Source organism: Dipodomys merriami, unplaced genomic scaffold (genome assembly GCF_024711535.1).
Source record: "Dipodomys merriami isolate MVZ:Mamm:240054 unplaced genomic scaffold, mDipMer1.0.p SCAF_7, whole genome shotgun sequence".
In the NCBI taxonomy this organism is placed as follows: Eukaryota; Metazoa; Chordata; class Mammalia; order Rodentia; family Heteromyidae; genus Dipodomys; species Dipodomys merriami.
The window spans coordinates 15,810,694-16,083,002 of record NW_027206290.1 but is presented as its reverse complement, the minus strand read 5'-3'; the positions used below and the strand labels follow the sequence as shown (position 1 = coordinate 16,083,002).

The window sequence follows — 272,309 nt, the reverse complement described above, 5'->3', positions numbered from 1 at the left end:
AGGCTGGCACTCTGCTTCTTGAGCCACAGCTTCACTGTGTGTGTGTGTGTGTGTGTGTGTGTGTGTGTGTGTGTGTGTGTGTGTGTGTGTGTGTGTGTGTGTGTGTGTGTGTGTGTGTGTGTGTGTGTGTGTGTGTGTGTGTGTATGTGACAGTCTTGGAGCTTCAGCTCAAGTCCTGGGCTCCACTTCTGCTTTTGTGCTGGTTAACTAGAGATAAGAGTCTCACAGACCTTATCTTTGAAGGCTAGCTTCAAACTGGGATCGTTAGAACTCATCTCCTTGCATAGCTAGGATTGCAGGGGTGAGCCACTGGCTCCCTGCCTTGCTTTCTCTCCTGTCATTGTGCCCCTCACTTCATCTGGCTCTCTTATCTCAACCGTGCCTGGCACAGTGGAGTTTAAACAAATATTTATTGAATGATTGAATACACCCATACAATTAATAGTGATTAAAAAAAAGGTCCATCATTATGAAGGCAGAAAAGTATAAAATTGAAACTTCGTTGTGCATAATGATGGTGGCAATGCAGTGCAGTCTGGGAACTGCAGAGGGAGAGAGATGGATTCAAGTCCTGACTCTGCCATTTTGTGGCTGAACATGGGTGAGTGTGCCTCTCTTCTCAACTTTCCTCATCTGTTGAACGCCTAGGCATGAGAATGTTCTACTGCTGGGAGCCAGTGGCTCACGCCTGTCATCCCAGCTACTCAGGAGGCTGAGATCTGAGGATCATGGTTTAAAGCCAGCCCAGGCAGGAAAGTCCATGAGACTTATCTCCAATAAACCACCAGAAAACCAGAAGTGGTGCTGTGGCTCAAGTGGTAGAGTGCTAGCCTTGAGCTAAAGAGCTGAGAGACAGCACCCAGGCCCAGAGTTCAAGCCCTATAACCGGCAAAAAGAAAAAAGGAAAAAAAGAATGTTTTCTTTATTGTATAGTTGTAATAAATAGAAATGTATGCAAACACTGACACCTTGTGCTCTGGGATCTTTAAACCTTTTTCTTCTCCAAGAATATATATCGTGTGTGTGTGTGTGTGTGTGTGTGTGTGTGTGTGTGTGTGTGTGTGTGTGTGTGTGTGTGTGTGTACAGTGGCTAACAACAGCCTAAGCAAAAATAAATGTGTACTTCAAATAGGGAATTATATATTGTTATAACTTATCTTTCTTTTTTGTTCTGGTACTCACACTTGAACTCAGGACCTCCAGGTTTTACCACTTGAGCCACACCCCACTTCCAGCTTTTTGCTAGTTAATTGGAGATAAGATTCTCTCAGATTTGTCTGCTTGGACTAGGTTCAAACCTTGATCCTGAGATCTCAGCTTTCTTTTTGTTTTTGGTGGTAGCGATTGTGGGGCTAGAACTCAGGGACATGGGTGCTGTCCCTGAGCTTTTTTTGCTCAAAGCTAATGCTCTACTACTTTGAGCCACAGCTCTCCTTCTGATTTTCTGGGGGTTAATTGGAGATAAGAGTCTCATAGACTTTCCTCTTCAGGCTGGCTTTGAACTGGGATCCTCAGATCTCAGACTTCTGAGTAACTAGGATTACAGGCGTGAGCCACCAGTGCCCAGCATATTATTATTATTATTTTTTTTTTTTGTCGGTCATGGGGCTTGAACTCTGGGCCTGGGCGCTGTCCCTCAGCTCTTCAGCTCAAGGCGAGCGCTCTACCACTTGAGCTACAGAGCCACTTCCGGTTTTCTGGTGGTTTATTGGAGATAGGAGTCTCACGGTCTCTCCTGCCCGGGCTGGCTTTGAACCGCGATCCTCAGATCTCAGCCTCCTGAGTAGCTAGGATTACAGGCGTGAGCCACCAACGCCCGGCTTCCAGCATATTATTTTTTAATATACAACTTTTCTCTAGACAGGAAGTGGACCTAGGGTCAGCTCTCCCACGGGTGGGGTAATATTTCGTTCTCCTCTCTCTGGACCTGGTTCCTCACTACTAAAAGAAACAGGTTGAGTTTAGTCACTTTAGTCCATCAGTGCTTCATATTTTGTAATTCCAGAAGGTGGGCATTCCATGTGGTTTCACCCCCCTTCAGCCTCCCCTAAGACCTGTGGCCAGATGTTTCTAATCTTAGGCATAAAAGACTCAATTCTTTGGTATTCGGCGTCAAAAGAAACTGGAGAACTTGGAAAATGCGCTCTGCAGCTGAACTTTCCTTTTCTCTGGACTTTGTTCCAACTTAAGAAAATATGAAAAGCAAAGCTAACGGTGTGTATCTTTGGGTTTGGATCAACTATGTGAATTGTTAACCAGGAAGGAAAGTGGGAGGTATTTCGGGGGGCAGGAGGAGAGGGTTTTGTTTTGTGCCCAGTACTGGGGCTTGGACTCAGGGTCTGGTATTCTTGCTTGGCTTTAGTCACTGAAAGGTGGTGTTCTACTCTTTGTGCTACTTCTGGCTTTTTGCTGGTTAATTGGTGATGCATCTCTTGGGCTTTTCCGACAGGCTGGCTTTGGAACTGAGATCTGGGGATCTTGAGTAGGTAGGATTACAGATGTGAGCCGCCAGCGCATACCTTCCAGTTGTGTCTTCAGCCACAACCAGAAAGCAGACAACAGCAGTTCTCAGCTGCAACTATAACCTTGTGCCAAGTTAGGGCAGGAGCAAATGGCTGGAAGGGAAGATGGCTGGACCTCAGCTGTTCTGCAAGTTTCCCTGCCTGTGTTTTCTTCACATTGCTCCACCAAGACAGAGGAGAGGAGGATGTTTGGGTTTACAAGCCACTGGCCACTGTCAGCAAGTTTTCAGCTCTGGCTTCACTTCCCTGAAAGGGAGGGGCAGGGAGGTCAGCTGCTCTGGCCTCCTTCCAGAAACTGAGCCTCAGAGCACTCAAACACCCCGCCAGACGCCAGGTCCTGATGGCACTCAGCTGAACACGACCGCCCCTCCAACCTGAGAGGAGTCAGTCCAAAAATGACAGAATTGCTCCAAGAAAAAAGAAGGAACCGTACCACAACAGAAACTTGCTCTGTGTTGATTGTGTGTGTGTGTGTGTGTGTGCGCGCGCGCGCGCGTGCGTGCGCGTGCGTGCGTATGTGCGTGTGTGCTGGTCCTGGGGTTTGAACACAGAGCCTAGGCACTGTCCCTGAGCTTCTTTTGCTCAAGGCTAGTGCTCTACCACTGGAGCCACTACTCGGGCTTTTTCTGTGTATGTTGTACTGAGGAATCGAACCCAGACCTTTATGCATGCTAGGCAAGCATTCTACCCCTAAGCCACATTCCCAGGCCCTGCCTCTTAGTTTTTTATCACTCAAGGCTGGCAGTCTACTACATGAGCCACAGCTCCACTTCAGACACTTTTTGGTGGTTCATTGGAGATAAGTGCCTTATGGATTTGTCTGCCTGGGCTGGCTTTGAGCCAAGATCCTACGATCTCATTTTGCTGAGTAACTTGGATTAAAAGCATGAACCAGGACATTCGGCTTACTAAGCTGTTTCACCTTTTTTTGCTCTTTTCTTTTCTAGCTTCACTCTAAATTTTAGCAACTAGGGGAAGGAGGGATCCCTCCTAAGGGAGATTACCAAGGCTCTTTCGCCACCTACCTTGCCAAAAGCGACCTCTCTTCTTTCACTCCTCATTTATATCTGCAAGGTTATGTGGCAGTGTGTGTGTGGGTGTGTGCGTGTATTTTCTGTCATTAATAACACAATATTACAGACTAGGTGAGTTATAAAAGAGGTTTGAGCTGAGCACTGATGGCTCATGCTTGTAATCCTAGCTACTAAAATGACTGAGATCTGGAGGGTCACAGTTTAAGGCCAGCCCAAGCACAAAGGTCTGTGAGCTTCTGTCTCCAAGTTAACCAGCAAAGAAACAGGACTAGAGGAATGCTTCAGAGTGGTAGAGTGTTAGCTGAACAGGCAAACCAAGCAAGTGCTGGGCCCTGAGTTCAAACCCTAGTACTGCTGGGAGCCAAGAGGAGGAAGAGGAGAGGTTTATTTGACCCGTGGTTCTAGAAATCCCATGCCACAGGGTCACCAGGTGTTGGTGCTCATACCTGTAATCACAGCTACTCAGGAGGCTGAGGTCTCACCATCTCACAGGCAGGAAAGTCCATGAGACTCTTACCTCCAATTAACCAGTGAAAAAGCCAGAAATGCAACTGTGACTCAAGAAATAGAGTGCCAGCCTTGGGTGAAAAAGTTAAGGGACCATGCCCAGGCCCTGAGTTCAAGTCCCAGTACCAACACACGCGCGCACACACACACACACACACACACACACACACACACACACACACACACACACAGGTTCACAAGGCCACATCTGATGATGACCTTTCTGGCAGTCCTAACGTGATGCTAGGCACATATGACAAGAAGCACGGAGGGTGCAGAGCACATGCATAAGTGTGCCTGGTCCCCCTTCCTCTTTTCCTGAGGGATTGAATCCCTAGGGCTCCGCCTTAAAGACAGCATCTAATCCAAGTCACGTCCCCATCGCAGCACAGCTAAATAAAATTATGGGATTAAGCTTTCTCCTTTTTAATACCTCTCACGGAGATTAAATCTCAACACAAGAAGGCTTGGGCCTGCTGCAACCAAAGCCAACCACAGCAGTGAGAAACATAACATTAATTCAGGAAAAGTGAATAGTAATTGCCTGTCAGTGACTCTTGTAAGTATACAAAAATAAATGCATATGTCTGGTGCAGGTGGCTCATGCCTGTAATTCTAGCTACTCAGGAGGCTGAGTTGTGAGAATCTTGGTTTGAAGCCAGCCCGGGCAGAAAAGCCTGTAAGACTCATCTGTAATTAACCAGCAAAAAGCTGAAGATGGTTCAAATGGTAGTGCACCAGCTTTAAGGGAAAAAGCCAGGTGAGATCATGAGGCCCTGAGCTCTAGCTCCAGCGCCAACAAAACACACAGCAAAAATTAAATAAATAACCAACCAACCCCAGGAACATATACCTACCAGGCAAATAAGACTGAAAGGAAACAAAAACAAAACAAAAAATTAATAATAGATACAGCAAAGAGGTATGAGTGCAGGTTTTCTCTTCCTATTTTCCTGAAATTTTAATGTAATGATAATACATTTGTAATTAAGAGACTGACTACTATAAGGCAAGAGAGATGATGATAAGCAAAGTGTGCTAAAATAAATAAAACAGGAACATTATCTGTCAAGAAGTTCTGGAAGTAATTGTGCGTACCACTCAAGTGCATATGTAAACTGATAGAGAAATATGACCACAGAAACATTTGTCACCTTTTTTTTATTTTTTTCTTTCTTTTGTTGCTAGTACTAGAATTTGAAGTTAGGACCTCCTATTCTCACTTTGCTTTTTCTGTTTTGGACTGGCACTCAACCACTTGAGACACACCTCCAGCTTTTGGCTTTCTTTGCTGGTTTGGAGATAAAGGTCTCTCCCATGTGTCTGTGTGGGCTGGCTCTGAACTGCCATCCTCGGATCTCAGCTTCCTGAGTAACTAGGATTATAGCCCTCACAATAAGTTCCCACCTGTCTCACTCCTCAGTTTACGGTGGTTTCCACGAGCTATTCCTGAGCAGAAATGAGCGGCGCTTGTATCTCACAGATGGTGAAAGTGCTTTAGACAGGGTCAATGGCTTGAGCAAGGTCACAGAACAAGTTAGCCACATTTGGCTTCAATTGGGATCAATAACCTCCGAGTGTCCAGCCTGGTCCTTGGAGGGCTTACCCGGGGCCTGGGCCACATTCCAGAGCCAGTCATCTGCTGCGAGCAGGCGGTCTGTCTGAAACTCCCCTTGTGGTTTTGTTCACATCTGGTGTTTTTCACTTCTCTTTCTAAACACGTGCTTTGATCCTACTGCTGCTACAGCACAAAGATGTCCACGGCTCCGAGGAGCAGAGCTACTTCAGTGAGGGTCACAGACGCTTCTCCATCGCACTTCTGCAAATAAACAGTGGCACCGTTTCTCAGTGCCACACCTCAAGCTCTTTCTAGAAACCCCCAAATTTAGAAATTTCTGAAAGTCTCAGATGTTGCCTCTCTTACCTGCTTTGACCCCAGCCCTGAGCTCTTCTCATATGCCCAATGCTTCAGCAATGTTCCTCCTGCTGTGCCTCTGGTGGTTGGACTGTAGGAGAAGGTAAGTCTATCAAATTAGGCAGGTGTTGGTGCCTCACATCTGTAATCCTAGCTCCTCAGCAGGCTGAGGTCTTAGGATCATGGTGTGACACCAGCCCAGACAGACACATTGAAGAAGACTTTTATCTCCAAGAAAGCAGGAAAAAGCCACAAGTAGAGGTGTCGCTCAAGTGGTAGAGCACCAGCCTTGAATGAAAAAGCCAAGAAAAAATGCAAAGCCCTGAGTTCAAGCCCCCACTTTGTCTCTACGAGACCACCAGCATGTTAGTGCCTCAGGCTCTGGGTACTGTCCGGAAGCTTTTTACACAGACTTGCACTTCCATCACTTGAACCACAGCCCCACTTCTAGCTTTTGCTAGTTAATTGCAGACAAGTCTCACGAACTGTCCGCCAGGGCTGGCTGTGAATCTTGATCCTCAGATCTCAGCCTCCTGAGTAGCTTGGAATCAGACAGTCTGAGACTGAAATTCCAAAGAAGGCTCCTCCTTACCACGTCCGAAGCCCAGGGCACTGCCACCTGTCAGCTCCTGTATCTTTCTATTGCATAATACAGATAAAAGTGCTTAGCTGGAGATATGGAACCAACCCAGATGCCCCTCAGTAGATGAATGGATCAAGGAAATGTGGTATATATACACAATGGAATTCTATGCCTCCATCAGAAAGAATGACATTTCCCCATTTGTTAGGAAATGGAAAGGTTTGGAAAAAATTATATTAAGTGAAGTAAGCCAGGCCCAAAGAAACATAGGTCCCATGGTTTCCCTTATTTGCAATATCTAGTATAGGTATGAGTCAAGCGGAAAAGGTCAGATAATGTGATGTTAGGAAAATGAACCCTTAAATATGTATTTTAATGTTTTCGTTTCTTTCATGCATGTGTTTCTAACGCATTTATAAGATTATTTCTTTGTTGCTTTGTATGTCCCTCCCCCACAGTGTAACCCCCGCTTTCACTATATTTGATGTCAGTATAACATGTGGAGGAGATGGGGACAAACAAGTCGTTTAAGGATTCAGGTGGACCTGTTGCAACAATGAGAAGTACAAAATGTCATGTCAAAACCAGCTTTACAATGTCGGTGTGGGGGGGGAGGGGGGTATGATTGGGTGGGGGGGAGGGGGGAGGCTGGGAAGGGAGGTGAAGGGTAAACAAAGGAGGAGGCTGCAATGCTTGGTAAGAAATGTATGCATTATCCTGCCCATGTAATTGTAACCCCTCTGTACAGTATGTTCTCAAATAAAATAAAATAAAATTTAAAAAAAAAGTGCTTAGCTGGGATTTTCTTTCTTTCTTTTTTTAATGGATTAAGTAAAATGACATGATTAAAGGTACTTGGTGAATTGGCTCTTCATAAATATTCTATTACTTTTTCCACTTTACAGGAAAGGATGGATAGCCAAGTGCTGGTGGCTCAGGCTTGTCACCCTAGCTACCCAGGGAGCTGAGATCGAAGGATCCTAGCTCAAAGCCAGCTTGGACATAAAAGTCTATGAGATTTGTGTGTCTAACCAGCAAAAAGCCAGAAATAGAGCCATGGCTGAGGTGATAGAGCACCAGCCTTGAGTGAAAGAGCTAAGGGAAGTGCAAGGCCAAGTTCAAGCCCCAGTACTGCAACCAAAAGAAAAAAGGAAAGAAGGAAGGGAGGAAGGAAGGAAGGAAGGAAGAAAGGAAGGAAGGAAGGAAGGAAGGAAGGAAGGAAGGAAGGAAAGAAGGAAGGAAGGAAGGAAGGAAAGAAGGAAGGAAGGTGAAAGGGAGGGAGGGAGGAAGGAAGGAAGCAAGCAAGGAAGGGAGGGAGGGAACCAAACCAGATGTGACTGATGCAGTCTGTCTGAGGGCTCACAATTAACCAATGCCACATCTGGTTTCCCTCCCCTGTTTTTTTTTTTTTTTTCAACATGGGAGCTGTAGTGAAGATAATTAAACATGAAATTTCCCCTGGTTTTCTAAGGCTGGAGAGGATGAAATATCAAAAGAGAAGGAGGAATTGGTTAAGAGAGATGGGTGACAATGTCATCAGACACTGTACTCATATACTGTTTTGTAGTTCTTTGTAGAACTACTTAAAGATAATAATTTTTTTTTAAAGAGGAGGGGGGGCTGGGAAGGTGGCTCAGTGGTAGAGCGCTTGCCTTGCATACATGAGGCCGTGGGTTCGATTCCTCAGCACCACATAAGCAGGAAAAAAAAGCCGGAAGTGGCGCTGTGGCTCAAGTGGTAGAGTGCTTGCCTTGAGCTGAAGAGCTGAGGGACAGCACCCAGGACCCACCCCCCCAAAAAAAAGAGGAGGGGGGGTTGGGTGGAGGAAGAGGAGTGGGATTTGCTTTCTTGGTTCTGCATTACCTCCCTAAATTTACACAGCTGGGGTCACATTCACGATGTTGCAGGGAGTGACAGAGCCTGTGGACATTAGATTATCATCATGTCACATCAGCCCACAGAGCAAATAATCCGCACATCCCTAGTGAAGGGGTACGCTATTCTCTCACACACATAGGTTTTAAAATGTTTTACTTTGTTTGATGCTGGTATCGGGTTAGAACTCAGAACCTTTCTGCTCTCTCTTAGCTTTTTCACTCTAAGCTGGCTGGCACTCTACCACTTGACCCACACTTCCACTTCCAGCTTCTTACTGATTACTTGGAGAATAAGAGTCTCATGAATTTTTCTGCCCCAGCTGGCTTCCAAACGGGATCCTCAGATCTTGGCCTCCTCTGAGTAGTGAGGATTACAGGTGTGAGCTACCAACACCTGACTCTCACATAGCTTTGTCATTCTCCTAGGATTACCCCACATCTGATTTTTCCAGACGCTCCTCCAAGAGCATTTCACTGGCATTCTGAATTTGAAAATGGGAGAACTTGATGGAGAAATACAAATTAAAGGTTCATGCCTATAAACCTAGCTACTCAGGAAGCTGAGATCTGAGGGTCAAAGTTTGAAGTCAGCCATGAGGCAGAAAAGTCCATGAGGCTTGTATCTCCAATTAGCCAGCAAAAACTAGAAGTAGAGGTATGGCTCAAGTGGCAAAGCACCAGCCTTGAGTGAAAAAGTTAAAGGAGAATGCAGGGCCCTGAATTCAAGCTCAGTACTGGCACACCCCCAAAAAATCACATTGAATTTGAGACACCATATTTTCCTCTATCTTTATCAGAACTGCATGAGATAGATAGAAAGTCTCCTTTTTCCAGCTGGAGACCGCGAGGCTCGGCTACTCTGCCTTGCCTAGCATCCATCAGCAGAGGAGTAACAGGTTCTGAGCCCTGTACTGATAGGAACCCAGAATGCACAGTAGGAGTTAACCACGTGCTCATTGCCATCACTTCCAGGGGAACCATCATAGCAGGTGCTTAGAGATGAGGTGACACATTCAGCTCAGTGACTTTCTTATTCATTATCTCTCCTCTGATCTGCGAGCATCAAATCGCGACTGTCCTCTGTCGCCTTGCTCGCTTTGGCACTCAGTTCTCCTACCTGGGTCTGTTTTCAGGGGGAGTCAGCAAGCCAGTGCCCAATAGAGTGGGCATATGAGAAGCACATGCACATACACACACACGCGTGCGCAGAGGAGGCTGGGTGTTGATGGCTCACACCAGTAATCTGAACTACTCAGGAGGCTGAGATCTGAGGACTGTGGTTGGCAGCCAGCCTGGGCAGTAAAGTCCATGAGATTCTCATCTCCAATTGAGCCAGAAGTGGAAGTATGGTTCGAGTGGTAGAGTGCCAGCCTTGAGAGAAAAAGCCAAGTGAGTTCATGAGGCTCTGAGTTCAAACCTTAGTACTGGCACACATATACACAAAATGGAGAGGCACAAGGTGAATACTAGGAGACTTAAGAATTCATTCTTCAGGGGCTGGGAAGGTAGCTCAGAGGTAGAGCGCTTGCCTTGCATGCATGAGGCCCTGGGTTCGATTCCTCAGCACCACATAAGCAAAAAGAAAAAAGCCGGAAGTGGTGCTGTGGCTCAAGTGGTAGAGTGCTAGCCTTGAGCTGACGAGCTGAGGGACAGCGCCCAGGCCCAGAGTTCAGGCCCCACGACTGGACCCCCCAAAAAACAAAACAAAACAACAACAACAACAACAAAAAGATTTCATTCTTCAGCTGCCATCTTGAATTCCACTAAGGCTGATGCAGACCCTGGCCCTTGGGCAATGGTGAGACAGCCTCCAGTTTCTTCATCAGCTGACAGGGAGCCCGGCCGTTCCCCCTGTGTGTGCAGCTGTGCTATCATCACACTGTAACCTTTGGAACTTGGGGGTTCATAGCCACAGAATTCTCCCTCCTGCAATTTGGCACTGCCGGTAATTATCTCAGTTTGGGGATAGCATTTTCTTGCTGCTGCTTTTTGTTTGATTACTTTGGAGATGAGACTCGTTTAATCATGCTATCCCACAACTGCTGCTGTGGCATTTCATAACTGAATTTGCTCATTATATATGTCCTTGATGCACATCGTGGTAATTTTATTTCATCTTTTAGCATTGCCGTGTGTGTGGGGGGGGGGGGGGGTGCGCGCGTGCGTGCACGCATGCACACCAAAATTGGGCCTTGAACTTGGCCTGGTGCTTTTGCTTGACTTTTTTGCTCAAGGCTAGTGCTCTATCACTTGAGCCACAGCTCCACTTCCAGCTTTTGGGAGGTTAATTGGAGATCAGCATCACAGACTTTTCTATCTAGTCTGGTTTTGAACCATAATCCTCAGATCTCAGTCTCCAGAACAGCTAGGATTACAAGCATGAGTCTGGCTCCCAGCTAGAGCGCCAGCCTAGCCTTGAGCAAAAAAGCTAAGAGATAAACCGGGTGCCGGTGGCTCACGCCTCTAATCCTAGCTACTCAAGAGGCTGAGATCTGAGGATCATGGTTCAAAGCCAGCCCAGGCAGGAAAGTTCATGAGACTCTTATCTCCAATAAACTGCTAGAAAACCGGAAGTGGTGCTGTGGCTCAAGCGGTAGAGCACTTGCCTTGAGCTGAAGAGCACAGGGACAGCACCCAAGCCCAGAGTTCAAGCCCACAACCAACCAAAAAAAAAAAAAAAAAAAGCTAAGAGCTAGCACCCAGGCCCTGATTTTAAGTCCCAGGATTAGCCCCAGAGAGAGAGAGAGACAGACAGAGACAGAGAGAGAGAGAGACACAGAGAGAGAGAGAGAGAGGAGTGTGGGTGACAGGTATTATGGTGGGTGAGTAACAGATACAAAGCCAAACTCAAGGGAGAGGGCGAGGCCCTGGTACATCCCACAAGCAGCAGCTGTGTAATATTATTCATTTTTGGTTCCTCAAATAAGTGCTGTCTTCCCTCAACGTCTTCATAGACCCCTGTTTTTGTTTTGTTTGGAATGCGTGTACTGGGGCTTGAACTCTAGACCTGGGTGCCATCCCTGAGCTTTTTCTGCTCAAGCTGGTGTTCTACCACTTGAACTACTTCTGGCTGGAGAATTGGAGATAGGAGTCTCATGGGCATTTTTAGGGGGGAGGGTCTGGACTGGCTTTGAGGTGTGATTCTCAGATCTCAGCCTTCGGAGTAGCTAGGATTAAAGGTGTGAGCCACTGACATGTAACTTCTTTCTCCCCTGGTTTCCCCAGCCCCTTCCCTTTCCCTGGCTCTCTACCTGGGGCATTTCATAACTGAAATCATGCATTAACTATGTCCTTGATGAACATCATGGTAATTTTATTTCATTTTTTAGCATTGGTGCACACACACCAAATCTGGGCCTTGAACTTGGCCTGGTGCTTTTGCTTGCCTTTTTCGCCTACGGCTGGTGCTCTGCCACTTGAACCACAGCTCTGCTTCCAGCTTTTTGGTGGTTAATTGGAGATAAGAGTCTCAGAGACTCTCAGCATCCTCGTGCTTTCAGGCTGGAGCCAACCTAGTCTTCTGTCAGCATTCACAGCATCGTGAGCATCTCTTTTGAAGAATATTTCTCCACTAGTAGATGTTTTTTCCAGCAAGAACACAAGCACTTGGAAGCCAGCAACCTCATCATGCTGCGTGAGGTATCCCCAGCACCTCATAGTGCCTGGCACATGTCAAATGCAGAAGAGCTCCATGTGAAGATTAGGTTGAAGGACTCGGGAGGCTGAGACTTGAGAATCACGGTTCAAAACCAGCTCTGGGAAGCAAAGTCCATGACACTCTTATATCCAATCAACCACCAAAAAGGCAGAAGTGGAGCTGTGGCTCATATGGTAGAGCACCAACCTTGAGTGGAGAGAGCTAAAGGACAGCACCCAAGCCCTGAGTTCAAGCCCCAGGCCTCACCCCCCCCCCAACAACAAACAAATCCCAAAGAACAAACAAAAAAAAACACATTAGAAAGTGAGAGTGACCCCCCCATACAAGCTCTCCACCCCCCCCCAATCCAAATCCAAGCTCTTTCCCCTCCACAGCCCTGGGCAGCCGCATGGGGGCCGGGCCGGACTTTCTCCCTATTAAAAGCGTCTAGAAGCTGGGAGGAGACGCTGAACTTCAGCAGGGACCACGTTGTTTATGTTCCCACTCCCTCGCCTGGGAAGCCTTGCGTTCCCACACTCACTGAGGCAGGAAGGTCACCAGAGACACCTCATCTGTCCCTGCCTGGGCCCAGCCGCTGCCGAGCAATGGATCAGCAGCTGCTGCTGTCCACCCTGCACCCAGGCAGCGGAAGGCCCAGCCCCGCCCTGACACACAAAGGGGCCTCCCCCTCTGAACCCACTGCAGCTGACCCTGAACTTGGGATGGGTCTTTTGGCAGGAGCAAGGGCTTGAGGGGCAGACCCGTCATCAGGAGAGCGGGCAGAGAGAACCTGGCCTTTCCACCCCCATCCACCCAGCGGGCCACGGTCGGGCAGGCTTTGGCCACACACATTTCCTCTCATGACTCTGTGCAGCCTCCGTGACATGGCAGAGCAGGTGTCTTTGTGTCCATTTTGCAGATGAGTAAACATCCTCAGGATGTTCGCAAACCTGGCCCAGGCTCTCAAAGCTCTACTCAGCTGGCACCGTGGCTTTCTTGTAAAGCTGAATCTTTCCACTGCTCCTTGCCAGTCCACCAAGCCAAGTGGACAGGTCTCCAGTGGGATTCCCCCAAACAGAGAACTTTCTCCCAGGTTTACCTTGTGTCCCACCCAAGCCTGGAGTCTTGGAATTTGAACAGTCACTCTTCCTGTCTTTATTATTTTATTTCTGAATTGATATTTTATTTTTATTATATGTACAGCAGTTATACAAAGGAGTTAGCATTCAACAAATCAATTTATGAATCTAATGTATCTTGATTGATGTCACTCTTTTCATTATTCTACCCTATCTCTCCCAATGCTACCTCTCCCCTCAACTTTTTTGGCTATTACTCCCCCCTCCCCCCCCCCCCGCCATTCCTGGGGCTTGAACTCAGGGCCTGGGCACTATCCCAGGCTTCTTTTGCTGAAGGCTAGCACTCTACCACTTGAGCCATAGCACCACTTCTGGCTTTTTCTGCTTATGTCCTACTGAGGAATCGAACCCAGGGCTTCATTCATGCTAGGCAAGCACTCTACCACTAAGCCACATTCCTAGCCCCCTCCTCTTTTTGGTGGCAGTGTTGGGGCTTGAACTCAGGGCCTTGTGCTCTTGCTTGTCCTCCTCCCCTGCTGGCAGGGGAGCCATACCTCTACCAGTTTTCTTAATTTCATAGGATATCCATTGCATGTTATGGCTGTACCCCCTCCTTTCATTCACCCTACCTACCCTTATGGTAGTACAGGGCCTGAATTCAAAGCCTGGTACTCTCCCTGAGTTTTTTCCACATGAGTCACAGTTCCACTTACAGCTTTTTGTTGGGTAATTGGAAATAAGAGTCTCACAGACTTTCCTGCTAAGGCTGACTGCAAATCCCAATCCTCAGATATTAGCTTCCTGAATACCAGGATTATAAGCATGAGCTACCGGCATCTAGCAATTTGTAAAACTTTTAAAATGTATTTTATCTCTTCTTGCCAGCCAAATGACTTAACAGTGTGATATAAGACTGTATGTGATTTAAGACTTGATTGCCCCTATTATTCCCTTCTGCACATATAAAAAAGAAATAATGTTGCCTAGCTTTAAGGGTTGTTGTCAGGTTTAAGAGTAGCAAGAAACAGGGCTGGGAAGGTGGCTCAGTGGTAGAGTGCTTGCCTTGCATGCATGAGGCCCTGGGTTCGATTCCTCAGCACCACATAAGCAAAAAAGAAAAAGAACAGAAGTGGCTCTGTAGCTCAAGTGGTAGAGAGCTAGCCTTGAGCTGAAGAGCTGAGGGACATCGTCCAGGCCCAGAGTTCAGGCCCCATGACCGGACCGGAAAAAAAAAAAAAAAAAAAAAGAGCAGCAAGAAACACTTACTGGCTGGGCTCAGTTCTTAGCACCTCAAGTTCACTGAATTATCATAACAGTCTTATGTCCTCTCAAATGTGCAATTATTACTGTGCAGACAGGAAATAATGGAAAGAATTATAGAAACTTATCTCTGGCCAGGTGCTGGTATCTTGTGCCTGTAATCTTAGCTACTTAGGAGGCTGAGATTTGAGGATCAAGGTTTGAAGCCAGCCTGGGCCAAGAAATCCATGAGGCTCCTATCTTCAGCTAACCAGCAAAAATCCAGAAATGGATATTTGACTCAAGTGGTAGAGCACCAGCCTTGACTGAAAAAGCCAAGCCAGTGAATGAGGCTGATTTTAACACCTAGTGCCAGTCTAAGTAGAAAAGGAAGATAGAAAGGAAGGAAGGAAGGAAGGAAGGAAGGAAGGAAGGAAGGAAGGAAGGAAGGAAGGAAGGAAGGAAGGGAGAGAGGAAGGGAAGGAGGGAGGAAGAGAGGGAGGGAGGGAGGGAGAAAGGGAGGGAGGAGCAAACACGGCTTACTTAGTAAGCAAATTGCAGAGTCAGGATTTCCAACCAAGAATGTCTGATTTGGGAGCTAAGCGCTTCGTCTCCATGCTATACTGACTGTGAAAATTATGTTTACTCTACACAAGTTGTCGTTCTCTAACTATGATTCAGAGGGAAGAATTGGCTTGATTTATAAGCAAAGTGAGCTCCCAGCTACCCAAACTAATTAGCGAATTAAATGGCATGCCTACTCACAAGTATTTGCAACATCTGAGGTCATCGTTTCTGATTTCCTAGCACTAGATTTATTTCTTTAGAGTAAGAAGCCACTGAGGGACAGCTTTTACCAAGGCCTGGAGACATTTTGGATGGTTGCAACTATGAGGGTGTGACTCGCATCTGAAGGGAGGGACCCCCTTTATGCCCAGAATGACCCCCCCAACAAACAATTACCTGGCCTCAAATGTCAATACACTGAGATTTAGAAACTGTTCTTATATTGTATATATTTTTAGACCACTTTTATCTTGAAGTTTCCCGTTAATACCAAAATTTGTCATAAAGAATGGCAAAATGATGCCCTGTCTAATGTCAACTGTCCATTAACGTGATCAGTACATGAGACCATTTACTGTTATTCATCAGTTGTTGGAATCCTGGCCAAGCAGAGATTTGTTCCCTAGAAAATAAACAGACTGAGGTAGGACTTGTGGTGGAATTAGAAAATCAAAGCTGTTTTTCTGTCAAGTTGTGTTGAACTTCCAAATTGCTGACATTTCCTCTGACACATCGAACAAGGTCATAAACACACCCCCTCCCCCCAGGGCTGTTTCCTTCAGCATTCTACGAGGAATCTCAGACAGCGTTCATTCAGGTCAATCAGCTCTTGTTTTTATGTTTTTTTTTTTTAATTTTCTATTATATATGCATCAAACAGATGTCAAAGGTTTGATTTTCTTGGTCTTTGGGGGGAAAACATATTTTCAAAATGGTAACAAGTGTGTGTGTGAGTATGTGCTGGTACTGGGGCTTACATTCAGAATCTGGGTACTGTCACTTAGCTAGCTGGTGCTCTACTACTTGAGCCATAGCTCCATCTCCAGGTTTTTGCCAGTTGGTTGGAGACAGGAGTCTCCTAGACTTTTCTCCCTGGGCTGGCTTTGAACCATGATCCATAGATCTCATCTCCCTGCATATCTAGGATGACAGATGTGAGTCACAAGTGCCCAGCTCAAGAGTACTCTAGAACTTTAAGGCCTTGGTACCTGAGTGGTCAGGACCTCCAGAACATTCTCCAGGAATGTGTGGGCTAAGCTACCTATGCTTCTGTGCAAGAGCCTCCTTGTCGCTTCATAATGTCTAGACATTCATTCCAGGAGATGCTTAGAAACACTTTGTCTTTTTGTGTCCCTGCCCTCTTGAAACAGAAGCAACCTTCTTATTCCAAGACTCAGCTTGTGCCTCCCCTCCCCTCTGCTCCATAAAGCAGGAACTCTGTACCAAGCACTCTTCAAAGGACTTAACCTATAGTAACTAAGCACTGTTACTGACATTTTGCAGGTAAAGACGCGGTAACGCCAAGGGATGAAGAAACTCCACAGGTAGGAGGAGGAGGAGGAGGAGGAGGAGGAGGAGGAGGAGGAGGAAGAGGAGGAGGAACCACCATGTTCTTCTATCAGCATCCCTTCATTGGCCTTGTTCATTGGAGATGCCCAAGAACCATTAGCATCAGAACCTAACAACTTGGGCTTGGCCCAACAACAACAGGCAGATCCATCTGGTGGCACGAATGTGGGTCTCAGGAGAGCCAAGTGACCAGAGTTTCCTGGCAGTCACACACCATTCATTTCTTGGCTCCTTCTTGCCAGGTGTGTCCTTTGCTACTTGAAATCATACCCTCTGTTTACTCTCCAGATCTTTACTTCATAATTGCTGCGCATCCACAAATTCTGCTTTCTTTTTCAGCTCTCAGCCTCCTGACTAGCTAGGGTTATAGATGGGTTATGATATAGGGTTATATCAGCTAGCTCTCGTTTGTTATAATTGTCCCTGGCCCCATTCCTTTCTATGGCTTTCTTTCAGCTTCCATCTTCATGATCTCTTGATATCTACATGTCCTAATTCAAACTCTGGAAAGAGGAATCCGATGGATTCAAGGCATCTTTTCCATTCAAGACCTGATTTTTGCAGAGGTGGCCCTGATTCCTGGTCCAATCAGGAGCCATCCCCAGGTAAACAGCAACCTAGCTTTGTCTCTCAAAGCAGGGGGCTGTGGGTGGGGCAGTTTCACCTCTAAGAGGAAGTTGGGTGTGGCAGGCACTCTGTTGACTATCCAGTATAGGAGCACCCCTGGGAGCCCAGCTCTCACTAGGGACATGGTCAACTAGATGTATTTGATTATTTTTGTTTTATTAGATATTCTTGAGACAGCCCCACTGAAGGCCATGATAACTTGATGTGTTTGAAATTCCTCTTGGTTTACCATTCCCTAGAACTCATCCTTCTGGGCCTGTGTGGGGTTCTCAGCTTGTCTCTGCTTGGAGTTCACGTGCATCAGGACTCTCTCTCTTCTGTGTAGATGGGATGGCTTCTAACTGGATTGCCTGACTCTTGGGAAAAGGTGAGTGCTTGGTTTAATTTTGGTTCTGGATCATTCTTTTAAGTTGGAAGGAATGGCTTCCCTTTCTGCTTCCTTGTTTCCTCTGTTCCTCTGCTCTAGGTTGTTGTTTCCCTGAAGTCATCTTCCCTCCCCTGGCCCAGGAATCTACTCCATAGGGAGAAGTGAGATTTCATTGGGAACAATTGTAGAGGGATGGTTGGGGAAGAAACCAAATAGACACAAGTTGAGGAAATGGAAATAGTGAGTGTAAGACGACACGCCTGAAAAGTTTACATTAAAAGGGAGGGAAAGAAAACAACTATACGTCAAGAGTTTTGTTATTGTTAGTGAAATGTTTCTGATTATAAATGATTTTATACAATATTTAAAGCAATTGTCTGGCACTGGTGGCTCACTTCTATAATTCTAGCTACTCAGGAGGCTGAGACATGAGGATCAAGGCTCCTAGCCAGCCCAGACAGACAAATCCATGAGACTTCTATCTCCATTTAACTAGCATAAAGCTGCAAGTGGAAGTGTGGTAGAGCTCCAGCCTTGAGTGAAAGAGCTAAGCAAGAATGTGAGGCTCTGAGTTCAAACCCCAGTTCCAGCATGTGTATACACACACACACACACACACACACACACACACACACACACAGAACAAATCTATAATGTTCCTAAACAATGATGATCATTACTAATTTTTGAGCCCCTGAAAGGTTGAAGAATTATATAGTTCCTATTCCTTATGTAATACAAAGCTTTAGCTGAGCCAGAATTCAGATATCTGTAATATACAGTTGAGACAGTATTACCTGCTTTTTTTGTGTGCAGGTACTTGGGCTTGAACTCAGGACCTGAATACTGTCCCTTAGTTTCTTCACTCAAGTCTGGCACTCTTTCACTTGAGCCAAAGCTTCACTTCTGAATTTTTGGTGTTAATGGGAGATAAGAGTCTCTTTGAATTTCCTGCCTGGCCTGGTTTTGAACCATGATCCTCAGATCTCAGACTCCTAAGTAGCTAGGATTACAGGCATGAGCCACTGATGCCCAACCTGTATTTCTTATTATTCCTTCTTTTTATTCCATTTCTTTCCTTATCCTGGAATATCAATTCCACAGAACAATATCCTGGTCTATTTATCTTCGTGTTTCCAGAACCCAGATAAGTGATTGGCAATGATATTCAATGAAGATTGAATTGATCCATTTTGTGGGTTGCTCAAGAATAGTTTTGGAGAGCCAGGCGCCGGTGGCTGTAATCCTAGCTACTCAGGAGGCTGAGACCTGAGCATCATGGTTCAAAGCCAGGCTGGACAGGAAAGTCCATGAGAAACTTATCTCCAATTAACCACCAGAAAACTGGACTTGGCACTGTGACTCAAATGGCATAGAGCTGGCCTTGAGCTGAAGAGCTGAGGGACAGCTCCCAGGCCCAGAGTTCAAGCCCCACACCAACCAAACAAAATTTTTTTCTTAAGTAGGAAGATGAGAATTCTTAAGATTTTTTTCTTTTTTTTCTTTCTTGACATTTTAGATTTGAGACAGGGAATCTCCGTACCTGTTACTTTTGCTCATTGGCTAGTGCTCTACCAGCTAAGCCACACCTCCAACCCCAAGATTTTCTTTTTATTGGTTTCTCAATTTACCGCCTTGTGTGTTGGGGGGGGGGAGGGAGCCTAGGATATTATTTACATTATGTGTGTGTTTGTGTGTGTGCTTGCACCCATCCTGGAATTTGAACTCAGGGCATTCTACTCTTTAAGCCACAACTCCATTTTTTGGTTTATTTAAGAATTAATTAATGGGTGAATAATTTAACATAAGAGTCTCACTGACTCTCCTGTCCATACTTGCTTTCAAACCAAGTTCCTCAGATCTCAGCTTCTTGAGTAGCTAGGGTTACAGGTGTGAGCCACCAGTGCCCAGCATTTGTTTTCATTTGTGACACTGGTACTCTGGTCTTACTCTAAATCGAGGATTAGAGTGAAACAATTTGCCTCAGGCCCCGTAGATAATATGGATCAGAGCTAGTAAGGTTGGTTGAAGAAAGGATCAGAGCTAGTAAGGTTGGTTGAAGAAAGGAGACAGTGTAGGTAGGAGATGCTGCTGTGCCAGAGGCAAGAACCAAGCAAAGCTTTAACTGGAACTTTAGAAAAAGAAGGGAGCAGTGGGCCAGGCCTGATTTTACAAATCTACAATCCCAGCCTCAGGAGGCTGAAGCACGAGGATCACTTGTTCAAGGCCAGCCTAGACTACACAGTGTGATCCTGTCTCAACTTAGAGAGAAAGAGCAAGAGAAGGAAGGAGATAGAAAAGAAAGGAAATCATGAACACTGATTAGAAATATGAGACAGAAATCTGGGCACTGGTGGGTCACTCTGAGCTACTCAGATCTCAGTTTCCTGAGTGTCTAGGATTACAGGCACGAGCCACCTGGTACCTAGCCTAGGATGTCAGATTTTTTTCATTCTTTGATAATTTAGCCTTTTATTGGCTCATGCTACTTTCCCCCAACTTTTGCTAGGTCTTCTATGAGAAGAGTTTCTCATCTGAAAACACTACAGTTCTACCGTGTATTTTCAGTGTAGTTTTCATAGAATGCTAAAAAAAAATTGTAATCATCTGCCTTTGGAGATAAGGAAAGGAATGCATCCGTTTCTATATTGGGAATTTTTCTAGAGAATATTATTTTGACTTCATGATATCAAAGAGAAACTGAGAGCCAAACTGGGGAGCACATGCCTATAATCCCAGCACGTTAGCTTCTAGAAGAATGACACAGGAGGATTTTGAGTTAGAAGCCAATGTAGGCTACATAGTAAGTTCAGGCCAGACCAGCCAGGGTTACATAATGAGATCCAGTCTCAGAGATGGAGAGATTAAAATTATATTGTATTAAGTTTCAGATACTGTGTTTGGTGAAAACTTGTCATGAATTTTTTTTGTGTGTGCATGGTACCTTAGGTAGGGAGATATCTGATTATGAAGAATATTTGTTCTGATCTCTCAAAATATCTTTCATATACAGTTCAACCCATAAAAAAAAAAAAACCTAGATGCTAGCCAGGTGCTGGTGACTCATGCCTGTAATCCCAGCTACTCAGGGCCCTGAGTAGCAATTTGAAGCCAACCCAGGCAGGAAAGTTCATGAGACTCTTATCTCCAGTTAACCATCAGAAAACCAGAAGTGGCACTGTGGCTCAAAGTGGCAGAGTACTAGCCTTGAGAAAAAGAATCTTGGGGACAATATCCAGGACCTGAGTTAAAGCTCCAGGACTCAGCGCCAAAAAACAAAACAAAACAAAAATAAATAAGCCTTAAATACTGTGAATGGATTTAGGGATAAATAGGCATGTTAGAATATGTTGGCTTTGGGCTGGGAAGGTGGCTCAGTGGTAGAGTGCCTGCCTACCATGCCTGAAGTCCTGGGTTCCATTCCTCAGTACCATATATACAGAAAAAGCCAGAAGTGACACTGTGGCTCAAGTGGTAGAGCTCTAGTCTTGAGCAAAAAGCTCAGAGATAGTACCCAGGCCCTGAGTTCAAATCCCAGGACTGACCAAAAAAAAATCTTTTTTTTTTTTTTCAAGTAACAGCTTGAGATGGAGCAACCAGCAAGCAGCTTCTCAGCAGAAGGTCCAGGAGAAGAGGAAGCCACGGTGTAGTTTGCTGAGCCCCTGTTCGGAGGAAGAAGTGCCGCACTATCCATCCTGTTTGTTTAATGACACTCTGAACACGGAATCCAGGCAGTCCCCTCCCCAAGGAAGGCCCACATCAGGACAGAGTCCACAGAGAGCCAAGTGAGAGCCCAGAGGTGGTGAACTCCTCTGCTGCCCAGAGGGCTGAGGGAGCAAGGGCGGGGTACTGCTCCGTCTTCTCTTTCTGTCTTCCCAAGTAATAAAGAGGCCTCTTTTCCCATTCTCGAGGTTTGTTTTTCAAGGAAGTGCCACTCAGTTGAAGCATCTCCAAATTACTGTGGCCACTTCACAAGCCACTATGGGAGATGAATCCCTAGAACAAATTTAACAGCCATGCTTAACAGAAAAGAAAAACAAGACTCAACCCATGGTTACAGTTTATTATACAAATGCAGTCCAAGGGAGAATCTTTTTTTGGTTTTATGAGTAAATATAGATATTATGTCAAGAAATATGATAATTATATATATATGAGCTCAGTACTGGATGTGAAGAGATGAATACTATTTCTTAGGAAAAGACTATCATTAAGTTTTAACAAACTGACAGACACAAATCTTCTTGTGTATGTGTGTTGGTACAAGGATCCAGTGGAAAATTTGTTTTAATTAAGAGAAGACTTGAGGAAGGTAGGTGCCATTGATTCACACCTATAATCCTAGCCACTCAGGAAACTGACATCTGTGGGTAGTGGTTCGAAGCCAGCCCAGATAATAAAGTCCGGGAGACTCTTATTTTCAATTAACCCACCAAAAAAAAGCAAACCTAGAACTGGAGCAGTGGCTCAGGTAGTAGAACTCCAGCTTTCAGCAAAAAAGCTCAGGGACAGTGCCCAGGCTCAGTTCAAACCCCAGGTCTGACATTAAAAACCAAACCAAAATAAAACTCATATCATGGCCTGGGATGGTGGCACCTTTCTATAGCTTTAGCACTCTGAAGGCTCTGGTAGGATACAGAACAAGTTCAATGCCAGCCTGGGCTAGTGAGAATGGCTCAAAAACAAAAATCATATCATCAGTGAAAAATGATTTTTTTTAAAGAGAGTTGAAGGCTCTCTGGTAGCATCAAAACAAAGATTGAATAGCCCAGAGGATAAGAGAAAACTTATCACTGTATTTAGCCAATAGGAATTGCCTTATAGTTGAATCTTGTATTTTGATGATCGGGCTAGTAATAAGCCAATAGAGCAGAATGTCAAATTATACTACTAACTTAAAGACAGAAGAATTTTTTTTTCTTTTTGTCGGTCATGGAGCTTGAACTCTGGGCCTGGGAGTTGTCCCTGTGCTCTTCAGCTCAAGGCCAGCGCTCTACCACTTGAGCCACAGCACCACTTCTGGTTTTCTAGTGGTTAATTGAAGATAAGAGTCTCATGGACTTTGCTGCCCAGGCTGGCTTTGAACCATGATCCTTAGATCTCAGCCTCCTGAGTAGTAAAGATTACAGGTTGTTGCCACCGGTACCCGGCTAAGAGAAGAATTTTTGAAAGACACAGAGGGCACCTGACAGATGTCCATGAATTCTGTTGAGCTAATAAAGACAGAACTAAGTTCTCGGTATGTGGCTTAGTGGTAGAGTGCTTGCCTAGTAAGCATGAGGCCTTGGGTTTGATTCCTGGTGCCACAAAAACAAAAAATAAAATAAATAAAATGAAAAGAAAAAATATTACCATTAAAAAAAACCACAACAGAACTAAATCCAGATGGATAAAACTTCTGGGTCAGAAAATGAAGGCCTGGATCAAGTGGTAGGGTGCCAACCTTGAACAGAAAAGCCAAGCAAGAGTTTGAGGCCCTGAGTTTAAACCCCAGTATTCACACACACACACACACACACACACACACACACACACACACACACACACACACACACTCACACACACACACACACACACACACACAAACTGCTGGGTTTTTCTCAGGCTTCTCATGTTTTAGGAATATATTTTCACTAAGACATATAACAGTAGTAATCTAAGTTGTGTTTATGTTCTTTTCAAAGGAGGAAATGCTGGAGGAGACGACGCTGGATCTGCACAGCAGGAAGAAGCGTCTCTTTGTTGTGTGAGTAAATTAACCAGAATCATTGTCCACTTCTCATGTAACCTATCCCTCAGTTTGGCCTTCCTAGTGAAGGCCAAGTGAAGTCAAGAGATTAGTGAATCTCTTGACACCTCTATAAACTGTTGTTTGGATTTCCAAATATTGACTGCAAACAACAACAACAAAAAAGACACCTCCCTTATACAGACTGTCAGAGTAAAAGAGAACTGAAAGAGCATCTTTTACACGTTACCTTTTTATAGATGACAAAAACAGAAGCCAAAGGGACTTGCTAATGGCCACACACTGGGACACAGCCACCTACAGCTTCCTGCCTCTGCACACTCTAGTACACAGTGAATTATTGTGCAAGGCAGCACAGTGCTGATAGCTCATGCTTGTAATCCTCGTTACTCAGGAGGCTGAGATCTGAGGATTGCAGGTCCAAGCCAGATGCTGGGAAGGAAAGGCTATTCTTATCTCCAGTTAAACATCAAAACGCTGGAAATGGAACTGTGGCTTCAGGGTTTAAGCATCAGCCTTGAGCAAAAAAATAATCAGGGACACTGTCCAGGCTCTGAGTTTAAGCCCTCAGGACTAGCATGCTCTCACACATAACACACACACACACACACACACACACACACACACACACACACACACACACACACACACACACACATACACACACACACACACACATTGTGTGAGGCTGAGAAGCTAGAAATGGGGCCGTTGGAAAACATGAAGCACAGATTTCACAATCAGGAGGAAGAGCAGATATGAACATGGCCCTCCAACATACGAACGCACTATTCATATCCTGGATAAATTGATCACAGAAATGCTCACAGGTCTGTCCCTTCTGTGTGTGGCTGAGGATGTGAGGTAAAGCCCCCTTCTCTAGTTTCTTGTCTGACTGGTGTAAGCTGAGGGCCAAGATCTAATCATAGAAAGCTGAGTGCTTCCTCTCCAGATATAGTCTCTGTTTCCTCCTACCAGGCCTTTGTTCTGGCTAGAATGCCTGGAGTGGTCCCCTGGAGTGGTCCCCCCCACCCCCTCCCTGTCCTCCCTCCTGGAGGTTGCCTCTCTTGTGCCATTTCCTCCTCTTCTTTCTAGTCGCTCAGGTGTAAGTGACCACTGTCTCCTTTGCCAGTTGCCTGCTGTGTTCTGCTCTTACTTCTTCTGTGGCCTCTCTGGTGCTTTGTAACATTTAGGCATATACAGATGTATATTTGTGTTGGTACTGGGGCTTGAACTCAGGACTCATGCTCTTGCTTAGCTTTTTTCACTCAAGGCTGACACTTTACCACTTGAGCCACATTTCCCCTTTTCTGGTTTTCTGTTGGTTAATTGGAGATAAGAGTTTCATGTACTTTTTTGTCTGGGCTGGCTTTGAATCTCGATTCTCAGATCTCAACCTCCTGAGTAGCTAGGGTTACTGATGTGAGCCACTGGCACCCAGCTTGGATGCAGTCTTGATTCCTCATTTCCCATCATTCCTCCTCTTCAGCCAGCTGCCCATCACTGCTTAGTTTGTTCCTCCAATTGTTTCTTTTCTCTATCACTACTCCTTCATCAGTTTTTTTTTGGGGGGGGGGGTCCGGTCCTGGGGCCTGAACTCTGGGCCTGGGTGCTGTCCCTCAGCTCTTCAGCTCAAGGCTAGCACTCTACCACTTGAGCCACAGCACCACTTCTGGCTTTTTTCTTTTTTCTTATGTGGTGCTGAGGAATCGAACCCAGGGCCTCAGGCATGCAAGGCAAGCACTCTACCAGTGAGCCACCTTCCCAGCCCCTGTCAGTCATTTATTTACTTATTTTAATGGTACTAGTGCTTGAACTCAGGGCCTCTGGTTCTCACTTATCCTTTTTGCTCAAGGACAGTGATCTTCTACTTGAGCCACACTTCTACTCCTGGATCTGTCTGTTTGGGCTGGCTTTGAACCATGATCCTCGAATCTCAGCCTCCTGAGTTCTATCATCTCTTATTACCAGGATCATTCATGGTCTTCAGAGCGCCCAGGACCACAATAACTTTCTGAGAATCAGAGCTGTCATCTTCCCTTTCCTAAGGACAGCTCCTGCCCCCGGTGCTGCATTCCCCTTTCTCGGACTGCTCGTTCATCATCGAGACTTCCAAAATTCTCTCTAACTCCTTTAAATACCTTCAGGGCTGCCTTCTCCACATGGGTTCTCATCTACACAAGCAAGCTCTGGCATTTCTAACAACAATAACAAAAGTTGTTGTGTCCCACACAGTCCATCCTCTCAGGTATTCTCCAATTTTCCCCAAACACATCACAAATTCTCAAACCCCCATCCAGCTGTGAATTTTGTGACCCAACCGTCTGCCTCAATGAGTCCTTGCTCATCTACTTGATACATAGGGTTCAGCTTCTGGTGTGACTCCTTTAAACCCAGGTCACTGCTCCTTCCAGCACTTTGTAAGGCCCTCTATAGGTAGCTCATTGTCAAGTTCTTTATACTTCCAGCACAGAGCCTGGGGGGATAAAGAAGATGGTCATGCCATCCATTGGTAGAGAAAAACATACATGTAAATAGCAAATATACTTATGTATTTTAAAAGTCATTGTAGCCAGATGCCTGGGTTCACACATATAATCCTTGCTGCTCAGGAAGCTGAGATCTGAGGATAAAGGTCCAAAGCCAGCCTGGGAAGACAAAGTGTGAGACTCTTACCTCCAATTCATCATCATAAAAAGCTGGAAGTGGAGGCGTCGCTTAAATGTTAGGGTACCACTTTTGAGTGGAAAAAGCTAAGGGACAGTGCCCAGGTTCTGAGTTAAAGCCCTAGTACTAGCAAAAAAAAAAACAATACAAAAGAAAACCAAGCCAGGCACTGGTGGCTCATATTTGTAAATTATAGCTACTCAGGAGGCCGAGATCTGAGGACTATGCTTTGAAGCCAGCCTGGGATGAAAAGTCCATGAGACTCTTGTCTCCAATTAACTCCTCCCTCACCCCCCATAAAAAGCTGAAAATGGAGCTCAAGTGGGCTCAAGTGGTATAGCACCAGCCTTGAGGACAAAAGCCCAAAGCTCAGGCTGTGCTGGACCCTGAGTTCAGGCTCCAAGTCTGGCACAGACAACAGCAATGAAACAACACCCCAAAAGAGTGATTCCAACAGTTGGTCTTGATCGTTTAAGCCTATGGTGTTGTCTAGAAGGAAGATAAGGTGGAATGGAGTTCCTGTGGGTATGCAGAAGTGTCTCGGGAGCCCAGAGGAGCCACAGAAGACATAGAAAAGTATTTGTTCACAGAGGGGGAAAAAGTCACTAGGGCCAAGACAAAGAAGAAAGTGTACTGGTGATGAGTACTAAACAAAGAAGACCTGTAATCCAAGGCTTTAGACATACTCATTTGGAGCTGGAGGAAGTCCAGCCAAAGCCAGTACCAGTGCTCACCCAGTAATCACAGACAAAAGGCTCCTTCTCTCCCCCTCGCCTGTCCAGTTCACGAGGCTGAGGTTGAAGAGAAACTATGATTTATGCTAAACAGCTTCATCTAATTAGGGTTGGTGAAATTGATTGGTTGGACTGCTTCCTTGGCCAAAACTTGACAAAGCTGAGCACTGTGGCTTAGCTAAGATGGCAGTCAAGAGGCTAGCGTGAAGCCTTCCCAAGGCAGCCAAGGCCACGAGACTCTAATTCTAATTAATGAACAAAAAGTCATAACTGGAGCTGTGGCTCAAGTAGTAGAATGATCAGCCATGAGTGAAAAAGCTGAGGTAGAATATAAGGCCCTGGGAGCTGGGCAGGTGATAGAGTGCTTGCCTTGCAAGCATGAGGCCCTGGGTTCCATTCCTCAGCACCACATAAGCAGAAAAAGCCAGAAGTGGTGCTGTGGCTCAAGTGGTAGAGTTCTAGTCTTGAACAAAAGAAGCTCAAGGACAGTGCCCAGGTCCTAAGTTCAAGCCCCAGGACTGGTATAAACAAGTGAATACATACATGCATGCATGCAAACATACATACATACATACATACATACATACATACATACATACATACAAAGAAAAGGAAAAGAAAAAAGAGAACCTGCTCAATAGTCTTGGGTGGAAAAAAGAACTGAGAGCCTTTCACATTAATCTTATTCTTCACTTGTAGGAGTTGATGTCAGGTTAAGAAAATAGTCAATTAAGGAAGTAAAAGGCAAATATGACAAGGAAGGGAGAATAGGAAGTACTAATTCTTTCCTTCTTTTTTTTCTTTTTGTTTGTTTTTTTTGGGTCCGGTCATGGGGCCTGAACTCTGGGCCTGGGCGCTGTCCCTCAGCTCTTCAGCTCAAGGCTAGCACTCTACCACTTGAGCCACAGCACCACTTCCGGCTTTTTTCTTTTTGCTTATGTAGTGCTGAGGAATCGAACCCAGGGCCTCTGGCATGCAAGCCAGCACTCTACCACTGAGCCACCTTCCCAGCCCCCTTTTTTTTCTTTAATGTGATATGCGCGTGTGTGCGCACGTATATACCACACACATACACAATACACACACATGATAGTGTGCCAAACAGCAGCCCCAGAGCTCTTCTTCATTCTCCTACCTCTACATAGTCTAAAGTCTATTTAAAGGGGAAACAAATACACAAACTAACATGGCCAAATAGGCCTTAGTGGGTTAACAAAGAAGAGAATATAATGACTTACCATCACATTTTTAAAATTCCTCAAGATAAACATGAGAACTCAAAGTGTGGTCTGTGGATAGGGCTGAAATGGAGGGTAGGCATGAAGAAATTGTGAGGACAAACAGAGCACTCGGTGGGTGACATCCAAGCCTGTCACCTGTGGCCCCATGCTGAGCCGCATACGGACTAGTGTGGAGCCCACACAGTGGACACGTGTGTTGTGGCCTGTGACCTGGTCATGTGAGGAAGACACTTATACCTCAGATTTGGAAAAGAAGTTTAAGATCTAAATAAAGCTAGGTGCCTACTATCCTAGCAACTCAGGAGGCTGAGATCAGAGCTGCAGTTCAAAGCCAGCCCAGGCAGGAAAGTCCCCATGAGATGCTTATTTCCAATTAACACCCCCCACCACCAAAAATGGAAGTGGTGCTGTGGCTCAAAGTGGTAGAATACTAGCCTTGTGTAAAAGAACTCAGACAGTACCTAGGTCCCCAGTTCAAGTCCCTAGGACCAACAAAAAGCGTGCACACACTCACACCAGTACTGGGGCTTGAACTTAGGGCTTCTTGCTCTTGCTTTAAAAGATCAACACTTAAGCTGGGCACCAGTGGCTCTCGTCTGTAATCCTAGCTACTCAGGAGACTGAGATCTGAGGATCGAGGTCCAAAGCCAGCCTGGATAGGAAAGTCTGTGAGACTCTATCTCCAATAAACCACTAGAAAACCGGAAGTAGCGCTGTGGCTCAAGTAGTAGCGTGCTCGCCTTGAGCTGAAGAGTGCAGGGACAGCGCCCAAGCCCAGAGTTCAAGCCCCACTACCCCCCCCCCCCCCACACACACACAAATCAATACTCCACATCATTATTCTTCTTTGCTAGTTGTTATTTGTAGGACATCACATCACTTAAATTTTAGTAACTATTAAGTGTGTTTCATCAGCAATGACATTATTTTGCTTTGATTACTGTTCTAAAATTGCATTTTGAATTTGTGATCATCAACTTTCATTCTCTCTCTCTCTTTCTCTTTCTCTCTCTTTCTTTCGTGCCAGTCCTGGGGCGTGAATTCAGGGCCTGGGTGCTGTTCTTAAACTTTTGTGCTCAAGGCTGGTGCTCTACCACTTGAGCCACAGCTACACTTCTTTGGTGGTTAAAAGGAGATAAGAGTTTCATGGACTTTCCTGCCTGTGCTGACATGAATCACCAATGCCTAGTGTGTGTGTGTGTGTGTGTGTGTGTGTGTGTGTGTGTGTGTGTGTGTGTGTGTGTATGTGTGTGTGTGTATGTGTGTGTGTGTGTGTGTGGTGTGTGCCAGTACCAGAACTTGAATACTAGATCTCACTGTGATATGCAAAGCTTGCTCATGTCTAGTAGTTCTCTACCACTTGAGTACAACGTCTAGTCTGACATTTTGTTAATTAATGGGAGATGGATTCTTGTAGACTTTTCTGCCCAGGCTGGTGTTGAATCAAAACAATCACCTAAGTAGCTAGGATTACAGTTAGGCCACAGGTGCCCAGCGCCTGTCCCATCTGTCCTGTAATGGACTTTCCTTGCTTGTTCCTCAAAATTTACATTTTTATGTCATGCAATCGTGGCTCAGGCCTGTAATCCTAGTTACTCAGGAAGCTGAGATCTGAGAATGGAGCCTCAGAATTAGCCTGGAAAAACAAATCCATGAGAGTCTTTTCTCTTTTTAACTCATGAGAAACCACAAGTGGAGGTGTGGCTCAATAGTAGAGCACCAGCCTTGAGCAAGAAAGCCAAATGAGAATGCAAAATCCTGAGTTCAAGCCCAGGGTGATGGCCCACTTTTATGTTATGTAGACATGATGATTTAGTTGGTGACAGAAGCTACTACGGCTTCTTCGGTTCCCCTCCCTCCACTCTGATGTACTTTGCCTCTAGGCAGGTGGGTTTTCTAACCCTTCTTACACACCCTGCCTGTCTCATCTGCTCCTCCCAGTCCGTAAGGTGTGTTAATCCTCTGAGCTTCTCTGTTGTTGGGTCTTTATTCATTGAAAGGACCAGATCAAAACTTTTCCCTCAAGACAGAATGAATCATTTCCTCATTTGATTTGCAAAGTAGTTGCATACATATCTATGTTACGCAATTTACACTGAGTTTTGCACGGTTAGAAGCCATACCTGTTCTGCCTTAAGTGTGTTTATACCAGCGCTAGGTATATGGTAGCCAGCAATGTTTATTAAATTACGCTGAACATGTGAACAGATGAGAATAGAAGGCAGTAGAAATAACCACAAGATAAAAGGATATTCTTGATGTAGAGTTAGGGGAAAAGAAAAGACAGAAAAGATACTTGCAGCACACATTCAGGAGACCATAGGAGCAGGCCAGGTGGCTCACACCTGTAATCCTATTTAGGAGGCTAAGATTTGAGGGTCTCAGTTTGAAGCCACCCTGAGCAGGAAAATCTGTGAGACTTTTTTTTTTTTTTTTTTTTTTTTGTCTGTTGTGGGGCTTGAACTCTGGGCCTGGGTGCCATCCCTGAGCTCTTCAGCTCAAGGCGAGCGCTCTACCACTTGAGCCACAGTGCCACTTCCAGTTCTCTGGAGATAAGTCTCATGGATTTTCCTTGCCCAGCCTGGCTTTGAACCGTGATCCTCAGATCTCAGCCTCCTGAGTAGCTAGGATGACAGGTGTGAGCCACCAGTGCCTAGCTGAGATTTGTTTTATGTGTATGCATCAGTCTTGGGGGCTTGAACTCAGAGGTTGAGCTCTGTCTCTGAATATTTTTGCTCAAGGCTTTTTGGTGGTTCGCAGATAAGAGTCTCATGGACTTTACTGCCTAGGGTTGAGAGTGATTCTCAGAATTACAGTGGTGAGCTACCAACATCTGGCTGCTTTTCTTTTAGTTTCCTGATGAAATATCAGCAGTCTTTCTCATGGAGCCAGTAGCTTACCTTTCTCCAATTGGCCATATTTTATGTTAATTCCCCACTCCTTGGTAACGCCTCTTTCATGTTTTGCAACCTAAGACAATGGGAAACACAGCACAGATGGTGGAAGCTCCTTTCAAGGCAGGCTTTCGAGGGGTTGAGCAACTTAAAAGATGCAACTGTAATCATGACTAACTCATTACGGCGCTTGAGGCAACCTGGACATCCTTAACCTACTTTTGAAAAGGAGAGGCAAGATAATTACAGCAGCAGGAAGAATCCAAAGAGAACAATTTCAAGACTTTGAACAACACACTCCAGAACCTCCTTAGCTGAGCTTGAGATCGGGTAGGACAAGAAAACAGAAGCTTCAGAAAAGCTCAGCCATCTTTTGTGTCTACTTAATCCCCCGTCTTCTGATCGTTTGTATTAACTTTTTCCAAATTCTCGTTTGCTCTCTCACAGTACTCAGTAAGTTTGCTGGTGGCTTACTTGTGTATTCCCAACTACTCAGGAGGCTGAGATCTGAGGATCATGGTCGAAAACATCCATGAAACTTATTTCCAATTAACCAACAATGAGCTAGAAGTGGAAGTGTGGCTCAAATGGTAGAGTACTAGCCTTGAGTGTAAAAACCAAGCAAGAATGTGTCAGATCCTGAGTTCAAGTCCCTGTGCTGGCACAAAACAAATGAAAAAAAATTTACCACAGAGTCTTTGCAATTCATCTTAAATAAATCATGAGTGCTATTTACATCCTATAGCTATTTTTTTCTTTTCTGTGTGTGTGTGTGTCTATGTGTCTGTGTGTCTGTGTGTCTGTGTGTCTGTGTGTGCTGGTATGAGGGCTTGAACTCAGGACCAGCACTCCCTCTTAAGGCTGGTGCTTGAGCCACACCTCCAGCTCTGGCTTTTTGCCAGTTAATTGGAAATAAGAGCCTCATGGATGTTTTCAAACCATGATCCTCAGATCTCAGCCTCTTCAGTAGCAAGGATTACAGGGGTGAGCCACCAGCGCCTGGCTTGTACTTGTCTCGTCCTTTTCGTCTCTTCTTTCCTTTTCTTGTTGCAAAGCAAGGATGATGTTGGGCTGGCAAGCTGAAGGGAATGAGCCAGAGAGGCCACTTAGTGTCTCCAGCCAGCACTTGAAGAGCTAGCCATGGCAAAATGTGCTTGCTTTCAGCTTCTTGTGTCCTCTGTCACCCATTCCGTGTGCTTCGCTCCATGAAGATGTTTGCACCAGCTGTGCGTTCATGATGCCAAGAGTACAAGTGGATTGGAGAAATAGTCATGAAAATGTGGCCAGGAAAAAAAAAACCAACAACAACTCACACAGTATTATGTCATGGAATCCAGAATTATTTTAGAAATAAGTAATCATTTTCATTACTATCAAAATTATTGGCCAGGTGGGTATTGATGGTTCACTCCTGTAAATCCTAGTTATTCAGGGAGCTGAGACCTGAGGCTCACAGTTCAAAGGCAACTTGGACAGACCAAACTGTGCAACTCTTATCTCTGATTAATCAGCAAAAAGCCAGAAGAGGAGATGTGGCTCAGCTGGTAAAGTGCCAGCCTTGAGGAAAAAAGCCAAGTGAGAGCACAAGGCCCTGAGTTTAAGCCCCCTGTATTCACGTGTGCACACACACACACACACACACACACACACACACACACACACACACACACACACGGAGAATGGCTATAAAGCTGGACAGGAGGCAAATGGTTTGGTAAGCCAAACTGTCGAGGGCTTCCTGCTCGGAGTGCCGGGTTAGTTCCCCCACCGCCTCTCACAAGAATTTTACCAAGGCAAAGAAAGGCAGCTGCATAGCTTAACTGACCGGTCCACAGAGCTGACAAACCACTGTGTCATCAAAGGAAGGGAGTCATGTGAAATAAAAGGCTGTGGTTCAAGCTCTCTGTCAGGGAGTCGGCTTGCTAGGAGGTGGCATGATGGGGCCTTGCCCATTAACAACGTTTCTCTTTCTGTCTTCTTCATTGCATTCACCTGCCTGCCCACTGCTGGGTTCCTCTGGCTAAGCAGAGATTGCCCTCCAAATCATTATGTGTTGGGGGTGCACTATGTTTGCAATGTTCATTCAGTGTTGATTTGTTTATGCTGTTACTGTGCTTCAACTCAGGCCCTTGCTCTCTTGGTTGACATTTTTTTTGGTCAAGGCTGGCACTCTACCACTTGGGCCACAGCTCCACTTCTGGCTTTTTGCTGGGTAATTGGAGATAAAAATATCACAGACTTGTGAACTTTGATCCTCAAATCCCATCCCCCAGAGTAGCTAGGATTACAAGTGTGGCAACTGAGACTTATTGTCTTCTGTTGTGTTGACTGGGTTTGCTAGTTTGATCGCAGTCTGGTGGCTCTCTCAGGTCACTAAAGCTACTCAGGAATAGGAGCTGCTTTGTCCACATCATGTGGTAGGTGCCCAATAAATGTAGGAAGAGGATGCTGTCCTGGGTTAAGGAAATAAGAACAGCAAGGAAAACTACTTTAAGAACTTTAAGAGTTCTGAGAGTGAAAGGAAAGAGAAATTCATCCTATCCAACCATAAGCAGAGCGGAGGGGAGGAAAAGAGGGAGAGAGAGAGAGTTGTGGGCCCACAGCCTGGGCAAACAAATCTGAGAGACGCTTACCTCTAGTTAACCAGCAAAAAGTTGGAAGTAGAGGTGGGAGGTATGGCTCATGTGGTAGAGTGCCAGCCTTGAGTGGGAAAAACCGAGCAAAAAAAACTCAAGGCTCAGAGTTCAAGCCCCAGCATTGGCCCAAAATTTAAAAAAGAAAAGGAAGAGGAATGATGAGGTCTGGAAAATGTTCTACATGGGAGACAGTAATTGAGCAAGGAGATAACTCTACTGAAGCAGGAAGTGAAGCCCATGCTGGAAGGGAAACGAGGAACAGAAAGTGGGAAAGCGGAGCGTGGTAAAGGCTTGTCCACATCATGCATGGGGCAAGAAGTAAGCTAGAGCATTGCGGATGGGGATCTCCTCCCCCCAGCTGAGATGGAGGCCTCACCTGCCCATCCAGTGTATGTGGTGATGAAGGCAGTGGGTATTATCTTCAAGAGCTGTCCTTTCAGGGCTGGGAAGGTGGCTTAGTGGTAGAATGCTTGCCTAGCATGCATGAAGTCCTGAGTTCAATTCCTCAGTACCACACACACAGATAAAAGCACGAAGTGGAGCTGTGGCTCAAGTGGTAGAGTGCTAGCCTTGAGCAAAAGAAGCTCAGAGACAGTACCCAAGCCCTGAGCCCTGAGTCCAAGACCCAGGACTGGCAAAAAAAAAAAAAGAGTTGTCCTCTCTCTCTCTCTCTCTCTCTTCATGCTGATATTGGGGGCTTGAACTCAGGGCCTTGCACTCTCATTTGACTTCTTTTTTTCCTCAAGGCTAGTATATTACCATTTGAGCTATACCACTTCTTCCAGATTTTTGCTGGTTTGTTGGAGATAAGCATCTCTTGGACTTTCCTGCTCCTGCTGGCTTTGAACCAAGATCCTCAGATCTCAGTCTCCTGAGTAGCTGGGATTTTATAAGCATGAGCCACTAGTGCCAGGCCCTTTTAATTTTTAAATTGTTACTTTTATATTTATTATTGCAATTATGGCCATATATAGAATTGGTTCTTTCTATACTAGTTTTGTCTTTTTGTTAGGAAAAGAATATTAGAATGAATAAAAACAAATGTTATAAGCCAGTTGCTGGTGGCTCATGCCTGTAACCCTAACTACTCAGGAAGCTAAGATCTGAAGATTGTGGTTCAAAGCCAGCCTGAGAAGGAAAGTCTGTGACACTCTTATCTCCATTCCACTACTCAGAAAAAACTGGAAGTGGTGCTGTGGCTCAAGTGGTAGAGCATTAGCCTTGAGCTAAAGAAGCTCAAAGATAGTGCTCAGGCCCTGAGTTCAAGCTCCAGGACTGGCACCAAAAAAAAAAAATCTGTAGTGTGGGTCTCATCCACAAGATTGCCCACCCTTCCCTACAACAGGTAGAGTAGGGAGAAGAAGGCTAAGATTTGCTTAGAGTCTGGGTAGCAGAAGGCCAGGCACCAACCATGTGGGTGAACACAAAGAGCATGTGACAGAGCCCTTGTCTCAGCATGAACTTGGGAGACCAAACTGACAACAATGAAACACAATGTACTCAGTGCTCCAATGAGTCTTCTGAAGAATGGCCAGGATTGGCCACAGGGATGGAGACTTGTGGGCAAGCAGTACCACACAGAGGTCAACCGTGTGTCACTGGGGAAGGCAGATGAACCCTGGTTTAGATCTCTGAGCCATGTAGAAGCTCTTGGGCAACTTCCTCTGGTTTTAATTTCTCCAGGAAGTGAGAATAATGCCTACTCATAAGTTGGTTGGAGCATTCCAAATAATACAGCAGATAAAATGCTTAAAACAGCACTGTAGAAATGCTGGCCATGGGGCTGGGAAGGTGGCTCACTGGTAGAGTGCTTGCCTTGCATGCCTGAGGCCCTGGGTTCGATTCCTCAGCACCACATAAGCAAAAAGAAAAAAGCCGGAAGTGGTGCTGTGGCTCAAGTGGTAGAGTGCTAGCCTTGAGCTGAAGAGCTGAGGGACAGTGCCCAGGCCCAGAGTTCAGGCCCCAGGACCGGACCCCCCCCCAAAAAAAAAAGAAATGCTGGCCACCAGTGCCATTGTCGGTGTTATTATTATTTCACTGTTTATGTATTCACAATAGAAGGAGCAACACTGCTGCCACTTCTGGCTTTTTTGGTGGTTTATTGGAGAGGAGCATCTCAGGGACTTTCCTACCCAGGTTGGCTTTGAACTTGGATCCTCAGATCTCAGGTTTCTAAGTAGCAAGGATTACAGGTATTCTGTGCATAAGGAATCCAGAGAGGGGCCTGGCGAGTGCTGCCCTCTCTGGAGGCTGGGCTCAAGGCTTTCCGAGGGAGCTGTGTGGGAGGAAGTCCCCATTGCTTCTTCTTTTGGTTCTGTTCATGCCACTTCCCCACTTTCTAAGCAGGTGCATATACTCCACCGTCACCCTTTGCACTTTCCCGTTCTTCCTTCTGTTTTTCTTCTGCGCTTTAATGCTTCCTACTTCCTTTTTCACCTCAAAACCCCAAGTGGTAGATGACTAAGGAACTATCTTGTACAGGTTCTAAGTTTGTTGTTTTTGTGAAACTTAAAGTTTGGTTCCTAATTGCAGTACACAATAACATTCTTTCTCTTCTTTAAAAAATACATGTTCCCAGGGCAGCTGCCAGTGGCTCACAACTGTAATCCTAGCCACTCAGGAGACTGAGATCTGAGGAGCAATGTTTGAAGTCAGTGCAGGCAAGAAAGTCCATTATACAATTTTTTTTTTTTTTTTTTTTGCCAGTCCTTGGGCCTGAACTCAGGGCCTGGGCATTGTCCCTGAACTTCTTTTGCTCAAGGCTAGCACTCTACCACTTAAGCCACAGAGCCACTTCCAGCTTTTTCTGTGTATGTGGTACTGAGGAATTCAACCCTGGGCTTCATTAATGCTAGGCAAGCACTCTACCATTAAGCCACATTCCCAGCTCCTCCATTATATTCGTATCCCCAATTAACCAGCAAAAAGCTAGAAGTAGAAGTGTGGCTCAAGTGGTAGGGCACCAATCTTAAGTAGAAAAGCTGAAGGATAGTACCCTAGTCCTGAATTCAAGCCCCACAACTAGGACACACACACACACACACACACACACACACACACACACACACACGAAGAAACCCTCTTGGATGCTGACAAACAATCCAGTACCTTCACAGTAGACACCTGGTTCTACACCCAGCAATTACCACCCGCATCTCTTTACACACATTAGTTGACATACAGACCATGATTTGTACTCTCCTATAAAATTACTCTTTCCCTTTTTAATTAGAATGTCTTCAGAAGCCAACCCTATCGTTAAGGCCATGTACGCTTCCATTATAAATACCTGTTGCCAGCCATTAATTATCTGCTGATGAATTACCTACTTAGAAGGAGATTTTTTTTTAATGTTTACTTTTATCAATGGGATTTCCCTTCATGCTTGCGATTAGCCCACTCTCATCCTTAACCTGTTTGGAGTTCCACATAATGAAAATGATTTCTTTTTCTTCCACTTCAGTGGATTTACAGGGATGCTGCATCTGCGTGGTATGACGGCTTTTCAGAGTTTTCAGGTAAAAATCCTTTGTATGCTTGGCCCTCACTGTTCAAGAATTTCTTGGCTAATGATGAAGGTACAATACACGAATGTTGGGTGGAAACAATGGAATCATCTCTGAGAGGGAAAGAAGTCACAACATTTCATAAATATTCCCAGTTGCATAACCATTTTAGTAAGTGAAGCACCGAGATTCATCCAGTAATACTGTGGTTTGGTAATTATACAGTTGTGGATTTATGATGATCTTGAATTGAGGAAATGTCTTGGTGCATACATTTTTATATTGTTATATATGAAAAGTATACACCCATTTGGAAAATGAAGCATAATACCTACCAGCATAAAATGTCAGATTTGGGTTTTCTTTTTGGTCAGGTACTGCCAAAGTTTACTTTCCTATTTCCTTCTCTCTTTTTTTTTGTGCTGATACTGGGGCTTGAACTCAGAGCCTTGAGCTCTCTCTTGGCTTCTTCCCTCAAGTCCAGCGTTTGACTTGAGCCACACTTCTACTTACAGCTTTTTGTGGCTCATTGGAGATGCCAGAGCTGGCTTTGAACTGAGCTCAAATCTCAGCCTCTTGAGTAGCTAGGATCACAAGTCTGACTGGTATCTGGCTCTCATTTTCTTTCTTCTAAATAGAAGAGGAATGTGAGACTGACTCATTAAGTTTTTTAGTTATCATTTGTCATATAGTTCATGTGCATTATACAATCTTAAAATTGTTCCTTTCCTTAGCATCAGTTATATTGAGGTTCTTTGTGAAAGAGTAAAAATATGTTGAGAAGCCAGAATTACAACTATGTATATCATTTATATACTCCATCAGAGTCAAGATAATTGGGTCTCTGCCCAGTGGAAGGGTCCTAGTTCTCAGAACCAAGTTGAGTCTTTGGCCATATCACCCTGAAAGAGCGTTATTTTGTCTGATCTCAGAAACTAAGCAGGGTCCAGCCCATTTAGTGCTTGGATGGGAGACCTAATTGGAATATCAAGGTTGACTCCTGTCTTCAAGAACTTGTTCTAAGCTTGGCTGAACTGAGTAGAACTTTTTTTTTTTAAGAGCGAGAGACTCTGGCTATGTAGCCCAGGCTGGCCTTGAATTCGTGGCCCTTCTGACTTAGCCTCTTTAGTGCCAGGACTACCAAATGTGGGTCATTTGTTCTATTCAAGGTAAAGAACCAGCTCCTGTGGGGTTTATAAACATGACTAAGGGAAGCTTTTGTTTCATGCTGTTTCTAATGGGCTATGTTGGCTACCTTAGTTCATATCTACAAGCTGGAGACATGAGACACTGCATTGGCCTTGACATTCATCACAGTGCTCTGTGTTTTCCATGGGCCCTTTGTTTTCTTCTCTGTTGTAATTCTACTATTTGTCTTCCCTCAATGCTGTCTTCAGAGAGCAGGATGAGGTCTGATTTACATCTATATTTACATCTGTCTGGTACATGCTGGGTAAAGAATAGGCTCTTTTTGTTGTTGTTGTTGGTCATAGGGCTTGAACTTTGGGCCTGGGTGCTGTCCCTGAGCTCTTCAGCTCAAGGCTAGTGCTCTACCACTTGAGCCACAGCGCCACTTCCAGTTTTCTGGTGGTTAACTGGAGAAAAATGTTTCACGGACTTTCCTGCCTGGGCTGGCTTTGAACTGCGATCGTCAGATCTCAGCCTCTTGAGTAGCTAGGATTACAGGTGAGAGCCATCGCACCCTCCTCCAAGACAAAGTCTAAAGTCAACCAACCCAAGCTGGGTGCTGGTGGCTCATGCCTTTAATCCTAGCTACTTAGAAGGCTGAGATCTGAGGATCTCAGTTTGAACCCTATGAGGGCAGACAAATCCTGAAGACTTTTATCTCCAATTAATCGGAACTGGAAGTGGTAGAATGGTGGTCTGGAGCAAATGTGCCAAGCAAGAGTGTGAGGCCTTGAGTTCAAACTCTAGTACTGGTACACACACACACACACACACACACACACACACACACACACACACACACACACACACACACACACACATGCACACACATTGGTCTCAGCTTTGTCACTAATTATTATTTAACCTTGGACCAAATACTTTATCTCAGGTTCTTCATCTGTGAAATGGGGATATTAATGACTAGCCTGTCTATTTCCCACGATTGCTTTGAGGATCAAATGAGATAATGTACTTAAAAGAGGTTTTAGAAAGTCTAAAGTACTACCTGAATGCAAGGCATTATGTATATAATAGGTAATTTTGAATTTTCCCTTTCTTAAACACCCTGTTTCACCATCTTGGATGCCTGGGTTGCATGGTGGGGAGACCAGAGGGTCACTTCATGCTTCAGACTCTGCCTGCCCAGCCTCACTACAGTGTCTACTGGGAGCGCTGGGATTCTCCAAGACCCTCAGTCATTCTTCTAGTCTTGCTTCTTTCTTTGACTCATATGGACATGGATATTCCTCCTTACTTGAAGAATGTTCTTTTGTTCTGTGTATGTGTTGGTACTGGGACTTGAAACTCAGGCCTACATACTTTCCTCCCAACCTCCTGCCAATCATGGGGTTTGAACTCAGAGTCTAGGACCTGTTTTTGCGCTTCTTTTGGTTAAGGCTAGCACTCTACCACTTGAGCCACTCTACTACTTAAGCCACAGCACCACTTCCTGCCTTTTCTGTGTATGTGGTACTGAGGAATGGAACCCAGGGCTTCATGCATATTAGGCAAGCACTCTACCACTAAGCCACATTCTCAGCTCAAAGGCTACATACTCTTGCTTGGCTTGTTTATGTGAATGTCTGGCTTTTTAATGGTTAATTGGAGAGAAGAGTCTCTTGAACGGCAATGCCTGGGCTGGCTTTAAACTTCAGTCCTCAGATCTCAGCCTCCAGAATAGCTAGGCTTGTAGGCGTGAGTCACAGGTGCCTAGTTGCTACTCAAGTTTTAGCCATCAACTAGTCTGGCTTCTGATAAGGATCTAGGAAGAAGATGTGTACGGTGGAATTTAGGCTAAATCTGAGAAGGGGCCAATTGCAAGAGTGTAACTGCACTCTGCTAATCCGTTAGGCCACACCTAACTTTCCTTAAGGCAAGACAACAGCCAACTCAATTCCCCCTGGCAACTCCACTGATAGCTGGCCTACTTATCTTCTCTATCAAACCTCCTTTTCCTTCAGTTTTAAATCCTATATCTGGAAACAGCATCATTATGCCTCAAGGTCCTGGCGGCTGTCTTTTTCCAGGCAGGACTAGTTCAGGAGCTGTGCCTCTCTCTCCTGCACTCCCACAGCTCTTGCTGAAATTCTTACCTTCTGCTTCGGGGTCATATGCTGATTTCTGTAGTCTGTATGTCTCTCTGCCAGGCACTCTCTGTGCCTGGATTAGGTTACAATAAATGTGATTTGGGAGGGCACAGAAAAGGTGGAACAAAGTGTGAACAAACACAACAGGAGTACTCACTAGACATACATCTTTTAGGTGGGGATGGGAGAGAAAAACTAGGAGAGTGCTAGGGAAGGGGAGACATGGTTCAGAAAGAATTGTACTCATGACCCGACTCATGCAACTGTAACCCCTCTACAATAATAAATATACATATATATGATACATATATATATATATGCTAGATATACATACATATATATATATATATGCAAAAGAAATGTGAAAGGTAAGTGCTGTACTTAAAATCCTAGCTAATCAGGAGGCTGAGGATCATGGTTGGAGGCCAGCCCAAGCAGGAATGTCCATGAGACTCTTATCTCCAATGAACCAGTGAAAAGTCAGAAGTGGAAGTATGGCTCAAATGGTAGATCACCAGTCTCTTGGATGTGTCTGTCTGGGCTGGCATCCATTTTCAGATCTCAGACTTCTGGGTATCTAGGATTATAGGAGTGAGCCACCAGAGTCCAGCTGAATATACTTTAATAGTGACAAATGTGATCTCTACAAGTGAATTATAACATTTCAATATAGCAACTCAGGAAGAGCTATCTTTAATGAGTCAAGATTGGAACTGGTAACAGTCCAGCAATAAACCTGGTGCCATTGATCTTGATTACATGATTTTTGAAAACTTTCTTAAACTTTCTACTACATTCAGTATAGCACTTGCTTATCTTGCGTGCTGATTAGATCCTAGCCTTGTACTCACACTCACTTGCATTGGTTGTAATGATGCATTCTCCTTTAACATTTGTTGTGCATTTGACACTGGGTGAAGAAGGCTAAGGTCCTTTCTTATACTTTATCTAGTTGGGCAGAATCAAACAGTCCTGTGTGAAAAGTAGCATTGGGGTGAGATAAAGAAGTACAGTGGAGAGGACTATTAGGGTTGAGAATTCGCTACAGTGTTGGCAAAGCCTTTTTAGGACTGAAGGATGCATCATGACTGGAAGTTCATCAAGAGGAAGAGAGAAGGGAATCCTTAGAGTCACTGTATGCCCAGAGAACAGAAGGTACAGAGTCTGAAATGGAAGACTTGTTTTCTGCAACCGATTTCTTTTTACTATCCTCTTGTTTTCAACTTGTATCCTTATTGATATATACTTTCAATTACTGCATTAAATTTCATTTTACTTTGTTATTTTGTGCCAGTAGTGGGACTTGAACTCAGGACCTGCAACTTTAACTTGGCCTTTTTTTCCTCCTTCTCTCAAGGCTGGTTCTCGACCACTTCAGCTTACACCTCCACGTCTAGATTTTTGTTTTGGTTGGTTTTACTGGCTAATTGGAGATAAGAGTCTTACAAGATTCTTTTTTTGGTCCGGGCTGGCTTTGGACTGTGTTCTTCAGATCTCAGACTCCTGAGTAGGGAGCCTGAGCCTCCTGTCCCTGACACAGTTCATTTTTACAAATATTGCATACATTATTCGTGATTCCTCTGCCCCTTTTTACTAAGCGAACTGACAAATGAATGAATGAATGAATGAATGAATGAATGAATGGTGACAGGGGTTGAAATGCAGCCAGGCGCCTCTGCCCCCATTTCCTTCTCTGACAGCCCCGGGGTCTCCTCTCCGCATTCCTCCAGAGAGCAGGGGAGCAAGGGCCGGCGGGTGCGTGGGGGGCAGGAGGTCCACCCCTCAGTGCCAGGTCACCGTCCGGTCGACCCCGGGGTCCGATGCTCGGAGCCCCCTCCCCCGCCCGCGCCCCCTCCCCCCGCCCCGAGATGCTCGGCGCAGCCGACGCTCTCTCGGCGCTGACCCGGCTCCGCGCGTGGGGGAGAACGAAGGGAGGACCACGGGAGGACCACGCAGTAGATCCCTCCGCGCGGAGCCCGGCCGGCGCTTCTTCCTGCGGGAAACCCCTGGGTGCCCCAGGCGCGAGGCCGGGCTGTGGCGGCCAGGGGGCGTGGCCTCGCGGTGGGAGGACGGCCGCGGCAGGGGGCGTGGCCTCGCGGTGGGAGGAGGCGGCAGGGGCGGAAGGACACACGAGGCTGAGTCGCTGCACCGCGAAGAAAGTTTCAGCCAAACTTCGGGCGGCGGCTGAGGCGGTGCCGGGGAGCGGCTGACTCGTGGGTTTGGGGCGCCGCCGACGCATTCAAACTCGAGCTGCGGAACGTAGCGCGTGGCCGTGAGCTGTAGCACCCGGAGGAGGAGCGGACAGAGCGGGAGGGTTGGGGGGACCCCGGGTTGGGACCCCCCTCCTCATGTGGATCTGCCCCGGCGGCGGCGGCGGCGGCGGCGGCGATCGAGAAGATGCCCGCGCTGCGCCCCGCTCCGCTGTGGGCGCTGCTGGCGCTGTGTCTGTGCCGCGCCGACCCCGCGCGTGGTGAGTGTCGGGCCGGGGTGTGTGGGGGGGCTCCGTCCCCTCGCTTCGCCCGGCTCCCGCTCGCTTCGCCGCGGCCACCTGAGGCGACCATTCGGCCGCCCGCGGTCCTCGGTCCGCCGCCCGCGCCGAGTGTGTGTGGGGCCCGGGTCGCGGCGGGCCTCCCCCCGCCCCCCGCTCCGGGCTGCCCGCCGCTCCTGCGCGCTCCGCCCCGGCCCCCCGAGCGAGGCCGCGCCGCGCGCCTCTGGCGGTCGCCGCCTTTGGGGGGGGGGAGACATAGGCGGCGGGGGCCCCGGGGTCCCGCGTGGGCGGGGTCGGAGCGGGGGGAATCGGCTGGGAGATCGGGAGGGCTGAGGGCCGGCGTGGAGGGGACGTTGGGGGGGGGCCCAGCTCCGCAGCCAAGCCACGCGCGGCCGTGCCCGAGGAAGCGGGCGGGTGGTGCGGCTCGCTGGGTTTGGTCGGGCAGGGGCTGGGGTCCTGACACCCCCCCCTCCCGGGGCCGGAGGGGGGTCCCGAGGAGTCCGTGGGTGTGTGAGGAGAGAGTCGGGCGTGGGGCCCGCGGCTTCGGGAGGTGGAGGCAGGGGCGGGTGGGGGAACTGGTGTGGCCGCTTGCTGGGCCAGCCACATGATTGAAAACATCTCGACTGCTGTTATTCTTTCCGAGGCGCGGAGCCGGGCTGCTGTTCCAGGCTGTGTCCAGACCCAGGAATGTGGTGTGACGATCACCAACTCCTCCGACCTGGCGGCAGCTTTTTTTTTTTTTGGCTGCTCTTTTGGCATGGATGGGGGTGGGGCTGGGCCCTGCGAGGAAAAGTAGATCTGTGGATTCCGAAGGTTTGCTTTAGAAAGCTCTCTTTATGGTTAGAGAGCCCCCAGGATCTGTGTAACACGTTGGAAGCAAGTTAAGGAAATCGAATCACGAATCATGATTTACCCACTCCATCCACACTTGTAGAGTCTAGGTGTCCCCTCCCCCCCCCCCCCATGTTTAGTGGAAAGAGCTTACTTGGGTTTTGGGAGCTCTGCTCTGTAATCCTGGATTCAAAACTTGCTATATGAACCCACCAATAAAATGCGTGGGTTAATTAGTAGGATAAATTGTAGAATGTATATTAAGTCCATGGCACTTTTCAAAAGGTGTTCAGAAAGTTTTTTCAGAGAAGTGGCTGTGTGTTAGTTATTCTTTCGGAACCCTGAGCTTCCAGTGGAATTGTGTCTTCTGCATGTTGGTTGAATTGAAAGGTGCCCCTTTTTTGCAGGAAGATGTTACTTTTACAAAAACAGAAAAGTGAAAAAAAAACTAGTACATCAATCTCAGCTCTTTCCCAAGAAAATGAGCGTCAGAAAAATATGGTCTTTGTTCACTGTTAATAGGCAGCTGGCTTGACAATCACAGATGTTTAAATGGGAACTGGGTTATTTATCACCTGAAAACAGTACTGATTTGTTCAGTACCAGCCACATACTTCTTGGAAAGTTCAACTTTTATATACTGCTAGGTTCCTAACAATTTCAGTCAGAAGTGGGTCAAGAAGCAGTGTCTTGATGAAGCAAAATTGCCTTTTCTGAAATACTTAATAAAAACATATGGTATTTTTGCCTTTTTTTTAGTTTAACAAGTTAAAGTTGTTTTATTTAGCAAATTAGTTTCCATGACCCATAGTTTTCTCACGAGGACTAAAATCTTAAAACTATTTTAGAGGATTGTAGGAAATAATAAACATGTTTCTAAGGTTATTTGCTAAAAGTGTTAAGACTAGTGTGAGAAACAGGATGACTAGCAAGGAGGACTTCCTTCATTGTCAGTGTCCAGAGCATGGAACTTCTTCATACTTAGGCTCTGCTGATGGACTGCTACTGCTGAACAGCTTTCAAGGGAATCAGGCTGAGTGGCTAAGGACAGGATTTACATATGTCAATTCTTAAACAGATATTCTAAGCTATTGTAATAGAAGAGATTAAAAAGCCTGTTTCTTGGTACAAATTTTGTATCTTCCCAGAGTCCAGAGTGAATCCTCTTCATTTATTATGATTGTGTTTTGCCTAGGTACCAATTATAACACACCCTACCAAACTTTTGAATGTTACTGTGCTTGACTTGTGGCCAACTGTTAATTTAAACGTCACCAAGTTTCTAAGGCAAAAAGCCGTCACCCATCTGTCTGGCTTTCTAAACAGGTATCCAGGACCACCCTGTGTTCCTTGTTTTCCTTTGCTTTGTAATGGGAAGTTTCTTTCTATTTTCGCTGTGTCCCATATTATCTCTCTACAGAATTCTTCTATTTACACACACACACACACACACACACACACACACACACACACACACACACAGTTGTTTTTAGGTGGAGAGAATTCTTCTATTTACACACACACACACACACACACACACACACACACACACACACACACACACACACACACACACACACACACACACAGTTGTTTTTAGGTGGAGATAAAATTTTCCCTAAAACTGGTCCCTTTTTCTTTCTGTATTGTTTATTCTCTTTTTGGAGGGATTTGAAGAGTAATTATTTGTAGTCTCCTTTTTCCCCCTATGTTTTGATTAAAAAAAATTTTAGTCATTTCTTGCTGGCAACCCTGTTTCCATACTGTGGCTTCTGAAGGTTTCTTAGGTCAAAGAGGATCAAAGTTTGGTTTGCCCGAATTGTCTTTGCTGACTTCAGGACCTTTAAAGAATGTCTAAATTCGCTGGATATGCTCTAATGCTTCAGAGAAACCTTATAATACATTTTAAAAATATCACGCCCACAGAAATTCTGTTTTGCCCACACGATTTGCATTGATTGAGTTCCCACTCTCTGCTGCCATTCCTAGCGATTCTGTTCCCTAGTCCCTCAGTGGTAGAACCAATGTGTTCTGGCTGCATCAGAGTCATCGGAGTGACCCTGGGCACTCAGCACCCGGGGATTCTGATAGAGTGGGCTGGGGCATCTGTATTTTTAAAAAAAGTTTATAAGTGATTTTCATACAGCAATCTCTTTCGAATTCCAAGTTAATTCCATTTATCTGCCTTCAGGTGATATATGGGACTATTACTTGTAGATTTTAATAATTTCCATAATGAACTAGCCATTCTGGCATTTAGTTCTTAAGTAATTTAGAAATGGCTAAAATATAAGCTATAGAATATAATGTCATTTTGTTCATCTGGTCAGTGTGTCTCTGTCATCCCTTTAGAAGGGCTTTTGATATGACCTATTTTATATTTTTCCTGTCCTTTTCAAACTCTTCTCCTCCTGGCTTCATTTTCTCTGTAAATTACTTGAAACCAAAAGATTTTCATTCTTACTCTACTTTTTTTCTTTGTCACTCTTATTTTGGAAAGACCAGAATTCTCCTCTAGGTCTGTTACTAATTGGCATGGTTCCCATGTACAATAGGTCCCGTTTCCAGCCTCCATTTTCTCATGTACTTTGGCTAAGGTCACAGCCCATTAGAGTTGAGACTAGAGTTTCTTGTCTGTGGTCCTCAGGTTCACGGCCTCGTCTGGTCTCCACACTGCTTCCATACAAATGAGCTCATGTACCTAAAACAGAACATCCTCAAGTATGTATTGTTAATGTGTACTTGAGGAAACCAATTGTCTCTTTTCATTTATATATTTGTCCTAATACTCCTGTACCTGGCATATTGCTTTGGCATCTGGTAATCGCTTTACATATTTGTTAAGTTGAACTATTACTTTTAGTCATTTTCTTATTCTGGACTACTATAGTACTCCTGAACAGTTTTTAAATAGTAACTGCAATTTATTTCTTACCTTTCGTTTTGGGGAAAAACCAATTTTTCCCCTTCCCCAGATGTTTTATTTAAGCTTGTCATTTTGACTTGTTGAGTTTTCTCTGCCCTCCCTCCCTCCCTCCCTCCCTCCCTCCCTCCCTCCCTTCCTTCCTTCCTTCCTCTTCCTCTCTCTTACTTCCTTCTGCTATTTGTAAAGGTCACTTTGACTTTGGAATCTGACTTCAAAGCCCTGGTATCCACCCCCTGCCTTCACTTTGCTGCTGCTTCCTGTACCATAGGCCAACAATTTAATTTTTTTCAGTTACCTTAGTATAATTTAGTCATTTTTGGAATAGTGGTTTCTTTTATCTCAATGGCAACTAGGTTTATGTTTTGATGATCTTTTTGAAATTTCTTATCTTAAGCTGGATATTACAAACTTGATGTAGGCTAAGAGATCTAGGCAATGCACTTGAGATAGTCACATGGTGTGTGAGATTTCTCTGCAACAAGACATTGTTGTTTTGTTTTGTTTTGCCAGTCCTGGGGCTTGAACTCAGGGTCTGCGCACTGTCCCTGAGCCTCTTTGTGCTCAAGGCTAGCACTGTACCAATTGAGCCACAGTGCCACTTTCAGCTTTTTTGAGTCGTTTATTGGAGATGAGAGTCTCACAGGGACTTTTCTGCCTGGGCTCGCTATGAACTGGGCTGGCTTTAAACCGTAATTCTCTTTTTTTGGGGGGAGTAGGGGGGGGTCCGGTCGTGGGGCCTGGGCGCTGTCCCTCGTTCAGCTCAAGGCTAGCGCTCTACCACTTGAGCCACAGCGCCACTTCCAGCTTTTTTCTTTTTGCTTATGTGGTGCTGAGGAATTGAACCCAGGGCCTCAGGCATGCAAGACAAGCGCTCTACCACTGAGCCAACTTCCCAGCCCCTAAACCCTAATTCTCAGATCTCAGCCTCCTGAGTAACTAGGATTACAGGCCTGAGCCACTGGCACCTGACAAGATCTCCCTTTGTAACTGAGACTGTCCTTAAGCACAGGATTCACTTTCCTCAGCCTCTTTAGTGCTGGGATTATAGGCATGTGCCACTCACTATGCCTGGCTTTATACTGTTCTTTTTTATTTTTTTAATGTTTATTTATTTATTTAGGGTCTGGTCATGGGGCCTGAACTCTGGGCCTGGGCACTGTCCCTCAGCTCTTCAGCTCAAGGCTAGCACTCTACCACTTGAGCCATAGCACCACTTCCGGCTTTTTTTTTTCCTGCTTATGTGGTGCTGAGGAATTGAACCCAGGGCCTCATGCATGCAAGGCAAGTGCTCTAGCACTGAGCCACCCTGCCAGCCCCCTTTTCTTTTTTATTACTTAATGAATGATTGAAACTTTTCACTTTGTAGTCTCATGGAGTGGCAAGGAGCTTTTAAAATTCAGCAGGTCATGAATGGCTCATTCCTGCATTTTAAGCCACTCAGGAAGTTGAGATCTGAGGATCACAGTTTGAAGCCAGTGAGGACAGGAAAATCTGTGAGACTCTTATTGCTAGTAAATCACTAAAAAGCCAGAAGTGGAGCTCTGACTCTATTGGTAGATTGCCAACTTTGAATGGAAATGCCCTGAATTCAAGCCCCAGTACCTGTGTGCATGCACATACACACACACACACACACACACACACACACACACACACACACACACACACACACACACACACACGACTGATGTTTGTGTAACGTTGCTCTTTGGCAGAAGTGTTTTTTCCCCATAAAAGTGCCACCTGAGGTGCCAGGATGGCTGGGACTTGCACTGTCGTTTTAGTGTCCAGTAAGGAAAGCTTGCTTCATCCCTTGTGAATGCTGCTTGCTTTGAAGTCATCTGTTTTGTTCACTCAAGAACGCACACAAGAATGCAGGCCTGATGGCAGAGATGATCCTCAGATGGATTGCTATGAAAAGATGCAAAGTCCCTCATTTCATCCAGTCCTGCTTTTGGGGGATTGGGTGATTGCAGCGGATAGAATGAAGACGAAGGACTCTAAGGCCCCTGAGAACAGAACAAAACTGTCTGTTGGAACCCAGGATAATTTTTACAAAGACACTTGATATTACTGTCTTTGGGACAAGGAAGGTGGCTTCAGATGTGAAAGTTTTGCTTCTAGGCTTAGTCTGGACAAACTCTTCGTGTTCCCTGGTAGGAGTGTGCTTTCTGTTAATCTGCCCCCTCCACCCTCTTCTAGAGGGCAATTTTAGCTGTGTGTTGAAAATATTTTGTAGTCTTAAAAGAAGAGGGAAAACAAAACCATATGCTGGTGGCTCATGCCTGTAATACTAGCTGCTTGGGAGACTGAGATTTGAGGATCTCAAAGCTAGTCTAGGCAGATAAATCTGAGAGACTATTATCGCCTATTAAGCCAGCAAAAGCCAGAAGTGGAGGTGTGACTCAAGTGGTAGAGCACTAGTCTTGAGTGAAGAAGCTGAGAGCACCAGGACCCTGAGTTCAAGCTTTCCCCCCAAAACACATACATACGCATTAAAAAAAAATAGACTGGGTGCTGGTGGATCACACCTATACTCCTTGCTACTCAGGAGGCTGAGAGCTGAGGATCGAGGTTCAAAGCCAGCTTGGGCAGGAAAGTCCATGTGACTCTTCTTTCCAGTTAGCCATCAGCAAGCTAGAAGTGGCACTGTGGCTCAAGTGGTAGAGTACTAGCCTTGAGGAAAAAGAAGCTTAGGGACAGTGCCCAGGTCTTGAGTTCAAGCCCCGGACTGGCAAAAACAACAACAAACCAAACCAAAACATATATAAAAAGAATGAAACTAAGAAAGCAAGTCCAAATGTTAAGAGTCATGTGAGCAAAGACACACATTAACGTATTGGTTAATTGGTTATGTAAATAAGTACAGTTTTACATAATTCTCTGATGGGATTCCTAACTATTGGTTGTCAGATTGATCATCTTTGCTCTGCCATCTTCCTGGTGGGCAGGGATTGTGGTATGCTGGCACATTTAATGTGTGCTTCTTATGTCAGAGGGAGGCAGGGTATTCTGATTTTGAGGTGGATGGGAAACATTGGGCAATTGGAAGGTGTGATTCTGCCAACAAGAGCTGACGTCATCTTGGTGACAAGACAGATGGGCACATAGGAATACGAAGAAGACATTTATCACTTACCTTCACTCTTTAGAGCATTTCCCCACAGTCTGGGTAACCAGGAGCTGTAGAATTTTGGGGAGTAGTGAACTCAAGGTCCTGACACCACCAGAGAACGGCAACCCTGGCTCACCCTTCTGGGCTTCTCTACTGTTAGGCACTTTCAGCCATTTTCCTCTTTTTCTGTTGTAATTTAGAAGTAGCAAAACTTGACTTGGGGAGGGGGGGGGGTGGAACAACAACAAAGACTGCTTTGTCCCGTAGAGGTATAAATACAAATTTGGCAAATGTATGGTGTTTATTGCTGAGATATGGCCAGGCAGAGAGCTGTGTCCTCAGTCCTGGATGGCAGGAGGATCTAGGACAAGTTAAGGTGGAACCATGTTCTTTGGAAGACCCAGTTTTCCGTGGCAGGGCTGAGGAAACTCCACATGCAGGAGGCAATGACTGAATATAGGACAGACACACCCAGAGTAGTTGCCTGGTGGCATTGATTAATCACACTTCTGTACTTGCCTTGGCAAAACCCTGTCCTACCAGCTTTTCAAATGCTTGTGCATTACCAGATATGATTGAACAAGCTCTTGGGTGTCCTGATACCATCCCTTGCCCTGGTTGAATGGCCGGCCAATTACCATGGCCGTTGGTGGTGCCTTTGGTCTTCCTGTCAGGAAATAGAGGCCTGGGTCTGTTCTCCCATTGAACTGAAGCATACATAGGCAAACCCTGGAGGCTTATCCAGGGCAGTTTCTAGTCTCCAAATTGGTTCCTTTTGCCACTTATTGGCAGACAAGCAGTAACTCTGGGCTCTTTAGTTGATCAGCCAGATACCATGCCAAGATGGACTCATTTGCCACACAAAGACAGGTTGGGTCTGTGGTGTTGCAGAACCTGTTTCTGGGTTAAGAGTAGTTCTCCCACCCATATATGTTTATTTGTATGAAGTCTTGTGAAGTAAGGAAAACATGGTAGTATTTTGATTGGAGTCAGATTTTTTTCCTTAATAATATGTCTTCATTTAACAAATAGCATCCCTTTAAAATATAACTTTACTGACTGAATAAGGTGTTGAGCAAGAAGTTGTGGTTACATTCTAAAGTATACTGCCTTGTTTGAAGGCAGGAGTAATTTTTTTTTATTAGCTTACATTAGTGATACAGAGAGGGAATTCATTGTTATATTTTCACACATGTTTACAGTATGTATCAATTGACCTCACCCCTCACAGGTGCATTTAAAAATTGGTGGTGGTGCCAGGCACCGGTGGTTCACGCCTGTAATCCTAGCTACTCAGGAGGCTGAGATCTGAGGATCGTGGTTCAAAGCCAGCCCAGGCAGAAAAGTCTGTGAAACTATCTCCAACAAACCACCAGAAAACCAGAAGTGGCGCTGTAGCTCAAGTGGTAGAGCCTTAGCCTTGAGCTGAAGAGCTGAGGGACAGCACTCAGGCCCAGAGTTCAAGCCCCTCGACTGACCAAAAAAAAAAAAAAAAAAAATTGGTGGTGGTGGTAGTGCTTACTCCTCCTGCAACCTCTTCCTCCTGCCTCTTCTTCCTTCTTTCCCTCCTCCTCCATTTTCCCTTCCTCCTCTTTTTTCTTTTCATCTTTCTTCTGCCAGTAGTAGAGCTTGAACTCAGGGCCTGGGCACTGTCCCTAAGTTTTTTTTGATCAATGCTAGGGCTCTATCACTTCTGGCTTTTTTTGGTGGTTAATTGGAAATTAGAGTCTCACTGACTTTCCTGCTTGGGCTGCCTTTGAACCTTAATCTGTAGATCTCAGCCTCCTGAATAGCCTCCCTCACCTGGCTACTTCCTGCATTTTGGTGGTTAATTGGAGTTAAGAGTCTCAGTCTTTCCTGCCTAGGCTTCAGACATGATCCTCAGATCTCGACCTCCTGAGTAGCCAGGATTACAGGTGTGAGGCAAAGTGCCTGTAGTTACTTTTTTCCCCTCCCTTCAGATGTGTTTGTTTAGAAAGTGTCAGATCTGATTGAAGTTTGAGGAAATATATATTTTTATTATTAGTTTCTATGTGCTTTCCTTTGATATGAATGTCTATTCATTTGCTAGCTCTGTTAATTGGATACATTAAGGTTTTTTACTTTATTACAACATTTAAAACACTTTCCTAGTCTTTATGAGAATTTTTAAACAAGAGTATGCTATGAGTTATGTAAGTCTGTCATTTTATTACTATTTGAAGCCAAACAATTTAGTTAGAGTGACTCAGCTACCTTATACTTTCTAAGACATTTAAGAAAAATAGTTGTCACTAAAAACAAACATTGTAACAGTTCCAGGTAGGTTTATATAGCAACAGAATTATTTCTTGTGTTTACACATAATTAATTCTTTATGCCTTGCTGACTTTCTCTGGCATCTTTACAAGATTTTTTTAAATGTGTATGAGACTGAAAAACTAGTGTTTGCAAAAAATCTAGAAAAGTATATGAAAAATATAGTCATACACCTGTTAGTATTTTTGAATATATATATATTTTTCTACCCTGAGATTTTAAAAAAGTCATTAATTTACATACAGTTTTCTTCTCATTATTTTTGATGTTTATAAATATTTTTTCATATTTTAAGTTTTTTTCAAAAATGAAATTTAATGGTTAAATTATATATGATACATATTATATATTATTGATAATCATATTATATATCTATCCCATCTGGGGGCTTGAATTTAGGGCCTGGGCATTGTTCCTGAGCATCTTTTGCTCAAGTCTAGTGCTCTACCACTTGAGCCACAGCACTACTTCTATCCTTTTCTGAGTAGTTTATTGGAGATAAGAGTCTCATGGACTTTCCTGTCCAGGCTGGCTTCAAACTGTGATCCTCAGATCTCATCTTCCTGAGTAGCTAGAATTTCAAGTGTGAGCCACCAGTGACCTGTGATTAAAATAATATTCTAATTAATAGATTTACCTTGTTTTTGACCATTCTCCTTTGGTTGCACATTTGGTTGTTTCTAGATTCCCCCTCTCCCATGTAAATGTTTTTTATCTTCATACAGAAAGGAATTTCCCTCTTTAGGGTTTTCCCAATAAGCTAGATTTCCAGAAGAGAAATGACTAAATCAATAGAGTGATGTTTAAAAGCCGGGAAAAAATATTTTAAGACAAAACAAAATGGGAAAACATAAAATTAATGTCTTTGATAAATTCCATCAGCTCCAACCCAAACAGCATTTTAACACATTCCTGGTAGGTTCTGCCCCTCCCCCCGTATTAGTTTAATTGAGATTTTTTTTTGTTGGTTGTGGGGCTTGAACTCTGGGCTTGGGCCCTGTCCTTGTGCTCATCAGCTCAAGGTAAGTGCTCTACCGCTTGAGCCGGAGCGCCATTTCTGGTTTTCTAGTGGTTTATTGGAGATAAGAGTCTCACGGACTTTCCTGCCCGGGCTGGCTTTGAACAGAGATCCTCAGATCTCAGCCTCCTGAGTAGTTAGGATTACAGGCGTGAGCCACCGGCGCCCGGCCAAAAATAATTTTTAAAAGTACAAAAAGTAATTGTGTTAAAATCTCCTGTTAAAATCTCAATTAGCCGGGCGCCGGTGGCTCACGCCTGTAATCCTAGCTACTTAGGAAGCTGGGATCTGAGGATCACGGTTCAAAGCCAGCCCGGGCAGGAAAGTCTGTGAGACTTTTATCTCCAATGAGCTGAAGAGTGCAGGGACAGTGCCCAGGCCCAGAGTTCAAGCCCTACAACTGACCAAAAAAAAAAAAAAAGAAAAAAAAAGAAAAAATATTTTTGGTGTTGGTTTTGTGGCTTGAACTCAGGGCCTTGCTGCTGAGGCTTTTTGCTCAGGCTGGTGCTCTGCTGCTTTGAACTACAACTGCACTTCTGGCTTTTTGGTTAATTGGAAATAAGAGTATAACTTCCTTCTTTGCCCAGGCTGTTTTGAACCGTGATCCTCAGATCTCACCTTCCTGAATTCAAGCCCCAGGACTGGCACCAAAAAGAGAGAGAGAGAGAGAGAGAAAGAGAGAGAGAAGAGAGAGAGAGAGAGAGAGAGAGAGAGAGAGAGAGAGAGAGAGAGAGAGAGAGAGAGAGAGAGAGAGAGAGAGAGAGAGAAAGCATAGTTTCACAGGGTGCATATTCTTTTGCCTTAAGGTTATACTATACTTAGCTTTAAACTGAAATCTAGCCTTAATTTCTGGTTTCCATATTGTCATAATGCTGTAGTGAACAGAGCACACTTGTTCATAAATCTTAGTGGAAATATTTATTTTCTAGTACAAACTCCCAGAAGTTTAATTATTTTATACACATTACCATATTCCTTTTTGTTTACTTTGCTCAAATATACTTCCATGAGGTGAATGAGAGCTGGCCAGTGACCCAGCTATTGGTATCAACTATTTGATAAGTGGTAAAAGTACCTTCAGTTCAGTTTGCTTTGATTACAGTAATACTGCCTTGAGCAAAAAGCAGCTCAGGTACAGTGCCCAGGCCCTGACTTCAAGTCTCAACTGGCAAAAAAAAAAAAAATCCTATCTATCATAAAGCAATTTGCTGTTTGTTATATATATCCAGGAAATATACATTTACTTTAAAATTGAACAAAAAAGATGTTGGAGGAAAACTGAATTTTGGAGCCAAATTTATGATTTTGGTTGGATGAGAAGTAATCTGCTACTGTCTTTTTTCTTGGATAGGCAATATTTATTGTGTGTGCCAGTTCTGGGGCTTGAACCCAGGGCCTGGGTGCTGTCCCTGAGATTTTGTGCTCAAAGCTAGTGCTTCATTACTTGAACCATAGCTCTGCCTCTGCCTTTTTTTTCCGGGTGGATGGGGGAGTTCATTGGAGGTTAAGAGTCTTGTGGACTTTCTTTCCTGAGCTGGCTTTGAACCTCAGTCCTCAGATCTCAATCTCCCGAGTAGCTAGGATTATAGGTGTGAGCAACTGGTGCCAAGATTCTTTTTTTGAAGCATATAACAATCTGTTGCTGATACTGATACTTTGTCTGGCATCACTGCTGAATTTGGTATTTTGACCTAATTGATAAGCCTGGACCATGGTCTAGCCAGTCAGTTGAGTCAGACAACAGGTTGACTATGATTCTCTCCCCCTTCCCTCATCAAATCGATTAGTTGTGGGGCCCAGCTCTCTGCGCAGCCTGTTGTTTTGGCACCCCACTGACACCACCTGTTTCTTCCATTTCTCCCTCCAGCCTCCTCTGCCCTCTGCAGTGTGTGCGCTGTGGGTGGAGATCAGTGTTGTTGCTGATGAATGAAGCAATAAAGAAAAATAGATTGCTTTTTTTTTTCACCAAGCTCTGTGTTCTTAAGGCTCCCACTGCTTGTGACATTGAGTGCTTGAGCTGAAGCCTTGCACGTCTCAAGTGTTTGGTTCAGAGTAATTTCAGGCAATATGAATGCTTTCTTAAGTACCACTGGAATTTGCTGCGCTGGTTGTTTGCCAGCTATTCCCATATTTAGCATGAATAAACCTGGGAAATGAGACATTTCTGACCAGCCAAAGAAGGAAACCTCTCTGAAGGACTGCAAGGTTTTTTTTTTTTTTTTTTTTTTTTGTCAGTTGTGGGGCTTGAACTCTGGGCCTGGGCGCTGTCCCTGAACTCTTTAGCCCAAGGCTAGCGTAATACCACTTGTGCCACAGTGCCACTTCTGGTTTTCTGGTGGTTAATTGGAGATAAGAATCTTAGGGATGTTCCTGCCTGGACTGGCTTTGGACCAAGATTCTCAGATCTCAGCCTCCTAAGTAGCTACGATTATAGGCGTGAGCCACCAGCCCAGAGCAAGTTTTTTTTTTTTTTTTAATGAAATAGTTAAGAGAAGACCAGCCAGCTGAAGACTAGCTTGTCGTGAGTATGACAGTGCTAGAGCTTGAACTCAGGATCTGGGTGCTGTCATATAGCTTTTTCTTTTTTCTCCTCACTTACAGCATATGTTAGTTAATTGCATATAAGAGTCACATGGACTTTCCTGTCTGGGGTGGCTTTGAAATGCCATCCTCAGATCTTCATATCTTTTGTTTGTTTGTTTTTTGGGTCTGGTCATGGATTCTGAACTCTGGGCCTGGGCGCTGTCCCTCAGCTCTTCAGCTCAAGGCTAGCGCTTTACCACTTGAGCCACAGCGCCACTTCCGACTTTTTTCTTTTTTGCTTATGTGGTGCTGAGGAATTGAACCCAGGGCCTCATGCATGCAAGGCAAGCGCTCTATCACTGAGCCACCTTCCCAGCCCCAGATCTTTATATCTTAGCCTCCTAACTAGCTAAGATTATGGGAATGAGCCAGCCAGCTCCCAACCCCATTCTCCACAGTTGAATTATGAATGGGAAAAGAGATACAATAGTGAATTTCTTTCTCACCCTAAAGTCTGGTACTGTTTCTGGGAGGAAGAGATTGCTTATTTTCTATTGTGCATCAAAAGGTCTCAACTGTACCTGAAGCTGCTTCAAAGTCCAGGCTGGTGGGGATTTAGTTTCAACTCTCTTTTTGAATTCTTTTTAGATTTTTGGCCTTGTCCTGGTCTGAATTTATTTTGGCCCAGCCTTGGTTTCCATCCTACTTCTGGAACCATCAGCCTTCCTGCTGGGCTTAACATTTGTCTGCTTCAACTTTTCCATTTTAAAGATCCAGACAGTATTTGGAAGGCTCTAATACGCACAATTAATGTGAAAATTATTATTTTTGTAAAATAAGCAACTATCCTGAGTATAGCTTCCTGTAGTTTATAGAACAAAAACTTGGTTGGAAAGGGAAACTGTGAGGGAGCTAGATGATTGATTTACCAATGTCTATCCCTAAATAATAAATGACAGAACTGGGACTTAAACTTGTGGCTGGATTTTCTTCTATGTCACCCCTTTTTTTTCTTTTAAGAAAGTTGTTGAACTTTTACTACCTGGCATTCTGTTAGGAGCTTACGTATCATATTCCCTCATTTAATTCACGCAACTATCCTTGGGTGGTAGACCAAGTACTTATCTGGATTGCCCACAGAGTGTAAGTTCATTGACCTTTGGGTGTTGGAGAGAGTCATCCATTAGAGGGGTATAGTCTGGATCCTTATCTCTCAGATTTCATAGTTATTTGTGTACAACAACCTTATGAAATAGGGAAATAGGAAAACAGAGGCTTGTATCATGCTCAGGATTATGCATTTTGTGACGTAGTTGAGATTCAGACCTGTCCCCATAATCCTTGCTCATTCTACTTCATTGCAGACATGTGCTTTGTATAACATGAATAACTAAAAAAAACTAACTTCTCAAAGTTTCTTCTTGAAAAGCCAACCTGCTAGGAACCTTTTATGTCTTCAGAATAAGAAGTGGTTGGCAGGACTGGGAAGGTAGCTCAGTGGTAGAGCGCTTGCCTTGCATGCTTGAGGCCCTGGGTTCTATTCCTCAGCACCACATAAGCAGAAAAAAAAAAAGCCAGAAGTGGCATTGTGGCTCAAGTGGTAGAGTGCTAGCCTTGAGCTGAAGAGCTGAGGGACAGCGCCCAGGCCCAGAGTTCAGGCCCCACGACCAGACCCCCCCCCCAAAAAAAAAAAAAAAAAGTGGTTGGTTGATGCACTGATGATCTTTGCCTTCTCACTGTTGATGTATTGACTACCTAGACACACAAACAGAATTTAGAAAAGGAGCTCCCATGAAAGGTGAATGTGTTAAAATTGGCTACAGAGATGAGCTCTTGTAAGGAATGTTCTTGTAGCACTGGTCTAGACTCCCTTAGGCTCTGCTTGGGGTCATTCTTGTTTCTGTTTATAGAGACTTCTCTTTGAGAAGGAATGTCAGCTTTTGGAAAAAGGTTAGGATACTTATTAGTCTTGATATAAACTTATTAGTCCTGTTTCTAAAGCTTTCTAGGCCTCAGTGTCAATATTCATAACATGAGGATAACAATGTAATTGTTGAGATTGTTATGAAGATTAAAATAATAAGTTTTAGATTCACCAGGTGGTGTCTGGCACATAGTAAATGTGTGTAAGTACTTAGTGGTGTCTTATATCACATTGTGGACCAATCTTTATTTTTGTGTGTGTGGGATGTGTGCATGTGTGTAGGGTATTCATGAGTATGTACATGTGTGTGTGTGTGGTTTTTTTTTTTGGGTCTGGTAATGGGGCCTGAACTCTGGGCCTGGGCACTGTCCCTCAGCTCTTCAGCTCAAGGCTAGCACTCTACCACTTGAGCCACAGCACCACTTCCGGGTTTTTTCTTTTTGCTTATGTGGTGCTGAGGAATCGAACCCAGGACCTCAGGCATGCAAGGCAAGCGCTCTACCACTGAGCCACCTTCCCAGCCCCCATGTGTGTTATTTCTGGGGCTTTAACTCATGTCCTTGAGCTCTCTCTCAGCTTTTCCTGCTCATGGATGGTGTCATAACCACTTGACTCATGCCTCCAGTTCTAGCTTTTTACTGGTTAATTGAAGATAAAAGTCACACACATTTGTTTCAAACCTAGATCCTCAGATCTCAGCCTCTTGAGTAGCTAGGATGACAGGGGTGAGCCACCAGCTGATGACTTGGTCCTTTCTTTAATGGAAAGCAGATGAATGTTGAGGGCCTTTGGTGAGGACATAGGACCTTTACCTTTGCAACATGAAGAGTGTAGTCACTGGTGTCCTGTGAGTTGGAAAATACTGTATTTGTGTATATTCCCTTAATGGACTATATTTGTGTATGTTCCCTTAATGGGATATATTTCCAAATCTGGAGCAATTTTCCCAGCCCTTGTTTTTTTTGGATGTTGTGTTTAGTAATATGATTTTTCTGAGGTGCAGCTTTGAGAACAGTGTCAGGTCCAATACTTTTGTTCTCAGATTTCCTGTGATGTGACAACTGTCATCACATAGCATCTAGTGTCACATGAGAAATACGAGTATAGGCCAAAGGACCTGATGTCTTAATTACCGTAAGGCAGCTGATTAGTTATCTGACATTCTGAAATAATAAAGTTATCCCCTCATCTCTCATTACAACCTCAGGGGCTCCTGGAATTTGGGGATCTCAGACTGGGGACCCTCTCTTCCCAACTGATCCATCCTTATTTTAAAAGAAGGAAGCCAAGACCTACATAAACAGTGATGGACCAAAGGGTCTAGAGCCAGGTTACGGTCATTGTCAGAATCTGTGCTTTGAGTTTTGGTCAAGTGATTTTTCTTCTGGGCTCACTACTCCAATGACGAATCAGTAATGTTGACCCCTGGCTTTTGAGGTCTGGAAAGGGTTTGTGTCAGAGCCAAACGGTGGTGAAGGATTAGCAGGGTTTGGAGGAGGGCAGAGGTGTGGCCATATTGAAAATGTCACTGGCGGCAGAGAGAATATTGCCTCTGAGCTCCTTCCTGTCCTTCAGACCTCTTGTTATAAGTTAAGAAAACCCAGCAGGTCTGGTGTCATTAGTGATTCAGAAATGGATTGGCCAGGCCTGGTGGAGTTGCTTTCTCAGAAAAAGGCTCTATATTTTCACATTTGTTTCCCATGACAGCTTGCTTATCTCAAGTTTTGGCAGCCTTGAACAAATGGTTGTCAGGTTTTGTGCTTTGTTTTGTTTTAAGACAGAGTTCCAACTTCTATTTTTCAGATTTTGTAAGCTGTCCTCTACCTACCACTCCTTTTGCTCCCTCTGTAATTATTTCTAAGGCTTTGTTTTTCTATTGTGGAAGCACGAAAAAAGATTTCCTTTTACAGTCCAAGATATTTATAATTATATGTCAGTACAGTTTACAGAAAATTTAAGTGGGACATGTTATCTCAGATATACCTAAAACACGTGAAATATTTTTCTTCTGTTTGAATTTTCCAAAAAAGTAGCTGAAGCTGCTTACTGTAAAGGAGGGGTATATACTGAGCATGGAGAATGTGAATTAGAGATATGTGATTGATACTGTGGAGTGAATGAGGGTGTTCACGTTACTCTGTTAACAGAGTGAACCACATGGACAAAAATCTGTTTTCACAAAGCAACTATGGGTACCAATAACTTCCACATCCTGGGGTTTGTCATGTGACATGTAATACATGTTTGAGAAGATAGGATTTTTAGTTTTTTGTTTTTTAACTTTTAGGGTGGCTATTATTTCTGTTTACAGAAGAGTGGAACTGGCCAACTAGTGGAATTGGCCCCAACTTGAAACTAGAATCATTCTTGCCCAACTCCAAAGCTAACACACTGAGCCACAATAAAGTATATATATTCTGTCTAGTGGAATGCAGCAGTCCCACAGATAACGTGATATTTATTTTATTTTATTTTAGTACTGGTACTGGGGCTTGAACTCAGGAGGACCTTATAATTTTTTTTTAAGCTTTTTTACTCAAGGCTCATGCTGTGCCACTTCAGCCATACTTCCACTTCTGGCTTTTTAGTGGTTAGTTAAGTCACACCAAGTTAATCAATAAACTTTAAATTACTAGACAATGGTGATTGTAATCTGAGATAAGAGTCTCATGGACTTTTCTGACTTAGCTGGCTTTGAACTGTGATCCTTAGATCTCAGCCTCCTGAGTGGCTAGAATTGCAGGTGTAAGTTCACTAGCACCCAGAGATAATGTGATTTGGGATTTAATAATATTTTGTGTACTAAAATGGACTTGTTTTCATTCTTCTATGCAGTATCTTAACTTTGAATGAACACTTACATGGGAATTTAAGTTTTAAACTTCCATTTAAAAAAGTCTAGTTCCGCCGGGCGCTGGTGGCTCACGCCTGTAATCCTAGCTACTCAGGAGGCTGAGATCTGAGGATCGCGGTTCAAAGCCAGCCCGGGCAGGAGAGACCGTGAGACTACTATCTCCAATAAACCACCAGAAAACCGGAAGTGGCGCTGTAGCTCAAGTGGTAGAGCCTTAGCCTTGAGCTGAAGAGCTGAGGGACAGCGCCCAGGCCCAGAGTTCAAGCCCCACGGCCGACAAAAAAAAAAAGTCTAGTTCTCTCTAAATTTTGTGTAGCTAGGAAGAATAGATTTATCATTGTTGCAATCCAAAGAAGGTTGCCCTGTTATTTCTTGACCCCAAAATAAATTTTTCAGTAGATTAAGACCAGGAATGGATGTGTAGTTTTTTGTTTTAATAAGAAAAAATTGAAAAAGGTTGAAAAGTGGTAGTCCAGAGTTGTATTTATGCACAGAAATAGTTTGTGGCAGCATTTTTAATTACAAATAGCTTTCTCTGGACTGTGCATTTGTATTCTCATTGTACTGCAAGGGATGTGGAGAGAACCTATAAAATGATTGGAATGCTTCGGCCTCTGAGCAAGGCACGGAGCCAATTACCAAACTACCCAATACTGACTTAGCCTGGAATTAAATATGGGCACCGTTTCTACACATATCATTATAGAATTTAAAAAAGGCACTATTTTTTTTGCTGTAAAGATATAATACAGTGGGGTTACAGTTACATGAGTAAGGTAATGAGTACATTTCCTATTGAGCATTGTTACCCCCTCCTTTGTTTTTCCCCTACTATCCTTCCCTCCCCCAAAAAGGGGCACTTTTGCTCATTCTTTTTTTCTATGAACTTTTTCCTCATTACTGTCTTCTTTGTTACTGAAAACTGGTGGACATCTGTACTAATATGTAAGAGAATTATGTTTGACAGCAATAGATAATCCCAGATGGTTTCTTCTGTTTTGAAATACACTCCATTCCCCCCACACTCAGATGTGTGAGTCCTTCTAAACATGCCTGTCTTTTCCCCTAGTGTTTGGTTGAATGATAAGAGAGAGAATGATAAGGAACATTAAAGATGATAAAAAATAAACGACAGTGTTGGTATTTATTTTACTCATCTTTCAGAATGCCTTTTAGATTTCCTTCCCTACTGTGTTTTGCCTTTTTAAAAAAATATCAATACTGGGGTTGAACTCAGAGCTTGGTGCTGTCCCTTAGCTTTTATAGGGTTTTCCCTCTCAAGGGTAGAACTCTACAACTTGAGCCACACCTCGACTTCTGGGTTTTTGCTGGTTAATTGGAGATAAGAGTCTTACAGATTTCTGCCTGATCTGGCTTTGAACCATGCTCCTCAGATCTTAGTCTCCTGGGTAGCTGGATTACAGGAGTGAGCCACCAGTGCCTGGCTACATTTTGATTTTTACTTTGGCCTCGCTGCTGAGTTTTGGATCCAGGTAGACTTGGCTCTGATTCTTGCCGGCAGAGAGTATTGGACAAGCCACTAAACATCTCTCAAGTCCTAGTTCTTTCATTTATGTAATGGAATAATAATAATGTCTAAGTGATAAGATTGTTTGCAAAGGCTGGAAATAGTATATTTAATTGTGCTTGCTTGATTGTAGGCACAAAATAGGTATGCAGGTGTGAGGCCTTCAAACGTTAAGCTTTATTAATCTCATAGTCACTCCCCTTTGGAAGAACTAGTCTGGGAATTCTTGTCTTTGGGCCTCTTTGTTTCAGTTGTTTTAGTGACTGCCTTTAAACTGTGCTCCATTGCCAAAGCAAGATTATGGATTACCTAAGGAACAGATTACAAGGCCCATTGTCTAGTAATTTGAAGTTTGTTGATTAACTTGGTGTGACTTAAAAGCTTTTCTAGCTTTTTTTGTCGGTTCATAGCTTGTACACTTTTAGTCTTATAAGTAGTTGATTCATAGAAAATAAATTTAGCATTACAAATAAAACCTGAAGAATACTTATTTGTATTATTATTATTGTTATTTCTATCCTTCACTTCATAGTGATCATGGAAATCAGATTTGAAATGTTGGAAGCAGTTGGCTTTTAGCGTTGAGAGAGCTTAACTAATTAGGCATGTGAAATGGCCTATATTGGATTTTTGAGCCAGAGAAGGGTAAGTGGGGGGTTGAGGAGATTATTGCTCCTGCTTATAATTCCTGAGCATAGCTGAGAACAGTGAGGAAATTGTTTTCTTTTTTTAAATTGTTGACATTAGTTACATTAGTGTAATGTAATTTCTGCATCATATATGGGCTGAGAAACAGGTCTTACAGTCTAGTGTATGTTATCTAATTTGAAGCCTGCCTTTGTTTATCATTTGGGCACTGGCTGTTGAGGATGTTCCTAGAATTTTGGACTAGGACTTTTTATAAGATAGTATTTTATGTTAATGCTTTGCAGTTTATAATCATCATTAGAGACTTGATTTTGTTTGAGCCCCAAATGGACTCTGCTGAGGAGGGAAGGTTAATTATTTAATTAATTAATTTTGTGCTGATTTTAGGACTTGAACTCAGGGCCTGGGTGCTGTCCCTGAGGTTTTTTGCTCAAGGCTAGCACTCTGCCACTTGAGTCACAGACCTATTTCCAACCTTTTTTTTTTTTTTTTAAATTGTTAATTGAAGATACAAGTTTCATGGACTTTCCTACCTAAGCTGGCTTTGAACCACAATCCTCAGATCTCAGTGTTCTGAGTAGCTAGGATTGCAGGCATGAACAACTGATGCCTGGTAAGTTATTTTTATAGTTGAGAATAATAATATTCAAATAACTTAAAGGAACTTTTCTAGATTGCGTGGTTAGTATTTGACAAAGCTAGACCTGGAACCTTGGTCTTGGGTGTTGGATAGGTCTTACTTAATTATACACACTGCCTCCTCCATAATGCCCTTAAATCTGTATTCTGTTCTCTGGTATGGAGAGATTCTCTTCTGTTTGATTAGCTCTTTCAGTTAGAGCTTGACAACATGAAGCAGAATTGAGGATTTTTTCCCCAGATAGATCAGTTAGCTTTCTTTTCGTTGGTCCTGTGGTTTGAACTCAGGGCCCTGCACTTGCTAGGCAAGGGCTCTCTCATGCTCCTAGCCTTTTATACTGTCACTCATTTTGAAAAGATTCTCTCTTTTTGTTGGGAGGGCCTGAGCCATGATTCTCATGTTTACATAATCTGTGTAGCAAGGATCACAAACATATACCACCACACCCAGCTTTTTATTAGTTGAGATAAGGTTTGGCAAACTTTTTGGCAGGGCTGGTTTTGAACCTCATTCCTCTTGATATCAGCTTCCCAAGGAGCTGAGATTATAGCTGTATCCAAAGTTATTCTGTGCTTGTGTTGTTACCCTGTTGTCCCTGTTACCTGATCAAGATTGATGATTCAAAGTAAAACAGGCAGGAGAATGTGGATGACTTTAACTAATCATAACTTTCATGTGTCTGATACCTAGTTTGTGATATTGTTCCTCAGCCATTCTTCCTTCTTTCCTTTTCTTTTTTCTTCTTTTCTCTCTCTGTGTGTGTGTGTGTGTGTGTGTGTGTGGCATGTGTGTGGCATGCGCGCGCACGCGCCCCAGCCAATACTGAAGCTTTTAAACTTGAAGCCTAGGCACTGTCCCTTAGCTTTTTCACTCAGGCTGGTGCTCTACCCACAGCTCTCTCTACTTCTGGCTTTTTTGTGGTTAATTGGAGATAAGAATCTTAGGGATTTTCTTGCCTGGGCTGGCTTTAAATGGTGACCCTCAAAATTCAGCCTCCTGAGTAGCTAGGATTACAGATGTGAACTATTGGTACCTGACTCATCAGCTGTTCTTCTTCTTCCTCCTCCTCCTTATCCTCCTCCTCCTCCTCTTCCTTCTTCTTCTTCTTTTTTTTTTTTTTTTTTTTTGCCAGTCCTGGCACTTGAACTCAGGGCCTGGGCACTGTTCCTGAGCTTCTCTTGCTCAAGGCTAGCACTCTAACACTTAAGCCACAGAGCCACTTCCGGCTTTTTCTGTGTATGTGGTACAGAGGAATTGAACCCAAGGCTTCATGCATGCTAGGCAAGCACTCTACCACTAAGCCACCTTCCCAGCCCATTGTCAGCCATTCTTAATGTGTATGCAGCCTCCAGTGACTGCTTCTTCAATGTTTCCCCAGTTTTCTCTAGAGCCTATAGCAGGGGCCTCCCCTTCTTGTAATTTGAAGTCACCCCAAAGCCATTCAGCATTTTTCTCTTAAATACTTAAAACTTTGAACGGTACACTTTGCTTGTGTGGATGGGTGTGTCCACACCTCACTGTCACTTAATGCAAGTGCACAAGCTGTTTCTTCTTTTAATCAAAATGAGGAAATAGAACATGTTTTGTTGTGGTGGTTGTGTTCCTGTACCCACAAGGAAATGTGTAGCCAGGCTTTGTGGGAACTGTAACTGATACATTTCAGGGAAGAAAATGTGTAATGGCTAAAGTTTTAACCCTGCCAGACTTTCAGGGGTAAAGAAAGAGAAATCAGCAAACTGCCACTGCATTTCAGGTTAGCAGCTAATTCCAAGGCTAATAAATAAGAGCCCTCGCCTGGTTTCTAGCCATTGCTACACGGAACTAAGCTTGAGCTTGCCTCTCCTCACCATGTACTTCATGGGTTGTGCCTTTTGTTCAGGGGAGCTTAGCAAATGTTCTTTCAGTTGTCTTCTGTGTGAGGAACTAGTTTGAAGGCTTGATGCCTACAATAACAAAATGCCCAGGCGACCATTTGACTTCCACAGCAGTCCATTTGGACATTTGGTCTTCCTGTGTATTCTAGCAACATTGGGCTGTGTTCCTCTCTCACCAGGGAATTTGGCCATGGTGTATGGTTAAGAGCTGAGATTCCCCATTCTCTGTTATGCCTAGGAGAGCTGCTTCTGACTATTCAAAATGCATTTTTTTCCCCATAGAAAATTGGGAATAGCCAAGCATAGTGGTATATGCCTGTAATCCCAGCAGTCAGGAAGCTAAGGTAGGTGAATTACAAATTTGGAGACAAGCCTGAGCTATATAAGGAGATTCTGTTTTTAAAAAAGCAGAGGAGGGGGGGATAAATTATATATACATTTTATTAGGGACAAGTTGATATTAATAGATTTGTTACATTCTTTGCAGTAAAAGAACATATATGGTTTAGGTACAGGTTTAAAATTTTTAATTAGAAAATTTGGGTATCTGAATTAAAAACTAAACATCCTTGACACAGAGAAAGAGGCTGAGAGAGAGGGAAAAAAAAACCCAGTGGACTTTGGAACTGTTTCTTTAAATTTTTTTTTTTTTTTTTTTTTATGGTAGTGCCTATTCTGAGTTGGCAGAGAATTACTGTCAGAATGCTGCACAGGTCTGAAGAGATTTAGGGAAGTTGTAACTAGCTTAATAACCATCTGTGGAGTGACATAGATTGACACACCCAATTACATAAGATTGGAGTCTGAGAACTGTGCGTGTGCGCTCATCCCATCGACATCTGCTCGTCATTATCAACAACAGTAATGGCTCAGCTATTTCTTTGGGGCCACATAAAAGATAGTGCACCCCTATCAAAGGCCACGTCAGACCTGACACAAACATAGAGCTTTCCTCATTTTGTACCCTAGGTTTTCTTTTGTGAGGTTTTGAAAGAATTCATTCTACTTCGTGTTTTTTGTCTTTTCTGTGTGTGTGTGTGTGTGTGTGTGTGTGTGTGTGTGTGTGTGTGTGTGTGTGTGTGTGTGTGTGTGTGTGTGTGTGTGTGTGTGTGTGTGTGTGTGTGTGTGTGTGTGTGTGTGTGTACACTAGTAGTGGGCCTGAACTCAGAGTCTTCCTCTTGTGCTAGGCTTTCTCTTCTCGATGCTGGTGCTCTATCACTTGAGCCACATCTCTTCTTCTGGCTTTTCGGTGGTTAATTGGAGATAAGAGTCTCACAAACTTTTCTGCCCAGGCTTCACATTGTGATTTTCAGAGCTCAGCCTCCTGAGTAGCTAGGATTACAGGAGTGTGTGAGCCACCAGTGCCCAACAGTTGTCTTCTTATAAATACCATGTTTTTCTAGTTCAAATTTTGCCCAAACAAGGTAGGGCCAGTGAACTGTGGGTCATTTTTTCTAAGTTTCTTGTCATTTGGGACCCTTTACTTGTATGACATAGTATGAAAGCATTCAGTGTCTTCTGTTTATACTTTCCTCAGACTGCTCTTAAACCACCTGTGGGCACTTTCTAATTAATTCATTTAGATTACGGAGTGGGAGGGAGAATCAGCTCATAGGAGTAGTTTGCATGCTGAGAAGATAATATGTAATGGTTTGTAAAGCATTTACAGGGCCAGGTGCTCATTTGTAGAGGTTGAGGCAAGGATCTCATGAGATCTTACATTGTTGCTGTACAAGTGCAAGGGTGAGTTAGAAGCAAAGCCAGGCCTCCTGTCTGTACCTGTGTGTATAATCCATCACAACTTTATTGGCAGAGATAATGGAATCTTGTTTTTAAAAAGTATCCCTGTCCTGCAAAATGTTAGAATACCTTTCCAAAGTGGAAATAACATATTTTCCTGCTTCTTGCTTAGAAACATCGTGTTTTCTTTAAATTTAGTTGTTTTTGATGGTACTATAGGGCTTCTGACTAAGATGGCTTTTGAAAAATTGGAATTTTATAGAAACTACTTTTCCATGACAAACTGTTAAAAAACAGGCTCAATTCAGTGATACAAATGTGTTCTTGAGCAAAATGTTGGCAATCTTAACTTTGAAGTTTTTACGTTTGGCTGCCTACTTTTTTTTTCCTTTGTGTTTGTTTTTGCAGTTGTGGGGTTGAAACTGAGGGCCTCACATTTGGTAGGCAGGTGTTCTACCAAAATCCTAGTCCTTTTTGCATTAGTTCATGTTTCACATAGGGTCTAGCCTTTCCCCAGGGCCTGCCCTCACTCAGATCCTCCTGTCTCTGCCTCCCGCCTAGTTAGGATTACAGGTTTATACCATGCTCAGCTTGACTTTTGAGTCAGGTCCTTGCTAACTTCCTGTTGTCTAGGCTGGCCTCAAGTTGTGATTCTCCTATCTTTCCTTCGAGTATCTGAGATTATAGGTGTGTACCACCCGGCCTGGCTTGGCTTGTCTGCCTTCTTTTTGAACTGTGTACCTATGTGCAAAATAAGTGCTTAAAAGGTCTTGTTCTGACAAATGATCAGACACAGATGAACATTGGTAGAGCAGTGGTGCCAAGGGTATTGGCTATGGAGCCTTTTTGTTTTCTTGAGAACTGATGTAGAGTTTAAGAAGCACCATGGGCCTGAATTCTGGAATCCCTGGTGTTGGACAATGTAAGCTCAAGGAGTGCCCTTAGATAGAGAACTCATTTAATGAATAGATTGTACATTCCTTGTAGGAGTGTGTCCCTGGGCAAGATGTTAGAGTAGTTGTCTAGTGTTTCTTCATAGTCTTCTCAAAGCTGGTGGCTCATATCTGTCATCCAGCTCCTCAGGAGGCTGAGATCTGAGGGTCTTGGTTCAAATCCAGCCCAGGCAGGAAGGTCTGTGAGACTCTTTTTTTTTTTTTTGGGCCCAGTCGTGGGGCCTGAACTCTGGGCCTGGGCGCTGTCCCTCAGCTCTTCAGCTCAAGGCTAGTGCTCTACCACTTGAGCCACAGCGCCACTTCCGGCTTTTTTTTTTTTTTTTGCTTATGTGGTGCTGGGGAATCAAACCCAGGGCCTCAGGCATGCAAGGCAAGTGCTTTAACATTGAGCCACCTTCCCAGCCCCATCTGTGAGACTCTTATCTCCAATAAACTACCAGAAAACCAGAAGTGGTGCTGTGGCTCAAGTGGTAGAGTGCTCACTTTGAGCTGAAGAGCTAAGGGATAGCTCCCAGACCCAGAGTTCAAGTTCCATGACCCATCCTGCTGGCAAAAAACCCCAAAACCAAGAAAACAAAACAAAACAAAAACCTGTACTAACAAAGAATAGGTGAGCATCCAGATGTACTCATTCATTCATTTATTTATTCACTCAATATGTAAGTACACAATACGTGCTGGGCACTGTTAGAGTTGCTTGGAATATGTAGAAGAAAGCATTAGAAACAAAACAAAAAACCTGTTGTGGGACTTCAGTAAGTATATGCTAATTAATCCTATTTTCAGCCCTGCTGGTATTTTATTATTATTGTTATTACTATTATTATTTGTACAAGGGCCTGAATTCAGGGCTTGGGGTGCTGTCCTTTGGCTTTTTGTTCAAAACTGGCACTCTACCACTTGAGCCACAGCTTCACTTGTGGTTTTTTTTAATGGCTAATTGAGGTAAGAGTCTCATAGGCTTGTTTGCTTGAAGCTGGTTTTGAATCGTGATCCTCAGAGCTCAGCCTCCTGAGTAGCTAGGATTACAGGCACTAGCCATTGGTACCCAGCTAGTCCTACTGGTTATTGAACCTTTCAGGTAAGCTTGTTCTTTTAGTCCTCTATTATCACTTTGCTTTTTCTTGGAATCCTTGCACTAGTAATCACGATGTTCATATTACTAGTAATTGCTGTGATTTGTGTGGTGTGTGTGTGTATGTGTGTGTGCATGTGTGTGCCAGTCCTTGGGCTTGAACTCGGGGCCTGGTGTTGGCCCTGACCTTTTGTGCTTGACTAGTGCTCTACCACTTACCACAGCTCTACTTCTGGCTTTTTAGTATTTATTTGGAGATAAGAGTCTCAGGGACTTTCTTGCCTGAATTGACTTTGAATTTAGGAAGCTGAGATCTGAGGATTGTGGCAGGAATAAAGACTCTTGCTTCCAATTATCCAGTAGAAAACCAGAAGTAGATGTGTGGCTCAAGTGGTAGAGGGCTAGCTTTGAGGGAAAAAGCTCAGGGATAGAACTCAGGCCGTGAGTTCAAGCCTCAGTATTGACACATACACAGAGAAGTATATTTGAATCTTATTTTTCATGTGATAGGAACTATGCTGAGAAACCTTTAGGGATGTTAACAGAACCTGAATAGGGAAGCTGAACCTCAACCTGCTCTGGATAGGTGAAAAATCTGCCAAGGACCCGGTAGTTCTGGTGTACTTGATGGAGTGAAGATGATAATGTTAACTATACTGCAGTGTGCATGTGTTTCTTATAGTAACTCATGTTATTTCTGACTATTTAGGCACAGTGGCCCTGGCTGGGACATGAACAGAGAGGATTTATCAGCCAGTTGACAGGTCTCTAGGCTACCCCAGTTTCTCATTGCTTCTGCCTAGCTATTTCCCTTACAGCCTGGCTTACCTGGGGATGTCTCAGCCTTGTATTTTTTTTTTTTTGTCGTTTCATGCATATTTATTAGATAAGTTGGTTCTTGTTACTTTTTTTCTTAAATTAGGAAGTTGCTGACAAGGTGCAGGACTGTAGTTTGTTAACTAGATCAAATAATGATATGAGTTGTGTTGATTCCCATGAAGAATACTTACCTAGGCTCACCTTCTTTATACAAAAGAGCCCACAGGAGAGGCACTGGTGTCTCCTACCTGTAATCCTAGCTACTCTGGTGGTTAAGATCTGAAGATCAAAGTTCAAAGTCAGCCTTGAAAGGAAGGTTCATGAGACTTTTTTTTTTCTCCCCAGTTGTGGGGCTTGAACTCAAGGACTAGGCTCTGTGCCTGAGCTTCCTTTGCTTAAGGCTAGTACTCTACCACTTGAGCCACAGTGCCCCTTCTGGCTTTTTCTGTTGATGTGGTACTAAGGAATCAAACCCAGGGCTTCATGCATGCTAGGCAAGCACTTAGTGAAGCCACAGTTCCCAGACCTCCATGAAACTCGTACCTTCAATTAATTACCAAAAAACCAGAAGTGGACCTGTGGCTCAAGTGGTAGAGTGCCAGCCTTGAACAAAAAAGCCAAGAGATTTGTGTTCAAGCCCTAGTACTGGCATTAAAAAAGAAAGAAAGAAAAAATGAGTTCACAATATGTCCAGAAGTAATGAGAACACTGGAAATATGATATAATCACAAACCCTTCAGCAAGTGTCCTTTAGCATCAAACAAACAGACCATGGACACCAAGGGAATGGAAAGCCAAGGCTTCATCAGGGAGGGAGGTGAGGGGATTGTGGGGGGTGGATGGGTGGGTCTGTGCCTGGTCAGGAGTTACTGCAATGTATTCTGGAGCGAAGAGGAGTATGTGTCAGAGCTTGAAACAAGTAAGGATGGAGGAAAAACGACAAGAAACAAGCTGTGAGTCATATAAGATTGGAGATAGAGGGGCTGGGAAGGTGGCTCAGTGGTAGAGCGCTTGCCTTGCTGAAGCCCTGGGTTTGATTCCCCAGCACCACATAAACAAACAAACAAAAAAAAGCCGGAAGTGGCGCTGTGGTTCAAGTGGTAGAGCACTAGCCTTGAGCTGAAGAGCTGAGAGATAGCGCCCAGGCCCAGAGTTCAGGCCCCACGACCGGACCCCCCTCCAAAAAAAAAAAAAAAAAAAAAAAAAAAGATTGGAGAAAAGCCTGGAAGAATAAAGTGATTAGTCCCTGGTCTGATAGTTTTTTAGAGGGCCAGGCATGGTACTGAGGCCATCATTATGGGGTCCTTTTGATCCTGAGGTGTCCATTTTCAGCAGAGTTGTTTTATGGAGCACCTGACTTCAGGGAAGAGTGAACTAGAGATGCCAGGAAGATACACTGGACTTACTCAATCTCTGCATTTTCCTAGCATATCATGTATTCTCCCATTCAAGTACTAAGGAGACTCAACTCAGTGTTGTAAGTGTGAATTTAGGATGAAAAAAAAATGATCTAGCTAGGAGCTGGTGGCTCATGCCTGTCATCCTAGCTACTCAGGAGGCTTAGCTCGGGGATTGTAGTTCGAAGCCAGCCCAGGCAGGAAAGTCTATGAGACTCTTAGCTTAACCACCAGAAAACCTGAAGTGAAGCTGTGGCTCAAAGTGGTAGAGTGCTACCCTTGAGCAAAAGAGCTAAGGGACAGGGGCTAGGAAGTTGGCTCAGTGGTAGAGCGCTAGCCTTGCATGCCTGAGGCCCTGGGTTCGATTCTTCAGCACCACATAAGCAAAAAGAAAAAAGCCGGAAGTGGCGCTGTGGCTCAAGTGGTAGAGCACTAGCCTTGAGCTGAAGAGCTGAGGGACAGCGCCCAGGCCCAGAGTTCAGGCCACATGACCAGACCAAAAAGAGCTAAGGGACAGGGCTCTGAGTCCAAGTCCCATGGACCAATCCCCTCCCCCCCCCCAACCCAGTATAGCTGTAGACTTCACATATTCCTAAGGGTAAATATATTTTAGTTTGTAAACGTGGCAGGCCACCTCAAACTTAAAAAACTATGTCCCCCTGGGGAAGGGGACCATTTGAAAACAACCACACGTGGTATCAGGGCTTAGACTCAGGGCTTTAAGCTCTTGCTTAGCTTTCTTTCTCATGGTTCGGTGCTCTACCACTTGAGCCATACTTCTTATTAATTGGAGATGGAGTCTTATGGACTTTTCTGTCTAGGTTGGCTTTGATCCTCTAGGTCTCAGCTTCCTGAGTGGCTAGGATTCTAGGCATGAGGAACTAGTGCTTAGCTCCACAACTCTCTCTCTCTCTTTTTTTTTTTTAAAGCATGTTCTCTTCTTTCAAGTAATGTTTTCATAGATTATATAAATGCCCAACCAATAAGCCATACACACACACACACACACACACACACACACACACACACACATGTGTAAAGTGTTAGTGAAGCTATGTTTTAAAGTAAAAATATTTACACATTCTGAAATTTCTTTCAGCACCCCGGTAGATGGTCTTGTGCCCACCCCCACCTCCTACCTCTGGGACATACACATATGCACATACATACACTCATACATACACACACATACACAGACATAGACACACAGAAACACATGCACGCCCTCTCCCTCACTTTGCTGACCACTGATCCAGATCCAGAATATGCACTGACAAGTTTAAAGTCCTGGTTCTTTCATTAAACAGATTATTATTATTATTTTTTTGTCTTTTCTTTTTTGGTACTGGGGATCAAACCCAGGACGTTGCACTTGCTAGGCAAGCGCTTTGCCACTGAGCTACATCCCAGCCCAAACAGATTATTTTTAACTCCCAGTATTTGTAATGTTTCTTTGCATTTAAAAAAATTAACGTTTTGGTGGAAAAGATAAGGACAGATGTCGGTCATAAGGCTTGAACTCTGGGCTTGGGCGCTGTCCCTGCGCTCTTCGGCTCAAGGTGAGTGTTCTACTGCTTGAGCCACAGCGCCACTTCCAGTATTCTAGTAGTTTATTGGAAATAAGAGTCTCACAGACTTTCCTGTCCTGGCTGGCTTTGAACTATGATTCTCATATCTCAGCCTCCTGAGTAGCTAGGATTATAGGGGTGAGCCACCAGTGGCCTGGCAAGAATACTGTTTTTGATTTTGAATAAGGGAGAATTAGCCACCTTCCTCTTCAGGGCCTAGCTTGGTGTGAGTGAAGTGCTTGTCTGATGTCGTTAAGCCTTTTGGTCCCAAAATTATGGTGACTAGCTGAGTCTTGGTAAATGTTTACTGGTTTTTTTTTTCTTCTTCTTTATTTGTGCCTGAGCACAGTTTCTTAGCTTTTCCACTCAAGGCTGACACTCTATCATTGAGCCACTCCTCCACTTCAGCTTTTTGCTGATTAACTGGAGATAAGAGCTTCATGAACTTTCCTTCCCTGTGCTAGCTTTGAACTGCGATCCTCAGATCTCAGCTTCCTGAGATCAGGATTACAGGTGTGAGCCACCAAAGCTTGGCATTACGGTTCACTTCAGAATTTGGAAGCCCAGGATTGTGCTCACTGCATGTCACATTCAACAAATGCAACTTTCTTTGTTAGAACAACTTCTGCTTTTGTAAAGAAGTGAAAAGAATAACACTGCTCATCATTTACAATGAGACTAAAAAGCAAATGATAAAGGGGAATGAGACGCTGGCCATCAGGTAAAATCAGACAAGCACAAGGATGTGTACTGTACGTACAGGTATTTCCAAATATGTTTGCAGTGTGGGAATGAATGCAAATCATTTCAGTATGAGAGTTGCTCACTCTTTACTGTTACTGGAGAAACAAGTTAAGCTCAGCTAAGTACATGTGCTAGAAGGTTGGTCAACAGTATCCCTTTAACATAAGGAGGGGCTGCCCTTTGAGTTATTCCCAGTTCTGTGGTTTTCCTCCAGCTGAGTAAAGACAGCTGTGCACTCAGAAGTGTGGCTTAGACACAGAAAAAGAAGTGGTCAGTTGCTTTCCTTGACTATGGCCATTTAAAAAAGTTTTGGTCTGAGACTATTAAAAAATCTTTTGCTCCTTAGGTTTCTGTTGTTAGCATTTCTTAAATTTTGATGGTATATTTATTTACAGAGCGTGCTATTCATTATGGATCAATTGTAGTTTAATTCATCTATCAATCCAAAGTCCAAAATGCTCTGTGATCACATGTACTGCAATGAATGTCACAGGGAGCCTGGCACTGGTGGCTCATGCCTGTAATCCTATTTACTCAGGAGGCTGAGATCTGAGGATTGCAGTTCAAAGCCAGCCGGGGCAGGAAAGTCTGTGAGACTCTTATCTCCAATAAACACTAGAAAACCGGAAGTGGCACTGTGCCTCAAGCAGTAGAGCGCTCGCCTTGAGCAGAAGAGCACAGGGACAGTGCCCAAACCCAGAGTTCAAGCCCCATGACCGACCAAAAAAAAAAAAAAGGGAAAACGGAAAAGGGACCTAACATATCATTTTTCTACCATTTTTAGTGGCCTGGACATGAAGTAAAGTGGCATTTTGTGGGACAGTAATATCCCACTTCTGTTCAAAGCTATTGTTAAATTTATTCTCCTGGAAGACAAGAACCTGGTGTCTTTGCCTCGTGGAAAGGTAGTGAAGTATGTAAGGGTTCTTAGGTTGGCACCCAACATCAGTCAGGATCAGGATAGTTTATTTCTTGCTTTGGGAAGGTAGGTTTTGTCTTTTTTTTTTTCCTGTCTCAGTTGGTTCTTTTAATAGGAGAGAAGCAGACCAGACAAAGAAAATAATTCTATCTCTTTTGACATTTTTGGTTTACCACATTAGTCATTCTCCGCCTTCTCTGAGTAGCAGGCCACACTCTTCCTGTTTAGTGGTTCGGTTTTCATTAACTTAACTGAAAAAAAATTTTTTTTGGGGGGGAACATATTTCTAGTCAATTGAATCATTGGTATTTTGGCCAAACAATGATGGACTGCCTACTTTTAATAGGGACGCAATTTTTAAGAGTGAAATCTTGTCGAGATAATGTAGGCTTTTATGATCTGCTTTTCTCTCTAACATAGTTTTCCTCTCACTTATGTGATGCTGCTTTATTCTAAGAATTGATTTTTTCCTTTTCCTTGCTCCCCCCCCCTTGTTACAAGTTACAAAAACAAGAACTCTATATTATTTTAGCCATTCTTTTACCTTACAGGGTAGTTTGTTTTGTTTTCCTGAGAAATGATACACAACTATGTATTGAATCCTAGAAGTGACATATTTCTAAAGTGGCACTTGTTTGCTGTGGAGGTCAAGGTGACCCTGATGAATGGATGTCGGTCATTGTGGCATGTGGGTCAAGGATGGCTCTAAAATTTAACTTTGGCAGCCACTCTTGTCCTGGGTGCCCATTCTGGTTTGATTTCGACAAGTATGTGGTTATTAGCTGGTCTTTGGCATGAATATTTTTGTATACATGGCTGATACTTAGGTGATTATCTATTTGAGGCTGTTGTCACAAATGTGTGCTGGTTATGGTAGATAGTATGCTTTTCTGACCGTATCTCTATAGATGTGGGTGAAAAGGAATGCAGGACCAATAGATTCTGTCTCGGATCCCTTGATTTGTATGACTTTGGGCATGTTCTCCCCCGCTTCCTCCATTTTGTGCCAGTACTGGGTCTTGAACTCAGGCCCTGGGTACTATCCCTTGGCTTCTTCACTAAAGGCTGGTGCTCTGCTACTTGAGCCACACCTCTAGTCCTAAGGCTTTTATTGTCCTGAGTTGTAGTTTCCTTTTATGAGAAATGGTGCTAATATACTAACATAGGGTTGTTGTTTGTATGAAGATATCAGGTAGACTGTGGAGGTATAGTTGATCTGGTATAGTCACCTTCGCAAGGCAGCCGTCACACATCAACAATGGTGAACTGGTTTTCCTGTTCACTTGGCCATGGTGTTCATAGGAGCCAGGTTTGTAGACTCAGGTGGAGGGACACAGAAGAAAGTCAACTGAAAATTCCTACCTAGTGGAAGCTGGGATATTAGTCGTAAATGTATTTTATGGAGTGCTAAACTGTGGCCTTGCTTTTCTTCGTGGTGTCTGGTTCCCAGCAACTCTGTCTTTGGGTACAGAGATACTGTTACTCCCATTTCACTGGAAGGATACTGACCAGCCAAGTGACTGCAGTATAGCAATTCGTGTGTGTGTGTGTGTGTGTGTGTGTGTGTGTGTGTGTGTGTGTGTGTGTGTGTGTGTGTGTGTGTGTGTGTGTGTGTGTGTGTGTGTGTGTGTGTGTGTGTGTGTGTGTGTGTGTGTAGCTACTTGATTAACTTGATTTTTTTTTAAATATAAAGCTTAGCATTTGAGAGTTTTTTTTTGTAACATATATTTCAACTCAGAGCCAAAATGATTACAATGCCTTAGTTTTAATATTTTCATGAGGTAATGTGTGCTTTAGTAGGGAGGAGGAAAAATGTTATTTAATCACACTCATAACCACATTCATGGAGCCCTTTGTCCCTCTGTTTGAACGAGGGTTCCTTGCTTTAATACTGGCTTTCCCAAGGACTTAATCCTGGTAATGTGATGAGGTGATGGTGGGAAGGACATTCCCACTGGGCTTGGAGTGGTGTAACTGGTAAAACTCCCTTCTCTAAATCCCTCTCCTTCAGCCTAAGTGTCACTTCCCTGTCCCCAAAGTGGAATGATCTTTTATTGCAGAGAGAGTTTTCAGAGTGATTGATAAACAAAAGACATGAAAATCTCTTCCGTTAGGTTATTGTTTCCTTAAAAGGCTAGAATAAGTGATCATTTTGGAGGTTTTCTTTTGTCTTGTGGGAAATTAAGGACTTGTTTATCAGTCTTTGGGAAGGGAGAAAGGAAACTATGGGCTGCTTCTCCAACAGTTTTGCGTGGCAAACATTTTCCGGGCATTGACCCTGTGCCTGGCCTTGTAGCTGAGTTGGCGCTGGTGGAACATGGCTCATGTTACCCAGAATCTGAAATCTTCTGGAACTCCTCAGACACCAGTTGGGAGGAGTGGGACTGAAGAGGATGAAACAGAGGACAGGCACAGCATTTTGAAATCCTGCAAGATAATTTGGGTATATTTATGAAAGGGTGGGAGAAATACTTAAGGACAATGTGTGTTTTTCTTTTTTTTTTTGGATAATGTATTTTATAGGACTTATTCTCACATTTAAATTTAATATGCTAGAGTATGAGTTGTTGCTTTTGATCTTTTGGAGAACTCTAATGATGCTGGAACAGAAAACATCTTTTGGTTTCTCTAGAACTAAGCAAACCTTTATCATAGGCATTGAAACTCTCTGAGATTTCAAATCAAATTAGTTGAAAATGGGCAAACCTGGGATTCCCTCCCATGGTTGAAGACATTTTGTGGAAAGCTTGAATTCCAACATGGCAGCCTATCATGTGTACAGTTGGAGAACTGAAGTTTTTAAGAGGAACTAATTGATCACTGAAATAATCAGTTCTGTATTGATTTTTGTTAAATTAGTTGTGGGGCTTGAACTTAGGGGCTGAGTGCTGTCCCTGAGCTCTTATGCTCAAGACTAGTGCTCTACCACTTTGAGTCACAGCGCCACTTCCAGCTTGTGAGTAGTTAAGAGTCTCACAGGGACTTTTCTGCCTGGGTTGGCTTTGAACCATGATCCTCAGATCTCAGTCTCTTGAGTAGCTAGGATTACAGGGCTGAGCAATCGGTGCCCAGAGATTTTTGAGTTTATTAGACAGGAGCTGTACCACTTGAGCCACTCTCCCCTGACCCTTTTGCTTTACTTACTTTCCAGGCAGTTTCTTGAAGTTTTGTCTTGGCTGGCCTGGAATAGAGATCCTGCTACTTACACCTCTCACCTCGCTAGGATAACAGTTAGACACCACCATACCTGCTTAGTGGTTAAAATAGAGTCTCACCAACATTTTGCACTGTCAGGCTTGGCACCTCAATCTTCAGGGTTGGTGCTCTACTACTTGAGTCACACCTCCACTTCTGTACTTTTAATGGTTAATTGGAGATAAGAACCACTTAGATTATTTACCCAAGGTGACTTTAGACTGTGATCCTTGATCTCAGCCTCCTGAATAGCTAGGATTACAGGTATGAGCCCTGCTTAGTGGGACTTGGGCTTCTGTGAACTCTACTTCAGAACAGTCAGCTATATAAGCAGTTGACAGACTTCCCGTAGAATTTACACAGTTTACTATCCGCCTGCATGGGCCATGGATAAGCACATTTCAGTACCCACCCCACCCCAGTTTTTACAAATAAACTTTACTGCTATCATCTTAAAGGATTTTATCAAAAGACTGTGGGGATGAATGCCCACAAGGAAACTGAAGCAGTTCTTTGGATTTTCCCTACTTTATTTTGGGAAATGGACATGATATTATATAATAGCATGTAATGATCATAGGCATTGCCATTTCTTTTAAAACACAGTTTTATCCCTTGTTGTCCCTTGAAGTTGTTTCCTCTGTGTAAAAATCATTCTGAACAATTTATCCTAAAAGAACGCTTTATTTCTTTTTGGGTTAGAGGTAGAGTATTATATACATTTATTATTATTATTGTTTACTTAAGAGCACAGGAAGTTGGTGACATACAAAATTTGTCTTGATAAAAGAATACAGATAATAAAACTGAATAGACACATGTTAAGACCAATTAAGACAATGGAATAGCTAGGGGCATAGCTCAAGTGGTAGAGTACTTATCTATCATGCTGAGGCCCTGGTTTCATCCCTGAACATCAAATCAAACCAACACAAAAGCAAGAGACAATGGAATAATATCTTTGGCCTGGTTCAAGTAATCAACATCATTAGTCTTGGGGCTTGAACTCTGGGCCTGGGCGCTGTCCCTCAGCTCTTCAGCTCAAGGCGAGCGCTCTACCACTTGAGCTGCAGCGCCACTTCCAGTTTTCTGGTGGTTTATTGGAGATAGGAGTCTCATGGTCTCTCCTGCCCGGGCTGGCTTTGAACTGCGATCCTCCGATCTCAGCCTCCTGAGTAGCTAGGATTACAGGCGTGAGCCACCAGCGCCCGGCTCTTTTTTTTTTTTTTTTTTTTTGTGCAGAGAATAATTGAAGTTATACACATATTTGGTAGATCTTTCTCTGTTGATTTCTTTTTCTTTTTTCTTTTTTTGGTCATTTCGCTCAAGGTTAGCGCTCTCTACCACTTGAGCCACAGCTCCATTTGTAAGCTTTTGCTGGTTAATTTAAGAGTTTCTTGGATTTGTCTGCTAGGATTGGCTTTGAACTGAGATTCTCAGCTCTCACTCAGCCTCCTGAGTAGCTAGGATTTACAGGAGTCAGCCACCAGTTACTGGCTTAACATTTAGCTTATTGAACAGATAGAATTTAACACATAAGTTGAAGTTTAAATATTTTCTTTAGTCTTCACAAAGATGAAAACTAAAGAGGGGGGGAACCCTTAGTGCATAGTAAGTTTCTATATGGCATAGTAGATTGATGAATTTTACTTTTAGTCTTTCTGATAATAAGTGTTTGGGATTCTGTTTTGTTAAGCAAAGGTATCTTTTGAGTTTTTGGAAAGTGGTGCTTTTTGGCTGGGAGTCCTCTAGCCTAAGCCTTAGCCTCTGAATCTGGTATCAGCACATCCCTGGTAGAAAACACATTTTCTATGAGATGAAATCTGTGAAGAGTACAGAAATGCTTGATCACTATCAGGAAAATAAAATTGATGGCTCCCTTATTGCAGCTTTTTTTTCTCCCTTTTAGTGAAGATTGCTTTTTAAGAGGAAGACAGATGTTTCTCCACTTTGTTTTTATTTAAGTATATCACTTGGGATTTGAAGCTTCCGCACTTCTGTTTGTTTGGGTGGCTTTTTTTTCTGTCTTCTTTTTCATGGCTTGATTTCAAAAAACAGAATAAAAAATTTATAACGAAAGCTTTGTTTGAAATTGCAGGGTGCTAGAGAATTCTTGCAAATCTCTGGTGTCTCCCTGTCTGCCCTCAATTCTCCTATTTTTGGTAATAATGTAAGCAGTCATTTTAGAAAATTTCACTGTATTCATTTTACTGTACCTCCTACAGCAATTGTGTGCCAGAAGCAACAGCAGCAGCCACTGCCAAGTCCCAGTCTTCATCTCCCTCAGTCTCTGCTACTTGAAATTTGCATAAGTGTCAGAGGAAAAAAAAAGCCCTACATAACTCTTCCTCATATATTTTAGAAGCCCTAGCCACTCAAGGCTTTAAAATGTCTTGAATGAGCAGTAGATATACGCACTTGAGACAAGGGTGCAATTTGAAGAGCCTACAAAGCAACAAGTAATGCCAATTTCAAATGATTACATGTCAATGCAACAAGCGAAACACATTGAAGCCTGCTCATATTACACTGTCTGGGGTAGCAGACTTAATTACTCATGTTAGAGATTCCTAAAACAAAGAGAGGCTTTTAAATCAGTGATGTGAAGCTGGCATGCTACTGAAAAGGCCTGGAAAACATAGGAAAAGCCTTGAGGAAATTTCAAGGAGTCCAAGTGTGGATACCTCCAGCCTATCCCTAAATGAGTAAATTCCTGTCAGCCTGGAACTGGGAAAAATCAACCACAGCTTGTTTTGTTGTTTGCAGTGTTTGTAAGGAGCAGAGGCTGATAAGCTTGAATAAACACAGGAGCCTTGTCTGTTCTAAGCTACAGTAGTACTAAACAACAAGGGCTACTGGTATGTTTCTTTGAGCTTCTTGGATAGTTTCTGAGAGTAATGTTAATAGGGTAAATTAAAGGTTTCTAATAAAAACAATTTTTATTTTGTTCTTTTTTGTTTTTTTTTTTGGTCGGTCGTGGGGCTTGAACTCTGGGCTTGGGTGCTGTCCCTCAGCTCTTCAGCTCAAGGTGAGCGCACAGCGCCACTTCCAGTTTTCTAGTGTTTATTGGAGATAAGAGTCTCACACACTTTCCTGACCAGGCTGGCTTTGAACCGTGGTCCTCAGATCTCAGCCTCCTGAGTAGCTAGGATTACAGGCATAATCCTGGCACCCGGCTCATATTTTTTATATAGTCCTTTGGGTTGGTCACATTCTGTCTTTGCCTACTTTCACATTCCCTTCGTAAACTGTAAGGATTATATGGGCAGAAATGATCATATTCATGTGTGATTTTCATGCAGTGTCTGTGTAGAGCTGTGCTCATCCAAGAAATATTATTTTGCTGTATACCGTTAGTAAATCACATCTCCTTGTTTTGTAGCTCTTGAAAAGGAGAGCAGTCAGCTCTCTTTTTGTTGTTGTTGTTGTTTTTTGATTTTGTACTGATACTAGGGCTTGAACTCAGAGACCTACACTCTTGCTTGGCTTTTTCACATAAGGCTGATATTCTACTACTTAAGCCATACCTCTACTTTCAGATTTTTTTTTGGTTAATTGAAGCCAAGAGTCTCATGGACTTTTCTGTTACAGTTGGCTTTGAATCACAATTCTCAGATCTCAACCTTTTCAGTAGCTAGGATCTTTTTGGTTTTATATATAGTAGGTAAGTAGGCCTTTCAGGGTCTGCTAGTGATGGTCATTGGGAAGAATATATTCCATTTGTTGATACCACATTCTAATTTTTTTTTTTTTTTTGGGTCCGGTTGTGGGGCCTGAACTCTGGGCCTGGGCGCTGTCCCTCAGCTCTTCAGCTCAAGGCTAGCGCTCTACCACTTGAGCCACAGTGCCACTTCCGGCTTTTTTCTTTTTGCTTATGTGGTGCTGAGGAATTGAACCCAGGGCCTCAGGCTTGCAAGGCAAGCGCTCTACCACTGAGCCACCTTCCCAGCCCCCCCACATTCTAATTTGAACTTAATTTAAATTTAAAATTTAAATTTCCTTTACGGTGCAGTAATTTACCCTCCCCCTCAGAGAAGAAGCTGTGACCCTTATCAGGGCCTTCCATGACCTAACTCCTGCTCTAGTTTCATTCTTTAAGGCCAGACATTACCCTTGTTTCCCTGGCTGCTGCTCTTTCTCTGTCTCTATGATCCTCTTCACTTTGGTCTTAGCTCATATAGTTTCTCCGCAGGCAAGCCTTTCCCATGCCCTCTGAAGCATCTCCACATCCTAGCCTTCTGAACTGCTTGCATCTCATTGCTGTTTGTTCCTAAACATTTCACTGTTTGAAGTGACTTTCTTTACTCATTCGCTTGTTATCCATTTTGTTCCCTGAGAAAAGTGAAGTTCATGAAGATAGGAACTCTATACTATGAACCATGGTGGCATCCAAGACCTCAGTGCCTGCTCCTGCCCATAGCAGGTGCTTTGTGTGTGTGTGTGTTCTGAATATTAGAAAGCCAGTCTCCAAACATACTGCACTGAAAAACGTGTGAAAATTGGAAATAAGCTTCTAGATTTTGTGTCCTGTTGCCAAGTGATGAAGTGATGAGATTGGAATCCACTACTTCTCTTTGTTTCTGCTGTTTTTTTAGGGGGATGGACAGACATGCACAAACAGATACACAGACACAGTATGTAAGATTGATTTTGCTCAGCCAATATTTATTGAGTGTTCACTCTGTGTGTGGTATTAGAAGGAAATTTGGGAAAATGTCACTCTCTAACTAGTTTCTCAGAGTTTATTAAAGCCTTGGTTTAAGCACTAATCCTTTGTGACTTGATTTAGCATTTCACTGATTTTACAATTGTGAAACTGCCTTCAATTTTATTATTCAGTGTTTTACTCTGTTAAGAAAAGACATTGAGCCGGGTGCAGGTGGCTCACACCTGTAATCCTAGCTATTCAGGAGGCTGAGATCTGAGATTCATGGTTCAAAGCCAACCCGGGCAGGAAAGTGCATGAGACTCTTATCTCCAATAAACCACTAGAAAACTGGAAGGGGCACTGTGGCTCAAGTAGTAGAACGCTCACCTTGAGCTGAAGAGCTGAGGGACAGGGCCCAAGCCCAGAGTTCAAGCCCCACAACCAACCAAAAAAAAAAGGAAAAGAAAAGACAGTTGAATTTTGAAATGAGATTTTTTTTCCTGAATATTACCATTATCTTGGGTTATCAAAGGCTGTGTGTACGTGTGTGTGTGTGTGTGTGTGTGTGTATGTGTATGTGTGTGCACTGGAATTGAATTCAGGGCTCTTGGCTTTTTTCACTCAGAGCTGGTGCTCTACCACTTGAGCCATAGTTCTATTTCTGACCTTTTGGCTACTTAGTTGGAGATAAGAGTCTCATGGACTTTCCTGCCCGGGGTGTCTTTGAACTGTGATCCTTAGATCTCAGCTGCCTGAGTAGCTAGGAGTACAGGTGTAGTCACTTGTATCCAGCTGGGTTATTAAAAGTTTTAGCTTTTCTTTGTGTAGCAAATAAAGTTTTCACTTAGCAATAGCCCTGAAGTGAAATTATGAGTCTCAAATTTTATTTTATTTTATTTTTTCTTTTGTTTATTCAGGCAGGTTCATCCAAGACCTCTACTAGTGCATTGAATAGTTTTAGGAATTTTAAGTGAGCACTCATGTCAGGTATTAGTGTATTTGTTCTCAGTGTAGCTGCTCAGGCCTGTATGGTCAGCGTGGCCTGGGAACTTGTTAGGGATACAGATTCTCAGGCCCCTTCTAGCCCTACTCAAGCAGAAACTCCAGGGGTTGGATCTAGCACTGTTTTAACAAACCCTCCAGGTGATTCTGATGTGTACTAAGCTTTGAGAACTATGGCTTAGTAAATGTTAAAGGTTCAAGGTAGCATGAGCTCACAAATCAGCCAAATAGCATTAATTATTAGCCTGGTAAGCCCACCTCCTTTTGGGCTGCTGAATTGGATTGGTTCATTAAGGCTAAACTGTGAAGTCATTTGCTGGGTTGATTGCCACATATTGACTTTGGGTTGTTTGTATTTCTCTGAACCTGTCACTGTAATGATTTGCCAGGACACTTAATAGGAACGGGCTGTGATTTTCTGAGTCATGGGTGGCTGGGTCCTTACACCCTCCCAGATAGATTCCTCCAGGCAGACGCATGCTATTGGCCTGTCTTATTGAGGGAAGTGTGACTGTTGGAGCACAGGTAACTCCCAGGGGTTTAGTCTATCCTCAGATTGGTTTCCAGGTAGGGAATTGAGCCCCTTGTCAGATTGTGCCTTGCCTGTTGTCCAGCTAGGTAGTGGTAGAGGAAGCAGGACTCAGGTCTTCTGATCCCCTCAGGATCCCTACGCCTGCAGAACATTCCTTTCCTACTGAGAGATTTTCCCTTTTATTTAAAGAAAAAAAAAAGCAAATAGAGAAAAGCCAGGAAGTTCTCATTGAAACTAATAAAAATGTCTAAAGAGGATGAAAAAATCAGTTCAAGTGCTTTGGTATGGAGGAAATAACCTGACATTAACTGTTTTAATTATAGTTGTTGCATTGGGCTTATCAGTGTGGGAAGAGGGAGCATTTGAGCCTTACAGGGAAGTGGGATGTGGACAAGATGACCCTCTTCCTGAATCTGCCCGGGGGTGGGGGGGCTGCTTTTTCAGAGATGGGTTGGGCTTAGTGACAAACCTGGGTCCAAGGCTCAGTGCTGCCACCAGCTAGAGATCAGATGCTCCATGAGCAGGTCCTTTACTTCCCTGGCTTTCACTTTCTGGTAAATAAATGGGTACAGCGACACCTATCCTGCCCTGAAGAAGAAAGGTATCAGGTAATTAGGACCGCAGCCTAGATTCAGGCTGGTGGGTCCAATTCTGGTTCATTGCTACAGTAGGCAGGTCACTAACCCTCAGAGTTCGCTCACGTGTGCAGTAAGTTTAATGATAGTAACTGCTGCTTAGGTTGTTGTGAAGGTGGAATTAGTACGTAAACTACTCAAGAGAAAGCACTCAGGATTTAGGAGGTGCTCTGTGTTAGCTGCTATTGCTATTACTAGTTTTTGGTGGTATTGCCTTTTGAACTCAGTCTCATGCATGTTAGCTAGTCTGCTACTGAGCCCCACTTCCAGCCCCTGTGATTCTGCAGTTTATGTATAGAATGATGTGGCTACATGGGAACTTTTTGGATTGATTTCCTTTCAAGTATTTATACATGAATCATTCTAAAACATCTTAAGAGGCCTCTAAGAAAGAGTTTATGAACTTCAGCTTTTAACTATTAAAGTAGTTTTCTTTTTGGCTTGGTTTTCCAGAGGTCATTAAGGTTTTCTTTTTCAGCTTATTTTACATATTATTATTATCTACATATTATTATTATCTTTAGTTGTAAAAGGAGTTGCCACTAAACAAAGCAGTTTATGAATATAATGCATCTTGATCAGTGTCACACCTTTCAAAATTGTCACTCAACTCCCCAACTTACTCTTTCTCATTAGGGACTTTTCTTTTTGGGAGGGCGTCAGTTGTGGGTCTTAAACTCAGGGCCTGGGCTCTATCCCTGAGCTCTTTTGCTCAAGGCTAGTGTTCTATCACTTTGAGCCACAGCTTCACTTTTGGTTTTTGAGGGGTTAATTGGAGAGAAGAGTAGGAACTTAGAAAACCGAAAATGGCACTGTGGCTCAAGTGTTAGGTGCTGGCTTTGAGCTGAAGAGCTCAGAGTTCAAGCCCCATGCCCGATGGGGGGGGGGGAGGCGGGGGAGGGAGAGGGAAGAGTAGGAACTTTTCTGCCCTAGCTGGCTTCAAACCACCATCCTAAGATCTCAGCCTCCTGAGTAGCTAGGATAACAGGTGTGAACCACCGGCACCCCACTGTCATTAGGTTTGAACTCAGGGCCTGGGCTCTGTCCCTGAGCCTCTTTGTGCTCAAAGCTAGCACTCTACCACTTGAACCACAGTGCCACATCTGGCTTTTTCTGTTTATGTAGTACTGAGGAATTGAACCCAGGACTTTGATTCCTAGAATGCTAGGCAAGCACTCTACCACCAAGCCATATTCCTAGCCCTCATTAGAATTTTTGATCTCATTTTAATAATGAAAATTTCAACCCCAGAAGCAAAATAAACCATTTTAATTATTTAACAAATATGTGGCATGCCTTGGTAGACTTTCTCCTCTCCTGGCTGAAATCAATGAAAATTTTCACTAGTGCAGCTTTTTTTTTTTTCCTCCCCGTAGTAGTCTGATTTTGGGAGAAATTTTGTTGTCTCTCAAAGGGACCAGGGGAATGAAGAATTAGAGAATTTTTCACGTTTTCTGTACATATTAAATTATCTCATTGTTATCTTTGATTCCATTCCTCTACAGTTTCTATTCATGATCTACTCCTTGTCTTTTTGAGAACCTTGACTCTCATTATATTTCCTTCACTTACCTGTGTATTCAAATTCTCCTTTTTTTTTTCTGGATCCTAATATACTGTACGTTAGGTTCTCAACTTTAGTTTTTTGAATGAATATTGTTGGTGTTTCTGATTTCTTGCTGAAGTGGCTTGTTTTAAAACTTTACCTAAAGCCAGGTCACTCCTTAATACGGTAACCCTGTATTTATTCGGGTCTTCCTAAAACATTCATTGAACTCTTACATTGTTGTCTGTAGTATCTAAATCCCAAGGTGGTTGTGCTATGACACAGATTTGCTCATATTGTCATTGGGAGAGAGAAGGTTGCAGCCAGGGCTATTGAAATCCAGAGAACTAGGAACTTCCAAGACCATGAAAACAATTAATGTCAGAATTGACCCTGGGGATAGCCTCTGTGCTTCTATAACTCTAGAAGCCAAAAGATGAAAAGCTGATTGAAACTCTAAAGGGAAACCTACATCAGATTTAATGTGGGAATGAATGTGAATGTGGATCACATTTTGGTTTCTGAGGGATATGCCTAGCCCCTTATATTTCTAATGTATGTTTCTTTTTTTACTTTAGCACTGCAGTGTCGAGATGACCAAGAGCCCTGTGTAAATAAAGGAATTTGTATTACCTACCACAATGGCACTGGATACTGCAAGTACGTTTTTCTCATCATATATTTTCTCTTTTTACAATGGGACACTGAACAAGATTTGATTCTCTCTTATTTTTAATACTGCTGGGAAATGTTACTGGTTCTAAACCTCTCTGGTACAGTTTTTGTGGGTGGGGAGGAAGAATGTGGCTGTCAGAAGAATGGATAACAAGAACTGTTTACTATCTTACCATTAACGTTATGAATGACTTTTCAGCACTGGCCTTTTGAATATGCTGTCCTACATTATCTTACTTTAAGACATATCCTTCAAATCTCCTTCCCTTAACTTGTTAGCTATGTTAGCTATGATTTTTAAATCAAACCAAATAGATATTAACTTTAATTTTTCCCAGTATAAGTGAATATTAGAGTCACAGGCCATTTTTTTCCTAGTGTAAAAAGCTCAATTCCAGAGGTGAGACTGTAAAGGAGGAAAATGTATGCATGCATAAAGGACAGGGTAAAGGAAAGAATATCATCATATGGAGGAACATTCTGGATGAGGACAGGACACAGGACTGAGAAAATTTTTGTGTGTGTGTGCATGTGTTCCAGTTCCAGAGCTTGAACTCAGGGCCTGAGCACTGTCCCTGAACTTTTAGTGCTTAAGGCTAGTTCTCCACCACTTGAGCCATTGTTCTACATCCAGCTTGTCAGTTATTTGGAGATAAGAGTCTCATGGACTTTCCATGGCTTCAAACCATAGTTCTTTTTTTTTTTTTTTTTTTGTCGGTCGTGGGGCTTGAACTCTGGGCCTGGGCGTTGTCCCTCAGCTCTTCAGCTCAAGGCGAGCGCTCTACCACTTGAGCTACAGCGCCACTTCCGGTTTTCTGGTGGTTTTATTGGAGATAGGAGTCTCACGGTCTCTCCTGCCCGGGCTGGCTTTGAACCGCGATCCTCAGATCTCAGCCTCCTGAGTAGCTAGGATTACAGGCGTGAGCCACCAGCGCCCGGCTACCAAACCATAGTTCTTAATCTCAAGGATTATAGGTATGAGCCACCGGCACTCAGCTCATAGGATAGTTCTTGACTCAAGAATATGTTTTTCTTTTTCTCTAATCATATACTCAGCCAGACTTTTTGTTTGAGGAAAGCTGTAGGATAATTTCATAAATAGTTTGGATTTTTTTTCTCCATGCACTAGCACTGGGATTTGAACTCAGGGCCTCATGCTCACTTGTTTGTTTCTACTCAAGGCTGGCACTCTACCTCTTGAGCTACTTCTATAAATCATGTTTTTCTTTTACTTCAGTTGAAAAATTTTGGTGATGACATATATCCTGTGTCTTTCAGTGAAATAAGATTTGGTAATATGAAATCTGTCTTATTTTTTCTAAATATAATTATGACTTTTTTTTTCTAATTACGTCTATCTAGTATGACATCAGAACTTAAGTTCTTTTTTTTTTTTTTTTGTCTGTCATGGGGCTTGATCTCTGGGCAAGTGCTCTACCGCTTGAGCCATACCACCACTTCTGGTTTTCTAGTGGTTATTGGAGATAAGAGTATCATGTACTTTCCTGCCCGGGCTGAGTAGCTAGAATTATAGGCGTGAGCCACTAGCACCCAGCTTAGAACTTAAGTTCTTTAATGTCATAAATGAGAATTTTTTTTCCAAGTCAGAAGTAATTTTTCTCAACAAAGTGAAAATATTTTAAGTTGTGATGACAGTAGAGCTTAACAATTGTTTGGATTGGAATAAAGATAACATTGGAGATGAAAGATTTTTATGTAACTGATTATGGGCTTCTGACTAGATTTTTCTAGCTGGAAAAAACACATGTGTTGCATTCTCCCCTAAGAACGAAAATACAACTGAAGATAATAAGGGAGGGAACTAAGTATTTTGGAGTGGGCCACTGCAATCTTATAATCCCTTTAAGGCTCTGGTGCCAACTTGCTTGCTTTATTCTCTTAGTCAGCTCTCTTGTGGTAGTTAGCCCATTACATTGTGATAATTGTTGGCTTTTTTTTTTTTTTTTTTTGTAATTGTTTTTGAAGTAGATTCCAAGGCCATGGTCTTAGACATTTTTGCAATACTAATACCTACTGTAGTATGTGGTTCATAGTTATTGCTTGGTAATGTGTATTTTATTTATTTATTTATTTATTTATTTATTTATTTATTTATTTATTTATTTATTTATTTATTTATTTTTGGGTCCGGTCATGGGGCCTGAACTCTGGGTCTGGGCGCTGTCCCTCAGCTCTTTAGCTCAAAGCTAGCGCTCTACCACTTGAGCCACAGTGCCACTTCCGGGTTTTTTCTTTTTGCTTATGTGGTGCTGAGGAATCGAACCCAGGGCCTCAGGCATGCAAGGCAAGCGCTCTACCACTGAGCCACCTTCCCAGCCCATGTGTATTTTATTTTATTTGTACTGGTGTTGGTTGAATTCAGGGCCTCATGCTCTCTCGGTTGGCTTTTTCACTGAAGGCTAGGTACTCTACCACTTGAGCCATAGCTCTGCTTCTGGCTTTTGCTGGTTAATTGGAGATAACGTCTCTTAGGTTTGTCTGCCCAGGCTGGCTTTGAACCAAGATCCTCAGATCTCAGCCTCTTGAGTAGATCAGATTACAAGTTTGAACCACCAGTACCTGGCTTTAGTATATATCACACGTGTGTGTGCACACACACGTGTTTGTTTTAAATACGTTATTGGCTCTTTCCAATAAGAATTTATTTTCCTCATGTAGTGTACAGGTTGGCAGTACCATACAGAGTAACAGTTAATTTGGACAGAATTCAACTTGATGACTTGTATAGTGAGAGTTTCACATAGGTTCTAAATGTTGGCCTACATGTGTATTTATGGTCTGGCATGAGGGGAAGGTAGCTAAGGGTGATAATATCTGCATGCTGACTAGGACACCAAGGGTCATTTAGGATGAGAAGTAGTTTTGTGAGTTTATAGTCTCAAACTCTGTAAGCAAGGTCAGGAAGGCAAGGTTGCCTTCAAGTTCTGGAAGAATTGTAAGCCACTACTCACTTTGTGGCTGGTAAAATGGGAGCAGCCTGAATGCTGTCCTCAGCCACCTGTGAATTGTTGAAAGGATGGGCACTTAGGAGTCCAGTGCTGAGTGTCTCCCTCACACATGATCCAGTTGGCTGTGTGTGAGGGAAACTTCCTGAGAAAGGGAGAGTAAGAAAACAATTTGACAAAACCATCATTTTGGGTGACCAATCTAAACAACAGAACTTAGGAAAAGAGAGTGTTTACCTTCATGAAGGGAATTTTAGGGTCATGGATGGACACAGGAAAAGAAGTAGAACACTTCCAGAGAGGCCAAACCTTTCATTCCCCAAAGCTGCACCAACTTTACAGAATTTTAAGCAAAGTTATAACCCAAAGCTGTGCACTGTTGGCTCACACCCGTAATCTTAGCTACTCAGGAAGCTGAGATCTGAGGATCAGGGTTCAAAGCCAGCCCAAGTAGGAATGTCCCTGCTTATCTCCAGTTAATCAGCAAAATGTTGGAAGTGGAGATGTGAAAGGAGTGATAGAATACCAGCCTTGAGCAAAGAAACCAAGCAAGAGTTGAAGCCCCAGTACCAACACACACACACACACACACACACACACACACACACACACACACACACACACGCTGTGTGTGTAAGCAAAATTACTTTGCACTTGGCTTCATTCATTCAACTAGGCGCTTCCCTCCCCCCCCCCCCCCGGGGGTGGGGGGAAGAAGGTATTCTAACTTGTTCAGCAAATATTTTTACATAATAGTAAATACATATTATAACAGCAGGTTTATAAAAATTACATCGGGCATGCAGGGCATGTGGTTATCTTTTTGTTCATGAGACTGCTTTGTGGATTAAGAAAAAAATGTTGAAGCCAAATCCTTTTTGGGGGATGGGTGGGACTGTTTTAAAGTAGGAGGCATTTGACTACCTGCTAAAATGGCATTATGCTACTGATTCAGCTAAAATATAATGATTGTTTATAGAAATTCTAGAAACTCTCAATAAGAGCATTTTGACAGAGGAGGATAAGTACTTTTAAATGAGTTTTGTACACAGCTCAGATGTTAGATGTTTTTTTCTCACTGTTAGGATCCTAAGTACCCTGTCAGTCTGTGATCATGATGATCATGATTCCAGACAAGAAGGACCTGTGGGATATTGAATAAAACTCAGTTATTGCTGCTCAGGCATTGCTGTCAGGTCTTAATAAAGCCGCTCTCTACAGAAAAATAAGGCATTTTATTTTCTCCTTGCCTTTCTGAAAGGTATAAATATGTAATTAACTTTAGATATAATTAATTACTTAAACATTGTTTGCTCCAGGCTTTCAAATATAAACCATTCCAAATCCTATTTTGATTAAAAGTCATGAGCTACTCAAGTTCACTGGGATATTAGAGGTAAGTGAGTTATGAGGCAGGTTGTGAGTTACACTGTTTATAAAATACATATTTTGAGGATGTTTTTTACCAGTTACTTAACATCCTTGTCAGTTGGTTCTCAGCATCTGTGTGTCAGTGGGCATGTTTCTATCAACTGCTCTTTCTCTTGATTATAGATTTAAGTTCCCTTTACTTCATATGTGCAGTAGCTTTGAACTATTGACTGGACATTGTGGCTGATGGATGTAAAGTTTTTCTTTCATTAAGGTGTGCTGACTCCTCTTGTCCTAGTAGACAGTTTTATTCCTGGCAGACTGCCTTGATCCTGTGAAGGCTCGGGTTGAAGCTTTTGTTGTACCCTTAGCCCAACATAAAATTTAGTCCTGGGAGAGAATCCTTAATTCTGAAATGTGTGACCCTTGAGAGGATCAGTGGACTGTGTGAGGGTTTACCCAGCCCCAAGGAGTGTTATCCAGACTCTCTTAATTTGACAGAATGTTAATTCTAACCAGGAGCCCTTTTCAGCCTTCCAGCCCTCTCTTTCTCTGGGTCTCTGAATGGAAGAGTTGTGTACATGAACTATTCCTTCAGTGGTTCTAGCCTTTCTAGAATTTCTCCTCACAAATTCCAGCTGCTTTGATAGCTCCAGATACCCCTGCTCTTCACCTAGGAACACCTTCTTGTTGATTTGTACTTTCTTCCTCTTGTGTTGAATGTATTGGAGAGCTCCTTCTACAGAGGAGGCAGTATAAATGCAGATTTCTCAATGATTTGCTTCCTTTTCTCTCCTATATTTCTTACCATTTCTTCTGGCTTTTGATTATTCTGGTGCCTTTAATTATCTTGTCTAGAGTTTATAATTGTCAAGTAAGTTTGTTGAAGGATCTTTGCCATTATTGTTACTACTATTATTATTATTTTTGTGTAGGTATACTGGGGCTTGAACTCAGGCCTTGGATACTGTCCTGTGGTGTAGCTTTTTTTTTTTTTTTTTTTTTTTTTTTTTTGTTGGTCATGAACTCTGGGCCTGGGTGGTATCCCTCAGCTCTTCAGCTCAAACTAGCCCTCTGACACTTGAGCCACAGTGCCACTTCTGGCTTTTATTTTTTCTGCTTATATGGTGCTGAGGAATTGAACCCAGGGCCTCATGAATGCAAGGCAAGCACTCTTACCCCTAAGCCACCTTCCCAGTCCTCCTGTAGCTTTTTTGGCTGAATGCTGGTGCTCTACCAATTGAGCCATAGCTTCATTCCACTTCTAGCTTTTATTGGGCTAATTGGAGATTAGAGTCTCATAGACTTTCCTGGTTGGGCTGGCTTTGAACTGTTATCCTTAGATCCAGCCTCCTGAGTTGAAATTGTTTTTAGGGGTGAGTATTTTGACTAGAAGGAGATATTTCAGCATTTCTTACATATCACATAAGAGGTATATGGTATAGTACTTGAAACAACAAAAAGAAGCTCCTGGATGGGAGCTTGTCCTCAAGATTCTCTACTTTGTGTCTATCTCAATGTTCATAAAACACAAGTTTAGCTGAGCATCAATGGCTCATGCCTTCAATCCTAGCTACTCAGGAGGCTGAGATCTGAGGATCATGGTTCAAAACAGACCAGGCAGACAGATCTAAGAGACTCTTCCTTCCAATTAACCAGCAAAAAGTGGCAAGTGGAGCTGTGGCACAAGTGGTAGAGTGCCAGCTTTGAGCAAAAATGCCAAGCAAAAGCATAAGGCCCTGAGTTCAATCCCCAGTACTGGCTCACAAAATAAACAAATAACAGCAACAAAACCTTTGCAAGTTTTATCTCACATTGCATCTAGGTCTTGCCTGCTAGCTATAATAAGCATTTGACAATAACCATTAAGAATTTTTTTGCCAGGCCTCCCAAGCTTCCCAAACTCATCCAAGAAGACTGGAGCCATTGTCTTCACTGTCCTTTTGACAAATTTAGCCACTGTAGTAGAGAACAGAGACCCTACACTGTCTCAGGACCCAGCATATGGTGGAGGTGCGTGGCCAGTGCTTGTGCTGGGGCGATGCTCCCTGAGAAGGCATTTTCTGAAGTTATAGCTGACTCAACCTTTGCTCCTTTCATCACCTTCTTGTTAGTGAGGCGCAATTCTGTGCATAGGCAGTGCCAGATCAAAGACAGACTCAGGGAAAGAGATCTACTGTTAGAATACTTTCTTCTCTTGCTGAAACTAGTTCTGCCAACCTTGCTCCTTCAAATAGGGTGCCCTAGTTAACCACGTATCATATATGGACAGTTTTTCTGCAGATAATAGCAGGAGCTGGGCTATTTTAGTCCTTTACTCATTCCTGTGATAATTTTTCTTTGTAATAGTAGTGGCAGGTGTGTGTGTGTGTGTGTGTGTGTGTGTGTGTGTGTGTGTGTGTGTGTGTGTGTGTGTGTGTGTGTGTGTGTGTGTGTGTGTGTGTGTGTGTGTGTGTGTGTGTGTGTGTGTTGGTACTGGGGCTTGAACTGAGCACCTCAGGTGTGGTCCCTTAGCTTTTTCACTGAAAGCTAGAGCTCTACCACGTGAAACACAGCTTCACTTTCAGCTTTTTGCTGGTTAATTGGAGATAAATGTCCATGGACTTCCCTGCCCAGGTCGGCTTTGAACCACAATCCTCAAATCTCAGGCTCTTGTGTAGGTAGGATTACAGGTATGAGCCACCAGATCAGTTGCTGCCACCACTGCTACTGCTTGTTGTTGCTACTTCTGCATTTTTCTTTTCTTTTTTTCTTTTTTTTGGTCATGGGGCTTGAACTCAGGACCTGGGCACTGTATCTGAGCTTCTTTTGCTCAAGGCTAGCACTCTACCACTTGAGGCACAGTGCCACTTCTGGCTTTTTCTGCATATGTGGTACTGAGGAATAGAACATAGGGATTCGTCATGCATGCTAGACAGGCATTCTACCACAAAGCTACATTCCCAGCCCTACTTTTGCAATTTTTAACATAAAATGAAGAATGCTGTCTTTGATTCATGAAATATCCTTCAGAGAAAAACCTTTTTTAAAAAAAAATGATGCTGGGGCTGGGAAGGTGGCTCAGTGGTAGAGTGCTTGCCTTGCATGCATGAGGCCCTGGGTTTGATTCCTCAGCACCACATAAGCAGAAAAAGCCGGAAGTGGCGCTGTGGCTCAAGTGGTAGAGTGCTAGCCTTGAGCTGAAGAGCTGAGGGACAGTGCCCAGGCCCAGAGTTCAGGCCCCATGACTGGCCAAAAAAAAAAAAAAAAAAAAAAAGATTAAGGATGATTAATTAAGAAGCTATTACATCCTATGTCGCCCACATACAATGGGTAACTCAGGTTTGAAGTTGTTGTAATTAATTGACATTGCATTACTTCATACTTCTTTGGGATGTGATAAGGACATCACTAATTCATTAACCTACACTTCTTAAAGAGATCCAGGATGCTAAAATGACAACTGTGAAACATAGCAGGGCTAAGGCCATGGATGGGAGGGAGAGGGAAGAAAGTGTCACTTGCTCTGTTCAGATGTGGAATTGAGAGGCCTGCCAAAACCTACACACATTAATATTTTAATGCATAAAATTGTAATGTCATATTTTAAAAAATGAAAAAAGAATGCACAAATGGTGAAAAAAGTACCAAAATTCAAAATGAAGAGAAGACCAGTATTTTTCCCAGATTGTTTTCTCCCTAAGGCTTTATATAGTTGGGTCTGGAACTCTGTGAGTGGATCATGGCATCTGGCAGAATCCCAGTTGGTGTTAGACTGAGTCCTACTTCCTACTAGCAGTTATCTCTTTCATAGGCTAGTGACTATAATGCTAACCAACACTTATTGAGTACTTATGATATACCAGTCTCTGCATAATTTTAGTTATCTGTGAGATAATGTGAAATCCCTGTTTTATCAATGGAAGCTCAGAGAGGTTAAATCATTTGCTCAAGATCTCATAACTTGCTGGGCACTGATGGTTCACATCTGTAATCCCAGCTACTCAGGAGGCTGAGGTCTGAGGATCATGATTCAAAGCCTGCCCAGACAGGAAGGTCTGTGAGACTCTTTATCTCCAGTTAACCAACAAAATAGCTGGAAGTGAAGTGGAGCTGTGGCTCAAGTATTCAAGCACCAGCCTTGAGTGAAAAACTAAGGGACCAGAGCCTTGGCCCTAGTTCCAGGTCTAGTACTGGCACCCCCCAAAACAAAACAAAACAAAACAAAACCAAAAAAGAATTTCCATTTTGCTTTTTAGCTCATTTTTATTCTTCATATATTTATATACATTTATATATTTCAGTGTGTGGTAGAGAAGTACAAGAAGGGCTCTTAGCTCTGCCTGGATTCTTTTGTCTGTTTGGGTACCTGCCAATATTAAAACAATTAATTTTGGCCTGCAGGCCTGGCATTAATAGATAGGACCTTAGCTAGACTTCTTTCAACATAGTTCCAGGTTAACCATAATCCTGTGTGAAATTTTTCCTATTTGTTCAATTGTGGCTTGTCAGCACCATTAATTTTATGCAAGAATTCTTTATCCCACCCTCCTTTTCCCTGAAAATGAGAACTATTTCTCTTTCAGGACCTAGAAACTTAATTAAATTCTTCACTTAAATTTTGTCTATGTCTGACCTTAATCAAGGCTAGTAAAGAATGGGAAATATCAGAATACAAGGATAATGTAATTACCTAAAAATTTCCACCCTTTATTTGCTAAACAAGCTTAAATGTGCAGACATGATGGAGGTTTTTTACTCAGCCTACTCCTGAATACCCCATACAGGAATGAAGTTTGGTGTGCTTTTCACCCTACTGTTACACGTGTGTGTTATACTGTCACACATGCATGAGTGTGGGCACATGTGAGTATGTTGTTTCCATGTATGTCTGATTTGAATCTTAGCATATATCCATTTCAATGAAAGCTAAATTAAATTTTTTCTTGGGTTTCCTGAAATTTTCTAGATCCTACTTATCTACTATCAGCACAGTCACCTAAACACAGTCCTCTGTTCCAAAAATGCATTGTTGATTCTCGTACTGATATTCTTAGCTTTCCCTTTTTAGTGTAGTATCTGTCTCTTAAAATATTTCTCTCTTAAACAGCATACTTGATCTTTATGGAAGGGACTTTAGGAAAGAAAAAGCAAGGAATAAAGAAGACATGTGATAACTCAGTTGAACTGGAATATTAATATTTTCTAACAAGTATGGAAAGTAAGCTGAGACAAGAATCTGATTTAGAATCCCCACACCTCTCTGATTTCAGTTTTCTGTCCTCCACTAGTTGTCTCTTGTCTAATTCTCCCTTGTTCCTATGATCTGTGATCTGCCCCAGTACATCAGGCAATAACAGGCAGTTTTATTTTATACGTGTGTGTGTGTGTGTGTGTGTGTGTGTGTGTGTGTGTGTGTGTGTGTGTGTGTGTGTGTGTGTGTGTGTGTGTGTGTGTGTGTGTGTGTGTGTGTGTGTGTGTGTGTGTGTGTGTGTGTGTGTGTGTGTGTGTGTTTCATCTCCCCAATAAGATGGCAGGACTTGAGAGGGCTGCCTTGTCTCTCATTGGAGAAACCTAGCATTCTTTAGCAGATGTAGCTCAAGCTCAAGTGCGTATACCTAGAAACAAGTAAGTCACTCATAGCCTCTTGGGCTTTTCTCTACTTAGTGTTGTACATAGACAGAAAAAAAAATTCCCAAACTTCTATCTCTCTTAGTTGTTCTTTTCTTCTCTGCAGTCAAGTTTGTATAAGATTTTATTAAACCAGCGTATGGATTAGTCTGGATTCATGGTGACAGCTAAGTGATTTGTAAAGCTGTTCTTTTGGGACATGTTAGCTCTGAGTATTTGGAGATAGAATGCCTAGAGCAAGGGGTGAGGAGATAACCAGGGGAGAGGAAGGGAGGGCAGCTGAGAGTAATGATTCCTCTCCTCTGTCCCTTTTTGGCTTTGCTGTTGATTTTATGCTGCTGATTCTGTTGCTGCCAGACAGAATAGCCAGGTAGGCTGGTGGCCATATTTTGCAAGGAAAATCTGAGTTCAGGAATATCTAAGGCAATGGAAACAATGGATTTGGGATGGAGGGAGTGGTAGGAAAACCAACATGAAGCACAGGGTCAATTTTCAGAGACTGTCCAGTTCTTTTCGCTTCTCTGAGAATTCAGGTGTCTCTTCTGTTCATCTAATTGGCTAGTTTCTGTTCACTTTAAGGATCTAGATACAGCAAGTAAACATTTGCTAGCCAAGTGTTTGGTTACCCCAAATCAGCTCATGTCCTTCACTGCTTGTTTCCTCTAATTGTACAGTACATCTCAAAACCCTCAATTGCCCAGAATAACCCACAGCTGCCTGTTCTGTATGGAAAACATTTGGCATTGGTTCTGGCTCTTTTGCTTAGACCTTAGTCATTTAACCTCCTGTCCCTTTAAGATTTTGAAACACTGGTTCTTGTGTAAGTCAGACACTTCTTCTTGAGGAATTACTTCACTGGGCAACTTGCCCCTTCTGAAACCTCAGACATCCCGAAAAATACCTCAAGAACCTCCTTAACTTTAATTTTTTTTGCCTTCGTCCTAGTTGTATAGAATGTTTGTGGTGTATGATTCTGAAGTCTCATGTTGCTGAAACTCATTGCCCTTGAATTTCTAGGTTACTCTTAAAAATGGCCAAAACTTGATTAGTAATGAAAGGTGACTCATTTCCTTCCAGGCACAAACTGACACTGACTCTCAGAGTTCATGATGAGTTTCTACTGAAGCAAACGCTCTCATTATGGGACATCACCCATTCTTCCTGAAATTTTATAAGAATTAATGATAGCATCATGAGCTGGGGGAATGAGTTAAGAGAGATATTTATGCTGTGTTGAGAGAACTCATAAAAAAATGAGAGCTAGACTGGATGCCAGTGGCTCACACCTATGATGCTAGTTATTCTGGAGTCTGAGATTTGAGGATCACTGTTTGAAGCCACCCTAGGTAGGAGTGTCCATGAGACTCCTAGCTCCAATAAACCACTAATGAGACCTAGATAAAGATCTTGCACAAAGTTATATATGTGATTGATTATTAATTTAAATTTAGTTCTTAGACCATTGCTTGAAACTCAAGTACAGTCCTTTTTTAGTCTTGTGTAATTTGTCAGCAGGTCTAATTCTATAAGTTCTGTAATGTCCTATTGCCATTCTGTATTGAAGAAGCAGGCTGCCATGTTGACCTGTTTTCAGCACAGGATTCCCCCTTCCCTCCCCTCCCCTCCCCTCCCCTCCCCTCTCCTTCCCTCTCCTTCCTTCTCTTTCTTTTCTTTCTTTTGCCAGTCCTCGAACTTGAACTCTGAGCATGGGTTCTGTCCCTGAGTTCCTTTGGCTCAAGGCTAGAGCTCTACCATTCGAACCACAGTTCTACTTCCAGCTTTTTCTGTGGTTAATTAGATAACAGTCTCATGAACTTTCCTGCCCAGACTGACTTTGAATGGTGATCCTCAGATCTTAGCCTCCTGAGTAGCTAGGATTACAGGTGTAAGTCATTGGTGCCCAGCTAGATTCCTCAGTCTATCTCTTTCTTTGTGCTGGTTCTGGGGCTTAAAACCAAGGCATGGATGCTGTCCCTTAGCTTTATCACTCAAGGCTGGTGCTCTACCACTTGAGCCACATTTCTACTTCTGGATTTTTGGGAGTTTATTAGAGGTAAGAGTCTCATGGACTTTTCTGCCTGGGCTGATTTTGAACTGGAATCCAGTTCAGATTCAGCCTCCTGAGTAGCTAGGATTACAGGTGTGAGCTGCTGGTGCTGGACTTGATTTTGTTTTTTAATATCCAAATAAAATTCTTGAGGCAGATGTTGCTGAAGTCAGAACAATGGATTGTATCTGATTTCTTTTGCATCAGTTTTTGATTGATGTCATTTTGTAGCTGAGATGGTCCGTGCTGGATCAAGGTCAGGACCATTTCTGAGATCCTGCTAAATTAATCAAATAAGTGAACAGTATGTGCTTTTCTTTGACAAGCAACCATTCTCATTGCCATAAAAGTAATAAATGTTGTCATTTGTAAAGTAAATGTCATGAAAGTGTGGGAAGGTTTTTTGGGTGACTGTGGTGAGAGTGATGATTTTAATAATTATGTTCACTCTCAAAAAGCTTCTAATCTAGATGAAACCAGGTCCAGTCTCAGCAATGGGAGCTGGTGCTGCCTCTAGGCATAGCTCTGGTAGGTGAAGCCTCTACATAAGCCATGCCAGCACCATCCATATGATGAGAGTTGGAGGAGTTGCTGTTGTATTTGTTGAAAGAATGCAAGAGGACAGAAAATAATTATAGTATTACATTAAAATTAATTTGTAAGGTGTCTAGATGTGTTATAGTTATGCTTTCTCCTTCTACTTCCCTCTATAGCTTCACAGTTTGTCCTATAAAGCATAGGTTTTGATTTTGTACAACACACCAAGGACAAGTAAAGGAATTTCCATAGTAGGAGTACAAATTGTTTTAGGTACACGTGGGTTTGGATATATGGTCAATGTTTGTAGGATATATTTCTGTTCAGCTCAACAAATATTCATGAATATTTCAGTGTCAGGTCTAGGCTAAGACTTGCTTTCTATGTGCCAGTTTTTCCTCACAAAAATCAATTTTCTCTTTGTCCATGGTCCTCTCTCTTTTTTCCACATCAGTTGAAATACTTCTTGATGATAATCACCCTTCTATTGTTGTTCTTCCTCCTCTCATCAAGTTGCCTTGTTCCATTTTCATACATCTAGAAAGTGTTTTATTTATATTTAGTCTCCCTCCCCCCCAGTTGTTTGCCCATCTCTCACTAATGCCTACATGCAGATAAGAAATGTTTCAGCTTCCTAATTAATAATCTCTTTTATTAAAGTGCATACTGTTTAAAAGGGTTTCATCAGGGTGTGGCACACATGCTTTAGTCAAGTGGATCTTGGACAAACACACACATGTGTATATATTAGTATGTGTGTAGTATGGTCCTGTATGTGCTTATGTATATAGTTGTATTTTAAGTCTAACATTCACAATGAGTGAAAATAGGTGTCTTTTTGTCCTTGGGAGCCTGGCTTGCTTCATTTAATATGATGACTTCCAGGTTCATACATTTCCCTGCAAGTACAATTGATTCTTCCTTATAACTGAATAGTATTCCATTGTGTATATACATGGTCTTAATCTTTTAAGGAAAATGTGATTTTTTTTTTTTGTTTTGGACTAGTTTTAGACACCATTTAAAAAAATTTGACTTTTGAGGGCCATTTAAATTAGAGTTTTGTAGTGTTTCAGGGAATTCTGAAATTGTGTTTTCTAATTACTAATTGAAACATTTTGTATTCCTATCGGAATGATTATTTTTTTCTTTTGGAAAAATCCACAAAAAATGCCTAGTTTTTGAATCATTTTAAAATATGAATATATGCCATTTTAAAATATATTTGTATATATTTTGTTGATATTGGAATGTGTACAATTACTTTTGAGCTAGGAATCTTTCCACCAAATGGAAATCCTCTGGAGACGTTCTGCATGCAAACATTTTTTTCTGGACTTCAGAACTTCAAAGGTGTGGCTACTAGTCCACTCATGTAGAGTGCTGGACCAGAAATCAAACTTCTATAATTTTCTGTATAGGTAACTTCTGTGAGCTTCTCTGCACAATCTCTTAAAAAAAAAAAAAGTCTAGCAGTTTACACTATTAAAGACACTTGAATGTCACATATTCCATTACTTAGGCTGTAAGTCCCTGGTGTTTTGTGTTGTCATTGTTTATGAAAGTGCAAGAGAGAAGACTGATTGTGTGTGAGATGTGTGCACACATGCCTCTGGGCGAGTGTGTGCACACATCAGCTAGCTTCACATTTTTAAGGGAAATGTGATTAAAAAATAATGTGCTCCATATGGGGTTGGCCCACTTTGAATACTTTAGGGGTGAACAAGGGTTAAGAAGTTCTCTATACCTCAGGAATCTTAATTAGTTTAAAAAAATCCTTTGGGTAAATAGCTTAGCATAGCAGTTCCCAAACTCCAAATGTAATTAAAGTATTTTTAAGGTGTAAAGATTCCATGGACCCTTTGACCTCTGTTAGGAATATGAGTACTGGATAGTTGAATGACTTCCATGTGCAATCGCTGTTTTGGGCACTTGTTGAATAATTCTAGTCTAATGGGGAAGCCATACAATCACAGTAAAGACAGGAGTGACATAGCTCATATTTATGGGAACATGTATCTGGGCTGTTTCTTAGAAGAAACCTATTTTCTTCTTCTCCTCTCCTTTTCTTTTCTTCCCCCTCTTCTCTCCTCTTCCTCTCTCCTTCCTTCTTTCCTTTCCTCCATTCCTTTCTTTCTTCAGCAGATCCTTACCATGTTGCCCAAATCGTCCTAGAACTGGCAATCCGTCTGCCTTAGCTTCTTAAATGCTTTGATTACCCAGTAGAAATTAACATTTAAGCAGAGGCTTGAAGGAATTTTAGCTCTTTCACTCAGGGCTGGTGCTCTGCCACTTGAGTCACAACTTCACTTCCAGCTTTTTCATGGTTAATTGGAGATAAGAATCTCATAGACTTCCTGCCTGAGCTGTCTTCAAACCTTGATCCTCAGATCTCAGCCTTCTGAGTAACTAGGATTACAGGCGTGAGCTCAGCTTACCTTTATATTTTAATAATCATTTATGTCTTAATAATGTATTTAACATACACTTAAGAATGAAACAAGCATTATTTAGAGAATGATTTATTGCAGGTCCCTTGCAGTAATTCTGTAGTCCATAGCTTGGGAACAGCTATCTGAACTCATTCATTTTTGTTCTACTGTTTGTTACTATGAAGGATGCCTCACCTGTAGATGTTTTATGACTAGCCAAAGCAGTTACCTATGGTAAGGTATTTATTGTGTGCAAGAAGACAGAAGAAAAACCACCTTCACTTATAGCAGCAACACAAATCTTTCAGCTCTGTTTGTGTGCTCTTTGACAGTCAGCTCAGTTTGACACTGATAAATGAGTTCAGACTGTAAACTGGAAGATAAGAGAGTTTGCAGAGTTCTTGTATAAATAAAGCATGGTTTCCCGTTGTAGTGATTCCTTTTTTTTTTTTTTTTGTGCTTGTCCTGAGACTTGAACTCAGGGCCTAGGGTCTGTCCCTTCGCTTTTTCACCCAAGGACTTTTGGTGATTAATTATTGTTAAGAGTTTCATGGACTTTCCTGCCTGGGCTAGTTTCTAATCATGATCCTTAGATCTCAGCTTCCTGAGTAGCTAGGATCACAGACATGAGTCACCAGTGCCCAGCCAGTAGTTTGTGATTTCTGTGCGCAGTGAAGAGGAGTAGGGCTGTGAGGGTATAGCTGTCATGGCTGTACCACTTCAGCTTTCCTTTGGTTTGGATTTATTAAAATTGGTGAGTGCTTACTGCTTTATTCAGATAGGGTGTGGAAAAACCTAAACATGTACACTCCAAGTGAGGTGAGGCCCCAGAAGGCAGTTCCCAGCTTCACAACCCGCCCCCTCCCCATGCAGTTCTTTTTCCTGTGGGAAACTTTTAATTTGCAAGCATTCAGATTAATGTGGGAATCAAGATTAACATTTTCTGAACTACTTCTACAAGAAAGGCAGAAATGTGTGTCCAGGAAGCAAATTTACATGGAAAATGGGCAACTCTGCAGTATTTGCTAGTCTGTGTGTGTCAGTTTTGATTTTTAAAAAGTGTGTGTGTAAGAGAGGGAGACAGAGACAGGGAGACAGGAATAGAGGACAGAGACAGACATAGGAGGGTTATGGGGAAGGTTGATTGTGTACTTGTCCTTTATATTAAACTAGCAAGGTCCTAGAAGGTAGTTTTGCCATGAACAGCCCATTCTGGGCCTCCTCTACACAACAGTACTCTTTCTCTCTCATTGCTGAGTAAGCTATAATGTGTCTTTTCTGGAGGAAGGGGTTGGGGGGAGGGGACTAGGAAAGGCAAGAAGTCAATATGACTGAGCTTTTTTTCTTCTCCTTTTTCCCAGGAAGCATTTGTTTTTAAAAACAAAGTCAGTAATTAGCATAACCTAGTTAGTTACCTTTGCACCAAGTTATAGAATTAACAGGTTGACCAAGTTACAGAATTAACAGGTTGACCGATGAGCTGTGGAACTGAAGATCCTGGGCAGAGAGGGACGATGATGCCACCAAAGGACTTAGATTGGTTGTGTGGCTCTGGGACACTCTGAAGAAGTGTGTCGCCTGAGCTTTGGGAATTGAAAGTTACATAGGAACTTTCACTAGTAACAGCTAGCTTTGGCTGTTAGCAATTATTGTTATTATTTTTTTATCTACTTTAACAGGATGGGGTTGGGGGGGGAAAGGAGAGGGCAGGAAACGAAGCTGGCATTATGGTCACAGGAAAGAACAGACTTATTTGGGTTCATTCAAACTGAAGACCTTTGTTACTGACTGATGCTTAATTTGGTTTCTGGATTTTGTTAGTTTTTCCCCTGCCCTTACCTCATTTACCTTAACGACAGTTCCCCCCTTGAGAGCTTAGCCAGGGCAGGCTGCCACTGAGGATTGGGGGGCCCCTGAGAGGCCCAGAGCAAGAAGAAAGTGGGTTGAAAGCAGAGATCTGTTAAAAGAATTTTCTGCTGGAAACTAGCCCAGAAGGAGTAAAGAGGAGCCTTAATGAGGAGCAGCTGCAGGCCGGCACAACCCACATGAGACATTTTTTCCTCTCCATTCCACATTCTGTATAGTTTTTTTTTTTTTCTAATTTAAAAAATCATGATTTTGAAATAGCTGTTTTGTAAAGCATGCATCTCTTTTTTCTTCTCATATGTTGTGGGTTTTTTTGCCTTTTTTTTTTTTTTAGTAGTAAGTCCTCCCCATCCCCACCATTCCCCCCCATGAAAAGAGAAAAAGGGAAGGAGAGAGGGAGGGAAGAGGAGAGCGGAGAGAGAGAGAGAGGCAGCAAAAGCCTGGACATAACCTGCTGCAGAACATTTGGAGGAGAAAGACTAGCTTTTATTTGGAAAAGGGGCTTTGACTTCAGTCATCATGGCTGAACACAAGCGGCCGCACTGCTTGATGCTTTGCTGGAGATGAGTGGAAACTTGAATGAACAAAGTTTTCTGTCCCGTATCAATAGGGCGACTGCTCCTCCATCACAATCCTGGCCAGATAAATTGGAGTGCTTCCTTGAAATCTGTCAAGTGGCTACATGTAAACCGGTGGGCTGCTGGTGGTGTGTAGGAGCTGGGGCCTGGTGTTCATCAGATTTAGTGAAGGGGACTGTAATAGGGATCTTGTCAAATGGAATGTTTTCTAGTTGTGTTAGTTTTGTCCTCTTTCCTTCCTAGTCCCTCCCCTTAACCCTATTCTAGCATGTAAGTATATAAATAGTAACAAAAGTAGACCCCTTCATGTCAAAAACATCAGACTTTTAAACAATAGGTTAGGAATATGTCTGTATAAAACTGACAAGTATTGAGATTCATTTATAGATTTTTTTTTTTGGTACCAGTACTGATGCTTGAACTCAGGGCCTTGTGCTCTTGCTTGACTTTTTCACTCAAGAGTGGTGCTCTACCACTTTGGCCTTTTGCGGGTTAATTGGAGATAACAGTCACATGAATTTTTTCTGCCCAGGCTGGTTTCAAACCTCAGTTCTCAGATCTCAGCTTCCTGAGTATCTGGGAATACAGATGTGAGTCTGCCTTCAAATTTCTTTTGTGAGAGTGGCTCCCTATATTCAGGCTAGTCTCAAAGACCCTTCCCTCCCCCCCCCCCCCCCATTTTAGGCAGGTTTTGATGAGTCAGGTTCAGTGAGGAGAGACAGGTTAGCCCAGGATTGAAGTAATAGAATCATACCTAGGTTTAGAGTCTGCCTGAAATATCTGAAAGCTGTCTTTGTCAGGTTCATGTTTCTTTTCTTTCTTTTTGGTCTGTCGTGGGGCTTGCACTCTGCGCCTGGGTGCTGTCCCTGTGCTCTTCAGCTCAAGGCAAGCGCACTACCACTTGAACCACAGCACCATTTCCAGTTTTCTGGTAGTTAATTGGAGATAAGAGTCTTACAGACTTTCCTGCCTGGGCTGGTTTTGAACCATGATCCTCAGATCTCATCCTCCTGAGTAGCTAGGATTTCAGACGTGAGCCACTAGTGACCGGCTTCATGTTTCTTTCATATAGAGATCAGAATATAATATACCATTGTATGAGGTAATAACAATCAGAGCTATAAAACGCTTGCCAAGTATAATAAACACTTAGAAGTGCTTAGAATATTATGGATTAGCATTAGTGTTGTTATCTTAGGCAAAGAAGAAACACTAAAGTGAGGAGGCCTGGTGATAATTTTATTCTGAGGAATAGCCCACAGCCCTGAAAAAGAAAACAAAGGTTCTACACATGTGTTTGTGGATTCTAAAAGAGCTACATGTGAGAGAAGCAGAAGGCCTGTTCCTTGTTCTAGAGGATAGGGATTAGCCAGTGAGGGCAGATTATAGAGAGGCAGAGTTTGTTCTTTTTCAAGTTAACATATAGCTTACATTTAAAAATAAAAGGTATAATTAATGTAAGTAAGTGGTTTTAGTGTGTACACAATCACAGGACCACCACTGTTATCTCATTTGAAAGCATTTAACTGTCTGCTCCTTAGCTGTTACTTTCCATTGTCCTCCCCCATCCCCTGGCAAAACTAATCTCTTCTCTCTGTGGATTTGCCTTTTTGGGATATTTCACATGGATGGAATCACCTATCAGGTCTTTGTTTTGGTTTTCTTTCACTTACCATGATGTTTTCAAGGTATATCCATACTGTAACATGTATCAAAGCATCCTTCTTTTTTATGATCAGAGAGTATTCTACTGTGTTGATATATCACATTTTATTTATCCATTCATCAGCAAAAGGACATTTGGGTTATTTCTATTTTGGAGCTGTTATGTATGTATATGTTATCTTGAGCATATGCCAAAGAGAGGAGATAGCCTTTTAAGATTTAAAAAAGAAGCCAAATGTGGCTAGCTCATGCCTGCAGTCCTAGCTACTCAGGAAGCTGAGATCTGAAGATGATGGACTGGAGACATGGCTCAAGTGATAGAAAACTTGCCTAGTGAGTGCAAGGCTGTGAATTCAAACTCCAGTACCACCATAAAAAAAGAAAGAAATGGTATATACTATATGCTGGGTAGTGTCTAAGTGCTTTACAATGATTTAAAAACTCAGGGTAGACACTATTATTATATCTGGTTTATAACAGGAAGAGTTAGTACTTTGTGCAAGATTGCACATGGAGTAAATGATGGAGTTGGGATGGAAGGGCAGGTTTTTTGGAGATAAAGTCTCACTGACTTTCCTGCCTGGGCTAATTTCGAACTGGATTCCTTAGATCTCAGCCTCTTGTGTAGCTAGGATTATAGGGGTGAGCCACTCTGCACTCGGCAGAAATAAATTTTTTATTCAGTAGAAATTACCTTAGATGCTTTAAGTTCTGCAGATGCTAGAAGACATGGAAGTGAGGGACAGCCAACAACATGATGTCTAGCCTGAGGCTTTTCAGATGATCAGAACTTGTATCAAAAAGGAAGCTAATGAACATGAATGATAAGCATTGTAGGAATTCAGCTAGCAAGACTTGTCAAAACATGGTAATAAATTACATATAACTTAAAGGGATTAACTAAAGGACTCCAAATTGCAAGTGGAATCCTTAGAAAATTGAAGGAATTAAAGTTGCATGGGAAAATGATCTTTTCCTCCAAAGTTTAGTTTCAAGTATTGGCAGGACATGCTAGAGTCAGTGGATGGCTTCTAAAAACTGAGCATGTTGGGCTGGATTGGTGTATTTTGGGGTCAGCAAAACTTAGGTAGTTGTTTAAAACCAAATGAATAACAAAACAGTACCCAAGGCATTGAAAGAGTGGTGCAGCCCAGAGTTGAAATTTAAGGCAGCTTGAGTTGATGGGAAGGCAGAAGAAAAGGAGCCAGGGATCCCAGGGACGTAGAATTTGAGGGGAGGAAGATTAAAATGGTACACAGAGGGCTCAGCAGCACTTCCCATAGGACACAGAATTTCCTTAGGATAAAAAATCTCTCTGTCCAGACATCACTGAGCTTGGCAATGGGAACATGGTTTGTAGTTTGCAATTAGATTTAAGATTGTGTTACAAAGGGGGCAAATAAGAAGATAGAAAAGAAAGAGAAGTGTCTGTAGAATGGCTTATAGAAACTTGGTTATGAAGGAGGAAAGGTTTTGAAAGGGAAATGGGACCTAATGAAAACGGTGGCTAAAAGACTGTATATTTAAGGTAAGAGGAAAGAAAGAGGCTGATGGCTACCCCCAGCTGGAAGGTTTTAAATAGGAAGTCAAGTTGTTGCTATACTAATCAATAGATCTTGTGTCATATAAAGAAATGAGAGGAGCTGGGTATGATGGCTCATGTCTACAATCCTAGCTACAAGCAAGATAAGAGCTTAGCATAGAGGTTTGAAGTTCAAGGGCAAGTTAGTGAGACCCTATCTCAGCAAAAAAGCTGGGCATGGTGGTTCACAACTGTAATTTCAGCTATACTGGGGACAGAGGTTTCAGTCTAAAGCCAGTCCAGGGCAAAAGAGACCCTATTTGAAAAATAAAGCAAAAATAGCCAAGGGCCTGCCTCTAGTGGTAAAAATGCCTGCCTAGTAAGCAGAAAGCCCTGAGTTCAAATCCTAGTGCTGAAAAAAGATGTATATAACTGTTAGGGCAGAAAGTCTGTTGTATATCATATCCAAATTTTGTCTCAGACTAAATCCCTAGACCTTTACAAGGGCCTCTAAAGGCCCTACTGATCCCAGTTTCAGCTTTTGTCTATTTTTTTCTGCTCCTTTCTCTTTGTTCCTCATTCATGGCAGCAGAGATGTCCATGTCTCCTTGCATCTCTTGAACAGGCTGGGACTGCTCCCTAAATTAGTTCTGTACCTCCCAGGTTCTCTCTGCCTTGAACACTTTCCCTCAGTCATTCAGGTCTTCACTTAAATGTCTTCTCCTCACTGAGTCCATCTCTGATCTTCCTACTTTAGAGCCACTCTGTGGCCTGTCTCCAGCTACATCCCTTCCTGTTTTATTTTTCTTCATAGCATTTACTCCATCTAACACAGGATAGCTTTTACTTAAATTCATTTTGTTTTTGTATTCGCCTACTAGAATTTAACTCCATGAGTGCAGTGGTTTTCCCTCGCATCCTCAGGGCTTGGCTCCTCGACCACACACACATACTGGAATCTGCGGATGCTCAAGTCCTTTCTGTAAATGGTGCAGTTTTCATGTACCCTGCACACACCCTCTCATATACTTTATCTCTAGATTACTTACAATGCCTAGTACTATGTTACTGCAGTGTAAATAGTTGTTATATGGAGTATTGAGGGAATGACAAAAAGTCTGAACATGCTCAGTGCAGACACATTTTTTTTTCCTGGATATTTTTGATTTGGCGTTGGTTAAATCCATATATGTGGACCCATGGATACAGAGGGCTGACTTACCATAACAATATCTGGCATAAGATAATGTCTGGCACATTTACTAGATAGTGTAACTCTGTGTGTGTGTGTGTGTGTGTGTGTGTGTGTGTGTGTGTGTGTGTGTGTGTGTGTGTGTGTGTGTGTGTGAGAGAGAGAGAGAGAGAGAGAGAGAGAGAGAGAGGCCTGTGGTGGCGGGGTGGGGGCAGGGAGAACTGCACTTCTGGCCTTTTGGTGGTTACTTGGAGGTAAAAGTCTTTTGGATTTTTCTTCCTGGGCTGGGCTTTGAACCAAGATCCTTAGGTCTCAGTCTCCTGAGAAGCTGGGATTACACACATGAGCCACTAGCGTGTGGCCTAATGAGTGAATATTATGAGTTTAGTATTCATAGTGGAAAGCAGTAGAATATTCTTCATCATCATTAAGATCATTACTAATAAGCATATTGAATGCTATTAATAGACTCCATCTATTCTCTGCCCAGGGATTGGCAAACTTTTTCTTGGATTGGAAGAGTAAGCCTTCTTGTGTCCCATATGTGAAGGCAGCCACAGGCCATCTGAAATGAGGAAGAATGGCTGGGTTTCAATAGGACTATTTATGGACATGGAAATTTGAATTTTATAGAATTCTTAAATGCCACAAAATAGTATTCTTTTGATTTTTCTTTCAACCATTTAAAATGTGAAAATGTTCATAGTTCACAGGCCATACAAAAATGGGCAGCAGGCAAAATTAGACCCACAAGCTGTACTTTGCTAGTCTCTACTTTTACTGGTTTCTTAGTTGTAGTTGAAAATTATTTTTCCATACTTGGAAGGGAGCAACAATGTGGATTAAGCCCTAGAAACAGAATTTAGAAATATTTCTGCTTAGCTCGAGAAGCTTTCATGTTGTTGTGTTTGTTTTCCTGGGAACCTCATGTTTTGCTTCTGTGCTTGTGATGCTAACATCTAAATGACTGTACATTCTCAGAGCAGATGGGAGGGGTGCTATAGTTTTAGAGCAGAGCTGGGAAGAGCCCACCCAGGTTTAGGAGTTTGCCATCATTTCCAAGGTGAATAGTTCCATCTGGGAAAACTGAGTCTCAGCCACGCCTAATACCCAAAGGACTGTCAGTGTGGGTGAGAATTAGGTTGCAGATTTTAACATCATCCATAACACATTTCTTGTATATGCTGCATGTGTTTTTAATAACCCAACCCAGGATTAATTTTTGCTGTGCCATGTTGGTGCTCTTTGCTCTTCTACTTAAGAAAAAGCAAGCAAGAAAGCAAACAAACGAAATCCTATATTCTATTATCAAATCAAGCTGTGCTTTGGATACAGCATCATATTTTCCCCAGTAAGCACAAAGAAGAGAGGACTTTTTTTTTTTTTTTTTTCATTTGTAAAACCTTCTGGCGTACTTGATTTTGTTCAATTCTCACAACAATCCCATGATGTAGCTAATCACTCTTCTGACTCTTTCTTTTGGAAAGATGTGAGATGATTGGTTCAGGACTCCTGGCCAGACTTCTGAGTGCAGGCAACTCATTGTTGCCTTTAGCAGTTGTGCATGCTCCATCCACTGCCTTCTTGGTCTATTGTTTATTTTTGTGCCAGTGTTGGGGCTTAAACTCAAGGCCTCATGCTCTGCCTTAGCTTTTGCGCTTAAGACTGGCACTCTTCCACTTGAGCCAGTCCTCCACTTCTGAGTTTTTACTGATTAATTAGAGATTAAGAGCCTCTTGGACTTTTGTGCATGTGCTGGGGCAGCTGGCCTTGATCTTTTCTTGTAGAAGGTCAGAGTCTTATCAGTCCTTTTTCTGCCAGGCTTGCCTTCTGTAGCTGTGGGGGAGCAGTGAGGAGGCTGTGTCCAATCATGTCACTGCTGTTGTCACTGCTTACCTGCTCTGGTTTCTTCTCCAGCCACTTTAGCTACTGTGCCATTCTTCTGAGCACACTCTGTCCTAGTTCCCTAATAGCTTGCTTTACTTCCTTTCTCAAGAACTTTGACTCCTAAAGACATCACCTGGCCAATCAATAGCTAACAGACTGTCTTGAAGATGATGGGCAGAGGCAGGAAGCAATCCAGCATGACCCTAGTGCTTCAAGTCAGAGCCATTAGGAGAGCCAGAACACCAATGATTGAGCACAGGAAGAGAGGACAAGAGCCAGTTTTGAGGGGGCAGAATTAGAGTTTGGTTTCAAGGTATTTTAGAAGTAATGGTGAGACAGGTTTCCAGATTCACTTTTTTAAAAACCCTTCCCCATGTAAGATAGACAAATAGATTGAACTAAATATGTAGGGCTCTAGCCAGATAGAAAAAGTCAGAGTTAACAGCTGGGCACAGTGATTTACGACTGTAATCCTAGCTACTCAGGAGGTTGAGATATGAGGAGTCATGGTTTAAAGTCAGCCTGGACAGAAAAGTTTGTGAGACTATTATTTCCAGATAAGCAGCAAAAAGCCAGAAGTAGAGCTGTGGCTTAAGGGATCCAGTCTTGAATGAAAACAAACAAACCAACAGCAACAACAACAAAAAAAACCAAGCAAGAGCTTGAGGCCCTGAGTTTGGGCTTCAGTATTGGCACACAAAAAAAAGAAGAAAGGCTACAACTTAACAGTTAAATGCTCCTTTGAACCTATCTACCTCCTTTCCTTTTCGCTGTTGTAGTCTTAACCACCTGAACGTAACCCAGAAAGCCACATACACACCAACTTAGTGTTTCACGGGGAACATATCTCAATAATTAATTGAGAAAAAGCACATGATGTCTTGTGCATTTTTAAATTAGAAGGATAAAGGGGGTCAAGTCCATGCATTATCATGTGAACATCTTAATCCTCTGAAATGATTTGTTCCAATGAGAAAGTGAATTGATTTGGGCAGACAAGAATGAACAGTGCTGTATGGAAAGGTCCTGTAGCATCATCCAGTCTTTTTACTACAGGAACAAAGATACTGTGTGGTTTGCTTTTGACTGAGGGTCATGTTCATAGATGTGGAAGACCTACTAATCAGCTACTTGGTATTCTGTGACTTGCCAAGAATCAGGACCTGCATGCACCAGTACTGGGACTTGAATTCAGGACCGGGATGCTTTTCCCTTAGGTTTTTTTACTCAAGGCTAGTGCTCTATCACTTGAATCATAGCTCAACTTCCACCTTTTTGGTCATTAATTGGAGATAAAAGTTTCACAGACTTTCCTGCCCAGATTGGCTTCAAACCATGATCCTCAGATCTCAAGCCTTCTGAGTAGTTAGGATCTCAGGTGTGAGCTGCTGGTACCTGGCTCAATACCTTCAGGTCTTTTGACTGACATTTCATGTTTTCTTGAGTGGACTGTGGCATTTTATTTTTAATTTTGGACTTACAGAAGGTGTTTTCATGGACTCTTCTTTGTTTCTTTTTCCAATTCAGATGTCCAGAAGGCTTCTTGGGAGAATATTGTCAACATCGAGACCCCTGTGAGACAAATCGATGCCAAAATGGTGGGACCTGTGTGGCCCAGGCCATGTTGGGGAAAGCCACCTGCCGATGTGCCCCAGGGTTCACCGGGGAAGACTGCCAGCACTCCACCTCTCACCCCTGCTTTGTGTCTCGCCCCTGCCTGAATGGGGGTACCTGCCACATGCTCAGCCGGGAAACCTATGAGTGCACCTGCCAAGTGGGTTTTACAGGTAACAGATAGGACTCAAGCCCTTGCTTTCCTTCTCTTGGCAGATATCATTATTTTACATCCCTTGGCCTTAGTATCTGCCTCAAAGTGTTCTTTAGCTCCAGTGCACATTTAGCATTATGATCAGGAACTGGAACATTCTGGACAGCTCTCTTTAACTCCTTTGAGAGTTTTAAAAGGTATAGAAAGAGAAAGAAAAAGGGTTAAAGATATAGAAGCATTTGACTGTTTAAGGTATGTATGTCAAGATTGAAGATCAGAGTTGATTCATTAAGGGAAATATACTTCTCAAAATCTCTCTAATTATCAAGATACTGGCTTTTCTGTTTTTCTGAACTCAGATTCTCTCTTTTCTTCCACATTTCCTTGTCTGTACTCTTGAGTTGTTGTGTTCCTGGAACTCTGTTTTCAGCCATATTCCAGCTCTCTTGGGGCATATCACTACCTTTAGTTGCTTCAGCTGTGACCGTCCTCATACCTGCAGATGATTCTCAGAGTCAGTTCTTTGTCTCTACCCCTACCTGGCCATTGAGGCTCATTTCTAATTTTTTTTTATGCTAGTCCTGGGGCTTGAACTCAGGGCCTGAGCACTGTCTCTGAGCCTCTCTGTGCTCAAGGCTAGTACTCTACCACCTGAACCACAGCACCACTTCCGACTTTTTCTGTGTATGTGATACTGAGGATTGCACCCAGGGCTTCATGCATGCAAGGCCAGCACTCTACCACTGAGCCACCTTCCCAGTCCCTTGAGGCTCATTTCTAACTACCTAGTGTATGTCTCCTTAAAACAATTCTACAAGTTTCAGAAGTTCAACATGTTGATATAAAAAAGTGACACCAGTGTCAACTCCACCATAATCCAGACGTAGAAAACTCTCTTTTCCTGTCTGCAACCCCTTTAAAAATCAGTCACTTAGCAAGATACTGGTGGCTCATGCCTATAATCTTAGCTACTCAGGAGGCTAAGTTTGAAGTTTGAGGTCAGCCCAGGCAGAATAGTCCATGAGTTTCTTATCTCCAATTAACCACCAAAAAGCCAGAAGGGAAAAAACTCAGGGACAACATCCAGCCCTGAGTGGTTCAAGCCCTAGTATTAGTACAAAGGAATGAAAAGTCATTCATTGTCTGAATTATTCTCCATTCATCTGCCTCTCTCCATTTCTTCTGTGACTTTGTAGTTGAGGGTCATGGTATCTCTCACCTGGATTCTTAAAGTAGCTTTTTAGCAGCTACCTTTGTTCTCTCCAGCTCTTCCCCTGTTATCTTGTTTCTGTCTTCAGTTAAAAATGCAAATGGTCTCACAAGTTTACTTCTTGTAATGTCTTCTGACTTTTTGCCATCTACAGAATAAGCTGCAAACTCTTCTGCTTGGCCTCCATGGTCTATCACAGTCTAAGCCTTGTATGTTTTCATAGCCTTACATAACCACAAGAATCTAGGCTGGATCACAAGAAAAATCTCATTTCCTGAAAATGGCATACTTCCTATTGCTGCCTTGAAGCTTCAAAACCCTTAGTGTGGAATGGGCATTTTTGCAAATGGTGATTGGTTGGTGTTCTGAAAGTTTTGTCTTAATGATCTTTTTGTGTTTCCCATAGGCAGTTGGTCACCATATTATTATTTATTTTTCATTATACTTATTTTATTTTTATTATTTTATTATATAAAGAATAAAGAATGAAAGTACAAAGTGGGGTTTGAACTCAAGCCCTCTGCCACTCAGCCTTACCTCCACCCTTGCTTTTTATTGGAGATTTTGGGGATGGAACCTAGTGAACTTTTCTTCCTGGGCTGGCCTCAAATCATAGTCCTCCAGATCTCAGTCTTCTGATTAGCTAGGATTACAAGTGTGAGCCACTTGTACCCAGCTAAGTTTTATTATTTTTGTGTCACATTCTATTGTAATGAATTTGTACATATCTCTCACTTGAATAGATTTTGAGTCCTATCACTTTGGGGATCATCCAGGGCCAGTTTTAAGTTTTTCTATCACCTTCCTTCCTTCCTTCCTTCCTTCCTTCCTTCCTCCCTCCCTCCCTCCCTCCCTCCCTCCCTCCCTCCCTCCTTCCTTTCTTTCTTTCTTTCTTTCTTTCTTTCTTTCTTTCTTTCTTTCTTTCTTTCTTTCTTTCTTTCTTTCTTTCTTTCTTTCCCTCCCTCCCTCCCTCCCTCCCTCCTTCCCTCCCTGTCTCTCTATCTCTTTGTCTCTCTCTGTTTTTCTCTCTCTCTCTGTTTCTTTCTTGCCAGTCCCAGGCCTTGAACTTTGGGCCTAGGTGCTATCCCTAAGTTCCTTTTACTCAAAGCTAGTGCTTTATCACTTGTACCATGCTTCCAGCTTTTTCTGAGTAGTTTGTTGGAGGATAAGAGTCTCATGGACTTTCCTGCTTGTGCTGGCTTCGGACCATGATTTTCAGAGCTCAGCCTCCTGAGTAGCTAGGACTATAAGGCGTGAGCCACCAGTGCCTGGCTATCACTTTCTTTTCTTTTTTTTTTTTTGGGTCCGGTCATGGGGCCTGAACTCTGGGCCCAGGCGCTGTCCCTCAGCTCTTCAGCTCAAGGCTAGCACTCTACCACTTGAGCCACAGCGACACTTCCGGGTTTTTTTCTTTTTGCTTATGTGGTGCTGAGGAATCGAACCCAGGGCCTCATGCATGCAAGGCAAGCGCTGTACCACTGAGCCACCTTCCCAGCCCCTTACTTTTCTATTGGTAAGTACCTCCCAGAGGAATGAAGGGAAAAACAGGAACAAAAATGTCCTTTGTCTGTTTCCTCTCCACTCAGCACCCTGCTATAGATACTGTGCTCAAATTAGTACTAAACTTTTCCCCTGTGGATCTAACATTCCTCAGTAAGCAAAGAGCATTTTTCTGTGTATATATGCCATACCTTTTCCCATTTAGCAAAGCTGTCTTGTCTCTTGTTTGTCTTTCTGTGGGGGTCCAAGATATACTGGTTGGGTATATTAACAAATTCAGGAAGTTTTCATGTCTAGCGTAGTTTAAAAAAAAATACAAGATTTAGGTTAGAGGATGGGCATGGTGGCACACACCTGTAATCCTGGCCCTTGGGCAGTGGGGCAGGAGGCCAACCTGGGCTCCACAGTGGTAATCCTGTCTATCAAAAGACAGACTAATGCAAAAACAAAAACAAATGAATACCAAGCTGACTAGAAGCATGGACATACTTCTTGTCTCTATCTTCCTCTCTTTACCCTCAAACAATCTGCTCTGCTTTCCGTGGGTTCACACATTGGGCTGCTCCATACTGTTCCAGACCCTGTCCACATGGCAGCTTCTGCTGCTTTTGTTATGCAGAGAGCACCATCTGCACACATCAAATGGTATCTTCTAGCAATAGCCACGACTAGCAAAGGTTTCCACACAACGCATGTGTGTGTATGTTGAGTTTTAAGAAGTAGAGGTAGTACAGACTTGTTTCTATCATCTGAGAGGTCTACTTAGTAACCACATATTACAGAAAATATCAGTATATTTTGTTCATCCAACAGACATGGCTTGAGGCCTCTCATGGGGAGTCAGACTCCACTGATATGGCAGCTGGTATTATAGAAGGAAACAGCCCACGTGAGTGGGTGCTGGGGATATTAGGACATATTTATAAAGTTGGGTGTTGTGGCTCACTTCTGTAATTCTAGCTACTCAGGAGACTAAGATCTGAGGATAAGGGTTAGAAGCAACCCAGGCAGGAAAGTGTAAAAGACTCTTTTCTTAGTTAGCAAAAAGCCAGAAGTGGTGCTGTGGCTCACATGGTAGTGGGCCAACATTGAGGGAAAAGGTAAGGGAAAGAGCAAGGCCACAGGTCAAACCTCAGAACTGGCACCAACAAAAGAAAAGAAAAGAAAAAGACGTTCTGGAGGTTGTGACTGCTGAGCAGAGCTGTCAGGATAAAGGAGAGTCCATTAGTTAAACCACATGAGCAGCTTGTGCAACAGCAGAGTGGTGTGAGAGACCAGGTGGTCTGAGCCATAGCAGCTGATAGAGTACTGCTGGGCTGGGCTTCATATAACCAACCTACAGTCCCCTCATGGGCTCCATCCACTGACTCAGCCTCATCTATGACCTTAGAAAGGTTCTGGAAAGTGTCTTGAGGAGCTTCTGATTTGTGCTTCTGTGCAATCAAAGAGCATAGGGAATCTCTGAGTGAGAGTTCCTGCTGTCCCCTTTGAGAATGGATTGCTCATGGTTCTGAGATGGATTCTGAGTTCCATTATCTTTCCTTTAGGGAAGCTGTGCCAGTGGACTGATGCCTGCCTGTCTCACCCATGTGCAAACGGAAGTACCTGTACTACTGTGGCCAATCAGTTCTCCTGCAAGTGCCCCGCAGGCTTCACAGGGCAGAAGTGTGACGCTGATGTCAATGAGTGTGACATCCCAGGACAGTGCCGGCATGGTGGCACCTGCCTCAACCTGCCTGGCTCTTACCAGTGCCAGTGTCCCCAGGGCTTCACCGGCCAGCACTGCGACAGCCCCTATGTGCCCTGTGCACCCTCCCCCTGTGCCAATGGAGGCACCTGCCGGCAGACTGGTGACTTTACTTTTGAATGCAACTGTCTTCCAGGTAAGAAGCTCCCAGTGTCCTGGGATTGGGGACCAAGCAGTCACAGAAAGAAGGTGGCCAGTGGCCCGGTAACTCCTTCAGGAAGTGCCCTAAAGCAGGGAAAAGGGGAAGTGAGAATTTCCTGTGGGGTGGGCTGCTGGTGAGGGAGGGGTTTTATGGGCCTGCTGTGGTCCATAAACCGGCCAGGGGGTAATTTATAACATGTCAGAGTTGATAATGATGAGTGCCTAGGAAATTGTTTATTGTCTCTTTTGGAGAAACAGCTCTGGGAAAGAGCAAGACAGATCTAGAATGGAGAAGGACATGATGAGAAATAGACATTGGAAAATATGTGTGCATGTCTGTGATTAATAAAGTACATTAGGATGGAGTGACACTCAGAGTGGGTGGGTGACCAGCTTTCCCATATGCTTTGCCCTCCTGAGGGAGTAACTTCTTATTTTTCTAGCAACATAGATGTGTGTACCCCTCCTCCCCCCACCCTTCTTGATTTTTCCCTGGGCTCCTGGTCCAGAATCCTCTCCCATATGTATATCCCCTCTCTGACCCTTCCTTACCTTGAAGCTGGAGAATTTTGAAACTTGTAAAGGGGGTTCTCATTTAATCAGTGCATATTTTTTTCTCATTTTTTTCTTTTTGTGTATATTTTTATTTATTTTCTTTAAGTCGTTGTACAGAGGGTTTCAGCTCAACAAATCCATTTCAATGGGCACTTTTTTGTGTGCCGATACTGGGGCTTGGACTCAGCCTGAGTGTCATTTCTGAGCTCTTTTGTTCAAGGCACATGCTTTACCACTTGAGCCACAGCTTCACTTCTGGCTTTTTGTGGTTAATTGAGATAAAGAGTCTCTCAGACTTTTCCTGCCTGGGTTGGCCTCCAATCTCAATCCTCAGATCTCAGCCTCTTGAGTTGCTAGGATTACAGGTGTGAACTACCAGCACCTACCTGGCTTCCTGGGACACTTTTTGATGAGTTCTGATAGACCAGGTATTAGAGACCAAAAATAATACAACTTTTCATACTCGTGGATGGTTCGGTCCTTTAGTCTGCACACATACAACCGAACCTAGAAGCAAACAGAGGGACAGTGTCTGGAACTCAGCTCACCGCCTGGTGTTCTTCAGAGATGGAAAGGAGCCAGTCTGTCCAGTTTACTTCACTCTTTATATAAAAGTGATGAGGAGGCTGAAAACCAAGAATTTTGATTGGGAACAGAGTACCAGCAGCTGGAGCAGATGAATTACTAAGCAACAAAGATCCTGTTTTTATACAAATATGCTAGTACAAAAACAAAAGAAGGAAAACTGGGGGTGGAGGGTGTAATGTGCTAACTAAGCAAAATTGCCTCAAAAAAAAGTTGTAGTTAGTCTTTCAGAGTGTGAATCTTAGGTTCTGGGGTTGTGGATATGTTTCACATGTAATGATTTGTGTGTATTATCTTTTGGGTACTCCAGGTCATAGGTTGGTGATCCCTATAAAACTAAATGGTAATTTATTTGTTTTGTTTTGTTTTTTTTTTTGGGTCCGGTCGTGGGACCTGAACTCTGGGCCTGGGTGCTGCCCCTCAGCTCTTCAGCTCAAGGCTTGCGCTCTACCACTTGAGCCATAGCGCCACTTCCGGGTTTTTTCTTTTTGCTTATGTGGTGCTGAGGAATCAAACCCAGGGCCTCATGCATGCAAAGCAAGCACTCTACCACTGAGCCACCTTCCCAGCCCCAATTTATTTGTTATATTTGGTAAAAATTTATTAACTGTCAGCTAGATTCTAGGTACTGTGTTACATTCCCAGGATTCAGCAATAGTAAGTCTCTATCCATAATCTAAATGAGCACTTTAGATGGTTTCACTAAGTCACTAAACATGCTGTTTAGTTATATTGCTTTTACTTTCTCTTTCAATAAACATATATGATACTGTCTGGATGCCAAATAAATATTTATTAACATAACATTACTATCTTCCACATTATCTAATAGGAGGAATAATTGAAAGATAGCTTTTTTGCTCCTATATGTGTATGTACTTTAAGGACAAAAATAGAAATATAAACAATTTAAATTTTGTAAATATTTTAATATTACAAACATTCTTAATAGTTTAGTGCTGTAATGGTTCAAGTGGCTAGTAATTACAGTTAGTGTGATTTATTGTTGAAGGCTATATGCCATTTCAGTTTTCAGAAAATTCCTTTCAATAGTCGCCTAGAGCACGAGGTTGATTTGGCAGCTAGGTATTGACGGGAAGTTAGAGAAGTCAATAAAGGAAGTCTTTAGCTGGGAGAGAGTGATTATTCACTCCCATTGTCTGCATAGTTATCCTTTAGCAGTGATAAGAACCTCAGGGAATTCTGAGTGTCCAGGAAAAGATCTGTCAGAGGGGAATGTGCCTCCTCCTTCAGAGAGGAAATAACCAGGAACTTCATGGCAAGAGGCAAGGAATAACCAGAGTGGTGGGGTGGTAGAGTAAGGTGGATTGGGCACTTAGGCTTGGTTTATCATGTAAAGCAAGGTGTTTATTCAGTTTCTCTCTCTCTCTCTCTCTCTCTCTCTCTCTCTCTCTGTGTGTGTGTGTGTGTGTGTGTGTGTGTGTGTGTGTGTGTGTCTGCATGTGTCTGTATGTAAGATTAAGATAGGAGGGTACAAACAGATGATTTGATAAAGAAAAACTAACATTTGATATCTTTTATGATTCAAATTGGGTATTATCACAACCACACCAAAACCTTGAGGATAGATAGATATTATTTTTTGAGTTTTCTCTGGTAATTGAGGTTCAGTGATGCCAAGTGTTTTACCCATAATTGTAGAGCTGAAACGCATATAAGCCAGGGCTTGAAAATCCAAGCAAACAGGTTATTTCCAAAGCTCAGGCTTTTTGCACTTTACTGCATTACAGTGTACTGTGTTGTGTTGCTCATCCACTTCCACAGGCTCTGCAAAGATGTGAGACTTTTTCTTCTCTTTCTCTTTTCCTGTCTTCCTGTCTCCGTCTTTCTTTTCTTCTTCCTTCTCTTCCTCCTCCGCCTTCTTCTCTGTTTTCCTCCCTCCCTCCCTCCCTCCCTCCCTCCCTCCCTCCCTCCCTCCATGCTTCCCTCACTTCCTTCTCTTTTTGTGTTAATACTGAGGTTTGAGCTCAGGGCCTCCACCGCCTTTAGGATTTTTGCTTGAGGCTGGTGCTCTACCACTTGAGCTGGAAGTGAAACTATGGATTTGTGTGCTCCAACTAACTTTGAAATGTGATCCTCAGATTTCAGCCTCTTGAGTAACTAGGATTATATTTTCTTTCTTTTTTTTTTTTTTTTTGCCCATCATGGGGCCTGAACTCTGGGTCTGGGCGCTGTCCCTCAGCTCTTCAGCTCAAGGCTAGTGCTCTACCACTGGAGCCACAGTGCCACTTCTGGCTTTTTCTGCTTCTGTGGTGCTGAGGAATCGAACCCATGGCCTCATGTATGCAAGGCAAGCACTCTACCGCTGAGCCACCTTCCCAGCCTGTAACTAGGATTATAGATATGAGCACTCCGCTCAAAACTTTTTCTTAAATGTTTGAGCTATTTGTGCTTAAAAAAATATGTTGGTATTGCAAGTAAAATTAGATGCTTTTAATTATAACCCAGTAGTTTTGCACATATAACCTATGTAACTAGCATTGTTCAGGTATTTAAACATAGTTAAGTAGATTAGCTCTTGCTGACAAGGATCCTTGATCTAAAACAGATGACTTCAGTTTGGACACATGTACAGAGAATTCCAAATGATAGGTGATATAACGCCACTACATAAATAAATGTGTATTTATACAGGTTGTAAGATTTTATTTGATTTATATTTTTATTTTTGCAGTTCTGAGGTTTGAACTCAGAGCTTTGTGCCTGATTTGTTATTTTGCTCTTATAACCCAGATGAAGTTTGGGAAGGATTCCCTTGATTTCCATGTGGGGAAATGGTGACTGGGGATGGTTTCCTTTGTAAAAGTCCTTTCCAAAATATATTACACCCATCCCCCACCTTCCGTGGTTCTGCCCTATTCAAGAGATTGAAAGCCTCTTAAAGTTACATTTACCTTCTCCGTGGGAGAATTATTTGTTCAGCTGTGTAACAATGGGGAAACCAAGTCAGCAGGGAGCAAAAGCAGCTTGTCAAGGTATTTTGCAACTCCTAAAGGCTGCTTCCTACCACATTTCAAGTATTTCTAATTGAGGCATACCCTGACCACTCTATTTAAAATTGTAATCATATCCCCAGCTCCTTTAATTACTGACCCTAGTCTGCTTTCTGTTTTCTTTTTCTGTGACACTTATCCTCTCAGCATATAATTTGTACTGTATAATTTACTTCATTATATCTATTGTTTATTGTCTGCCTTTTCCAAGTTCTGCCACCTCTTTCCCTCTCCAGAATGAAAGCTATAAGATCTTTTGTCTTTGTTCACTGTCCCCAGCACTTAAACACAGTGCCTTTATGTACCTGTATAACTGGCTGGACTGTTGGAGCATGCTATCATGTCTTCGTATGGAGAATGCAGCCTTGATCTTCTCATTGTCTTCCTGAAATCATGCATCTCACACCTGTTCATGTAAACTGAAGAAGGATTGTAGAATAATTTTCAACTGTGAGAATCAGTGTATAGCTCAGATGCTAGTGATCCTATTTAACTGATTAGTTATGGTATGATTCTTTTCCGGCAAAGAGTACTGCAGTTAGTATGGATTGACTTTATTCTTGTAGGACTCATAGGGAAAGAATTAAAACTGCAAAAATGACTCACCCTGCATGACTAGAAAGAAATATTTCTCCACAGAGGGAGGAAAAGAGATATTTGTCAAGAGAGAACTAATAGAATGGAATCAAGAAACCATATTCCATTTTCCCCTTTGATCAGTAGCTGCTAATAACCCAAACATTTCCTGAGCTTCTATCCTGTAAAGTCCTCAGCTGAAGCTTCAGCAAGAGCACCCCGCTGGATATATGTGCAAAACATTGTGAAAGCAAGTCATTGACTCCTGTATTTTGAGACCCAGGCCAACCAATGGGGAGAGAATGAACTAGGCTAGTTTTGTGTTTGTGGATATTTTAATAAGTAGCACAAGTAACCAGAAAACAGCATCAGTTTTGAGTCTATTGCATATTCCTTCCTTCTTCCTTCCCTTCTTCCCTCCCAAGCTTCCCTTTTTGTATCCTGGTACTAGGGGTTGAACTGAGGGCCTGGCACTATCATTTTGGCTTACTCACAGCTGACACTCTACCTCTTGAGCCATGCCTTTAGTCTGGCATTTTTCTGGTTAATTAGAGATAGTATTTCATTTACCTTGCTGGCCTGGACTGGCTTCAAATATCATTCCTCAGATCTCAGCCTCCTGCATAACTAGGTTTACAATTGTGAGCCAGCAATACACAGCTTCTGTTTCTTTTAAACTTCACAGAAAGCTGCTTGATGTGTCCTCTTCTGTCATTAATGTTTATCCTTTGTAAGGCACCTTTATACTTCACAGGCTGCTATACATGCCATCCTATACATTAAATAAAGCCTGCACATCTTTTGTAGCTTTAATGTCTGTGAGTTTTGCTGAACTGAAGACCAGTTAGAAAACAGTCCCTTTTGCAATTTCATACTAAGGAGCATGTGGCATTCTTTTGAGTATTATACTAATCAGATCATATCTTGGCAGGTTAGCTTTTGTGACAGACTTCTTTCTGGAGGTGGTGGGTGGGAGGAAGGTAGCCTCTTTGGCTTTTCTCCAGTTCAAGGTATCCCTGCTCTCACCCCTCTCTTTTGTGTCTGTACATGGAAGCTTTTCTCTGCCTGGCTGGAAAGCATACTAGTTAAGTCATCTCATTTCCCACAATCCTCTCCTCTTGCTGCTCTCCACCCTCAAACCCCCCAGGGCCTGACGTTGCTCTCCTTGTGGGATGACAAGTTCAGAAGACTTTTTTGTCCTACCCTTACTGTGACCATCATTAATCACAGAAGTGGCCTGCAGTTTTATAACAGCATAGTCTTAAAATGTTCCTTCTAAGTTTTAATTTCTCTCCTTTTGGCCTTTTAAGGACTCCAGTTGGCTTAGAGTTGTAGACTCCTTTTAGTATGGCTATGTGAGCCCTTCCATGACTCGGTCCCACCCATCCCACCCACAGGTCTGGAGGCTTGTCTGCTTCCCTTTCCTCTACAAAACTTAAAATATATTTTTAAGAAGTGACTGTACTATAGCTTACTGCCTTTCTCCTGATCTTTGGAGAGACTGTTTTGCAAGAATTTGCTAGCTCTTTCCAAAAAAAGTTCAGAATCTCTCTCTGGCTCTTTTTTTAAAAATATAAATCCTGTCTTAGCTTGGGGGGAGAAATGATTTAGCTTTTTTTTTTTTTTAAACCTCAAGAGACGGGAACTTTGACCTAAGGTCAGTTTTTCAGATCGCTGAAAGTGAACACAAGAGTCGAGAATACATTGACTAAAACTGGCTAAAGTTTCTGGTTTGGTTCATGATTGCCCATGCAATCATGGGCAGGTCAGCCAAGTAGTTCTGCTCTTCCTTCTCTGCAGCATAAATAGAGCTTAGAATCTCTAGTGGATGCTGCAATTCCATTGATACATAATATTAGCTAATATATGTTCACTAGTTTAACAGCCTTATTGAGATATAATTTACATACCATACCATTTTGTAAATTGTACAATAAAGTAACTTTTTACTTATTTTTAAAATATATATGTATGTATAACCAGCCTGGTGCTGGTGGCTCAGGCCTGTAATTCTAGCTACTCAAGAGACAGATTGAGGATTACAGCCCCAGCAGAAAAGTCTATGATATTCTGTCTTCAATTAGCCAGCAAAAAGTAGAGAATGGAAGGAGGGCTTCAAGTAGTAGGGCACTAATCCTGAGCAATAAAACCAAGGGAGAGCACAAAGCCCTGAATTCAAGCTGCAGTATAGGAACACACACACACACACACACACACACACACACACACACACACACACACACACACACACACACACACACACACACACACACACACACACACACACACACACACACACACACACACACACACACACACACACACACAAACACACGTAACCAAAAAGGAATAGATGTGTGTAATATTTATTATATGTGGTACTTCAGAATAAACCATATTCCCCTTATGAGTTGCTATCCATTCCTCCTCACTTCTCACCAGTCAGTTGTAACATTGGCTAATATGTCAGCGTCCATTTCTATTTTTGTAGTTTAGCTACAAGGACTTTGCCGCTTCCCTGACATCTATTCAATGTTTTTGGCCGCAGGCATTGGAGAGATAGGGAGAAGATGACCATTCATGATTCTAGAACACCACTAGACCACCCAAGTTCTGGCATTGGCTCGCCAGAAGCCTTGCTCCTCCATCTAAAACCCTCACTTAAACTTTTCTGAAGAGTGTCTTTATTAAGAGCAGTTGATGAGGAACCCAGATCCCGTTCTCACCCAGCAGCTGCTATGCAGTAGAGCTGAAGCCTTGGCTTCACTTTATCATAATTAGAAGTGGGTTTAAACATTTCATCATTGTTTGGCTCACTAGCCATTGCAAGACTTTTATATGATTAGACAAATATGAATGATAAGATAAACTTTGGAGGATCCAAGTGTTAGCTGGTTGCTGGTGGCTTATGCTTATAATCCTAGCTACTCAGGAGGCTGAGATCTGAGGATAGAGGTTCAAAGCCAACTCTGGGCAGATAAATCTGAGAGACTCTTAACCTGCAAAAAGCTAAAAGTGTAGGTATGGTTCAAGTGGTAGATTGTGAGCTTTGAGGAAAAAAGCCATGTGCAAGGCCATGAGTTCAAACCCCACTACTGGCACAGCTACACCCACAAAAATCCAAGTGTGTATTTCCACAGTCAGAGGTTTATGTAGTGACTTAGCTGCTTGAATGGACTGAGTACCAAATACCTGAAGAAGTGTAATTTTCCTGAATCAAGCATGCAGATTCTTTCTTCTATAAAGTGATTTCCTTTGATTGCTTTCTGGGTAATATTTTTGGCTACTTGAATTAGACGCATTCTCCTGACTACCATGCCATTCCCCATATTCTAGGATAGCAAGGCAGAGGTGGAATTCACAGTGGTTTGTGGTAAGGTTGGTCAACATCTGCTCCATCATGGCTGTATGTGCCACAAGGACTCAGCCAGAACCAGAGTCTACTGTAAGACCTAAGAATTTTTTTTTTGTAAGTCCTGAGACTTGAACTCAGGGCCTGGGCCTGGACCCTAAGCTTCTTTGTGCTCAAGGCTAACACTCTACCACTTGTGCCACAGTACCATTTCCCAGAGTCTTATGGACTTTCCTGCCCAAGCTGCCGTTGAATCATGATCTTCAGATCTCAGCCTCCTGAGGAGTACAGCCATGAGCCACTGGCTCATGTTTGCGTGAGCAAACTTTTTTTTTTTTTTGGTGTGTATGTATATGCCAGTAGTGGGGATTGAACTCAGGGCCTGGGTGCATTGACCCTTAGATTCTTTTTTGCTCAAGGCTGGCATTCTTAAGAGAGATGTCATATCTCTGTCAATATAGTCCTATTATATTGAACATTCTTTTGTCTTAAGGCTGGTAGTCCTCTGTGTAGTACCTCAGAGATTTAGTAGCAAGAGAAAATAAAGAAGCCCAATATATAAATTACAGAAGACCATCCTGTAGCCAATTAGGATAAGGTTTAGTATCCTACTGTTATCTTTCCAAAAAAGAAAACTCTAGGTGAAGGGAGCCACATTATAAATATGCCATTCATGTAGAGAGAAACATGAAGAATTTAAAGTGCTGCAAGTTTTAATTAGTGTCTATACCATCCACTTTCTGAGGCTGTTAAAATCTGTGTAGTACTTTACTCATGATACGGCTCTTGGAACAATCCAGAAAGGCTGGTTGGGCAGGTGGAATCAGTCCCGTTTTACAGATGCAGAAGCTGACTCAGAGTTTGTCACTTACTGTGTACTAAACAGTGTGGAGGTCATAACCTGGAGACCTAACACGCCTTCATACTTTTTCTCCCTTTCTCCCTTCTTTCCAGTTTTAGGGTCAGAGACATATCATCTAAGTGGAAAACAAAATAAGAGTCATAAATTTAATTAGGTAATCTTTCATCTTTTTTCTTGTAGTCTTATGTGGAGCTGGGGGAAATCTAATACCTTAGTTTTTAGAATCAGTTACTAGCTGTCTCAAAGAAACATTTGTCTTCCTAGGGATTTTATTTTGTGGAAACACTTTGGAATACTTATGAGGTAGTTACGTAAGTGTGTGGTATAGTGGATCACTTCAATTATCTAGATAGCTAGACAGTTCAGAGAAGCAGAGGGTTAGGGAGTTTCTTCTTTCTTTTCTTTCTTTCTTTCTTTCTTTTTTTTTTTTTAACATTTTTATTGTTATTATAAAGGTTATGTAAAGAGGGGTTACAGTTAAGTAAGTCAGGTAGAGAGCACATTTCTTTTTGGACAGTGTCACCTCTTCCCTTGCTCTTTCTCCCAGTTTTTCCCTCCCGTCCCCACCCACAAGTTGTATAGTTCATTTTCAACATAGTGTCTAGTGAGTACCCCTGCTGCATTTGTTCACCCTTTGTTCCTCTATTTTTGTGCCCTCCCTCCCTTACCCTGAATGGGGAGTTTCTAATAACTGAGTCCTATTGAGTACCTGTTGAACTAAAATCACGAAGCAGGTCTGTCAGACGATGGTGCCCTGTGGGAAAGAGGAGAATGCATACCTTTGTATGAGGACTCATCTTTTCCTTTTGTTCTTCTCTTACCAGGCTTTGAAGGCAGCACCTGTGAGCGAAACGTTGACGACTGCCCTAACCACCGGTGTCAGAATGGAGGGGTTTGTGTGGATGGGGTCAACACTTACAACTGCCGCTGTCCTCCGCAATGGACAGGTGTGTACAGAGCACAGGTTGTGGGTTGGTAATGGATCAGGTGGCTGATGAAGTAGGCTCTGTGGACAAGTGATTTTAGGGCTGCTTCGGGAGCAGCTTATGTACAAGCCTGGATCTCCATGCTGGGTCATCTGGCATTGTGCTAATACCCTGTGCTCACCTTTGCTCCCTAGAGAAAAGGTGTTTCCACAGGTATTGGTGTTACTTTTATGGCAGATGTGACAGAACCACCTGACTAACCCATGAGCTTATTATTTGAAACCACCGCACGTTGTCTTGACACTTACAACATAATAAGTATTTGAGAAAATGCCAGAATACAATAAGCTTTCTTAGTTGTGAGTTTATTACACATGGTTTTGAACAAGCATGGTCCGTAGTGGAAGTAGTAATAGTAGCAGCAGTAGTAGAATATTTAAAAGTTGAAATAAATTTCAAAAACAAAAAAATTTAATTCCCACACACAGTACACAGTGTAGTGATGTGGAGAAGCTCTTAATCCTGTGTATTGTCAGTTGTGTTTAAAGTAAAGGCTGGGTAGGCACTCTGGATGACATCCATTATTGCACGCAGCCTCCATTTCTGCTTCTCCTTTCTTGTTTGTCTTTTTGCAAATAAGAAAAAAAGCTAGGTTTTCTGCCTGGTATCAGAAAAGTAATCTTGCTTAATTTTATAGCTGCTTGGCTTTTTTCATATTTTATTTTTAAAATTATTTTTGAAAGGTGAGTTATTTTATGTAGACATGTCGTTTTATTTCAATACAGACTTATTTATCTACTGAAAGAAGAGACAGTTAAAAACTGATAAAGGAATGAAGCCTGAGCTTTTCTTTTTGAGATGGAGTGATAAAAGGATTCTGAGGGACAGAGATTGAGTGAATGAAAGAGGGGAGTGGGGGAAGGGAGGGAGAGGGAGGGGATGGGGGAGGGAGGGGATGAGGTTAGAAGAAGCTACCGACCCAGTGATAGGCCATCTCCTGTGAAGAAATCTTGGTGCTGGCTTACAGTCATTTCTACGGGATGTTCTTCAGGTCTCCCTTATCTTTGGCATCTAATTGTTTAGAGTACTCTATGCTATTGCGGCTATGACTAGAAAAACTAGAAAGGATTTAAAACTTGAATAACCTAACTTGTCTGGAAGAGCCTGCATTTCTGCTTCTAATGCCCAAGCTGTCCTTTCTGTAGGTACTTCACTGGGTTTCCCTAGAAACTAGACTTTCCCTAGAAACTCACAGGATGTCTCTTCAAACTTCTACACTTTCTGTCGTATTTGCTATAACTTCTGCCATTTCTGTCATAGACTTTTCAGAAGTTTTTTTTCAAAGTTTATCTGTTATAAAGTTAATCACTTGACAAATAATAACTAGAAAGATTTGAATTTTTAAAAATGTTCACAGTGTTAATGGGTAGGCTTAGATATTTGTGAGGAATCTGTCTATCCTAATCCTACTTTGCCCTGTGGGATGGTGACTGGGTGGTATTAAGACTTCTGATGCTGATGAAGATGAAATGGGGTGGTAATATAGTTGCTGATCTTCTTTCCTTCCTTCCTTCCTTCCTTCCTTCCTTCCTTCCTTCCTTCCTTCCTTCCTTCCTTCCTTCCTTCCTTCCTTCCTTCCTACCTCCCACCCTCCCTCTCTTCCATCCTTCCTCCCTTCCATCCTCCCTCCCTCCCTTCTTCCATCCTTCCTTCTTCCTTTTCATTTCTTTTTTCACTTTTGTATTCCCCTCCTCCTATTCTTTCTCCTCCTCTTCTTCCTTCTTCTTCTTTTGGTGCCAGTACTAGGTTTTTGAACTCAGGACCTTGGAGCTCTAGGTTCAGTTTACTGTTTTATGCTTCTTGTAAGTTTCAGAAATGATTGGGGATGGAACATAGGTGTTAAGTAATAATCATTAGCGCTAGAATAATGTGTTAATGATGGTGTTTTATTTTGCATAGAATTGTAAAAACTACTGGGAATGAGATTTATTGAGTATCCTTTTAAAAATGATTATGCATATTTCAAAAGGGTTAAATATTTTGCCCAAGGCAAATAATGATTGAGTTAGTGTTTGAATCTAAAGCTTTTGGGTTCCAAATCTGAGCTCAAAACTAGGCCTTTTTTTTTTCCCTGCCAGTCCTTGGGCTGGAACTCAGGGCCTGGGCACTGTCCCTGAGCTTCTTTTGCACAAGGCTAGCATTCTACCCCTTGAGCCACAGCACCACTTCTGGCTTTTTCTGTGTATGTGGTATTGAGGGATTGAACCCAGGGCTTCATGCTTGCTAGGCAAGCACTCTACCACTAAGCCACATTGCCAGCCCAAATTTAGTCTTTTTTTCTTAACAAATTTCATTTGTGAGTTTTTTTCATTTTTATCTTTTGGTTTTTAAAAACTTTGAGTTTCTTTAGTGGGTCGAAAGTTCAGTTTATTATTACGGGATTTTTTGATTTGCTTTTTAGGACTCTGGTTGGTTACTTTGAGGTTAGAAGTTCACATTACAGAATGTTTTCTATTCTGGTTCTTTCCCCCATATCTAAAAAACCTGATTACAACTTTGTTCACTATTCCCTTTGCAATTTTCAGCTGTAGAGTTGAAGTATGAACTATTTGGTTTGGCTTTTGATAGAAAAGGAGGAGTTGTACTAGGCAAGTAGGGAAGGAAATGAAGTTTGTGGCCATCTGGAAAAGAATGGGTAAGATCATATGGCTGAGAAACCTAGGCATTCAGTTTAACTAAATAGACATTGAGTGATCTACTATGTTTTAATTTTTGTGTCTGTAGTGGAGTTTGAACTCAGGACCTAGTCACTATCCCTTAGTTGTTTTTTTTGTTGTTGTTTGTGTGCTTTTTTTATGCTCAAGGATTATACTTTACCAATTGAGCCATACTTCTATTTCCAGTTTCTTAGTGGTTAATTGGAAGTAAGAGTCTCAGAGACTTTCCTGCTTGGTCTGTCTTTGATCTAGTATCCTCATATCTTAGCCTCCCAAGTAGCTAGGATTACAGGTATGAGCCCTAGTGTTTGCCTGACATTAACATGTTTATTAAGGTTTTGGGAGAAGCTGGACGCCGGTGGCTCATGCCTGTAATCCTAGTTACTCTGGAGGCTGACATCTGAAGATCAAGGTTCAAAGCCAGCCCTGGCAGGAAAGTCTATGAGACCCAAGCAGTAAAGCGCTCGCCTTGAGCTGAAGAGCTCAGGGACAGTGCCCAGGCCGAGTTCAAGCCCCATGACTGACCAAAAAGAAAAGTTTTTGGGAGAATCATGTTACTTAAATAGATTTTTAAATCCAAAAAAATTGAACGTTTTAAAATAAAAGTAATTAAAATTATTCAGCAAATAATCATGCTAAACATCTTAAATCAATACCATTCAGTTTGGTGGCTGCCAGTCACCTTTTGCTTTTCAGTATCTGAAATGCAACTAGTCTGAATTCTAATAATTCTATGACTAGTGTAAAATACCTGATTTTGAATACTTAACATGGAAAAGTATATTATTAATGATATTTATTATATTATTGTAATATTGATTTTATAAAGTTGTATTGTTATAGATACATTGAGCTTAAATAAATTACAATGTTCAATTAATTTAATATACTTTTACTTTAAGTGGCCCCTGGAAAATTTAGAATACTATCTTTCTCGCACATTTTTCTTGCACAACCCTGATGTAGAGGTGTTCAATGCAAGTCACTACTGCTGCCGCCATGGTAACGTGGAGCAGAAGTCTTAGTGAGCAGCTGTGTGTAGAGGAGCCCTCGAGTTGGCCTTGTTCTGGTGTGGTTTCCCTATATATAAGCAGGATTCTATTGTGATCCAATTTAGAGCCTTTTTATCTGTTGCAACTACCTAAATCATGTGAGTTTGTGCTTTTTTTTTTGGTCGGCCGTGGGGCTTGAACTCTGGGCCTAGGCGCTGTCCCTCAGCTCTTCAGCTCAAGGCGAGCTCTCTACCACTTGAGCTACAGTGCCACTTCCGGTTTTCTGGTGGTTTATTGGAGATAGGAGTCTCACGGTCGGTCTCTCCTGCCCGGGCTGGCTTTGAACCGTGATCCTCAGATCTCAGCCTCCTGAGTAGCTAGGATTACAGGCGTGAGTCACCAGCGCCCGGTGTGAGTTTGTGCTTTTAAAGGTCCCAAGTCTCCTGGACTAGCCTAAGCTCAGGTGGAAAAAAAACAAGTTGATGGTGGTCCATGTAGGCAGATGGTTTGTTTCTTGGGTCTGGGAATGCTTAAAGGAGGGAAGTCTGAATGACTGCATGTTCTTTTATGAAGTGAAAGTACACCTACGGGTTGTTGTCTTTATTATAATGGGTCTGGCCTCATGCCATATCAGAGTAGTTCTGTTCTGGTAGATGCCCATTTAAGGAGAACAAAAATTTTATAAAGGTCCCAAATGTATTAGAGCAATATGGATTAATGTTTTGTCTACATTGATTGTTATTTGAATTTTATTTGTTAAAGGTTCATTTCCTTCAGAATTAAGGTTGACTCTAAGCTCAACTCACAAATTCCTCTCCATGGCTGCCTTTGGTTTTGGGTTCACTCCTGGGGCAGATGTGATTTATTTTCCTGGGCTTGTTATTAATCTAGAAATGTAATTGCAGCTTGGGCTCAGGACAGTGCTCTGGGACATTAAACAGAAGTGAACAATACAAGTTAGGTAGATATGACTGAAATTAAACTGAGCAAATTTTCTCTCAGCTCTCCTGTATAGTACGGTACATCTGAGGAATTGGTTGTGATTCGTGTTGCTGTCAGTTGCTTCAGGTTGAGTTAGTGGATTCCTGTGCTGGAGGTAGTGCATGAACTGCTTGGGTCTGGGAATGAGTCCGACTAGTGGGGTGTTTGTGTCACGTAAGGCATCTCTGTTTCAGTCCAGCCTCTGGTTACTGACAAGTGTTTTTCTCACAGCCACTCCCTCTCTATATATAATAATCTTTGTCTGTTATGTGTATATATGCGCACATGCATGTACATACAAGGGTACATGTCTTAAGCTTTAAGACTACAGGATTGGAGCTGGGCACTATAATCCTAGCAACTCAGGAGTCTGAGATCTGAGGATTGAGGTTCAAAGCCAGCCTGGGCAGGAAAGTCTGTGAGACTCTTATCTCCAGTTAACCAGCAAAAAGCCAGAAGTAGAACTGTGGCTCAAATGGTAGACTACCAGCCATCCTTGAGTGTAAAAGCTAAGGGACTTCTGCCCCTCCAAGTCCAGTTTCAGTTTCATATCATTTGGTCAGATTACTAGAGTGCTAACCTGATACCCGCTCATCCCAGAGGTCCAGTACTGATTAGTGATTATGATGGTGAAAGTGGAAAATACGTAGTATAGCCCAGAAAAATGCAGGAAATGAGTCTCAAGGATCTTTCCTGCCCTTGTGATCCATTTTGGCTGTGTCTATTTTGGCTGTCCTATAGGAAGATCACATTTAATTAACTTTGTGATTTTTAAGCCCTCAACAACAGATATTTATGAAACCTGTTATATTCTGCTAGGTCTTGTAACAGGCACAGAAAAAATAATAAAAATTCCCAGCAGGGCCGGGCACCAGTGGCTCACACCTGTAATCCTAGCTACTCAGGAGGCTGAGATCTGATTGCGGTTCAAAGCTAACCTGGGCCGGAAAGTCCATGAAACTTATCTCCAATAAACCACCAGAAAACTGGAAGTGGTGCTGTGGCTCAAGTGGTAGAGCGCTCGCCTTGAGCTGAAGAGCTGAAGGGATAGTGCTCAGGCCCAGAGTTCAAGCCCCACAACCGACCAAAAAAAAAAAAAATTCCCAGCAGGGTACCTACAGGCTCACTCTTATAATGCTAGCTACTCAGGAGGCTAAGATTTGAGGAGCGTGATTCAAAGCAAGCAGGGGAGAAAAATCCCATGAGACTCTTATCTCTAATAAACTACTCAGAAAAAGCTGAACATGTGGCTCAAGTGGTAGAGCAAAAGAAGCACAAGGACAGCACGCAGGCCCTGAGTTCAAGCCCCAGGACCAGCACAAAAAATAAAGTATTCCCATCTTTCAAGAGTAATGAGTTGGCAAGGAAGAACTAAGAAACTGTAAATAACTGCAACATGAAGTAGCAACTGTAAAGGAGATTTTGAAAAGTGTCGGTAGGACTTAAGAACCAACTAAATACTTAGTGTGGTGTAAGAAGGGAAATTGAGAAGGGGTAACTTCTCTCTTAATTCTAAGTAATGGGACAGTGACACAATTAGAGAAATAGTATAGCGATGACAATACACAATAAGCTTGAGTTTTATAAAAACAGCAGCAAAATATTCAGTCTCAGATATTGAGTCTTTTTTTTTTTTCTGATTCCCACGGGAATGTGTCAAGTTTATGAGGGAAAGTATATTGAATGAGGCTTTGGCTCTCAGTTGTGAGAAATTTTTACCATCAGAAAATGTAGGAGGAAATAGATCCAAAGAAGGAAGGTGAGAAAAAGGGAAATAAGAGAAATTGGACTCCGCTCTGCCATTATTCATTCCATCACCGAGTCACAGGGATGAAATATTATCAGGTTGTTCTTGACTCTGCAGTCTCTGTTGTAGCATCTATACTGCTTTACTGCTTTTGGTGATTTATATGCTTAGTTATTTATTTATAAGATAGTTGCTGGTCTTATTGTGAAGGTGTGTGTGTGTGTGTGTGTGTGTGTGTGTGTGTGTGTGTGTGTGTGTGTGTGTGTGTGTGTGTGTGTGTGTGTGTGTGTGTGTGTGTGTGTGTGTGTGTGTGTGTGTGTGTGTGTGTGTGTGTGTAGGTCCTGGGGCTTGAACTCAGGCCCTAAGCACTGTCCCTGAGCTTCTTTGCTCTAGGCAAGCACTCTGCCACTTTGAGCCACAGCTCTACTTCCTGATTTTTTTGAGTAGTTAATTGGAGATAAGAATCTCATAGGCTTTCCTGCCTGGGGCAGGCTTTGAACTGGATCCTCAGATTTCAGCCTCCTGAGTAGCTATGATTGCAGGCATGAGCCCCGAGCTACTTATTCTCATTTTAACTATGGCTATTGCATGAGTGGCAACCAGGAGACTCAAATCAGAATGATGAAGATTTTGTTCTGCTTTATGGCAGAAGGGTATCTCATGGTATATATGTATCATATTTGCTTTCCATTACCAGCTGATAGGCATTCAGGTTGCTTTCATCTCTTCGATATTGTGAATAGTGCTGTAGTAAACATGGGAGTGCAGATGGCTCTTGGACATAAGGATTTCATTTCCTTTGGAGATACAGATACAGATAGAGATACAGGTATAGATATAGATATAGATATAGATATAGATATAGATACAGAGCCAGTAGTGGTATTGCCAGATTATATCCTTCTTCTGTCTTTAGATTTTTGAGAAGCCCTCATACTATTTTCCATGATGGCTATATTAATTATATTCCCATCAACAGTATGCAAGGATTTTCTTCTCCACATCCTGGCTAGCACTTGTTAATTTTTTTTTTTTTTACTAGATGAGGTAACATTTTCCTGTGGCTTTGCAATTTCCTGGTGATTATTGATATTGAGCATTTTTCTCCTATTCTGATTGGTTATTTGTGTGTATTCTTTGGCAGTATTGTTTTTTCTTGAATTCTTTGTGTATTCTAGGTATTGATTCTTGTTAGATATAGAGTTTGCAAAGATTTTCTCCCCTTCTGTAGACTGTCTCTTTACTGCTATTTCTTTTGCTGTACAGAAGCTTTTTAGCTGGTGTAATCTCATTTGTTTTTGTTTCCTGTTTTTTGGGGGCCTTTTCCCCACAAAGCCTTGCCTATGATAATATGTCTGAATATTTTCTTCTAGTGGTGTGTCATAGTTTCAGGTGTTCACATTTAATTTTAATCTTTTTTGATTTAATTTTTGTAACATGACAGAATTCTAACTTTCATTCTTTTGCATGTGAATATCCATTTTTCCCAAGACTGTTGAAATAATTGCCTTTCTTCAATTCATAGTCTCAGTACCATATTCAAGAATCACTTAGCTCTAGATGCTTGAGTTTACCTATGAGCTCTGCCCTCTGTTCTGTTCCATTGGTCTTGGATCAGGTTCCCACCCCACTCACTATCATGTTGTTTTGATTACTAGTATCAATCAAAATATTTTATTAATATATTTTATCTTCATTACCTTATTACAGTGTTGGGAGCTGAGCCACAGCACTCACACCTGCTAGACAATCATTTTTACCATTTCTACCAGCAACACCCTCAGCCGTTGTCATATATTTTTTCATATATTTTTGGGTGTGTTTGTATGTTTCCATAAATTTTTGGATTTTTTTCCTATTTCTGTGAAGAATATTTGTAAGAAAAAATTGGACTTCATCTTGCTACTTTTCAGTTTCAGAAACAAAACTGAATTTATTAACTTCCTTTTTGATGATGAACTTTTACTTGTCTTACACTTCCTATATTTGTAATCTGGATTTTGAAATACTCTTCATATGATATTGTTAATGGATTTTGAAATATTAATGCATTTTGTAAAATATTTTTGCTACTTAATAGTTTTAAATTCCAGTGTTAATATTTTAGGCTTAGTTTGGTGGACAACTTGTTCTGTGCTAACTGGAGTTGCAATTACTGTCATAATTGTTATCATTCCTGAGCTCTTTCTTTTTATTTTTTTCACCTAAAATACTTTTGCGTAGTATATTACTTTTTTAGGAAAGTTGTATGTTTGTTGTATTTTTGTGGGTGTATACTAGTCCTGGGACTTAAACTCAGGGTCTGCTTAATACTGATGTTTGATCATTTGAATCACCCCTCCACATCCAGCCTTTTGCCTGTTAATTGGAGATAAGAGTCTGCCTGAAGCCAGGAGCTGGTAGCTCACGCCTATATTCCTAGCTACTCAGGAGGCTGAGATCTGAGAATCACGGTTCAAAGCCAGCCAGGGCAGGAAAGTCTGTGAGGCTCTTATCTTAAATAAACTACCAGAAAACCATAAGTGGCACTGTGGCTCAAGTGGTAGAGTGCTTTCCATGAGCTAAAGAGCTGAGGGACAGCGCCCAGGCCCAGAGTTCAAACCCCACAACTGACAAAAAAAGTCTTCCTGGGCTAGTGTTGAACCTTGATTCTCAGATCTCAGTCTCATGAGTAGCTAGGATAATAGGTGTGAGCCAGTGGCATCTGACTGTGGGCACACTTTTGGAGCCCTTACGTATTTGATACGCACTTGGGGGGATATTGGGGCTTGAATTTGAAACTTACACTTGCTAGGCTGGCACTGTGCTGCTTGAGCACACCTCCAGCCACTCTTATACATGTGAAAGAGCTCTTTTGATTTAATAACCTTCATGTGCAATGGCATTTTGGCTAAATATTGAATTTTGGGGTCTTAGTTTTTTTTTTTTTTTTAAGTTTTGCTTCTGGTAGTGAGTACTATAGGAAATGCAATGTCACCAAGTGTATCTTCATTTTTGTTAAGTAACGTTCATTGACCTTGGTATTTTCACTTGCCTTACTGTTTACTCTTTTCAAAACTGTTATTTTTACATTAGATTTTTATTATTTCTTCTCCATAGTTAAGATAATCTCTTATGATATTCTAATTTGCTTGATATTTTGCTTTGCATTTTAAGTACTTACACAGCTTTTCCTTTGTAGCATTGATCTATATTTTTCATCTTCAGTTTTGTTTTTGCTAGTTTAGGATCCTGACTTAGGGACTGCATTCTCATGTGTAGGACATGTACTCATCATGTCATCTGTTTTGTTTTTCTTTTTTTCTGTTTTTGTGGCAGTCTTGGGGCTTAAACTCAGTGTCCAAGTGCTGTCTCTTCACTTTTTTGCTCAGAGCTGGCACTCTACTTGAGCCACAACTCCACTTCTGGCTTCTTGATGAGCAATTGACAGTCGGAGTCTCTCAGACTTTCCTGCTTAGGCTAGCTTCAAACATAGATCCTCAGATCTCAGCTTGGATTACAGGCATGAACCACTAGTGCCTGGCTGTCATCTCACATCTGTTCTTTCTGCTTTCCAGCCCCCTTCATCAGTCTATTATGTATTATTTTTCATTTCTTCTTAGAATGTACCTTTCTCTCATTGTCTTCATTGTACAGAAGCAATTCTTCCCATAACACTTTGTACATGTGAGGATTTTCACAGTATTCTCTAACCTTAACTGGTATAGATCCTTGTTTTATATTGCAGGGCCTTTAATAGTTCCCATGGTGGATTATTCTGCATGGAGTAACAACAGCTTGTCTATAAATGGGGGAGGTTCTTTGGATCCCCTTGCTCTCCACCTGGCTGCAGTTAGTTTTTCCTCCCTGTGAGGTAAGGGCCCCTTTCTGTAACTTGCTCAGCAGCCCTGCGCCTAAAGAAGTGGGGAGAGAGCCAAAGTGTGGGCCTCTTAGAGGGGGACTGAAGGTTGGCACCATTTTCTCCTCTGTACCCTGGGGAAGCTTTCTGAATGTCCAACCTAGGCCCAGCTCCACAGTTCTCTGTGGAGTGTCTGAGTCTAGATGTTTTCTCTTGCATCTGGAATTTTCCCAGATGCACTGTAGGCTTTCTCGGTGCTGTAGTAGCCCCAGGAGCCCAGGACTCCCAGTGTTTTAAATTGCTGTCGACCTGGAGGGGTGAGATAGAGTTCAGACCATTCTCTTTACAGCAGAGCTGGCTTTCTGAAACACAAATCAGATGGACTTGTTGCTTTGCTTAAAACATTCAGCAACCCTCCTTGTTTTGGGATAGAGTTCCAAGATACTGCATGTAACCCTGTCCTGCTGTATCTCTCCACTCCCCTATGCCTGCCTTGTAACTCAACCATGCAGATTCTTTTTCATTGCTTCAAATGAGCCATGCTCTTCCTCCCACTCAAACCTATATACATCACTTGCTTCTGCTTGAACTACTCCCCATCCTGTCCGCCTTCTCCCCACGCATATACTCTTACACAGCCTTCCTTCTTGTAGTGTTCTCACTGGAAAGTTGCCTTCTCTGATTCTTCTCTGTTCTCCTAAGGCAGCAGCTATCTATATTAAAGTACTTGTCACCCTATTATTTGTTTGGCTACAAAACTACTATTTGCCTGTTAAATTCTGAATGGTAGAAAGCAGGTTAGTTTTATTTATCTTTATAATCCGTGTGTGTGTGTGTGTGTGTGTGTGTGTGTGTGTGTGTGTGTGTGTGTGTGTGTGTGTGTGTGTGTGTGTGTGTGTGTGTGTGTGTGTGTGTGTGTGTGTGTGTGTGTGTGTGTGATATGAATGAGTTGGAGCATTAAGTTTTCTGGTTGTTCTAGCCTGACTTCACCCCTCAAAATTACGATTGTTAGTAAGGGTTTCTTTTTACCTCATTCAGATCCTTTAGTATCTTTCTGCTGTGGATTAGATTTGTACAACTTTTTAAAAATAAGGCAGTATACCAAGCACCAGTGGCTGAAGCCTGTAATCCTACCTACTCAGGAGGCTGAGATCTGAGGATTGAGGTTCAAAGCCAGCCTGGGCAGGAAAGTCTGTGAGACTCTTATCTCCAATTAACCAGCAAGAAGCTTAAAGTGGAAGTTTGGCTCAAGTGGTAGAGCATCAGCCTCGAGCAGAAAAGCTAAGAGAGAACTGCAAGTCCTGAGTTGAAGTCCCAGTACTGCCATTATAAAAAAAAAAAAATCACATGGCAACTGTTCAGAAAATAACACCGGTCATAAATCAGGGAACAAGGCCTTTGGGGAGACCTGAAGAGATGATGGTATTAGGAGTAGTGCAGGAATCCCCTGAAATTGTTGAGTTTACCTGCATGTGATCTCCATTTCCCACTATACTCTCCCCTTTACTGCTCCTACTCAGCCATTTGTATATATTTATGTGTGCTCTTTAGCCACTGAACACTACAGTGCTTAACAGAATATATCACCAGCTTTGGCCAGGAGTTTATTCAGCTATCTAGCTTGTCCTTTGTCCTTTAACTTTTAGCAGTAAAATCAGAAATCGGTGTGCAGAGCACAGATTTTGTAGGACAGAGGTTGTAAGAATGCTTGATCTAACTCGAAACTCCAGACTTCAGAGGTTCAGCGACTGCTGGTTGGAACCCATATCAGAGACCGAATTATCTTGACTTGACTGTAGAAGAGAAGGTAGCAGGGTCAGGCCAAGGGCCAGACAAGCTCGTTTTTTTTGTATGTTCCTGTGGGGGGATTGTTGTTGCAGTACAGTTGACCTTTACCAGGACCACTGATGGGATAAAACGTTTTCCCACAGACTTCACAGTTGAGAGATGACTGAGAAGGTTGAGGGCTTCACAGAGTGCTCAGGCCAGCAGTCATTTTTCTTTTTACTTTTGTTGTCCTCTTCCCTCTTTCTAGTCACTTGTAGCACCAGGTGAGATTGATGGTTTGTTGTGTGTTGAGAGAACAGTGCATTGCCTGAGTCCCTGTCAGCCACAGCTTACAAGTGGTGTCTGTTTAGTGGTCCGTGGCTTGCTTGGCTAGAGAATTAGTGTGACCCAACTCCTTAAAACCCACACCAGACACTCTTTACTAATGGCAGGTTGGCCCTGTCCTCTCTGTCTGCATCACTGCTGAGCTGCCTTCTAAGCTTCTTAAGTCCTGCCTTGTCCCTCAGCAGTCTGATCAGACTCCCCTTCTACATGGAAAACTGTCTTCTTGGCCATAGAAATGTAGCTTAAGCAGTAGAGCACCAGCATCTTCTGTAGCAATGCCACACTCCCAGTCTTTATCAGCGCTTATTTCTAGCTTAGATTTATATTTCTTACTTTTCTCAGTTGTACAGACTTACACAAGTCACTGGGCCACTCTGGCTCCAGCTTCCTCATCTGTAAAACGAACATAATTAGATCTGATGCTGTGTAAGGTCTGTGTCATCAGTGGTCCCAAGCATCTGGTACAGTGCCTGGCATGTGTACCGAAGTGGATGGGAGGTGTGGTGCCTGCCTTTATGGAGTTTATAGGCTAAAAGGAGAAGAGACTTGTGTAAAGAGCAAATGAGTACAAACTCACTCCTTTGTTTTTGTTTTTATTCCAAGACTAGGACTTGAACTTGGTATCTGATGCTTTTGTGCATTCTCTGGCGCTCTACCACGTGAGCCATGCCTCCAACCCCAAACCTACTGCCTTGAATAAGTCAGGATGGATTGAGTGGAATAGAAGCAGTGATGAGGAGCAGTGGGGAGCTGGACATTCAGAGATCTCCTTCAGTTATGAGAGGTCTGAAAGATGAGAGATCACTAGCCATATGAATTAGAATAGATGGAGAAAGCAGGATATGCAAAGGCACTGAGGTAGGAAAGAATTAAATATTGGATAAACCAATGAGAAAACACTGTGGCTTGAGACAAGCATGTAAAAGAGAAGTATAAAAAGAAGTAAAAAAGAAGAATAAGCCAGAAGATGGTCAGTAGCTGCATTGGAGAAGGTATTTTCCCACTGGAAATAGAGAAGGCCTAACTAGTGTCCTGCCTTGTTCCCGTGTTAAATGGCAGTAGTTTGCAAGATCCGCAAAGGGCAGTTACTAGGAAGAATAATTACTGTCCTCAGAAAGCTTGCCTAATTGTGCTTTGTGTAACCTATTTTGGGAGTTCACCAGCGTGATTTATGTTGACACAGAGGATGATGCATGTGGAGACTCGTCAGCCTTGAAGATTGAGTAGCTTGGTGGGACACAGCAGCAACACGCCTCTCTGCCTCTCCCTTTTATTTGCTAGGTAGCTCATAACCTCTCTCCCACTCTCCTACTAACAGTCATCTGCCTGCCATCCCCTCTAGGGTACTGTGACTAATCTGTGTGTGTGTGTGTGTGTGTGTGTGTGTGTGTGTGTGTGTGTGTGTGTGTGTGTGTGTGTGTGTGTGTGTGTGTGTGTGTGTGTGCATGCGCGTGCATGTGCACACATACGCCAGTTGTGGGGCTTGAACTCAGAGCCTCAAGTTCTCACTTGGCTTTCTCCATGCTTCCACTTTCAGGATCTTTTGCTGGTTAATTGGAAATAAGGGTCTCACCGACTTTTTCTTTTTGCCCAGACTGGCTTCAAACCACAATACTCAGATTGCAGCCTCCTGAATAGCTTGGATTACAAGTGTGAGCCATCTGCATCTGGCATCTGACTAATTTTTAAAGGCAGTGTTAACTGTGTATCCCCTACTTTCCTTTCTCTCTCTCTCTGTGTGTGTGTGTGTGTGTGTGTGTGTGTGTGTGTGTGTGTGTGTGTGTGTGTGTGTGTGTGTGTGTGTGTGTGTGTGTGTGGTGTTTGTTTGTATGTATGTATGTGTGTTGTGGGGCTTGAACTCAGGGCCTGGGTGTTGTCCCTGAGCTCTTCAGCTCAAGGTGAACACTCTACTACTTTGAGCCACAGAACCACTTCTGGTTTTCTGGTGGTTAATTGGAGATAGGAGTCTCTTGGACTTTCCTGCCTGGCTTTGAACTGCAATCCTCAGATCTCGGCCTCCTGAGTAGCTAGGATTAGAGGCATGAGCCACCTGCACCTGGCTTAATTTTTCTTCTTTTAAATGTTTGCCAAAGAATATGTTGTAGTCATTTACAGCCTTCTGGACCTAACTCATTCCTGTCTCCACCTCAGCCTCGTGCTTTCCTGCCATAGAGTACTAGCAAAAGCCTTAGGCCTTAGTTTAGAGCATACCTTATGTCCTCAGAAGATGGCTGAGAGCTTTCTGATCCTAATTCCATGTGATAGTCCTGTCTTTGTTACTTTAGCCTAACAGTATTCTTTAATTATCTCTGGCGTCTCTGCCTTCTCAGAGTGCTTTAAGATCTGAGGTCAGAGACCTGGCCCAGTGGATCTTAGCCAAAGCTAGAGCTGGACACTGAGCCGCGCCGCAGTAAAAGGGCATCAGATTTGGCGTTGGGCTGAGTTGGTTTAAATCACAGTCCTCCCACTCACCAACCCTGTGAACTTGGGAAGGAAGGTTATTTACCTTTCTGAGCCTTATTTGTTTTAGACATCTGCATTGGTTTTCTCTTGGGCTAAGAGCCTTAGCAGAGGTTTTACTGTGCATTTTGGAGGCAGCAATTCCAGTAACTGCCCTAGTTTCTCTTCTCCTTATGATAAATTTTACTGTTGGTTGATGGGATTGTAAGAGGGAGACTAGGAGACAATGTTGTTCTAGGGAAATGTGCCTAAACCTTACAGGAAAAGGGTTCATTGTGCCAGGCACTGGTGACTTGTGCCTGTAATCCTAGCTTCTCAGGAGGCTGAGATCTGAGGATCATGATTTGAAGCCCGCCCTGGCAGGAAAGTCTATGAAACTTTTAGCTCCATTTAACAACAACAACAAAAGCCATAAGTAGAGATAGGATTCAAGTGATAGAATGCCATACTTGAGATAAAAAACGGTAAGGGATAGCACCCAGGCCCTGAGTTCAAGAACTAATACTGGCACCAAAAAATAAGAATAATATTTTTCAAGTCTTTGTTATAACTGAGTCAGCCTGGCTGAAATCTCAACTTCACTGTTCTCATTGCCTTAGAGAGCAAGCTAAATTTATCTCTTTCTCTTGTTTCCTCACTGTAAATGAGATCAGTTTTATCATAGCCCCAAGCATAGTCCCTGCATCCTAGTTAGTCAACTTGTGGTCTTATTGATTTTTCCCAAGAGTGCCAGCTTTTTCCTCCAGGGAAATATTTATTTTACCTAAAATATTTATTTATTTGTTTTCATAGTCTATCTTTCAACACTATTTCAGGTATTATAATACATAAAGAATTTAAGTAAGTCATTTTCAACAGTTTTGTACTCTGATTTCTCATAGACCCATAGTAAAGAAAAACAGCATCTAATATGCTGGAATTCTGCAAGACAGTGTGGTTCAAGGGCAGCAGAGATATTTGAGGTAGACTAAGTATACAAAGAATACTCAGCAAATACCCCAGGTTACAGCAGCTCTTCGCCTACTTCTTATCCTGTGTTTATTTCTCATCTGTACCTGTATCCTAATAACATAGCTGCTGTTCTTTGAAGTAGCATTTCTGTTAGCACTGTAAGGAAGCAAAGTTTTCTGTAATAAAAAATGACATCATCTCCCCTGGTGGGGGTGGGAGAGGATTGCTGTTGAGGTCACTAACTCTTTCACTGTCTTCCTGCTTTCTTCTCTCCCACTTCCTAGTTTCCTTCCTCTTTTGGTCATTCATTCACTCATTCCTTCCTATCCTTCCTATCCCTCACTCAGCCCCTTCCTTCCTCTCAGCCTTCCCCCTTCACTTACTTGGTATTAGTACTTTGGGTTGCAGTTGGCAGAAGCTCATCTAAAATCAAGAAAGCCTATTGGACACCTATAATCCTACTACTGAGATCTGAGGACCATGGTTCAAAGATAGCCCAATCAGGAAAGTGTGTGAGACTTTTATCTCCAATTAACCAGTGAAAAGCCAGAAGGGGAGGTATGGCTCAAATGGTAGAACTCCAGCTTTGAGCAAAAAAGCTAAGGGATAGTGCCCAGGTCTTGAGTTCAAGCCCCAGTACCTGAGTTCAAGCTCCAGTGCCAGCAAAGAAAAAAAGAAAAAGAAGAAAGTAAGAAAGCCCATTGCAGTAGCATCTCTCAGGGGGACCATGACATAGAGTGGTATCAAAGACAGTGGGGCTTTAAGAACAGTAGACTTTGAAACATGATCCTCAGATCTCAGCCTCGTGTAGCTAGGATTATAGGCATGAGCCACTGGCACCTGGTAACCTATACTCTATTCTTTGCTAAGGACACTGTTCTATTCCATCATGGCTGCTGCCTTAGGAAATCTCCTGTTAATTATCCTTCAGTATGCTTCTTTCCCCACATTTTTATTAGCACATAATGTACCATATGTGGGTTTCAATGCAGCATTTTCATACATGCATATACAGAGAAAAACAGTTCTTTTCCCATCTCCTGTTATACTAGAGAGACATTCTGCCTCAGGCTGAGAACATTTTACTCCATTCTTCCTGTTATTGGCCTTGCCTTTTACATCCACACTTCGTTAGGACTTTTCATTGTTTCTAACTTATTCTATATATACTTGCTTCCCTAACTTTTAAAGTATAGTCTTTGAGATAAGTATAGTTTCAGCCGGGCGTCCATAGCCATGGGCTCATGCCTGAGGATCGCAGTTCAAAGCCAGCCTGGGCAGGAAAGTCTGTGAAACTCTTATCTCCAATAAACCACTAGAAAACCGCTGTGACTCAAGTGGTAGAACGCTCACTTTGAGCTAAAGAGCGGAAGGACAGTGCCCAAGCCCAGAGTTCAAGCCCCACAACTGACAAAAAAAAAAAAAGATAATTATAGTTTCATGCATAAGGTTATAAGAATGAATCTGAGAGCTTTACACTGGTGGCTCATGTCTGTAATTCTAGCTACTCAGGAGGATGATATATGAGGTGGTTTAAAGCCAGCCCAGGCAGAACAATCTGAGACCCTTATCTCCAGTTGGCCACCAAAAAGTCAGAAGTAGAGGTATGATACTCTGCAACTTGAGTTTTAGAGTACCAGCCTTGAGAGAAAAAAACTGAAGCAAGAGCACAAAGCCCTGAGTTCAGGCCCCAGGACTGGTGTGCAGGCATGCGCGTGTGTGCCCGCGAACACACATATACACAGAGAGATAATTGGAGAAAATAATCTTGCAAAACTGTTATATGGTGTCACTGCCAGGCCACTTGCACAGGTACAGTCCAAATGTAGAGGTCGCCCTAAATACTTGATGCAGGAGTCTAAATTTAGGCTGGCTAAAGACTCATGCTGAGACTTCTGAAGCATTGTGATCTCCATTCTTCTTGAAATGACTTGCCTTGAATAAATATAATTTACATGGCTGAGGGTAACCTTAAAATTCCCAAGAGAGCCTGGACTGCTGTGCACTCTTCTTACTTTCTTTCAGGCAAGTTATATGAAAATGAAGGATGTCAGAAGCTAGCATGGTCCTCATCCTTTGCAGCCTATGAGCTTAATCAAAGCTTCTTTTTCTCCAATAGGGCAATTCTGCACGGAGGACGTGGATGAGTGCCTGCTGCAACCCAATGCCTGTCAGAATGGAGGAACCTGTACCAACAGCAATGGGGGCTATGGCTGCGTGTGTGTGAATGGCTGGAGTGGAGATGATTGCAGTGAAAACATCGATGACTGTGCCTTTGCCTCCTGCACTGCAGGTTCTACCTGCATCGACCGTGTGGCCTCCTTCTCTTGCATGTGTCCAGAAGGAAAGGCAGGTAAGCTGACAGAGCTGGAGAAAAGGGAAGGGAGGGGCAGGCAGTGAGCATCTAGAGCCTCTCTGCCCTCTCTTGCATCTGGTAGCTATGCTCTGTGAATTTCCATCTGTAGGAACCTGTCATCCAGGACTATTCTGGAAATGTTACTTGCTGGCCAAAGGTTATAGAGTGTCCTTCCTTAGGATGTTCTCAGCTCGATAGTTTTTCCTTTTCATTGCAGAAAAGAAAGGCTAGTAACCCTGTTCTTTAGAGGCACATCTGCAGAATTCCTCATGACCTTAGACAGAAGAGCTTCTTGGAAATTTAGACTCTATAGATGACTAATAAGTGAACTCCTGAACTTCATTTTAAGGATAATCTATTTAATCCAAGGGAGTTGGCAAAAGAAGCACGTAAGTGCATTTCAACCCTCAATACCTATGAAAATATCCCACAGTAGATTTTATCACTATAAAGGGAGTCTTGCCTCTCAGTTTAAATGTGTGGTTCTTGAGGTCAAATGTCATTGAAGATGCTAGTGAACCCAAGAGTTTCCAAAAGTGTAGCTGTTTTTGAAATGTTCTATTTATGCCTTTCAAAGAGCCTCACTTGCATTTTTGTGGAAGAAGCATTAGCTAATCGCAGACTGGAAAAGCCAGTTCTCAGTGGAAATCTGCGGGACAGGAAGCCTAGTTTCATCAGAGACCTGATGACAATTGAGCCAGGAATGCTAAAGTGATTAAATGGCCAGTATTACAGAAGTGGATGGTATTCAGTTGCTGATTGTTTCTGAGGCTTGGGAGATCGCTTGAACCCATGTCATTAGGTAGCATGATGATAAGAAGGAGGATGCCAGCTAAAACCCAGGATGCAGCAATATTTAACACATATTAACCTTTTATCAGAAATTTAAATTTAATGGATCTTAACTACTCAGGAGGCAAAGATCTCTGAGGATTGAGGTTCAAAGCCAGGGTGGGCAGACAAATCTGTGAGACTCTTTATCTCCAATTAGCCATGAGAAATCTGGAAATGGGATTGTGGTTTAAGTGGTAGAGCACCAGCCTTCAGCAAAAAAGCTAAGGGATAGAGCCCTGAGTTCAAGCCCCAGTATCAGGGCCTGACACGCCCATCCCTCTATACCCTCTACACTCAGTTTAATAGAGCATCTTCAATTTTAATTGCTAAATCTGGTACATTCTCTGGAGGACATCTCCATTTCTCCATATTCTTCCTCTGATTTTCAAGCCTGTACATGTGTCTGCCTTGGAGGAAAACCCTGGCTGAGGGCTCAGATTGGAGCACTCAGGTTGTCTGAAGCAACTACGTGCTTTGCTGATGGCTACAGTATGGCCCTGACATTAGATCAGGCAAAGGGGAAGTTAACCTCTGAATCTTCATGTTGGATTTTGGGGAGCAGCTCATCAGGTCCCTCTCCATGGAGGAGGGAAAGCTCTTCTGCAAGTGAGAGCTGTTTTCTTTTTCTGCTCCACCCTGTGACAGGTCTCCTGTGTCATCTGGATGATGCCTGCATCAGCAATCCTTGCCACAAGGGTGCGCTGTGTGACACCAACCCCCTGAATGGGCAGTACATCTGCACCTGCCCACAGGGCTACAAGGGGGCAGACTGCACCGAAGATGTGGATGAGTGTGCCATGGGTGAGTGAGATCACACAGCCTTTCCCAAGCTTGAAAAGCGTGTTGGCCCAGCAAGTGTTTACACAGAAGCACATTTCACTCTAGGGTGCGTTAACACTCAAACCTCAAATTTCTTTTGTTCCATGTACATGGTTTACAACTGCCTTTCCTTTATGCTCATAGATCCCATTCTGGGAACTAAATATGTAGGTCTAGACTTGATTGTTAGATCGTTTAAGCAAAAGAATAACAGGAAGGCACAGCAATGGCAAGTCCCTAGTTTTATCTCCTCCCCCATTAAGGAGGACAATGAAAATAGAGAGAAGGCTTGGTAATGGCCTAGCCGTGTTTTCGTACCATTGCTATCTCCCTGTAGTCCCCTTTTGGATTCTTAAAGCTTGGATCTCAGTAACTGGTGCTCTCGTGTCTTGTAGCCAACAGCAATCCTTGTGAGCATGCAGGAAAGTGTGTGAACACAGATGGAGCCTTCCATTGTGAATGCCTCAAGGGCTACGCGGGGCCTCGCTGCGAGATGGACATCAATGAGTGTCACTCGGACCCCTGTCAGAATGATGCTACCTGCCTGGATAAGATTGGGGGCTTCACATGCCTATGCATGCCAGGTAAATGGCCCATGGGACTTGGGGCTTGAGAGGCAGGCTTTACTCCACCTTCCCCAGCAGCTTGCTTTCTTATGCTCACCAGTGCTGTTGGATGTCAGGGCTCTTAGGCATACCCCTTCCTTCCAGAGTAAGGCAGTACTGGAGTTGTGAGAGCAACACACAGCAAATTAAACAAGCTTATCTTGTTAGAATCTAGATCCAGGTACTAGAAAATGTCAGAAGCTATTTGCCATTTAGCCTCCTTCTAATAGCTAGTTTTTCTGGTCCCTTGATAAAAGATGATAAATACCACTCCATTCCACCTATGAAGCAAGATTTTACTCACAATTATGCAGGCAGTTGCCCTGTAGACAAGAAAAGCACCAGCTTAGCAATGTTCTGGAGCTGTTCTACAACCAAGAATTCTCTGTGTTCTCTGAGGATTCAAGAGAACCCAGCCAAATCCAGCCAGAAGTGACAGCTGAGGTAATCTTCTTTGGCTGATGAAGGAAGGACTGCAGTTCCAGCTTTGGTCCCTCCTGAACTTTTAACCTGTTACCTGAGAACAATAACAGCTCAGCCATTCTTTAGAAATAAAGAACGAGTCACTGGGCCCAGCACTGTCCAGGAGGCATGGGGCTGAGAGAGTGGAGGAGTCGTAGTTTGCATGTCAAGGATCACCACATCTTACATGGAGATGTAACTTTGTTCCTCTGCTGTAACAAGGATCTCGCAGCAGTCCTTGTTCCATTGGTTACCAGGACCACAGCCTTTCCCTTAGCAGAAGTATTATGCTCAGAGCTATTGTAGCCCTCTCTGCACATCTATGCTTTCTTAGTTGGGATGTTTTTCTCTCCTTCGGAGTCACACATGGGGTCCATATTGTGCAGGTTTCAAAGGTGTGCATTGTGAACTGGAGATCAACGAATGCCAGAGTAACCCTTGTGTGAACAACGGGCAGTGTGTGGACAAAGTCAATCGCTTCCAGTGTCTGTGTCCCCCTGGTGAGTGCCACCCCATCCCCTGTGTTCCCATAAAGCACAAAGCTCACTGTGCCCGGGAAGAGAGGAGGAGAATACATACAGGCTGTGCACGTGGAAACCATTACAGTGAGGGTTGGTAAGAGCCTGTGCGTATACAGAGAGGGGATTGTTTCAGCTAGTATGGCTTACAAGTAGCTTATAGTCCCCTGTCCAAGTTTATTTCTGAATGGCCCTTGACTTTTCTGTCTGGTACATATTTAAGAGCACACGCACCTCATAGAAACTTGAGTTACAGGTGATTTGGGATCTTATTTTTTTCCCCTGGGTCATATTGTTCAAGCCTCTATGTGAGAGCATTTGTTTTAGATATTTTACCCCTTGAGTCAAGCAAACAGCATACATCAGTTTTTGTCTTTTTGTGTCCCCCCCTTTTTTTTCTTTTTGTAACAGTTCTGGGGCTTGAACTCAGGGCCTAGGCATTGTCTTTTAGCCTTTTCACTTAAGTCTGGCACTCTTATCACTTGAGCCTACAGCTCTACGTCTGGCTTTTTGATGGTTCGTTGGAAATAAGAGTTCCACAGACTCTCCTGCCTGGGCTGGCTTCAAACCACAATCCTCAGAACTCAGCCTCCTGAGTAGCTAGGATTCCAGGAGTGAGCCACTGGCCCTGGTTTCTGTATCTACTTTTTGCTTTTGTACTGCTGTTGAAAGTGCTCTAAGCATTTCCCGTAGACCATAGCTTTTTCCAGGAAAATGCCTGTTAGGATCCAAGGACTCACTGAGTGCTCCACCTCCACACAGCATTTCCATTCCTCCACTTCCTTCTGAGTAAATGCTGTGCTCAGAACGAGCAGGGCTGTTGATACCACTCCTGACATTCCCCAGGTGTTCCAGTCACTTGCTGGGAGAACCCTTCTGTTTGGCGACCCAGTGGCATCCTCCCTACCAGTATCATAACCCACCCTTCATGGGCATTTTCCATTCAGTGAGGAAAGCAGAGCACTCTTTGACCTGTACCTGTCCCCTGTACTTCTTCAAGGTTTCACAGGCCCAGTGTGCCAGATTGACATTGATGATTGTTCCAGTACTCCATGCCTGAATGGGGCCAAGTGCATTGATCACCCGAATGGCTATGAATGCCAATGTGCCACAGGTAAACACCCACTCATTTTCCTTCTAGGGAAAGTGCTGACTGTTACAGATAGCATGGAGGGGCTGTGCCCAAACAGCAGGGGCTGCCTGTGCTAGAGAGAAAGAGTCAGGTTCTTGGCTGAGCTACTGGTTTGAAAAAGACATTGATGAAAGACATTGTTTTATTTTAGAAAATGGGTTCTCAAAGAACTCTAGGGACATTGTGTTCACTATTTCTGTGTAATTACAGGAAAGCAGCCTTAGTCACAAATATTGTGAAGAAAATGGATGTTTGCATTACTAGACCTTCTTAAATGAGGTTGACTATACTGAACCTCTGAACTTCCTTCCATTGGAGAAGCTCAAGGCTTTGTCTTGTTCAACCAGCTTGTTCTCATGAAGCACAGCCATCACTAAAAAATGACCAAAACCCTAGGAAGCACATGAAGAGGGAGGAGAGGCACACAAGAGCCAGGAAGGAAGAGGTGGAAGTGGATCTAGTTGCATGTTATTTCTTATTTGTCTCTTTTTCATTTAAACATTCTGGGAGCATTAAAAACCTCTGGAAGAGATTGAGCAGAACAAAATTCTGTGTCCTCCAAAGTTAGTATTAAGAAGATGAGCTGCATGAAATCATTAATGAGCACCGGTCGTGGTAGGTTCAGCAGGAAAGATATTCACATATAAGCTTTTGAAGACATCAATGTTGAGAGCTGTTTGCTTCGAATCCCAAAGTTAAGGCATCTTTCCAGTCAACCCAGGGGTCAGTCACAGAGTATTTCAGTTCTGCAGATTTGATTGGGCATCTTTATTTTGAGCACTGCTCTCCAAGCTTGTGCTCTCAATCAAAGCAGTCAGCCAGTTCCCAGCATTCAGGGGCATCAGTAATTCTCCCAGACCTAGGCCATGCAGGGAAAAATGGATAAATTGTCTTTTGGGTTCAAGTGTGCAGTACCTGCCTTGGTTCTGAATCTTCTTGGTAAAATTCCTTCCTGAGGCTTTACTGGCGTGTTATGTGAGGAGAATGTCGACAACTGTGACCCTGACCCTTGCCATCATGGGCAGTGCCAGGATGGGATTGATTCCTACACCTGCCTCTGCAACCCCGGCTACATGGGGGCCATCTGCAGCGACCAGATAGATGAGTGTTACAGCAGCCCCTGCTTGAATGAAGGACGCTGCATTGACCTGGTGAACGGCTACCAGTGCAACTGCCAGCCAGGCACGTCAGGTAAGATACTCTGGCTGTTTGATTGGGTGTTTCATGGATCTCCACACAATTTACACAAACATCTCCATTTTCCTATCATTAGTTTAGATGCCTCAGCAGTAGTCCTGATTCAGTCAGGCACCTGTAGCTGTTACTTGTACTTCTAGCTACTCAGGAGACTGAGATCTAAGTTTTACTGTTTCTGCCGGGACAGGACAGCCTGCGAGGCTTGTTAACCAACAAGAAGCAGAAGTGGCTTAACTGTAGAATCCAACCTTGAGGACAAAAGCTAAGGAAGCCCTAGTACCAGCACAGAAAAAATAAAAAATAATACAGATTTTTTAGAAGCATAGCTAAAGCCAGAAACAGAACATCTCTAAGCAGACAGCTGTAGCTAGTGGGAAAAATAGGAGTCCCAGTCTGATGATGTTGTATTTGGCATTCATGAAATCGTATCACTTTCAAAGATATTTTGAAAAATCGAACACCTTATCTTTGTGGCTTTATTGATTTTCTTTTTTTCCACTAAGCCTGTCCCCACCTAGGTTAATGAATTCAGTCTTTCTTCCTTCCTTCCTTTAGTCCCTATCTCCTAACTCCCTTCCTTCCAGTACTTTCTTTTCTGTTTTGTAGTCACTGGCCTGCTCTTCACTGTATCTAGTGGGACCTCGGGTCCTTGGGGATTTGAGGGAGAGGAGACATTTGCTACCAACCATGGTGATTGTGAAGTAGCTGTGAGTGTCCATTGCCCCTTCCCAGTGTGCCCTGCTATTTCCTGATCCTAGTTGAAGGCACCCATTAGGTTGAGGGCCTATTGGGGGACATTTGCAATTGCTTTCTCAGGCAGCAGCATTTCACAGGGTCACTGGATTCTGTTTTATATATCAGAGGAACACAACTATGGACACAACTGTGGCTCATGTCCCAGATCAAAGGAAAATGTATTAGTGGAAGATTAACCAATGTGTGCCTTAGCTGGCAGGGAACCTGCCAGTGTGAGGGATGATTTATTCCCAGCTCATCCTGGACTTCAGGAAAATGGCCTGTGTAGGGGGCCAGAGGTGGGGGTGGTGTTTAGCTGCTCTCCCTTTATTGTGTTATTTCCAAATCCATTTCTCCAAACTTGTCAAAGGCCCTGGTCTTCTTCCAGGCCCTCACACATGCCAAGTTTGGAAACAAAGTCCTTTTTGAATTGCTCAAGCATACGAAAAACATCCCATGCCTTCACAGCCGAGAGTGCCTCCCCCTCCCCACATTTAGATAACTCCCTCAAAGGGCTGAATAGATCTTTGTGAAACCTTCCAAAAGCAATTTGCTTCCGGGCCGGTCCCCAGACATGAGAAATGCTGTATGAGAAGAAATGTGAGATTTATAAGGATCTGAATGGATGCTGTTCGAATGCAGGAGTGGTTTCAAGCTTTGCTGTCACTCCTGTTACACAGACAACCTGGAAGTGTGGGTGCGGATGGCTGGGCAAGCACTGCTTCCTCTGGGATTTTGTCATGGTGTGCCAGGCTAGATCAGGTGTGTTTTGTAGACAAGTCACTGTAGGTAGCTGTCACTGGAAGGCAAGAAGTAAATAGGAGTGGGTTGCAGCAGGCAGCCTGGAGAGGAAGGCCCAGAATCTTTTGGAACCCTGCCAGGCATGTTCCTGCAGCTGTTTGAAGAATTAAAACCAGCTAGCTGCTGGTGGTTCATGTCTATAATCCTAGATACTCAGGAGGCTGAGACCCGAGGATCATAGTTCGAAGCCAGCCCAAGCAGGAAAGTCTGTGAGACTCTTATCTCCAATTAAATCACAGAAAAATTCTGAAGTGGTACTGTGGCTCAAGTGGTAGAGTGGTCGCCTTGAGTAAAAGGAGCTCAGAGACAGTGCCTATACCCAGAGTTCAAGCCTCAGGACCGGCAAACACACACATACACACACACAAAGTGGAACATGGCTCAAGTGTTATTAAAGCACCAGCCTTCAATGAAGAAGCAAAAAGGACAGTCCCAATACTAGCTTACACACAAAAAAATAGAAGTCAGAGCTGCACACTACATACAAAAAAGAGGTGTGCGTTAGGTGGTGAAGAAGCTGGCATGTACTAGAGATCTGGGTGGAAAGTCCACATACAGGACAGTATGAAGAGATGAGCATCAGGAGTCTGAGACCCATGTATAATATGGTCTGAGCTGTAGCTTGTTTGGGTGGGGATATGGATGGAACGGGGTGCAGTGGGGCTTGAGAGCTTATGTTTAGAGCTTTCTCTCCAGTGTTATCTGTCTGTGCTTTGAGGATAGTAATCTGTTTAATTCTTCATAAAGACTAGAGCTAGCCTAAAGAATCAGAAAGAAGCCAGCAACCGAATCACTTAGTGAAGACATACAGAAACCTCTTAGAATTTCTGAGCAGGATAGAATCATAAGGCTTTGGGGAGAACAGCACAAAGCCAGGCAGTTAGTAGACCAGAGGTTACCCGGGTCGGATTTTAGCACAGTAGCTCATTGTCTCAGCTGCATCCAGGTGTCACTTCCTGCTCAAGGGAACCATGGCCATGGGCTGTTGCCACATTCAATTATTGGGGCTTCTTGGGCCAGGATTGAGGGGTAAGGAAAGTTGTCAGCCAAAGATTAGAGACACATCTGCTAAATGCACTGATTTATGCAGCAGAGTATGGAAATCCTTCTCTCATTTTTGGCTACTGAAGGCAGGTTAGCCTTGTCAACACAGGAAGGTATCATGGCAGGCAGGAAACAGTATAGAGCTGTGGAAGCAGAGGACAGGACTCAGTCCGAACTGTCTTTGTCACCAGTGCTATGCAGGTCAGCTGTGCCATCATGAAGTGGGTGTGACACAGCCGGCTCTGAAACTTAGCTAATAGGAATAAGCAGAAATGGAGAGCGCAGGCAGAGTGCTTTGCACATAATAATATCTTAGTAAATTTGGAATGCCACTAATAATAAATAGGTAGGAGTGTGTGTGTGTGTGTGTGTGTGTGTGTGTGTGTGTGTGTGTGTGTGTGTATGTGTATGTGTGTGTGTGTGTGTGTGTGTGTTGGTACTAGGGCTTGAACTCAGAGCCTTGATCTCTTGCTTGGCTTTTTTCTTCTTTTCTTTTTCTCAAGCCACAAATTCTGTTTTTTGTTTTTGTTTTGTTTTTGCTAGTTAGTTGGAGTTAAGAGTCTCATGGCCTTTCCTGCCCAGGCTGGCTTTGAGCTGTGATTCTCAAATCTCAGCCTTTGAGTGGCTAGAATTACAGGCGTGAGCCACCGGTATCTGGCTTCCTGGGTACATTTCTGCACTAACAAGTATAAGAAGAAACACACTTGCTAGTGCAGAAGTGTGTTTATGTGTCCTTCCCAGTTTAGAATTATTTCCAGATCTAATAAAATTTTACCCTCCTCACCAAAAGCCATTCTTAGTTGACATTGACGTGCAGGTGGGTATCCATGACAGCTAACCCAGTTTAGTGCCACTGCCCAGATTCCTGCCAGGGTGTGAGCCGTCTTACCTGATGGCCTTCGCCCCATCAGCATGAATGTCAGCACAACAAAGGAAGTAGTGAAGCCATTTTGAACAAAAGATCCCTGCCACTTTCTTTGGGGCTGCCTGGGTTCTCTGGAGATGTCTTAACATATCACATGACTAGCAGAAGAGTATTTCTGTGGTAATATGGAATGGTTTCTCTTTGCAGGAGTTAATTGTGAAATCAATTTTGATGACTGTGCTAGCAACCCTTGTGTTCAAGGCTCCTGTATTGATGGCATCAATCGCTACAGTTGTGTCTGCTCACCTGGGTTCACAGGTAACGCTACTTGTATCCACAGGTTTTACTTTAGGAGAGTGGTACCCAAGAGAAAATGACTTTCCAATGTCTCTTGTTTCTTGATCTCTGTGGGAGGTTGGAGATCTGCTTCTGTGCTTCCCTGAACTTGTTTGCCTGTAGATCCTTCCTAAACTGAAACCTAACACTTTTCTATAATTAGGGTTTGCAGACCCTGTGTTTCTTGCTACCTGAGAAGAATTCCTAGAAAGACTGTAAATTTCCATCACTCTTATTGAATTAAATTGCCTCCAAAAGCCACCTTTGTTTTCTTTTAGGTAGTAGTCCATGCCTTCTATAAAATAAACCCAAAGTTGTGGGGCACCAAGTAGCTCATACCTGTAATCCTAGCTGCTCAGGAGGCTGAGGTCTGAGGATCAAAGTTCAAAGCCAGCCCAGACAAGAAAGTCCACGGGATTCTTAGCTCAATTAACTACCAAAAAGAAGGGGAAAAAAAGCTCAAGTGTTAAGAGCACTAGCCTTGAGCAGAAAGCTTAGAAATAGTGCTTAGGCTCTGAGTTCAAGCCCTAGGACCAGCACACACACAAAAAGCATTTTACCCATAAATTGACATGTTGGATTGAACCCCCTTTTGTACAACTATTTAAGGATAACTTTTAAAAATTAAGAGAAAAAAGTACTGGAAACTTCTGAGGAAAGCTGGGTCCTGCTGACCCCGAAGAGGATGGTTAACGTGTACTAAGGACTTACTCTGAGTGAGGCACTAGAATGGATGCCAAATCTCATTTAGTTGTCCTGGCTTTTACCTTTTCTATGGTTCTGATAGGGAATCAGCATTTCACAAGGCTAAGCTGAATTTGTCCAGGCAGGCTGACCCAGAGCCCAGGTTCATTCCCACCGCAGTCCCCAGGCAGCCTTGCTGCCTTGTGGTTTCTTCTGGGTTTACGTAAGGTTTCTACTGGACTTATTTATTTTTTTGAAATGCCAGTGAATCATATTCTTTCTCTTTTTAACATTTAGAAACCCAGCAAGGTCAAGGACAGAGGACAGAGGCTAAAAATATTCTAAAATAAACTTAAGGTGTAGCATGAAACTACATAACCAAGAAATGGAATGTTTTGGTTACTGGGTGTTACTCTGTTCTTGGAACTGTTTTCTGGGTCTGAGATTTTTTTGTTTGCTTGTTTGTTTTTGTTGTAAAGCAGCTGCTGAAAATATCTAAGATGACTGTGGTATACACTCATGAACAGTAAATGTGAGGGTTTTTTTCTCTCTTGTTTTATTTTAATGCTCTCTCTGCACATTGAAAGGTTTAAGGGAGACATTTTGTTTTTGTCTTCCTTTTAAGACTAAGTTCTGTGTTCTTCTAGAACCTATTAATACTTTTTAATTAAATGGGGGAGGGTAAAGATCCATGGTACTCCCCTAAACTCCTTTTCAGTTTACAAAGTGCCACCAAAGATGCATTATTGTCCTGAATTCTCCCACCAGCCCAGGAAAAAGTTGTTATCCCCCCCATTAACTAATGAAGCATCTGAAAGGAGGAATTTCTTGTGGCCCTGTCCTTAGCTAGCAGCCTGCACAGTGAAGTCTATGAATCCCCAGAGGGTAGGGACCTCCCTTAATCAGCCTCTCAGTATTGTCATGCTAAAGGAGATACTCAGTAAATGTTGTTGAATGCATGCATGCATTAGTAAGACTTAAGCACAGCACTCTTACTATCCAGCCAGATTGAGTTAGGACTGCCATTGATAAAACACTAGTTCATTGACTACATACCTAGGGAGTGTAAAACAAGGGAAACCTCTCTCTCTCTCTCTCCCTCTCCCGATATATATATATATATATATATATATATATATATATATATATATATATATATATATAATTTTTTGTTATCAAGTAGTTGTGCAGAGGGATTTCAGTTCAGCATGTGAGTTTATGAATATGGTGCATCTTGACCAGAGTAACCCATTCCATCGTTCTCCATGGGGTAACTTCTCCTTTCAGGAATGGCAGGGCCCCACTCGGTACATAGCTTGCATTGGGCATTTGTAATATTCAGTAGACCCTGTGTGAGAGCAGGCCTTGGTGGGAAGTATCCACCAATGCATATTTGTAGACTATGCAAGGAGGCACTTGAAACCTACCGAGGTGGCTTAAGATTTGTTCTCAAAAGAGTGTCAAGCTGAGTGCCAGTGGCTCACACCTGTAATCCTAGCTACTCAGGAGGCTGAGATGTAAGGATCGTGGTTCAAAGCCAGCCTAGGCAGGAAAGTTCATGAGACTCTTATCTCCAATGAACCACCAGAAAACCGGAAGTGGTGCTGTGGCTCAAGTGGTAGGACACTCACCTTGAGCTGAAGAAGCCAGGGACAGTGCCCAGGCCCAGAGTTCAAGCCCCATGACTGGCGGGGGAAGGAGGAGGGTGGGGGGTGGGGTGGGAAGAGTTTCAAAGCAAATGAGAGAATAAATAGTATAATGTATGCCTTACATGTACAAGGTCCTAAGTTTGATCTCCAGCACCACACACATTAAAAGAAGCTGAGCATAAAGTTTCACACTTGTAATCTTAGCTCTTAGGAGGCAGAGGCAGGAGAATTGTGAGTTCCAGGTTAATCTGCCTCAAAAAGCAACAAACATCAGCAATGAAAAAAACCAAAAGGAGAGGGAGAAGAAGGATGGAGAAAAGTAGGAAGGAAACTCAACAAACAATAAAGGAAGTGAAGAACTTGGAAGGAGTGGCATCTGCAGAAATAGTTTCACGGAACCCAAAATGAAAAGGGCCATTTGAGCTCGACACACGTGGCTCATACCTGTAATCCTAGCTACTCAGAAGGCTGAGATCTGAGGATCGTTTTTTGATACCAGCCCACGCAGGAAAGTCTATGAGATTCTTCTCTCCAATAAACAACTGAAAAAAGCTAGAAGAGCCACTGTGGTTAAAGTGGTAGAACATTCGCCTTGAGCAAAGAAAGCTCAGGGACAGCACCCAAGCCCAGAGTTTGAGCCCCAAGACATGCAAAAAAACAAGAACAAAAAAGATTTCTTTCATCCTTCATTGGGTTGCAAGCCCAGGATGGCTTCATAGATAAAGAACTGTGGTTCATTTCTTGGTTCCAATGGCATAAATCTCAAAGAATCACTGGTTGAGGCCAAAAAGAAATAGTATTTCAAACAAATTATTAATAAAACACATAGAGGAAAACAGCAACCACTTCCAGATTATGGGTCTTTACCACAAGAACCACCAATAACAGGTTAGAGAGCAATGGAGAGTGAAAAATGTTAATACCCATACTTTAAAGGGTGTACATCTATTTAATTTGGAATTTCCTGTTCTAAATGCAGGGTTGGTTTTTCTTAAGTTAAAAAAATGTGTTTTTTAAATCTGAATCAGAACAATTGTATTCTTTGAAACTTGTAAATTCCTTCATAACAGTTGCTTAATTTCACTCATTATAGGAATTATAGGAAAACGTAAAATTATATCTCACTTCAGAATATATACTTAAAGTGTGTATGTGTGCATGTGCCAGTATTGGGGGTTGAATTCAGGGCCTGGTGCTCTTGCTTAGCTTTTTCACTCAAGGCTGATGCTCTACCACTTGAGCCATTCTGTTGCTGGCTTTTTGCCAGTTAATTGGAAGTAAGTCTTTTTTTTTTTCTGCATTGGCTGGCTTTGAAATATGATCTCAGATATGAGCCTCCTGAGTAGCTAGGATTTTAGGTGTGAAACACTGGTACCCAGCTTATACTTAAATCTTATTTAACAAATGAAAGCACTTTTATGATTGGCCCACTTTTTACTTTATTCAGTCTAATGCATTGAAGAGCAAGACCAAAGCAGACAGTTTTTCCAAGTTGTCTTAGGGAATGTCTTGGAAAAGGAGCGAGCAGTCATTTTGATTTCATTCCCTCCTAGCATCTACACTGTTAGAGAATGCTAAAATTATAATCTAGTGTTTGGACCACTTGCATATTTTTAAATGCAGTTGTTGGGCCCCACCCACAAAAAAAAAAATATGGCAGCTGGGCCTAAGCAATATCATTTAAAAGAACTTTAAGAGACTTAACTCACTGTCTGGGTACTGTCCTCTTAACTTTTCGCTTAAGGTTGACACTCTACCACTTGAGCCACACCTGTACTTATAATTTTATTTTACTGGTTAATTGTAGATAAGAGTGGACTTTCTTTCCTGAACTGGCTTTGATCCTCAGATCATAACTTGTTTCCTTTTTTGTTTGCTTTTTGTCAGTCATGGAGTTTGAACACAGGGCCCAGGTGCTATCCTTGAGCATTTTCATTCAAGGCTAGCACTCTTCCACTTTGAGCTACTGCACCAGTTTCAGTTTTCTGGTAGTTAATTGGTTAATGTAACTCTTAAAAATGAAAACACAGGTGGGTGCTGGTGGCTGAAAACACAGGTGGGTGCTGGTGGCTCGTGCCTGTAATCCTAGCTACTCAGGAGGCTGAGGCCTGAGGATCGAAGTTCAAGGGCAGCCCATCCAGGAAAACCCAGGAGACCTTTATCACTAATTAACAAATAAAAGGTTGAAAGTGGATCTGTGGCTTAGGTGATAGAGCATTAGCCTTGAGCATAAAAGCTCAGAGACAGCACCCAGGCACTGAGTTTAAGCCCCAAGACTGGCACTAAAATAAATAAGGTGAAAACACAATGGCATTTCTTTTTAAAGTAAGTTAATAGTTCATGGACTTAATAAGCCTTTTAGTTAATTAGATAGAGCCTGACTAGCTGGAAACAATGAATCTGGGGCCAGGCACCTGTGTCTCATGCCCCAAATCCAAGCTACTCAGGAGGCAGAGATCTGAGGATTGAGGTTCAAAGCAAGCCTAGGCAGACAAATCTAAGCGATTCTTATCTCCGGTTAACCATGAAAAAGCCAGAAGCAGAGATATGGCTCAATTGGTAATTATCAGCCTTGAGCAAAAAAGCCAAGCAAGATCATAAGGCCCTGAGTCTTAAATCCACTTCCAGCATAAAATGAATGAATGAGTCTGTCTGGAGCAGACAGCAGAAAGCTTTTTCTTTCTTTTTTTCTTTCGTGTGTGTGTGTGTGTGTGTGTGTGTGTGTGTGTGTGTGTGTGTGTGTGTGTGTGTGTGTGTGTGTGTGTGTGCGTGTGCGTGTGTGCGTGTGCGCACACATGCACACGCACGTGCTGGTGCTGGAACTCAGGGCTGTCCCTGAGCCTCTTTGTGCTCAAGACTAGCACTCTACCACTTAAACCACAGTGCCACTTCTGGCTTTTTTTTTTTTTTAAGTTTGTTGGAGGTACGTGTCTCCTAGGCTTTCCTGCCTCAGCTGGCTTTTAAACCCCAATCTTCATATCTCAGCCTCCTGAGTAGCTAGGATTCGCTACTCAGCTAATGAGTCACCAGTGCCCAGTATCAGAAAGCTTTTTAGAGTTAATTCACAACATCGGGAGGAGCAACTTTTTCGTTAGCACTTGACATTCTTAGTAATAATGCCTTGTGAAAATTCCCCATTTCCAAAGTGGAAGTAGAAATACACATTAGATCAACACAACACTGACCAGTGTTCCATTCACTGTGGTCAGATGTCAATGTCCTTTGCCCCTTATATGCATGGCATGAAATACTTTGAAGTGTCTCATTCCTTAGATCTTGACATTTGGGGCACTTAGTCCCTGCAGAGGAAGAGCATCAACACGTATGTTCCCTGAGAATAGGAGATTTGAGTGGCACTGCTCCCTTCCCTTCTCTGCAGGGCAAAGATGCAATATTGACATCGATGAGTGTGCCTCCAATCCCTGTCGCAAGGGTGCAACCTGCATCAACGATGTGAATGGTTTCCGCTGCATGTGTCCAGAAGGACCCCATCACCCCAGTTGCTACTCCCGGGTGAACGAATGCTTGAGCAGCCCTTGTATCCATGGCAACTGCACTGGGGGCCTCAGCGGGTGAGTAGCTGCCAAAGGATCACAGTGCTCTGCTGAGCTGGGCCAAACCCCTCAGATTTTTGGTCCTGATGATCATCTGAAAATGTCAGCTGGGACCCAGGGCTTGACTGAACATTTTGATCATGGCCATCAAAGCCTTGCAGATGACCACTTTGTCCTACCTTTCCTGACTGAGGACCTAGGTGGTCAGATAAGGAATATTGCCTCTATCCTATATGTAATTAACAGGGATTTCATGGGAGGAGGCCAAGCTGCGTCATGCACCTTTGGCAGTTGTGTGTTAGTACTTACTATGGGTTTGAGTTCTAAGGAATGGTGTGCCCTAATTTTCTCTCTGCACAGCTTTGATCCACCTGTGTATATTCTAGGGTAGAACTGGTTCAGCCAACTTGAGACATGGCCCTGATGAAACCTTGGCAGGTTGACTGCCTCTCATTAGAGTTGGGTGATGTGTTGGTAATTTTCAGAACCACAGCGTGACCTTTGGTCTCATTATATGGTTTTATGCTCTTGATATCCTTGTTATAAAACAGCGTTTTGCATTGCCCTTTGCCAAACTTCTATCAGGTAAAAGAATGAAGAATATGTATGGCAGCCCTCAACCCCTCCCCATCCATCCTTTCCTGACAGATCTCATAGGTGGCCCTCTTCTCATGGTACTACATGCTAAGTACTAATGTCACTCATTTTGGAGACTGTATATATCTTTGTTCTTGTCTCTTTTCCTGCTCAATGTCTGAAGTAGCGTTTCAGGTAAAATAAAATATGGCTCAGATGGCCTTCTAGAATGATGCCTAGCAGGGGAAATTTGGTAAAACCATTTCTTGTCACTATTATTTTTACTGTGTCACATACTATTTCTTCTGTGAGTTTTATCTTGGAAACTCATGAAATATAAATGTTGAATGCAAATTGAGCATGTGTATTCCAAAAATCCAAAGTGCTTGAAAATCTGATACTTTCTGAATTTTTTGTGGCCATCTGATCCTTGGAGTTCTTCAGTGAAACAGAGAATCTATCTCTGACCTATTTCCTGCTGTCTATTTTGCACAAGAAACCAAGGACCCTAAAGTTTCTTTTATGTTAATTTTTTGAGGGGGAGGGGACCCTCAGTCATGGGGCTTAAACTCTAGGTCTAGGCACTGTCTCAGCTTTTCCACTCAAAGCTAGTGCTCTGCCACTTTGAGCACGGGTCCACTTCCTATGTTTTTTTGTTTTATTTTTTTAAATGTATGTAAGAAAGTAAATTGTATAGATTCATCCATGTTAGTTCTGCCCTTTGGATTGGCTCAGTATATTTGATTAAACCATTGTTTACCTATGAAATTGTACTGTAATTGGTTTTACTGGCTTCTCAGTGACCCAGGAAAGCATCCTGTAGTCTCTTTACTGAGCACACTAGATGAGCTCATGTGATTCTTACCAAGTGCCTGATGCATCCATTGTAGACCATAAAAGAATAAAAATGAGATGAGCTCACTTAAAGACTTCTCTGTTCCCTTATTTCTTCACCAATTCCAGTATACTGACTCTATGACTCAATTGTGCGTTATTCCTCCTGTGGCAAAAACTCTTTATCTTCTTTCAGGTACAAGTGCCTCTGTGATGCAGGCTGGGTTGGCACCAACTGTGAAGTAGACAGAAACGAATGTCTCTCTAACCCATGCCAGAATGGCGGGACGTGTGATAATCTGGTGAATGGATACAGGTGTACTTGCAAAAAGGGCTTCAAAGGTGAAAACCAAAATGCATCTTATGTCTGTTGTCTTGCTGTTACATACTGCTTGGCTCACTTGTCCATTTTTATTTCTATTTGTCATTCATTCATACAGCAAACATACTGAGCAGGTAGTATTAATACTTGGGGAATAAAAACATAAATATAATTTCTCCTTTCAGCCTGCCAGAAAAGTAAGCTGTTAAGGAAATAATATTTAAGATCACAGTTAAAACTCTGCTTATACAACTTTCTGTAGGTTTCTCATTGTGAACTTGTTGGCCTAGATGTGATTTTTGTACTAATTTCAATAGTATGGAAGTAGAGGATAAATACTGTGTTTGCTGATATTCTGATGGCAGTACTAGTGATCAGTCATGTGTTTTGTGCATGCAACAGAACTCTCCCAGCAAGTACTTTGACACATGAGATATTCTTAGATGCAGACTTTTTCCCCCACAGCCTACTAGACTGATGCCTATCAGGGGAAATTTGGTAAAAACCATTTCTTAGCTTGTCAGTTATTTCTGCTGTGTCACATTCTTTCTTCTGTGACTTGAACTTGAGGCTTTTTTAAATCTTATCTAGCTTTTTCGCTCAAGGCAAAAAAAAGACTCCACTCCTAGCTTTTTTGCTGGTGAATTGGACCTGAGACTCTTGGACTTTTCTGCCCCAGGCTTCAAACCTCAATCTGTAGACCTCAGCCTCCTGAATAGCTAGGATTACAGGTGTGAGCCACCACTGTCCATCAGTGGTCTCTGCTTTGAGGTGCTGTGGTGGGCTTCATTTAAGATGCAGAGGTGTGTAATATTTGGATAGAATCTTATTTCTACTAGTGCTTTATTACTCCCCCTCCATTTTTTTAGTGGGAGTAAATGGGGTACCTTGAATCATGAGGGAACAGCTTTATGATATCAGGAACAGCACCGTGAGAAGACAAGTGAGAGAGGGGCAAAGATCAGAAGCTTTCATAACGTATTAAAAACATTGTCCCTTCTTCTGACTGAAAACTTCCTATTAAAAGGGCCTAACAGTAGGCTTAGCAACGAACTTTCCAACCTTCTGATCTTCTTGGTCCCTGATTGAGAAATTATTTGCAATTGGATGATCAGGCTTTCAGGCTATTAGAACAGGCTGTTCTTCCTTTCATCTTTTTGACTAATGGACCATTTACTGACTGACTGTACATCAGGATCTTGAGACCAAAAGGAATGAGGTGTTCCAGCATCCTGAAGAAATGAGTACAGCTTCTACGGCATATCATTTTACCACCAAGAGAAATAGGGCGTGGTGCTGGTGGCTCACACTTATAATCCTAGCTATTCAGAGGGCTGAGATCTGAGAATCTGGATCAAAGCCAGCCTAGGCAGAAAAATCCGAGAGCCTCTTTATCTCCAGTTAACTAGCAAAAAGTAGGCAGTAGAGGTATAGCTCAAGTGATAGAGCACCAACCTTGAGTGAGGAAGCTAAGGGAGAATAGGAGGCCCTAAGATCAAGCTCCAGTGCTAGTGTGTGTGTGTGTGTGTGTGTGTGTGTGTGTGCGTGCGCGCGCGCGCGCGCGCGCGTGCGTGCACACACACGCACACACACACACACACAGGAAAGGTAGAGAAGTGTCAGCAATTGAGGTCATGAAGGGATTCTAGAAGGTTTCACTGTGTCTGGCTTTCCCCCTTTCTGCCTGTAGGCTACAACTGCCAGGTGAATATTGATGAGTGCGCCTCCAACCCCTGTCTCAACCAAGGAACCTGCTTTGATGACATCAGTGGCTACACTTGCCACTGTGTGCTGCCCTACACAGGTGGGTGCTGCTGGTGTTGCAGAACCCCGGGGGAGTTAGCACTTGCATGTCAGAGACTCCATTGTATGGGGTGGTGTGCAAGGCAAGCTGCCCTGCTGTGAAGACCACTCCAGTCTTTCAGAAGCATCACAGCAGGAGACACACACACTTCCCTTATACTTCAGTGTTCCATTTGGTTTTCAGTGCTGGGAATGGAATTTTAGCAGGCCAGGCAACTGATCTGCTACCCTCCAGACCTAGGTTTAGTGATTGAGTTTGTGTGTGTGTGTGCCAGTACTGGGGCTTGAACTCAGGGCCTGGACACTGTCCCTTAGCTTTTGAGCTCAAGGCTAGTACTGTACTTTTGGAGCCACGGCTCCACTTTGGATCTGTATTGCTGTTTGATCAGAGCTAAGAGTCTCACAGACTTTCCTGACTGGGCTGGCTTTGAACTGCAATCTAGGTCTCAGCCTCCAAAATAGGGTTATAGGTCTGAGCTATGGCACCCAAACAAATTTTTTTTCACTAGTAGTATCTGTTTGGCTCGAAGTTGGTGAATAACTGATGGTTTGGCTTGTCATTTGGATGGCCTAGCTGATTCTAGTTTTGGTAATAAAACTACCGTTTACTGGGTTTGTTTTTTGGGTGCTGGGGATTAAACCTAGGACTTTAAGCTTGCTAGGTAAGTGCTGTGTACCCTACTGCACTCTGTGCTTTGTCCCAGTGCCCAGCACAAAGGAACCATGCAGCACTTCCCCTGGTCAGCCCCAGCCCCTTAGATGTATTTGGTGAAAATTTGTGCTTTTTTTTCCTTTCGGAATGAAAAATCTTAGTATGAATTTTGAAGCGGTGTTAGTCATGACTTGAGTTTAAAAACAACCTGATGATCATTTTAATACAAACATTCTTCTGAAATTTATTTGCTGTACTGGTAGGCAGGCATCAGTCTATCTGCAGACACTGCTATGAGGAGACAGAGCCCTGGAGCTTTCAGTCACCAGTTGCCTCACCCTTGCAGGTCCCTGAGATGCAGGAAGTTACTGCCTTTTGGGGGGAATGGCCATCTACAGTGCTGGGCTCCTGTACCCTGTGGAGATATAGGCAATCTCATCAGATCTATGCAGATGTTAAAATCCCTGAGCCAGTTGTGATCATCACAGTGGAAGTTGGAACAGACCAGCAGTAGCCGAGGCCTCATGCTCTGCACCAGGCCCTATGCTTAGTAGCATAGGACTTGAACATTTTCTCATTTAGTCCTCAAAAATCATCTCTGAGTACATGGTATTCTAATGTTGATTTTTTCTCTCTCTCCCCCTTCCTTCCTCACTGCCTTCCTTCCTCCCTTGCTTGTTTCCCTCAAGCTCTCTCAAGCTCTCTCAAATTCCCGAGCCGCCTCCCTAGTATGAGAGTACACATGTGCACCACCATACCTGGCTACTCTTTACTTATGAGGAAAGCCCAGAGAAGAGAAATAACCTGCTAAAGATGAAAAGTTAGCAATGTCAGACCAAGATTGAAAAGATGAAATGTCTCTAGAGTCTAAAACCAGTCACTCCTTATTCCACTTGGAGTCAGAGTACTTCCTGGGATTACACTCTGGGGAAATTGTCCTTTCTTTGACTGGTTCCCAATCACAAATGATGTTATTTGCTTTTCAGGCAAGAACTGTCAGACTGTGTTGGCTCCCTGTTCCCCAAACCCTTGTGAGAATGCTGCCATTTGTAAAGAGGCATCAAATTTTGAGAGTTATACCTGCTTGTGTGCTCCTGGGTGGCGAGGTAAGAACATGGGGAGAAGGAGATAAACACACATTTTGCACTGCCGCATGTGGAAGGACTTGAGCTTCCAAGGCCTGTCCTGCCTGTAAGAACTTTCTACCCTGGGTGCTGTTGACTAGAAAGGCTCAGAAGGCCTTCCTGTTGTATATGTCTGTGGTGCCCTCTAGTGGCTGGAAGACTCCAAACCCAGATTCTAAAACCCTTGACGTGCTTTCTATCTAGCCCCTTGCAAAACTCCCCAGGCCATATAAATGCCTTCCTTTGAACTCCTGAAGCAGGAGACCAGCCAGCTGCCCTAGGAGTAGCTATACCCACCTCACCTCAGCCCCGGCATACCTGGACGTCTGTGAGAACCAGCTTTCTTCTTCCTAGGTCAGCGGTGTACCATTGACATTGACGAGTGTGTGTCCAAGCCTTGCATGAATCAAGGCCTCTGCCACAACACCCAGGGCAGCTACATGTGTGAGTGTCCACCAGGCTTCAGTGGGATGGACTGCGAGGAGGACATTGATGACTGCCTTGCCAGTGAGTATGCCTGCCAGCCTCTAGGCCCCTGAGGAGAGGCAAACTCATGGCTAGAGAGAGGGCAGACTAGTGGAGGCTGCTGCTCATGCTGACATTGGCAGAGCAGTCATATGGAGTGCTTCTCATAGGTGTATGTGTGTGCTGATTCCAGGCCCTGAATTCAGGGTATAGGTATTATTCCTTAGTTTATTTCACTAAGCCATACCTCCTCTTCAGCCTTTTTTTTTTTTTTTTTTTTTTTTGCTGGCTAATTAGAGCTAAGAGTCCAAGTGTCCCATGGACTTTCCTGCTTAGGCTGGAAATCTTCATCCTCAGATCGCAGTCTTCTGAGTAGCTAGATTACAAATATGAGCCACTGGTTCTCGCCATACTCGTGGTTTTTGTTTGTTTCTTTGGTACCAATCTTGGGGATTGAACTTGGAGCCTGGGCACTGTCCCTGAGCAATTTTGCTCAAGTTAGCACTCTACCATTTGAGCACAGCTTCACATCCAGCTTTTTGGTGATTAATTGTGGAGATAAAGAGTCCCATGGAGTTTACTGCCCAGACTGTCTTCAAACCATGATCCTCAGATCTTAGCCTTCCAAGTAGCTAGGATTACAGCATTAGCTCACTGACACCTGCTTCACACTAGTGATTTTAAATCTTCTTTTTGAAGCTGCTTTCTTTAGGAGTCAAAGCAGTACAGTCCATTAAGCATTACTTGGTAACATTTTAAATATGACCAAGAGAAGACAATGCTCTATAGCCTTTTTTTGACCTATTTTTTAAAAGAACTGCAAATGTCTTAAGTGAATAGTCATAAAATACAATGTGATAGCCAAAACTTTCATCACCTGTGATAATGAACAGCATGTTTGGTTTATAACCCTCCTCATCTTTGTTCTGTTGTTAATATATATTTTATGTGTCACTAAACTCTCAAATGTAATATCCTTGCTTTATTTTGTTTTGCTTTGTCTTTTGTGCTGATACTAAGGCTTGATCTCAAGGCCTCAGCACTTTTTCTCTCAGTGCTGTCACTCTACACATGACCCATACCTTCACTTCTGGCTTTTTTATTACAAATTGGAGAATAAGTACCTCACAGACTTTCCTGCCCTGACTGGCTTCAAATAGCAGCTGTCAGCCTCTTGAGTAGCTAGGATTACAGGTGTTAGCCACCGGCACCCCATAGGTCACTCACTTGTATGAGTTTAAGATTAAAATCAGTACTGCTGTTTTGAGCTCTACTCTTTTCTCCTGGCTTAGACCCTTGCCAGAATGGAGGCTCCTGTGTCGATGGAGTGAACACCTTCTCCTGCCTCTGCCTTCCTGGTTTCACCGGGGAAAAGTGCCAGGCAGACATGAATGAGTGTCTGAGCGAACCCTGCAAGAATGGTGGTACCTGCTCTGACTATGTCAACAGCTACACCTGCAAGTGCCAGGCAGGGTTTGATGGCGTGCACTGTGAGAACAACATCGATGAGTGCACAGAGAGGTGAGGAGCCCTGCACCTTACGTGCCTGCGTCTCAGGGGTGGGAAGGGGAGGATGGGAGGCTTCACAGTGAATGCTAAGACTGTGGAGCAGAGATGAGGTCTCCACTGGAGTCCTGCCGCATAGCCCTCTCTCACTGTTCTTATAGACATAGTTAGAAGATTGCAGGTTAGAGGCAGGAAGGCTTCCTGGGATGGATCATCATTTACTTCTTGCTTATAGAACAGAAAGAGCCACATTTCTGTTCTCTCCCTACCCTCTTGTTCATTTTAGTTGTTCATTGTTTAGTTGTTCATTTTAGAATTGACCTTAAAAAATCCTATTTCTTTGCAGATTTGTTAGCACTCTGAATAATTTCTGGGCAGTTTCAATTGTTTCTTGTTTGTTTTCTTTGTTCTTGTTATTTTGTGTGCCATTATTGGTGATTGAACTCAGATGCTGTCTCTTAGCTTTTTTGCTCAAGACTGATACTCTACCACTTGAGCCACAGTTCTACTTATGGCTTTTGGGTGGTTAATTGAAAAGTTTAATGGACTTTCCTGCCCCAGGTAACTTTAAATCATGATCCTCAAATCTCAGCCTCTTGAGTAGCTAGGGTTACAGATGTGAGCCATCAGTACCTGGCTTTTTTTTTTTTTTTTGATTGTGGGGCTTGAACTCTGGGCCTAGCTGCTGTCCCTGAGCTCTTCAGCTCAAGGCAAGTGCTCTACCACTTGTGGCTCAATATTTTTTTTTTTTTTTTTTTTTTTTTTTTTTTTGTCGGTCGTGGGGCTTGAACTCTGGGCCTGGGCGCTGTCCCTCAGCTCTTCAGCTCAAGGCGAGCGCTCTACCACTTGAGCTACAGCGCCACTTCCGGTTTTCTGGTGGTTTATTGGAGATAGGAGTCTCACGGTCTCTCCTGCCCGGGCTGGCTTTGAACCGCGATCCTCAGATCTCAGCCTCCTGAGTAGCTAGGATTACAGGCGTGAGCCACCAGCGCCCGGCTCAATATTTTTTTAAACTTCCTTTCTGTGTCATAATTCTACAGTGAAGGACTATTTAACACATTTTATATGAAGTAAGTTGACTTTAAAATGTGGTATGTGGAAAACCAGAGGACTGAGTAAAGCCTGGAAAACTTCCCCTAGGACAATAGGATATATTTGCCTTTTTCTTTTCTCTTTTTTTTTTTTCTTTTTTGGTGCCAGTCCTGGGGATTAAATTCATGGCTGGGGTACTGTCCCTGAGCTTTTTTGCTCAAAGTTGGTGCTCTACCATTTGAGCCATAGCTCTATTACTGGCTTTTTTGGTGGTTAATTGGAAAGAATAATCTCACAGACTTTCCTGCCCAGAGCGGCTTTGATCAGCAATCCTCAGATCTCAGCCTTTTGAGTAGGATTACAGGCAGGAGCCAGTGGTACCTGGTAAGGTCTGCCTTTAAATACACTTCTGAGCTTTTAGTTATAGAAAGGAAGTTAGCATTCAGGGCTTCTGATACCAGTCTATTTGGAGGGAAAATAAAACAGACTTCCTGGACACAGGAGTATGGAGGCTCAGAGATATTTGTCTCTGTAATATCTTAGATTTCTGAGTGCTTATTGTGCAGTGGTAGGTCAGAGAACCTGATCACATGATGATGGTGCTTGTCTGTTTTCCTTGCCAGTTCCTGTTTCAATGGAGGCACATGTATCGATGGAATCAGCTCCTTCTCCTGCTTGTGCCCTGTGGGTTTCACGGGTCCCTTTTGCCTCCATGAGATCAATGAGTGCAACTCTCATCCGTGCCTGAATGAGGGAACCTGTGTTGATGGCCTTGGTACCTACCGCTGTATCTGCCCCTTGGGCTACACTGGGAAAAACTGTCAGGTAATTCTCATCTCGCCCATTCTCAGTTCCCCAGAGTAGCTTAGTATTACACTAATTCTCCTTCCAGGCAGAATGAGCCCCTTCCCAAAGAGAAGATGGTGGCTCTCAGAGAGACAGTGCCTGAGATAAACCTGAGTCACTTTCTTAACAACTGGTAGATTCCAAACTGGTGATCCCAGCAGGAATATGGTGTGAACGTACAAATATAAGATGATTTTAAGAGATTGAGAAAAAATATGCTTGGTACACAAGCACGTATCCCTTCCACATTGGAAACCATCAAAAGCAACTTCTTGTTGCTCTGAGATGAGCAGCTTGAAAGAAGGAAGGATTTATTTGGCTCGTGGCTTCAGAGGTTTCGGTCATGGTAGGCTGGTTTTATGGTGAGGCTGACCATCACAGTGGGTACATGGGGAAGAGAGGCTGCTCACCTTATGGTGGCCAGGAAGCAGCAAAGAGGGAAGGGGGCAAGGGACAAGATAGAGCCCACCCCCTAAAGTGTCTAGAATTTTCCAAAAAGTACCACCCTCTGAGGACCAAGCCCTTAACATGTGAGTCTGTGGGAGATGCCATATCTAAATCATAACAATCAAAATCAAATCTTTCAAGGTTAATCTTTAAGACAAATCTTTATTATCCTAAAGGGATGATAATAATAATAATGTTTTACAGTGTTGTAATACTTTCAAAACCAAATTACCTACATGTCTTTTAAGTTAAAATATATTTAGCTAGGTACAGTGGCTCATGCCTGTAATCTCAACTACTCAGGAGGTGGAAATTAGGAAGATTATGGTTCAAGGTCAGCCTGGGTAAAAGTTAGACTATGCTATAGGTATGATGTTGTGCATTTATGATCCCAATTGGTAGAAGAATGGCAGTGTAACTCATTTTTTTCATTTCTTGTATTTGAATTTTAATGTAAATATACCTTCATCTCTGTTTCAGACCTTGGTGAGCCTTTGCAGCCGATCTCCATGTAAAAACCAAGGCACTTGCATCCAGGAGAAGGCAGAGTCCCGGTGTCTGTGTCCATCTGGATGGACTGGTGCATACTGCGATGTGCCCAACGTGCCCTGTGAGGTGGCTGCCCTGCGCAAAAGTGAGCCTACCCCTGGCTTCAGGCTCAGCCTGGTGTACTGTGAGCCTACCCCGGCCTCAGGCTCATCCCTGGTATACTGTATGGCCAGTGGCATTTTAGGACTGATGTTACTATTATAGATAAGAGGGAAGGACAGATGGTGGTAAATGGGCAAAGCCCTGGAGAAAGGCTAGAGAAACAGGTTGAGAGGTTTGAGAAGGAAACGTGTTTGGAATGAAGTGATGGCATCTTCCATTTTCAGGACATAGTTAATTTTAATAATGGCTTAGAGACATATGAAGAGCTAGACAAGAATAACATTTGAAAATAAAGTATAAAGTATAAGCTAATGCACAGCCAGGCACTGGTGGCTTATACCTGTACTCAAGAGATCTAAGGATTGAGGTACAAAGACAGCCTTGCCAAAAAAGTCTATGAGACTCTTGTCTCCATTTAACCAACCAAAACCAGGAAGTGGAGGTGTGGTTCAAGTGGTAGAATGCCAACTTTGAGCAAAAAAGCTAAGTGAGAGTATGAGGCCCGAAATTCAAGCCTTGGCACACACAAAAAGAATTTAAACAGGTGTTGACCATCTCAGATTAGTTTGCTCATTAATTCTTCTGAACTTGCTGTGTGTCATTTCCTGATACCTTTCCTCCCCTGCCTTTCAGAAGTGCATGTTGATCGCCTGTGCCAAAACTCAGGCGTCTGCATCAGTGCTGGCAACACCCATCACTGCCAGTGCCCTCCGGGCTACACAGGGAGCTACTGCGAGGAGCAGCTGGACGAGTGTGCATCCAATCCCTGTCAGCACGGCGCCACCTGCAGTGACTTCACTGAGGGATACCGGTGTGAGGTGAGGACAGAGCAAGCAGAGGTCAGCAAGTCCCAGGAGATTGTGCAGCTGTTACAAACACTACTGTATTGAATTTAGCTGCCTCTGTCTTGTGTGTTCGGTGTATAGGTTTTTATATGGCACCTACATAGTGGTTATCACTATGTCAGCCTCCCTGTGTAATACAGTAGCATACTCATCCTCTGGAACTATTTCTCCTCCCACAGGCTTGCTCCCTGAATTTCCAACAGCCAGTACTAGATGCATTTCACCACATATAGGTGTGCGTGCGCGCGCGCGCATGCACGCGCACACACACACACACACACACACGAAACCTCTCAAACTTAATTGAATAGCAGCAGCAATAGGAGAAACCACTTTGAGGGCATGCCTTGTTTCCTCTTTCTATACAGTCAACTGATCAATCAATAATTCTAACAGTTCTCTCAAACAACTGACATGTTGCTTCAAGCCAGATGCCAGTGGCTCACACTTGTCATCCTAGCTACTCAGGAGGCTGAGATCTGAGGATTGTGATCTGAAGCCAGCCCAGGCAGAAAAGTCTGTGAGACTCACCTTCTTCTGTCCCTGCCTACCTATGTCAGTTTCCTGTATATGCCTGCAGTATTTTTTTTTTTTTTTTGCTGGTCATGGGGCCTGAACTCTGGGCCTAGGCACTGTCCCTCAGCTCTTCAGCTCAAGGCTAGCACTCTACCACTTGAGCCACAGCGCCACTTCTGGCTTTTTCTGCTTATGTGGTACTGAGGAATCAAACCCAGGGCCTCATGCATGCAAGGCAAGCACTCTACCACTGAGCCACCTTCCTAGCCCCACCTGCAGTTTTCTTCCTTTTTTTTTTTTTTTGCCAGTCATGGTGCCTGAACTCTGGGCCTGGGCACTGTCCCTCAGCTCTTCAGCTCAAGGCTAGTGCTCTACCACTTGAGCCACAGCACCACTTCCAGCTTTTTCTGCTCATGTGGTGCTGAGGAATCGAACCCAGGTCCTCATGCATGCAAGGCAAGCACTCTACCACTGAGCCACCTTCCCAGCCCCACCTGCAGTTTTCTTAACCTAGAGATCCACATGTACAAAGTCTTTACTATTGTCCACACATACTGCTCAAATCATAGGGCCCTCATCAATAGGAAGGGATGATATTTTAAAGATGAAGGAGCCTATGCTGAGGAGGTTTGCAGAAGCCCACAGAAGTCCCCTTTTTTTATTAGCGGGAAGAGGACGAGATAAATGCCAGTGAGCTTGGGCAAAGAATGTGATGATTCAGGAGAAATATAGAAGGGATAAGTGACCTCACCTGTTTTGGTGGTCCATTCCAGAAATGATCTCATATTTCTTGTCCTTTTTGCTTCCCCCTGGCAGTGTGTTCCAGGTTATCAGGGTGTGAACTGTGAGTATGAAGTTGATGAGTGCCAGAACCAGCCATGCCAGAACGGAGGCACCTGTGTCGACCTTGTGAACCATTTCAAGTGCTCCTGCCCACCTGGCACTCGGGGTAGGAAATTAGCCATACTTACCTTCCATCCAGGGTGTTTCCTAATGTGTAAATCCTTCCTTTATGTTGAGGTGATTTTGAAAAGTGAACTATGATAAAACTGGCTCCATGACAGGCTCTGTAGATCTCTGAGTTAATCCATACCTACACCTACCTGAACAAAGACACAACATTGTAATTCTCCATGGCTTTGTTCAGGTAGGTGGAGCAGTGTTTATTTATCCTGAGTTGCATAACTGTTCTGGTTATTGATGAGTATCTTTATTCTCCTCAGCTTTGGATCTTGGGTACACCTGCAACTCCTAGTGCTCGGGGTACTTCTGCCCATCTCTTCTGTTTTACTTCAAGCTGAGGATGAGTTGATTCTCATTTGATAGATTTATTTATTCCAGATGATTCCATTCTATGGTAGGGTAGGCATTTCTGCCTGTGTTATTCACAGACTTGAAATAGCAGATATTCTGTGAGCCTGGGAGTACATACTGCTTTCGTTTACTTTTACTTTATTTTGTATTTAATTTGCAAATAGGAAATAAGGTAATATACACACATAGAAAAAGCACAGAGTAAAAAGACACACTCCTGCCCTTGTCTATCTCCCCACACTCACCAACCGGAACCACCCCTTTCAGTTTCTTTTGTGTCTTCTTTTTTCCTAAAGTAGTCTTCAGAAATTCATTTACATAGAAGTCAAATACAAAGATATTTTAACTTCCCCTACTTTTTAACTCTGAAGATAGAATATTAAGCACATTCTTTTGTCCTTGATGTTATTACTTACTTTGAGACATTTCCATATCAAAATAAAGAACATCTTCAATCTTTTTTTAATAGCTTCAAAATTCCCACATGTGAACATTCCATGTTTTACTTAACTGGTGCTTTAGACATTTGGGTTTTCTTGCATGCATCTAAGTATGTTTGTAGAATATATTTGCAGATATACAGCTGCTAGATTGGGAAGTATGTTCATTTATACTTTTAGATGTCATTGCTGAATTGCCATGTTAGCAGAACACTGGTTCCTTCTCAATGTGATTGAACATATGCTCATTTAAAAATTCTTTGGTTTTCCTTTTCCTATATGATTTACCTGGTATTTGTGCCTTTTTTCCCATTATATTACATTGTTGATTTTAGTATTTTATAGAATTTATCTGTCTCTGATATCACAAGCAAGTATTTTCCCAGTACTGTGGGGTTTTTGTCTTTTAATTTTTTCTTTTATTTTTTGGTGCCCATCCTGGGTCTTGAACTCAGGGCTTAGGCACTGTCTGTGAGCTTTTATTCTCAAAGCTGGTGCCTCTGCCACTTGAACCACAGCGCCAATTTTGGCTTTTTAGTGCTTAATTGGAGCTAAAAGTCTCACAGACTTTCCTTCAAACCATAATCTCAGGTCTCAGCCTCCTGAGTGAGTAGCTAGGATTACAAGTGTGAGCCTCCAGTATCTGGCTTTCCTTTGATTTTCTTTTTTTTTAATTTTTTTTTAGTTTTGTTTTTAAGCAGATATTTTTAATCACATTGAATTTATCAATCTTTTTAAATCCATGCATCTGGCATTCAAGTCAGAGTCATAGCAATATCTGCCACACACTAAGGTTTATAAAGGATTTCTTCCATATTTTCTTCAAGTATTTGGAATACAGAGCACTTTTTCCTTATGATTATGGATTCTTCCTGGCACAATTTATTGAATGCTTGGCCTTTTTCGTGATGATTTGAGGTAGTATTTTTTTTTTTTTTTTTTACCAAATTCTAGATTCTCACATGTGTTTGAATTTTTCTTTGAGTATTTTTTTGTTATCCTATTAATTCACCAGTAATTATATATGTATATGTATATAATATAATATGTGTGTGTGATCAAAAAAGATTGTTCTTTTTCTGGAAAGCAGTATTCAAAAGGCACTTGTAATTCTGTATCTCCTCTCTCCTCCAGGCCTACTTTGTGAAGAGAACATTGATGACTGTGCTGGGGGTCCCCACTGCCTGAATGGGGGCCAGTGTGTGGACAGGATTGGGGGCTATAATTGTCTCTGCCTGCCTGGCTTTGCCGGGGAACGGTGTGAAGGGGACATCAACGAGTGCCTCTCCAGCCCCTGCAACTCTGAGGGCAGCCTGGACTGTATCCAGCTCACCAATGACTACCAGTGTGTCTGCCGAAGTGCCTTCACTGGTGAGAACCTACTCAGCCCCACCACTCTGCCCTGGAAAGGCTTTGTTCAGTGACTGTAGATATAGCCCTGAATGACTCTTGACCACATCCAGTATAGAGCAAATACCTTGCTATATATGGCAGTTTAAGTGGCCATTTCTTTTGTAGGTCTGTGGTCCATGGATTTAATGATCAGTTTCTACCATTGACTTTTCCTAGGTTCTCTTCTCTTTTGAATTGTTTATATCATATATGTATATACATATATGTATCATATATAAATGCATGCTATATATGTATATATGAGCAAAATACGTTCACCATACACTGTGCATTAAGTTTGTTCATGCTGCAGTGTTTCCATCCTTACCATATATCCACAGAATTCTTTTCATCTGAGAATACTAGCATTTTGTTTTCAAGAATCTTACATCTAACTCTGGGCATGCCACTCAGCCACCTCTGATGTGTAATGACTTGAGATATTTACAAGTTCCTGTCGCTGTCATCTTTCTAACTCTGGATTCAGGGCAAAGCCACTGCAGTCATCACAGGTGCCCCCTACATAGCTAAGGCTTGGCCATGCTCCTTAGTCTTGCCCTTGATGCGGGGCATAATGAAGATCAGAATAGGGACTTTATCACTCACACTAATCACTTCTGGAGAAGGACCGTGGGATGGCCTCTGGCTAAGTAAGTTACTTACATGTAGATGTGGCAGGTCATCAGTTCCTCAGACTGAAATCTGTCTGGAGTCCATAGTTGTGGTTGTGCTTCTTATACTCAATAGGTTACCACACTCTTTGACAGTCAGAGAATAGGTTGTTGCAGAGTTCTTGTTCGGCATAGGTAGAGAAAGCAGTATCCTAAAGCCATCTCTAGCCTGCATTCCTCCTTTCCTTGATTTACTTCTTCTCTTCCTTTCCAATATTAAAGATTTGTTATCGTTAAGAATCTCAGGGACAGGGAAGGTGGCTCAATGGTAGAGTGCTTGCCTTGCATGCATGAGGCCCTGGGTTCTATTCCTCAGTACCACATCAGCAGAAAAAGCTGGAAGTGGCACTGTGACTCAAGTGGTAGAGTGGCTAGCCTTGAGCTGAATTGCTGAGGGACAGCACCCAGGCCCAGAGTTCAGGCCCCACCACTGACCAAAAAAAAAAAAAAAAAGAATCTCAGGAGCTCTGGGTGTCCAGTGACTCTGTAATCTTAGCTGTTTAGGAGGCTGAGATCTGAGGATTACAGTTCAAAACCTGCATGGGCAGACAAATCTGTGAGACTCTTATCTCCAACTAACCACCAAAAAGCTGGAAACAGAGCCATGGCTCAAGTGGTAGAACACCAGCCTTGAACAGAGAAGCGAAGCAAGAGTGCAGGGCACTGAGTTCAAAGCCCTGGTAATGGCGCACTCTCACTTCCCCCCTCCCCCCCTCAGGAATTTTGGAATTTTTACAAAAAATAAGAGCAACTGTTCAATGTGGAAGGTGCTTGGGTGCAGTAATACTGAGAAAGAATCACTGTGCCTTTTGCATAGTGAGCCACCAGCACCTGAAAGTAGATTTAAAAATAGATTTAGAGTCATTTCTGTGTCTATCTCTTTTCATCCCTTTTTGTGGCGTGCTGTGTTTATGGCATAGCTAGACAGACAAAAATGGTTTGGGTCAGGTATAAACCATCATGTCATTGAAGTCCATTGAGTTCATTTTTGCCTTCGCACATTCCTGAAGCTTAAACCCAAATTCTTTCACAGCCCTGCTCCATCTAAGTCTGGTTTCCCTCCCAGTGGGGTTGGGTTCAGTAATGTGAAGTTACTATTTCTGCCCTTTAAAACAACTGTTTGTTTTCTGCCTCCAGGCCGCCACTGTGAAACGTTCATGGATGTGTGTCCCCAGATGCCCTGCCTGAATGGAGGGACGTGTGCTGTGGCCAGAAACATGCCTGATGGCTTCATTTGTCTCTGTCCCCCTGTAAGTGGCCTGCTGCCAGTTTAGGGAACAATGGTCTTCATATGAGCTGTCACAAAGCTGAGTTCACACAGTGGTATTTCAAGTTTCCTGATAGGTAGATTTCTCAGTGTTTGCTCCTTTAGAAGAAAGTGGTTTGGCTTTTGTTTTTTGTTTTTTGTTTTTTTCCTGTGAAGTGTTTAGGCCTGGCCAGAAGCTGCCAGCTTCTATGTGTGTGATTACCAGTTTACAGAACAGTAGGAAAAAAACCACAAACACTGGAATGTCCCATGAAAGAGGGCCACTGGCTGTGGCTTTGTGGTCCCATGCTGGAGCTCATTCTCCCTGATCAGATAGACAGAACGTGTATGTTCTTCAACAGGAACCATTTGAGATCAAGTTCCTTCTTCAACTGAGAAAGAAACATAATTTTGGACATTACTCCTTACCAAAAGCTGACAGTTCCCTAAAGCAGATAATCATTATGTGTGGAGAGACACCAGGAGAAATTCTGTCCAGTAACCTTAGCTGACACCAAGTAGAAAGCACAAGGAAGAAGTAGAATATGAAAAACTTGGAATCCAGAGATTCCCAAACTCCTCATTGGATGCTTTTTCTTCCTGCTGAAAGCCACTAAGATGGTGATCTAGCAGTAATTAGAGAGGTGCCTATAGATAAGGCCTTCTGTCCCATGATGATGTGTGGACTTCATTTCTAGTTTAAGAACTCCACACTCTAGCCGGGCACAAGCGACTACTATAATCCTAGCTACACGGGGAAGATCCACAGATTGCAGTTCAAAGCTACCCTGGGCAGGAAAATCTTAGGAGACTCTTACCTTCTGCAAAATGCCAGCAAAAAGCTGGAAGTGGAGGTGTGGCTGAAGTAGTACAGCACTAGCACTAGCTGAAGTCCAGCCCTGAGTTCAAGCCCTAGTACTAGCACAAAAACTAAAAATGCCACACTTTTCATGGGACCTTCAGCCCTTACCTTTGACTGACCTGCAAAGGTCATTTCTGAGAACTTGGTGGTCCAGGATGCTACATGGGGGTGGGAGGGTAGGGTGGGATTTTAACCAGTTATCAATCTCTCCAGAGAGTTGTGGAGTAGGGGGGGAACGGAAAGTGAGGCAGGTCCTCTTGTCTGCCTGCCCTGCTCATGTCTCCCCTGCTTTCCACAGGGATTCTCTGGGGCAAAATGCCAGAGCAGCTGTGGACAGGTGAAGTGCCGGAGAGGAGAGCACTGTGTGCACACTGCCTCGGGACCCCGCTGCTTCTGCCCCAACCCTCAGGACTGCGAGTCAGGCTGTGCCAGTAACCCCTGCCAGCACGGGGGCAGCTGCCGCCCTCAGCACCACCCTCCTTACTACTCATGCCATTGCTCTCCACCCTTCTGGGGCAGACAGTGTGAGCTGTACCCTGTCCCCACCAGCACCCCTGCGGCCACCTGTCTGAGTCAGTACTGCATCGACAAAGCTCGGGATGGGGTCTGTGACGAGGCCTGCAACAGCCACGCCTGCCAGTGGGACGGGGGCGACTGTTCCCTCACCATGGAGAACCCCTGGGCCAACTGCACCGCACCCATCCCCTGCTGGGACTATATCAACAACCAGTGTGACCAACTGTGTAACACCGCTGAGTGCCTGTTTGACAACTTCGAATGTCAGGGCAACAGCAAGACATGCAAGTAAGGGGCCCAGGCTCTCCAGAAGCGAGTGAGACTGTCACTAACACGCCTTTGGCTTCTTGTTCTTGCTCCTAACCACTCCAGTGCTGCTTCGGCCCAAGCCACCTCTGCTCCTATCCTCCAGTGCTGTGGCCCACGCTGCCTCTACTCCTAACCACTCCAGTGCTGCTTTGGCCCAAGCCGCCTCTGCTTTTCAGATGGTGCCAGCCTTGTCCCATCACACGCTATCCTGTGCCCTCCCTGGCTGACTGAGCACCAGCCATGCTCGCTGTGTAACCTCCCCCTCCCTGCCTCTCTCTGCCTCCTCACCTGCCTCGTGCCTCACCTCCTGGGGGAAATAACTCTTGGAAGTGGCCTTGCCCACTAGCGGGCAGCAGCTCACATCACCTGCCTGCAGGATGGCTAGAAAGGTACTCCCTCCCCTCACCCATTCTGTCTTTAAGACTGCTTTCTCTGTCTAGATTTATCTGGAAGCATGAGCTAGGTTATGCCTCTGAATAATCCTTCTGCTGTCTTCACCATTATAATTTCAGGGTGTTTTATGGTCTATGTAGTAACTTTCCTACCAGCCATTCCATGTCATTTTGCTCTGGTTAATTCCCAGTGGACTGTGGGGCATGGCTATTGTTAACAGTCCTTCAAAGGTGAGGGACCTAAAGCCTTACAAGGTAAAGAATCCGCCAAGCTGGGTGGTGGGGGCTCACACCTATAATCCTAGCTACCAAGGAGGCTGAGATCTGAGGGTTGTGGTTCAAAACTTGCCTGGGCAGCAAAGTCCGTGAGACTCTTTTTTTTTTTTTTTTTTTTTTTGTCGGTCGTGGGGCTTGAACTCTGGGCCTGGGCGCTGTCCCTTAGCTCTTCAGCTCAAGGTGAGCGCTCTACCACTTGAGCTACAGCACCACTTCTGTCCGTGAGACTCTTATCTCCAATGAACCACCAGAAAACTGGAAGTGGTGCTGTGGCTCAAGTGGTAGAGTGCTCGCCTTGAGCAAATAAAGCTAGTAAGACCCTGACTTGGGAGCCCCAGTACCAGCACAAAAAAGAAAAAAGATTTAAAAATTGTCTCAATTGAGAAGTTTCTCTGTAAAGCATCTAATTCTGGGTCTGAAGCCACCTATGGCTCTCTTTACTCCTAAGACCCATTGCTATCTTACTGGGAGCAGTGGGTGAAACTGCAGGAAGCATTGTGGGTGACTGGTTTCAGTGACACAGCTTCCCCCCCCCCCCCCATGTCCTGGGGCTTGAACTCAGGGGAAGCATTGTGGGTGACTGGTCTCAGTGACACAGTTTTCCCCCCACTCCCCCCTCCAGTCCTGGAGCTTGAACTCAGGGCCTGGGCACTATCCCTGAGCTTCTTTTGCTCAAGGCTAATACTCTATCAATTGAGCCACAGCACCACTTCCAGCTTTTTCTGTGTATGTGGTACTGAGGAATCGAATCCAGAGCTTCTTCACCCACTACCACTAAGCCACATTCCCGGCCCCTCGCGACAGGGCTTTGTGAAAACTCCAACTCAGACTGGGCTGTGCAGGAGCCCTGGGTGCGTACAGCGCATCTTACAGCGTGCCTCCTTTCCTAGGCAGTGCTCAGTGATGAGCAACCTAGACTATGTACCCCATGGTGTCAGGCACAGACTCAAGTCAGCACAGGGCATTTTGATCCCAATAGAGGCCACAAAAGATGGGTAGGAAAACCACAGTGTTCCGAGCCCACTGGAGCCCCAGACTAGTCTGAGCTCCTTTCTCTGCTTTTTTTTTTTTTTTTCCCCTCTGCTAGGTATGACAAGTACTGTGCAGACCACTTCAAAGACAACCACTGCGACCAGGGCTGCAACAGTGAAGAGTGTGGCTGGGATGGGCTGGACTGTGCTGCTGACCGGCCTGAGAACCTGGCGGAGGGCACTCTGGTCATAGTGGTGCTGCTTCCCCCAGAGCAGCTGCTCCAGGACTCACGCAGCTTCCTGCGGGCTCTGGGCACCCTGCTCCACACCAACCTTCGCATTAAGCGGGACTCCCAGGGGAGCCTCATGGTGTACCCGTACTATGGTGAGAAGCCAGCTGCCTTGAAGAAGCAGAAGGTGGCACGGAGGTCTCTTCCTGATGAACATGATCAGGAGGTTGCTGGGTAGGTTCTTTAAAGGTTAACTGTAAAAAGCTGAGCTTTTGTTGGCGGTGGTCATGGGCCTGGGTGTTGTTGCTGAGCTCTCCAACTCAAGGTTAGCACCCTAAAACTTTGAGTCTCAGTGCCACTTCCAGTTTTCTGATGGTAAATTGGAGATAAGAATCTTGTGGACTATTCTCTCCAGGCTGCTTTGAACTGTGATCCTCAGATCTCAGCCTCATGAATAACTAGTATTATAGGGGTGAGCCACTAGCACCTGGCAAGCTGAGCATTTTTGATAACTCAGCCTATGGAAATGCAAAGCTTAGACAAACAGGATGGCCCACCACTTATGATAGACACCTTGCCCCAGTACTGATGTTGAGGGAAAAAGAGGTAAGGTACTAATTAGCAAGCACAAAGCCCTAAGTTCAGGCTCCATTTCTTTAATAGTTGGGATCAGTGGTACATACCTGTTCTTCCCAATATCCAAGAAACTAAGAACTGAAGTATCTTGGTTTCAGGGCAGAAAAGTTCATGAAACCCCATCTCAACAGAAACTAGTGGGCATGGTGGCATTTGCTCGCCCTTCTAGCAATAGCAAGAAAAGTAAATAGGATTGTGGTTTAGGCCAGCCTAGTCCAAAGTGAGATCTTGACTCAATAACCAAAGCAAAAGAGCTAGAGGTGTGACTCAAGCTATAACCAAAGCAAAAGAGCTAGAGGTGTGACTCAAGCTATAGAATGTCTGACTAGGAAGCAGCAAGTCCTGAGTTCAAATCTTCGTGTTCCCCATCCCCTGACAAAAAGATTTGCCTTAGTGGTGGGATCCTGAAAAGTAAGCTAGAGCAAGGGGGAGGGTATGGGAAACACTTTCTCAAATGCTGGGATCCCAACATTTTGCTGGAGCTGCTTCAAAACCCTCTTTTATATTAATCATTGTCTTGTTTTCAAGACCCTTTGACCATACAGTGTCTCTTTGACAAGGGCAGTGATGTCCAGTTGTGTTGCTCATGTTATTTGTCAGTGTATACCGTGAGTTTTACCTTCTTGCCCACTGAGAATTGAATACAGACATAAGAGAAGGGCCCAGCATGAGCCCAGTGGATTTCACATGGCATCGAATGCCACTAAGGAGAAAGGGTAGGGAACTCAGACCTGTCAGAAGAGGTGGACAGACACCTTATTTATGCATTGTCCCAGTCAGAGGTTCCCTCAGCCCCCAAGGAAGGCCAGTAGTGGTCTAGGTGGGCATCAGTATCTAGAATCTGAAGGGACGTACCACACTGACCAAGAACTTAAACACATGAACCTAGAATCCCAAGTGACAGTATCCTCATCTCCTGAGTTCTTATTGGAAGCAATGTCCTAAGGGTAACCCTTTTTGGCTTGGCCTGCTGGACCTGCACCCTTCTATTCTACACACCATGTCCCTTCTCCCTTAGCTCTAAGGTGTTTCTGGAAATTGACAACCGCCAGTGTGTCCAAGATTCAGACCAGTGCTTCAAGAACACGGATGCTGCAGCAGCTCTGCTGGCTTCTCACGCTATCCAGGGGACTCTGTCGTACCCTCTTGTGTCTGTTGTCAGTGAGTTCCCTGGGTGTCACAGAGAAAGGGTTGGGGAAAAACACGGTGTGGGGGCGGGCACCGTTCAGTGGGTCAGCCCTCCAAGTCAGCATATCCCTGGTCTCTGGTTTTCAGGTGAATCCATACCTCCAGGCCACACCCAGCTTCTCTATCTCCTTGCTGTTGCTATTGTCATTATCCTGTTTATTATCCTGCTGGGGGTCATCATGGCAAAACGGAAACGGAAACATGGCTTCCTCTGGCTACCTGAAGGTTTCACCCTTCGTCGAGATTCCAGCAATCACAAGCGTCGTGAGCCGGTGGGACAGGATGCCGTGGGGCTTAAGTAAGAGAGTCCTGCCAATAAGCCACCATGCATAGCAATAAACAAGAATGAGATTTAAAAGTGTTTCCTATTGCCCATTCTGAGCTCTGCTCATTAATTACCTAATCTTGACCCTGATTATAAATGACCTGTGAGTGACGGAGGTGCCACACAGACAGTTCTGAGTGTTATGTCTCTTCTGTACATATATGTCACTGGAGTCAAACTCAGCTTCAGAGATGGGGCACATTGTCATTGTAAGCTCTTGTTCACTGGGAAGGAGAAACTAAATGCTCAGAAATGTCACATCAAGTACTGCCTATCCTCTGGGGGTAGCTTTGGGAGTTGGGTGGTGGTAGAAGTGTTGGAAGCCATTGTGTCTATGTCATGACCTCTGCTCTTGTTTTTCCCCTCTCTAATCATATCAGAAATCTCAAAGTACAAGTCTCAGAGGCCAACTTAATTGGTTCTGGAACAAGCGAACATTGGGTCGATGATGAAGGACCCCAGCCAAAGAAAGCGAAGGTAAGCTGACTTTGGCAGAACCATATGGTCAGCCATCCTTTGGTCTCATTTCAGATGTCTTTAATCCCAGAGTGTCCTGGGGGGAGGCGGGTGGCTAGCCCTGATGCTCATGGACTATAGGCACCTCAGGACACTGATAACACTGCGGTGCTCTGGGCTGGATGAAGTACAGCAAGGAAGCCTTGAACTAGGCTTATCCTCTAGAGTGGCAGTAGAGACTGCCACATAGCTGCCTAGTAAAGATGGGCAAAGTTACTATTTAGGACCAGAAAGGCAGTTAAAGTCCAATTTCTACCTGAAGGGTAGGCAGGAGTTAGTAAGGCAAAGAACTGAAGGAAGCCTTTGTAGGCAGGGAAGATCCAAGCAGAGGTCAGAGCAGAATTAAGTGCTCTGAGAGTGTAGAATAGAATATGAGGCCAGGCACTGGTGGCTCATGCCTGTAATCTTAGCTACTCAGAAGACTAAGATATAAGACTGCAGTTCAAAGCCAGCCTGGACAGAAATGTCCATGAGACTCTTAAAATTTAACTACAGCAAAGTTGGAAATGGTGCTGGGGCTCAAAGTAATGGAGCAGTAGCCTTGAGCACAAAAAGCTCAGGGACAGCTCCCAGTCCCTGAGTTCAAAGCCCCAGGAACAAAAAAAAGGGGGGAAAAAAAACCATGAAGTAGCATATGAGGGCTAAAGCCTGGGGTAGGAGATGGAGAGGTGGAAAGAATTGCCCTGGTGATGTGGGAGAAGTCAAGAGGAGCCACATGGTAAGAGCAGTAGGAAGATTCGAGCTGAGAGAGAGAGAAATGGATGGAGGTTCAAGAGGGGGGCAAGGGGGGGGGGGTGGGAGACTTGACTTGTCAGCAGCTTTGGTGAGAGTCTATGGCTCAGAAGCATGGTTTTCTCTTCCAGCCTGAAGACGAGGCTTTACTCTCAGAAGAAGATGACCCCATTGACCGACGCCCATGGACACAGCAGCACCTGGAAGCCGCTGACATCCGTCGGACACCGTCACTGGCTCTCACTCCTCCTCAGGCAGAGCAGGAGGTGGACGTGTTGGATGTGAATGTCCGGGGCCCAGGTCAGCACTGCTGGGCCTGCTCTGCACTAGGCAGAGTGTCCCCATCAGCTCCACAGACCTTACGTCAGCTCAAGGAAATGAACATGATGTAGAAATAATGAACTCAGAAGCAAGCAAAGAATTTCTTACAGTTTCATAACAGCATATTGAGAACGAACAGCAGGCTAAATGTTAGATTTCAGTAGGACAGGAAAACTGTATCCTAAAGCAGAGGATAGAGAATTAGTTTTGTTTATGTATTATGCATATAGTTATCTCAGTAATACTGGATATGCTAAAGATTATCTAGCTTAAAATAGCATAACACTTGAGCTGGGCACTGGTGGCTCATACCCGTAATCCTAGCTGTTCAGAAGGCTGAGATCTGAAGATTGAGGTTCAAAGCCAACCCATGCAGGAAAGTCTTCTCTCCAGTTAACCACCAAAAAGCCATAAGTAGATTCATGGCTCAAATGGTAGAGTGCTAACCTTGAGCACAGAAACCCAAGGAATAGTGTCCAAACCCTGAGTTCAAGCCCCAGTGATGCACACACACGCGCGAATTTTTTTTTAATGGCATGGAAAAGCTTGTTTAACTGAGAACATAGTCCCCAGCTCACGTGGCTCTTGCTTTCCCAATACTGTTTACATGAATGACATCAGAGGACAAGTAGGTGGCAGATCCAAAACTTAGCACCGCCCTTGCAAGAAGCACAGAGATTCCGTTTCCGGTGGGCTCCTGCAGTAATCACATTTCCTGGGGCTTCCTTTCCCGCAGATGGGTGCACCCCGCTGATGCTGGCTTCTCTTCGGGGAGGCAGCTCAGATGTGAGTGATGAAGATGAGGATGCCGAGGACTCCGCTGCCAACATCATCACCGACTTGGTGTACCAGGGCGCCAGCCTCCAGGCGCAGACAGACCGGACTGGTGAGATGGCCCTGCACCTTGCAGCCCGCTACTCAAGAGCTGATGCGGCCAAGCGCCTCCTGGACGCAGGAGCCGATGCCAATGCCCAGGACAATATGGGCCGCTGCCCCCTCCATGCTGCAGTGGCTGCAGATGCCCAAGGCGTCTTCCAGGTGAGGACCCTGCGAATGTAAAGATCTCTTACAGGCCTATGATGTTTCATCTTGTGAAGGCAATTAATACCTCATTGACATTCACTCAGTAATTGGTTGTCCGTGCCAGTACTGGAGCGTGAACTCAGGGCCTGGGCACAGCCCCTTCCTTAGCTTTTCTGCTCAAGGCTGGTACTCTTACCACTTGACCACAGCTCCACTTCTGGCTTTTTGCTATTTAATTAGAGAAACGTCTCTCAGATCTGTCTGCTGGCTTTGAACTGAGATGCTCAAATCTCAGCCTCCTGAGTTTACAGACATGAGCTACCTGCACCCAACTTAAATAATTCTGAGAGATGAGTCACTATTGCTATAGGAAAGAAGAGAAGGAAAGGCAATCCTGATAACATCCCCGGCAGATAGTGAGAGGAGGCAGCAGAGGCTGCGTCTCAGCTGCATTTTGCTATGCTGATGTGAGGAGAGCCACCCCTGATCGGAAGCCTCAGTGTTCACTGCCCCTGTGGTCTCTCCAGCTGTGTGGGCTTCCAGCACCCCAGCAGCCATTTTCCTGACCTGACTGGACTGTACAGTGTTACGTCTTTTGAGTTCACCCTCACAAGGGATTGTGAATCTCCTTGATCTTGCATTGTGTGAGAATGAGATGCTTTCTGAAATTCATCTGTTTCCCTTACACAGTAGTACATTCCTTTGTGGCCAGTACATCTTGGTCATCCATTGTGGGTTGGATCCTTCCTTCCATCCTTCCTTCCTTCCTTCCTTCCTTCCTCCCTCCCTCTTTCCTTCCTTCTTTTCTTCTTTCCTTCCTTCCTTCCTCAAACATTGATTGATTGTGTTAGACTCTTGGGCTTAAAGATAGTAAGACTTTACTGCTCTCTGGGAGCCTATAGTGTAGCCTCAGGTCCGATTCCATTGTTTCTTTGTCTCTCAGTTGCATTATTTCCTTTGACCAAAGTGACTTTTCTATATTCCTCTTCTAGATTCTGATCCGCAGCCGAGTCACTGATCTAGATGCCAGAATGAACGATGGCACTACGCCCCTGATCCTGGCTGCCCGTCTGGCTGTAGAGGGCATGGTGGCAGAGCTCATCAACTGCCAAGCAGACGTGAATGCGGTGGACGACCATGGTAGGGACGGGTCCTCCCTGCAGCGCATCTCCAAGGGAAGCATTGCTGCATGGTTCTCATGTCATAGAACACAGCTATGTACAGTCCCTCTGCTTTCATTCATGCACTCATTCTCTTCAACATGTTGAGATCAGAGAAACTAAGCCAGTGTGGGTTTCCAGATAAGTGAGAAAGGATTTTCTGTGTGTGGGTTTTTGGTTGGCCTGTATGGGCTCTTAGAGCCCCATTTTGGACATAGGAATTTATGAGTGCAGACGCCTCAGGTACATTATGTTGTCCTCAGCACGTGAAGGAGAGCCGCTGCCACAGAGAGGACATGAGTACCACATCTAAGTAACCTGCGACCTGGCGGTCAGAAGTGTCCCTAGAATGCAGGGGGAGGAGGCTGCCACTACGGTCCTGCAGGGCCCCCCAAACAACTGGCCATGATCTCTGAGGGAGTTGAAGCTTTTCTTGTATAGGTCCTGGTGCCTGGAGTGGGATGTGCTCTGCTCTGCTCTGCTCATGAACAAACATCTTCTCCACAGGAAAATCTGCTCTGCACTGGGCTGCTGCTGTCAATAATGTGGAGGCCACTCTTCTACTGTTGAAAAATGGGGCCAACCGAGACATGCAGGACAACAAGGTACAGACAGAGCCCTGCACAGCCACTACTGCCCAGCCTGTCCTCTGTTCACCTGGCTTGTGATGAGCGTAGACAAGAACAGAGGCAGGCTGGGCAGAACCCTGCCTCCGAGCCCCATGAAGGTCCAGCGGTGTGGAGTGCAAGCCCTTTGCCCATTCAGAAGCTTTCCAGTCTTTTCCTACCACATGTTCCCTTCCCTGTCCCACTTCTGTTCCCTCTGTTTTCTCTTGCTGTCTTTGTTTTCCACTTTGCTGTTCTTTTCTGTCCCTGGATACCATGCTGTTTTCTCTGAGTTATCTGCCTCGCTTCCCTTTCTTCATACTTCTCTTGCTTACTTCCTTTTCATTCATTTAGTTCTTTCTGCACACACCTGCTTGCTTTTCTCTTTCACCATTCCCTCTATTTTTCCTATTTCTCTGTGTTCTTTAGTTTATTCTCTCCCTACCTTTCTTCTGTTTCCTTTTTTCTCTTAGAAACTGATATGAATAAGCTGAGTACTCTTTTACGTGAGTGTCCGCTTAGGAGCTTAGTTTATTTCACAAATCCTCAGCTGAGAGGTAGCCTCAAGGGGGACAAAATAGGTTCTTTGGGGGATGTGAACTGGCTTATTCTTTCTGTATGTAAATTTCAGATACACATTCATTGTGAACGTATCTCTATGTAAGTAAACATACAGCATATTTGTGGTGCAGTAAAATTTCATAGGGAAAGCCAGGTACCCCTGGCTCACGCTATAATCCTAGAGTAGCTATAATCCTAGCTACTCTGGAGGCTGAGATCTGAGGATCAAGGTTCAAAGCCAGCAGGGAAGTCTGTTGGACTCTCATCTCTAATTAACCACCAGAAAACCGGAAGTGGGCTGTGGCTCCAAGTGGTAGAGCACTAGCCATGAGCAAAAGCGCTCAGGGACAGCACCCAGACCCAGAGTTCAAGCCCCACTCCAACCAAAAAAAAATTAAAATTTTATAAGGAAACACTTAGAGGGGGAAAGATGAAGCAATTAGTTATTAAAAATTGAGAAATGCTGCTCTTCTCTCAAGAGTGGGGTATTTTGTTTTGTTTTGTGTCAGTACTAGGACTTGGATGAAGGCTCAGGGTGCTGCCCCTTAGCTTTTTGGCCCCAGGCCGTCACTCTACCACTTGACCCACAGTTCCACTTTAGGTTTTTTGGTGGTTAGAGAGTCCCATAGATTTTCTTACTCAGGCTGGCTTCAAACCACGATTCTCAGAGTTGCTAGGGTTAGGAGTGTGAGCCGCTGTGATCAAGGATGCCATTAGAATGTGTTCTCCGTGGATCCTTTGTACAGGAAGAGACGCCGCTGTTTCTCGCTGCGCGGGAGGGGAGCTATGAAGCGGCCAAGATCCTGCTAGACCATTTTGCCAATCGGGATATCACCGACCATATGGACCGTCTCCCCAGGGACGTGGCCCGCGACCGCATGCACCATGACATCGTGCGCCTCCTGGATGAGTACAACGTGACGCCCAGTCCGCCGGGGGCAGTGCTGACTTCCGCCCTTTCCCCCGTCATCTGTGGGCCCAACAGGGCTTTCCTCAGTCTGAAGCACACCCCCATGGGCAAGAAGCCCAGACGGCCCAACACCAAGAGCGCCGTGCCCACCAGCCTCCCCAGCCTAGCCAAGGGGGCCAAGGGGAATCGGCGCAAGAAGTCCCTGAGCGAGAAGGTGCAGCTGTCGGAGAGCTCGGTGACCTTATCCCCAGTGGACTCCCTGGAGTCGCCTCACACCTACGTGTCTGACGCCACCTCCTCCCCGATGCTCACGTCCCCGGGGCTCCTGCAGGCCTCCCCCAACCCTCTGCTGGCCACGCCGGCTGCCCCCGCCCGCGCGCAGCACGCGCTCTCCTTCTCTAACCTCCACGACATGCAGCCCGTGGCCCCCGGGGCTGGCACGGTGCTCCCCTCGGTCAGCCAGCTGCTGGCCCACCACCACATCATCCCCCCCAGCGGCGGCGGGGCCGGCGGCGGCGGCGCGGGCGGCCTGGGCCGGCTGCACCCAGTCACCGTCCCGGCCGACTGGATGAACCGCGTGGAGACCAGCGAGGGCCAGTACAATGAGATGTTCGGCATGGTCCTGGCTCCCGGGGAGGGCGGCCATGGCATGGCGCCCCAGAGCAGGCCGCCGGAGGGCAAGCCGGGCCCCCCGCGGGAGCCCCTGCCCCCCATCGTGACTTTCCAGCTCATCCCCAAAGGCGGCCTGGCCCAGCCGGCCGGGGCGCCCCCGCCCCCCGCCGCCTGCCCTCCCTCCGTGGCCGGGCCCTTGCCCGCCATGTATCAGATCCCAGAGATGGCCCGGCTGCCCAGCGTGGCGTTCCCCGCCGCCATGATGCCCCAGCAGGACGGGCAGGGCGCGCACACCATTCTCCCCGCCTACCACCCCTTCCCCGCCTCCGTGGGCAAGTACCCCACCCCTCCCTCCCAGCACAGCTACGCCTCCTCCAGTGCTGCCGAGCGAACCCCCAGCCACAGTGGCCCCCTGCCGGGCGAGCACCCCTACCTGACTCCATCCCCAGAGTCGCCGGACCAGTGGTCAAGCTCCTCGCCCCACTCTGCTTCCGACTGGTCAGATGTGACCACCAGCCCCACTCCCGGCGGGGCTGCAGGCGTGCAGCGCGGAACTGGGACACACATGGCCGAGCCGCCACACAGCAAGATGCAGGTGTACGCCTGAAGAGCAAGCGTCCGTGCAGACACAGCCGCTGCTCCAAAACGCTGCTGAGGAACAAATGAAGGTCATCGGGAAGAAGATGAAGAAATCTCAGTAACCAGCTTTGGGAGGCGCGAGAGGGGAGACGCTTCTGGCTCACAGCCGCTCAGCTCCGCTGGGTCCCTGCGAGGCCCGTGGGGAGGGCCTGGCTCCTCCCCGACCCTTGCCCAGCAGACCAAGGCCCGGGATGCGCAGGGAACACACACTCGGGGGGCCGTGTGCCTCTTCCTGTCCTAGAACAAGATGGATGCCTTTTGTAGCCCAGACATGCTTGCAGCTCGGACTGCATTTTAAGCCGTAGGGAGGGAGGGCTTCTGCTCTATGCGAGAAGATTCTACACAAGGGTCCGATTGGAAAATGCGCGCTGGAACTGTGCCACTGGCTCGCCTCCTCGACCTTGGAAATCCTTTCTGCTTCACCCTGTGTTTTCCTCTGGGTACCAGTGAACGTTGGGACGACTGATCCTTGCGCTTTCCGGCCCCGGCTGCTCTGGAAAGCCCCGCCACGAGGCTTGCTTCCCTTAGGTTCTCAGCACTGGCCTCGCAGCTATGTTTCTGTGGAAGTCTGACGTGTTGCACTTGACATGTCACTCCTAGAGGGAGAAGGGGAACATTTTTCTTCAGACCAATCTGGGGACAGGAGAGCCCTGTAAGAGAATGCACCCTCATTCTCTTCTCATCAGCTGTGTAAGTGTGTGGGCTTCGTCAGTGTGAAGTGTCACCCCAACTGTCTAGACACGATGATCTTACTTTTTTAAGAAAAAAAAAACCAACCAGCAAAAGGAGTGCGGGGAGATAAGCCAACTCAGGCTGGAAGCAGGCTCCACTCCAGTCAAACATTCCATTGCCTGACAGTGTAAAGGACATGGGTGCCCAATCCTAGGATTCTAGCCCTGCTTCCCCTGTTCTTCCAGGAGGTGGCACTAGTCCTCGCTTTCTAACCTTCCATGTGTCTCCACCGAAGAAAATGTCTCCGGCCACACCAGATTGTGGGACCGCGCTGGCCTTATCCTCTGGTTGTCACTTTCTATCAGTCTCTATTTCGTGTGTGTGTGTGTGTGTGTGTGTGTGAAAGGGCAATACTAGGATTGGAACTCAGCACTTTGGGCTTGCTAGGCAAGCACTCCACTACTTGGAGCCAGACCCCCGCCCCCCCCAGCCCTCTTTCCTGAAGTCCTTTTAGATCAGAAGCCCCTTTGCCAGTTTCTCTCCACACTGTGAGCTGAGTTACAGTGCCCCCTGAAGACCGATGTTCTGATCAAGCACCAGAAATGGGGCGTTGGAGTGATTTCCTAGGGTGCACTGTGAGTCAGCCTTTGCTAGTTCTTCCTCCCATCCCCTCCCTCCAGAACAGTCTGCTGTTCCACCTTTGTTGGCTTATCTTGAACCTGCCCAGGCCTTTCCTAGAGCTGTCATTTAGAGGATGGGTGATGCCAGCTGTGCCCAGCACCATTGCTCCAGGGCTTGTGACCTCCGATTCTCCCCAAAGCAGCAGCATTTAGTCAACTGTACAAACAGTGGTTTCCTTCCTCTTCCCCTTTGCTGCCTCAGTGGTCCTGGGGCCACACTCATTTCTGCCTGGTACCGGGGTGCTCAGGGCACCTGGGACATTTTGTGTATATCACAAGGACGGGCTGCTCCGTTCTGGTTAAATGATAATCCTCATTTCTGCCACGGGTGGGTGTTCCAGCTCCCTGCTTGCCTCACTTGTCTGCCTGCCCGCCTGCCCTGTGGAAGGTCTGCAGTCTGTTGTACAGTCATTGGTAAGCAGGGCTGCTGAAGTATTCCTGTCTCCTCCAGGTTTATTGGATAATTTGTTCTGCCAGGATATATGGCAGATTAAGTTTGCTGTTAACGTTTTTGTTCCCTCCTGTGATACCACCTTGCCAGCCCCTTCTGCGGTGTATGTGTGTGCATTCTGAACGGTGCCTCTCTGCCTTTGGACCCCCCTGATAGTTACAGATGGGAGAAGTGTGGAGCACATCACATCTGCCCTTCTGCCCACCACTGCCTTAGGCTCCCTGCCCAGACTCCGTGTAGGGCCTCATGCTGTTTCTCCCTCTGGGAACACTTTAATTAGGGTCTTGTGGGTTTGGGGAAGGGAACGTGAACACCGCCAGTAGGACCAGCAGACCCTGGTGACAACCATGGCACTTCCTCTCACTGTACTAGTCTCGTGGACTTCACAGTAGTCACTGGTAATCACGTTCCCGCTCCGGTAGGATACATCTATGTCATGCACAGATGCTCTCAGTTTTTGGTTTATTGTTATTTTCATATATTATTTCATTCTCTGATGTCCTGGTCTGGATTCTTCCGTCTTGTTTCAAGCATCATTTTCTGACTTACATGACAGTGGGGGAGGGCAAGTCTGAGGGAAAGAGGGACCGAGAGTTAAAGATTTTAGCAAAAGCAGTTAGGACATCAAGTCCATTTGTTCTTCTGGTTTAATTTACCAGCTCCTAAGTCCTCATGAAAGAACCAAAGGTGCATGTCGTGTTGGCCTATGGCCGGGTGCCCAGCCTCGGCCATCGTTGAATGTATGTCAACTTCTGGGGGATGTGCGTTCACCTCCTTGGGTCCCCACCAATAACTGTTTGGTACTATGGCAACTTCTTTGTGTATATTTTTCTTAAAAGCGATACTATATCTGTTTGTATGAGAAACCAGTAACCAATAAAATGACCGCATATTCCTGACTAGACAGTAAGGAAAGTGCACACTTTTGTTTTTACTTTTCGGTTTCATGCTAAAAGTAGTTAAGGTAAAATTTATATGAAAACATTTTTATCACAAAATAAAAAAGATTACAAGCCAAAGTTGGTGGTATTGGATTTTTTTTCCCTCCCAATCCTGTAATCCAGACCTATGGGAGCAAGGAGGCTGAGGCAGTCATAGTCACCCAACTGAGATAGGGATAGGGATTCACTGCTGGATCCTACCAGGCCTTTGAATTAATACCAGCTGGGCGCTGTGGCTCAAGCCTGTAACACCAGCCCCTCGGAGGCTGAGAGCATGGTCGATGAAACCAGCCCAGGCAGCAAAAGCTGGGAGACTCTTATCTCCAATTAACAGCAAAAAGCTAGACTGGCCTTGAATGAAAAAGCCAAGCAGGAGTGCAAAGCCTTGGGTTCAAGCCCAGTAGTACCAGCGCGCGCGCACACGCAATGTTCAAACTATTTGATAAAATAGTTGATTTTATCACCCTGAGGATACTCATTTTTTCTTCCCTTCCTCCTTGTCCTCCCTCCCCTCCTCCTTCCTCTTCCCCTCCCTCCCCTTCCATTTCTGTGTGTGCTGGTACACACAGACTTTTTCTATCCAAGGCTGGTGCTCTACCACCTGAACCACACCTCCACCTCCGGATCTTTCTGGTGCTTCACTGGGGATCGGAGTCTCAGGGATTTACCTATCCATGGCTCCGAACCGCGATCCTCTCACCACTGCCTCGCTGGTGGCTAGGATTCCCCGTGGGCCGCCCAGCCCCAGCCAGCCGCGCTTCGGGGTGCGCGCTGCCATGTGGGGTTCCCCGCTCCACGCCCGCGCGCTCAACGTCGGAGCGTTGATCGAGTGCGCGCAGCCCTTGGTTGTCGCTGGCCCTGGCGTCGGGGGAAGGGGGACCCCCCAACCGTGCGGCCTGAGCCCTGGGCGGCCGCCCGCGGGAGTCTGACGCTCGGGCCGGAGCCGCCCCGGCTCCCCCCGGCGCTCCCCGGGCCGCGGAGGGGCGGCGATGGGCGCGGCGCGGCGGCCCTGGCCTGTGGTGCTGGGCCTGGCGCTGCTGCTCCCCGCTGCGCTGGGCGAGGACGCGCTCATCCGCCCGGACGGGGGCTTCGAGTCCACCGAGATCACGGTGCCCGTCCCGGTCCCGGATCCGGTGGAGGCGCGGCGGCCGGGCGGCGCGGCGGGGCCTCCCGCGGCCTATGCCCTGCGGCTGGGAGGCCGGGAGTGCGTCCTCCGCTTGCGGCCCCGGCGGCCGCCGCTGCCCAGGCTCCTGCCCGTGGTGCACTTCGCCGAGAGGGGGGAACCGGTGGAGGACTACGCGTCCCTGCCCGGCGACTGCCACCTGGCGGGCTCGGTGGACGGCGCGCTGGACTCGGGGGCCACCGTGAGCACGTGCGCGGGCGGCCTGCGCGGCGTCGTCCGCCTGGGGTCCGACCACTACCAGATCCAGCCGCTGGGCGGAGCCGGCCCCGAGCACGTGGTGCGCCGCCTGCGGCGGGTCGCTGCGGACCCGCGGGGCTGCGGCTTGCCGGGCGGCCCGGGCAGGGCGGGCGCCCCGCCGCCAGCGCCCCCGCGCGGCGCGCCCGGGGACTACTTCGCCGCCTACAAGCACCCGCGGTCCCTGGACCTGGTGCTGGTGTTCGACCGGGACCGTCTGGGCATGGCGCATGGCAACCTCTCCCGCGTGGTGACGGACGCGGCGCTGCTGACCGCCATCGTGGACACCTACTTCCAAGACGTCGGCCTGCGGGTGCGGCTGGCGGGCCTCGAGCTGTGGTCGGGGCGGAACCGCATCGACGTGGGGCCGGGCTCCCTGGCCGATGTGCTGGGCCGGTTCCTGCTGTACCGGGCCAGCTCGCTGCAGCGGCGGCTCCCGGGCGACTGGGCGCACCTGTACGTGAGCCGCGCGTACGCCGATGCGCGCGCCTGGTCGTGGGGCCGGGTGTGCGCGGGCCCGCGGGCCGGCTCTGTCAGCACGCTCGCCGATGCCGACGTGCTGACGGCCGCCACGTGGACGGCGCATGCGCTGGGCCACGCGGTGGGCATGGCCCACGACCGGGCACCCTGTCGGTGCCGCGGCGGCGACGGCGGCTGCGTGATGGGCGCGGGCCGCGCCGGCTTCAGCGACTGCAGCTACGGCGACTACCTGGCGTTCGTGTCGCGGGGGGCCGCGTGCCTCACGACCGCGCCCAGGCCCGTCGCCGCCTCCCCCGCGCCGCCCGGGCCGCGCTGCGGTAACAAGGTGGTGGAGGGCTGGGAGCAGTGCGACTGCGGGTCGGCGGGCGAGTGCCAGCGCGACCCCTGCTGCCAGCACAGCTGCCGCCTGGCGCCCGGCGCCGCCTGCAGCTCGGGGCTGTGCTGCCGCCGCTGCCGCCTGCGGCCCGCCGGACACCTGTGCCGCGAGGAGGAGAGCGAGTGCGACCTGCCCGAGTACTGCGACGGCGCCTCGCCGCGCTGCCCCGCCGACACCTACAAGCTGGACGGGACGCCGTGCCACCACGGGGGCCAGTGCTTCGGCAAGGCCTGCCGCTCCCGGTACATGCAGTGCCAGAGCCTCTTCGGGCCCGGCGCCCGGGACGCGCCCCGGCGCTGCTACGAGGCGGTCAACGTGGTCGGCGACCAGTACGGGAACTGCGAGATCCGCGGCGTGGCCAGCTACCGGGCGTGCCCCCGGGCGGACGCCGTGTGCGGCCGGCTGCAGTGCGTCGGGGTGGGCGGCGTGCCCGTCCTGCCGGAGCACACGGTGGTCATCGCCACGCGCCTGCCGGACGACAACCTGGTGTGCTGGGGCACCGGCTACCACCTGGCCATGCGGCCCCTGGGCATCCCGGACGCCGGCGCGGTCCTCGACGGCGCCCACTGCGGCGACCAGCGCGTGTGCGTGGGGAGGACCTGCGTCAACCGCACGGCCCTGGCGGGCTGCGCCTGCAACGGCCGTGGGGTGTGCAACTCCGCCCGGCACTGCCACTGCGTCTACGGCTGGGCGCCGCCCTTCTGCGAGGAGCGGGGCTTCGGAGGCAGCGTGGACAGCGGGCCGCCGGGCCCCACGGAGGCGGCCCTGTCCTCCAACGTCCAGGCCGCGCTGCTCCTGCTGCTGCGCCTCGTGCTCTTCGCCGTCACCGTGCTGGTGGCGCTGTCCCAGAAGGCGATCCTGCAGTGCTTCTCGCCCTGAGCGACCCCCCCCCCCCGCGGCGAAGCACGCGGCGGCCCGGCCACCCTCGCTCTTCAAAGCACACGGAGATGTCTTTCCCGCGCGTTCAGATCCGCAAATAGGGGAGCGTTGCGGTCGGGAACCCGTGCCCACGCTTGCCCTTCCCCGCGCGCGCACGCACTGGCCCTGGGAACGCGGAGCCCCCCCCCCCCCGCGGAGGCCCCGCAGTTCCCCACCACCACCACCCCAGGCGCCAGCAGGAACGGCCTGGGGCTGAGGACCTGCGGCCCAGCCTGCAGAGCCCGTGTCGGTGGCGAGGGCCGGCCCGCACGCGAGGAGCTGGGCTTCCTGGGCCACACCAGCCCCGAGGATGAGGGGATCCGATTCAGGACCTGCCTGGGCCTTCGCCCGTCCCCAACTCAGGGCCCGGGCCTTGACTACCTCGCTCCGGGCCACCGGGGCCAGGTTCCAAGGCTATTAAAAAGCTGCACAACAGAAAATCAAGGTACAAATGGCCCCTCATACCAAGGAGTGAAAAAGCACACAGAAAAACCTGTGGGGAAAGAGCAGAGTTATCCGCAGGGCACACCCCACCCGGGCCCCCCAGCATCATCCCAGCTGAGGCTCCACACCCCCCCCCCCACGTCTGGCGACAGGAAAGACCACTTGCCTAATTGGAGGGTATCTCCTGCTCGGTAAACAGTCACACCAGCCTCCCAGACCCCATCTTAAACCTCACACACCTTCCATTGTTCACACAAGGTCACCAGCCTTCCTCCCATCCCGGGCTCGCCCAGCCCCCGGAGCAGCTGTCACCCTCCGCTCCCAGCCACGCTCCCGCGCACTCTCCTTCCACACCGGAAATCCACGAGTGGGTGCGGTAGGGGTCCGACCAGCAGCCCCCGCGGCCCGTCTCATCTGCACAGGGCTCGCCCTGTCCCTCCAGCCAAAGCACTGCTCAGTCCCAACTGCGCGCACTTTAGACGGGGGTGGGAAGGTCCACTAAGTGACAGTCCACCCTCCCTTCGGGTCTCAGCAGCGTCCCGGGGTAAACCCAGCTTGGTCCCAGCAGGGTCTTCAAACGATGGAGTTTAATGGACAGAAGGTGTAGGATTAGAAAAGCTGCCTCTAAGGCTATCCTGTGAAGCTGTGTCTATCACACAGTGCCTGTGGTCCTCATTAATTCCAACTCATTAAAAAATCCTCAGTATCAGGGTATGTTGGCCTACGTGTAATTTCAGCACTTGGGATGTTAAGGCAGAAGCAGGCCTGCCTGAGGTGCACAGAATGACCTGGTGTGGAAGTCAAAATTCTTTATAGGCCTGATACAGATGGCTCACGCCTGTAATCCTAGCCGCTCAGGAGGCTGAGATCTGAGGATCAAGGCTCAAAGCCAGCCCGGGCAGGAGCATCTGTGAGACTTTTATCTCCAAGGAACCAACACAATGCCAGAGCTGTGGCTCAAATGGGCAAGCACCAGCCTTGAATGAAAAGGCGGGGGGACAGCTCCAGGCCCTGAGTTCAAATCCTAGTACTGGCTCATGCACCCATGCACATGTGCACACATACAATGAACACAGCAAAATGACTTCTGTGATCTTGTGCAGCAAATGAATGAAACCCATGGGTTGGTATGAGCCAAAGGCACCAGTAGCAGCCTGTGCACCTGAGCCTGTGACCACTGGAGCAGCTCCTAGGACTGTCCTCAGTTTGTGGGAACCTGGCGCTGTGTCTAGGCGGCATCAGAACAGAATTGAAGCAGATGAACTGACTTGGAGAATGGCTGCTGGGGAGTGGATTGGCTGTATAGGGAGAAATCCCGACTCTCATTTTAACAACCAGGGATAAAGTGTTGTGTGTGTGTGTGTACTGGAGTTTGAGCTCAGCTTGGCTTTTTGTCTCAGGACTGCTGCTTTATCACTCAATCCACACCTGCACTTCCAGCTTTTTGCTGATTAATTGGAGTCTTGCAGGGCCTTTTTTTTTTTTTTTTTTTTTTGCCTGAGCTGGCTTCAAATCTTAATCTTCAGATCTCAGCCTCCTGAGCAGCTAGGATGACAGGCAAGACCACCAGCACCCAGTGTGGATTCCTTTTCAACCACTTTACTTTCAACGTACCTGCCCTAAAGAAGTCGTCAGTTGAACAGCCTGTGTCTACCTATCTGTTCCTGGGGCTCTTCAAAGGAAGAGGATCTTGGGGTGCTCTATTCACCCACATTGAACCAGCCCCAAGACCATCTGTTGCCCGGCCAAATGTTTGTTCATTTGGTATGTACATACAACAGCAAACCTGCGTATTGTAAAGTAATATAAAAGAGCACGTCTTAAAGAGGACACAGGCAAGACAAGACTTCGCAATCATGCCATAAGATGCCTTTATCTTATGCCTAACCCGAGGAAGATGCCCATAAAAGTCTTATCTAAAGAGTCTTTCCAAGCTGGGTGTGTGGTGCACATTTGTAGTTCTAGTATCTCAGGAGGCTGATGCAGGAGACATCCTCAGGCCAGCAGTTCAAGGCCAGCGTAGACAACGTAGTGAGACCCTTTTTAAAAAAGAACTGAGTGCTGGTGGCCCACCCTTGTAATCCTAGGTACTCAGGAGGCCCAGGTGCGAGGACCGTCATTTGAAACAAGAGATGCTAATTTCCAATCAACTGGCAAAAAGCTGAAATTGGAGGTGTGGCTCAAGTAGAAAGAGCCAGCCTTGAACAACAAAACCACACACACATACACACACACACACACACACACACACACACACACACACACACTCATGTCCTCCCTAGCGATATAAAAGAGTAAATTACTATATTAATATAAGCAATAATTGAACTACTATATTAATATGTCTATATTAATATCACTATTAACTTAAGCAATAAACCATGCTAACATAAGCAATATAAATGATTATACTTGCAGTATAAATACATTGAGTGAAGAGACATAAGAGCACATAATATATGATTTCATTTATATAAAATTCAAAACAATAACAAAACTAATTTGTGGTGATGGATATAGGAAAGTTGTCACCGTCGTGGGGCATTGACTGAGAGGATGACAGAAACATCCGTGTCTTACATGCACCATCATTATACACGTGTGTAGCTTACGTCAAAACCCCTTGGGTTTAGTGCTTAAGATGTGTATGTTTTACTCAGTGAAGACAAAACCTACACAAGTAATGTCATCATGAAAGGATATGTTTTTCTCCATGACAGAGAATTGAACTCGGGGCCTCACTCTTGCTAAGCTTTTTCCATTCTATCCCTTGAGCCACAGCTCCACTTCTGGCTTTTTGCTGACTCATCAGAGATGAGTCTCATGGACTTGTCTGCTGGGGCTGGCTGGCCTCACATCTTGTTCCACAGAGCTCAGCCTCCCAAGTAGCTAGGCGGATAGCCATGGGCTGCCAGTTCCCTGCTACGGAAATCTTTTTTTTTTTTTTTTTTTTGGTTGTGTGGCTTGAATTCTGGGCCTGGGCGCTGTCCCTCAGCTCTTCAGCTCAAGTCAAGTGCTCTATCACTTGAGCCACAGCACCACTTCTGGCTTTTTGCTGGTTCATTGGAGATAAGAGTCTCACAGACTTTCCTGCCTGAGCTGGTTTTGAACTGTGGTCCTCAGATCTCAGCCTCCTGAGTAGCTAGGATTATAGGCGTGAGCCACCAACACCCGACCTGGAAATCTTTTAAAACACAAAAGAAAACAAAACTAAGCAAGGAATTGTGGGTGACACATCTCCACCTGGTTATTGTAAGAAGTGGCATGGGCAGACCCAACCGGCCAGAAATGGAGCATGTATGTGATGGAGAGAAAACAGGCTTAAGGACGGGGGGGGGGGGGGGGTTTGGGGGGGGGGTGGGGGGGTGGAACCAGGAAGAAAGGGAGACATTTGGATCCAAAGTAAAGTAAAATGTGTATTTGTGTGTGTGTGTGTGTGAGAGAGAGAGACAGAGACTGAGGCAGAGAGACAGAGAGACAGAGAGAGATATTGGCTAAAGATTACATGCTCACATAATCCTGGCAATGATAGATGTTTGCAGACATCGAATCTGGCCTTATGGCAACCGTGTGAAGTCTGCTTCTGGGAAGGGCGTGTGGTAGGGGTAGGGCTGGGTGCCGCCCTCCTTGATCCTAGACTAAACAACACCTGATTCCTCACGAAGCCTGTGGCATCTGGCCAAGTAGGACATGTTGTAGACCAGGAGTGAGCAGGAAGACATTTTGAGAGCTGGTGCTGAGATAAGTCATGGAGACTCTGAACCTACCAGTATTGTGTATGTGTGCGTGTGCATGTGCATGCACATGTGCATTTGTATGCATGCACATGCACACATGTGCTGGTACCGGGGCTCGAGCTCAGGGCATCATTCTCTCACTTTTCTGCTCAAGTCTGGTTACCACTTGAACCATATCTCCACATCTAGCTTTTTGCTGGCTCTTCAGAGAGAAAGAATCTCACAGAATTTCCTGCCCGGGCTGGCTTTGAACTGTGATCTTCCGATCTCAGCCTCCTGAGTAGCTAGGATGACAGCCATGAGCCACTGGCGCCTGCAGGACAGGACTTTCAGGGAACCCCTTGAGCTAACCAGCCGGCGCTGAGTAGCAGGCAGCTTCTCATGCACAGCCGGAAGTCGGGGAAGGGCCGTGTCATCACTGGTCTCATGGTGGAGATGGGAGAGTAGGGACGAATCTTGTTGACCACAGAATGAAGAAAAAAAACAATGAACCGCTTCTCCCGACTCATTCATTATCTCCCTGTCCTATTGAGGAGGCCAGGATGGTGGCCATTTTGCTTACGGCAGGCCTCAGGACCACATTCACTGTCACACAGGAAAGGACAAAGTCCAAAGCCATACAGAATCGCACCCCATGGAGGCAGGAAAGAACTATCATTTAAAATAGAAGAAGCAGAAGCAGAAGAGGAGGAGGAGGAGGTGGAGAAAGGAGGAAGAAGAAGAGAGGAAGAGGAGGAAAAGGAAAAGTAGGAGGAGGAGGAGGAGGAATTATTATTCAAGCCAGGCATTGATAGCTCATGCCTGTCATCCTGGCTACCCAGGAGGCTGAGATCTGAGGATTGTGGTTTGAAGCCAACCTGGGCAAGAAAGTCTGTGAGACTGGCACACACACATTAGAGAGAGAGCGAGCAAGTAAAAGAGAGTGAGAGAGCGAGTGAGAGAAAGAGGGAGAGAGAGAAAGAGAGAGAGAGGAGAGAGGAGAGAGTTAATGTTGGAAATCACTCCATCGATGTGAAGTTTTGCCTTTCTTGCCTGGTATTACAGGAAGGTGGTAAGGCCCTGCCCCACAGGAGGAACCCCAGTACTGCTCTGAGGAACCCCAAGTTACTGTGACCGGGCTTCAGGAAGGCTGCGAGTCAGACCCGGGGAATCACACCCATGCCCCTGTGGAGGACAGGAAGGTGCTGTGTGCTGCGGCCAAGTCGGTGGTGGCGGGGTGCAGGGAGTGGGTTCCGCAGAAAGAAATAATGAAGGCACAAAGGGATCAAAAGTCTGGTTCTGTTTTTGAAGTGAAGTTGGGGGACAGGGAGACGGGCTGTTAGGAGATTAGAGCATCCGGTAGACTTTGATAACGTGGACGGAAAGGAGAGATTGTGTTTGAACACAGGGAGAGGTTCAGGACTAGTCAAAGCACAGCTTGTGTCCATTTTCAAGCCATCATTCATTCACGGCTTGTTGTTTTTATCTGACTGCAGATAAGGCTTATTATTGCTAAATAACATTATTGCTCCATGATTTAAACAAAGGTTATTAAATCCTGAGCTGAGAGGATATAAGAGTTCCAGAAACAAGCCCGAAAGGAGACAGCATCCACCGAGCCGCCATCCAACCAGGTAACCCCCTCCCCCACCCAGCCACAGGCAACAGGGGCTGAACGCTTTCCAGAAGCATCTGTTTTCCTTTGTCCACTATACACTGGGCAGAACTTTACAAGCCGCAGCTAAATGCTGATACAGATGCTTTCTGTTGGGATGTTGTTTGATTTGAAGCATTTGTTTTCCCTCTTCCCTCCTGGTAAAGCATTCAGGCGTGTTGGGGTCAGTCACAGCCCATGTGGTAGAATAGCGACAAGACTTAACTCCCAGTGCTCTCTGTCTGCTAAACAAGTGAGGGACTGCGCAGCCTAGGTGGAGGGCTAATGGATTCCATGGGGATTTGCTGGACATCTAAGTCATTTAGGCTCATTAAGCAGATACTTTAGCCTGATACCAGTAGGTCACGCCTGGAATCCTCAGGAGGCTGAGATCTGGAGATCACAGTTCAAAGCCAGCCTGGGCAGGAAAGTCTGTGAGACTCTTATCTCCAATTAATCAGCAAGAAGTTGGGAGTGGAGCCATGGCTTAAGTTATAGAGCACCAGTTTTGAGCTAAAAAGATAAAGGATAATGCCCAGGCCGTGAGTTCAAGACTCAGGAGTAGTACATACTCAAAAAAAAGTTCCTTTATCTCCACTCCCCCAAGTCATCTGGATAAATGCTAACCACTTGTATTTTAGAAGGTATGGGTAAATGACAAATAACCCATTATTTTGGGGAGAGGAAGTCCAGAAAAGGAATGTAGGACTTCTGGAATTAACTAATGTGTGTGTGTGTGTGTGTGTGTGTGTGTGTGTGTGTGTGTGTGTGTGTGTGTGTGTGTGTGTGTGTGAGTGTGTGCTGGTCCTGAAGCTCCTCATGCTTTCAACTTGGTCTTTTCACTTAAGACTGGTGCTGAACCCTTGAGTCACATTTGCACTTCTGTCTTTTTTGCTGGTTAATTGGTTCGTCTGCCTGGGCTACCTTCAAACTGTGATCCTCAGATCTCAGCCTCCCGAGTAGGATTATAGGTGTGAGCAGCACCTAGCATGTATTTTTTAATAATTGGGGAAAGGTTCGAGATACTTTCATTGATATGTTTTAAGGCAACATCTGACTGTGTAGCCTCCACCCAAATAGGATTACAGGTGTGTCCTACCATGCTCAGTTTAAGGTTTATTTTTTTCTTTCTTTTTTTTTTTTTCAAATTAATTTCACCAGTCTAGGACAGCTGGTGACAATGAGCAAGCCACGTAATGCCAACACACCCCAGGTTTTTCTTATCTGTAAAATGTATTGGGACATAAAGGGTGGCCTGGATTTCCTTGTTTTGCACTCACAGTCTGACTTGTTGAATTTGAACTCCTATAAACAACTCCTTAAAGATCATTAGAAAATGTATTGAGATACATTTTTTCACTCTGAACTCAAGCATTTAAAGAACCACTTGGTTTGAAGCCATCTGTTCAGATTTTTCTTGACTTCAGAAAGCCCATCATCTATCTCCTGCCTTCTGCTGGCCTTTCTGAAAATAGCAAGGGCAGACACCACAGTAGAAGGGTCTCCAGTTAGGTTTCTGAGGCCTTGCAGGTAAGAAAATCTTATAAATTTATTTACTTATGTATCTATTCATTTATTTGTACAAGTGTTGGGGCTTGAACTCAAGACCTGGGTGCTTTCCCTTAGGTTTTTTTTCCTACTCAAGGCTGGTGCTCTACCACTTAAACCACATCTCCCTTTTTAGCTTTTTTTTTTTTTTTTTTACTGGTACTTTGACTTTCTTGCCTGGCCTGGCTTTGAACCATGATACTCAGCCTCCTGAGTAGCTAAGATTATGAGCTACTGCTGCCTGGGCCACTTCATAAATTATACGTCTTAATCTCTATGCTCATTTTAGGATTTGCTTGCTTTGTAAAATTGGAATTGTGCTAGCAAATATTCTTTTCTTTCATATGTGATTTGTTGATAGAATTTCTGTATCCTTCTCCTTGGTGTGACTGTGTTTAGATTGCAGATCTGGAAGAGCCCAGAAATTTCCAGAAAAAAAAAAAAAACTACCAAGGGCTCTGAGATCCTTGGCGTGTAAGTGTCTGGAGTTTGGCCTCTGGGAGAAGAGGAAGATGGCGTGTAAGCCCATGCGGCTGCTCTTCCTGCTGAGCTGTGTCGCCAGCCCCGAAGTCCTAGCGGGTGAGTAGAATCACCCAGCGGGGTGGAGCCCTCGGGCAGCCACATCACGTCCACCCACCCCCCCAAAACCCAGGAGATCATCAAAGCTGGCACTGGCTCTCCCCCAGGTCTCACCCTGCTTCTTATCTGGTGGTCTCTGTTGTCCCTCCGCCTCCTCTTTCTCTTCCTCCTTCCTGTACTGTGGCTTGAACTTAGGGCCTTGAGCTCTTGCTTAACTTTTTTGTTCAAGGCTGGTGCTCTACCACTTGAACCACAGCTCCACGTCTGGAATTGAAGATGAACGTCTCTTGGCTTTGTCTGCCGCATCTGACTTGCAACTGTGATCCTCAGATCTCAGTCTCCTGAGTGGCTAGGATTACAGTCGTGATCTACTGATGCCCGGCAACAGTAGAAATGTGTAGCAACACTTCCAAGTTCTTCTGAAGGTGTTCTTTTCCCCTTCCTCCAGGAGGCTGAGGGTGTACAGGCTGACTGGAGCCTGGGCATCCAGGCTTTTGCTGTCATGGGCTGTAACTGTCTTTTGCTCATGCGCAGATATCCTCAGACCCAGCTGTGCTTCGGGATGGTTTTACTACAACTCCAGTTGCTATGGATACTTCCGGAAGCTGAGGAACTGGTTTGATGCTGAGGTAGGAAAGCTGAGTTGGCCAGGCACTGGTGGCTCACGCCTGTACTCCTGGCTTTTCTGGGGGTGGGGGGGGAGGGAGGAGGTGAGATGTGAGGATTGTAGTTCAAAGCCAGCCAGGTCAGACAAACTCTCATCTCTAGTTAACCATCAGAAAACCAGAAGTAACATGGTGGCTCTAGTGGCAGAGCACAAGACTTGAGTGGAAAAGCCGAATGGTAGTAGGAGGCACTGAATTCAAGTCCCAGCACCTACACACTCACACACACTTGCACACTCTCACAAACACAGGAATCTAACTAGTTGGTTTCCCTAGAGCAAGGGGCAGACAGATTCCCCAGGACTCATTTGATTCTGAGTTAGATGTCGTTCCCTGGCACTCAACACCTCATGCCTCAGAAGGCTAGAAAATCGAAGCGGAAGGAGACAGAAGAGGGAAAGCGTAACTGAATTCTTCTGTGAAATTCACCAGAAAGAGAGAGATGGGCGGTGGGGCCTCGGGAACACCTGGCAATGTATGAAGAGCTCAGAACCAGGCTCCATGGCTCACGCCTGTAATCCCAGGCATGATCGTGGCTTAATGCCACCCTGGACAGCAAAGTCCACCAAACTCTGATCTCCAATTAACCACCCAAAAAGTCAGAAGTGGAGATGTGGCTCAAGTGGTAGAGTGCCAGCCTTGAGCAGAAAAGCTAAAGGACAGCGCCCAGGCTCTGAGTTTAAGTTCCAGGAGTAGCATCTCAAAACTATGAAGACAATCCAGATGGGAATTTCAATTGCTGTCCTCTCCCACCACTGCATGGGCCTTGTTTCCTGGAGGCTTTGTCTGAGGTTCATCAGTAGCTGGACACTAAGTGGGGAGTTGGCATGGCTGGTTGTGAATCTTGGTGCATAACCCCACAAAGAAGAAACGGATAACAAGATGGAATGCCTAGTCTATGGACATTCCGATTCAAGAGTCTTCTTTGGCTAAAAGAGTATGGGGCTGGGCGCAGTGGCTCCCGCCTGTCATCCCAGCTACTCGGGAGGCTGAGATCTGACACTCTCCCTTCAAAGCCAGACCAGGGAAGAAAAGTCTGTGAGACTCATCTCCATTGAACCATTTAAAAAGCTTGAAGTGCAGGTGTGACTCAAATGGTAGAGTGCCAGCCTTGAGAGAAATAGTAGAGAAAGAGAGAGAGGGGCTGGAAAGGTGGCTCAGTGGTAGAGCGCTTGCCTTGCATGCCTGAGGTCCTGGGTTCAATTCCTCAGCACCACATAAGCAAAAAGAAAAAAGCCGGAAGTGGCGCTGTGGCTCAAGTGGTAGAGCGCTAGCCTTGAGCTGAAGAGCTGAGGGACAGCGCCCAGACCCAGAGTTCAGGCCCCACGACCGGACCCCAAAAAAATAAAGAGAGAGAGAGAGAGAGAGAGAGAGAGAGAGAGAGAGAGAGAGAGAGAGAGAGAGAGAGAGAGAGAGAGAGAGCGCCCAGGTTCAAGCTCCAGTACTAATAAGAAACCATCAACAACAGCAAAAAGTACAGGAGATGGGGTGAGTTTCATGGCTGGAGGCATGGTCCGAGTGGAATAACACCTGCCTAGCTAGTTCAAGGCCTTGAGTTCAAGCCCCCGTATGGCAAAAACACACAAACACAAACAAACCAAAAACCGGTAGAGGTGGGATGCAGAAATGTGACCTTTAGTTAGAAAATTTTCAATTCAGTGTGAGCTAAATGACTTTTATAAGATGCTATCAAGAGTAATTAATAGGGAAAACCGCAGGAAGTCATTGCTAACACTGCCTGAGCTGACTCCTGAACAAGGAGAACGAGGAGAGACAGAGATGGGAAGAAGAGGCTGAAGGAGGAAGAGGAGGAGGAGGAGCAGGAACAGGAGAAGGAGAAGGAGGAGGAAGAGGAGAAAGAGGAGGACTAGAAAGAGGAGCAGGAGGAGGAGAGGGGAGGGGAGGAGAGGGAAGGGAAGGGGGGAGGGGAGGAAGGAATCTGGACTCTGATTTGGAGGGCACTGAAGGGCAGGGGATGTGGCCTGTCACCTGCTGTCTCCTGTCCCACGCGCGAGCTGTCCCTTATAAGCTGAGCGGGCGTGGAGGCCGTGGCCCATCCCTGTGGCTTCTGGGGGCGTGTATCCATTCTGCAGGGCTCAGCGGGGCAGACTGGCCGTGGCTAACGGGCATCTGTCTGTCGCAGCGCGAGTGCCAGTCCTATGGCAACAGGAGCCACCTGGCCTCCGTGCTGAGCTGGTGGGAGGCCGGCATCATGGCAAAGGCCATCACCGGCTACCAAAGGATCCAGCCCGTGTGGATTGGCCTGCACGACCCCCACCAGGTAACCCACTCTCGGGGCCCGGGACGGCTGCCACCCGGCCTGCCAGCCTGTCCTCCAAGGACACCACCTCAGCCCTGAAGGTCAGGGACCCAGGCCTGGCTGTCGGTGGAGACAACCCCAACAACACCACATTCCCCAGCTTCTCACTGAGATCCCCCCAACTGAACCACACAGTACAGACACCGTTGTCTTCAAAATGTTGTAGTGTGCGTGTGTGTGCATGTGTGTGTGTGTGTGTGTGTGTGTGTGTGTGTGTGTGTGTGTGTGTTGTGTGTGTGTGTTAAAGCCACATTCGATCTTCAGTGCAAACAAGCCTGGTACTCTACTATCCACTTCTGGCTTGATGGGGGTGCATTGGTGATGAGTCTCATAAGGACTTTCCTGCCTGGGCCGGCTTCGAATTGCAGTCTCCAATAAACCACCAGGAAGTGGCACTGTGGCTGAAGTGGTAGAGCACTCACCTTGAGCTGAAGAGCTCAGGGACAGCGCCCAGGCCCAAGTTCAAGCCCCACAACTGACAAAAAACAAAACAAAACAAAAAAAAACCTTAATACTGAAAAAAGCCAAGGGCTTGTTGGTAATCCTAGGTAATCCTATCTACGCAGGATGCTGAGATCTGGAGGATATTGGTTTGAAACCAGCTCATGCAGAAAAGTCCCCAGGACTTTTAACCAGCAAAAAGCCAGTCTGGCAGCATGACTCAAATGGTAGAATACCAGCCAAGTCAGCAAGCCAAGCAAGCATGTAGACCCTGAGTCCAAATCCTGGTACCACAAAAGAGAAATCACTGAGTATACAGTTTAAAGATCACACTTTTAGCCCAGAAAAGGATAGTGCCCCGCCCCCCTCAACTGTTTACACCAGAAATAAATACCCTGAGGTGTCTACCGTGTTTTCCTCAGGCCTCCTTCCTCTTGTGCCCACACTTGGGTACTTGCCCCGTGGTTTTCATTCCCGAGGGGGTGGGGCCCAGCCTGCTGACCCCACCGACCCCTGTGCCTCTCCCTCGCCTGTCATTGCAGAGACAGCAGTGGCAGTGGACGGACGGGGCCGCCTACAAGTACAGCGCCTGGAAGGGCAGGGCCGAGGACGGGGGCGGGCCTTGTGTAGAGGCCAGCCCCAGGCACAGTAAGTTCCAGACCCTCCCCCCCAACCCCCCCCTCCCGGCACCTGCAGGCTGCAGCTTGCTCCTGCACCTCCTGGTGCACCCCCATACCCTCGCCTCATCTCCTTTAGAGGCGTTTATTTACAGCTACTTTCATCTCCCACGTGGGGAACACATGTCCGCCTGGAGAAAACCGTGCCATAGGGGGTCGATGGAGGGAGGGAGGAAAGGTCATGGATCTCGCTTGGCTGCCCTCAAAACCCAATCTTGGCCCTGGTCCCTGGGAAACAATGGCCAGAGACCAGAGACAAGGACCCCCCTTTCCCTGCCTGCTTTGATCCTGCTTCCTTCCTTCCTTCCTTCCTTCTTTCCTTCCTTCCTCACTTTTTTTTTCTTTCTGTTGGTCGTGGGGCCTGAACTCTGGGCCTGGGTGCTGTCCCTCAGCTCTTCAACTCAAGTCTAGCACTCTACCACCTGAGCTACAGTGCCACTTCCGGCTTTTTCTGCTTATGTGCTGCTGAGGAATCGAACCCAGGGCCTCCTGCATGCCAGGCAAGCACTCTACCACTGAGCCACCTCTCCAGCCTGTCTTTTTTTTTTGTTTTTTAACCAGTACCAGGATTTGAACTCAAGGCCTGGCCCTTGCTTTGCTGAGGCCCTACCACATGAGCTTCTAGCCTGACCTTTGCTTGTTTTGGAGATGAACATTCATGGACTTTTTGGCCAGGGCTGGCTTTGAACTGCGATCCTCTGGGTCTCAGCCTCCTGAGTAGTGGGGATGACAGGCGCCAGTCACCGGCATCTGGCCGGTGCATATTCTCTTGGCTCCACATGATGGCAGTGCGCAGCAAGCTGGCAGTCCCCATGTTACCAGCTCCATCGCTGCCGTCCTATCCTCCATGGGGTGTCTCAGCCCTTCTCCCCAGTCTCCTGCTGCCAGTGGGGAGGCCCAGAATGACAAGTGGCTCTGAGGAAGTGGTTTTGGGGACAGGGCTGGGCCCCTCTTTCCCACCCTCAGTCCTTCTACAGTCCACCAGCTCCAGACTCCACCCTTCCAGGAAAATGTCCACAGGACCGGAAGGAAGCTTCCCGTCACTTAGAAAAGATTCCCCCTAGGCCTTCCAAGTTCCCAGAGCTCATTTCCAGTGTGCACAGATGAGGTCCTGCTGTACCATGAGGAGCTCTTGGGGTCTGCAGTAGGCTGCACTTCCAGATAACTTTTGAAACAAGTATTGGTGCCGGGGCTTGAACTCAGGCCCTCCCCGCCTCACTTGGCCTTTCCAGTGTAGATACAGTCACGCCTCTGCTTCCCAAATGACTTTTATTTCTGTTAGGAGAGGGAGGAGCTATCATGGTTACAGATCCGGAGACGGTAAGAGGCACACAGACAAGATGCAGAGTTATCCTGAGGCTTTGGCTCATGCAGTTGTAGGGCTCTGGCATGTCTGAAACTTCCCGGGCATCCTGGAACTTTCTATGAGTTGATGGAACAGATATTGAATGCCTTCTGCTCTGTTTTTTAAGGCCTTCCACTCGTTACATGCGGCCCAGCCCTGTTATAGAGGGTAATCTATATTCCAAGTGATCTGAATGTCGGGAATATCTAAAACCAACCAACCAACCAACCAAAAAAAAAAAAAAACCCAAAGCCAGCAGCCCCCCTAGACTGTCAAACAGCTTAACCTCAAGACCAAATACGGGGCCTCCTACGCTAGTCACGTGACAGGTACATGGGTCACGCGGGCCAGCGCAGCGCTGAACCCGATGTCCACTTGCTTTCTTACAGACTTTCTCACTTGGAACCCGAACGTATGCAGCCAACGCCACCATTTCCTGTGCAAGTACCGTCCATAGAGTCAGCCTGAAGAGCCGCGCCACCTGTATGAGCCCTCTTCCTCTTCCTCTTTGCCTAGTGCCTCCTGCTCGCCCCTCCCACAGAGTAAACTCAGCAGCTCACCAGGCCTCCAGTGCACTGACTTCAGATGACGCCTGAGGCGGCCTGGGCAGAGAATAGCTTCTCACCCAGGCTCACCCTCCTCCTGCTGCACACTACTGTCCATCTCCCCCCCTCCCCTCCCCTCCCATGCCACCTCACACATCCAGAGGTGTGGTCCCAGGAGATGAAAGATCTGGGCCTTTGACCATAGGGGAGACCAAGAGCAAGAGCAAGCATCTACCTCCTGGACCTCCTCAGCTCTGCCCCTCTCTCCACGGTCCACAGCCTCCCCTGGGCCTGAGCGCGTGTCCCTGTAGAGTCCTTCCCAGGCTGAGTCGCCCCATGAACTCTTTTATTAAAATAAGGAGGAGGTTGCTGTGTCCCAGTCCAACAGTGGTGGGAGTGGGAAGGAGACCCAAGACCCAACAATAGGTTCCAGTGTTGCTCACGCCCGTAATCCTAGCTGCTTGGGAGGCTGAGAAGTGGAGGATGATAGTTCGAGGCCAGGCTGGGCAGAAGAAAGTTCCCAAGACTCCTGTGCAACCCATTGCCGGGGGTAGCAGTCTATGCGTGTCATCCCGGCCAATGGTGCCAAGTTTAAGGTAGACAGAGGTGGAGTGTGGCTCAGGGGTGTGCCAAGATGGAAACCAAGATCCATATCCTGCCGACAACCAGTGAAAAGCAGGGCTGGAGGCAGGGTTCAACAATGTGGTACCAGCCTGGCGGGAATGAGGCCCTGGATTCAAACCTCTCCCAAATGACTCAGAAGCACACTGGTATTTCTCTGACTTCCTCCACCTCCCATCCACCTCCCATCTCTCTACCAGTGGCCCTGGCTTGAAGTGGGGGGGGGTGTTGGCCAATGCAAAGCAGGGTGATGAAGCTGGTGATGATGGATGACATCTAGTTACAGGTCTTCTCTACCTCCACGGGCGGGATGGCATCACAGAGCGGGCGGTGGCATCCCCTGGAGCCCTCAGGAATCCCCCCTTCCCTGTCCCTCCATGTGCTAAGCCTTCTTTAATCTCCCCACCGCGTGGCTTAAGCCGCCTTGTTGAGTGTGTGCTACAATAACAGGACGGCAAATCGTGCCTGCAGGCCCAAATCCTTGTGGTGATGGAAGAAGACGCAAGAACAACCTGGTAGTTGTACTCAGCCTGGCTTGGGCCCGACAACAGGCACTTGTTCTGTTCCAGGCTGATTCTCCCCCCTTTCAGCATATTGCTGGCTAACTGGAGACCAGAATCCCTTAGATTGGGCTCTTTGGGCTGGCTTTGAGCCGTGATCCTCAGATCTCAGCCCCCTGAGTAGCCAGGATGACAGGCGTGAGCTGCTGGCACACGGCTACAATCACATTCTTAGTGGGAAAGCCACAGCAGGGCAGAGAGCAGGGGCCCAGCAGTACACTTGTTCCCCCACGTGACACAGCCAGCTGCTTAGCATGGTCTTCCTCCCCCAGCTGAGGACCTTCCTGACCACCAGAGCAGCCTGAGGCCGGCCATGGGGTTCTGGCTGAAAAAGAGCTGGAGGAAGAAGGGGAGAGTGGGGTGGGGTGCCATTCTTTGGGGAAATACTAGAAAAACATATTGTTCAGAACAACAGCCGATCCACTGCAACCCGTGGATCCGGTCCTTCGTGTCCATGATCTGGAAGAAGCACACACTGGGAGGAGTGAGGTGGCAGAGATTTCCTGAAGGGAAGAGCCGCAGAGCTCCTCCAGACGGGTGGGTCCTAAGTCGAGCTGTGCGGGGGGTTCATGAGGGTCTCCGGGAGAAAGCCACGTGACCCCAAGATCACTGGACAGCCCGTGGGCCTGGTCAGCCTCAGACCCGGTCCAGGCCGCAGGCTGCACGGCTCTCCACGCATCCTTCAGCCCCTGAGTGGGAGTCCACTTCTGCACACCTCTGGGGTCCACGCAGTCCGCTGTTCACGCCCAGGAGTGATGGGCCAAGACCATGATGTCCAGAGGGCCACAGTGGGACTGCCCAGGGCCTGGTGATGTCATGCAGGGTCTGCATACAGGATGCTCACCCCTCTGGGAGGGGCCTGTACCCACCCCACGCTCTCTGTTCCCGCCCCCCACAAACACTGAAGGGGACTGTCATCCCCAAAGACAAAGCTCTTCCCAGTGACACTTCCCATGAACACCCGGTGGGTGGCGGTGGAAGCCGGTGGTGGCGGCCCAGTGGTCCCCAGGGACTCGTGTGCAGGCGCCGGACAGGCCTCCGGGTTCTGGTAGAGATGGAAGATGGCTGTGAATGCTGGACGGATGGCCCCGCAAGGGACCCCGGTGAGCAGCGTTCCCCCCCCGCCCCCCCCCCCCCGTGCAGTGCTCCCTGAGCAGCATCAGGGAGAGGGCCACCGAGCTGCCCCCACTCCCCCAGCGGGAGAGGTGTTCGTTCTGAGCGGGGTACAGTGGGGACAAGGTGGGGGCCACCTGCTCCTCGTTCATCCCACGCCAAGCCCGACAAAGACAACCCACAATGAGACACAACACAAAATAAAATGTAAAACCTAGCCATCGTTCTAGAAAGACATGAAACAGCCAGGTGCTAGCGGCTCACACCTATAATCCTCGCGTCTCAGGAGGATCATGATTTTCTGCTTATGTGGTGCTGAGGAATTGAACCCAGGGCCTCATGTATAGAAGACAAGCACTCTACCACTGAGCCACCTTCCCAGCCCCAAGGATCATGGTTTGAGGCCAGCCAGGGAAAAACAGACTTCTAGACTCCGCCTTGAATTCACTAGCAAAAAGCTGTAACTGGAGACGTGAGTTAAGAGGTAGAATGAAGCAGCCAGGTGGCAGGTTTGGCCCTGAGTTCACACCCTAGTAAAGGCTAAACCCTAAAACGGAAAAGTGGAAGAACTCCTCTTGAAAGTCATTGCCTCCTTAGGAAAATCTGTGTGATAGAAGGATCTGTGTGTGTAGCCATAGACAACACCACACGAAAACAAGCAATAAAAGTACAAACAAGAAGAAGAAAAGCAGGAGGCATGGCTTCAGGTGGGGTGACTCCATCCCTAAGTGTTTTAACTATTTAAATATTTGTGATCTCAAGTATCTGTCTTTCTTCCAAACCTCAGTTTCTTTGTCTGACAGGAGTGGAACTGTTTTCCTACCAAGGACTATTAGGATATTTATTTTTTCATTACTGTTTTGCCAGTCCTAGGGCTTGAACTCAAGGCTGGGTACTGTCCCTGAGCTTCTTTTGCTCAGGCTGGCACTTTACCACTTGAGCCACAACGCCTCTTCTCGCCTTTTCTGCATTTGTGATACTGAGGAATCAAACCCAAGGCTTCATGCATGCTAGGCAAGCACTCTACCACTAAGCCACCTTCCCAGTCCCCCACCCCCAAATTTGGATATTTATAACATCATAATGAGACATATAAAATGATCCATACAGCAGACATGCTGTGAATAAGACGCGCATGTGTCTGTCTGGTCATGTTCTATGTGAGTTCAGGGGGATCACAGGGCTGGTGGGCTAGATGGTCCCTATCTCTGAAAGCACTACAGGGTCCAGTTAGAAGTGGCTAAGTGAGCTGGGCGCTGGTGGCTCACGCCTGTCATCTTAGCTACTCAGGAAGCTGAGATCTGAGGATTGAGGTTCAAAGCCAGCCTGGGCAGGAAAATCCATGAGACTCTTATCTCCAATAAACCACCAGAAAACTGGAAGTGGAGCTGTGGCTCAAGTGGTAGCGTGCTCGCCTTGAGCTGAAGAGCTGAGGGACAGCACCCAGGCCCAGAGTTCAAGCCCCACGACTGACAAAATAAAAAAGGAGTGGGTGAGTGAGGATCTCTGCTGTGAGGTACATGGACTTGAAACCGGCCTTCAGATGAACCTCTTTCCACTATGTGTGTGGACCTTTGTCCCGGGACTAGATGGGTAATTCTGGATTGAGCAATCTGCTCCCTTTCCCACATTGTTTTGTTCAGTTTGTGTCTGGGTGAGCTGATGATACAGGCTGAAGCAGGAATTGGTGTCTGGAGTCAGTGGGAATGGTAAATGTGAATACACAAAAACACCTGTGACCAGTGGCTCACATCTGTAATCCCAGCTTCTCAGGAGGCTGGGATGTGAAGATCGCAATACAAAGCCAGCCCAGGCAGGAAAGTCCATGAGACTCTTTGCTCCAAATGTTTTTTTTTTTTTCTTTCAGAAATCTGCCAGATTCCCCTTCTAGTTCTGCTTTGGACTGTTTTGGGGAGTGGGATATGAAATATATATCATAATATCCACAATCTATTTGAAAAATAGTTATTTTTCAAATGTTCCCTCCTTGTTTCCTTTTTTTTTTTTTTTGCCGGCTGTGGACCTGAACTCTGGGCCTAGGCGCTGTCTCTCAGCTCTTCAGCTCAAGGCAAGCGCTCTACCACTGAGCCACCTTCCCAGCCCCCCTCCTTGTTTCCTTGCAGTCTTTCCTCTCACTCCCCCACTGACTCTTGTAATACCCACTTATAGGTGCTGTCCGGAAGCCACTTCAGCCACTGATGTAGGAAGTTTTGCGTTTCTATGAAATGCTATGCTTTGTCTGTGTTACACCCTTTACCAGTTTGCTATCTTCATTTCCATCCTCAGAATTTTTGGTTTTTGAAACAAGAGTTTGAAATTAGATGGGATCAACTGGGAACTTACTAGTTACCACCTTAAGCAGGCTTAAATCCAGCCAGCGCCTGTGGGTAGAGCTTGTAATTCTAGCTACTTGTGAGGCTGAGGTATGAGGATTGCTGTTTGAAGCCAGCCTGGGAAGAAAAAGTCTATAAGATTCATCTCTAATTAACCAGCAATAGAACAACTGGAAGTCAGAAGTGTGGCTCAAGTGATAGAGCACCAGCCTTGAGTGACAAAACTTGAAGCTTTGAGTTGAAACCCTAGTACTGACACACAGACATACAGATACACAGACACACATATACACACACGTGTACCCAGACACAAAGGCACACAGACACACAGATACACATAGGCATACACACTTAAACCTAAAATGTGGCTACCAATGGGCCCAGGGCTATTGCACACACCCTTGAACTTGACGATAAGCCCTGAGGTTCATCCTCTGTTTCTCTGTCTGCACGGTCTGTCTCCTCATTGCAACATAACCTGGACAGCTACATGTGTGTGCCTCATACTTGAAGGTTAGCTGGAAGGAGACTGCCATGCAATTGTTAAGGCAGAAAAGTTTACTAGAAGTATTCAAACGGCCGGCCCACAGGAGATGAAGATGTGGAGAGGCCGAGGCAGGGAGAGACTGGGGTTAATGTGGGGAGAGGGCGGAGAGGAGTGGTCCAGGCAGAGGCAGAGGTGAACTCAGGCCTGAGAACCTCCCATGGTCCAAAGGAGGCCTGGCTGTGGAAGCCCAGGATGTGACTTCACAGGAAGGGGAGGTAACTTCCCCCAGGTGTACCAGAAACCTGGGTCACACAGTGCTGGGTAGAGACTCCTAGGGGAGGATGCATGCAGTCCTACATGGAAAACAAGGGGGGACAGGAAGTCTATGAGCAGCTTCCCATGGAGAGAAGGGGAAGGGGCCATTTTCTTGGGAAAACCTAACAGTACTGACCAAGCATTAAGGTGCACATTATTTCTAGTTTTCATTTTTTTTGTGTGTGTGTGTGTCAGTACTGGGTCTCAAACTTAGAGCCTGGGTGCTATTTCTTAGTTTTGTTGTTTTTTTTTTCAGTCATGGCTGATGCTGTACCACTGGAACCACACATCTGCTTTGGCTTTTTGCTGATTAACTGGGCTGACTTGGAACACTGCTCCTCAGATCTCAGCCTCCTGAGTAGCTGGGATTACAGGCGTGAGCCTTTGGTGCTCAGCGCATACAGGGACCATAAAGTGGGAATAAAAAAATCCTCTAATTGACTTCAAACCCATCTAGGTTTGACTGCACAAGGAATGTGGTTTTGCTGCAGCTACTCTTGGCTTCCAGGAGGAGGCTGGAAGGTGTGGTGTTGATACCAGTTCCTTGGGAGATCCTAGCTGCTTTGCACTCGGCTCAGATACCACTTAACTGTTCTGCATCGGCCCTATTGGGAGGCCTTCATTTTCCCAGAGTCCTGCACCACATTCTACGCTCTCTGTGTGCTCAGTGCTCTCTGTGCTCTGCGCTCTGCCCTGCCAAGTCCTCTCCACGCTCACTGTCGGAAGTAGGCTAATGCTGTCTCGTCTGCTGCATAATAAAAGCAGGTAAAGCTTTACACTGCCAGTGAACTTCATCGCAAATTCAAAAAGGTAGCAGGAAAAATCTCAGGCATTATCAAGGAAGCAAGCAATCAAGCATGTGTCCCAGAAAATCCTTCCCTTTTTCACAAGTAATCAGCAAAATAAAAACACACATAATTTGGATGCCAGTGGCTCATGCCTATGATGATAGATACTCAAGAGGCTGAGATCTGAGGAAATTGGTTCAAAGCCAGCCTGGGCAGAAAAAAAAAATCTATGAGACTCTTCATAAGCAGCAAAAAACTGGAAGTGAAGGGATGCTTCAAGTGATAGAGCCCCAGCCTTGAGTAAAAAAAACCAAGTGAGAGCATGAGGCCTTGTGTTCCAGCCCCAGTACCAACACACACACACACACACACACACACACACACACACACACACACACACACACACACAGATTCCATCTTCATCGGAACGTCTCAAAAGGCGAATCTATCTCTTGGGATATGAATGAGCACAGCAGTGGCCTGGGTATGAGCAGAGATGAGGGCTGACACGTAGATGGTACGGGCATGCGCTCTTGAGCTGGAAGGAAATAATGGCAGAGGCAAGCCCTCCACCACCTCCCTCTCCCCAGGAAGACATCCTAGACCCTTGCTGGACACAGTGCTGAAACGTTACATAAAGCAGGTAGCAGAGAGGTTAATGGGGTGCAGCTCTAGGCACTCTCCACACATAGAGGGAAGTTCTTGGAAGCGTATAAAACAACACATTGGTGGCTCTCAACTGGCAAACAATGCTGTTAAACTGTTAACTTTCTCCCACTAGAGGAGACTGGGCCTTGGAAGATTGCCCAAGTTCAAGTCCACTCCCTGCCATGGTGCTCAGGGAGGAAGGAACTTCACGTGTTGTTACAACCCAGCAGACCTTTGAAAAGAGCCAGGAACAGCAGCCTCCAAGGACCTTGGAAAGGTCAGGCTCTACTGGAAGGAATTTCTAGAAGATCCTTTATCAAAGAAACTGGAATTCCATGGAGAATCACCAGACTGCCCCTCCCCCCCCCCAATAAACAATGATTCAATTGAATAAGAAAAGCTGTACTGGGCTGGGAAGGTGACTTAGTGGTAGAGTGCTTGCCTAGCTTGCATGAAGCCCTGGGTTCCATTCCTCAGTATGATATACACAGAAAAGGCCGGAAGTGGCACTGTGGCTCAAGTGGTAGAGTGGTAGCCTTGAGCAAAAGAAGCTCAGGGACAGTGCCCAGGCCCTGAGTTCAAGCCTCAGGACTGACCAAAAAAAAAAAAAAAAAGCTGCACATAGATGACAAATTTTAAAAACATAGGGTGGAACTGGAGACACTTTGGTGCTGGACAGAATCTTCCAGTAGGGTTCTGGGGAGACCCGTCCCCACCAGTGGTAGAAAGGATAGGGAGAGTGCATTGGTTCTTCTGCTTCTGGGAATGAGTACAAATGACACAGGCCTAACACGTCCACACAATGGCAACTCGTTATCTCTGCATTTCTTGGGGCCCAGAGGGCCTTGGAAAAGTCAGGCTCTGCTGGAGGAATTTCTAGAAGGTCCTTTCTCCTGGTGTCACAGGGACTGCAGTCTCTGATATGCAGAGGGCAAGTCCACTTCCCAGGGGCCACCTGCCATGGGGTCATGTGACCTCAGGGACATCTTAAACATGGCGCCCGGCTTGGTCCCAAAGATGAACGGCCTTGCTCTCTTCCTCTGCTGGAGCGGCCCAGTCGTAAGAGTGACGCGTCCCTCTTAGAAGAAAACCACGGGCTCCATCCACATGCAGGGGATGGATCATTGAAACAAATGACGCATTGAGGGTCACCTTAGGGCATGCCCTCCACACACTAGTATTTGCTCTTGAGCACGCATGACCCTTGTACATGGTTTTGGTTTGTTTTGTGTATGGGGATGTGTGTATATGGGGGTGGTGGAGTGTGAGTGTTCCATTACTAGGATTTGAACTCAAGGGCTCACACCCACTTATCTTTTTTATCAAGGCAAATGCATTACCATGTGAGCCACACGGCCTCTTTGCTGGTTCATTGGTGATAAGAGGCTCCTGGACTTTACTGCCTGGGCTGGCTTTGAACTGTGATCCTCAGACCTCAGCTTCCTGAGTAGCGAGGATGACAGGCGTGAGCCACCAGCGCCCGGCTTCTGCTCAGTTTTAATTTCCTTCCCCACCAGTGTATACAGCCATTCCTGGCTCTGCCCACGGTTCGCCGCTGGCTCCAGTTTCTAACACTCAACTGGGTCCAACTCTTCTCCACGTTAGGTCCCTGTTGATGGTCTGTGATTGCCTGTGACTGGAGCGCTTAAGCCACAGAGATCAGCCAAGGCTGAGCACACGATTGTTAAATGATTATGAGTGCACTAGGGCAGAGCTGTTCTGAGTCCTGGGGTGTGGAGATGACACACCTCAGCTCTGGGGTGGGCAAAGCTCCCCCTGCCCCCCTCCCCCACCGCCCTGCCCAGGCTGAGCTGCTGCTCCTGGATTGGTGTCCTCACTAGCAGAGCAGGTGTGGGTTAGGGAGCCACGACGCTGTCTACATGGTCCTCAGAGCTGCCTTGCAGCTTCCCCTCCTCTTGATCGTTACTCACTTGTATTTCGGATGTAAGAGGAATATGCGATCACCTCATTGTATTGCCAATATTCCTAAGACTTTTCTTTCTCTCTCTAATTTTTTTTAAAATACAGAAATTCAGGGATTCCAAAAGTAGGCTATTAATATCTTCCCAGACTCTATCAGCTGGGAGACTGTAAGTTCATTTAGTTCTGAAATCACCTGGGTTCAAATCACTGGAGGCGTTTTGTAGTACAGGGAATTGGACTTTGAGCTCTGGTTGGCCTCCTGGGGGCAGGAGGGGGGCCCTGAAGGCCTCCTGGGGGTCAGGGCTGGGTTATAGGAGGGGTGATAGGAGAGGCCTTCCGTGGGAGGTTCGGGAAAGGTTTTCCTGGAGGCTTCTCTGGTGGCCGGAGTCGCAGGACCCTGCAGGTCTCTCCTGAGCTGGTTGAACTTTTGCCTATTCCGTGCAGGCTCTTAATGTTTCCGACTTTCTTGTCACTGTTTAACTCGGCAGATCCCAAAGTAATAACAATAAAAATTTTAAAACAGGGTGTAAAACTTTACCTTTAAATAACAGTCACTCTTCTGGAGCTGGGTCTCCAGAAAATGAGCTCTTACATCTTGTGGTTTCCAGATTCTCCACTCAGAATCTATGCCAGTCCTCCCTTCCTTCTTTCTTTCCTTCCTTCCTTCCTTCCTTCCTTCCTTCCTTCCTTCCTTCCTTCCTTCCTTCTTTCTTTCTTTTTTTTTTTTTGTTGGTGGTGGGTAGGGTTTGAACCCAGGGCCTGAGCACTGTCACTGAGCTTTTTTTTTCTCAAGGCTAGCTCTCTATCACTTTGAGCCACAGCACCACTTCCAGTTTTCTGGTTGTTAATTGGAGATAAGAATCTCACAGACTTTCCTTCCCTGGGTTGGTTTTGAATCTAGATCCTCAGATCTCAGTCTTTTTAGTAGCTAGGATTATAGGCATGAGCCACCAGTGCCCAGCTGTGGAAAATATACAAAATACTTAAAATGACAATATAAAACACTGTATTAGTTTAGGGTTTTGTAGAGAAATAGGAAGAATAAGGGGTGTGTGTGTGTGTATGTGTGTGTGTGTGTGTGTGTGTGTGTGTGTGTGTGTGTGTGTGTGTATGTGTGTGTGTGTGTTGATTATGAAAGGTCAAATTAGTTACAGGGCCCTTGGGAAGTATCTTGGCCTAGCAAACCAAAACCAATGCAAAAGAGACATTGTTTCAGAACACTTTGCCTCTGCTCCTCCTTAGATACTTCTAGTTTCTAGAACCTTCTCATGACCCTGGGGAGAAGGGACTTGATTAGGGATTTACAACTGATCAGAATGTTATAGGGCTCGACCAATAAGGTGTTACCTTCCAAAGCACCTAATTATAATAGTGGCAACCAATTAGAGCCCAGCCTTAGGTATTAAAATCCTTACACTCCTGCAATCTGGGGAAGATGAGACCGAGAGCTCCCAGAGAAGACGGGAGAACCCAAGGCCCTGGACTGTGTGAAACTGCTGGAGAAGAACCTGCAGAGGCTAGATCTGCAACACCTCCGGCATTGTCCGCCACGGAGCTGCCACACTTAGCTAGCGTTGTCTGCTACAGAGCTACAACCCCGGTGGTCTTTGCTGGCTGTGGAGACGGGAGGGCTGTGTGGGCTGTGTCCGCTGTATGGGCTGTGTCTACTGTGTGCAACTGTGGAAAAATTCCCCATCCTTTAATGTCATGATCCACAATTATGAAGGCCGACAGTCCCCCAATTCTGCAGGTGACAAACTGGGGACCCAGGGAAGCCATGGTACAAGTTCTAGTCCAAATCTGAAGGCCTGGACAGTAGGAGTATATCTCTGGTTCAAAAGCTGGCAGACTTGAGAGCCAGGAGAGCCAGCTTTTCAGCTTACATTTCAAGGCAGGAAAAAGCTGGGTGCCCGTGACTTACGCCTGTAATCCTAGCTACTCAGGAGGCTGAGATATGAGGGTCGTGGTTCAAAGCCAGCCTGGGCAGCAAAGTCTGAGACTGTTATCTCCAATAAACCACCAGAAAACCAGAAGTGGCACTCTGGTTCAAGTGGTAGAGCGCTCACCTTGAGCTGAAGAGCTGAGGGACAGTGCCCAGGCCCAGAGTTCAAGCCCCACAACCAACAAAAAGAAAGAAAGAAAGAAAGAAAGAAAGAAAGAAAGAAAGAAAGAAAGAAAGAAAGAAAGAAAGAAAGAAAGAAAGAAAGAAAAAAGGCAGGAAAACCTGATGCTTGGAGGTAGCTAGGCAGGAAGGATGTGGTACATCTTATTCATGAAAGACTCACCCTTGTTCTTCTTCTGGGCCTTTAACTGATTGGAGGGGGTCCCCCACAAGGGAGGTCGATCTGCTTGATTTGATTTGAAGGTTAAACCCATCTGAAAATACTCGCACACAGAAACACACAGAATAATATTTGGCCATATATATGGGTTCCTCATAGCCCTGTCAAGCTGACACAGAAAATTAACCATTGTAAGGACTAACATTTATTAAGTATGTTTCAAATATTACTTTTAAATTATCTCCTTTAAAATGGGTGTGTAGAGGCAGGGAAGGTGACTCAGTGGTAGAGTGCTTACCTCACATGCATGAGGCCCTGGGTTCGATTCCTCAGTACCACATACACAGAAAAAGCTGGAAGCGGTGCTGTGGATCAAGTGGTAGTGTGCTAGACTTGAGCTGAAGAGCTGAGAGACAGTGCCCAGGCCCAGAGTTCAAGCCCCACAACCATCAAAAAAATAAAACAAAACAAAATGGGTGTATAGTACAAGCTTGTAATCCCAGTACTCTAGAGACTGAGGTAGAAGGATTGCAAGTTTGAGGCCAGCTTGGGCTTAGATATTGAGATCTTGTGTCAAAAGTCCAAAGCAAAATAAAACAACAGTAACAAAAATAACCAAAGAAACAGCAAAATCTAAAATTATCTCATTTAATCTTTAAAAATAAGCTTAAAGTATTTTACATTATTATTTTAACTTTATACATTAGAGAATTACAAGTTGAAAGGGTAAATGAATTAGCTGGGAGCCAGGGGCTTACACCTGTACTCCTAACTACTCAGCCAGCTGAGATCAGACGATTATGGGTAAAGGCTAGCCCTACCAAAAAAGTTAGAAAGACTCCAACATGAAACAAAACCAAAAACAAACAAACAAAAAACCCCACAAAAACAAAAACAGCAAAATGCTGGACTGGAGGTACGGCTGCTGTAAGCAAGGTGAGAGAGAGTTCGAGGTCCTGAGTTCAAGCCCTAGTACTGCGTACACATGCAACTTTTTATTAGGTAAAAAATCGTAGTAAATAGCATAAATGAAAATCCAGGAGCTGGGAATGTGACTTAGTGGTAGAGTGCTTGCCTAGCATGCATGAAGCCCTGGATTCCATTCCTCAGTACCACATAAACTAGAAAAGTCTGGAAATGGTGCTGTGGCTCAAGTGGTAGAGTCCTAGCCTTGAGCCAAAGAAGCTCATGGACAGTGCCCAAGCCCTGAGTTCAAGTCCCAGGACTGGCAAAAAAAAAAAAAAAATCCATGATTTTAAAACTGTTTCCTGTTTCCCATTGTTTTTTCCCCTTCTCTCTTCCATTCTTTTTCTCCTTCTTGACTTTGTTTTCTCTCCTTTTTCCACAACAAATCCTTGCTGTTGGAAATCTGCAGATCTCTCTTTGTGTTTTGCTGTCTGCCGCACAGCAGACATTGCTGCCAAATTGGTTGCTTCCACGGAGGATGAATGAAAATGTCAGGCAGGCAGAAGGCGGAAGTGCTTTCAGTAGTCCTCACCCTGTGCTGACAGCAGGAGAGATGGATGAGTCCCGAGGCTGGCACTGCATGAAGAGTTGCCCTGTGAGTCTTGAAATAGAGACAGGGACCAGGGGCTACTCTAGAAGATAGTTTTCCCAGCCTGGTGCCGGTGGCTCACGCCTGTCATCCTAGCTACTCAGGAGGCTGAGATCTGAGGATCACAGTTTAAAGCCAGCCTGGGCAGGAAAGTGCGTGAGACTCTTATCTCCAATGAACCATCAGAAAATTGGAAGTGGTGCTGTGGCTCAAGTGGTAGAGTGCTAGCCTTGAGTTGAAGAGCTGAGGAACAGTGCTCAGGCCCAGAGTTCAAGGCCCACGACTGACAAAAAAGTAAAAGAAGAAGAAGAAGGTTCTCCCCACAACAATCAATTCTGGGAGTCAGAGGGGCGAGAGAACTGCCCAGCTGCGGTGAAGCAGGAGGGAGGCGTCCAATGGACTGAGCTGGTCTTGGAGTGGGCGTGACCATGGACTGACGGGGGGGGGGGGGGGTGTTTGGGGAGTTCTCCACAAACTTTGTGTATAAACAGAAAATAAAGACAACATCTGCTTTTAAATTAGGGTAGGAAAAAGCCCTGGCTTGAAGGAAGGGATGTCTGATGTAAATTCAGTAAGTCTACTATTAGCTTTTCATCTATTTATTCAGGACCCATTTCTACCAGTACAATGGTGACAGAATCACAATGTATTTGCTTCTCTGCATTTTCCCAAAGTCCGTTTGGGTGTTATATTGAGACCAACTAAGGAAACTCTCTCTTGGGAAAACCTTAGGTTTGCTGTTCAGATGGGTTTGTTAGGAAGTCTGGGTATTTAAATTATTAATTGTCAGGACCCTGGGCTGTCACACAAGTAGAAGGTCCAAAGTCCTGGGTACCATCATTGAGCCAGCAGAGAACACGTGAGAAAAGTGTTCTATTTTTCCAGGGCTGTGTACTCTGTTCAAAGGCTCTTATGCTGACTTTTCATCTAGATCCTGTGCAAACATGAGCAAACACAGACTTATTCCAAAGGGGAGAAGGAGAGAAACATATACTTGCATTTTAATTTTATTTCTAAATAGATGTCGGGTGTAATCTTGATTAAATTGATTTCTAGACATGGTTTTGTTGGTCTTATACTGTATTTGAACATGTAGTTGGTGAATGCCAAGGTGGTGGAGTTATATTGATTTTATAAAGGGATGTGATCTTTATCAACTCTACTGAATCAACAACACAAGTGCTGAAACACTGGGTTTTCTGTTCTGAGTACTGCTTCCTGTGGGGGTTTCTCTTAACAGCAACCTTCTCTTCTGCTGTCTCCATTATAGGCCTCTGAATACTGGAGAACATATTTGTGTGAGAGAGAAACAAAGACGTATTGTTTACATCACCCAGTTCGCAGTGCTCTGTGGAGCAGCCTCAGCAGACAAGGACAGAGCGTTCACGCCGGGAGCTGGGCACCACGGCAGATCCTCGTCCTTTCCTGAGGCCCAGATGTGTCCAGCCACTGTGTGTCCATCCATTTATTGACAGAGATTTGAATTGTTTCTAGTTTGGGGTCTACTGAAAGTAGCATTTATACTGATCATTTATACTAGAGAACAAATTTTTTATCTCCTATGCTTGCCGACAATGTGGTATGACATTTCTTCTCCTCCTCCTCCTCCTCCTCCTCCTCCTCCTCCTCCTCCTCCTCCTCCTCCTCCTCCTCCTCCTCCTCCTCCTCCTCCTCCTCCTCCTCCTCCTCCCCCTCCTCTTCTTTCTCCTCCTTTTCATTATCATTCTCATCTTCTTCCTTCTTTTTGTGTCCATACTAGGCTTGCTCTCAAGACCCCAGAGTCTCAAGCTTTTTTTGTTTTGCCGGTCGTGGGGCCTGAACTCTGGGCCTGGGCACTGTCCCTCAGCTCTTCAGCTCAAAGCAAGCACTCTGCCACTTGAGCCACAGCATCACTTCTGGCTTTTTCTGCTTGGTGCTGAGGAATCGAACCCAGGGCCTCATGCATGCAAGGCAAGCACTCTACCCCTGAGCCACCTTCCCAGCCCGCCTGAAGCTCTTTTAGTGCTTCCCCCCATCCCAATTCATTGCTTGTACTCTATCCCTAGAGCCATGTATCTACTTCTAGCTCTTTGCTGAATAACTGGGGATAAGTGTCTTCTTGATTTGTCTTCTGGGACTGGCTCCAAATCTAGATTCTCAAATCTCAGCTTCCTGAGTAGCTAGAATTATAGATACCCAGCTCCATCTCCTTCCTCTTTCTAATTTTCCCCTTCCTTCCTTCCTTTCTTCCTTTCTTCCTTCCTCCCTCCCTTCCCTCCCCCCCCTCTTTCTTCTCTTTTTCTCCTCCTCTCTCTTCGTTAGGCAGGGTCTCACTGTAAAGTCCTGGCTGGCCTAAAACTCACAATCCTGTCTGAGACGTCCAAGTGCTGGTATTACAGGCATAAACTACCATGTCTACCCAAACAGAAGTGTTTTCTTTTCTTCTCTTTCTCCTCTTCCTCTTCTGGCTAGACAAGCTCTTTGCCACATCGCCTCACCCCTAGCCCTCCTTCAGTTCTTTAAATGACTTAGCTCAAAATCTAATTGTGCTGTTGATGTACGGTACAATTGCACAGACTTTCATTCCTTCTAAGATAGTATTTCTAGAAACTTTTAGGTTGTCATCTTTGTCTATATATGAGCTAAGTTAATCTTCTCCCTACTTGCCTTGATGGTTCCTTGATGAGGTTTTTCAAACAGCAATTTTTTTTTACCATTGTGTTACAATGAAAATGTCTAATATTGCAACTTGGAGGCTTCCCATTTTTCAAATATTGTCAATAATTGTATATCTGTTTTCTCACTGTCTTAGCATTTTTATAACAATATGCTTCTTTTTTATCTTTTCTGACTTTTGTTGGTGATGGTTGTGGTTGTGGGGCTTGAACTCAGAGCCTGGGCACTGTCCCTGAGCTTTTTTCTTAAGGCTAGCGCTCTACCCCTTTGAACCACAATACCACTTCTGGTTTTTGAATGGTTCATTGGAGATAAGAGTCTCACAGGGACTTTTCTGCTTGGGCTGGCTTTGAACCATGATCCTCAGATCTCAGCCTCCTGAGTAGCTAGGATTATAGGTATGAGCCACCAGTACTGGCTCTATTGGCCTTTTATTGTGAATTATCAATCAAGTATTCCTACTCACTAATCATGCCAATGATGCAATATTTTTCATTTAGTGTATTTCTTTCAACAGATGTAATTCTTACTCATATAATTCTTAGCCTTATGATCTGATAGCCATGATTTGTTTTGATGTTTCAAAAGTTGTATTATTTTCTGTTGTTTCACCCCTCCCTCCCCATCCCCCATCCCAGATCATGGTTCAAGCCAACCCAGGCAGAAAGTCTAAGAGGCTGTTATGTCCAATTAACCAGCAAAGCTGGACTGGAAGAGTGGTTTAAGTGGTAGAGCACTAGCACTAGCCAAGCAAGAATACAAGGCCCTGAATTCAGGCCCCAAACCCAGTTGTTTCAGTCCTCTGCCCAAGCTCTACTAACCTCCCTCCCCCACCTTCCTTGACACTCTTCAGATTTTTTCACTGAGTAAAAAAAAAAAAAATGATACTCTCTGGGCACCGGTGGCTTGCGCCTGTAATCCTAGCAACTCAGGAGGCTGAGATCTATCTGAGGATCACTGTTCAAAGCCAGTCCGGGTAGAAAAGTCCCTATGAGACTCTTTTTTTTTTGGTTGGTCATTGGGCTTGAACTCTGAGCCTGGGCACTGTCCCTGAGCTCTTCAGCTCAAGGTGAGAGCTCTACCACTCAAGCCACAGCACCACTTCTGGTTTTCTAGTGGTTTATTGGAGATAAGAGTCTCACGGACTTTCCTGTCTGGGCTGGCTTGGAACGTGATCCTCAGATCTCAGCCTCCTGAGTACCTAGGATTACAGGTGTGAGCCATTGGCACCCGGCCCTATGAGGCTCTTATCTCCATTTAACCACCAGAAAGCCAGAAGTAGAGCTGTAGCTCAAAGTGGTAGAGCGCTTGCCCTGAGCTGAACAGCTCAGGGACAGCGCCCAGGCCCTGAGTTCAAGTCCCATGACTGACACACACACAAAAAGAATACTTGCTCTTCAAATCTACTCTTTCTTTTTTTCCTAGTGCTTTCTGCTTGGGTTTGGGGAGAAGCCTTTAGCCTTCAGCAGTTTGCCACATGGGAATGCTTTGACATGATCAAATGCTATGCAAATACATAAAACAGATGATAATTAGAACAAATAATTGATCATTATTAACCATATTTAAAGAGCCCCCCCCAAAAATTCCTTATATAAAATGAATATTTTGTGACATGTTTTCTAGGAAATAAAAGTGACTGAGGGACCCAAATTTCCTTGTTTTGTTTTTGCTTGTTATTTTTTGGTGCTGGTGCTGGAGCTTGAACTCAGAGCCTGGATATGGTCCCTTGGCGTTCTCACTCAAGGCTGGCACTTGAGCCACAGCTCCACTTCTGGCTGGTTCATTGGAGCTAAGAGTCTCACAGAATTTTCTGCCCAGGCTGGCTTTGAACCTCACTCTTCAGCTCTCGGCCTCCTGAGTAGCTAGGATGACAGGTCTGAGCCACCAGTACCTGGGCTTTCAGTGGGGGTTATTCTGTTCTATTTTTTAATTTTTTTTAGAGATCAGAGTTTTCTTTCAAACTGCTTAACGTTTTGTAAAGATGAGACTTCATGATGGTTGCTAGAGAAAGGGCGAGGTGAATGGGTGCCACAAAGGTGGGCAGCTGCCACCTGTAGCTGGGCTGGGCCTATAGACTGTCTCTCTTAATTCTCCCACATCTTCTGGCGAGGCCTGGTCTCCGGAGACTGTACAACACGCCAGAGGACACACCCTAAACACACACACCCCACCCCACCTGCGCTCAATGTTTTCCTTCTGAGAGCCTTCTTAGCCTGGTGCCCTTTCCCCTACTTTCCCCGGGAACCTTGCCTGGAGATAGGAATCTAAGCATACTCCCCACAAGGCTTGTACGTCTGGTTCACCAAACTCTGCAGGCTCTGGAATGAAAGTACTATATTTCACCCTCCGGCACCCACAAAAGGCAGGCCCCCACCAGTGAGAGATTGGACTCCCAGAACAGCAACAAAATCTCACCCACAGCTGGCTTTTTTCTTTCCCAAGGCAAACTCCAGGTGGGGGGGTGCAATTTTAAATTCCTAGATTTGGAGTTGTGACAACGACATTCATTTCCAGACCTTCATTAGTCACAAGAACAAAAACAGCCACAACAAAAACATACAGGGGAGAGGGCTCAGCCTCTCTGTACGTCAACGTTCCTATCTACCGACTGGCACTGTCGTGAGCTCTGGGAAGCTTCCAGAACTCCAGATGGCTGCACTCCATCAGTATTATTATAAACTACACAGTTCATTTCTCGAATTATGAAGACTTTTCCTCCATGGCTAGAATTTCCATACAAGATAACTTTCTCATAACCTTCTGAGTCATAGAATTCTGTGTTTTTTTCTTTTTGGTACCAGGACAGGGACTTCAACTCAGGACACCAAGCTCTCGTGTGGCTTTTTCTGTCCAAGACTGGCATTCTACCACTTGAGCCATGGCTTTACTTCCAGCTTTTTGCTGGTTGATTGGAGATAACAGTGTCGGAGACTTTTCTGCCTGGGTGAGTTGGCTTTGACCCTTGAACTCAGATCTCAGGCTTTTGAGTAGCTTGGATTACAGGTGTGAGCCATAGGTGCTCTGATTCCTAGAAGTGGGGCTGCTTGGTTTCCCTTTGGTCTAAGTGTAAGTGCCAGTTTGCATGGGCAGAGATGGCTGTGCGGTCATAGGAAGGCTGGACGCTGTACAGAGCATTTGTAGAAAGGCTGTGGCTTTCTGGGATGGAAGAAATGCAGACCTTTTGTGGGCTAAGGGATGCGTGAAGTCTTGTGTATAATTTCACACACTAAGCCAGCTCTGGTGGTGCCGTAGCTTAAAGCCAAACAATGCTTTCGCAAGCCCTTGCTTTCCCAGCCTGACTAAACTTCAAAATTCCTCAGGATCACTTTCTCTGTCATTTCATGTTTAACCTTACCACACACTTTTGAAAGAAAAGGTCTCCTAACTTCCCTAGAGTTTGTTTTCCTTTAAGAAACAGCCAGAAGAAACTTAAAAAAAGAAATCTGAAAGTAGAAGAAAGAAGAAAGGAGGAGGGAGGCCGGGGAGCGTAGGGGGTGGGGGGAGAGCACGAGGAAGGGGAGGGGACTTTGGAAAAGTGAGGGGGTTGGTGTGGGAGAATGCAAAGTGGAGATGATTATGCATAGAAATGCCACCGTGAAACTCATTAATCTGTACAATTAATATGCATTATTATGATAAAAAAGGAGCACAGTTGGGTTTATTTAAATTTGGGGGTGATGTCTTGTCTAGAAAAGCTCTGTTGGGGTCCCTTCTGTCCAGCACTTGGGACGATTACCAGGCACACTAGTTACTTGGTTGTGCCTGACTGCAATTACTTGGCCAAATCACCTAAATGCCTTTCATGGGAAAAGCTACTACCTGATGGGGTTGTGCTATTTCTTTTCTCAGTTTGAACTTGACATCTATAGTTCAGGAACGTCCTCTATCTATAAGTAGGCTCTTACGTGAATAGTCACACAAGATTATTCACAGAGCTGGGCGCTGGTGGCTCATGCCTGTAATCCTAGCTACTTAGGAGGCTGAGATCTGAGGATCGTGGTTCAAAACCAGCCTGGGCAGGAAAGTCCGTGAAACTTTTATCTCTAGTAAACCACCAGAAAACTGGAAGTGGCGCTGTGGCTCAAATGGTAGAGTGCTAGCCTTGAACTGAAGAGCTGAGGGACAGTGCCCAAGCTCTGAGTTCAAGCCCCATGACCAACAACAACAACAAAAAAGAGTATTCACAGAATGGATCCACTTGATAAAACTGAAGACCTCAACTCTCCAGTCTAATAAAACATCACTACTAAGGAAAGAGCGCACACAGTGGCAGCTACTAGGCATTCTGATGGATGAACTAACTTCCCTCTTTCCTTCTTTTCAGTTGACTGATACTAAGCAGTTGGCATGGTTGCTATATCTGTGTGTGTGTGTGTGTGTGTGTGTGTGTGTGTGTGTGTGTGTGCGCGCGCGCGCGCGCGCGCGTGCGCGTGCCAGTACTGGGGCTTGAACTCAAGGTCTTGCACTCTCACTTGCTTTTTCTTCTCAAGGTTGGCGCTCTACCATTGGAGCCACAGCTTCACTTCTAGCTTTTTGCTGGTTAATTGGAGATAAAAGTCTCATAAGACTTTCCTGTCTAGCTGACTTTGAACTACCATCCTCAGACCTCAGCCTTGTGAGTAGCTAGGATTATAGGCTTGAGAAACCACTGTTTGGCTTATATCCAGTTTTTTAAGGCTCTCAACAAAGTCAAGATCATGAGAGGAGCAGGAGGCTGAAAGCTATGCGAGGACAAACACATGGAGGCGAGGCGGGTGAGAGGAAACCTCTCTGCAGAGACTGACGTCTCCAAGAACATCAGGAGGACTAATGGCGAGAGGAAGCTTCAGTCTTTATGGGTGGGGGGATGAAACAAGGCTGCGAGAGGCCTGTACAAATACAGATGGTTTTTAAGACAGATGGAGAGTGAAAAAAATACTTCGAAGTCTATCAAGAGCAAAGAGAAGACTTGGGCAAAATACATTAGGTGAGTGGAGAAAACAGATCACACCTATTATTTGAAAGAGCTGCAGGTTGACATAGTGAAGAAATAACAGGCAAGTCCAAGATGGGATAGTGGGCTGGGAAGGTGGCTCAGTGGTAGAGCGCTTGCCTAGCATGCATGAAGCCCTGGGTTCGGTTCCTCCCACCACATAAACAGAAAAGGCAGAAGTGGTGCTGTGGCTCAAGTGGTAGAGTGCTAGCCTTGAGCAAAAGAAGCTCAGGACAGTGCCTAGGCCCAGAATTCAAGCTCCAGGATTGGCAAAAAAGAAAGAAAGGGAGGGAGGGAGGGAGGGGTGAGAGGAGGGAGGGAGACAGAGATGGGATAGCAAATGAAGGTTTTTGTTGGATGGTTTGTTTTTTGGAGGGCATGGGGGATGAACGCAGGGCCTCCTGCTTGCTAAGCAAGCGCTCTACCATTTGGGCCAGTCCCCCAGTCCTTATGCAGTTCGTTTGTTTTTTGGATTGATAGTTTCTTGCCAACTTTTGCTTGGGCAAGGTTTGAACTGTGATCCTCCTATCTCTACTTCCAAAGCAGCTGGGTTTACAGGCATGCACCACCACACCTGGCTAGGAAAGGAAGGAATTATTTTTAATGTTAGAACTTTGCAGATGGAAGGCACTAGTGATAGCTGTAGTGGGAGAGTGAATTTGAATATTAATGCACGAAGAAGCATGGAGACGAGAGTCTAAAGATGATAGAAGCCCCAAGAGTCCTGGATTTGGGGGAGTATCTCGAGATTCTCTGTCTTCAGGAAAGTAAAATCAACTCTGTCCCCCTAACTCAAAAATCACTCTGATCTATCTCTGTAGCCAGAGTTGTAGTGGACAGAGGGGTTGAAAGAGTGAACTACTGACTGAAAGACATTCGTGTGATCCTCCTAAAAGATAAGCATTGGAGCCTGAGAGGGGTAGAGGAGGAGATTTGTGTAGACGATCACAAGGCAGGAACCTTTGCATTGAGCAGTAGACCAGACTCTCCAGTCAAAACACTTGGTTGGCTGAGTTCCCAAAGTACAACTTAGGACCTGCAGGTCCTGGGGGCGGAGGGAGTGGGGGCCGGGGAAGAGGATCACATCTTTCACCAAACTCAGCCTTAGGATCAACCTTTCCTCCTTAGGGAAGCAAGAACTTCAAATGGCAGCTGACAGCCTTGTTCTCACCCTACAACAGTACTGGCTGCATTTGACTTGAAGATTGTACAGTGCTGTATAACCATCATGGATAATAAAGATAAGAAAAATCCTGCTGGCTCAATAGACTCTTTTTATTTTTTTTCTTTATTGTTGGTTGTGGAGCCTGAACTCTGGGCCTGGGCGCTGTCCCTGAGCTCTTCAGCTCAAGGCTAGCACTCTACCACTTGAGCCACAACACCACTTCCAGCTTTTTCTGCTTATGTGGTGCTGAGGAATCGAACCCAGGGCCTCATGCATGCAAGGCAAGCACTCTACCACTGAGCACCTTCCCAGCCCCTTCACTGTAGGAAAATACCCCTCAACCACCTGAAGAACTAGTACTACAAGATTCACCACCACAACCACCATTGTTTTTGTACCAGTACTAAGGCTTAAAGAGCCTTATGCTCTTGTTTGGCTTTTTTGCTCAAGGCTAGCTACTATTTGAGCCACATCTTCCCTTCCTTCCTTCCTTCCTTCCTTCCTTCCTTCCTTCCTTCCTTCCTTCCTTCCTTCCTTCCTTCCTTCCTTCCTTCCTTCCTTCCTTCCTTCTTTTGGTTGTGGGGCTTGAACTAAGGGCCTGGGTACTCTCCTCAAGCTCTTTTGCTCAAGGCTAGTGCTCTGCTGCTTTGATCCACAGCACCACTTCTGGTTTTCTGGTGGTTCATTGGAGATAAGGTGCTCATGGACTTTCCTGCCCTGGCTGGCTTTGAACCGTGATCCTTGGATCTCAGCTTTCTAAGTAGCTAGGACGACAGGTGTGAGCCACTGGTACGTGGTTCCCTTTGGTTCTCTTCTAATGCATCACAAGTTGAAAGGGCAGCAGTTCACACCACAGAGGGGATTGTGGGAAGCCCCTGGAAGGAAGGCCCTAGATGGACCAGTATGGGTCACCTTTGGTCACATGGCAAGGGCAATCAAAGCCTCCCCTGTGGTGTGGAAGGGCCAGAGCGGAGCTGCCTGGGGAAGGGTTAAGAGCTGGCCAAGCCAGGGCCCACAAGGAACAGGGCCTCTCTGTGTCATGTTGCGGAGATGATGTTTTTCTCTGGCTCACTCATGTTCTGAGACCTTTGACCCAGTTTTGGAGGCACGCTGAGCCTGTCCAAGCTGGGCCAGGCAGAGGCGGAGCCGGCCAAGCCGAGAGCCTCTCGGATCTATAAAGCCCAACCCCGAGTGGCTGGGCATCTTTCACAAGGGCTGTGTGGAGCTGCAGGAGCTGTCAGCGTTCTCCTCACTCCCGTGGAACCTGTGGAAATGCAGCGCTTGCTCACGCCCGCCAGGCGGGTCCTACAGATGAAGAAAGCCATGCAGGATGCTCCCCTTGCTGCGGCCCGCCTGCTCCCTGCAGCTCACCAGCCGTGAGTCCCCTCCTCCCCCCAGCATAGATCACTTGGTGGGGAGAAAGCAGAAGCAGCAAAGGACAGGCTGGTGAGATCTCACCAGAGGGCTGGGAAGGTGGCTCAGTGGTAGAGCGCTCCCCTAGCATGCATGAAGTCCTGGGTTCGATTCCTCAGTACCACATATACAGAAAAGGGCCAGAAGTGGTGCTGAGACTCATGTGGTAGAGTGCTAGCCCTGAGCAAAAGAAGCTCAGGGAATGTGCCCAGGACTGGCAAAATCAATCAATCAATCCATCAGTCAATCTCACCAGAATCCTGGTGTCTAGACATAGGGTTTCAGTTACTACATCTCCAGATAAAACAGGTTCCCCCCCCCCCCCCCCCGCATCCCCTCCTCCCCCGGGCCCCAGAACAGAGCCCCAACCTCTGTCTGCCACCTGCTGCCCAGAATCCACATCCCTCAAGACAGGAAGCCAGGCCTGCAGGCAGGCCTCTGCTCCACTGTCCCCTCTAACCTGGGCCAAGACCCTCAATACCTGCAATTGCAGCCAGAGGCAGATTGTAGTCACTGGAGAAAGACCCAAAAGGAAAAACAAAATGTTTTATTTTGGTACCTGTACTAGAGTTTGAACTTGGGACCTGGGCACTGTCCCTTAACTGGCGTTCTACCACTTGAGGCACACCTCTATTTCTGGCTTTTTACTGGTTTATGGGAGATAAGAGTCTTATGGACATTTCTGCCTGGGCTGGTTTTGAACCTTGATCCTCAGATCCGACTGTTCTGAGTAGTTAGGATTACAGGCGTGAGCCACAAGTGCCCAGGCCAGAACTGTATCTTTGGATCTAATTTTCTGAAGAGGTGAAATGCGCAGACAATGTGTGTGTGGGGGGGTTTACTTGTGTGTGTACATGTGCTTGTGTAAGTTGAATACACACACTTCTTTTCTGTGTAAACATCCAGCTGTTCAATCTAAGCCTGGCCGTTGCCAGGGATGATGAGACACAGCTGTAGTTAGCCTCATATGTGTGTGTGTGTGTGTGTGTGTGTGTATGTGTGCGTGTGTATGTGTGTGTGTGAGCGTGTGTGCGCACGCATGGGCGTGTGCTCTGTCCCTAAGCTTTTTCACTCCAGGCTGAAGCTCTTCCTTTGGAACAACACTTCCAGTTTCTTTGTAGTTAATTGGAGATAAGAGTGTCACAGACTGCTGCCTGGGCTGGCCTTGAACTGCAATCCTCAGATCTCAGCCTCCTGAGGAGCTAGGATGACAGGCCACAGTGTCCAGCCTCTTTGATTATCATGTCTGTAAACCAACCACACAGCACCACTAATTCTGTCTTTTCTTTCCACTTGTATTTTGTGTTCCATGAATTCTGAATACTTAGGGAAATGTCCTACCTCCTGTCTTCTGGGTGTGTAGGACTGGTGTAGGGGGAATGGCCTCTAATCTCATCTTCTTTATCTCCACCATCATCTACTCCTCATTCCCCCACTCAATCCCAAACTCAGACCTGAACTTGGTCCTGGGTTTGAGTATGTGTGTGAGGACGTGGCTTCCTTTGTATCAATAAACCACCCGTTGGCCACCAGCCAACAATGCAACCTCAACCCTCACAAGCTCCTGACTTCTTTGGTCCAAACTCCTGGACACGTCATTCCCAAGGCCCTCTGGTGCCACCACCGCTGGTCTTGTTAACTGATGTGGGGAGCCATCTTTGTGGGTCACCCCTCCCTTCCCGCCTCTCCTGTCTAATCCAAGCCGCATGGGCTTCAAGCTGAGAATTCAGCCTCTGCATGAGGCCTTTCTTGGCCTCCCACCCACAGACCTCTCTGCCTCCTTGGAACTTCTATGGAATTCGGCCTTCATGGTTTTCTGGTCCCCATCTGCCTCCTCCCTTCCAGCTGGGCTGTTGTATTCATCTCCTCCCTCATCCTCAAGAACCTGTGCTCTTCTCTGGACAACCCCTGGGTATCTTCCCCAGCACAATGCAGCATGCACTTAACACATACCACGAGCTTAACATGCATAGTGCATGTAACATGTACCGTGTCATGTGCATTTAAGCAAATGGAAAGTAGCTGCCATTAGTGCCAGGGAGCACAGAGAAAGAGGCAAGATGGCCAGGACATTCCTAACTAGGTGCTCAGAAGTTTCTAGAAGGCTCTACCTGTCACCTGTCTTCAAGGCTCTGAAGTCTATGTCCAGAAATCATCCTCCCCAGATGACGACAAAGATGACCAAGTGATGGAGGTGCATAGTGAGAATAATGCTGGCTGCTCCCCCCCACCCCTGGCTAACCATTAGCTCCCGGATACTGGGGAGTCCTCCATAAATATTTGCCGGTACAAACTCCAGTTATATGGAGGACACCAAATAAAGAGGGCACATGCAAATGCTCCAAACCTTTCTCGTCAGAAAATGACAAGCACGATCACTGAGCTACTGAAACTCCACGGAGTTTACGGTGATCCCGGGCAAAGCAAGAACGAAGCCGGAGGTTTTACCACACCTGCTGCAAGGAGAAGCGGATGGTCGGGGTCCCCTTTCCCTGGGACGCGGGGACGGATGTCTTGTTAATAGCACTATCTCTGTCACAGCATTGTTACCCATAAGCCTGCCGTAGCTGAGGTGGGTTCACTGGCCACCATGGGCACAGTGCTGTGTGTGGGAGCAAGCATGCCCAGCGTGGGTTTCTGTTGGTATCTGACAGTTGCACAGGACTGAGCTGTATCTGTGAGCTCACACACAGTATACGTGTGAACTGGAAGGCTTCCTGAGACCTCTGGTGGCCAATTTGCTCAGGGCAGCCTGCTTAGCCCTGCCTTGGCCTCCGTTGGGGTGAGGCGGACCTCTCACCAGATCTTGGGTGCCGGGGAAGGCTGGGTTTGGTTCAGCCTTCTCAGGCACGACCACTTCTCTGTCTCTCAAAGCTGAAGCGAGGTAGCTGTGGTGCCTTGGTGGCTTACTTCATCACAAAGATAGCAGGAAAGGAAGACGAAGGTACAAAGAACATCACAAAAGAAGCCAGCAGAGAGATGGCAGACTTAATTTCCACTCTATCACTAATTTCAATAATCAACAAACGAAATTCTCTACCTATAAACACCAGTATTGTTGCTTGTTTTTTTTTGGCCCTTATTTCCTATTTTTTTCCTCAGTAATGGGGCTTGAACTCAGGGCCTCTTGATTTTCTTTACCTCTTTTTTTTTTTTAAATCAATGCTGGCACTCTACCACTTGAGCCAACGCTCTCCTTGCAGCTCTTTGGTGTTTAATTGGAGATAAGAGTTTCTTGGATTTGTCTGCCCAACCTAGCTTCTAACCAAGATCTTCAGATCTCAGCCTTTAGAGTAGCTAGGATTATCGGCATGAGCCACCAGTGCCCAGCTAACAACAACATCAACTTCCTCCTCCTCCTCCTCCTCCTCTTCCTCCTTCTCTTCCTCCTTCTCTTCCTCCTTCTCTTTCTTCTAATGTTTCTAAGAGATGAGGTACATGTTAACTATAAGATTCAGCAGTTGAAAGTATAAAAGGACAATATTACTAAGCAAACAAAAAGCCAGAATGTTACTGGAGCTACACTGACACGAGGAAAAGTAATCTTTATGATGAGAACATAAAAATAAGACAGCCAATTCAACAGATGTAACCATGCTAAAGTTTTACTATTTTGATAACTGAATTTTATTGAATCACAATTTGAATGACTATAGACCATATAGTGGTTCTATTGTGGTTACGACTGTTCTTTATTTTTTTGGGGCGGGTCCGGTCGTGGGGCCTGAACTCTGGGCCTGGGTGCTGTCCCTCTCCTCTTCAGCTCAAGGCTAGCGCTCTACCACTGAGCCACCTTCCCAGAACCCCCGATTGTTCTTTATTTTTAAATAATTTTTTTGGTCAGTCGTGGGGCTTGAACGCTGGACCTGGGTGCTGTCCCTCAGCTCTTCAGCTCAAGGCTAGCGCTCTACCACTTGAGCCACAACGCCACTTCCCATTTTCTAGTGGTTGATTGGAGATAAGAGCCTCATGGACTTTCCTGCCGAGGCTGGCTTTGAACCTTGATCCTCAGGTCTCAGCCTCCTGAGTAGCTAGGATTACAGGTGCCCGGCTTTATGATCTTTAAGTGGTTGTGCGAAAGGGTTTCAATTCCACTCGTTAGGGTGATTTTTTTCCTGTCCCCGTAGGTTCTCCACCGTGGCTGCTGCCCCTGTAGCCAAAACAGATGCGTGGCCGAAAGATGTGGGCATCCTGGCCATGGAGGTCTACTTCCCGGCCCAGTATGTGGACCAGACGGACCTGGAGAAATTCAACAAAGTGGAAGCCGGGAAGTACACGGTGGGGCTGGGCCAGACCCGCATGGGCTTCTGTTCGGTGCAGGAAGATATCAACTCGCTGTGCCTGACGGTGGTGCAGCGGCTGATGGAGCGCACGCAGCTGCCCTGGGACGCCGTGGGCCGCCTGGAGGTGGGCACTGAGACCATCATCGACAAGTCCAAGGCCGTCAAGACAGTGCTCATGGAGCTCTTCCAGGACTCGGGCAACACTGACATCGAGGGCATCGACACCACCAACGCCTGCTACGGGGGCACCGCCTCCCTCTTCAATGCTGCCAACTGGATGGAGTCCAGCTACTGGGATGGTGCGCACTGCCGGGCAGGACAGGGGCAGGGCCAGGGCCGGGGCTGAGTCCTATCAGGTTTTCTTTCTGTTTTGCCAGTCCTGGGTCTTGAACTCAGGTCCTGGGCACTGTCCCTGAGTTTCTTTTGCCCAAGGGTAGCACTCTACCACTGGAGCCACGGCCCCACTTCTGGCTTTTTCTGTGTATGTGGCACTGAGGAATCGAACCCAGGGCTTCATGCATGCTAGGCGAGCACTCTACCACTGAGCCACCTTCCCAGCCCTCAGGTTTTCTTCTTGCTTTCCCAGATGGATGTAACCCAGTAGGGAAAGGATCATGTCTCCCCACGGCTTCTGTTCATCCAGCACCCAGTGTCAGGAGCCGTGGAGATTTGCACAGAATGTTCCCCGTTGTCCCTGGCTCCCACGAGGATGGCAGCCTCACATCTGATTACACATAAGAAACTGCAGCCTCAGATAGCAAGCCAGGGTGGGTGGCTTACGCCTGTAACCCTAGCTACTCAGGAGGCTGAGATCTGAGGATTGTGGCTCAAGGCTTGGCCAGGAAAGTCTGTGAAACTCTTTTTCTCCAAATACAAAAATTAAAAATGCTACAAGTAGAGCTGTGGTTCAGGTGGTAGAGCCTTAATAAAAAAAAGCTAAGGGACAGGGAATGGGCCCTGAGTTCAACCCCCCAGGATCAGCATATGCATGCACACCACACACACACACAAAGTGGAGCAAATATGAGTCAAAGCCTCAATTATTTATTGAATAATAGCATATCATAGTTAGCTACTATGAACCGTTTCCCATAAATGTGGTTACCTGACACAGTCTCTTCTCACAATGAAAGTAGCAGCAGCAATTCAAGGCTGGTCGTTTAGGATCTAGTCAGAACTAGACTTGAATTTCAAAGTTCATATTCACCAGGTATAATGACCTTAGAGAAGTTAATCTCTCTGGTAGACAGTGTCCTCATTCGTCATTGTAGACAATAACTATCTTATTGAACATTTTAAAAAGGAGTTGTGTGTGATTAGCTAGCATCCAGATGATATTTTATGTTATTGTATTGGGGCTGGAGCTCAGGGCCTTGTGTTCTCCCTTAGTCTTTATTATTATTTTTTTCCTGGTCCTGTGAGCTGTCTCTGAGCTTATTTTTGCTCAAGGCTCGTGCTCTACCACTTGAGCCAGAACTCCACTTTTAGCTTTTGGGAGGTAGCTTACTAGCGATAAGAGTCTCACAGACTTTCCTGCCCAAATTGGTTTCAAACTGTAATTCTCAGATCTCAGCCTTGGGAGTAGCGAGGATTCTAGGCATGACCCAGAGTGTTAGCTTGTTCACTCAAGGCTGGGGCCTCCACCGCTTGATCCATATCTCTACTTCTGGTGTTTGTGTTTGTGTGTGTGTGTGTGTGTGTGTGTGTGTGTAATTGGAGATAAGAGTCTCAGGGACTTTCCTGCCTGGGCTGCCTTTGAATCCCAATCTCAGTTCCCAGAGTAGCTACAATTAGAGACAGTAATCACCAGCACCTGACTTTTTTTTGTTGTCTTTTTCTTTTGTTTATTGAACTAGGAACCAGAATTACTTCTTCGTTCAGAATTGTGGAGGTACACACTTATAACCCCAGCAGTTGGGAGGCTGAGGCAGGATCCCAGCTGAGCTTGAGTCTCAGGCTAGCCTGGGCTACATCTTAGAAACACCAAGGAAAGAGTTGAAAGTAGAGGAGGAAGGGAACTGTGAGCAGATTCTCCCTGAGCAGCTGTGGTGTGTGGCGGTTGGTCCCGATCGGGGCTGGTGGCTGTCTGCCCCCGGGACAGGACACCTTATGTTGTGTTCTCAGGGCGCTACGCACTGGTGGTGTGCGGAGACATCGCGGTCTACCCCAGCGGCAACGCGCGGCCCACGGGTGGGGCAGGGGCGGTGGCCATGCTGATCGGGCCCCAGGCGCCTCTTGCCCTGGAGAGAGGTAGGTGGTAATCTCTTCCTCAGGGGCTGCACAATTCCAGCTAATCCCACCTGGGCAAGGACCGTGTCCCTCGTGTGCAAAAGTGTGACGGGGAGGAGAGGATGGAGATGCACAGGGGAGGCTGGAGGGGGAGGGAACCGCATCCGCAGGGGGCCTCAGAATTCCTGCTTCTGCTTCCTGGTTCGCTAGATCCATGACGGTGTGCAGAAGCAGGATTTGCACAATCTGTCTGCCTGTGGCAGAACGAGAGGCAGGGAAGCAGGAAAGGAAGGAGAAAAACGGGGTAGGCTGTCCCCGAGGACCCCCTCCCCCGCCCCCATCCGCTGCAGGCCCGGACCCTTTGCTTCCTTTCCAGGGCTGAGGGGAACCCACATGGAGAACGCATATGACTTCTACAAGCCGAATTTGAACTCGGAGTACCCGCTGGTGGACGGGAAGCTGTCCATCCAGTGCTACCTGCGGGCCCTGGACAGATGCTATGCGTCCTACCGCAAAAAAATCCAGAGTCAGTGGAAACAAGGTATGGGCTCGGAGCGCAGAAAGGGGGTTTTGGCAAAGCCAAGACTTTCTTTTTCTTCTATGGCGAAGATGCATACTCAGTGGCTCAGGAGGCTGAGATCTGAGTATCATAGTCCAAAGCTAGCACAGAAAAGTGTGTGAAAGTCATATCTCCAGGGAAGCAGCAAAAAGCCAGATGTAGGGGTGTGTCTCAAGTGGTAGAGCACCAGGATTGAGTGAGAAAGGCTAAACGAGAGTACTAGGCCCTGAGTTCAAGCCCCAGGTCTCTCTCTCTCTGTCTCTCTCTGTCTCTCTGCCTCTCTGTCTCTGTCTCTGTCTCTGTCTGTCTGTCTGTCTGTCTGTCTCTCTCTCTCTCTCTCTCTCTCTCTCTCTCTCTCTCTCACACACACACACACACACACACACACACACACACACACACACACACGGGAGGGTCCAGCTCTGTAGGCCAGGGGCCCCAGGGCACAGTTAAAGTGAGGTGAGGTGAGCTGTAAGCGCATCCGCACACGCATTCCTTGAGTCTGGTCTTTCCCCTTCCCTTCCCAGCGGGCATCGAGCGACCTTTTACCCTGGACGACATTCAGTACATGATCTTTCACACCCCTTTCTGCAAGATGGTGCAGAAGTCGCTGGGCCGCCTGATGTTCAGTGACTTCCTGTCATCCAGCAAGGACACGCAGGCCAGCCTGTACAAGGGGCTGGAGGCCTTCAGGTGCGCCCGCTGTGTGGGGAGGCTGGAGGCCTGGGAGGGACGACAGAGGGGACTTCAGGGGTTTTCATTCCTTGAGTCTGGACTTTATACTCCAGTGGGGAGAAGCAGGTTGGTGATCCTCCAACATAAGAAAGAGAAAGGAGCCAGGCGCTGGTGGCTCATGCCTGTCATCCTGGCTACTTACGAGGCTGACATCTGAGGATTGAGGTTCAAAGCCAACCCCGGGCAGAAAGGTCCCTGAGACTCTTATCTCCAATGAGCCACCAGAAAACCAGAAGTGGTGCTGTGGCTCAAGTGGTAGAGCACTCACCTTTAGCTGAAGAGCTCAGGGACAGCGCGCAGGCCCAGAGTTCAAGCCCCATGACCAACAAATTACAACAACAAAAAAAGAGAAAGGACATCAGTCCTTAGGAGGGTTCAGGTGGTCACATCAGCCTGGCCGTGGAGATGACATCTCAGGAATTTACCTCTACCTCCAGACCAATGACTCAAAGAAACCACAAGGCTGGGTGCTGGTGGCTCACGTCTGTCATCTTAGCTACCCAGAAGGCTGAGTTCTGAGCACTGTGGCTTGAATCCAGCCTGAGAAGCCAAGTTTGTGAGACAATGATCTCCAAATTCCACCACAGAAAGCTGGAGTAGAAGTGTGTGTGGCTCAAGTCTTGAGTGGAAAAGCCAAGCAAGGGCACAAGTTCCTGCATTCAAACCACAGTCCTGGCACACATGCACACACACACACACACACTCATACCCACAATAATAGTGATAATAATAATATGGAAAATGATTTAACTCTGGAGAACCTATATATATATATATATATATATATATAATATGTATGTATGTATATTCGGAGTAAAGGAAGCACACTAAACAGAATGCATAGTATAGTTTTATTTCTAATTTTTGTGTGGGTATGTGTGCACCAGGACTGAGGCTTGAACTCAGGGCCTAGGTGCTCTCCATTAGCTTTTTCAATCATTGTCTGAGACCCTCAGATCTTTTTGACCAGGTCCTCAGGTCTTAGCCTCCGGAACAGCTAGGTGTGAGCCTCTGGTGCCTGGCTATTTCTAATTTTCTAATATACTATCAAAGGATGCTTTCTGTAGGATCTCTCAATGGCCAGCCTGTGAGCTGCATGTCGTTCTTTGAGGTTTTCTTATGTTTCAGAGTATGATCATAAATGACAAGGGCCAAACCCTGTGTCTGGGAGCTGCTCCTTTCTCCATCACATCTCTTCTCTCTCCCTGGTGCCTCACAGGGAGCTAAAGCTGGAAGAGACCTATACCAACAAAGAAGTGGATAAAGCGCTTCTGAAGGCATCCCTGGACATGTTCAACAAGAAAACCAAGGCCTCCCTCTACCTCTCCACCCACAATGGAAACATGTACACCTCCTCCCTGTATGGGTGCCTGGCTTCGCTCCTGTCCCAGTGAGTTCCCAGCCAGGGCTGCTCTGTCCCTTCCACCATTCAGGGAGGGTGGTGGAGGGGGGAGACAGGAAGAAGGAAGGAATATTTCAAAGGAGCACGTTCAGGCCAATTCCCTGTATTATAAATGACTGCCTCGAGTGTCAGAGGATGTACGAAATCTACTCAGGTTCGATCAGGAAATGGGAGAACTAGTGTGTGTATTTATTTTAACTTTTTGCTAGTCATGGGGCTTGAACTCAGGGCCTGGGCACTGTCCTTGAGCTTCTTTTCCTCAAGGCTAGTGCTCTCCCATGTGAGCCACAGCGCCACTTATGGCTTTTTCTGTGAGTGTGGCATTGAGGAATTGAACCCAGGGCCTCATGCATGCGAGGCAAGCGCTCTACCACTGAGCCACCTTCCCAGCCCATAGTGTGTACATCTATTTAAAATCTCTCTACTTAGTAGAACACAGCAGCTAAGAGAGTAGAGCTTTAAACCCCACAGCCTAGGCTCAAATCTATTTAGTATTTATTAGCAGTGTGTGTGTGTGTGTGTGTGTGTGTGTGTGTGTGTGTGTGTGTGTGTGTGTGTATGTGTGTGTGCGTGCGTGTGCGTGCGTGTGCTGGCTTTGGGGTTTGTATTCAGGGTCTCTCACTCTTGCTTAGCTTTTTCTCTCAAGCCTGGTACACTTGAGCCACACCTCTCCTCCTGGCTTTTGCTGCTTAGTTGGAGATAAGAGTCTTCAGATTTGTTGGCTGGGGCTGTCTTTGAACCTTAATCCTCAGATCTCAGCCTCCTGCAGATAAACAGGCTGGGCGCCAGTAGCTCACATCTCTGAGCCTATTAGTTTTGACTCTGAAAAAAATAAATTACCTAACCCAGGCTGGGTGCAATGGCTGGGCCTCTAATCCCAGTTGCTTGGAGGGGTGGAGATTAGGAGAATCCAGGTTTAACACCAGCCCCAAGTTAGTTAAAAAGTTACCTAAATCAGGGAAAAGTGATTGTGACTATATCTCAAAGAACAAGCCATGATGGTTCATACCTGTCAGCTCACCTGTGCAGGACTAGCAGAGGAAGGAGGACAGAAGTTCTTGTCCAGCTGAGCAAAATATGGAGACCCTACGCTAGTCCCTGGCCCTTTGTGCTCTCTTTTTTCAGTAAGCCAAAGGCCCGAGTTAAATCCCCAAACAAATGCCCAAGCTGTGTGCACAGTGCTCCTCCCCCTCCAGCTTCGAAGTCAGTGTCTGAGGACAAGCTGGTGGTGGCTGCCCTCTTCCCTGGTTTTGAATTTGAGGAGCTCATCAAGCTACGTGCCACACGGGAACAGTTACTTCCTGGTGAACTGGCCAGACATGATTAAGAAGCCATCCTTAGCCAGGTACTGGTGGCTCACACTATCATCCATGCTGCTCAGGTTGCGGGAGAACTGAGGATCACGGTTTGCAGCGAGCCTTGAGACTCTTATCTCCAACAAACCACCAAGAAGCCGGAAGTAGAGGTGTGGCTAACATGGTAGAGCGCTAGCCTGGAGTGAAAAAGCCCAGGGACAGCGTCCAGGCCCTGTGTGTATATATACACACACACACACATATCATCATCATCATCATCATCATCATCATCATCATCATCATCATAGTCAGCGGAGAGCCCTGAGGGAGACTGAGTCCAGAGGTCTGACCTCAGCTGACCACACCTTAGCAACTTCCCCTCATCCTAGGAAGTGGGGAGGGGCTCCCTTTGCAGCCCCAAATTCTGTTGTTTGTGTTGCCTTTTATGTTCTGGCCTAGGCCCCTTCTCCCTTGGGCTGCCCTCCTGTGAAACAGTTGCACTACGTAGTAGCTCAACCTAACCTTAAACTTCTGATCCTTGCCAAGTGCGGGATTACAGGCATGCACCATTGGGGCCTGCCTGCCTGTCTCTCTTCACAAGGTTTCCTGCTCCTGGGCTCTTCCAAACGCCTCTCTGGGCAGCATGCTTAGAATGTATGTCTGCTCGCATGAGCTGGATGGGATCAAGTGCTGACTTGCAATGCAGACTGTAACAATGCATGTTTGGTTTCCATGTCTTCTCCCCCAGCCACTCTGCCCAGGAGCTGGCGGGCTCCAGGATCGGCGCCTTCTCCTACGGCTCTGGTCTGGCAGCAAGTCTGTTTTCATTTCGAGTGTCTCAGGATGCTTCTCCAGGTGAGGGACCTTTTCAAATCAAAGAGGCGTCTACAGCCAGGCTTGGGGTCTCGCGCCTATAACCCCAGTGACTCAGGAGGCTGAGATATGAGGATTGTGGTTCAAAGCCAGTCAGGGCAGGAAAGTCTGTGAGATTCTTAACTCCAGTGAACCACCCGAAAGCCAGAGGTGGAGCTGTGGTGCAGGTGGTAGAGTGCTAGCCTTGAGCACTGAATCTCGGAGATAGTGCACAGGTCCTGAGTTCAAGTCCCAGGACTGGCATACACACAAAGCAGCGAATGGTCTGCTGGTGGCCCTGGCTCATATCCGTATGGACTTGTCCTTTTTTGGTATTCCAAGCCACACCAGGGGGAGCTCCTGGTGTCTTGGCTGCCTGGCATGGGGGGACAAGGACACCAAGGAGTCTGACATCTCCCTCTGCTCCCCAGGGTCCCCGCTGGACAAGCTGATGTCCAGTGTTGCAGATCTGCCCAAACGCCTGGACGCCCGGAAGCGCATGTCCCCGGAGGAATTCACAGAAATCATGAACCAGAGGGAGCAATTCTATCACAAGGGTAGGGGAGAGGGCAGAGAGGGAAGAAGGCCAGGGGAGGGGACAGGAGGGGAGAAGGTCAGGAGAAGAGGGAAGGTCAGGAGAGGGGGCAAGAGGGATTGGGAGGGAATTCTCTCTGGCAGCTGGGAGCAGGGATTCATGTCACCTTGGGCTCAAGATGTGAGGAGAGGTGACTGTCGATGAATGGAGGGAGAGCTGTGTTTGAGCAGAAGCAGAGCTGAGAAGGGGCAGTGGGAAGCAGCCCCCACTCCATGCTGGGACTCCAGTGGCTCACATCTGTGATCCTAATCAGGAGGCTGAGATCGGAGGATAATGGTTCAAAGCCAGTTCTGGCAGGAAACTCTGTGAGACTCTTATCTCCAGTAAACCACACAGAAAACCAGAAGTGGCACTGTGGCTTAAGCTCTCCTTGAGCTGAAGAGCTGAGGGACAGTGCCCAGGCCCAGAATTCAAGCCACACGACCAAAAAAAATAAATAAATAAAGAAGAAGAAGCTGAAGACAGCCAAATTTGTGACACTCTTGTCTCCAATTAACCCCCCAAAAGCTGGAGCTGGAGGCATGGCTTCAAGAGGTAGAAGTCTTCGCTATGAGTGAGAAAGCCTTGCGAGAGCCTGAGGATCTGAGTTCAAGCTCCAGGACCAGCACAGAAAGAATAAAACCTAAGCAAAAGAAAATGCCGCCAGAAATTGGCCAGACTTTAGAGCTGATGACCCAGATCTAGGCCTGAGCAGAGCTGGTGCCCATGGTGCATGCCTGTAATCCTAGCTACTTAGAAGGCTGAGCTCTGGGGATTGGGGTTTTACACCAGGCCAGACAGATACATCCAAGAGACTTGTTTCTGCTTAACCAGTAAAAAGCAGGAAATGGAGCTGTGGCTCAAGTGGTAGAGGGCCAAAAAAGCCAAACAAGATCATCAAGACTTGTGTTCAAGCCCCAGTAGTAGCAGCAGCAGCAACAAACCACACACACACACACACACACACACACACACACACACACACACACACACACACACACAAATACAATTCTGGTGACACAAAGTACTAGAGCCAGAATGGCTTTGTTTCTGGTTCTTGTGCATCTGATGTAGCAGACTTCCTGTTGTTCTCTCTTCCCCAAGCCTGTGTGGCCCTGGGTGACTGCTGTCCCTCTCTTCCTCATTCCACAGTGAACTTCTCACCCCCTGGTGACGTCAGCAGCCTCTTCCCAGGCACGTGGTACCTGGAGCGGGTGGATGAGATGCACCGTCGGAAGTATGCCCGGCGGCCTATGTGAACCTGGTGAGTACGGGCGGCTGAACGCCTTCCTGGGGCACCTGACTCCACCTGAGCCAGGTGGGACCCACAGCCTTCAAAATAACGGAAGAGGGCCGGGCGCCAGTGGTTCACACCTGTAATCCTGAAATAGGAGGATTGCAGTTCGAAGCCAGCCTGGGTAGGAAAGCCAGAGAGGCTCTTATCTTCGATTAACCAACAAAAAGCCAGAAGTGGAGCTGTGGCTCAAGTGGCAGAGTGCCCATCTTGAGCATAAAAAACAAAGGGACAGCGCCCAATCCCTGAGTTCAATCCATAGGCCTACCCTCCTCTCCAAAAAAAGGGAAGAGAATTGCAGTGATAGGGAGCGCTCAGTGCTCCAAAGGGATGAGACTGAGGATGTGAATTCTCAGACAATCAGCTTCAGAAAAGCATATGTGGATGTGTGCATGTGTGTGAAATTTTCAAGGAAGCAAGGGGTTGTGGCTTCCATTTGAGCAAGAAGCCCCTCACTGGAGCGAGGCTTGCGATTGGGGGCCGGGTGACAATTCTCATGTGACAAGATTCTTCCTCACAAAAGCTGTGTGCCATAATGGTGATGAATGGAGAGAAACATTAGTGGAAGAGGCTTGGGGTGGGAGGGGAAATGGCGGGAATCTTTTTTGGGGTGTCAGTACTGGGGCTTGAACTCAGGGCCTTGTGCTACTGCTTGGCCTTTTCATTCAAGGCTGGTGCTCTACCACTCAAGCCACACTTCCATTTTTAGCCTTTTGCTGGTTGATGGGAGACAAGTCTCATAGGCTTTCCTGCTTGGGTTGGCATAGAATCATGTTCCTCAGATCTCACACCCCCGAGTAGCTAGGATTTCGGGCGTGAGCCCGACATCCATCTGGAAGAATTCTTTGTGGGATTTCCTTAATGAAAAAAAAATCAACTATTCAGAACTGCAGACATGTAGTTCCTGTCTATCATGTTGCTTTTGTGTATCCACTGAGCAGCTCAGCAACTGCCTCAGTTAGTCTGGGACCAGAGTTTTCTTACTTGGTATCCCCCACGAGTGGCCCACCCCCGGACTGAGATGCTGGCCATTGCCTGCAGGGGAGGGGGAAGGAAGGAGAGAGGTCGTGGGGTCCATGCACCATCTCAAAGGATCCCATGAGCCTCTGTGCTGTCCCAGACAGGACGCATGATGGGGCTGCAACCCAACCACACCAGGCCTTGTTTCTCCCAGTACCCGGTGGCCCCACATCTAGGTATAGTCAGGGAGATAGTTTCACAGAACCACTGGGAGGAGCAGGGTCTGGGGTCCGGGGACCAGGCTGATTCACAAGGAAATCTTCATCTCTCTTAACTTTCCACAGATGCTGGCGCAGGTCCTGGGGGAGGTAGGATAGCTGAGCTCTGTCCACATTTCACGTGCTGAAAATCCCACCCTTACCTGGTAACTGCACCAATCAAGCCTGCGGTGGCCCAGGCTCCGTCACAATAGCTGTGGGTTGGGGACTCCCTTGCAAAGGGAACAGAGACACAAGGCCTGCACAAACGCAGATAAGCGGTCTCCCTCGAGCTCCAGATATACCTGATGATTTGTTACAGCTTGTTATTTTTATTAAACTTCATGCCGTTTCTTTTGCTGATTTCTTAACATTCTTGTGAACTTTGTGTGTGTGCGTGTGTTGGCATGGGGACTTGAACTCAGGGCCTTGCACTCTTGCTTAGCCTTTTCACTCAAGGCCGATACTCTGCCACTTGATCCATACCTCCACATCTAGCCTTTTACTGGTTAAAAATTGGATGGACTTTGCTGCTCTAGCTGGCTCTGATAGGCGTGAACCACACCAGCACCTGGCCCAACCCCTTTCTTCTTTGGGTCATCTGGTACAGAATCTAACTTTGCCCATGTTAGTCCCCTCTCGCCTCCTGTCTAGTTGTCAGGATTTAGGCGTCTATCACATGCCCAGCTTGAGCTCCATTTTTAGGTGAATGTTGAACTTCACCCACCTTGGCCTTCTCCCCAGTTATCAGCGTGCTCAGGTGATCTCAGCAGATGCCACGTGAGGCACAGCTGCATCTTCAACTGGAGGAAATGGGCCATTTGTTGTCAGGACACCCAGCACCCAGACCTGGCTGGCAGCCAGGGGGAGGGGAGCGCAGAGGCTGATCGTCCACCAAGAGCCCTCAACCGGAGAAACACAAGGTCACCATGCGCCCTGGGCATGTCCCACGTATCACTTAGCTTTTTTTTTTTTTTTTTTTTTTTGCCAGTCCTGGGGCTTGAACTCAGGGCCTGGGCACTGTCCCTGAGGTTCTTTTGCTTAAGCCTAGCACTCTACCTGTGGAGCCACTGCACCACTTCCGGCTTTTTCTGTGCATGTGCTTCTGAGGAATTGAACTCAGGGCTTCATGAATGCTAGGCAAGCACTCTACCACTAAGTCACAGTCCCAACTTTTTTTAGTGCCAGTCCTGGGGTTTGAACTCAGGGCTTGGCACTATCTCTGAGCTTTTGTGCTCAAGGCTGGCACTCTACCACTTGAGCCACAGCTCTACTTCTGGCATTTTGCTGGTTAACTAGAGATGAAGAGTCTTATGGACTTTCCTGCCCAGACCTGCCTGACTTTGAACCATGATCCTCAGATCTCAGCCTCCCAAGTAGCTGGGATTACAGCTCATGGCTACACATTCCCTTTGAATCCACTCAGCCCTCATGCCGGTCTGGGAAGCCTGTGCATGTCCCCACAGCTGTGTAGAGTTTGGGAGAATTGCTCGTTCGTGATTATGCAGCTGCCCAGAGCCAGCCATGCAGGCTCGTCCCTTTGAGGTCTGCTATGGCTGGGCCACAGCATACACCAAGGCCACTGTGGATGCCGGGGAGCTGATGTGGAATTCTGTCCTTGGAGGAGGCCCTAGCGCTGGTCAGTAGCTGTCTGGTGCCTTCTGTAGAAAGCCAGGCCTGGATCCTAATAGGAGTAATCAAGAGGCCCATGCTTTTGAATGAAGGAGGGTCATTTTGTCATTTATCATAAAATCATTTTTTCAGAGTCACATATAGCTAGGTGACAGTGGTTGACATGTCATCCTAGCTGCTCAGGAGGCTGAGATCTGAGGATCATGGTTCAAAACCTGCGTGGGCAGAGAAACCCCAAGAGATTCTTTTTTTTTTTTTTTTTGGCCCAGTTGTGGGGCCTGAACTCTGGGCCTGGGCGCTGTCCCTCAGCTCTTCGGCTCAAGGCTTGCGCTCTACCACTTGAGCCACAGCGCCACTTCCGACTTTTTTTCTTTTTGCTGAGGAATTGAACCCAGGGCCTCAGGCATGCAAGGCAAGCACTCTACCACTGAGCCACCTTCCCAGCCCCCCCCAAAGAGATTGAGCCACCTTCCCAGCCCCCCCCCAAAGAGATTCTTAATTCCAATTAGTCACCAAAAATCCAGAAGTATGAGGTCCTGAGTACTGGTGTACACACACACACACACACACACACACACACACACACACACACACACACACACACACACACACACACACACACACACACACACACATATTGTCTAGCTCATGCTGAGCTTTCCAGGTCTCTATACTTTGTTGGCTTCACAGACATCCTACTGAACGTCTCCTGAAACCTCCATCCTCTGTTCCCAGTGCTTCTTCCTATGACCCTTCTGCAGCACCCGCTCAGCTTCTGGCTCAGGCCCTGTCCACTCTGTGGGAGGGGTCGGCTTCAAACTCCCTTAAAAGCAAAGCACCAACCCCGTATGCTCTGCCCAAGCACACATCATTAATGTGCATACACACCTTCCCATGGAAGGCTCTGGGATACCCTGATGCTACAGCTCACGGGCAAACCCTCTAATAACCACACAGGTCATCTCAGAGTCCATCAACCTCCCTCCACAGCACCCTCCCCGCTGGACGCCCCAACCAGGTTCCACTGCTGTGCGCGGGCGCCCTCTGGCGGCTCCCCTGCATGAGGACACCACAGAGACCCAGGGAGGCTCTTTATTCTGGGGATAGTGTTGTACTCATGTCCAGCCCAGGATCGTGGATCGGTGGGAGGACCAGTGAGCTCCAAGGCTAGAAGCAGAACTGGAAGGCCTCAGACACGTGCTGCTTCCACGCGTCCAGGCTGGGCAGCAGGGAGGAGAGGCCCATGGCATGCCACGTCTCCCCACTGGACGCCACCGAGGTCTGGTAAGAGAGCAGCTGCACGCCCGCCTGTGCCAGGAGGCCTGAAAGAAGAAATGTGTGTTGGAGGGTGAGGTGGGGAGGGGCGCCTGGGGAAGGAGCGACAGAGCAGACGCTCAAACGGGGGACAGTGGTGTGTTTTAGGAAAGACGGAAGGCACGATGGGGTGTCTGTCCAGCTCCCCTCTGCTGTGGCCTCTTCAGGCACAGCCTGGTCATCAGGCTTAGGGAGGGACCCCGGCGGGCTGACTGCCAGGATCAACAGGTACACAGGAGACTTGGACAGAACTGGCCTGTGTGTGTGTGATCAGAAGAGCTTTGAAGGGGCAGGGCAGACATACTGAGGCCCTGAGCCCTGGGCACATGGTGTGATGGACTAGCCTGGGACCTCTCCCCTCCCAACTCAGTGCTCACCCCAGGGGTTCTGGACACTGGTGTGGCCCAGCCTCTTGGCGGTCCAAATCTACACAGGCCTGAGGTGTGACGAGGATAGGGGAAGCCAGGCCTGACACAAGAGCAAGACCCCACCCGGCCAGCTCCCCGGCCCTCCTCACCGATCATGGTGGGCAGCATGGCAGGGTTGGAAGGCTGTGCCCGGAACAGGAGCAGGGGCAGGCCCTGGCGGAGAGGCACATCAGGCCTGAAGACAGCTCCGTTGAGTGCCTGGAGCACAGGCGTGGTGCCCTGGACAGCGCCCACAGCCTGGTAGGGGGCTCCAGCCAGTGCCACGGTCAGAAGGCATTCCCCGTCGCTCTGTGCGTCGGCCACCGAGGGCGCGTGGGATGTGGTCACCTGGAAGGGCGGAGCTGGTTATCTTGGCTCCTCCGTCTTCCCCCCCAGCCCAGAGCAGCTAACCACACACAGGGCCCGAGGCTGGCTGGAGACTCAACGAGCCAGTGGCTCATGCCTGCCATCCTTGCCACTTAGGAGGCTGAGATCTGAGACTCGCAGTTCAAATCCAGCCTGGGCAGGAAAGTCCGTAGACTCCTCTCCAGTTCTCCGGCCGAAAACTGGAAGCGGAGGTGCGGCTCAGGTGGCGAAGTGCCAGCCTTGAACATAAAAAGGTAAGGGAGAGCACAAAGCCCTTGGTTCAAGGCCCAGTATTGGCACAATCAAACAAAACCCCAAACTGCAACTGGGTGTGAGGGTACAAGCAGCACTGTATGGAGGCTGAGTCCAATGGGCCCCTCCAAACTTCTATTCCAGCGCAGCCTGGCTGCTTCTCCTCAGCTGTGAAATGTGGTGCCAAAACCTCCCATCTCTGTGTGTGTGTGTGTGTGTGTGTGTGTGTATGTGTGTGTGTGTGTGTGTGTGTGTGTGCATGTGCATGCATGCACGCATGCGTGCACTCAGCTCAGCCCAAGGTGGGTGGCACCTCCATTTTGCAGTCGGCCCACGGTTACCTGTCATAGGTAGGTAGGATGGGTGGGGCCGGCACTCTGTACAGAGCTGTGGGCAGGCCCTGGAAATGGGGGGCCAGTGCCGGTGGGGAAGGGTTGGGGCGCGGGGGGGGGGGAAGGGAGGGGGTGGTACGCACACTGAGGCCAGCCTCTTTGACCAGCAGCTTGGCATTCACCAAGTTCACATCCTCCTGCTTAGACTCGTCTTTCAGAAGGCCGACCATGACGGCAGGGCTCAGGCAGCTGCCAGCGTTCTTTAGAGCTGCTCCTGGGGATGCAGAGAACCGGCCTGAGCTCACTGCGCACTGAGAAGAGGGGCCCGGAGCTCTGGCCTCCTCCATCCTCAGGGCGATCTGCCCTCCTCTATCCCCCTGCCGTGCGCAGGCTCAGCTGGAGGAATCCTAAGTCTGAGCAGGACGCTCAGGACACTGGAGCCAGTAAACCACCAGAAAACAGAATGGGAGGTATGGTAGTGGCCGAACACCAGCGTTAAACAAAGAAGCTCAGTAAAATTGGGAGATGGGAGTTCAAGCTCTAGTCCTAGCATAATAAATAAGTCATAGAATTAAAACTTATGCATTAAACATCAACACGAAAGTGATGTTTCCCCATCCTATCCTTTGCCCTCTGCCCAAATCGGCATGTGTGCTACATTCAGAGCAAGGCTCGTCACCTGACTCTCTCTAGCTCTGTGACCCACAGAAGGGAGGGATCCGTGGCCTTCTCCCATTCCCTCTGCAGCGCCCCCCAGCAGTGCTGGGTGGCCACCCAAACCCAGCCTTACCCTGTGTCACCACCTGGATGGTACCCTTGGGAGACCCGGCCCAGGCACGCAGCAGTGTTCCCAGGGCTTCTGCCAGGCCAATCCAGGGCTTGGTGTGCGGGGAGAAGGCGCTGGTAAGCGCCTGCGCATTCACCTGGGGAAAAAGACGGGGGCAGGGTGAGGCCAGGAAGAGAGAGCCCCACTCCGCAGCCTCATAGCATCAGGGTCTGGTCGCCAAGAGCCAGCTCTGTGTGGAAGAGGCCCGGGACCCCTGAGCTCTGGGCGCTGTTAACTTCCATCAGCCAACAGGAAGAGGCTGGCTTGTTTCTGCAGCTCAGCAGGAGCCAGGCATCGGTCCCATTTATGTATAGTTTCTGTGCCTGTGTGTGTATATAGATCTATCTATCTATCTATCTATCTATCTATCTATCTATCTATCTATCTATCTATAGATATATATGTGATCTGTCTCTCTCTCTATATATAGATATATAGAGAGATATATCTATATAGATCCTGAGAGAACTTAGAATTTAGACAAAAAATTGCAGAAGCTTAATCAAGAGGGAGGTGGTTAATTAGCAATACATTGACAATACCCCTGCAGTCTCAAGACAACAAAGGCGACTCTCTAGAGGCTGGGCCTGGGAACAGCCACAATCTCTGTGGCAAGTCTACAATACAAGCTTGAGTCTCTACTCCAAGCCATGGGCAGTGCTCCCTGCCCCCCTTAGCGGACTCCCCCCGTTTCCACGATACTCACCACCCCCGCTAGGGACTTCCCCTTCACCATGTCCACGAACTGCATGGCGATCTCCTCCCCACAGCGGCTCTGGGCCTCCTTGGTGCTGGCGCCCAGGTGGGGGCAGCTGATGACATTCTCGTGGTCCACCAGCGCTCGGTCCCGAGGTGGCTCCTGGCAGGGCAGAGAAACTTCTAGATACTGGGGAAGCCAGAGCTCCATCTCCCCAGGCCTGGGTCTGTTTCCTTATGCAGGCAACGGGCTAACGTTCTCCACATCCTAACACTAGTGTGGGCTGCGTGCATCTGTAACAGGACATTCCCACGTTCCTAGCCAGTGGCAGCTGCTGTTGGTGGTTGCTGGGATTTACTCTGAAACTCATCTCTACCCTGCATGCGTGGCCTAGCGCCCTGGCTGGATTTGGCATGCTGTCTTGTTCTTTATTTATTATGTGCCAGTACTTGGGCTTGAACTCAGGGCTTGGGCGCCTTCCCTTAGCTTTTTCACTCAAGGCTGGTGCTCTACCACATGAGCCACAGCTCCACTTCTGACTTTCTGGTGCTCCCTTGGAGATAAGAGTCTCACAGACTTTCCTGCTCAGACTGGCTTTGAACCCTGACCCTCAGATCTTAGCTTAGACGACAGGTGGAGGAGTCGCCAGTGCCTGGCTGCTCTTGCTCTTTGCAGACACTCTGTACCGGCTAACAGCACCTTGGCTCTCACCTTCCAGTGTTTCTTCTACTTCTTTTCTTTACCTTGGAGTCAGGGTCTGGGCTTGAACTCAGGGCCTGGCACTCTGGGCCTCTTCACTCGAGGCTGGCAGTCTAGCACGCTCCCTGTCTCCCGCTCCCCATGCCGAGGCTGCAGACACTCACTTCTGTGAACACGTCCAGTGCGGCTCCTGCACATTGACCGGACTGCAGCGCCCGGAGCAGGGCGCCCTCGTCCACAATCCCGCCTCGGGCGCAGTTCACCACGCGCACGCCCCTTTTGCACTGGGCGAAGGTGCTGTCGTTCAGTAAGCCTGGAGGAGGGAAGGCAGCCCCTTGCTGTGATGGTGCCTAGAGCCTGCAGTAGCTCCCAAGGGAGGCCCGCAGCCTCCTTCCCCAACAGCCTCTTCCCACTGGACAAATGCCTCTGTTCTCCACTCTTCCTCTCTAGGTGCTCTGGGTCAACACAGAGGGTCTGGACCGAGGCTAGACTCAAGTTTAAAAACACCCCAGAGCCATGTGCTGGTGGCTCGCACTGGTCATCCTAGCTCTCAGGAGGCTGAGACCTGAGGATCACAGTTAAAAGCCAGCCCACGTAGGAAAGTCCGTCAAACTCTTATCTCCAATAAACTGCCAGAAAACCAGAAGGGGCACTGTGGCTCAAGTGGTAGAGCGCTTGCCTTGAGCTGAAGAGCTCAGGGACAGTGCCCAGGCCCAGAGTTCAAGCCCCACAACCAATGAAAAACAAACAAACAAACAAACAACAACAGAAAAAAAAAGAAAAACAGAAGTTGCGAGGCAATGCTCCAAGTGGGTCCAGGAACAACATAGCCAAACCAGGTGCCTGTGGTTCATACCTGCCATCCTAGCTACTTAGGAGGCTAAGATCTGAGGATCAAGATCTGATACTAGTCTGGACAAGAAAGACTGTATAAGACTCATCTCCAGCAAGTGAGCAAAAAGCCACAAATGGAGCTGTGGCTCAAGTGGCAGAGTAATAGCCCTGAGCAGAAAAAGATAAGGGACAGTATGGAGGTCCCCAGTTCAAGTCTCAGCCAGTACTGGTACAAAAAAATTAAGAAATAAAAGCAAGCCTTGCGGGGCCCTAGGTAGCATCCACGTGGGTCGGTGCGCATCCTACACCCACTGGGTGCAGGATCTGAGCACACCCTCTCCCCAGCTTGACACCAGCGTCTGCAGCAGGCCCACGCAGGAAAGACCCCTTACCGGTGGTGGAGGGCAGAAGAGGCGTGTGCACCGTGATGAAGTCGCAGAGAGGCCAGATCTCCTCCAGCGGCAGCTGCACCACGCCGAAGGAGGCCGAAACTTCTGGAGAGATGATGGGGTCGTATCCCACAGTCTGGACAAGAGAGGCAGACAGGGAAAAGGTGCCCATCTGAGCCACAAATCCTCTAGTTACTTCTCACCGTGAGTTTGGTGCCACTCCTCTGCCTGCTTTCACGTGTGCGTGAGGGAGGCTTGCGTGCACTGGGTCCAAGGGCAGTGCTGGCGTGGCTGGACGCGGTGGACTGCCCAGACAGGAGGCGTTGGTGAGGGATGACTGTCCTGCGAGAGCACTGGCCTCCGTCCCTCAGGGAGAGGAGGAGAGGCAGCAGTGACCGCAGGGCTCAGGTACGGAGACAGTAACACTAAGGGGAGTGACAAGAGGCGGGGGGGGGGTGCACGGGGAGGCAGGATCAGGAGACTGGGGCCCAAATGCATGGATGGGGACAAGGGTCAAAGGTCAAGGTTGAGAGGATCCCGTCCCTCTCTGACATGTCCGTTTTTTATTGTGTGTGCTGGTACTGGGGTTTGAACTCAGGGCCCTGCACTCCACGTGTAGCTTTGTGTTGGTTCACTGGAGACTCACAACCGTTTCTGCCTGATGCTCAGATCTTAGCCTCCTGAGCAGCTAGGATGGCAATGCCCACCGATGCCTGTTACTTTTGACATGAAGGAAATGCTTTAGTTACTTTAGAACAGAAGGGGAAGTGAGGACTTGCAGTTCACAGGCAGAGCTTCTGGGGAAGACAATGAAAATGGTTACCAGCCAGGTAAAGCTACCCGACCACGTATTTCATCATCCGCTTGGTAAGAAGCAGAGCCAAGGGGCTCACTCCAACCACCAATGGAAGTTTCTAGAACAGATGGTCCCTGGGGACCATCAGCCCACAGAGCGCCCAGGGACAGGATCCCCTGCTGAGTCCTGACAAGTCTTCTTTGTCTTCTGGATCTGCAGCCAGCTGAAACAATGGTGTTATTCTTTTCTGATCCTCACATAGTTTCCTCTCATGTCGGGGGGCGGAGGGGAGGAAGGGACAGGGACTGATTACAAAGTCACGCGTGACTTCGCCAGCTCACAGCTCCCTTCCTCCTGCTCTGCCAGGACTCAGGCTGGGGCTGGCAAGAGGAAGGATGTCACTGCCCGTGCCTGGTCTGGTGCCCCAGCGCCGCCCGCAGGTGCCTGGCGTAGAGAAGGGCAAATGGACATGCTCCTCAGCAACTGGCCGGGCACTGTCTCCATCGACTGCACACACCTGCCAAGAGTGAACTTGACCCAGGAAAGCCCAGCTCCTCACTTTCCAAGAGAGACAACCAGGGCAGAATGGAGCTGCCCTTGGCTGAGCTTCCCACACCTGTCCTGCCCCGAGGGGAAGGACAACAATGTCACGGGGCACAGAAGCCGCGTGCCTGCCCAGGGCCTCGTGCCCCAGAAGAGACCAGATGGCCTACTCTGCAGAAATCGGAGTATACCTTTGGTTCACAAGCTGCCAAGACTATTTCCAGGCAGGACCCCTAGGAGAATTGAGAAGCAGCATGTACTCGACTCAGTCCTACCTGGACTGTGATGTTGAAGCCATCGCTCCCCCAAGCAGGCCTCCAGGGTGACTGTCCACATGTCACAGAAGGGGCCCAGGACACTCATCTTAAAAAAAGGATCAGTTTTCTGGCTGCTGGTGGCTCATGCCTATATTCTAGCTACTCAGGAGGCTGAGATCTGAAGATCACAGGGTAAAGCCAGCCTGGGCAGGAAAGTTCCTGAGACTTTTATCTCCAATAAACCAGCAAAAAGCCACAGGGCTGGGGAACAGGAAAGCACGAGGTGACTGCAGCCTTGCTGTCTGTCCAAGTTAGTACTCCATCAGCAAAGCGCATCTGGAGGGTACCGTGTGCTCTTGGTCATGCTGAAACCCAACCTCTTTCTTTAAGAGGATCAGAACGATCCAGGGGATGAACCTCGACCTTGGTCTTCACAAAAGAAGGTGCTCCTAACAGCTTTGGCCTCCCCCAACTCTGTGTGCAAGCAGAGTGCACAGAGCACAGGCTGTGATTTCTATGGTGAAGGCCTCTGCCGGCCACATCTGCCTTTCCCAGGGGCTTCTCTCTTTCTATACACCTACCTGGCCTATTCAGTGCTGACTTAGCAAAGATGTCTGACTTCGCAAAGATGTCTGACTTCAATTGGTGAGGAGCCAGGGCGAGAGATGTCCATGTGGGAGTTCAGGCTACCGTGTATTTCCTATGTGTTCTTAGCCACAGACTTACAAGTTCTGGACATCAATATAAAATTAAGGGCTCGCCTATAACACCCCTCTTAAATCCACTTATTTTCTGCTCTATGTTAAACTCTTTAGACATGGGATGATATGATTCTGTTGTTGTTCTGAGGCTTGAAAACTCAGGGGCCTGGGTGCCGTCCCTTAGCTTTTTTTTTTTGTCGTTCGTGGGGCTTGAACTTCTGGGTCTGGGCGCTGTCCCTGTACTCTTCAGCTCAAGGCAAGCGCTCTACCCACTTGAGCCACAGCACCACTTCTGGGTTTCTGAATGGTTTATTGGAGATAAGAGTGTCACGGATTTTCCTGCCGGGGCTGGCTTTGAACCACGATCCTCAGCCTCCTGAGAAGCTAGGATTACAGGTGTGAACCAATCAGCTCCCAGCTTCCTTAGCTTTTTTTTTTTTTTTGCTCAAGACTAGCACTCTACCACTTGAGCCCCAGTTTTATATCTGACTGTGGTGGTTAACTGGAGATCAAAGTCTTTGAACCTCAGTTCTCAGATCTCAGCCTCCTGAGTGGCTAGGATTATAGGCTTTGAGCCACCGGAGCCCTGCAGAGATGATCTGATTACTGTCACAATTTTCCTTAATGTTTAACAAAAGTCTTCCAGGCTGCAGTATGACCCATAATCCCTGCATTTCCCTTAAAACCAACAGTGATAATAAAGAAATTGTACAACTATCGCTTGCCCAGAAATACTTCCTGCTCTCAGCTGACTGGCCTCCTCTGTGTGCACAATCTCCTGGATTGGCTGGGGGAGGGGGGTGAGCAGAGGGAGGAAGGGAACTGCTATTAATCTCCGAGGCAGGACTTGGCATGACTTCTGAGACAGGTGTGAGGTCTTCCCACCCCCATGGGCTCTACAATCCTATCAGGTGACCACAAGCACCTCTGCATCCCCTCTAGAAGACAGAGGCACACAGAAAGGACAGGAGAATAATCACTCCTTTTCTAGGCGGTTAATCTGCTGCTGCTTCCTAAATCATCCTGGAAGAGCAGACTCAGACAAGCCAGAGGGCCCTGGTATAGAAACAGGGAAAAGGTGAGTCGGATACAAGCGCCCTTTGCGTCACCGGGGTTTAGGCCCATGGGTCGCCAAGAGCTGAAAAGTTTCCATGCAGTATTCCAAGCGTCCCGCCATGATTGCGCCACGGCCTCGCTGGTACCTCACTGTTTCATCAGGCGCTCGAATCACTGTAACAGCCCAGCCCGGACCAGGCCTTTGGCTTCTCCTAAGCCCAGTGATCGATTCAGAACCCTCCCTACCCACCAAGAAGGGGTCCAATCAGTCACCTCTTACCTTCATCCCAAAGGATTGCATCCGGGTGGCCACCTCTCTCCCGATCCTGCCCAGGCCAAGAATCCCCAGGGTTTTTCCATTCAGCTCTGTTCCCATGAACTGTTAACCAAACAAAGAAAAAAGCAAAGAAGCCGAGTCAGCATGAGAGGCAGCGCTCAGGTCACTGGGGGCAGGGGGGCAGGGAGGTGGGGGGAGAGCGGGGTTGCGGGGGAGAGGGACCAAGGACACTGCGCACACCTTCTTCCGGTCCCATTTGCCATCCTTCATGGACGCTGTCGCCTGGGGAATCTGCCTGCAATGATACACAGGTTCAGTAGGGCCACCCAGCATCCCCCACCTCCCACCCCAGTATGGGACAGAGGGACAATGACAGGTCATCACAGTCACCACCACCATGGTCAGATTCCTGAGAACCAAGACTGCTTCCAGGTGCTCAGATCCAGAAACACTAAAGAGACTTCCCAGGTCTCCAGCCCGGGAGCACGGAAGGAGGTGCTATGGGAATCTATCCTGGCCATTATCTGTGAGACCAGGGGTGCTGAGCCTCTAGGCATTGTAGAGGTAAATGAACAGGGCTTAGGGACTCTTGTGTGTATGCTACTACTGGGTCTTGAACTTAGGGCCTGAGCACTGTCCCTGAGCTTTTATGCTCAAGGCTGGTGCTCTGCCACTTGAGCCACAGCTCCACTTTTGCTGGTGAATCGGAGATAAAGAGTTTCCTGGATTTTCCTGCCCAAGGCTGGCTTCCGACTGTGATCCTCAGATCTCGGCCTCCTGAGGAGCTAGGATGACAGGTGTGAATCACTGACACTCGGCAGAGCCCCCTTGGATGATGTAACACTTGAGCTGAAGCTGAAAATGCTTAAAAAATGCTTAAAAAAAAGATGGCAGGACAAATGTGCAGAGGTGGGGGGATGTGAAGAAGACTGGAGTGAGAATGGAAGGGGGAGGCCACAGGGTGCAGTCTCTTCACAAGCATGCACCCAGGGAAAGCCCAGGAGCACGGACCGCCCGCCCATGCCTGGCAGGCCCTTGCTGGTGACCTGAGACAACCAAACCTCTCTGTCTGGAGAGCTGAGGCCTCACAGGCTGGCAAGAGTGTGGGCAGCACCAGGCTGAACCGTTTCCGTTTCCTCTGTCTGGGTCAGCGTGCTTGCTTGGAAACCCCAGCTAACCAGGTGTGCTGCCGCACAGCCCGAGACTCACCTGGCCAGGCACATGATCATCCCGCACGTGAGCTCCGCAGCACTCAGGCTGTTCCCGTTCGGGGTGCTGGATGGGCAGAGAAGGGGGGGGCGGTCAGTCTGGACGAGGCCACTTAGAACACGCTTCTGCTGGGCACTGTGAACTTTGAATGAAGCCTCCCAGCTTTGCGGCAGGGCCCTGTGATCTGAGCTGTTCTGCCGTAGTCTCTTTGCTGTCCCCTGGGGCTTGAACTCAGGGCCTGGGCACTGTCCCTTGGCTTTTTCACTCAAGGCTGGTGCTGTCCACACCTCCATTTCTTGTTTATTTTCCTAGTTAATTGCAGATAAGATTCTCATGGACCTTCTGTCTGGGCTGGCTTTAACTGTAATCCTCAGATCGCAGCCTCCTGAGTGGCTATGATTATAGGAGTGCAATACCTGGCTTGGCTATTTATATTTGGGGTGGGGGGAAAGTAACTCTCTGGTTGTGTCTCCTTCATCTCCTACTGGGTCTCTTCATCTCAGGAGAAGGTTCTAAGGAGGAAAGGTTGTGATCTATACAACAGAAGACTCCAGAGTCTCTTCCAAACCACTGGGCTTTCCATGCTCAAGAGAGCTGCCTTGGATGAGTTATACTTTAACATCTCTGCCAACAGATGCTGACCCTAGGTTAAGGACTCACGTCAGTGGTCTGTCAGGATCACTGGGAGGTGGAGAACAGGAGGGGGCAGAGGTCTTATGCACACTAAAGGCCCTGGGGGAGGGGGATGGGCAGAGAAAGGACTCTGGATGGGAGAAGAGGCCAGGGGTGGGCTCAACACAGCCCGGAAACTCCTAACCTACACAGGTGTGCACAGCACTGACCTTTGCCCCCGAGTTTCTACAAAAACAGCTCACAGATTGCTTCTCTTCTAGGGCCCAGAGGGCTAAAACAGAAGCTGTAGTCTTAGCTCCTCAAGAGTGTAGGAAAGTGGGGAAGAGGGGAAGGAGAGTCACTCCTTTGTGGATGTGAACAAGGTCAAGCTACACAAGAGATAGCATGCTCACAAAAACCACCACAGTTGGGCACCAGTGGCTCATATCTGTAATCTTAGCTACTCAGGAGGCCGAGATCTGAGGATCATAGTTAGAAGATGAGAGAGTCTTATCTTTGACCCACAAAAAGCTGGAAGTGGAGCTGTGGCTCAAGTAGTAGAGAGCCAGCTTTGAGTGAAAGAGCTCAGGGAGAAACCAAAGGCTTGAGTTCAAGTCCTAACAGGGGCTCACACAAAAAGAGAGAAGAAAATGACAGAGTCGAGGTCAAGCAGGAGCAGAGAAGGCACTAAACAGCCTACTAACCCATTCTTAACCAAAGTTGCCCACGTGAACAATGCTGATGCTGGACCCTGAAACAATCTGACATTGTATGGACAGTCTCAGTCTTGCAAGGCTGCCAGTGCTGAGCTTGATCCGGTCAGGTCAGGTCGGGTCAGGTCGGGTCGAGCTGGGCCGGGCCAGACTTCCTTCTGCATGTCCTTCTGACTCAGCCCCAGCCTTCTCTGCACTACGCTCTGCCTTCTTCTAAATGCTGGTGATCCTACCTGGTCTCTACGGCCACCCTCAGCCTCTACGACTCACTTCATGACCAGGATGCCCTTCCTCGTGGCGGCCTCCAGATCCACGTTGTCCACGCCCGTGCCAGCTCTGCCCACCACCTGGAGCTTCTCGGCTGCATTGATGATGTCGGCGGTGACTTTGGTGGCTGAGCGGACGATAAGGCCTTCGCAGTCCTGGGAGATGGAATACCCCAGTCACTCACGTAGTTCCACCAGGCTTCCAGCTGCCACTTACCCCTGGCTGGTACCTGGCACCCTGGCAGGCCGGGGAGGATTGCCCACTAACACAGAGGTGGCGTTGGCATCCTGTCTGCCCACAGGAGGACAGAGGGACTTGGGCTCATGCCCAAATCTGCTTCAAGTTGAGAAATCTGTGGCTCTGAAACATCAAGTAGAAGCTGGGTGCTGGTGGTCATACCTGTAATCCTAGCTACACATGAGGCTGATATCTGAGGATCATAGTTCAAAACCAACCTTAGCAGACAAATATGAGACTTTTACCTCCAATAAACAAGAAAAAAACAAGCCGGAAATAGGGGTGTTGCTCAAGTGGTAGAGCACCAGCCTTGAGTCAAGTGAGACTGAAGTTGTGGGTTCGAGCCCAAGTTCTGGCACACATACACAAACCAACCACCAAGTATTCACGTTCAACAGTGACCACCTCAACCCACAGGCTCTGAGCTCCTGACTGTCTTTCTAGATCTAGACAACATCACTAATGCCTGTAGCCAGGGCCTATCCCAGGAAGGCCCTAGTGTCCTGACCTTGTGCTGAAGCACTTCCGGGTCAGTTTTGGAAACCCTGACATTCTATACATTGTTTGGCTAAAGTGGGTTCAACCTGTATGTAGGTCCACTTTAGATACAGTCAAAGAAAGAATCACACATCTGGAAGGCTCTACCTCTAGGCCAACCTCATTCGTTCCCAGAGATGAGTCTGAGGAGCAAATGAGGCAGGAAGGGTTCATTCCCTGGCCTGGCTCAGCGACCATCATTTTCCACACTGGACCCAGAGCCACGGGAAGGCACAGGTCGGGAATGAACGACCTTCACTTGCAAGCCTCTGTGTCTATGCCATGGAAAGTACTCCATACATGCTGGATGGCTGAACGAGACAACGAGGGAGTGAAAGGTAGACCTGTAGAAAGCAAAACATTCCTGAAACAAGAGACCAGAACGGGACCCGAGGGGAAGATCCCCAGAGCAAGGAAGTTCACCTGTAGTTGCTCAGCAAGAGCCCCGGCAAGATTAGGGTGAAACCTAAGCTTCAATCTGTCACAGACACCCTACTGGGACCAAATCTCCCTCGGAATCCTGTGGAATGTGGTTATCGTCACAGAATAAGGGCAACATTTGTCCAGACAGCAAATGAGAAGCTCCACAAGGTAAACGTGTGTACGCGTGGTTATAAGTAGTGCTCTCACACTGCAGAGAAGCACTCTCAAGGACGCTGAGCAGCCAGGTGTGGCTGAGGTCTGGAGGGCATGCCTGTAATCTTGAAGCAGGAGGATTTACAAGCTCAGAACCACTACCACTAACTACAACAATAAACCAACAAGAGCACTGAGCCAGGGCTCAGGAGATGAGTTTTGGTCCTGGGTCTTCCGGCTACAGGGTGGATTTCTCAGCAAGTCTTACCATTCCAATCTCTACTTCCACAGGTCAGGCTGGGGTCCTTCCGACCCATCCTTCTCCCAGAGCTCTCAGGGGAAGCTCATGCAAACCTCCTCCCTTCTTCCCTCCTTGCCACATGGATTCCAGACATGAAGAACCTCAAGAACCCACACCTAGGGCCGGTCACGTGCTGCATTTCTTGAGCACAAGCCTCGAGTCTACAAGTATAGACAAGTGGAAGCAGAAAGAACAGACGGTGATATTCTCCACTGTGGAGAGAAGACGGATAAAGACTGAGCTTCAGCACTGCATAGCTAGGTCTCCAGAACTCGGAATAACTGGAGTGACCCGACACGAGCTCGTGCAGAAGTACTTCTCTAGAGCTCCCGAGCTGCATGTATCCTTCACGGGCTGGGGCAGCGTGAGCCGATAGACGGTGCCCTACTGGCCACTGCAAAGACAAGTAGCCTGCCGATGGTACCACAACACCAAGGCTCAAGGAACCGAGGCTGTTCCAAGCCCAGTAAACACTTCCTTCCTCCTGCCTGTCCTGTCCTTTTCTTTCTGCATTTTTTTTTCTTTTTTAGTATGGGAATGTGATCTTGGGGCTTTGTGCCTGCTCAGCTTGCTTGCTTGAGTGGTTATTTTGGAGATGGAGTCTCTTCAGACTTTTCTGCCCAGGCTGGCTTCAAACAATGACCCTCCAGATTTCAGTCTCCTAAGTAGCTGGAATTACAGGCATGCATCACTGCTGCCTGGATTCTTCTCCCTTCCTCGGGTCCTTGGGTATCCAGGATCCTGGCACGAATCTGGCATTAAGCCAGAACAAATAAACAATAGTAAGAAACAGTTCAGATTCTTTTTTTTTTTGCTAGTCTTGGGTCTTGAACTCAGGGCCTGGGCACTGTCCCCGAGCTTCCCACTTGAGCCACAGCACCACTTCCGGCTTTTTCTGTGTATGTGGTAATGAGGAATCCGGGGCGTCATGCATACTAGGTAAGCAATCTACCACTGAACCACCTTCCCAGCCCCAAGAAACAGTTCAGATTAGGAAGGAGTTCAGCCACATATACAACGTGACATTGAATGCCCTGGCTGAGTACTGAGACACTTCTGTGGCCCACAAAAGCCTGCCATACTGACTCCCAAGAAAAGGACTCCTCCACCTCTCCTCCCCGACACACTCTACTGAGTCTGCCAATAATCCCGGACAAGGTAGCTACTCTAAGCCTGTGTTTTGCTCTGACCACTGGTATTGACATTGAGTTCTCTCTCCTGCATCTACTTGGGTCTCTTTACCTCTACTTCACATTCATAAAGTGAGGATTTTGTATTTGAAAGCTTTCTATAGCTGTATTTTTTTTTTTTTTTTGGAGCCAGTCCTAGGACTTGAGCTCAGGGACTAGGTATTGTCCCTGAGCCTTTTTGCTCAAGGACACTGCTCTACCACTTGCACCACTCCTCTATTTCCAGCTTCTTGCTGCTTAACTAACAATCTCTCGTCTGCCTTCCAGGGGCTGGCTTTGGACTCTGATCCTCAGATCTCAGCCTCCTGAGTAGCTAGGGTTACAGGTGTGAGCCACTTGTGCCCAGCTCAGACAAAAAGAATTTAGGTAACTTGAGACCAAGCCTAAAACTTCTGCTGTCCCAATCCAAGTTCTCAACTACCTCCCAAAGGCAGCAGCTCTAGATGACATCCGTGTCAAGTGTCAAGGCGGGGGGCGGGGAGGGGGAGAAGGAAGGTATGGGGAGCACAAATCACCCTCAAAGAACGGCTAGGGACCACAGCCTCCCCTCCTCTACTTACACAAGCAAGGTGTTCATTCAAATGCTCCCTTCTGGCCCTGCTCCTCTGCCGTTGTCCTCTTAGGGACACTCCTGAGGCTGGGCCTTACACTCTCAGCCTGCGGTTTCTGTGTGGGAGCTGGAGCCGCATTGGCCCGCCCCAGGCTTCTGGATCAGCTTCCCCGCTCCTGGTCTTCCCAGCTGCCTTGGAGCTGGCAAACAGCAGGCCACCGATGGCCTGATTTATGGCTGTTCCAGACAAACTGCTAGCTCAGCAATGGGAACCTACTCGAGTTCCTCAAGTTCACACATGCTTTTTTTCCCAAGGGCTTGGCATTGTGGGCAGATTCTGCTATTGCTCCTTCCTGGATTAAATCACAGGACAAGTCAACGAAGCGTTCCAGGTCAGGCTCCCCGGAGACAGGGAACTACAGAAAACAGAGTTCTCTGATCCTGATTAGCAGAGTGGCTACTTAATGTGTGTTGACTAAATTCAAGTGTAGAGCCTGGGAATTTGCTAATTTAGAGCGTTTGGGCTCTTGCATGAAAGGAATTATTCCCCGTTTAAGGTTTCTTCTGTGTGTGCGTGCAAGTGTGCATGTGTGTGCACTGGGGCCTGAGCTCAGGGACTCCCTCTCTCCCTCAGCTTTTGCACCCAAGGCTGGTGCTTTGTCACTTGAGCCACTTCTGGCTTTTTGCTGGTTCACTGGAGATAAGAGTCTTAAGGACTTCTCTGCCCAGATTGGCTTCAAACTCTGATCCTCAGATCTCAGCCTCCTGAGTAGCTAAGATTACAGGTGTGAGCCACCAGTGCCTAGGTAAAGAAATCTTTAAGTTGTGACTTTATACTCAAACACACAAAAAAACACACACACACACACAACTGAAACCAAATAAAATAATACTTAGACTTACTATCAGTAATTCTGATTATTGACTATTTTGCTCTTTAAAATGCTGATCATAGCTGGATGCCAGGGGCTCACACTTGTGATCCTAGCTACTCAGGGGGCTGAGATCTAAAGATCAGTTTGAAGCCAGCCTGAGCGCATGAATTCAGACTCTTTTCTCCACTTAACCAGCAAAAAGCTGGGCGTGGAGGTGTGGTTTAAGTGGTAGAGTGCCAGCCTTGAGTGAAAAAGCCTAGTGAGAGCATGAGGCCCTGAGTTCAAGCCCCAGTACCAACACACACACACACACACACACACACACATAGACACTGCTGATGCAGATCATGACTAATGTAACCACTTTCACTCCACTAATGAACTATATAACTTCAGTCAAGTCTGTGGGAAGGACAGATGACCACTAAGGAACATCTGACCAGAATAGGACACGGGAAACCACATTAGTCCAAGAGGTGTGGGGGTCAGGTGACAACGCCAGACCAGACGCCCGAGGGACAGAGTGAGCATAGAGACAAGGCTCTTTAGCAGGCTGCCCAGGGAGACTAATTGGCATTCTGGGCAGGCACACAGAATGCAGCTGAGCACTCAAATGGCCCAACAATGGCCGGTGGTCAAGTTCGCCAGCAAACACCCATCCTGTCTTGCCAAGGGCTTTCAAAGCCTTGAAAGTCTCCTCCAGTTTTCACACAGATTTCTACCCCCACTCTGTTGGGAATCCCTCACTCCAGATGGCTGCCCATTCACGGGGATGTCTCCCCTCCACTGGAGGCAAGCCAGGGGGAGTGGCTGGCACCTGGCCAAGGGCCCTGAGACTGACCAGCCTAATCCTACTGCCCTTCTAAGGTGGGGTGCTGAGTCTCTGCCCCCGAAATTCACCCAGGACTTTGCAGTAGGGAGTGGGCAGGGGCTGGCACTTTTAAGTCCTGTTCAGTGCCCTGTCATCGGATCCATTGTCTCAAGCTGTCTGCAGTGGTTCCTTAGTAACCTCATCCTGCGCCCCCTTTGAGACAGGGCAGACAGCCATCCGTCTCTACCAGCCAGGCCGCCCTGGCCATCTCCAGCCTGCTGTCTCAGCTTGCGGGGTGCTGGGATCCAGGCACCACCCACCCTGGCCTCACGGGAGGTGCTGGGATCCAGGCACGACCACCCATCCTGGCCTCTCAAGAGCTTCTAGAACACTGGCACTGGGGAGGGCAGGGCAGAGTCACCGGGCCGGGGGCTGGGAGCACAGGCAGGCGGGGCTCCAACAGTTTCCCGGGGTGCAGCTGGGCCAGGCCGGTGGAGGGGCCACGTGGAGGAGGACAGAATGGGCGCGCACGTGGGGTGTGGGGGCGCTGGGGGGCGGGGACGGCAGGGGCCGAAGCGGGCCCGGAGTGGAGCGCAGGGGAGCGGCCTCTCACCCCGGAGGGGCCCGGGCCGCGCGGCTCCCGGAGGCCCAGGGGCGCCGGGAGCCGTCGGAGGTCTTGCATCAGACGCGAGGCGGTGCTTGGGCCGCCATCCCCTGCTGCCCGGCCCGCCGCGGCCGGAGAGCCAGACAGGGCCGGGTGGGCGAGTCCTGGTTCTAGGAGGGGATCCTGGTGCGGGGCTCGGGGGGGGGGCACCCCAGGGCGGGGCGGGGGAGGAGAGGGAAAGGAACTAAGTAGGGGGAGGGGATGGAAAAGGAAGGGGGAGGGGATGGGAGGGGGAGGGGATGGGAGGGGGAGGGGATGGGAGCGGGACTGGGAATGAGGGGGTGAGGAGGGGAGGAGTTGGAGAGGGAGAGGGGATGAGGGATGGGAGGGGAAGGGGATGAGCGAGGGGAGGAGGAGAAGGATGGGGAAGGGGAGGAGGGGAAGGATGGGGAGGGAGAGGGTGGGTAGAGGGAGGGGGGAGGGGGGATCTCCGCCGACGGGCCCCCGCCTGCACGCGCGTCGGCGGGGGCGGCCGGAAACACGCGGCTGCAAACTGGGCAGAAAGTTTCCATCCCGCGGCGCCTGCGTCCTCCGCCTCTCCGTCCCGGCCCCGCCGCCGCCGCTGCTCGGCCGACCGATCGCGCGGGAGGCCCTGCGGGGCCCGGCACGGCTCGACCCGGCCCGGCGGGAGATGCGCCGGGGGTCCCCGCGCCCGCGGCTCACCCGCAGCTCGGCGATGAGCTCGTCCCGGCTCAGGTTCGGCCTCTCCACCACCTGCAGCCCCCCGTCCTGCAGGATCCGCCGGCAGCACGGGTCCAGGCTGTCGCTGATGAGCACCTTGCGCAGGCCGGCGAAGGCCATGATGCCCTAGGCCTCGGGGTCGAGCAGGTAGCCGGAGAAGCTGCGGCGGATGGCCGGGTGACTGGCGGGCTCCCGCGGCTCAGCTCTCCCCTTACCCCGCTCCGGGCCTCGGGATTGGACAGGAGCTCCGGGGCCACGCCCCTCACTAGGCCCCGCCCACCACACCGCGGAGGACGGCCCCGGAATTGGATGGGAGCTCCGGAGCCCCGCCCCTTCGCCAGGTCCCGCCCGCCCCGCCCCCGCGGAGGACCGCCCGGGCGCTCAGCTCAGGCTTGCACACCTGCACGGCCCGGGAACCTGGAGGCTGGTGCATGCCGGCCGTCCCCGCACTCTGAAGGCTGGTGCAGAAGGGTTGCCAGTTTGAGGCCAGCTTGGGCCACAGTGAGGTCCTATCTCGAAACACAAAACTAAAGGCACGCTTTATGCTGACGGGCTGGCTTGTATCTGAAGTAAGCAGAGCCGTAGGCCCTCTTGCCAGGTTTCTGGTGCGGGTGGCTCACACCTGTAGTCCAGGTGACTAAGGAGGTTGAGATCTGAGGATACTCAGATCTATTCAAAGCCAGACTGAGCAGAAGAGTCAAGAGAGCGAGGCTCTATCTCCCATAAACCAGCAACATGCTGGGCTGGAGGCGTGGCTCGAGTGGTAGCCGTGCCAGGCCTGAGCCAAGAAAGCCAAGTAAGTGAGAGCACAAGGCCCCAAGTTCAAGCCCCAGCACCTGCACATACATCAAAGAAGAAAAGAGAGAGAGAGAAAGAGAGAGAGAGAGAGAGAGAGAGAGAGAGAGAGAGAGAGAGAGAGAGAGAGAGAACCCCCTTATGGCAAACAGAATGAATAGGATAGAATAGAAAATAGAATAAAATAGAATAGAAAATCTAGCTTAGGGTTGACACCTAGGATCGGAAGCAGAATCCGGGGTGCTCCTAGCTGGAGTGGGAGTCAGCTGCAAGAACATTGCCAATCTGGGCAAAACCATGGGTACCCCCTTTCTGCACCAGTCACAAAACTCAAGTGATACATCTTCCTGAACAACTCTGCATTGTCAACCCTACAGCAAACCAGTTTCCTTATCAATCACTCTTAGTCACAGGTCCTACTGTAGAACCAAATGCTCACCATGAGGAGGAGGAAGCTAGTTTGTCTGTCCTGGGTGGAAGGTTTGCTGTTTCCACATTCCAGCATATTCTGGGATTATATCTGCCTCTGCAGAGGTGCTCAGCACCCCATGGGTAGGAGGTCACTCGGAGCGAGGATTCTATTCTGCTCTGCTGGGACGCACATCTGGCAAGCATCCCTGAAGGTGGTGGTTGTGAATCTGGAGGCTCTGGGCATCATGGTGGGAGGCTTGAAGAGGAAACACTTGGACTTAGATGAGGAAGAGGAGGAAAAGAAGTGGGACTGCAGTCTGGCCCGCTTTCAGAGCTACCACCAGGCCTTGCTCCTAATGTCCCCAGACAAAGTCCAGCAATGCCTGGGTCCCCCAGCTCCCAGCCTCTGTAGGCATGTCCTCATCCACAACACCCTGCAATAGCTCCAGGCTGCCATTCATTTGTCCCCAGTTCCAGCCCAATCCCCCTGAGCCCCTCTTTCTGGGCGAAGAAGATCTCTCCCTTTCCACCACCATCGGCTCCATCCTCAGGGAGCTGGAGACTTCTATGGAGACTGAATCGCCTTAGATTCCAGTGGCTGCCCCAGGCTTTCAGAATGAAGGGCTGGCCCAGCCTGGGCCAATCTCCTTAGAAGCTTTGAGCTCTAGGTACCTGGGAGACTCTGGCTTGGACATTGACACATCTGGAGTGGAACAGGAACCTGCACTGGCTGCCCCACAATCTTCACACAACCCCTTCTGTGCCCTTGGGTCCTGGGAGTACAATGAGTTCTTAGACCACATGATGGAAATCATTCTGGGGTCCTAAAACCCATCCACAAGCCTTCCTCCAGTCAGCCTTGGTGGGCTGGGTCCCTGGATATGACTTTATGTGTATGTGTGTGTCTAGACTGTCCCGCGCGTGTGTATGTGCGTTTACCACAGCCTTCTATGAAGGCGGCTCTTCCTGAATTAATTTATTTGCTCCAGACGCCTTAATGAGACTCTGTTGTTTGGAGTCTGCCATCTCATGACCACACTTTGTCCATGTCTACCTCCTACTCCCCCCTTGATCACACAAGGGGCCTCAGGAAAGAGGAAACGGGGCCAGTCCAAGAGCGACAGCACTGCGCAGCCAGGCTGTTCTGAGGGAGGAGGGGAGATTGGTCTCCCCCACCACCTTCCTCCCAGGCTGACCCCCATTTCCTTGGTAGAACCCCAGTTTCAGCAGCCTGATTCATAACCAGGCTGGCCCATGTGCAGTAATGGATGGAAACCACATTATATTTAAGAAAGGCAGGGTTTGTGGGTTTGGGGATTTTTTTTATTATTGTTAATTTTTTCCCATTCCTCAGTTTTTCTTTAACATTTTTTTTTATTGTGAAAATACTGTACAGAGGGGTTACAATTACATGGGCAAGATAATGAGTACATTTCTTATCAAGCATTGTAGCCTCCTCTTTTGTTTCCCCTTCCCATCCCTTCCCATCCTCCCCGAGCCCCCCTACCCAATCCTCCCCGCTTCCCCCTCCCCTCCACATCGAAGTTGTAAAGTTCGTTTTTGACATAATGACTTGTATATCTCATTGTTGCAATGTGTCCACCTGTATCCCTATTTAAATGATTTGTTTTTCCCCTTCCCCTCCACAAATTATACCGAGATCAAATACAGTGAAAGCAGGGGTTATACTGTGGGGGAGGGACATACAAAGCAACAAAGAAATAATCTTATAAATGTGTTAGAAACAATCACATGAAAGAAAAAAACATTTGAATAGATATCTTAGGGCTCATTTCCCTAACATCACCTTATCTGACCTTTTCTGCTTGACTCATACATATACTAGATATTGCAAATAAGGGAAACCATGGGACCTATGTTTCTTTGGGCCTGGCTTACTTCACTTAATATAATTTTTTCCAAGTCTTTCCATTTCCTAACAAATGGGGCAATGTCATTCTTTCTGATGGAGGCATAGAATTCCATTGTGTATATATATACCACATTTTCTTGATCCATTCATCTACTGAGGGGCATCTGGGTTGGTTCCATATCTTAGCTATAGTAAATAGTGCTGTAATAAACATAGTTGTGCTGGTAGCTTTAGTGTGGTTATTATTGTAATTTTTTAAAATAAAAGTATTTTGGAGAGACAAAAAAAATCTCATAGACTTTCCTGCTTGGCCTGGCTTAGAACGGTGATCCTCAGATCTCAGCCTCCTGAGTAGCTAGGATTGCAGGTGTGAGCCACCAGCACCCCAGTTTAGATCTATTTTGATGATTAGTTGGGGTTGCTGGGCATGGTGGTATACACTCAGGAAACAGAGGCAGAATAATGCAGTTCAAGGCCAGAACTCTAGGAAGCTACATAGTGAGACTGTCTGAAAATGAACCAGGAGCCAGGCGCCAGTGGCTCACACCTGTAATTCTAGCTACTCAAGAGGCTGAGATCTGAGGATCCCAGGAAGGAAGGAAACTCCAAGAGACTCTTATCTCCAATAAACTACTCAGAAAAGCCAGAAGGGGCTGGTCTTGAGCAAAAGAAGTTAAGAGACAGCACCTAGGCTGAGTTCTAGCCCCAGGACAAGCAAAAAAACCCAAAACAACAACAACAACAACAAAACCCCTCCGCAAGGAACAAAGGATAGAAAGTGGCTGAGCAGCAGAAGTACAGCACATGCAAGGCTCCAATTTGATTCCCTGCACCACAAAATAAGTGGGGCATAAAAAAGTGGGAGGGGTGGGGTAATTCTTAGATATGGAAGAATATCAGAGATCTGGGCTCAGTCAGTATCCCTGAAATTTGACTTTTGAAACTCAGCCACTGTGGACAGAGTAGGGAGGCAAAGATAAGAGAACAAATTGTCTTTAAGCTGGGCACTCCACTAAGCCCTGATGATCCCAATGCAATAATATCTCTACACCATATTAAAAAATTATCTTCTTTCTTTTATTTTTCTTGTTGTGGCTTGGATTCAGGGCCTCACACTTTTAGCCGGTGCTCTAATTCTTGAGCCACACTCCCAGCCTGGCTTTTTGCTGGTTATTTTTTGGAAATAGAGTCTCATGGCTTTTTCTGGCTGGATTGGCTTCCAATTGTGATCCTCCAAATTTTAGCCTCTTGAGAAGCTAGGATTATGGACCTGAGCCACAGGTAGGATCGACTCTTTTATAAGAGTGCTGGAGGTGCAGACATAGAAACTTTGGCCTGTTTGAAAGTATTAGGGAAAATAGTTCTGCCCTTTTCCCTAGACTGTTCCTTTTCTTCTCTCCCTTGGCCCAGCCTCTTGGGAAAAAGAGTCTTAAGATGAGCGAAAACTGGGGAAAAGTTTTCATGCCCAGACCAGCCCCTTTCTTAGTTTTCTCCTCTTTTGCAGCTGGAATGTTGTAGTGAGCCCTTCAGGGCAGACGCGTGCTCGTGTGTAGGTAGTGGCGGTGGTGGGACCTACAGCTGGGCAGCTGGGCTGCATTGCCAGCACCCTAGCACTCAGGAGGCTATGGCAGGAGCTTCTGGAGTTCAAGGCCAGCTTGGGCTACACAGTGAGCTCCAGTCTCGAAACAAGAAAGGGAAAAAAGAGTTGTATTGTTTATTATGACAATGACGGTGACAGTGATTCAGGGTCATTTGGCAGCTGCATGCCTCAGTGAGGTACACCCAGAACTCCAAAAGGCATTCCTCACTTATCAGCTCTGGCTGATAAGAATTCATGAATCATGGTTGAAGTTTGACAACGGAGAAAAGGACCTGTTTGAGGAGAAGACAAATTCTTGATATGGGAGTTTGGGGAGATGCCAGTCAAATTAAGGGAAGAGGAATACTATGTCATCAAAATGCAATAGAATGTTGAAAAAGGAATAAGATTCTGTAACCTGGTCTGTTGGATTCTGATCTTTCTTCAGAGCGAGCACAGTAGAAAAGGCTGACCTTATTCATATTCAAGGAGATGAGCCACAGCTTGATTCAGACACATTTTCTGAGAGAAAGAGAAAGACTGGACATGGGATGGGAGTTATGGTCGTTTCTGAGGCTCCTTTGTGTGCGGTGGGGAAATCATTAGATTTATCACGGTCTGTATACAAACAACTCTTCTGGAAGGGGTGACATTGTCCAACAAGAAATATACTTATTACTTGACTTATGTAACTGTAACCCCTCTGTACATCACCTTTACAATAACAATAAAGAAGAAGAAGAAGAAGAAGAAGAAGAAGAAGAAGAAGAAGAAGAAGAAGAAGAAGAAGAAGAAGAAGAAAGA

General features: G+C 46.0%; 5 protein-coding genes, 2 long non-coding RNA genes and 1 pseudogene across 8 annotated transcripts; 7 read left to right on the top strand and 1 right to left on the bottom strand.

Annotated features, from left to right (window-relative positions):
* Positions 1-17,249: 17,249 nt before the first annotated feature.
* LOC138817147 (uncharacterized) lies at positions 17,250-23,659 on the top strand. The gene is made up of 3 exons (XR_011368769.1): positions 17,250-17,523; positions 21,099-21,308; positions 23,208-23,659. It is a non-coding gene; the product is annotated as an uncharacterized lncRNA (long non-coding RNA).
* An 18,705-nt stretch (positions 23,660-42,364) lies between these two features.
* On the top strand, positions 42,365-191,926 carry Notch2 (notch receptor 2). Of its 2 annotated transcripts, XM_070007530.1 has the most exons (34): positions 42,365-42,695; positions 86,244-86,325; positions 111,541-111,800; positions 116,039-116,374; positions 126,148-126,270; positions 144,167-144,400; positions 145,883-146,038; positions 146,452-146,640; positions 147,510-147,623; positions 148,642-148,755; positions 149,731-149,964; positions 153,623-153,733; positions 159,464-159,656; positions 161,245-161,390; positions 163,061-163,174; positions 164,812-164,931; positions 165,304-165,456; positions 166,707-166,935; positions 168,576-168,777; positions 169,726-169,879; positions 170,530-170,714; positions 172,074-172,206; positions 174,146-174,382; positions 176,212-176,324; positions 177,481-177,986; positions 179,763-180,110; positions 181,531-181,673; positions 181,788-181,998; positions 182,406-182,502; positions 183,405-183,573; positions 184,331-184,632; positions 185,610-185,757; positions 186,285-186,382; positions 187,690-191,926. In XM_070007530.1, exons 1-34 carry the CDS (start codon positions 42,623-42,625, stop codon positions 189,070-189,072), a joined length of 7,410 nt encoding a protein of 2,469 aa, XP_069863631.1. In that variant the 5' UTR covers positions 42,365-42,622; the 3' UTR covers positions 189,073-191,926. The 2 variants fall into 2 exon arrangements, with proteins under 2 accessions (XP_069863631.1, XP_069863632.1); XM_070007531.1 differs by lacking the exon at positions 163,061-163,174.
* A 780-nt stretch (positions 191,927-192,706) lies between these two features.
* Positions 192,707-196,187, top strand: Adam30 (ADAM metallopeptidase domain 30). The gene has a single exon (XM_070007526.1). It carries the CDS (start codon positions 192,838-192,840, stop codon positions 194,998-195,000), a length of 2,163 nt encoding a protein of 720 aa, XP_069863627.1. The 5' UTR covers positions 192,707-192,837; the 3' UTR covers positions 195,001-196,187.
* A 4,544-nt stretch (positions 196,188-200,731) lies between these two features.
* Reg4 (regenerating family member 4) lies at positions 200,732-208,987 on the top strand. The gene is made up of 6 exons (XM_070007527.1): positions 200,732-200,833; positions 202,801-202,980; positions 203,515-203,609; positions 205,789-205,926; positions 206,949-207,054; positions 208,818-208,987. The coding sequence occupies exons 2-6, from the start codon at positions 202,914-202,916 to the stop codon at positions 208,883-208,885; spliced, it is 474 nt and encodes a 157-aa protein (XP_069863628.1). The 5' UTR covers positions 200,732-200,833; positions 202,801-202,913; the 3' UTR covers positions 208,886-208,987.
* Positions 208,988-226,920: 17,933 nt separating this feature from the next.
* On the top strand, positions 226,921-230,450 carry LOC138817225 (uncharacterized). The gene is made up of 3 exons (XR_011368781.1): positions 226,921-227,200; positions 229,155-229,222; positions 230,357-230,450. It is a non-coding gene; the product is annotated as an uncharacterized lncRNA (long non-coding RNA).
* A 1,138-nt stretch (positions 230,451-231,588) lies between these two features.
* Hmgcs2 (3-hydroxy-3-methylglutaryl-CoA synthase 2) lies at positions 231,589-246,609 on the top strand. The gene is made up of 10 exons (XM_070007525.1): positions 231,589-231,769; positions 235,934-236,388; positions 238,214-238,339; positions 238,695-238,859; positions 239,405-239,570; positions 240,832-241,002; positions 243,058-243,164; positions 243,593-243,718; positions 244,888-244,999; positions 246,334-246,609. The coding sequence occupies exons 1-9, from the start codon at positions 231,666-231,668 to the stop codon at positions 244,992-244,994; spliced, it is 1,527 nt and encodes a 508-aa protein (XP_069863626.1). The 5' UTR covers positions 231,589-231,665; the 3' UTR covers positions 244,995-244,999; positions 246,334-246,609.
* A 2,345-nt stretch (positions 246,610-248,954) lies between these two features.
* On the bottom strand, positions 248,955-267,044 carry Phgdh (phosphoglycerate dehydrogenase). Its single transcript, XM_070007524.1, has 12 exons — positions 266,830-267,044; positions 260,429-260,580; positions 258,834-258,899; positions 257,865-257,919; positions 257,628-257,726; positions 253,998-254,130; positions 252,936-253,084; positions 252,082-252,234; positions 251,340-251,472; positions 250,693-250,823; positions 249,710-249,947; positions 248,955-249,200 (listed from the first exon to the last, which is right to left on the bottom strand). Exons 1-12 carry the CDS (start codon positions 266,965-266,967, stop codon positions 249,046-249,048), a joined length of 1,602 nt encoding a protein of 533 aa, XP_069863625.1. The 5' UTR covers positions 266,968-267,044; the 3' UTR covers positions 248,955-249,045.
* A 1,254-nt stretch (positions 267,045-268,298) lies between these two features.
* On the top strand, positions 268,299-268,881 carry LOC138817022 (SERTA domain-containing protein 3-like; annotated as a pseudogene).
* The last annotated feature ends 3,428 nt before the right edge of the window (positions 268,882-272,309 follow it).

Bases quoted from the DNA above. Each gene is read 5' to 3' on its own strand.
- Notch2 (XM_070007530.1), top strand. From the start codon at position 42,623: ATGCCCGCGCTGCGCCCCGCTCCGCTGTGGGCGCTGCTGGCGCTGTGT. The intron at 42,696-86,243 runs GTGAGTGTCGGG...TTTTTACTTTAG, and splicing joins CCGCGCCGACCCCGCGCGTG to CACTGCAGTGTCGAGATGAC. The intron at 172,207-174,145 runs GTAGGAAATTAG...TCTCTCCTCCAG, and splicing joins CTGCCCACCTGGCACTCGGG to GCCTACTTTGTGAAGAGAAC.
- Adam30 (XM_070007526.1), top strand. From the start codon at position 192,838: ATGGGCGCGGCGCGGCGGCCCTGGCCTGTGGTGCTGGGCCTGGCGCTG.
- Reg4 (XM_070007527.1), top strand. From the start codon at position 202,914: ATGGCGTGTAAGCCCATGCGGCTGCTCTTCCTGCTGAGCTGTGTCGCC. The intron at 205,927-206,948 runs GTAACCCACTCT...CTGTCATTGCAG, and splicing joins GCCTGCACGACCCCCACCAG to AGACAGCAGTGGCAGTGGAC. The intron at 207,055-208,817 runs GTAAGTTCCAGA...GCTTTCTTACAG, and splicing joins AGAGGCCAGCCCCAGGCACA to ACTTTCTCACTTGGAACCCG.
- Hmgcs2 (XM_070007525.1), top strand. From the start codon at position 231,666: ATGCAGCGCTTGCTCACGCCCGCCAGGCGGGTCCTACAGATGAAGAAA. The intron at 231,770-235,933 runs GTGAGTCCCCTC...CTGTCCCCGTAG, and splicing joins CTCCCTGCAGCTCACCAGCC to GTTCTCCACCGTGGCTGCTG. The intron at 241,003-243,057 runs GTGAGTTCCCAG...CTTCTCCCCCAG, and splicing joins CTGGCTTCGCTCCTGTCCCA to CCACTCTGCCCAGGAGCTGG.
- Phgdh (XM_070007524.1), bottom strand. From the start codon at position 266,967: ATGGCCTTCGCCGGCCTGCGCAAGGTGCTCATCAGCGACAGCCTGGAC. The intron at 257,727-257,864 runs GTGTGCGCAGTG...TTTGGTTAACAG, and splicing joins GCAAATGGGACCGGAAGAAG to TTCATGGGAACAGAGCTGAA. The intron at 252,235-252,935 runs GTGAGTGTCTGC...CTGCCCTGCCAG, and splicing joins CACTGGACGTGTTCACAGAA to GAGCCACCTCGGGACCGAGC.